The sequence below is a fragment of the Mirounga angustirostris genome, unplaced genomic scaffold (genome assembly GCF_029215605.1).
Source record: "Mirounga angustirostris isolate CCGP_5_RB_7025 unplaced genomic scaffold, mMirAng1.0.hap1 SCAF_13, whole genome shotgun sequence".
NCBI lineage: Eukaryota > Metazoa > Chordata > Mammalia > Carnivora > Phocidae > Mirounga > Mirounga angustirostris.
In genome coordinates, this window is record NW_026991721.1 from 13,975,406 (window position 1) to 14,206,254 (window position 230,849).

Here is a 230,849-nt window from a genome sequence, read left to right on the forward strand (position 1 = left end):
GATGGGGGCAGGGGGGAAGCTTCCTGAGATGTGGTTTGGATGCTCAGATATTGAAGGGGCAAAAAGGAGAGAATCCACGCAGTCCAGGCACAGCCTCCACATCTGGTAGTCACCCAAACGTGGTGTGGCTCAAGTTGAGCCCTGCTCAGCTCACAGGCCTGCAAAGGAGCAGCTATGTGTTTTCTTTAGAAGAGAGGCAAGCTTTCCTGCTCCGGTGATTAGGGAGAAGTGACCCACCCGGCATTTATATGCAGCAGTGTCTGGCAGTCAGAGTGCCTGTCATTTCTCATTGTGCTTTTTTTTTTTTTAATATTTTATTTATTTATTTGACAGCACAAGCAGGGGGAGTAGCAGGCAGAGGGAGAGGGAGAGAGAGAATCAGGCTCCCCGCGGAGCAGAGAGCCTGATGCGGCGCTCGATCCCAGGACCCGAAAGCAGATGCTTAACCGACTGAGCCACTTAGGTGCCCCTCATTGTGCTATTGGTAGGAGGCTGAGAGGGGTGCCTCTAGCTGGAAACTTTAAAATGACAAACTAAGATGATTGATTCTGTGTGGACATAACAAATCTCCTGCTGCAGGACAAACAACCCAAAGCATCTTGATCACTAAGAGTGAATCGTGAGAATGGAATCAGGGAAAAGTGGAAAAAAGCATTTTAGTCAGGTCAGAGGCCAAGATCAACTTGACATTCAACAGTTGTCGACAAAGGTTAGGGTCGGGGGGCAGTGCCTGGCAGGCTTAGTCGGTAGAGCATGCGACTCTTGACCTCAGGGTCCTGAGTTTGAGCCCCACGTTGGGCATAGAGATTACTTAAGATATACACATATTACTTAAAATATATACATATTTTTTGAAGGGAAAAATAATGCATTTCTTTTTTTTTTTTTAAGATGTTATTTATTTATTTAACAGAGAGAGACACAGCGAGAGAGGGAACACAAGCAGGGGGAGTGGGAGAGGCAGAAGCAGGCTTCCCGCTGAGCAGGGAGCCTGATGCGGGGCTCGATCCCAGGTCCCTGGTATCATGACCCGAGCCAAAGGCAGACGCTTAACGATTGAGCCACCCAGGCGCCCCAAAACAATGTATTTCATACTCTGTTTTCTTTATAAATCAAATGCATAGTCACTGATAGCATTTTTTAAGATTCAAGATGGATTTCAGGTGAGCATATTTTCTTTAGCAGTCTTACTTTTGGGACCATGTGGTCACAACTGAGGTCCTCAGTCCTCAACTGCTCTCAGTGGAGAGCACCTCCACTGTCTTTGGAGAAGTGACAACACCTCTTGAAAGTGGCAGAAACACGTCCAAACAGGTAAGGTGAGGACAGTAAGCATTCCCCTTAAGTTTCTGATGGAACATTAGATACAGGAACTCTGTATGGACATAGAGGCTCCTTGAAAAAAAAAAAATAGAGGTTGGTTTTGGTTTTGGTCATTAAAAAGGTGCAAGGATTTTGGAGAGCTCCTAGTACCTGGCCACTCTGATTCTACCGGTGATCTCCGGTTTAGTTATGTTGTCCCCAGTGTTGATCCCAGCGTTCAGCAAAAATGCCACACAAAAGGCTCTGCTTCACAGAAATAGAACTGCTACTTCTGGTTTTCCAGGCTGTTCTCAGACTAGTTCTGCTTTCATTACCTAGAATAGCAGAGATGTTTCCAGAGCTCAGAGACATGGCACCTTCTGCACAGGATGCCTTTGACACCACAAGCTTACTCTGTCCTTTAAACTACAAAGGCAAACTGTAAGGCATGGCTAGGTTTAGCTGAGCTACATTCCATCAGAGACCTTTCTATTTCTTAGTGGAATATTCCTGGGGAAGATAAGCCCGCCTCTGTTAATGCTTGCTGAGGCCCAGCATCTCTGTCCCCTTTTCCTCACCCTGATGCTGCCTGACCAAATAAAAGGAAGCTCCGAATTAATTTTCCCCTTTAAGTGGGTTCCAACGTAACTTTGTGCAGCTCATGGTCTTCGAGAAACAAGCTTCCTTGTGAAACTGGGTTGAGAAAAGCATTGTTTTAATTAGTACATCTACAGACAAAGCTCTGGTGACAAAGCATAGACCACATGTCCAGAGCAGTGCTTGCTTTAATAAGAGTCAAAAGAAAGGAAGATCCCCAAGAATACAGAATGAAAGAACACTACTAGGAAAGTCGGGCTCCCTGGGATCCTTCTTCCCTAAGATATGCGCTCTTCTCACCGATTCATCCATCAAAAAGAATGCCCCGAGCAGTGACCGACACGTGGGAACACCATTCCTGCCCCTGTACTTCAAACCCAGGTAGGAAACCAAGACTCGCTCTGCGCTACAACAAACCAGTCAGGAAGACATTCTGCTAGCTTCAGAACATGGTGGTGCGTTAAGGAGAGCCACCAACTTAAATTTAAAGCCCCTGGGTCTGAACCCCACCCAGGCTGGTGGGGGAGGAGGTGTGGACCTGTTTCCTGCCCTTAAAGTGAAGCGACTGTCCTGGTAAAATAATCTCCAAGGTCTCTTCATTTTTACAAAATCACATTTATTTGAACACTTCTCACAGCTGTTGATCAGACACTACTGTGCCCGAGACAGCCTCCCTCTTCAGCCCGGGCCAGGGTGGTCTTCTCTCTCAGCCTCTGCTCCTTGGGGAAACAAAGGTTCTTCAGCCCCTTCCATCTTGCCTCCAGCCAGATTTGGTCCAAGCCATCTCTCCTCCCAGTCCCCTGAACTGGCTACTCCTAGACCGTGGGATTCAGTGACCAGCAATTACTTCAATAAACCCCTTCGCAGCCCAGCCCACGTCCCAGTGACTCTTTCTCCCTCTTGGCTTCACTTCCTCCCCCATTCAGCCCAGACTGCAGGGCACATATGTCAACCACTCTCTTGCCAGCACCCCGGAGTCCTCACTCTCTGTCCTTCTGCCACATCCACCTGGTAGTTCCCCAATGTTGGATCAGTCTAGCCATCCCAACCATCTGTCTTCTCTACTCCTACACCCAGGCTGTCAAGATGGCTGCAGGAAAACATGCCCTCAAGTGAACTGGGGCCACTGCTCATGGATCCCCTCCAGCCTCTGAAATTAACTTCCTGCTTCTGAAACTGAAGTTCCCTCAGCCTCCGCCTTGCAGGGCTATTTCACACCCCCTTCATTTCCTCAAGGGCTCTGCCCCTCCTTATTACCATCACCCTGCCAGCTAACAACCTTGCTAGGAGGTGGTGGTGAAGAAGGTGCTGGTGGGGCGCGCTGGTGGGGTGGGGTAGGAACAGAAATTCAACCAAGTTCTGAACTATCTTTGGTAGGTTTGTTTATGTGCTGGTATTAGCAAAATGATTCTGAAACTCTTTTAGATGTATTATATGACTGAGCAAATGAATACAGGAGTTGATGTTAAGAGTCGGGGTTCTCAAGCTGGAAGAAGAAACACACATATTTCATGGAGGGAAACAAGAAAAACTGTGACAATGGATTGGAATTGGAGACATCAGTGTGGACTCATGATTTCTAGAATATGTATAGGTGAGTACATTCATATGTGTATATATACATGTATGCATGTATATTCAGCTCTGTCTGCTAAAAGGGCCTAAAATCACATTCCACTCCATTAGCAATAAGCACATTTTGCCCTGAGATCTTGTTCTCTAATACCATTCCCATCTAAAAGGAATCACGTGTTTTTTTTTTTTTTTTTAAAAGATTATTTATTTGAGAGAGGTGGGGAAGGGCAGAGAGAGGGAGAAAGAGTCTTAAGCAGATTCCGAGTTGAGCACAGAGCCCAACACAGGGCTTGATCCCATGATCCTGAGATCACGACGTGAGCTGAAACCAAGAATCGGTCGCTTAACCAAGTGAACCACCCAGGCGCCTTGGAATCAGGGTTTTTTTAGAGAAATGGCTGATTCCAGGGCTGGGGCATTGTAGATATGAGATGAGGAGCCTGGAACATTGTGTTAATGCCAAAAAGAAAGTACTTTAAAAAAAAAAAAAAAGTAGGAGGCATGTCACAGGATAAAGGAGCCAGCTTTGAAGGGGCTGCCAGGAGCCAAATCTGGGATATTAGGCACCAAAATGATTAAGGCATTAATAAATTATACCCCATTGAAAAAAATCAGAATCAATGAGTTCATGTCCTGAAAGAGGAGAGAAAGGAGGGCTCTTGCTCAAGTGGAATGACACTGAGAGCCAAACAGGGGGCCTGGGGGAGGGAGTTTTGTAGCCATCACAGTGAAATAGACAAGAATCATCGATGAAGGCTAAATTTAGGAGGAAACATGATGAGGAGCAGGATGAGGTTTTCCTTCTTTTTTTTTTTTTTTTGAGATTTTATTTATTTATTTGAGAAAGAGAGAGAGAGCACGAGAGGGGGAGTGGGAGAGGGAGAAGCAGGCTTCCCGCCGAGCAGGGAGCCCGACAGGGGACTCGATCCCAGAACTGAAGGATCATGACCTGAGCCGAGGGCAGTTGCTTAACCAACTGAGCCACCCAGGCGCCCAGGATGAGGTTTGTTTTATTTATTTATTTATTTATTTATTTATTTATTTATTTATTTATTTTCAGGATGAGGTTTTAAAGTGTCCACTCAGGGGGCGCCTAGGTGACTCAATTGGTTAAGTGTCTGACCTCAGGTCGTGGTCTCAGGGTCCTGGGGTCAAGCCCTGCATCATGTCAAGCTCCCCACTCAGCAGGGGGTCTGCTTTTCCCTCTTCCTCTGCCCCTCCCCCTACCCTCATGTTCTCTCGCCCTCTCTCTCTTAGATAGATAGATAGATAAATTAAATCTAAAGTGTCCACTCAAATTGCTTGTTAGTTGAAAGGGAAAAGATACTATGAAATGGAGAAATTGGATGCACTTTGACAGAGTGACCACTGAGGGGCAGAAAGACATCAAGTGCCTTCTGATGTGATGCTTGAGAAGGATGTGTCACTTATGTAGTGTTCTGGTCAGAAATGCATACACTGAATCTGATCAGGAAGAAACATAAGGCAAAGCCAAAATAAGGAACATTCTACCAGAAATTAGGATGTAGACTCTGGCATCGGAATTCCTGGGCTCAAATGCTAAGCTCCACTAGCTCTGTGACCGTAGGAAAGTTACCCTCACAGACTCCATCTCCTCATCTGTAATCAGGATCATTAGCAGAACCCACCTTTCAGGGGAGTTGGGAGGACGGGATGGAAAAATGCGCACAACGCAGAGTGCCCTACATACAGAACGCACTGGGGAATGGTTAGCGCCACCCTGGCTTCCTTCCCTTTGTTCTCAGAGAAAAAAAGTGCCCAGCTAGGGTTTAAGGCTAATTTTCAATTCCATCTCCCCCCGTTATCTTCTCAAACTTTCTGCATTGCTTTATCCCTTCTTCCATTTGTCTCCCTCTTTATCAGCAACTTCCCTGTAGCCTAAAAACATACCAAGCCTCTACCATCTTTCAAGAAAACATAAAACCTTCGACCATTCCTTACCATCTCCACTGCCTCCCACCCAAAGCTCTCCCCTCCCTTCATAAAAACCACCATTGATTAGAGGCCTGCTATGCACCAGAAACTTTACCCTACATGGCAGAGAGCCATGATATGCATTTCACAGATGAGAAAATTTGGGCTGAGAGAGGATTTGAACCTAGATCTGCCTCATACTAGAACTGTCCAGTTAGGTGGCCACGGAGCACTTGAAATGGGACTGGTCCAAACTGAGATGTGCGGTAGATGTAAATACATACCATATTTCAAAGACTTTGTACAAGAAAAAAAACACTGTAAAAGATTTCATTGATATCTTTATATTGATTATGTGTTGAAATAATTTGGGGGTATTTCAGGTGAAATAAAATATATTAATAAAATTAACTTTGGGGGCTCCTGGGTGGCTCAGTCGGTTAAGCGTCTGCCTTCGGTTCAGGTCATGATATTGGGGTCCTGGAATCGAGCCCCAAGTTGGGCTCCCTGCTCAGTGGGGAGTCTGCTTCTCCCTGGCACCATCAGGGATCCGGGCCTTACTGTCTTCCAGCTCTGCCACCTTTGGTGCCAATTTGGTCCAACTTTGTTGGCTGCATAGCAGTAGCAGATCCAGGCAAAGCACCACATTTAACAATGCCCAGCACTAGAGAACATTCTTTTTCTTTTCTTTAATAACCTCTTTTGTTTGGAACAATTTTTGATGTATAGAAAAGTCACAGGGGCACGTGGCTGGCTCAGTCGGTGGAGCAGGTGACTCTAGATCTCGGGGTTGTGAGTTTGAGCCCCATGTTGGGTGTAGAGATTACTTAAAAATAAATCCTTCTTTTTAAAAAAAGATTTGATTTATTTATTTGAGAGAAAGAGTGAGAGAGCATGAGCAGGAGGGAGGGGTAGAGAAAGAAGCAGACTCCCTGCTGGGCAGAGAGCCCGATGAAGCACTCGATCCCGGGACCCTGAGATCATGACCTGAGCCAAAGGCAGCCGCTTAACCAACTGAGCAACCCTGGTGCCCTTAAAATTAAACTCTTAAAAAAAAAAAAAGTCACAAAGATAATAGAGTTCCCATATACCCCTCACTCTTCAGTTTCCCCTAATATCATCATCTCCCATTACTGTGGCCCATTTGTCAAAATCAGGAAAACATCAGTAATTACTATTAACTAAACTCCAGACTTTGTTCAGACTTCACCACTTTTTCCTTTAAAGTCCTTTTTCTTGGGGCGCCTGGGTGGGTCAGTCATTAAGCATCTGCCTTTGGCTGAGGTCATGATCCCAGGGTCCTGGGATTAAGCCCCGCATCGGGCTCCCTGCTCAGCAGGAAGCCTGCTTCTCCCTCTCCCACTCCCCCTGCTTGTGTTCCCTCTCTCGCTGTCTCTCTGTTAAGTAAATAAATAAAATATTGAAAAAAAATAAAATAAAACAGAAGTGATGAATACTTTCTTAACATGATAAAACATAACTATTTTCAATTCAAAAACTAGCATCATGTTCACTGGGAAGCACGAGAAGTATTCTCATTAAAGTCAGAAACACAAGATGTCCACTGTTACCATTATTACTTAATATCGTTCTGGAGTTAATATCCAATTTAATTAAACAAATAAGCTAAAGAAATAAGTATTTATTTCTAGAAAAGGGGGTAATAGTAAAATTAATATTTGCAGATGATATAATTTAATACTTGGAAAACCCATGAGAATCAACTGAAAAACAACTACAAACAAAAAGAATTCAGCGATTCACCTATGTACAACGTTTATATACCAAAAAATTACTTTCATATATATAAGCAGCCAATTAGGAAATACAATGGAGGGGTGCCTGGGTGGCTCAGTCGGTTAAGCGTCTGCCTTCGGCTCAGGTCATGATCCCAGGTCCTGGGATCGAGCCCCACATCGGGCTCCCTGCTCAGCGGGGAGCCTGCTTCTGCCTCTCCCACTCCCCCTGCTTGTGTTTCCTCTCTCGCTGTGTCTCTCTCTGTCCAATAAATAAATTAAAAAAAAAAAAAAAGGAAATACAGTGGACTGAAAGACCCCATTTACAATAGCCATCTAAAACAATGTGACACTTAGGGGGCCTGGGTGGCTTAGTCGGTTGAGCATCTGATTCTTGGTTTCGGCTCAGGTCATGGTTTCCCGGTCAGGTTGTGGGATCAAGCCCCAGGTCTGGCTCCGCGCTCAGCACAGAATATGCTTGAGAGATTCTCTCTCTCTCCCTCCCCCTCTATCCCTCCCCAGTGCTTATGGGCATTCGCTCTTTCTCTCTCAAATAAATAAATAAAATCCAAAAAAATGTGACACTTAACCAGAATGTGAAATCAGAAATGTGAAATGTCCAAAAGAAGAAAAAAGTTAAATGCCAGGAACACAAAAGTGTTGACATATGGAAATATTCTTGTATGTAAGACTAAATGTCATGAATATGTCAATTCTCTTTAACTTCAAATGCTAATTTCATGTGAATTTAAATTTCAAGCAAAAATACTAATTAAAAAATTTGTTAGGGCAAGCTTATTTTGAAGTTCAAGTGAAAAAACTGAAAAAGCTGGAAAATTCTGGAAGCAAAGAATAATGAGAGACTGGCCTTACCAGATATTAAACCATAGCCTCCAATATTTAAAACAGTTTGGTATTAGGTTATAAATAGATAGATAGATCAATGAATCAGAAAGTCCAACAATAAGAAACAAAGAAGTGCAATGAAGAGAGAAGAGTTACAACCATAAGAAGGAAAGGAAGGAGGGAAGGAAGGGAGGGAGGGAGGGAGGGGAGGGGAGGGGAGGGGAGGGAAAGAAAGCCCAGCAATAGAACACAGTGCTTTAAAAATTGTATATAATTAAGGGCCACTTCAAATCAGTAAGGAAGAATTCTTCATTAGAGTTTTTGGTAGCAGGGCGCCTGGGTGGCTCCGTCCTTAAGCGTCTGCCTTCAGCTCAGGTCACGATCCCAGGGTCCTGGGATCGAGCCCTGCATTGGGCTCTCTGCTCGGCGGGAGGCCTGCTTCTCCCTCTCCCACTCCCCCTGCCTGTGTTCCCTCTCTCACTGTGTCTCTCTCTGTCAAATAAATAAAATCTTAAAAAAAAAAAAGAGTTTTCGGTAGGGATGCCTGAGTGGCTCAGTTGGCTGAGTGTCCAACTCTTGATCTCAGCTCAGGTCTTGATCTCAGGATCATGAGTTCAAGCCCTGCACTGGTCTCCACACTGGGCATGGAGCCTACTTAAAATAAATTAAAAAAAAAAATCGAGTTTTGGGAACATGTATATAGATATTTGGGGAGAAAATCAATATATACCAAAGTAAATTGCAGGTGAATCCAAAGTTTAGATAGATAAAGTAAACCCATATAATACTTGGATAAACTATTAAAGAATTTAAAATATATAGAGAAGTCTATAAATATATGAGGGCTCTAAAAAGGATGTTTGAAACAAAATATGCTTAATATTCAAACTGTGCATTCTTATGGTGTGTGTGTATGATTGTGTTCGTGTCATTGTTAAGATTAGGTACGCTGACACCAGGGCATTTCAATCTCAGCACTATAGACATCTGGGTCAAATGATTCTTCGTTGGGGTGCCCGAGGGCTCCGTTGGTTAAGGGTCTGACTCTTGATCTCAGCTCAGGTCTTGATCTCAGGGTTATAAGTTCAAGTCCCATGTTGGGCTCCATGTTGCCCATGCCCAGCATGGAGCCTACTTCAGAAAAATTTTTTTCAGGGGCGCCTGGGTAGCTCAGTCATTGGGCATCTGCCTTCAGCTCAGGTCATGATCCCGGGGTCCTGGGATCAAGCCCCGCATTGGGCTCCCTGCTCCATGGGAGGCCTGTTTCTCCCTCTCCCACTCCCCCTGCTTGTGTTCTCTCCCTCGCTGTGTCTCTCTCTGTCACGTAAAAAAATAAAATTAAAAAAAAATTTTTTTTCAATAATAATTCTTTGTTGTAGTAAAAGGGGCTTTACAGACATATTAAATTACTGATCTTGAGACAAAAAGATTATCCTGGGTTACCCGAGTGAGTCCTAAAACACCAGGGTCCTTATAAAAAGGAGGCAGGAAGATCAGAGTCAGAAGAAGGAGCTGTGATGAAGAAGAGGTTGGATCGATGGAGGAAGGAGCCATGAGCCAAGGAATACAGGCAGCCTCTAGAAGCTGGAAAAGACAAAGAAACAGATTCTCCCCTGGAGCCTCTAGAAGCAATACAGCCTTGGCAACAGCCTGATTTTAGCCCTGTAAGACTTATTTCAGACTTCTGACCTCCAGAACTGGAAGATAATAAATTTGTGTCATTTCAAGCCACCAAGTTTGTGATAATATAACAGCAATAAGAAACTAATACGGCACCAGTACATTACATAATAACTCTCACAGCAGTGTTGTGGGAAGAAATACGATACTGCTTCCCCTGCCCGGGGGTCATTTACCCTTTCTGCCCCTCAACCTGCCCCTGGGGCCCAACAAGGTGTCACCACTTTTTCAGCCTCTCTCACGACTCCATTTGCCTTTCCTTTGATTTCAGCACCTCAATTTCCCTCCCCCTCAACCCTTCCCCCCGGCTGCCCCCACTCATGTGCGCTCGCTCTTTCTCTCTCAAATAAATAAATAAACTCCAAAAAAGGGTGACACTTAACCAGAATGTGGGGGGAGGGAGAGAGAGACTCTCTCAAGCACACTCCGTGCTGAGCACAGAGCCAGACCTGGAGCTTGATCCCATGACCCGGAAACCATGACCTGAGCCGAAAACAAGAACTGGATGTTCAACCAACTGAGCCACCCAGACTTTCCAAGTGTCACATTGTTTTAGATGGCTATTATAAATAGGGCCTTTTACTCCACTGTATTTCCTAATTGGCTGCTTATATATATGAAGGATTTTAATTTGGGGATATATAAACATTGTACATAGCTGAAGACAGACTTAACCAACTAAGCAACCCAGGCGCCCCTAAAGATTTTATTGTTAAGTAATCTCTACTCCCAATGTGGGGCTCAAACTCACAACCCCGAGATCAAGAGTCGCATGCTCCACTTACTGAGCCTGCCAGGCGCCCCTTGACTTATTCCTCTCACCACTTGAATATGGATCACCAAACTACAACTCCCCATATTGAACTCTATCAGGGAACACCACTCATTCAGATCATAGTCTCTGTGAGTTGCACAGTACACAGCTCGGGCAGCTGCGTATAACAACCCTATACCTTTTGCACTTTGCTTATCTATGCTACTGACTTCAGTTCCCTTTCTGCAGATTCTCCCAAAACTTTATGGGTAGCTTCTGCTTTGCACCACTGGAGAATATGGTAGAGCACCCTGCATTCCCCACCCACCCATCCTTGCAAGAAGCTCTTTACCTCTCAGTGCCCACAAGCATCAGTGGGGCAGACAATGGATATTTTCTTGGCACCATTAACGCACAAAATCAAGAAAAAAGAGTACTCTCGGTAGATGGTCTCTATTGGTAATTAATCATTGTCTGGTTAGACACTATTGTTAGTTATCAAATGTATTGATGTCTAAATAATTTCTGGATTTAGTTAGAAGCAACGTGTAAGTTTCTTGTAATTCTAAAAGCTACAATTTAATATATATATGCATATATATATGTTAAAGATTTTATTTATTTATCTGAGAGAGAGAGAGAGTGAGCACGAGCAGAGGGGAGGGGCAGAGGGAGAAGCAGACTCCCCGCTGGGCAGGGAGCCCAATGCGGGGCTCGATCTTAGGACCCTGAGATCATGACCTGAGCGGAAGGCAGACACTTAACTGACTGAGCCACCCAGGCACCCCTACAATTTAATATATTTTTGTGAGCCAAGCTGCGTAGGCATATTATTTCATTCAATCCTCACAACTGTTGGAGTAGACATTACTATACTTATTTGTCTAAGAAGATTCAAAGACGTCCTGTGACTGCCTACCATCACATAGTTAATAACTGGTAGAAATGGAATTTAGACCAGGTCTATTAGCCTTCAAAGACCATGCTCCTTCTGGCTTTATAAACTGCCCCCCAGTACCACCTAGCACCATGCTGAGTACAGGATAATAATAATTAAAACTATTTCAGGGGCGCCTGGGTGGCTCAGTTGGTTGAGTGAACAACTCCTGATTTTGGCTCAAGTCATGATCTCAGGGTCCTGAGATGGAGCTCTGAGTCAGGCTGTGCTCAGTGCAGGGTCTGCTGAAGATTCTCACCTTTCCTTTACCCCTCTCCCCTTGCTCATGCTTTTTTTCTCTCTCTAAAAACAAAAACCAAAAAAACTCCCCAAACTATTTCAATATACAGTTTTTTAAAAATCTTAAACTATACATAATTCCACTTGCCAATCAATAATAACCCTGAGGGGGCGCCTGGGTGACTCAGTCGGCTAAGTGTCCGACTCTTGATTTTGGCTCATCTCATGATCTCCGGTGGTGAGACTGAGCCCTGCCCTCTGACGCCAGAGTCGGCTTGAGATTCTCTCCCTCTCCCCACGGCCCCTCAAAGAAAGAAAGAAAGAATCCTGAGAGGTAGGTAGTAGTGTTATCCTTAGATACAAAAACTGAGTAACAGAAGATAAAATGTTTTCTGAATCATTTAGATACAAAGGAGAGCCAGGAACCAAATGCAAGTCTTCTCTAGGTACTTCATTCTCTGAGCCATGCTCCGCCTCCGTAAGTGTTTGCTACAGAACATGTGAACTAGAGGCTGAAGGGTTAAGGACAATGCCCTTTTCCTTTTGCCTTTAATAGCCTGTAGCCTCCAGGGCACTGAAGTATTTGTTCATTCATGCAATATTTACTGAGCACCTAGTATGTGCCAGGCGCTGAATAGACAACAGTGAACAAAGGCTGTCCCAGTTCATGAACTCACAGAGCTTGTATTCTGGTGGAAGACACAAATAATTTCAGACAATAAGTGCCAGCGGACGATATGGTAGAAAATAAAGGGCAGGTAAATTTAAATAGAGGTCAGAGAAGCCATTTCTGAGAAGGTGACATTAATTGAATGAATGAAGAGCAAGCCCCTAATGAGTTCATTGTTCGATATCAGACTTAACTAGTTTTTATTGGCCATTAGGTTGTTTATGGTTCCGAAAACCCTTGTACCTTATGTTGCAAATGCCCAAAGGGCAAGTGGTAGAGGCAAAGCATAACTAAGAACTCTCTTCAATTCTTTTATATTCCTCTGACCTTGCCTTTTGCTGTCAGGGTCACACCCCCCATTGCCACGCCCATTCTTCTCCAGCGGACGCTCCTGGCCTGCGCAAGCGCAAGAGAAACTGCCATTCCTAGTGGAGGGCGCAGATCCCACTATAGAACGCATGCGCCCCTGGCCCGTAAGCCCCGCCCCTACCCCCGCGCGGGCTCGCGAGCGCCTGCCGTTTCTCGGGGCGGGGCGGTGGGCGGGGACTGGGCGAGGAGGCGCGCGCCGGTGCGTGCGTGCGCGCGGGCCGCGGGCGGGCCAGTGAAGCCGGCGGCCCTGGCACGTGATCCGGGAGCGGCTTGGTCGCTTAGTGGCTCGGTCTGTCTGTCCGTCCGCGGGTGCCATCATGGCGGATGCGGCCAGTCAGGTGCTCCTGGGCTCCGGCCTCACCATCCTGTCCCAGCCGCTCATGTACGTGAAGGTGCTCATCCAGGTATGAGTCGTCGCCATCCCCTTCCCCGCTTGGCGCCTTGTTCAGTCGCCGCTGCCCTCGGCGCTTGGCGATCGGCTCCAGCCTTCCCGGGCCTTCAGTCCCCTGAGATGCTGCTCCTTCCCTGCTGCCCCTTCCTTCCCCTTAGGGACAGCTTCCACTGCCCGTGGCTCATTCCACTGCCCGTAGGCCTTGCCCAGGTCTCGCCCCCCTGCCAAGCGGGGAGGCCCGATCCTTTCCCCGTAGCCAACTGCCGTCCTGCCCTTCCCGTCCTGGTGGCTCCTCTGAACTTTGCTTTTTCTTCCCGGAGGTTGATCCTGGCCAGTTGCCACCACGAGCTTCCCAACCCTCCCCTCCTGCCCCTCTGAAATCAGCATTCACCTCCTCCGCCGCCCCAAACGCAAGACAGAAAATGTGTTAAAGACAAATTTGAAATTCGAAGGGACCAACACTTTATTAGCTCTTTTTTTCTTTAATTTTTATTTGCAGCTGTTACTGCTGCTATTCTGTTCCGAGATTTTAGCACCAGATACCCAGGTAAACACAAGGAGCTCATTCAGAAGTGATAATGAAGTGGTTGCTGATTCAAATTTCGGAAGGATTCACTGAGCTCACTGAGCGCTCACCCAACAGCGGCCCATGTGGCTCATGACCCTGAAAATCGCATCTGTCTGAGCTGGAAATAGTTCAGATGAAAGAGTTCAAGCATTTAATGTTAGTTTCTCATCTACTGTGAAATAATCCTTAAATGGTATTTTATATTCACAGGCAAGTAAGCCAGGTTTTAACTGATGATGATACACTATTTGATAGTATTTTCAGTTGCCTTTCTAGAATTCCCTGTGATGGGCATGTCATTCATTTTTTTTAAACCTTTTTTGAGAGTTGACATAATTATGTTATGCATAGTACCAAGGAAGGAGCAGTTGTTAGAACCTCTGTCCTCTCCTGTCCTGCCTTTCTGTCAAAAATATGCAAGTTGCTAGGGAGAGCCACATTTCTTATTCTTGAGTTGATGCTTCTCCAAAATGTGTGTTGCTTGGTTGACCCATTGGACTCAGATTCCATACGTAAAACGCTACTATAAAAGAAATTTTAACTAAGAACAAAGACTTTGATTGAAATGTGCTGTGACGTCTCAAACACAATTGGCACATTTGTAGCTAGATTGTGTCTTGAGGTGACGTTTCACAGTAAAACTGATATGAGCCCATTACTCAGAACTTCTTGAGGAGGCAAGGGTTTTCTAGTGACATTTAGAGCTCTTGCCTCAAAAATTCAAATATCCTTAACCCTGTTGCCAAGTGTCTTAAGGGTTTTGGTGTAATTTCCAAATACTCAGTTTTAAAAATAGTGGTATGGTAACACTTTGAAGAAGCTCAGTCAGAAGTTATTTAATTGAACAGGTTAAGAATCATGGCAGTAGAGGGTCAAAACCAAGTCCTATGGCATTCATTCTCTCAAGTTTCCTTTTAGTACTAAAAATGCTGAATATATTGTAAAAATAAATGATAATCATTAACTCTAAAGTGGCCTTCATTAGATTGTTAATGACAATCTGCTTGTTTAACATGGATTTAACTTATAATTATTTCCCACATGAATTATCCAGCTCTCTCTGCATTTGCCTTTTGAGTGTTTCATCTTCCTAGCCAAATACAAAGTTGATGGTGGCTTAGGGGCACCTGGGTGGCTCAGTTGGTTAAGCAACTGCCTTCAGCTCAGGTCATCATCCTGGAGTCCCGGGATCGAGTCCCACATTGGGCTCCCTGCTCAGCGGGGGGTCTGCTTCTCCCTCTGACCCTCTTCCCTCTCGTGCTGTTTCTCATTCTCTCTCTCTCAAATAAATAAAATCTTTAAAAAAAAAAAAAAGTTGATGGTGGCTTAGTCTGTTTTGTCCAAATATAAAAAATGCATTTGGGGCGCCAGGCTGTCTCGGGTGTAAGCGTCTTTTGATCTCCCAGTTGTGAGTTCAAGCCCCACATTGGGCATAGAGATTATTTAAAAAAAAAAAAAAAAAAAACCCACAATGTGTTAGAGGGGCACCTGGGTGGCTCAGTCAGTTGGGTATCCCAACTCTTGGTTTGGCTCAGTTTGTGATCTCAGGGTCATGAGATTGAGCCCTGCGTCAGGCTCCATGCTCAGTGCCAAATCTGCTTGAGATTCTCCCTCTGCCCCTGCCTCCCTCCCCCCACCCCAGCACATACACTCTGTCTCTTTCTCTAAGATAAACAGATCATTTTTTTAGGGACACCTGGGTGGCTCAGGCGGTTGAGTATCTGCCTTCAGGCTCAGGTCATGATCCCGGGGTTCTGGGATCAAGTCCCACATTCGGCTCCTTGCTCAGCGGGGAGCCTGCTTCTCCCTCTGCCTGCTGCTCTCCCTGCTTGTGCTCTGTCTCTCTCTCTCTGTCAAATAAATAAATACAATCTTTTTTTCTTTTTTAAAAAAGTGTTAGATTTTCTTTAGAAAATATTTTTGATACTCCTTAGTATAACTGTAACTTTCCTAACACAAAAGTTGCCTTATTTTATTTTCAGTTTTATATTAGTCTATCTCAGCTACATATTTTACTTTGTAGAATTTGAACCAAAAGAAAGCTTGGAGTTTATTGAGACTAGTCTTATCAGTTGATATAATAAGAAACTGACAAGGATGATACTTCATCATTGCCTTGGAAAATATACACTGCATTTTCACTGGGGTTAAAAATTATAACCTTGCAATCAAGACATTTTGGGGAATATTGCTTAGTATTAATATATTCTCTTGTTTTTAAAGGTGGGATATGAGCCTCTTCCTCCAACAATAGGACGAAATATTTTTGGGCGGCAAGTATGTCAGCTTCCTGGTCTCTTTTGTTATGGTAAGTGTTTTTGATTTATTTGGAATTTGGAGGACATTGAGGACGGTGCTAGGTAGGCAGGAGTTTTGGAAAGAAAAGATATAGAAAGCCTGTTGACATGAAATTTCTGTGTAACCATTTCTTACAGCTAGAATTTAAATCTCTGACTTGTGTTCTCAGCTCAGCACATTGCGAGCATCGATGGGAAGCGTGGGTTGTTCACAGGCTTAACTCCAAGACTGTGTTCAGGTGTCCTTGGAACTGTGGTCCATGGTAAAGTTTTACAGGTAAGAAAATCAAGTAATCTTCCCATAGATTTAGATTACCTTTTAAGCACAGTTTGTTCTACTGACCAAGAGCAATTTCAAAGATATATTTATGACCATGTCCTTTCTTCCTCTTGAAAAGATTTACTTCAAATACCCATTCATAATTCTTCCCTGGGATGCAAGGGGAATTTGTATAAAATGAGGTGATAGATTTTGATCTGCAAGCCTTCTTCCTCTGAACCAGTTATTCTGAGCAGAAACACTTGCTCTCCTGTATAGCTCATTTTATTTCTTTGAAGGGGGAAAGAAGCTGATTGAAACACATATTTCTTTCTGGAGTTATTTTCCTCTTATTTCTAACATCACCCCTAGTAAAATATTTTTGTTACAAACTTATTTTTAAAAATATTTTATTTATTTATTTTTAAAGTAAGCTCCACTTCCAGCGTGGGGCTTGAACTCACAACCCTGAGATCACAAGTCACATGCTCTACAGGCTGCGCCAGCCAGGCACCCCAAAAACTTATTTTTTGAAAAAAATTAACAAGATGAACATAAAAGTCAGGATAGTGGTTATTTGTGGGGAGAGAGTAGAGAAAAGGGATCATGCATGGGGCCTAGGGGTAATGGAAATGATTTTCCTTGACCTGGATCATGACTATATGGATATTTGCCTTTTATTTATTTATTCCATTGTACATTTGTATTTTGTGCCCTGCTTCTGCAAATGTGTTACGTTACATAAATTTGGGGGCGGGGGGAACACCTTTTTTTTTTTTTAAGATTTTCTTTCTTTCTTTTTTTTTTTTTTTTTAAGATTTTATTTCTTTATTTGACAGAGACACAGCGAGAGAGGGAACACAAGCAGGGGGAGTGGGAGAGGGAGAAGCAGGCTTCCCGCAGAGCAGGGAGCCCGACCTGGGGCTGGATCCCAGGACCCTGGGATCATGACCTGAGCCGAAGGCAGACGCTTAACCACTGAGCCACCCAGGTGCCCCAAAAAACACCTTTTTTTTAACCTTACCAAAGTGCACATCAGTTGTAGGCTAGTGGTTACTTTTGGGAAGTGGGGGAAGAGATGAGAGGTGGAACTTTGGCTATCTGTTTCTGTGGCATTTTATTTTAAGAAGGCCAGAGATCCGAAGCAAAAGGGCATATGTTAACAAGTTTAACCTTGGTGATGAATATGTAGGTGCATTATTAATTTTTCTTATGTTTGCAGTGTTTCAAAAAATGTTTGTTAAAACATCAAGGTTACGTTTCTTTCTTTCTCACTGATCCTTTTGTTTTGCCAGCTTCTTTTCATCTCAAATGCCAAAGCTAATGATTCTGATAGTACTGGTTTCTCAGTTGTACCAATTACCATTTAGGTCAAACAGAATGGCCCTTTATTGTATTTATAAAAGTGCTATGAATACAAATTCTGTACTATTTAGAATAGTCCATGGGAAGGTATTTAGCATGAGTGTAGTGGAGAATATAAAACTAAGGGATTTCTAGTTCATTATTTTGTCTCCTACTGGCACCAAGGTATGTTATCCTCTGTCCTCTTAACGCTCAAAAAATGTTACAGTGTATGCTAACCAAATCTATATAATATTATCAACCTATATAATACATCGGATGTGTTAAATTCCAAATGGTTACTAACTGCTTATTTAAATAGTACTTGGCACAATCCTTCACTTATTTTTATAGGCTTTAACATTAACCCAGTTATAGGGGCCCCTGGGTGGCTCAGTCGTTAGGTATCTGCCTTCGGCTCAGGTCATGATCCCAGGGTCCTGGGATCGAGCCCCGCATCGGGCTCCCTGCTCCGCGGGAAGCCTGCTTCTCCCTCTCCCAGTCCCCCTGCTTGTGTTCCCTCTCTTGCTGTGTCTCTCTCTGTCAAATAAATAAATAAAATCTTTACTGAAAAAACACACAAAAAAAACATTAACCCAGTTCTTATGTTTTATCATCTGATAAGCATGTCTTGATTTTGTTAAACAGTTTCATGATCTAATTGGCTTAGATTTTTATTTTAAGTTTTTATTTGATTCCAGTTAGTTAACATACCGTGTAATTATTTTCAGGTGTACAATATAGTGATTCAACACTTCCATACATCACCTGGTGGTCATCAGGACAGGTGCCCTTCCTTAATCCCCGTCACCTATTTCACCCATCCCTCCACCCACCTCCTCTCTGGTAACCATCAGTTTGTGCTCTCTAGTTAAGGGTCTGTTTCTTGGTTTGCCTCCCTCTCTCCTTTTTTTCCCTGTGATCGTTTGTTTTGTTTCTTAAATTCCACATGAGTGCTAATTGGCTTAGATTTTAAATTCTCTTCAGCCTTCCTTGATTTTTGAGTTGGAGAGGTTCTTCGGTAGGTTCCTCACGTGGAAGCTGTTTCACCCTTCAGTCATTTTGTTATTCTTTACACTCATTCTTTTTTTCTTGTTTTTTTAAGTAAGCTCTATGCCCAGTGTGGGCCTTGAACTCGCAGGCCCCATGACACTGGGGTCAAGAGTTACATGCTGTACCCACTTTACACTTATTCCTCTTGTTATGCCTGTGGGCCAAATGTGGACATGCAGGTGGCCCATGGGTCAGAGTAATGGAGTCTTAATGGGCCCGTGTTTTTGGTGGATTGATGACTGGTCTTTCTTCCCCAGCCACACCCTCCCCTGGGCTCAGTGAAAGTGTTGCCCTTACTGAAGTGAGCTTTACATATGGAAAGACAGCTGTCACTAGTCATCCGGCTTTGTGTGTAGACTTAGAACAAAACTGAAAGTACTGCTAGAGAACAAGCTTCTTTACATACAGGAAAATTATATTTATAAAGGTGCTATATCTGTATTCATTACAAGGTGATCTTCTGGTTATCATACAGGAAAAGTAAGATAAAGTCGAGTTAAGCAGGTACCCTGAATGTGTGTTTCACATGTAGCATGACAGGCGATTGGTATTACATTTATTATCAAAAGCAGCTTTATGCATCAGGAAGAAAGACCAGTTCAGGGTTGTTGAAATTGTTAGCCTTTTATAAGAAAGAGTTTTGTATATCTGAACAAGAATGAAATTGAATTCTGTTCAGAATAATGTAGAAAGGACAGGTAGAAAATTTTATTAACGGGGTAAAAAAAGCAAAGTCTAGAAATGAGCAAGGATTTTTAAATACGCCTGAAATTGAAACTATTAGAATTACTGTAACTAAAGACCTGGAATTTGACCCAAAAACATCATTTTGCTTAGTCTTGAAATTTGTTCTCTTTCTTCTGATTTTCTTTTAAATCTTTTTACAAAAGAAAGTGTTGTCTATTTTTTTAATCTGGTATGTCTAGCGGCTCTGTTGTCTGATTCTTTTATTTCACCTAGCCCGTCTTCTATTTCTGAAATATCCCACAAATAATATTTCCTCTTCCAATATAGTCTGAACTCTGGCAGTATTTAGTATTTTAGAGGAGAACAAAATCTCTCTTGCTTGTTTTAGAAACAGATACAAACAGAAAAGTGAGACGATTTTAGCTATTCAGACTTGGCACCAATTCTCTCTTCTTTTGTGCAGTGAAGAAAAGAGCCTTGCCCTAATTTGGTATTGGTACTACTTTTTTTTTTTTTTTTAAGTGAGGTAAAATCAGTACATTTTAAGTTTCAGGTGTACATTATAATTTGATATCTGTATTCATTACAAGGTGATTTCCTGGTTATCATCCATCACCGTACATTTGACTCCCTTTCCCCACTTCACCCATCTTCCATCCCCTTCCCTTCTGTTAACCTATTCTTCCTGTCTGTGAGTTTGGTTGGTTGGTTTGTTTAGAGTCCACATGTGAGTGAAATCACAGCTTTTGTCTTTCTCTTTCTCACTTATTTCACTTAACTTGATACCCTCAAGGTCCACCCATGTTGTCACAAATGGCAAGATTTTTTTTTTTAACGGCTGAGCAATATTCCTTTGTGCATATATACCATAATTTCCTTATCCATTCATCCATCGATGGCCATTTAGGTTGTTTCTGTATCTTAGCTATTTTGAATAATGCTGCTATAAATATCAGGGTGCATATATTTTATCAAATCAGTGTTCATATTCTTCAGATGTGGAATAGCTGGATTTTATGGTAGTTCTTTTAATTCTTTTTGTTTGTTTTATTAAGTTATCTCTATGCGTGGGGCGCCTGGGTGGCTCAGTTGGTTAAGTGTCTGCCTTTGGCTCAGGTCATGATCCTGGGGTCCTGGGATCAAGCCCCGTGTCAGACTCCTTGCTCAGTGGGGAGCCTCCTTCTCCCTCTCCCACTCCCTCTGCCTGCTGCTTCCCTTGCTTGTGCTCTCTCTCTCTCTGTCAAATAAATAAATAAAATCTTAAAAAAAAAAAAATCTCTGTGTACAACATGGGGCTTAAACTCACAACCCTGAGATCAAGAGTCCCATGCTCTACCAACTGAGCCAGCCGGGCACTCCTATGAAAGTTCTCTTAACTTTTTTGGGAAACCTCCACACTGTTTTCCATAGTAGCTGTACTAGTTTACATTTCCAACAACAATATTGGTTCATTTTTCTGCACATCCTCTCTAACACTTGTTATTTCTTGTCTTTTTGGTGATAACCAATCTAACTGATGTGAGGTGATACCTTGTTGTGGTTTTGGTTTGCATTTCCCAATGATGAGTGGCGTTGAACATCTTTTCATTTGCCTGGTGGCCATCTGTATATCTTCTGTGGAAAAATGGGTATTCAGATTCTCTGCCCATTTTTTAATCGGGTTGTTTGGCATCGGTCCTGTTTTTTCTTTTTTTTTTTTTAAGATTTTATTTATTTATTTGACAGAGAGAGACACAGCGAGAGAGGGAACACAAGCAGGGGGAGTGGGAGAGGGAGAAGCAGGCTTCCCGCGGAGCAGGGAGCCCGATGCGGGGCTCGATCCCAGGACTCTGGGATCATGACCTGAGCCAAAGGCAGACGCTTAACCACTGAGCCACCCAGGCGCCCGGTTCTGCTTTTTCATGAAAAAGCCATGAGGCTTTTTCCATAGCTTTTGGCTAGGTTATGTTTTTACCAGCTTATTTCTGCTGAATGTGTGTGTGTAGTAAATAATGCCCTTGGATATTTAGTTTTGGTTTGTTTTCCTATTCTTTTTAGATAAGAGTTTCCATGAGCATTTGCTTATTCCTCCAGCTGGCCAATATGTTAAACTTAGCAATAAGATCATCATAGAGACACTTCTTTCCAACTGATTAATTAGAAATAGAAATTACTGGAGATATGCAGCCAAAAAAAAAAAACCAACTTTTCATTTTATGTCCTCTCTCAGTGACACTATGACAGCCCTAATCATCCTTTCTTTTCTTTTTTCTTCTTTGTAGCATTACCAGGAATGCGACAAGGTTGAGGTATGTTGGAGCTGATTTGTATGCGTGGGCCCATTTCCCTTGCAAGTTGTTATTGCTCTTTGGTTGTCTTTCGGAGAAGGGACCAGCAGTCAGTTCCCCTTTCATCTCAGTAAGTGTTGGCATACAGGGTGGCCACCGGTTTGAATAGTTCTATTTAAAACCATCAAGATAGGGGCGCCTGCCTGGCTCAGTCAGTGGAGGGTACAACTCTTGATCTTGGGGTTATAGGTTCGAGACCCATGTTACATGTAGAGATTACTTTAAAAAAATAAAGCCTTTAAAAAAATAACAATAGTATCAAATAAAAAATAAAACCATCAAGATACCTGTCTTCTTTCATTTTGATTTCCAGGATTTAGGCCCCGGAAATGTACAGAAAGAAGTCACACCTTCCTTTGACCAAGTTATCAAGGAGGTAAGAGACTGATTATGTCCTATGCTGTTTCCCTGAATCACAGTGTATGCAATGTGGCAATTTGTGGAATCGGGATCATCAGGCCTGTGTGTTCAATGTTTATTTTGAATGAAATTAGACCTTCAATTTAATTTGGGCTTTTCTACATGTATACCATAAAAAAAGAGAAAAAAGCATTGCTTGCTATTTGGATTAGATGCATTTCAAGGAAACTAATTTTGTCCACTCATTTCATCTTTAAAATTGAACAGGTTTCTACTGAGTCTTCTAACAGAGGTGTAAACCTCTGACACAGGGGTGTTGAAGTAGTGGCCAGGCCCTTCGTGTGTTGGATATTATCTACCTGGAGATGCTTTTACAACATTATTTTGACTTGGGATTGTTCCTCATACCCATTTCCCATTCCCTTCTTCTGCTATTGCAGCTTGTTTCGTGCCTGACCTAATATTTATGACTTTCAAAACTACTCTCTTATTTCTTAGTCTTTACATTGTTTAACCGTCTTCAGTAAATGCTGCCTTCTAAAATATATATTCCTAAAGAAGCAGGTCTAGATGTCAGATGAATCAACTTTGTTTTCTGTAAATTTTCTACTTTATTTTAAAAGCAGAGGTACACGTATTAGTATTTTTTTTTTTTAGTAGTTTTTGTGTTTTCTTAACTTGAGTTAACTCATCCTGTCCCACAGGCTCTTCTCACGACTATCATTGGCTTAGGGGCGAGGGATGTCTTAACTAGATGACTGAAGATAATGTTTAAATGCATAAATGAATAACAGACCTGCTCTATTCACTACCTACCTCCCCAGTGTTGTAATTTAATTTTCTCTGCTACTTCTTTACAGAGTCCTGGGCAAGAAAGGTAAACTAGGATAAATAGCAGCTCTAAGATACTGCACAGTCACAGGGTTGTGGTGGAAAAACTGATCAGAGCTGTTACGTAGGCACAGATTAAACAGAGCCTGACATTTGAATAACATAGATCTCAGAGATCTCTGAAATCGCCCACAGGGAGAACGCAGCTTAAAAATCTAAATACCAGGCCTCATAGTTTTATTCCCCGCTTGGTTACTGTTTGCTAGTGACCCTCTTCGTCTTTGGTTTTGTTTTTTTTCAATCTGTAAAATTGAGAAGATAAGAGAAATCTGCTTTGCATATCAATTTTGAGAAGTAACCATAACAGAACATTGAAATCCGTGAGGGCAAGGTATGCGAGGACTGACAATGTATTATATTGTATCACATTCAGGGCAGGAGTGCCGTGTCACCCACGTTATTTCTCACAGGAATCTGAGTGTCGTTTATTTAGATTTCAGACGTGTGTGTTGATTGTTTCTAGACAACTCGAGAGATGATGGCCCGTTCTGCTGCTACCCTCATCACACATCCCTTCCACGGTAGGTTTATAGTTGGTAACTGAAATCTGATTTGTGACCTTACTTTCATAGCATGATCTCTCCTGACTGCTTAGATAGGTTGATATGGGAGTTCACTAAAGTGCCTGCTTGTTTTGGCATTTATCCAGTTTATCCAGAGAGCAAAGTATCTTTAGATGGAAAAACTTTTTTTCTTTTTCAGGGCTATCAAAATTTATCTCGACATAGTTTTAAAAATCTTTTCTCTATGTTCTGCAGTGATCACTCTGAGATCTATGGTACAATTCATTGGCAGAGAATCCAAGTACTGGTAAGTGTTTTTGTTTTCCAGTACTCAAAGAGATCTGTTGAAGTGCTTTACGTTTTTATGGTGCCTTAGAGTTTACAGAACAAATTGATAGATCATTTGTTCTGCACAAAAATGAACAAAAACTGGTAAAATAGAAGAAAATGGCCCAGGCAGGTTTAGGAACCTACCCAGGATCTCAGAGTAAGTTGCAGGGCCACTAAAGCCAAAACTCAGCCTGACTCCATGTGACTGCACCCTTAGGTCGTGATATCTCCACTCCTGTCTCCAAATGCAGCTGTCTTTGCAGAGGGAGGGTGGCAGAAAAGGGAGTGGGACATAAATTCCCTTGTCAAAAGTGATAATTGAACATTTTCTTTAATAGCTCCAAAATAATCTTTATGTATTTTTGCCTTTCCATCTTCTGTACCTAGTGGACTTTATGACTCCATAGTAACCATCTATCGTGAAGAGGGCATCCTAGGATTTTTTGCGTAAGTAAATTGTTGACTTACGTGTGCAATTATTTGTGGGAGTAGAAAGCTTTAATGAAAATCAGGACACGACTCTTTGTTTAGTCCTTGGAGAAGATGTACTCTCTGGGTTTACTTCATGGGAAGCTCTGTTAAAGCCCCTCTGACTTCGAGAATTCTCTTGTCAAGATCCCAAACTTTTGCTTCTAGACATCTAAAACATTGGATATTAGGGTTTTGTTTTTTGTTTGGGGATTTTTTTGTTTTGTTTTCAGTTCTGTTAAAATTTTGTTAAATTCATTCCAAATTTCTACCTTAATAGTAAGTTCCTAATGATATACAGTTGATAAACTGGGGAAACTTAATTTTTGAAAAATGGGAAAATTATCTTCTTTATCCTGAGAGTAATACATTTTTGCAAGGCTGTATTCATTCCCTTGGGTTTCCTTTGGAAGAACTTAGACTATCACTCTCGTTCTTCTGTTAACAGCAGAAACTAGAAATGGTCCTCTTTCATTTTCAGAGTGTTTCCATTAACTGTTTTTATTTGAGTGTCATAGCCTCAAATAAAAGGGGGCCCCTGGCTCACTCAGTTGGTAGACCATGTAGCTCTTGATCTCAGGGTCTTGAGTTCAAGCCCCACGTTGGGAATGGAGCCTACTTTAAAAAAAAAAGAATAAAAATAAATAAGTAAATCGTCTAGGAGATAGGATAGCTATTATATTCTTATTTTAGAGAATAGAAAAAGTTGGTGCTCTGGGGAGTTCATTTGCTGCCGTCACACAGCTGATAAGTGATGGAAGTGGCATTTGAACCCTGGTCTTCAGTCTGTGGGGTGAGGTTCATCCCACTGCCTCACCTAGGCCACCTAGGCCCTGGTGTTTTTTGATGTCCCTCACCTATCTCTGTTTGGGCCATTCTCATTTTGTAATTTTGTGGTCATTTTCGGCCCTGTCAAATTTGAATATCAAGTAGCTTAGCCAAAACCATATTTAAGTCTCTTCTCCAAAACAGGCACATTTTTGTCCCCCCGCTCATAGTTCTTAATAGTAAGGTGAGCGAGCCATTGGGTGTAGCTTTGAGGGGGTATAGCTGGCCTGCATTTGAAAAATGGGAATGAAAGTCATTAGAGATTAACCTCAAGTACAGTTATGTTAACTGGAATGAACTAGTTAGTGCTAGATTCTGGCATTCAGTGTCTTTTCAGTTCTCTCAAAAGACTTTGAAATCTCTCTTTGAGAAGTGTTTGTATTGAGTGGATTATCTTTTTACTGATCACAATTCTTGGTTCTTATTTTTGTTGTTTCTTCATGTAGGGGTCTTATTCCTCGCCTCCTAGGTGACATCATTTCTTTGTGGCTTTGTAACTCACTGGCCTACCTCGTCAATACCTATGCCCTGGACAGTGGGGTAGGTGTGATCTTGATAAGATGTGCTGGTGCTGACTGTATTGTATTCACTGGGCAGCTTGGTTCGCTTTATTCTTTTATTTTTTATTTTTTTTTAAAGATTTTATTTATTTATTTGACAGGGAGAGACCGTGAGAGAGGGAACACAAGCAGGGGGAGTGGGAGAGGGAGAAGCAGGCTTCCTGCTGAGCAGGGAGCCTGATGCGGGGCTCGATCCCAGGACCCTGGGATCACGACCTGAGCCGAAGGCACCAAACGACTAAGCCACCCAGGCGCCCCAGCTTGGTTAGCTTTAAAGTAAGGTGGTGGGGCACTTGGCTGGCTCAGACAGTAGAGCATGTGACTCTTAATCTCAGGGTCGCAAGTTCAAACCCCAGGTTTGGCATGGAACCTACTTTAAAAAAAAGATAAGGCGGCATTTTGCCAGACTCATCGTTATATGGCTAAACATTGTCAGTCAGGTTTTCAAAGGCTAATGGGATGACCTAGACTATTTACCATAGAAAGATGCACCTAAAAAGTCCATGGGGTATAGCTAAGGAAGCCTAAGAAATCTAGCCCTGTCTCTGTGCTGCGAAGAGATCACCTCTGTACTGATCTGTGATTTTTGAGGACACTGCGAAACAGGACAGTTTTATAGTGTATCAAGGGTATTTCATCTAATCTGAAATGTTAAAGGGACTCCTGGTTTGGGCTTTTTAGAAACCTCAGCCTGGGAGGTTTTGAGAATCAGCCTTTCCTGGAAGCTGCGGGCCTCTCTGTACAGAGGCAGCCCCATAGCATGGTGGGAAATAGAACACACGGAGGGAGGACTAAACCCACACACACAGTGCGCTTCTAGAGTACGGAGACTGGTCTCTGCAGCATCTGGGACACAGCTGGGCGCATACAGAGATAGTGACTTGTCCCTCAGATACACCACAAATGTCGTTTCCAGGGATTGGATTTCTAGGACATGGCAAAAGATTACCAGTCTCACTGCCTTTTTTTTTTTTGCTCCTCAGCCATCGTCGTCTCATGCGAGTTTTCTCTTCATATTGAACAAAGTTGATCGTTTTGTCCCCTGCCTTTTTATGCTCATAATCAGTATTTTATGTTTTCATCTTGAAATTAATTTTCCGGCTGTCAGAGACACTAAAAATTTAGAACAGATTGATATGGTTGGGGACAATTCGCTCTTAACATCATCTTCATTTCCTTACTCGTTCTAATACAGGCTTTCTTCGTGTTTTAGGTTTCCACCATGAGTGAAATGAAGAGTTATTCCCAAGCTGTCACAGGAGTGAGTTTTTTTAAATCCTCTTAACCTAGGGACAGTTGTGTTTTGTTTTGTTTTCTTTTAAATTTCACTTGGGTCATGTGTTATCGCTGCTTTAAGACAACGAGATGTCTCAAAGGAGAGTCTCTTAAGTTCGTTAATGTTTGTCAGAGGTGAGAATAACCCAGAGTCCCTGCGTCACAGGAATGGCACTAACAAGCCCACATGGCTTGGTCTGTTTGGCTTGCCGGGGGTGGGCATTTCTCACCACAGCCTGGCCTCCAAGTCTCAGGCCTGCTTCCCACTGCACCCTGCTGATCCTGCCCTGGAGAGCTTCACCCTCTTGAGTCGAGTGAAGTCTTCCAGTAGTTGACTTCTGAAGTAGCTTCCATCATCTTTGGAAGGACACTCACATTTTCTTACTGTCTCCAGGGGTGTTTCAAAATGCTTCATTGTATTTAATTGTGTTTATTTTTTCTGTTAAATAATGTGCTTCAGTTTACTCGAAAGAGGACTCAGTCACAATAAGAGAAGCCTTCTGGCCTTTTGTTAAATTGTTGGATGTAGTGGGATGTTAGGAGGAAGCGTCTCCTCCTATTAGGCTCAAAAATGTGTGATTTCGTCTTTCCTGGGATGCTGAGAAAGCAAAACCAGTGTTGGAGTATTGGCCGCAGTGGCTCTAGGACTTGAGAGGAAAGAAGAGACTAAAGATGCGGAATGACCTAATAACTTAGCTGTCTCTTACCACTTTACAGTTTTTTGCCAGTATGTTGACCTATCCCTTTGTGCTTGTCTCTAATCTTATGGCTGTCAACAACTGTGGGTAAGTGCCTTGCATTTCTTATCCTGGTAGTTGGCTGCCTGAACACCTGACAGGCAGAGCAGTCCAGGGAGAGATTTGGGGAAGAAGAGTACAGTTGATGCCTGAATTTTTTCTCTGTCTGCACCATGCACAAGCAACGGCATCAGTTTATATTATAAGCAGCCCCCTCATGTCCTCTTTGAGAATAGAGAAGGGCATAAAAATACCTCTCAAGTACTTACAGAAAATGTACACTTGCCTGTAGTTTAGGCGGGATTGTGATCAAATTACTCTATTTCCACATCCTTCCTTTATCTTAAACCTTTATCCTCCTTCTTATGAAAGTTACAAAGGGTATGTCAGGGATTGGATGGTAGCCTGTACCTGTTTTTCCTAGGGGCCGCATGGAGAAAGTAAGTTTTAAAGAAAGAAAAGTAGGAAATTTGGTCCCTAGAAAGGTTCTTTTTTTCTTTTTTTTCATGGGAAGTTTAACAACCTTTCACTGATTCGGTTGGGAGGGTGGGTGGTGGTACGGTGGTAGGCACCACTCATTTCCAGCTTCTGGATGCCCAGAGCCTGCACCACATTGGGCAGAAATTTTGCCTCCTGCTTTAATTCAGGACTGTTCCAATACAGTCCCTGACACAGTGTGCCATGAGACCTATCATGGTTTTCAAACAAGAGGTCAAGCAGAGAGCCGTGTGGAGTTTTGAACATAGTTGTCATATTTCATATCATGTCGCATTCTGTTTGTTTTGTGATTGGTAGGGCGGTGGCCACATTTTAGCCCAGGGCATACTTGAAGGATGAGTTGAATGTATTACTGTTCCTTACAAATGTTTAGGGAGGAAGTGATTATGGGTTATACGTGAGTAAAGCATGTGATCGCCACAGTTTAGATGTATTGTCCTATTTAGGTTCTTTTGAACACCACTTAGTTTTTAGTTTTTATTTATTTATTTATTTATTTATTTAAGATTTATTTGACAGAGAGAGACACAGTGAGAGAGGGAACACAAGCAGGGGCAATGGGAGAGGGAGAAGCAGGTTCCCCACTGAGCAGGGAGCCCGATGTGGGGCTCGATCCCAGGACCCTGGGATCATGACCTGAGCCGAAGGCAGATGCTTAACAACTGAGCCACCCAGGCGCCCCAAGTTTTTAGTTTTTAAAGATTTTATTTTTTTATTTATTTGACAGAGAGAGCACAAGCAGGGGGAGCAGCAGAGGGAGAAGGAGAAGCAGGCTCCCTGATGAGCAGGGAGCCCAGTGCAGGGATCGATCCCAGGACCTTGGGATCATGACCTGAGCAGGAGGCAGACGTCTAACCGACTGAGCCACCCTGGGCGCCCACCCCCCGACTTAGTTTTTAAATCCCCTTTCTCTGCACTTTAATCATATAATTGCTATATTCTGGAATTATATTCATCCTCAAAAACCCGGGTGTTTTTGAAAATTCATAACTGGTTGAAGTTTCTGTTTACTTGTTTCAGAGCCTAAATATGAGGGGCACCTGGCTGGTTCAGTCAGGGAGCGTGCAACTCTTGATCTCAGGGTTATGAGTTCGAGCCCCACATTGGGTATAGAGATTACCTAAAAATAAAAATTCTCGGGGCGCCTGGGTGGCTCAGTCGTTAAGCATCTGCCTTCAGCTCAGGTCATGGTCCCAGGGTCCTGGGATCAAGCCCCACATTGGGCTCCCTGCTCAACGGGAAGCCTGCTTCTCCCTCTCCCACTCCCCCTGCTTGTGTTGCCTCTCTTGCTGTGTCTCTCTCTGTCAAAAAAATAAAAATTAAAAAAAAAAAAAAAGACCTAAATATGAGGGAGGGAAATCCTTTTTGGATGCTTTTTCTTTTCCCTGCTCCAGTATAATTTGTTCCATTAAAACTAAAATTGCCTCTTGGGGAACTTTCTAGGTAGGAGAATATTTTGGCAAAGATTTATCGAACTCTTGAGAGAATGCTTTGGAAATGTTAATTTGAATAGCTCTTTTTTTCTTCCCCCCCCCTATTTTCAGGCTTGCTGGTGGATGCCCTCCTTACTCCCCAGTATATACTTCTTGGATAGATTGCTGGTGCATGCTACAAAAAGAGGTACTTCTGTCTCATTCTCTCTCTCTCTCTTTCTCTCTCCATTCTTCCCTCCCTCCTCACCCCTCCTCTCTCTCATACTTTGTTTTGTTTTTGTTTGTCTTCTTAAATAATGTCTCTGGAATCCCAGGTTAATTTTTGTAGGTTACCCTTTAGTTACCAATTAATGTACCCTTTACACTGTTCTGTATGTCACTCCAGCATAGCAGTAAGATGTGCTGCTTAGAAGTATCAGGAGGGGTAATGAGTTAAGAATCCCTAGGTGTGACCTAGAAGCCATTTGAGCGATCACATTCAAATTATAAATAGGGTCTGGGTAGACAGTTATCCTGGGTTTTAAAACGATGACCTCAATTTCAGATTATTTTTTTCTAACGTTACCTCTCTTTGTAACTTCTCAGGATCTCTTTATATATTCAGGTGTTTTTCTCCAGTATAGTAGAGAGGAAACTGAGAAACAAGAGGTTGTTTATGACATTATTTGTCACAGTGATGTTGATGGAGCTGGTCTCTTACTTCTAGAGTCTTTTTAGAGAATGATTTTATCCAGACTCCCAATTTCTTCTTTGTTACTGCTGTGAAGTGTGTCAACTACAACCAAAAATTCTCAGCCAGTCTAGGCAAAGCTTTATTAGGAACCAAAATAATGGGTGGCTGTGTGCGAAATTTAACACAGGATCACTTTAAGTGGCCATCAGTTTAAAGCTGTTTTTAAGTGGCAAGCACTTTTTCAAGGATTGTAGAAGATAGTGTATGAGGAACCTCTTTGTTGCACTAAACGATAGCACTAGTAATGTGTGTGAGAAAGGCCTCTGTTCACAGAGCTCGGGCTCCCCCCAGCCTGAACTCCAAATGAAAAGGCCTAAGCACTACCGTAGTTGCCTTTGCCCGCATGCAGGCCAGGCAAGCCCCTCTGTGGAGCCAAGCCCCTCTGTGGAGCCAAGCTGCAACACCTGGATCATTTCCATGCAGACCTAACAGTGAACATTCTGGGTTTCATTCTGAGTCTTACACTCTCTGTTAGGCAATCTCCTATTATGGTCCCCATTTAAAAGGAAAGATGGCCCTTCTTTCCCTATTTTCTAACTAACCCCCTGCTGTACGAAGAAAGTAGATAGAAAATGTATTAGGGTATCAGATACCTTACCTAGGGAGCTGTCAGTCCTCTAAGTGCTTAGGACAACAACAAATCTTGATGGGGTATTTACTGGGTATCAGGCATCGTGCTGAGAGCCTCCTGTGTATCAGCTCCTGTAACTGTCAAAATAACCGTATGAGGATAGGTACCATTCTTTATCGTCCCACCTCACATCTGAAGAAATTGGGACTTTGAACCGTTAAATAACGCTAATTATATAATCCAGGGTTACACAGCCTATGTTTGTGAGAGTGGGATCTATGTGCAGTCTATTCAATTAAGCTTACAACATTATTACTCTAATTGTAAGATTTTATAAGTACTTCCTGGAGATCTGACCATTCCATTAAAAAGTAAATAAAAGCTAGCCCTTAGTGAGTGGTGGGACCGTCTCAGCACTCTGTATGTATTGACTCATATGATAACCTAGCTAGCACGTGGCAGAGCCAGAATCCGAACTGGGAGTTCTGTCTAAATAAGAGATCCTTGCCTTATCCACGTGGCAGCATCGTAGTGAATTCCCAGAAAGCTCGGCTGGGGTCAGAGTGCGCACTACTGCTCTGTGGTAAGAGACCCAGTCTTGTCGTGGCCCTTTTTAGTCACATCTCCAGAAAAGTGTGCAGGTGCATCTCTGCTGATTTGGACTGGCTGACCTCATGTTCACACTAGACTTTATTTGTTTTTATTTTATTTTTTTTTCCAGGGAAATATGAGCCGAGGAAATAGCTTGTTTTTCCGGAAGGTCCCCTTTGGGAAGACTTATTGTTGTGACCTGAGAATGTTAATTTGAAGATGTGGGGCAGGGACAGTGACATTTCTATAGTCCCAGATGCACAGAATTATGGGAGAGAATGTTGATTTCTATACAGTGTGGCGCGCTTTTTTAATAATCATTTAATCTTGGGAAAATGGAGGTGTTTGGTGTCTGCCTTTTTTGTTCTTTTTATCAGCACTACATAACTTACCACTGATGTTCCCCCTTTAGTTATTCTGAAGTGGGACATTTTTGCTCCAAACTCATTCTTTTAAACGGGGAAGAAAAAAAAGTTGTATTTTCCCAAAAGGTATAGGCAGGTTGTTATGTGACTTGAGTCTTAATTTTAAGGCTTTGTAAAATGTAGAGTACATTCTCAAGAAGAAAGAAAGAATTCTACAGAACTTAAGAAATGTAATAAGGTAAACTATATGGGAGGTTATGAATTACCTTTTCTTTACTAAAGTAGACCCTAAAACCTCAGCATCCATCAGAATCTGCCTCCCGTTATATGCTTCTAAGGATGTTTGATTAACCCTGTCTCTCGTCCTTGAAAAAGATAATCCATTGCTAATGACCCTGGAAAATCTCTACACAGGGTATGTACTCCTTCAGTCTCTTACTGCAAAGTAATTATTGCCAACAACAAAAAAGCGGGGGGGAATTAGAACAAGCAAGATTTGGAAAGGAAACATATTGGCTTCTTTTTCCCCAAAAAAGAAATTCTTGTCGTATAAAATATGAGAAGCGAATACTGCAGCAGTAGGCCCTTCTCTAAGAGCTAAGTGTTTGCCAGTCCCTAAATTGTATCATTATACAGTTCTACGCGTATATAATATTTCTGTACCGATTATCATCTTACAATCTTCTGTTCAGTTTTTAATTTTGTTTCTTTGTTGTTGTTGCAGAAGGTGAGTAGTTTGCTTTTCTTTCCTAGTGACGGCCCTTGGAAAGTGTACTTAAAACTTCATACCTGGTAATGCACACTTAGGTCCACAGGGCGCTTAGGATATTGACCACCTCGCATGTCATACCCTCAGTTAGTCATGTTAGCATTCATAGGAGGAAAAAACCATTTTAGAAGGAAATCATTGCAACTCAAGCATAAAGCTCCTATTTACTCAGGCCTTTTAAAAGCAGTTCAGATGCTCAAAGATGAGAAAGCATATGGTTTCACTTAAATAATCCACTGGGATTTTGCCAGTGAGTAAGCACTTAATTTGCTACTGCTCAGATTTCTCTGTCAAAAGAGCAGCACCCATCATATCAGAGTGAGCATGCAGGGGTCTCCTCCCTCCCGCAGGGTTTGGGACTACAGCCTGAAGCTCATGAGCATGAAATGTCTTTGATGTCTCTTACTTTGTCTCAAAAAGTAATGTAAATTTTATATTCTATTCAATATTATCTGCATTTGTTTTCATATAAAAATGTTTTGCATTACCCACTTTCTCCGCCCTCCCCCCCAAAAAAAATCTTCAGTAAAGATGATCTAGGAAAATGTGCCATGTTTATTATCCTGTGGCTTCTGTGCTCATACATGCTTGCCTATTCCTACTGGAGAAGCTTATGACCGTAAGAACCAGTCTGCCGCCAGAGGGCGCCAAGGCTTCGGTTTTTGCCTATGCAAGTTGGGCCATGAAGAATTTTAGGAAGGCCTGGAATTTTTCTAAGTGTTGTCCAGTCAGTCAGTCTTACTTCCTCCAAGCTATAGATCCAATAAGGGTAGCTACACCAGTGGTCCTCCGTGAAATTATATAGGCTGTTAACATAATCAGACATCTAAAGTTTATTCAAGGGTTAGTTAAATGCATGTAGGTACTTTTAAGATCCACCTGCAAGAAATAATGAATTGACTCCTGTGTAAATAAGGATCATCTAGTAAGCTGCACCGGTGAAACTGGGCAAATGGTTTGCCTTGGGAGTGCTGAGCTGAGTTGCCAGGACATAGTCCCCCAGGGAGTGTGATGGTCATTGAAGCCTTGATTGAAGAAAAGAATCTGGGGGTTTCCTGCAACTTTTGGAGTGGCTGTAAAAATAGGGCATACAAGCAGCCTTAGGGTGAAAGAAACTTTAAACATAGCCCTGCGTGGGGCTCCTGGGTGGCTCACTCGGTTAAGCATCCGACTCTTGATCTCGGGTCTTGATCTCAGGATCGGGAGTTCGAGGCCCAGGCTGGGCTCCACTCGGCATGGAGCGTGCTTAAAAAACAAAAAACATAGCTCTACATTCCAGCTTCTTACTGAACCTAAACACAACCTCAGCTTTACTATAATTTTCTACTCTAAAAATACCCTCCTTTCCCTTGCTGCATTGAGATTCTTCCTGTACAGTGAGATTCCATCCTAGTAGCCATCTCTCTGAAGTCTCTCAGTCTTCCAGACCAGATGAGGTCCGCCTTCAAACCCCTCCTCCACGGCTTGTAATTACAGTACAGACTAGTCTGACAAAATGGAAACTGCCTCTGTTACTCACTGCTAAGTTCAAGGCTTACACAGCAGTGGCATTATTTCGCTCTGATCTGAAAATCTGTGGGGGGAAAAATAATCATATTTAGCCCCTTAAAGCAGGCCCACCAAAACGTCAGGCTTGCTGGGCTTCAGAGAAAAACTAGCCCGTCACATCGCAGTCCGTGCAGCTGGTCACTTTGAGGTGCTGTGGCAGGTTAAGGGAGCAAGAAGAGAGGGAAAAAAAGCATTAGGAAGGAATGAAAGTAATGACTGTCAAGCCTGTCGTGTTAAGTTTTAATTCTCAGAATCTTTGGTAGAGGAGGTATCCCCACTCCAGAAAGAAAGTGAAAATGTAGGAATAAGGAAAATTCGTAATGCATTCAAAATTACATAGATCATTCCGAGCTGGATTCACACCTGAGTCTTTCGAATCCGAAGTACGTTTTCTGCTTCATGGAGGCTATGAAGTGCTGAGAAAAAAAGTAGCCACTGAACCAGATGATGAGTAATTCAGCCACGTAAGCAAAAAGGCCCTGCATTTTGGTCAAAGCAATGAAACCAAAAATCATGCCGCCCACAGAGTAGAGTAGAATGGTCTGAAATCAGGACAGACCTAGTTCTTGCCTCTGCAGAACGACAAACAGGTGAAACAGCCGAAAGTAGGAATGATCGCCATTGCTTTTCCCCGACCGTTCTGATAGTTGATGCAGATGGGAAGCTGAGTTATTATACAGTGAGGATTCCTAGGAGGACCATCAGTCCATGTGTGTGGACTCCCTACTACACTGAGGTATAACATTTCTTGAAAGTGATTGATGTGTCAGCTCCTCTGATGGATTCTTCTAGAACATCCTTGCATATTGAATGGGTTCAGGCTGCCTCCCTTAGTGCCATAGTGGTTTATATCTTCAGAGGTTTTTGTTTTTTAGATATAGACAAAGACATGTGTTTTATCTCCTTTGCAGAGATTTTTAGGCTTATCTAAGGATGTCACATGTGACTTCTCATTTTCTTTTTTCTCCATTGATCCTTCATCTTATTGTCTCTTCAGACAAGTGATCCAGAATCTTGCATTCTGGTTTTTTCCTAGAGGGAAAGTTGTGAATGAAAGATTCTTTTGTCGCCAACCAAAAACTACCCTCTTTCAGAAAAATATCTTTGATGGTAACAGCGATTAATTTTCTAAGGCAACTGAGAGTGTTTTCCTTCCAGCCACCTCTGTGCATACGAATCCGCTTCCTCATCTGTTTGCTGCCTAAAGCGATGTCTGGAGGAGGCCCCCTAGCAGTGCTTGTGTTCAGTCTCCCCAACAGGCCCTGCTAGTCTGCCATGATTGCATGCCCGGGAGACAGAATCTTGAAAAGCCCATTTTTCCTTAGTCTCATAAGTGGATTCACCTGCAGTCCAGGCCCCAAATGTCCGGTCTGGGACCAATTAAGCAGATTTTGCATAAAAACCACAACTGTTCTGGAACCAACTTACTGCAACCCTGAAAAAGAATGTTTTCAGTTAGCTGCAGATCTGTACCATACACCAAAATGTGGGCGAACAGTGCTTCAGAGAGTGGCAAGGGAGAGAGGGAGGGAAACAGAAATCCGACACGAAGGTGCTATTCGAGATTCACCACCTTCCTGCGGGGGAGAGCAAGTCATGGAACAGGGCCTGCCCCTCCCAAAATCCGAAACAGGACAATGGGTGAGAAAGTCTTTGAGCAGCACCAGCTCCTGCCTTGCTAAGGCAGCCGGAAGAACGGACTCTCCCCTGCTAATGCCGCATGCTCATGGAAAAGCTATTCAGTATTGCAGTTTATTTCCAGAGTAGCATTAGGAGCCAGAGGTTAGATAAGGACAAGAGAGAAAGTACCTACTTGCTTTCCATCCAGCCTGGGGCCCTGCCCTTTTGGCGTCAAAATGTGCTTTGGCTGGAAACGAGTAAGGAGGGTGAAAACGGGGAGAACATAGCTGCACCTCGCTTCAAACAGCTCACCTCCCACTGGAACGCAGTATCATTCGTGCCTTCTCCACCCACCCACCCCCCCGCCACCCCACAGCGGCCCACATTTAGAGTTTGTAAATGCAGCGCTCTGTTATCAAGTGCGCAACGTGCACACAGTCCTGTGCCAGGGGCCTCGGGGGACCGAAGGCGTGTAATCAATCCCGTCCCAGGGCGCTGGCTGGGCGGCGGGGGCGGGGTGCAGCATGGAAAGGCCATACAAGCTAGGAATGTTGGGAGGATTAAATGGAACCATGTGTGGAACAGCAAAGCCTGGTCCGCTGAAAGGGCCCTCCCCGAGTCTCCGCGCTCCCTGTGGTGCCTTGTACAAAGCAGGGCGAGCCAGCAGAAGCTGAAGCAGCACCGCGGGATCCACCGGAGGGCACGCTCGCATCCCGTCGGGGGAACCCAGGGAAGGCGTCATGAAAGAGTGGCATTTGAGTTGGTCTTTTAAGGACAGTGAGGATCCTGGGAGCAGTTTCCAGCTCTGTCACTTTGCAGCCCTGTCACTTAGCAGCTACGTGAACTTGGGCAAGTTGCTTGATTGTTTGAAGCCTCGGGCTCCTATCTCAAAAACGAGAATACTACTTTTCTTATTGGAGTGTTTCATTTAGCGCAGCGCCTGATGGAGTACATCTGGAATTGGGAGCTGTTGTTACTTAAGAATTAAAAGCGGGGCATACTTGACGAGTACAGACAGTATGGGCAAGGTCACGGAATCAGCAGAGGCTAGAGTCAAGGGCAAGGGAAATTGCATCTCCAAACAGTCGTAACCTCTCCTCAGAGCTGTACTCCTGCCATGTGATAAGCTCCCCCAGAACGGGAACTAACACAATAGTGCGCCATAAGCATTTGTGGCCTGGACGGACGTCCTTCAGGATCCTCAGACTGAGTTACGTCTCAGCCCCTCTCCCCAAGGCTGCCTCGATGGAACTTGCATTCTCAAACCTGACTAAGCCCATCCCCGTGGCCCGGTTTCCCAGACTAAAAACCCCGGAGATGACCTTGAGTCCTCTCTACTCCTCCCCTTACTACTGAGAAGTCACGGATTCCCAGAAATGCCTGCTGACTTTGTCATCCCCGCGCCCCCAGCGCCCGGGTGCCTGTCTCTGCTAAGCAGCCGCCTTCTATCTTGTCTTCCCGCAGCCTGCGCGGCCCCGGGGGCCCGAGATAAAGCTGGAGCGCCAGGGCCCGCCCGGCCTGTGGCCGACCCTACCGCTTTTCTCTGCCTACACAGGCTTCCAGCAGGGGATCAAAGGCGCTTGGTGACCCAATTGCTTAAGATTTCTTGCCATTTCATCCTTAAATCCTTACACCCTGCGCCCAAGCCAGTCCCAGTGTCCCGCCTACGACCTCCTCTGCGCTGCACATTTGTACCTACTAGCAGCTGCTCTGTGTTCTCTTCTCTGAAGCTTTGTGCAGGCGGAGCCAAGCTCAGAGACAGAGACAGAGATATTTATAAGTACAAAGTGGGTGTAAACTTCTGCAGTCGCCAACGTTTTAAACAAGCCCAATTCCACCTCCTCTCCGTTCGAACGTTGAAATTCCTGTCCACCACCTCCTCTTCCATCTCTTCTGAAAGCCTGAGTTCCTGTCCTCTCGATAAGCCTGGAAACCTTGGTGGCTACGAGATGTGACCTGGGAAGAAGCGAGGGAAATACAAACAGCATCTATAGGCAGCTGCGCAGAGTAAAAGGTATTGAGATGACATAAACGTACCTACTGTCTAATAGGATGGTTTTTTTTAATGGCCTATCTCATGTCCTGCCCCTACCTATATCCGTTAGTGCACACCCGTAAAACACCCACATCAGCAAAATATTACCCCCATTTTACTGCGAAAAGTGAAGCTCAGAAGGGCTAAGTCACTTACCCCAAACTAGTAAGTGACAAAGCCAGGATTCAGACCTGGGCCTGCAAGTCTGAGGAACTTCTAATAGTATGCTACGCACATGTATTGAGTCTTGCTATTTTTTCTGCATTAAAATAGGGGGACAGACTTAAGTTAAACACAAAACTCCGTGCAGGGGAACCTATGACTTTATAATAGTGAAAGGGTCAGTGTCGCATGTTATGCTTGCATACTGAGAAACCCAACAAACTGGCTTAATGAAGAAAAGGAATTGATTGGCCCAAGTAACAGAAATGGCCAGCAGTTAATCAAGTGGTTGGAACAAGGGTATCGGGATTCCCACTGTTCTCATGCCTTCCGTCCATGGGCCTCTGCCTGGTTTCCCCCTCAGACGGGCTCACTCAGTGTAGCAGCAAGAGGCCAGAGGGCAGCCCTACTCACGTGACTTCTTAGAGCTTGTAATTCCAGAGAACAAACAAGTATCTCCTAAAGAGGCTCCAGTAAAAATCCCCTGGAGGAGCCTGGCGGGGAAACACAGGGCCGTCAGTAAACCATTCAGCGTGTCTGGAGCGCTCCGCTGCTCTCCCAGCCAGGCCTGAGTCACAGGCCCAGGCTGAAGGGCTCAGGATCCGGGCTCCACCCCCCTGGAACCATATACTTTGAGCTGGAGGGGCATGGCTCATCAACGGAAGGTTTTGCAGTCCAGTCAAAAGAAGGAGTTTGAACAGGAGGGGAAAGAAAACAACACGATCCACCAAGAACATACAACCTCTGAAGACCCCTGAACCTGAGATGAGCACAGGGGTTGACGCGGAGCCTTCTATGTGCCGGTATGTCCATAGATTATCTCTGTCACCCCATCAAGCAGATTCTACCCCCATTTTTTTTTTTTAAGTGTGAAAAATTGAAGCTCAAATTGAAACAACTTGTTAGGAAGGGGCAGAGCTGGAATTCAGCCCCGGCTATGTTTGACTCCAAACCCTGCGGGCTTTCCACAGCGCGACACTGCCAAGCTGGGAGGAACCAGTTGCAAGGAGCCTTTGGGTAGGACTGATAGAGGAACGCGGGGGAGCCATGGCCTTGCGGGAATTCACTGCCAACTCTACAGACAAGCCCTGAGGGAGCATGACACCGGGCTGGGAGGCCGTGCACAGCTCCCAGCCGAGCCGCTGAGAAATGCTTCACGTGCATCAGCACGGTGTCCTCGCTCAGTGGGAAGAGTGAGCTACCGGGGAGCCGCCCCCATCCTTACTTCCGACCGAGGCAATGAATTACCTGGTGCTGTTGGTATCACGGGGGCCACAGGAGAAAGTTGGATCGAGAAGGAAGAGCCATGGGGGGGGCGGGGGGGCAGGGCATGGAATGAATGGGTCCTAGAAAAGAAGTTGAAAAAATTGCGGAAAAGTTATGAGCCCGTGTTTAGAGGCCTACATGGGAATGTGGCCAGAAAGGGATAGAAAGCTCTAAAAATGGAAAATGAGGACTGCCCATTTGCAGAAACCCTTGCACAGTGCAAGGCGGTGAGCTGAAGAAAGCAGCGTGGCTCTGTAGAAAGCCAACCGACGCTCGAACGTGAAGAGGCAGGGTATAAGACGTAGAAGGAAGAGAAGGATGTCCTGGATAAATTGAGACTTGGAAAAGGTGCAGACGGTAAAAGCCACCTTTGGTTATGTGCAGAGCATGAGGAATAAAGAGAGGATTCATCATATAGGGTTCCACTTGGGGGTGGAGGTGTCAGATTAGCAGTCGTCAGAAAGCAAAATACTCAGCCCTGATTTGCTTTCTCCCGCAAGGAAGAGCATTTCTAAACTGGGTCGAGTAAAGCAAAACATTATTTAGAGGATATTGAAACTCCAAATAGAAGATAGTAAGGGAAAACCTAAGCACCTAGCCATTTATAATAAGGTGCAAATCCCAAAGCGTCAAAAACCTTTGCAGAGAGGATCCCGGAATGCTTGCCGAGGTAGGTGAGAGAGCTGGGGAGAGAGAGAAAGGGGCCACAGAGCCTGAAGGCTGCAGATGTCCTGACACTGAGAAAAGAGGAAAAGGTAGATTCTGGAAACTCGAGGTGGGTATATTTGAGGTGAATTCCTCCCCCAAATTTATTCTAGCATATAATATTAGACTGTGGGTTTGAGAACCCCTAGAAAAAGAATCAGTATCTTCACTAAGAGCAAGATAAGGGTAGATGATAATACCAACAGTAATTTATTATTTATCTGAATGGCCACGAGGAAAATTCCCTGGACATGGTGTGCCTCGTTTCCAGTTAGAAATCGGAATGTTTCCCAGTTGAGGAGACTACCAGGGAAACCGTGATCTCAGAGATCACCCAGTCAGGTGGATTTATAACCCATTCACCCGTGTGCCCCTCTCCCCCCAGTTGGTGACTCACTGGGTGCACATCTGGGAGAAGTCTTAAAGTTCCATGCTCCCGACTGCGGTCAGCTCAGTAGTTTCCGTGCCTGCCACACTCACCATGTTTGCAGATGGCACTGCTACTGGGAGGGAAGGTGAACATTTGGATGTCAGAATCAAGCTTCTAAAGTATCTTGAAACAGGGCTGAGAGCAACAGGATGACTGAACAAGCAGTGGAAAGACTTGCATTTATTTTATCTATTTATTTTAGCTTAAAACAGTGCACATTCATCGTCTTACAGTTCTGTAGACCAGAAGTCTGGAAACGGGTCTTACAGGGTTAAAATCCAGATGTTGGCAAGGCTGCGTTTCTTCTGGAGGCCCTAGGGGAGGATTCTGCCATGCCAGGCCCAAGCTGTGTTCCTTGGCCTGTGGCTTCTTCATCCATCCTCAAAGCCAGCCGCGTAGCATTTTCCAGTCTTGGAAAGACCTGTGTTTAGACTTGATTTGATTTCCTTAATGAGCTGCACAAGCACAGGATGAAGGAAGTTTGTCTTGACAGTGGTGCCCGTGGAAAAGGCTGGGGGCTTTCCGCCGATGCCCATTGGAATTGAAACCAGTAGCAATGGAGCTGCTACCAGAAAAGATAGTAGTTCTCCCCATCCCTTCTTATTTTAGGTGTAAAGGGGTGAGACCGAAAGTATGTATGTCTCCCTATAACCATTCCTCTCCCCAGGAGGAGTCAGCCTGATGTAGATCCTCCAAGAGGTATTCTGTGCACATAAAAGCAAATGGGTACTTTTTAATGTAAATGGTAGCATACTGTACACCTTGTTTTTTTTTTTACTTAACAGTAAATCTTAGAGATTATTTTATGTCCCTTATATGAAATAATTCCTCATTCTCTTATAAAGGGTATATAGTATTTTATTGTATGTGTGTGTGTATATATATATACAGTTTAATATATATACCTCAGATATATGTATATATATGTGTGTGTATATATATATATATATATATCAGAATTTATTCGATAGGTCCTCTGTTGCTGGACATGTAGATTATTTCCAATATTCTGCTATTACAAACAATGCTACAGTGAATAGCATGTCATTTCAAACATATGGGCATGTATCTGAGAAGCAGCTTTTCAAGAAGTGGAATCACTGAGTCAAAGGGCATGTACGTTTTTAAATTTGGTAGGTATTGTCCAATTACCCAGTTGTTCCAGTTGACTGTCCCACTAGCAATGTATGAATGTGTTTTTCAGCCTTGTCACCAATAGAGTGTGTTATAAACCTTAGTGCTCTTTGACAACTTGAGAGGTAAAAAAATGATGGCATCACATTATGATTTTCTTATTCTAATAGTTATTTGTATTTTCTTTTTTATTAACTGTTTATATCTTGTACTCATTTTTTACTGAGTTGTTTTTTTCTCAGAACTCTTTATATATTAAAGAAATTTGCTCTTTGTGATATGAATTACAAATATGTTTTCCATTTTGTAGTTTGTCTTTTGATTTTTTTTTTTTTTTAAGTACGCTTCACACCAAGTGTGGAGCCCATCGTGGGGCTTGAACTCAACCCTGAAATCAAGACCTGAGCTGAGATCAAGTGTTGGATGAACTGAGCCACCCAGGTGCCCCTCTTTTGATTTTGTTTCTGGCAGTTTTGCTGTGTAAATATGTTTCTCTCTTAAGCTGTAGGAAATGTATCCATCAATTTTTTTTTATGACTTCTGGATTTTATGTCATACTTCAAAGTTCTTCACTCTGAAATTTTTAAAAAATTATCACTTGATTTCTTTCAGTACTTTTTTGATTTAATTTTTACATTTAAATATGCAATCCACTTGTTATTTGTTTTGGTATAAGACATGATGTATGGATCCAACTTACTATTTTTCCAAATGGCTACACATTGTTTCCATACAATTTATTGAATCATGTCTCTTTTCTTCTCTGATTTAAAATCCCACTTTTAGGGGCGCCTGGCTGGGTCAGTAGGTGGAGCTTCTGACTCTTGGGGTTATGGGTTTGAGCCCCATGTTGGGTGTCGAGATTACTAAAATAAATAAATAAATAAACTTAAAATCCCACTTTTGTAGTATTCTAATTCCAGTATGTATTTGGATCTAATACTGGATTTTACATTCCATGCCACTGATCTACTTCTTTTGATACATATGAAAGAAATTATAGTGTATTGATATTTTAGATTACATTTCAAATGAAAGCAATAAGTTTGTTAGAAAAAGTTTGGGAAATAGAAAAAATTCTACACAGAAAATATCATCCCTGAACCTACCAAAAATAACTAAATATTTTGGTGTTTATTCATCCAGTCTTTTCCTATGTAATTGTATTTTTTTACCCAACTGATATGATACTATGTAAGCCTAATTTTCCATCCCCCAAATCTAGTGTGATGTGATCTCAATGCCCTAAGTGAAACCAATGATTATCTTACCCAGAATCCACTCCTTTTTTGCCATCCTCCCAGATACCCATGCAAGGGGTGGACTCTTCCAGCTTCTTCCCAACCCCCTCATTCTAGTCACCAAGCCCTCTTATTTTCCGTTCATAGACTCATAGGCCCTAGTCTGTGAAATCCTCTCAATATACAGTTGAAGAAAACCAAGAGAGGGGAAAATATCCTGTAAAAGTTAGAATGCTTTTAGCTGCAAGAAACAGAGGATTCACCTCAAAATGGTTCAACCAAGAAGGGGATTTATCATCTCCCATAATGAGAGGTCCATAGGAGGGTAAATCCAGAATGTGTTAACTCAATGCCTCAGTGATACCGAGGACCATGATCCTTGACATTTGTCCATTCCGTCATCCCCAGTATATTAGCTTTTGTCCTCATGCTTTTCCCCACATGGTTGCAAGATGGTGGCAGTAGCTCCACGTATCATCTTCTCCCACCATATTACAGATAGCCTGGCAGAGGGCATGACCCTTTCTAATCCCACATTGCCCAAAGCAGGAGCTGAGGGTACTTGGGAAAAGTGGGAGAGCATTTTGGGTTGTCACAATGATTGGGAGACACTATTGGCATCTAGTCGGCAGTGGCCAGGGATAGTAGATGTCCTATGATGTTTAGGACAGTTAAGCGAAACGTGAGCTCTCATTCCTTACAACATTAATGTAGGTAAAAAAACAAAACCTGTTTTTCCATACAAAACAAGCTTCTTTGCACGGTTTTAGTGCACACTGGACAGCACACCCTTGTATCAGCATGTGTTTGTGGTTCTTGCACTTGTGATTCTATAGAAGATTCTATACTTCTAGAAGTATAAACATCCATCTATATTTGGTTATTTATTCTAGTGTGGCAATGTGCAAGTATTTACATATTGAAAAACAGATTATTTTAATAAAATTACTTTCCTTTTTTTTCTTCTTTATATCACACTTGGAGCATTATATTGATTTTTTGAAAATATGTGTCAGTAGACTTCATTCTCTATGAGTTTCATTTCAGTGTAGGAAAGGAGACATTCCAAAATACTTGCAATAAAAGAAATTAGGTCAGACAGGATTGAGACCCACGGGCTAGGAGAATAAAGTCTAGACAGCTTATCCTGGCACTTAAAATCTTTCACGATCAAGGGCGCCTGGGTGGCTCAGTTGGTTAAGCAACTGCCTTCGGCTCAGGTCATGATCCTGGAGTCCCTGGATCGAGTCCCTGGATCGAGTCCCGCATCGGGCTCCCTGCTGAGCAGGGAGTCTGCTTCTCCCTCTGACCCTCTCCTCTCATGCTGTTTCTCTCTCACTTGGTCTCTAATAAATAAATAAATAAATAAAATCTTTAAAAAAAAAAATCTTGGGCGCCTGGGTGGCTCAGTTGGTTAAGCGACTGCCTTCGGCTCAGGTCATGATCCTGGAGTCCCGGGATCAAGTCCCGCATCGGGCTCCCTGCTCGGCAGGGAGTCTGCTTCTCCCTCTGACCCTCCTCCCTCTCATGCTCTCTGTCTCTCTCTCTGTCTCAAATAAATAAATAAATAAAATCTTAAAAAAAAAAAAATCTTTCACGATCAAATTCAAAACCCATTTTCTGGACCTGTTTCCCAGCAGCATCCCTGGATTTTACACTTCCGCCACACCAAGATTATTCATTTTTCAAACACACCAAGCGGTAGTAGTAATAGCACATACTGAGTGCTTACCGTATGCCAGGCTCTGTGCTGAATACTTTACATTGAGTATCAATGCTGTCGACAAGCCAGCAAGGCAGAGATAACTTTTTTTTAGTTTTTATTTTTTAAGATTTTATTTATTTATTTGACAGAGAGAGACAGCGAGAGAGGGAACACAAGCAGGGGGAGTGGGAGAGGGAGAAGCAGGCTTCCCGCAGAGCAGGGAGCCCCATGCGGGGCTCGATCCCAGGACCCTGGGATCATGCCCTGAGCCGAAGGCAGACGCTTAACGACTGAGCCACCCAGGTGCCCCCAGAGATAACTTTTCTTGTCCCCATTTCACAGGTGGGGAAACTGAGGTGGAGCTGGGATTCAAACCCAAGCAGTGTGATGCTAGTCACTGCACTTTACCGGGAGTGTATTACCTCCGAGGCGGATGCCCCTGCTCCCTGTCCTTTCTCCCAGGATGCCTTTCCCATCTCTTGCTACCTGTCAAGGTCTGGGGCAGCCTTCACAACTTCTGTCGGTGTCGCTTTGTTCAGTAACTCATGGGTCAGGGCCAGCTTCACGGGATGCAACTTTTGCAGCTGCACAAGCCCCGCCCTTCAAAGGGCTCAATGCCCGGTTGAATGCTCTATGGTCACCATTTAAATCCTTAATTTTTGAACAAAAGGCCCAGCATTTTCATCTTGTGCCAGACCTTGCAAATCTGGTAGCTGGTCCCGACCAGGGCTGTTGGCCACCACATCTTCACATATGGCCTTTCCATGTGGCCTGGGCTTTCTCACACCAAGAGTTTCAAGAGAGTGAGCGCCAGGCAGAAGCGGTATCTCCCTTTATGACCCAACCCAAGTCCTCCTCTTAAGAGGGAAGTGGCAAGGTCAAGGTATAAAAAGAGCATGGGGGATGGGAGATACTGCCGTAGCTGTCTTTGGAAAATGCCGTTGGCCACAACTGCTAAGAGCAGGTCACCTCCCCATCCCAGGCCTCAACCTCCACGTGTGCAGAAGGGGGCTGGGGGCTCAGTCCCCCTCTGGGAAAAGGCCAAGGCAGAGTTGGGAACCTGATCCTTACAGGCGCCCCAGCTTTCCCAGTCTGGGGTCACTGAGAGGAACTGGAACCCTGGGGGATGGGGCTAGAACCCCCCCACCCAGGAGCTCTAAATGTCTGTTCCCCCCGAAGGCTGAAATCTCTGAGGAAGGCAGAGACTCCACATGCCCTGACATCTGTTTCTCCTGCCCGAATCTCTGCTGGGCTAACAATTCCTCTTCTTTTCATTTCTCCCTGGGGCATGTTGTTGTCTTTCTCATTAACCTCCCCTCAACTCCCAGCAAGGTCCCTAGACTCTGAGCTCTGCTAATTCCCCTGTAATCCACTGGCAAGCCAGGAAGCTAATTAAATTGTGAGCTTGTGGGGGTGCTCTGTCAATCTTTGACAGTCTCTCTCCCGTCAGTCTCCTTCCTTGCTTTTTTTTTTTTTTTTTTAAAGATTTTATTTATTTATTTGAGAGAGAGAATGAGATAAAGCATGAGGGGGGGAGGGTCAGAGGGAGAAGCAGACTCCCCGCTGAGCAGGGAGCCTGATGTGGGACTCGATCCCCGGACTCCAGGATCATGACCTGAGCCGAAGGCAGTTGCTTAACCAACTGAGCCACCCAGGCGCCCCCTTCCTCGCTTTTCCTTTCTGGCTAGCCCTGCATAGTTTAGATTCATCGGCACACTTTGTCTTCTTGCATGGCTCTTCTTCCGTCTCCTGTCTTTCAGCTAGAGTAATCTTTAAAATACAGCTCTGAGTTCTGTCCCCTCTGCTGCAGGATAATCTGAGCTCCTTAGCTGGGCATTAAAGCGCATGCACCTTACCTGCCATAACTTCAATCACAAACCCTTCCCTCCGGAGTTGAGTCATGGAAGGTCTCCTCCCCAAGCCCTGACACCTTTGCTCGTATTATTACCTTTGATGGGATCCCACCCCCTACTCTTCCATCTCACTGTCAAATCCTTGCCGTTATTTAAAAATAGCCTTCTCTGTGGGGTACCTGTCTAATTCAGTTGGTAAAGCATCAAGTCTCTTGATCTCAGGGTTGTGAGTTCAAGCCCCACGTTGAGTGTAGGGTTTACTCAAAAAAAAAAAAAAAATTTAAAGAGCTAAATTAAAAAAAAAAAAAGCCCCCTCTGTGACATCTTCCCTACACCCTCCCCCCCCCCACTCCTGTTGGAATTCCTCCCTCCCTGAGCTCTCATAGCAGTTACCAGCTCAGCTCCTGAGGCTGATCTCTTTCCACCTATTATGCTTCTATTCACATCCAGCCACTTCCACTAAATGATTAGCTCCTTGAGGGCAGAGTCTCTAGGTCTTTTTCATCTCAGCATCTTCCTGAGCACATACCTAAGACTGTGCCTTAAAACCCTTCATTGGTGTTTACTGGCCCAAGATGGCAACTGGGGCTCCAGCCTTCATGCATATATTCCAGGAAGAGGGAAGAGAAAAGGGAGGGCTAAAGAGAGGGCCTCCGAGCTGAGTCGGTTCCTTTCAAGCACTTTCTCTCCCAATAGCTTCTGTTCACATCTCATTGACCATGCCCAGCAGCAGGAGAAACTGGGTACATTGTTTCCCTTCAAACTCAAGAGCACATCCCTTGTTTTACAGATGAAAATATAAGATCCAGAGAGGATCAGAGAATTAGGGAGGCTGCTGAACATGGTTAAGGATCAGGCTTCAGAGCTAAACACACCTGGGTTTGAATCCTGCCTCTCCCTGCATATAACCTCTTCATTCCTCGTTTGTAAAATTGGGTTAATGGTATCTACTTCAGGGGATGTTAAGAAAATTAAATAAGGTAATGGATGTGAAAAAGCACTTACCATGGTTTAGGACACAGTTATTGTCCATTGTCTTAGTTTGGGTTCCCCCAAAAGCACACTTTGAGACAAAGATTTGGGTGCGAGTAGTTTATTTAAAAGTTAACCCCAGGGCGCCTGGGTGACTCAGTCGTTAAGCGTCTGCCTTCGGCTCAGGTCATGATCCCAGGGTCCTGGGATCAAGCCCCACATTGGGCTCCCTGCTCCGCGGGAAGCCTGCTTCTCCCTCTCCCACTCCCCCTGCTTGTGTTCCCTCTCTCGCTGTCTCTCTCTGTCAAATAAATAAATAAAATCTTAAAAAAAAAGGGGGGGGGGTTGTGGCTGACACAGGTTAGCATTCTGTCTTCCTCAGCCCTCTGGCCACATCCCTGCATGACTCAACCCACCCTCACCCTGCTTCATGCCTTCCCATAGGCCCATGACCCAAGCTTTTGAAACTGGTGAAGGAGACAGTCATGATCTAACTGGGGCTAGACAAGTACTTCGCCCTAGGCCCCAAATACCCCCAGTGCCCAGCCTGAAATGCCTCCATTCATTTCCTTCCATTGAGGCACATATTCCTCATCCTTCACCTAACACCCTGAAGAAAATTTAATGAGTCCATCATCATTATCAACGCCTTCATGAGGACTAACCTGCATCAGACTAACTGGGGTCACTTAAGTTTTGAGAGTTCCAAAAGGAAAGCTCCAGAGGGCAGAGGGCTTCCCAGGGCACCAGGCTTCTCTGTGTCCACCCACATCTGGTCTGTGGCAGAGCCGGGACCAGAGTGGAGGCCTTCGGCATCAAGCAGGGGCTGATGGAGGGCACCAGCTCCTGGTAGCCGAGAGTAGGGCCCTTCTAGAGCCATCCGCTCAGTCAACACCTACTGAGTGCCAGGCAGGGGGGAGACACCCCGCTGCCAGGCAGGAGAGACCCCCACAGCTGTTGGGAGACAACAGCAGCCCTGATGAAGGGAGTCCGAGATGGCTGCAGGGGTCAAAACCCAGAGTGGAGGCCATGGGGGGCCCTGATGAGTGCCGAGGCGGGAAGACGCTGTTCCCAGCCCTGATGTCCAGCTGGATCCTGCTACCCTAGCCCCAGCTACGCAGGGTGTCCGTGTCCCTCCCCAACAGGCCCGCCGAGCCCTCCCAGTGCCTCTCTCAACCTTCTTCCTTCGTGTGGGCACCAGGGAAGCAGTCTACTCAGCCAAAACTCAATTCTGCCCCAAGGATGCCCTTCCTTTGCATCCCCTCCCCAGGGGACCAAGGCTGACCCTCCCAGGTCTGGGGGCTTGGTCTCCCTCCTTCCTTCCTAACCAGCTGTGGGCATTTTCTGATTCGGAAGCAAGGAAGAAAAACTAGGTCACTTCAAGCTCTTTCTTTACTGTTGACATTGACCCATTTATCCTTCTCTTCCCTCAGACCCCCTCCCCCATTGCCACTCAGCCTGGACATCTGTCCCAGACGAAATCTCACCTTCCACTGTCCTTGCCGCCCAGGGGCTTGTGCGGGGCGTTCTGCGGCAGCCCCCTCTCCTCAAACCGGGGAGGAGGCCGGTCTGGAGAGTGCCCTGGGCCACCCCCAGTTTGTCCTCTGCCTCCGGCCTCAGTTGCCCCGTCTGCTAACTTGGGTTGATGATGCGTGTTCTGTGGAGCCAGAGGATGAAGCTCCAGGGAGGTCACGGATGAGGAAGAGCCCAGGGCTGGGCGCAGCCTGCGCAGGGGCCTCCTCGGTGCGGTGCCCCTAGGCCCTGCGCGGCTCCACTTCCTCGGCGCGCCCCTCCCTCTCCCTTCTCCTCCCCTCTCCCCCTTCCCGCCGCTCCCCTGCCGCTCCTCGAGCCGGTCAGCTCGCCTCGCTCTTCAGCTGTCCTCGTTCCCTGGCGCCTCGCTGCCCCGCGCCCGCCCCGGGGTCCCAGGGTCCCAGCGCCCCGCCGCCGCCGCCGCCGCCGCCGCCGCCGCCGCCGCCCCCGCCAGGCCGGGCCCCGCCGCAGCGCGGGCGGTCAGTGCGCAGCCCCGGCGCCCGTCCGGAGCCGAGAGCCCGGAGCCCGGAGCCGGATCGCGGGCTCGGAGCGGACCCGACCCGCCCGCCGCCCCCAGCCAGGTGAGGGCAGCTCAGGGCCGGGGAGCCAAGCTTTCTCCCGTGTGCAAGCGGGGGCGGGCGAAGGCGCGGGGGAATCCGGCTCCTTGTTCGCTGAAAGGAGGACCTGAGAGCTTTTTCATGAAAGAGGCTCAAGGGCTTTCACTCGGAAGGGATGGATGAAGGAAGGTTGGCAAAGGGGCGGGGGGTGGGGGAGCTCTAGGGTATCCCCTCCTGAGGGATTTCTTTTTTCAGGAGGAAGGGTTAATTGGCTTCTGTAAAACGGGGACTTGTCTCCTTGGGAACATGAGGGGCTTTCAGGGTGGGAGGAGGTTCTGGCGAGGCTTGAAGGAGGGGGTAACTGGGGAGTGGGGTTTGGCGGGGAGCGGGGCTCTGAGATCGCCTTCACCTGACATCGCGGCACCTCCCCCGTCGGTTCCGGGGCTCTGGGTCTGCCCAGGTCTCCGTGTCCCAGTTTTGTCTCTTTGAAGATGACTATTTTGAGCCCCACCTGGACAGAGCTAGGAACAGCCATTTCCTTTCCCGGAGCTATGAGGCCCACCTGACACCCTCCCACCTCTGACCTGACCAGGGAAGGGGGTTTAAAGAAGGATGGGGACCTAGGGATCTGGGAAATGGCAGTGCTGGGTGAGAAATGGGCAGAGGCTGGGTACTGAACACACGGGAGGACCCTCTGGCCCTCGTGGGGTGCACCAGACTCTGCAGGGAGATTGCTGAAGGTAGGGTGGGCAGGTGCTCCTGGGGCAGGACCTGCTAGGGAGAAGAGCAGGGTCAGAAAGAGTTGAGATGTTCCCATACTCCCAGAAGGCAAAACGCTAGAGTTCTTGCTTGTTTCATTGGTTTTATTTGCTTTTTGCTTTCTTTCTCTTTCACCCTGGATCCCAAGATTCATTCCACTTATCTCCCCTCCTATTTTTGCAAAAAAGGAAAACTGAGGCTAAGGACAGGTTGGCTGGAAATATCTGTGTCTATGAGGAAAAGATGGGGGAGAGGAAGGTGTACTGAATCTGGAGTCAAAAGACCTTGGTTCAAGGTTGCCTCAGTGTGCGTGATTACCTTGGGCCAAAATGCTTCCCCTGTTTGGGCCCTGACTTTCTCATCTATAAAGTGGGAGAGGGCCCACCTGTCTCAAAGGTTTGCTGGGAGACCAGATGTGCCCAAAGAGCTTAATGAAAGGGAATACTCAGGAGGTGCAATCTTCATCACTGTAGATGGGTCCCCTCCTTCCTGCCCTCATCAAGGGTATCGGCTAGCCCTTGGGGTGCCTTTGTAGGAATTACAAAAGGTCCCTCCTCCGGAGGGAGAGAAGGTTTAGCTGGGTTAGGGACTTGGGGTCTTTATTATGAAAATTAGAAAAAGGCACACTTTCCCCGGGTGCAGCAGGTCCACACTGTAGGGCAAGTAGAACGTGAGCTGGATTCCAGTGCCCACCTACCCTAAGGTGAATGTCCTTGTGTAGGGTGCATCTGCCCCTGGCAGCCCTTCTCAGCAAGCCCCCAGTGTCTCTAAGAGACACAGAGCTACACACACTCCCAGGGTCCTTCCCAGAGCCCATATCCAGGCTGTTGCCAGCTCATTTTCTTTCCTACTTTGTCTCCACTTCAGGGCCTTTGGGTATTCAAGCCCCAAAGCCTATGCCCTACTAAGAAGCATGATGGAGTTAGGCATTGCCTTCCCAAGCTCCCAGGGGTAAGAGTTACTGAGTCCCTAACTGCTTATGTCAAGAACTCTATCAGATCACTTTTCTCAAGGCCAAGAAGAGAAGCATCTGCACACCTGGGCAACACTACCGTTCACAAATGGTGTTTGCACCTGCTATCTCAGAGCATCCTTACAGTAAGACGGGGGCAGGTCTCCCCATTTACAGAAAAGAAGCCATGCCCAGAGAAGTTAAGGAATTTGCCTAAGGTTTCACAGCATTTAAGTGGTAGAGCCAGGAAATGAGCCCAGGTCAAGCTGCCAGTCTTTCACTCCACCACTACTGAGGAACAAAGCTGCTGACCTCACAGTCTTGCCAGAGCCTTGCTGCAAATGTTGCTCTCCTTCTCTATTCACAGGAGCCCCTAGTTCTCTCCTTCTGCTCAGTGACCAGCCCTCAAGCCCAGAGGAAAGAGTCACTGTCTCTTACTGTGATTTCACGGGGAGGGAGCTATGTCAAGGCCCAACTGCTCGGGCCTCTTTATTGCAAGAAGGGCTCCTGGGGGGTGCAGAGGTCCAGAGTGGCGGCTGACCCTTGTGGGTCAAAGGCCAGGAAAGGGGTCAATGAGCAGCTATTTCCTTTCCTGTCCATATGGGGGCTGGAACAGTGGCCATCGGTACAGAGAGCTAGTGCCTGAGTGAGGGGCAGGCCAAGGTCCATAGAATAGCCACAGGGCAATTCAGCAAACCAGGCTGAAAGAAACTCAGGCGCCCTGACCACCCTCTGTGGTGCCAAGGTGGGGAGGGGCAAGCCCAGCTGACAGGCTACATAGGCCCCTTCGGCCAAAGCATTTCTGCTTCTATCTGTGGTACAGGTGTGTGAGCTTTCACTTGAGAAGGGGGTTCGTTTCTTACAAAAAAAGGAGACTCGCTGGCCTAATCTTCTGGTTCCCAAAGTGTGGTCCCTGGACCAGCAGCATCTGCATTACCTGAAATTTGTTGGAAATGCAAATTCTCAAGCCTCATCCTAAACCAAATGAATGGACACTCTGGGGGCGGGGGCCCAACAACGTGTGTTCCAGCAAGCCCTCTATATGGCACCGAGGCCCGCTGAAGCTTGAGACCCGCTGACCTAGTCCAAGTGTGTAGGAACCCGAGTCCTAGTTGTGGGGCAGGGGCAGGGCTGTGCAAGTAACGCGTCTCCCAGTCTCGGAACTCGGAACGCGGGGCATCTGGGGGCCGCCCCCGGCACAAGCCCCCTCTCCTTCCCCTTCTGCCTCCCCTCCCAGGCGCCATGCTGCTGCTCCTGCTGGGCCTGCTGGGCCCTGCCGCCTGCCGGGCCCTGGGGCCGGGGCCGGGCTCGACGGAGCTGGGCTCGACGGAGCTGCGCTCGGCCTTCTCGGCCGCACGCACCACCGCCCTGGAGGGCACATCGGAGATGGCGGTGACCTTCGACAAGGTGTACGTGAACATCGGCGGCGACTTCGACGCGGCCACAGGCCAGTTCCGCTGCCGCGTGCCCGGCGCCTACTTCTTCTCCTTCACGGCCGGCAAGGCCCCGCACAAGAGCCTGTCGGTGATGCTGGTGCGCAACCGCGACGAGGTGCAGGCGCTGGCCTTCGACGAGCAGCGGCGGCCCGGCGCGCGGCGCGCCGCCAGCCAGAGCGCCATGCTGCAGCTCGACTACGGCGACACGGTGTGGCTGCGGCTGCACGGCGCCCCGCAGTACGCGCTCGGCGCCCCGGGCGCCACCTTCAGCGGCTACCTGGTGTACGCCGACGCCGACGCGCCTGCGCGCGGCCCGCCCGCGCCCCCCGAGCCGCGCTCGGCCTTCTCGGCGGCGCGCACGCGCAGCCTGGTGGGCTCGGACGCGGGCCCGGGGCCGCGGCACCGGCCGCTCGCCTTCGACACGGAGCTCGTCAACATCGGCGGCGACTTCGACGCGGCGGCCGGCGTGTTCCGCTGCCGCCTGCCGGGCGCCTACTTCTTCTCCTTCACGCTGGGCAAGCTGCCGCGCAAGACGCTGTCCGTGAAGCTGATGAAGAACCGCGACGAGGTGCAGGCCATGATTTACGACGACGGCGCGTCGCGGCGCCGCGAGATGCAGAGCCAGAGCGTGATGCTGGCGCTGCGGCGCGGCGACGCCGTCTGGCTGCTCAGCCACGACCACGACGGCTATGGCGCCTACAGCAACCACGGCAAGTACATCACCTTCTCCGGCTTCCTGGTGTACCCCGACCTCGCCCCCGCCGGCCCGCCGGGCCTCGGGCCCCCGGAGCTCTGAGCCCCGCCCGGGGAGGGGAGCCCAGCGGCGGCCCGCGGCGTGCTTGCCGAGCCGAGCCGAGCCGAGCCGAGCCGAGCCGAACGCCCCGCCGGCGCGAGCATGACGGCCCGCCCAGTGCGGCTGACCCTGCCAATAAAGTGGGCCTGCGCCGGCGCCTGTCTGCCTGGGGTCCTGCGCTGTCTTGTCTGCGACGCTGTGGTCTCGGGCGGGGCGGGAAGGCACGGGCCACTGCAGACCCGGGGTGGGGTCGGAGGGCCGAGGGCCCTGCGAGGGCGAGGAGATGGGCGTTTGATTGAACTGAGCCCGACTCGCCCAACCGCTTGCGGGACTCCCCTTGGCGTTACTTTCTAGTCAGCCCCTCTACCTCCTTCCCACTGACCTACCGTGTCGCTTAGGGTCCAGCTGGTTCTTTCTTGTGACAAGGGACCACACCCTGCTCCCTTTCTGGGAGTAGGGGATTCAGGGAAACAGAACATTCCTTCTTCTAGCAGGGTGTGTGTGGGGTGAGCCACTGATACCTGGTTGCCCCAACTCCTGCCCTCCCACAACGGGGAGGGTGAATCGCCCAGGGCAGGGGTGAAACAACTTACTTTGGCATAAAAGGACACAGGCTGCAGGCCAGAAGAAAACATTTTATGTGACAGCTACACAGGATCAGGACTACACCAGCCAGACTCAGCTTGTCTCTCTCAGTCAGTCCCCTCGCAGCCTCACTTCCCCCTCTGAGGTGTGCATCTGAGACTTGAGATGGACCAAAAAACCTGCTCCCCCCCACCTCTCCCCACCCCGTCCCACCCCCCCGCCAAGGAAAGGTAATGTTCTTCCACCTGCTTTCCTCCATTCCTCCAACAGACTAAACTAAAAATGTCCCGTCTATTCTAGTCCAGATGGGGAACTTGGGGCACAGGGACTCCAGAGCACTGGTTGGGATTTAAAAGGGTATGTAAATTAGGACTGGGTGCTGGGCATTCACAAGGTTCCCATAGATTCCGCAGGACTTGTCACAGACTGCCAGGGTAGGACTTGGAGCGTCGGACTTGGCCTTCCTTGGGGACAGCTTTCTTTTCAGCATCCTTGAACACACTTCTCAACCCTAACCCCAGCACATATCTGCAAGTCCTGCTTTTAGCTCTGTGCCTGTGTCCTGAGACCCAGGCTCTTAGCCTACCAGGGCTCAGGGAAGAAAATGGGGCAGGGGTAAACTGGGTTCAGGGTACAATCCAAGCTTCTACTTCCAGTGGGAAGGACCACGTGCCAGATGGAAGCCACTGCCCAGGATGGGTCTGGCTTGGGCCACGAGTTGGGGGGCAGTGGTTGGTTGGCAGGTGAAAGGGGAGAGTCAGGGAAAAGGGTCAAGGCCCAGGGCCCCAAAGATGGGGGCTGCCCCTGGGGCAGAAGCCCTTGCACAGGTCCCAGAGTATTTCCTGTGCCAGCAGGGTGAAGACCTGGGCCCAGCGACCCCTCTCCTCAGCCTCACTAGCCTCATGGAGCCGGTAGACACAGGACAGGCCTGTGAGGAGCAGATGTTCAAAGTCCCAAGGGCTAAGAGGAGGCCCTTTCCGCAGGTCCTGGAACTGCTGCAGCCGCTGCTTAGCACCCTCCAAGTCACTGGGCACATGTTGCTGCAGGAGGAGCCTGAGTCGGCGGCCTGGGCGTGTGGATGCCAGTTCCTCGTCCTGGATATGCAGCTGCCCCACGACATCCAGCTCCAGACCAGCCCAGAGCAGCTGCAAGGGGAGCCATGTAAGGGGTGGGCTGGGGCCTGGGAGGGCAGGGCAGGGAACAAGAGTGGGCCAGGGAGGGCATAAGCAGGCAGTAGGACCCATGCTGGGTTACCCCCCCACCCCCCACCCAGCAGGCCTAGCTTGAGACATCCCCCTTCCCAACCCTGAGCTTAGGGACCTCTGGACACTCCCTCCCCCATATCCCAGGCTGGAGGAAAGACCTCAAACATCACTTCCGGGGCCTCTGGCTCCTGCAGGCCACCTCCCACGCTGGCGCTGTCCATGGGCTGCCCTGGGCCAGCAGAAAGGAGTCAGGCCCTGCCAAGCTCCATCTTGAATACCCCAGCCTCCCAGAAGTGCCCCTTAGCTATTTGGTAGGAATGCGTAGAGGTTCTTCTATCTACAAAAGAGCAGGAATGCCATCCCATGTCCCCCTTCACACACACACACATTGACATTCACCCTCCCAGGCATAGGTCTTGTGATCCCCAAATCATCATCCCAAACCCAGATACCACCTCAGCAAATGTCCAGGACTCCTCCTTGAACTTCTGCAGTTCCCTTGGCAAAGAACTCGACCATTGGGTCACAAGACACTTCACTTCCGACTTCCCCTCCCTATAATCATCTGGGACAGTGTGACCTAAAACAGTGCCAGTGACTCTCCTCAAGGGTCAAGGACCTCTTTAGGAAGAAATCTGCTCCTTCCTTGCTCCTCAGTAGTGGTCATGCAAAAGGCAGGGAAGCCAGGCAAGGCGGTTGTCTGCTGCAGCTTCCTTCATCTCACACCCTGGTATGCTGCTCAGCCCTTAGAATGATGGTCCCAGGCCCAGGGCAGGTCCAGAGGTCCTGCTTTGCACATCTAGAATAAGGCCACTGTCCACCTCTGTCCAGGGCTGGCAGTGAGGGCACCTGGAACTACCTCCCTTCACTTGGACTTTCTGGTTCCAGGGTCGGAGCCCAGACTATTACCCCTGTTGCATAGGTTAATCTGGTACCAGGCCCACAGTGCCTAGGCCCTGCTAGGTTCAGGTAGAACCAACTTTAGCTGCTATCAGCCAGCAGCATTCCTTGGCTCCCATCCACGCCACCCTAAAGCCCCGGTACCTGGACGGTGCTGGGTTGTAGTCACCCCAGGGAGAAGGTAAATGGTTACTATTAGCCAAGACAGGAACTGCATCGTCCCAGCCATGTCCCACCACGTCCTCTGAGTCTTCCTCTCCCCAGCTGCTCTCTGCTCCTGCGTCCGCCCGCCACACACCACGGCTCCAACTTTCCACTGCAGGCTGCTCAGGCGTTCCCTATTTTGTGTGTCAGCCTTCAATGCTAAACAGGGAGGGGTTGGCTCTGACTTCCCAGTACCTTTCCATCCCATGGAAATGTGGAATCTTTAGTTGCTGGCGGTAGGAGTCTGGCTCCCTGCTTGTCAAGCCCTCAGCCTGTTCCTGTCCAGATGGGCGGGATGCTTGCTTACTAGAAAAATGATGCTTGGTAGCGAACAGCTCTAGCTTGGCCCTCCCAAGAAGTAGGAAAGAGCCCAGGCAGTAACACTACCTTACTATCTGTCCTCAACCCCAAAACATCCTGCAGCTGAGCTCAGGCTCTAACACCCAGTCCAGCCCAGCCCAGCCCAGCCCAGCCCAGCCTCCAGGGAGCCCCTCAGCAGCCAAAAGCATCAGCTGCAAAGCTTGGTTCTGGAACTGCAATGGTTCTCCATCTACATGGCAGGCTGGCTGGGTGGCCCCATGGACCAGCAGAGCTGAGCACTTGCACCTCGGGCACTCAGCCACCAGCCATACAGACCCCAGGCTGGTTAGGGTAGAGTCCTGTCGCCTAGAAGACAGATCTGCAGCTTCTGAGTATCTTTTGCAGCAGCCCTGGGATTTCCTTTGCTTGCTTACAACATTCTCAGCTCTGGCTGGAGTCCAGGAAGATTACCTTAGCCCAAGCGTGATGGGCTGTTAGCGGGGAGCAGGATGCAGGGTTCAAGACTCTAAACTGAGCTGTGGCTCGTGGAACCCTGTGGATGCTTGGATGGGATGGGGGGGGTTTCCCTGGTTCCACCTAGACCCCTTGATCCATCAGCTGCCACCAGACAGTCTGCTGTGACCAGGGGTTTTCTCCTGCAGTTGTTGAGGGCCCTCCAATTTTCAGGAGACGCCATGCCACACCCATCCTAAGCCCTGTGGACAGTGAGAACTTTCCATTTCAGCTCCAGAATCCCTCTCTCAGAGGTACATCCAGGCCTGCAGGTCACCATGTCTGCAACTGTACTAAAAGAGACTCCTAGGTTGGTATTCTCTTTAAGGGACAGGGGGAAAAAACCCCTCTCCCGAGTCAAGCTTCACTTGACCTGTAAGCACACAAGAAGTCATTCGTCTAAGGATTTTATTTACAGGGATGCTCAGTTATAGATAAACCGCTTTCTAGTAATCCACATGCCTTCCTTGGAGCTACTTGGTTTCAGGTTTCTTGTCTCCTGCTTCAAGCTTGAGACTCTCAGGGGGCTGGCGATAGGCAGGGAAAGCCTCCCATGGGCTGTTCAGGTCAAACTTGCGGAACTCCTGGGCCAACTCCACGGGCTCAGCCACCACCCGCTTCACCTCATCGTCATAGCGTAACTGCAGAAGAGAACGGTTTAAGCACTGAGGAAGACCTTGTTCAGAGCTACTAAGCCTCTAAGGAGCCTATGTTCCCAAGGGCACGGGTGACTTCACCAATTGCATTACTTCTCTGTCCTTGAGTGCTATGCCAGCCTCTGTCAGCAAGTCTCCATGCACTTCAGTATTACCGATCAAGTCACATCCCACCCTTAGTCCAAAATGGCCTGCTATCACCGAGCCACACTCCCCTGCTCACCATCCCCACATCACAAGCTCTGAGCAACTTTTCCAGCACCATTGACTTTGCTCACCCATCCACTCTTATAAGGAAATGGTAAGCATCAGCCCAGGATTAGGAAGCAAGTCAGTGGCTGAAAAGAGTGAACCTAAACTAGCAAGCACTTAGATTCAGACCATGTGGCTTTGGCATTATCACTGTCAAGATACAAGGCAATAAATTTGGCATTCCTTTTTTTTTTTTTTTTTTTTAAAGATTTTTACTTATTTATTTGAGAGAAAGAGAGAGAGAGCACATGAGAGGGGGGAGGGTCAGAGGGAGGAGCAGACTCCCTGCAGAGCGGGGAGCCCGATGCAGGACTCGATCCCGGGACTCCAGGATCATGACCCGAGCCGAAGGCAGTCGCTTAACCAACTGAGCCACCCAGGCGCCCCGGCATTCCTTTTCTTGGTGGGAGGATCAGTTGGATAAGGTAAAGACAAACAGGTGGTGGGGTGAAGAGGCAAACCAGGTAAGGGAGACAGTGAAAACAAGGAGAGGGAAGTAGCCCTAACCAGAAGCAGCTGGAGAAGCAAATGAGACCATGCAAAACACTGAGGAAACAGGCATCTTTGGGTACTGAAGAGAAAGGGTGGATTGCCACTAGTTCAGCATTTCTAAAAAGTTACTTTGCTACAAAATCACATGTTTATGTATGCAGTAGACCATCTTCCTGCTCCTGAACAACCTGTAGCACAAGGGTGGTAAAGCAAAGCACTGGAATTCTTCATAAGGCCCTTGTAGTCACACATTACTGATCCTGCCTCTGACCATTCTCAAGGGCTAAACATTTAGTGTCTTCCCTGTCAGGTGCCTTCTCAGAGGTCCAGGGCAGGGCAAATGGTCCTTTGCTTTTAGATCTTGTGGACAGACGAAGTGTGTCCTCAAGGTCGCCTTGGTCATTAAAATGATCATTATGATAATGGCTGGTGTCAACTGAGTATTTACAGGACACCAGGCTGTAACCATACATCATTTAGCTCACCATAAATCTTATTAGTTAAGTACTATTGTTACCATTTTGCAGCTGAGAAAATCGTCATAGAGAAAGTAAGTAACAGGCCCCAGATTACAAAAGTGATGCTAGGATTTGAATCCAGAGCCTATGTTCTCCCCGCCCCGAGCCTATGTTCTTAGACCCACCACAATACACAGACCATATTTCCTGCCATTCCCAGGATATCCAGGTTCCCTGCCAGTCCTTCTCCAAGGCTGCTGCCCCAGTTTCAAGGTTCCTCCTACCTCAACGTAGCCAGACAGGGGAAAGTCTTTCCGGAAAGGATGTCCCTCAAAGCCATAGTCTGTCAGGATCCTTCTTAGGTCAGGGTGGTTAGCAAAGAAAACTCCAAACATGTCCCAGATCTAGAAAAAAAGAGGCCCTCAGGCAACTAGTCCATCATGGCCAACACAGGGGTGAGGATGCACTGCATGCAATAGTTTCAACCAATTTTGCAACTCTGGCCTAGAGGCAGGATCCACCATGTCTAGTAACTTACCTCCCTCTCATACCAGTTAGCTGCCTTGTACACAGAAACAGTGGACTCAACAGGTGTCAGCTCATCTGTATAAGTCTTCACACGGATCCGAGAGTTGAAGCGCAGAGAAAGCAGGTTGTAAACAATCTAGGGAGAGCAGAAGGAACTGGAGGACCGAGATGGCCAGAGTCTGGGGTGGGAGGCCCTGAGTGAGAACATCAATGACGAGGATACAAGGTGGGTTAGGATTCTACCTGTGAACGTGTCTTCTGTCCTGAAGCTCAAAAACCTCAAGATCCTCCTATATTTACAACTACTTCTGAAGGCCTAAGCCATGCTATAGCTTAGCATGTCAGCATGCTTATCTTTGCTCATGGTATTCCCTTTGTCTGGGATGACACTGGATCCCCACCACCCCCGCCAGCCCCAATCCTTACTGGGTTCATTCCTGGTCTCTTGGTCATCCATGAAGGTTCAACACTAACTTTCTCTCTCTCTTCAAGGCCTCCCAACAGAACTGAGTGCCCTTCCTGTGTTCTCATAGCATCTAACATCCCATGCATTATGTTATCACGGTTAGCCCTGTATGTGTCCCTCCCCCTCACTAGAGTTGGCGGGGGTACTCCTTGAGGGCAGGTATTGGGTATTACTTCTCCTTTGATCCCAAGATCTGGCAATTAGATGATTAGTAAAAATCAACAGCTAAACGTATTAAGAACATACCATGTGCTGGCAATCTACCCATACTATCTCATTTCATCCTCACAACCACTCTATGAAGTAGGGACAATTTTATGCTTATTTTGCACATAAGAAATCTAAAGCTTAGAGGCACCTGGGTGGCTTGATAGGTTAAGCATCTGACTTTGGCTTGGGTCATGATCTCAGGGTCCTGGGATCAGGCTCCCCACTCAGCAGGGAGTCTGCTTCTCCCTCTCCCTCTGCCCCTACCCCGTTTGTGCATGTGTGCTCTCTCTCAAACAAATAAATAATCTTAAAAAAAAAAAAAAAAGTCTTAAGCTTAGAAAGATTAAACAAGGGGCGCCTGGGTGGCTCAGTCGTTGGGTGTCTGCCTTTGGCTCAGGTCATGATCCCAGGGTCTTGGGATCGAGCCCTGCATTGGGCTCCCTGCTCAGCGGGAAGCCTGCTTCTCCCTCTCTCACTCCCCCTGCTTGTGTTCCCTCTCTCGCTGTGTCTCTGTCAAATAAATAAATTAAATCTTTAAAAAAAAAAAAAGATTAAACAAAATGTCTGAAGTCACGTAGCCTATTAGTGGCAGAGCTAGGATTCAAACTTGAGGTTTGCTTGATTTAAGGCCCTAGTTTAACTGCTGTGTTGTATTGTTTGTACTGTTGTATTGTTTGACCTGAAGTAAAACTAAGGAGGCCTATGGTTCCCATTGGTAGCTATCACCCTAAGACACACAAGCCTTTTCTTTACCCACCAAATCTTCTCAAATTTCCTTACTGACCTCAAAACGATTCTGCCGAGTAGGGATGTCCACTGCTGTCAAGTCAGCCAAGGATTTGAATTGTGCATTGGTGTGATCCCTAAGGAAAGTCAGCACTGGGATGACTCCATCAGGATGGATACAGATCTCTAACTCATTGAAGCAAGACACCTGCAGATACAGAAAGGGAAAAAAGAAGGTACAAAGAGCTATTGAGAGAGCAGCTAACTTCAACTGGAGTATCCTGGTTTAAGACAGAGAAAAAAGTCCAAGTGGGATAGAAGAGATTGGTTTCTTTCATACCAGGCTGCCTACTCCTACATACCCTGAGAACATGGTTCTTTCTTGACCCATGACCAAACAACGGTTGTGAATATTACCTGAACTTGTTGGACATACTTGGGCAGGATTTCAGCCACGTACTCTCCAAAAGCTGAGAGCTGCTTGTGGGCCACATCATCCCGAGGTCTGACAGTGGCTGGAAGGAGAAGGCATATTTAACAAAGGAATGGAGAAGGCAGCAGCCACGCCTGCATTCAGTCTCTTGGGCTCCAAAGGGGTGTTGCCTCCCAGCAGGGCTCCCTGCAGAACCTTGAAGAAGCTGAGGGTGGAGGGTTCCTCTTCCAGGGAAAACTTAGGAAAAAATGTCACCTACAAAGTCCACAAAGACTCTTCTTATAACTGCAATTGGGGTATTTGCCTCTTCTCAAAGCTATTCCCTGGTTCTTCCTTCACAACGCCTGCATTTCTGCTAGAGTAGCATATTATCTCAACTCTCTTACCAGACCAGGAACTCTTTAAGGGTGGGAACCAGAACGTTTGCTTCTCTGTTATCTCCTTAGAACCTGGCTCACAGCAGGTTCTCAAGCTAAGAACTTCAGGGCTGAAGAGCCCTCAAAGATTATCTAGTTGAAACCTTTTTTTGGGGGGGGGCGGCGCCTAGGTGGTTCAGTTGGTCAAGCGTCTGCCTTTGGCTCAGGTCATGATCCCAGGGTTCTGGGATGGAGCCTGCTTCTCCCTCTCCTCCCTGCTCATACTCTCTCTCTCTCCCTATGTGTCGCTATCTCTCTCTCAAATAAAAAAACTAAAAAAAAAAAAAACCAAAAAACTTTTTTCCCCCCACTGATAAGGAAACTGAAGTCCAAAAGGAGGAAATGCCAGGTCTCCTGACCCTCAATCTGCTTATGTTGATTGTGCTATATCTCCATACACCCATTTACGCATCCCTCAATCACTGAGTCACCACACATCATAGGTTGCACACACCATGGTTAAGTGTTCTCTGCCTTTGGCAGCGGGCAGGACTGCCTGTCACTCACTAGTTCTGTGACTCTGAACAAGTTACTTCTCTGAATTGTTTCCTAATCTATAGTAAGAGGATCACAATGCTATCTACCTCATAATATTGTTCTGAAGACTAAATAAAATCATTCGCTAAATCACTTAGCAAGCTGCCTAGCACACAACAAGCACTCAATGTGAACTACTATCTTAACAGGACTCTAAGACCCAAACGCTGTTTCCTGCTCTCAAAGAGCTGACAGTTTAATCAGAGCGAAAAGGAATCATGGAAACGGACAAGGGGTAATCAGGGCCATAACAGGGAGACATAAGGACACAGGGAGAGCCCGATTCTGCTCGCAGAATGAGGCCCACTGCAGTCAGGTCTCCACAAGCAGAGATTTGCCAGAGGACACAGGGAAGGGCATCCCAGGGCAAGGGCAAACACCTGACGAAAAGAATGAAGGGTCCCCCGCCTGTAGTCCCGAGAAGGGCCCGGCCCGCACATACTCACGGCGCGTGTCAGCCGCGGCGCTTTCCCTCCTCACCCGCAGCAACAGCACCGAGGGTCGCCCGGCCCCTGCACCGGAAGATAAAAAGACAAGCGCAAGGTGAAGTTTGATGGGCTCCCTGCGCTAAGCGCGCCTCCGCTCCCGCCCCGGGCCTCAGCCGGCTGCCCCCGGCTTACCCCTGGCCAGCGCCACGGACCCCACGAGCCCCCGCCACCACCCCCTCGCCGCCGCCGCCGCCATGTTCCGGGATGCAACCAGGCAGGCAAGGCAGGAGCCACAGGACACGGAGCCCCAAGGGCACGGACCGGAAGCGGAAGTGTACGTCCAATTTTTCTTCCGGGCGGACGCGGGGCCGAAAGCAGAGGTTCCGGATTCCGGGCTTCAGAATAAAAGGGTAGGCAGGTGAGAAACTGAGGTAGACAGGTGGGCAAACCGTGAGGTGAACGTGGCCCTAGTTTGGTGTAGCAGAGGCTGGAGAGAAGGCGAGGACCCTAAAGAACCGGACGGGTGAGAGAAGGGGAAGGGAAGGGGCCGGGGTTCTGGGTTCCACATTCCACTCCCCTCCCCCGCCCCCCGAGCTAAGCTTTTGACTGGGGCCGGCGGGCGCCGGGAGGGGGCGTGGAGAGGAGCCGGGGGCGGGGTATTGGGGAGAGGGGGAGAGAGGAGAACGGTTTCCCTAGCGACCGTTTCCTAGGCGACTCAAGGCGCTGGGCCTACTCTTGAACCGGGCAGGGGACGGCCGGGCTTCGTCTCGCGTTCTGGGACGGAGTCCTGGGGAGTCATTAGGGCGAGCAGGGAAGTGCAGGAGAGAAGCAGAAAAGAGAAAATGTGGGGCTAACAGATGTCCCAGGCCAAGCCTCATTTTGGAAGGTCTGAACTCCCTGCGCGGGGGAAGAGGGACCTTGTCCACAAGAACGTGGGGGTCTATTTTGTCGGGTTCTGCTGCCCAGAGCCTCACTAGTTTTGTGCCCAATAGTCATTTGGTTAGTAAGGCTTTTTGCCAGGCTTAAGATCATAGGCTTCATCCAGCGCCTTGCTTTCACGTGTTGGCCTAAATACCAAGCCTTTTGTTACATCATGGAAAGGAATATTCTGTTTTCTTAGGGAAACACCCAGAGTAGGAAATTTTATTGATTTCATTAGGGATGGAGTGCACTGCAGAATGAACTCAGCTTTGGTTGAAGGAGAGCTTCCGAGAGGTCATTAGGACTAAGGTCAATCTCCGCCTACTTTGCTGTCACTTTTATCTTCTCCCTCCCTGAATTGAACAGTTGGATTCAAAGACTGTGGATTCCCCATTACTCAGGGTGGTGTTGCTTTGCAGACAGCTGGCAGAGAGAAAAGTTGGCTACCATGGAATCACCAGAGGAGCCTGGAGCATCCATGGATGAAAACTACTTTGTGAACTACACTTTCAAAGATAGGTCACACTCTGGCCGTGTGGCTCAGGGCATCATGAAACTGTGTCTGGAGGAAGAGCTCTTTGCTGATGTCACCATTTCAGTGGAAGGCCGGGAGTTTCAGCTCCACAGGTTGGTCCTCTCAGCTCAGAGCTGCTTTTTCCGGTCCATGTTCACTTCCAACCTGAAGGAGGCTCACAACCGAGTGATTGTACTGCAGGATGTCAGCGAATCTGTTTTCCAGCTCCTGGTTGATTATATCTACCATGGGACCGTGAAACTTCGAACTGAAGAGCTACAGGAAATTTATGAGGTGTCAGACATGTATCAGCTGACATCTCTCTTTGAGGAATGTTCTCGGTTTTTGGCCCGCACAGTGCAGGTGGGGAACTGCCTTCAGGTGATGTGGCTGGCAGATAGGCACAGTGATCCTGAGCTCTATACTGCTGCCAAACACTGTGCCAAGGCCCACCTGGCCCAGCTGCAGAGCACAGAGGAATTTCTCCACCTGCCCCACCATCTACTCACTGATATCATCTCGGGTAAGTTGAGGGAGGGGGCACATCATACTCAACTACTTGGGTATGATGTTTAGTGGAGCTTCTAGTTCAGGAGAAAGGAATCTTCAGGCTTCCTGGTATTAATTTACATTATTATTCCTGGTAAGAATTTAGATCCCTTTTGAGAGATTGAGGTGAGATTTAGCTGCTGTCATAGGCAGTCCTTTCCAGAGCAAGAACCCTGGAAAATAAAAGCAGTACTTTGTGATATACAGTTAACCCTTGAACAATGTGGGGATGAGGACTGCGACCTCTGCACGGTCAAAATCCATGTATAATTTTGACTCCCCCCAAAACTTCACAAACACCCTGCTGTTGACCGGAAGCATTATCGATAACATAAGCAATCAATTAACATGTATTTTGTATGTTGTATTATGTACTGTGTTCTTACGATAAAACTAGAGAAAAGAAAATGTTATTAGAAAAATCATAAGGAAGAGAAAATACATTTGCAATACTGTACATTTATTGAAAAAAATCCACATATAAGTGTACCCACACATGGGGTCAACTATATACAAGTATTGAATAAAAAAAAAAAAAGGTAGTGAGGAGCTGTTTTGTGTATAAATGTTCTCATCTATCCTGCACTTTGCCTGTACCTGTGGGACTGGTTACCTAAGTAAATTGATGATGAGTCAAGATATTTACATAACATTTTAAGTGATGGGCCGACTTAAGGTAACAATCCTGACCCTGGGGACGCTTGGGTGACTCAGTCCGTAAGCCTTGCTCTCTTGGATTCAGCTCAGGTCCTGGTCTTTGTATTGTGGGATCAAGCCTCGTGTGGGGCTCTGCACTCAGCAAAGGTCTGCTTGAGATTCTCTCTCCCTCTCCCGTTGCCCCCCTCTCCCCGCTCATGCGTGCTCTCTCTCTCTCAAATAAATAAAAATGTTTTAAGATTTTATTTATTTATTTTAGAAAGAGAGTGCCACTGCGTGAGGGTGCAAGTGGGAAGGGGCAGAGGGAGAGGGAGAAAGAATCTGAAGCAGGCTCTGCACTGAGCAGAGAGCCCCATACGGGGCTTGATCCCACGACCATGAGATCATGACCTGAGCCCAGACCAAGAGTCAAATGCTAAACCAACTGAACCACACAGGTGCCCAGTAAATAAATCTTTAAAAAACAAACAAAACAAAAAACAATCCTGACCCTGCAAGTGAGGTATGCAATTTAGGTTAATTTCTTACACACACACACACACACACACACACACACACACGGTGATAGTCCAACAAAGTGATTCACACTGGCTTTAAATTTCCCTTTTGGATTGTTGGATTGCCATTGACTCTGTCTTTCCTCTGACTCCCACAGACGGAGTTCCATGTTCCCAGAACCCAACAGAGGCAATAGAAGCCTGGATCAATTTCAATAAAGAAGAAAGAGAGGCTTTTGCAGAGTCACTGAGAACTAGCTTGAAGGTAAGGCAGATTTCTCTTTAGGGTTGGGACACCATAATATCTATGCATTCCAGCTATTGGTCTGGCCTCATTGTTAGCTGGTTAATGAGTCATCTCTGGTTCAAAGTTAAGAACTGGGGAAGAGGATGTGTGCATGAGCCCAGAAACCACCAGCCTCTGAGCTCCACAAAGTTCCTTGAGAGAACTACTTTTACCATTGCATTAATCCTAAGCACCTTTTTTTCTAAAGCACCAGCTCGGGAGGAGAGCAACAGATTCTCTGCCCCAGCATAAAATGTCTGAAAGAAAGTGACTGGAGGACAGTCAGAATGGCACACAGTAACTCGAGGGAAGTAGGTTAGAGCAGGATACAAGTGTGTGGTCCAGAACCTGAAGGGTAGGCGTCTCAGCTGAGCCTTAGCCTAGAACTGATAGATGTCATCTATGATTTTAATTTTGCCAATAGGAGATCGGGGAGAATGTGCACATTTACCTGATCGGGAAAGAGTCATCTCGTACCCACTCGTTGGCTGTGTCCTTACACTGTGCAGAAGATGACTCCATCAGTGTAAGTGGCCAAAACAGCTTGTGCCACCAGATCACTGCAGCCTGTAAGCACGGTGGAGACTTATACGTGGTGGGAGGGTCCATCCCACGGCGCATGTGGAAGTGCAACAATGCCACTGTGGACTGGGAATGGTGTGCACCTTTGCCCCGGGACCGGCTCCAGCACACCCTGGTGTCTGTGCCCGGGAAAGATGCTATATATTCACTGGGTGGCAAGACACTGCAGGATACCCTCTCCAATGCAGTGATCTATTATCGGGTAGGTGACAACGTCTGGACAGAGACAACCCAGCTAGAGGTGGCTGTGTCAGGGGCCGCTGGTGCCAACCTTAACGGGATCATCTACTTACTCGGGGGGGAGGAGAATGACCTGGACTTCTTTACCAAACCTTCCCGACTCATCCAGTGCTTTGACACAGAGACAGACAAATGCCATGTGAAGCCCTATGTTCTGCCCTTCGCAGGTCGCATGCACGCAGCTGTGCATAAGGATCTGGTGTTCATCGTGGCTGAAGGGGACTCCCTGGTGTGCTACAATCCCCTGCTAGACAGCTTTACCCGGCTTTGCCTTCCTGAGGCCTGGAGCTCTGCCCCATCCCTCTGGAAGATCGCCAGCTGTAACGGGAGCATCTATGTTTTTCGGGACCGATATAAAAAGGGGGATGCCAACACCTACAAGCTTGACCCTGCCACTTCGGCTGTAACTGTCACCAGAGGCATTAAGGTGCTACTTACTAATTTGCAGTTTGTGTTGGCCTAAGGCTGTGGGGGGAAGAGCAGCTGACTTTTGCCCTCCCATTTTCCGGCACCTATCCATCCGAATTCAAAGTCCCTGGGGCCCTGATCAGAGTACTATGTTATTTTTTGGGCACATGTTAGAAAGGGCAGCACCTCAGTCCTTCCTGAACCCATAGGGGTGTTCCATTTGGGGCTTTTTGGACCGATGCTGCTCAGCTGGCTGCTCCAACAGGAGCCAGCCGGCCCTCTGCTGTCCTCTGGTAATCCGGTGCCTCACTGCGGACGGCTGCGAGTAAGCCAGTTCTCAGACCGCAGGCACAGCCGCCTCTCATTCCCTGATCAATGTTAAGTAGAGGCACCTCTGACCCAGGACAGAAGGAAAGATGCCCCCATCTTCCTTTTTTTTTATAACCTGCAGAGTGGCTGGTTGGTAATTTTCCCACAAAGAATTAGGTATTAGAGTTTTTCTTCAGGCTTTGGTTGGGAGAATGGTCTAAGCTGAAGGTGTCCTTCACCAGCAAGCACCAACTCTAGAATTCAGGACACTGCATCTCATGTTTTCTCACCTGTCAGGAAATGAACACTTTGGGGTTTTTTTGTTTGTTGGTTTGGGTTTTTTGCGTTTTTTTTTTTTTTTCTTCTTCTTCTTTTTCCCCTCCGTATACATGCTATTTATTTATTTTTAATTTTTCTTTAGACTGTATTTTTTGTTTCAGGGGTACAGCTCTGTGATTCATCAGTCTTACACAACACCCAGTGCTCACCACAACACATACCCTCCCCAATGTCCATCACCCAGCCACCCCAACCCCCCACCCCCTCCCCTCCAGCAAGCCTCAGTTTGTTTCCTAAGATTAAGAGTCTCTTATGGTTTGTCTCCCTCTGTTTTCGTCTTGTTTCATTTTGTCCTCTTTTCCTCTATGATCCTCTGCCTTGTTTCTTAAATTCCACATATCAGTGAGATCCTATGATAATTGTCTTTCTCTGATTGACTTATTTCGCTTAGCATAATACCCTCTAGTTCTACCCACGTTATTGCAAATGGCAAGATTTCATTTTTTGATGGCTGTGTAATATTCCATTGTATATATATACCACATCTTTATCCATTCATCAGTCAATGGACATCTGGGCTCTTTCCATAGTTTGGCTATTGTGGACATTGGTGCTATAAACATTGGGGTGCAGGTACCCCTTCGGATTACTACATTTGTATCTTTGGGTTAGATACCCAGTGAACACTTCTTTGGGTTTTTTTTTGGGGGGGGGTTAAGATTTTATTTATTTGAGAGAGAGAGAACGAGTGGGGGAAGGGGCAGAGGGAGAAGCAGACTCCCCGAGGAGCAGGGAGTCTGATGCGGGACTTGATCCCAGGACTCTGGGATCATGACCTGAGCCGAAGGCGGGTGCTTGACTGACTGAGCCACCCAGGCGCCCAACAGTTTGGTTTTATTTCTGGCTTACTCCAAAGAGTAACCCAGAAAGAAGTAGAAAGTATTATTTCTGATTAATAGCAGAAACTTTTTTCAAATTTAAATATGTAAGGTCTTTACTCTTTTAAAAGCACTAAGGTAAGCCAAGAGCTAGGAAGTGTTCATACAAATAAAAGTTTTGGAAGGGATATGTGTGTCTGTTTTGAATTCTGAAGGAGTGATTCCCTAAGGTAAATGGATTGCATACTTGCCACAATACTGACTAGATCCTGTACTTCCTTTTCTACATACAGGATCACTGCTCCAAAAGGGGAGGAGAGCCCCATGGGGCCCGTGAATTGGGGTCTGACAGTGGCAAAGAGTCTGAGCTGAGTATTTCTCCTCTTTCCCAGTGTTGAATGTTTTTGAGTCGTGCTAAATATCATCAGGCACAGCGTCAGCACACAATAGATCTCTTTGACCCTCTTCAAGAAAACGAGGACCCGCATCCCATGTCCCCGTAGCCAGTGAATCGAAGCCACGCTAAATCTCTCTAGGCATACGACAGCGTTACTTCAGGAAAGTGAAACAAGACAAAGGAGCAAAATTATCCATTACTCAGCACATTTCTGCTACGTCAAGTCTGGGCGTAATCCCCCTTGGTCCTGTTAAAGCTATTTGATTCTATAGCAAGCAGGGTTGTCTTGAGTTCTTTCTAATCTGTGTATTTCACGTCTGTGATGTGTGACCAGTCTTATCCTTTGCTGCCCCTGCAGTAATCTCCTTGTGGAACTCTTTGAGAACTTCCAACTGGCCAGATCTGATGTGGATGTGTGACCGGATCTTGGTGATGGCTCTTATAGCCTCCTCTGGACTCCAGTTGTACACCTGAAGTACAGGATTGGGAAATCAGAGAAAGAAAGGAGGTGTTAAGGTGTCCTTGACCTAATAACAGGTGCTAATGGACTCTCAGAATTTCATTATTTTAAAAACTTCATTTGGGGGGGGCATTAAAAAACATGCCCCATATATTATAAATGGGGGGGTACTATAACCCCCTCAGTCAACCAGTCCCACAATACTTTGCAATAGGCTGAGCGGACAAGTCAATCTTTCTACCTAATTCTTGCTATGCCAAACCCTGGAAAAAGAAAGTTGAACATGCAAAGCTGAGACCCTAATTCAAGCCTGCGAAGGCCTATTAGATGTCCTCTGGGAGCTGCGGGCAGTTGGTTATGTTTCCTGGAGAGAGTATATGGTAGATGTTTTTATTCAACTTGTCATCATGGCTAGGAAAACAGCACTTTTTAGATTTAAGTAAGAGGGTTATCTTTGTATCCTAAGGATACCTATTGGTTTAGAACTGTACAAAACCAAGAAACTACAGATTTCAAGCCCAGCTGGGTCAATTCTCACAAAGTCCAAAATATCCTCCTGAGAACCCATTTCCAGTAAATAGAGTCCTAATGATCAGAGCTTTAATACTGTTAAATCACATACCAGTCCACAGTAACTCAAAGCCAGGCCTGTTATCTCTACATTTCCTTTTTCCTTAAACTATCCACATAACTTAGTAAATGTTCTACAGGGGCCAGACAGGTAACAAAAAATGAGTCAAGTTGGGAGTTGTGTAACAGGGAGTAATGGACTAGAGAGTATTTGCTTATACATAGTCTTAAAAGCCTCACACCTGCCAATCATAAAGTGATAGACAAAATTCCATTGGATCCTCTGTTTCTAGAAGCTAATGTCTGGAACTTTATTCTGAAATACTTCAAGAAATCTTCAGTCCTACAGAGCTGTTAAGTGACCAGCACTACTGTCTACAGTACTAGATTTCCTGACGTGCTATTTATAAAAAGTGCTTTTATTTTAGTCTTTTACTGGTGTTAACATCCTTTGCAACTTCATTTTTTGAGTGCCTGTTGTAGGTAGGTCAGTGCTTGACATACTTTCTCATTCAAGCTTTATGACACATTTAGTTTGAGGATCAGAGAGGGGAAGCCACTTTTGCCTAAGGTCACACAGCTGTTAGGTGGCAAAGCCAGAGGTCAGCCTATCTGCAAACTTCAGGTGCTTTCCACCTCCCAACAGCCAGAAATTGGGGACATGGCTCCTTCCAGCAAGGCCTTCCAGGAGACCACGCTACTGAAGTTCTAGAAATATGCTATGAATAGACCAGTCCAGAAAGACCTTTCCTACCTGAATCAGATATGCTGCCACCATAGTGGCACTTCTGGAGCGCCCAGCCTTACAATGCACGTAGACAGACTGGCCCAGCGCCTGGTACTTGAGAGCAAACTGGACTCCTTTCTGGAGGTTAGCCAAGGTTGGGACTCCAGTCATGTCTACTGTGCTGAGGCGCAGCTGCTCGACTCCTACGTTCCTCCATTCCTGGAACCAGGTCCGCCAGCATACAAAAGAGAAGGAAAAAAGCCTCACGTGAGTAGTTTGAATACAGGCTCCCAAGAGACAGCAAAATAACAAGGAAGCTTAAGGTTTACTACAATGTGGCTATACTTAAACAAGAAACTTCTTACAGAGATGTCTTTAAAATGGCTGACCTGCATGATGGGTCTTTCATCAAACAACAGCTGTGCTACTGACTTAGAATTATGTTCAAGATTTAAAATGTTCCTCAAGTACCCTTTGGGTGTTTCAATCTTTTTTTTTTTTTTTTTAAGATTTTATTTATTTATTTGACAGACAGAAAGAGAAAGAGCACGAGTAGGGAGAGCGGCAGGCAGAGGGCGAGGGAGAAGCAGACTCCCCACCAAGCAGGGAGCCTGATGTGGGGCTCGATCCCAAGACCCTGGGATCACGACCTGAGCCAAAGGCAGACACTTAACGACTGAGCCACCCAGGCGCCCCTCTGCCACTTTTTTTTTTTTTGAGAGAGTACATGGCAGAAAATAGAGTTACCATTTTAAAATTAAAACAACACACCTACCTTTGTTAGTACATTATCACTTCAGAAAAAGAAAAGAATAAGTGATAGAAGAAATAAGGCCTCTGTCATATCAAGCTTTTTTTTTTTCTTTTCCCCTTTTTTTTGCCTGTAAGACTCCAGATAAGATGGTACCTGTCTGGCTCAGTTGGTAGAGCATGCGACTTATGATCCGGTTGTAAATTTAAGTCCCACCTTGGGTATAGATTACCTAAAAAGTAAAATCTTAAAAAAAAAAAAAAAAAGACTCCAAATAGGCTCCAGCTAATGAGTGGAGCTGTTTAGCTGGAACCAAAGACTTTATGACTGAGTGAAGGTCAGTATTTCATACTGCTCATGAAATTAACAAAAAACCGCAGTTTTGCCGCATGGGCCTTTGCATCAATTATGCCAGAAATACCTCGGGAGTTTGCTAAATATTCAGATTCCTGGATCCCACCCTAAAGTTCCTAAGTCAGAATTTCTGGGGGGGTTGTACCTAGGAATCTGCTATTTTAACAAGAATGCCAGACAGTATTTATGCTTATTAAAATGTGAGAACCACTGCCGAGGAGATTTCTTTTCTCTAGGCTAGTTGGATAATATAGGTGCATCGTACAAGCGTCAGTGCCTCAGACCCAAGGACTTTTTGTGACTTACTCCACAGGACTGACCACACTAAAGAACATTTAACATTGTGGCTAATAATTCCTGAGGCCTTGTAGCAAAGTACTCTGGGAAATCCAAGGAACTGTTATCCATTTCCTAAAAATGTATGTCATCACTAATGAATATATTTTAAATGTTAGTCCATTTCTAAGGTTACAAAAAAACCTACCGGTTGAAATAATAGCCTCTTCATCAGGTTGTATCAGTAAACAAGAAAGATGATTGTGTAGTGCTAATAGATGTCAACACGATAAAGATAGGGCAACATCGTTATTTATTTATTTGACATGGGGAGGGGAGGGAGAGAGAGAACCTTAAGCAGGCTCCACATCCAAAAGGGAGCCAGAGGTGGGGTTGATCTCAAGACCTAAGATCATGACCTGAGCCAAATTAAGAGTCCCATGCTTAAGCCACCCAGGCATCCCAGGGCAACATCTTTATATAAAGATAGCGCAATGTCTAATAACCGTGTGGAGAGTTCCACAAGCAAGTATTGAAACTTAATGAAAATTGTTTTAGGTCTGAACTCTGTTATGACAATACTTTGGAGTTCCGCTTTATCGCTAACATATGAATAAAAACTCCCTCAAATCAATGCCAAATGAAGCCTATGCAATTTTTCAAGGGGTCGTTTTATGATAAATTAAACATACTTGGGGACTCGGAGGGTGGCTTTTCTTCTTAGAGAGTATAGGGTCTTCATCTTGAATGCCTAAGGCAGTGCTTGATAGTGCTAAGTTTTGAATGAATGAAATCAGCAAGCCATAGAAAAATTGCCTTTCGATTTGCTTACTGACTTGATTTACGGGAATTAAGAACACATTTGTGCACAAAGGAGCAGTCAGACTTTGTCAACTATACTTTCAAATGCCTTTCACATCGGTTTCTCTTTCACAATTAGTTTCTACCTCCAGCCACAGCCATTTAAGCTTAGAGGGCGGACCCTCCTCCTGAAGAGGCGGAAAAGCCTGGGGCACGTGTCTCTGGGGCATAGTCACCTGCAGCTCCCTCTCCCCCGACCTCCCCCCCCCCGCTGTCGTAGGACCAGGGTGGCGGATGGGGCTGGCGGGTGCCCCTGCCCTTGTCCCTGCCCCGCTCCCAGCCCCTCACCTTTGAGGAGTTACACAGGAACCGCGTCTCATACTCCTCGTTCATGGTGATCACCCCGCGCACGTTCTCGTCCTGCACCAGCTGCCGAGGCAAAGAGGGGGCTCAGACAGGGCCGCCGAGGCGCGGGCGGCTCTCGCCGGCGCCCAGTCCCGCCGCGGCCGGGCCTCCCGGCCCGGCTCCCCCGCCGCGGCTCACCCGGCGCGTCATACTCCGCAGCGGCAGCGCACCCAGCACCACCGTGGGGTCGATGCGGTGGTACCAGTCGCGGTGCGCCCGGCCCGGCACTTTTCCGCGGAACACGGTGTACAGCAGCGTCGGGTAGAAGAGCACGCGGGCCAGGCCGGCCTCCAGCAACGCGCTGGCCGCCATCCCGCCCCACCCGGCCTGGCGCAGCCGCGACCTGCCCACGCCTAGACTCGAGGTCGGCGGCCGCGAGGAGAGCCCCGAGGGCGGCGAGCCGCCCGCCGCCTCCCACGAAGGCGACGCGGTCGGCGCGGGCCCCTCGGGCGCCGAGACTTCGGGCCCGGCCTCCGGGCGCCCCGCGGAAGAGCCCGGGGCCCCGGGGCCCGGCTCCATGGCTCCGGAGGAGGGGCCGCGGGCCTGGGGGAGGGACCAGGGATTCCCCGGGCGGCAGGTGGGACCCGGCCGTGGGAGGGCGTGTCCTGGGCCCGAGGCCTGCGAGTGTACCGGGTGTCAGACAGGGACCCCAGTCCGTGGCCGGCGGCCTCTCTCTCGGAGGGGGTTGGGACCCCAGGTGAGGGGGGCTCTGACCCCGCGTGTGGAAACGGGCCCTGGCCACTCTTCCCAGTCCCCGGCCAGAGGGAGGGGGCTGCGACCCCAGGTGAGGGGGGGACGCCACCAAAGGAAAGACCAGTCCAGGAAGAGACTCTGTGATAGGGGCAGCCCTGAAGGGGAGAGTTGAAGGAGGGGCTTTAAGCTTTTAGGCCGTGGGGGTTGGGGGGGCTATCTTGGCAGAGAGAGCTAGAAGGGCACCTGGGTTGATATGGCCCTTCCTCCACCCTGCCCATCCGCTCCCTCCTCCTGCCCAAACCCCAGCATATGTGTGTGTGTAAAGAAACAATATATAAATATAATATCTAATTATGAAAATATATTAAAGTCTTATAATAAGCTTAAATGTAAAAACCACACCCTACGGAGAGGTAAGAGCAAAGGTTGTGATGCTGCTTATTTACATTTAAGTGGAACATGCATCTGGTGCTATTTATTTATTTGCACCTGGTGCTTTTTTAAAAAAGGTTTCTTTTCTCCTTATAGAAGTAATACATACTTGGGGTGCCTGGCTGGCTCAGTGGGTGGAGCGTGCAACTCTCTTTTTTTTTTTAAGATTTTATTTATTTATTTGACAGAGACACAGCGAGAGAGGGAACACAAGCAGGGGGAGTGGGAGAGGGAGAAGCAGGCTTCCCGCCCAGCAGGGAGCCCGATGCGGGGCTCGATCCCAGGACCCCGTGATCATGACCTGAGCGGAAGGCAGACGCTTAACAACTGAGCCACCCAGGTGCCCCGAGCATGCAACTCTTGATCTTGGGGTTGTGAGTTCAAGCTCCACATTGGGGTTAGAGTTTACTTAAGAAAAACGAAGTCATACATACTCATAACAATTGGAAAATACAGTGATTTTTAATTACCCATAATTTCACCACCTCAGATACATTTTTTCCTCCAATTCCCTATGTGTACCACTAGAAAACTTTTGTAACAACTTTGAGATCTAACTCACATACCATACAGCTCACCCATTTAAAGTGTACAGTTCAATGGTTTTTATTATATTCAGAGTTGTGCAGTCATCACAATTTTATTTTAGAGAAAGAGTGCAAGTGGGTGGAGGGGCAGAAGGAGAGCAAATCTCCAGCAGACTCTGCCCTGAGCTCACATCTGGATGTGGGGCTCAATCTCATGACCCCGAGATCACCACCTGAGCCGAAATACTGTACCAAGAGTGGGATGCTTAACCAACTGAGCCACCCAGGCTCCCCACCACAAAGGATTTTAGAACATGTCATTCCCCCGCCCCCAAATCCCATATCCCCTTATCCCCTAGCCCTAGGCAACCACTAATTTACTTTGTCTCATATATTTGCCTGTTCTGGACATTTCAAGTGAATGGACTCCTACAATATGTGTCTTTTGTGTCTGGCTTCCCTCACTTAGCATAATGTTTTCACGGTTCATCCATTTTGTAGCAGCTGTCACTACTGTATTCATTTAAGTAGGCTCCACACCCAGCGTGGAGCCTAATGCAGGGCTTGAACTCACGACTTTGAGATCAAGACCTGAGGTAAGATCAAGAGTCAGACACTTAACCGACTGAGCCACCCAGGCACCCCAGTACTGTATTTTTTTTAATTGCCAAATAATATTCCATTGTATGGATATATCACATTTTGTTTCCTCATTTATCAGTCGACAGACATTTGACTATATTTTTTGGCTATTTTGAATAATGCTGCTGTGAACATTCATATACAAGTTTTGGTGTGGACATACATTTTCATTTCTCTTGGATGTCTATCTAAGAGTGGAATTGTTGGGTCATATGATAACACTTTGTGGTCTATATATACCATTTTAAAAAAACATTGTAGGGGCACCTGGCTGGCTCAGTCGGTAGAGCATTGCAACTCTTGATCTCAGATTTGTGAGTTCAAGCCCTATGTTGGCTTTAGAGATTACTTAAAAATAAAATTAAAAAATTAAATCATTGTAATCATGTTGACAAAATTTTATATCCATTTTTTTTCACAAAATGTGCTATGAGGACTTTCCATATTATTACATTGTTTTTACCATTTGGAATGAACCTAATTACTAAACCATAATATGATCATTCTCCTATTGGACATTCAGGATATTTCCAAATATTATTTTATAAGTCCAACATGAATTTTTTTTCTATATTTCTATGTTTTCCATATTTAGAATTACTTTATTAGGATAGGTTCCTTTTTTTATTTTTTTTTTAAGATTTTATTTATTTATTTGAGAGAGAGCATGAGAGGGAGGAGGGTCAGAGGGAGAAGCAGACTCCCCGCTGAGCAGGGAGCCCCATGCGGGACTCGATCCTAGGACTCCAGGATCATGACCTGAGCCGAAGGCAGTCGCTTAACCAACTGAGCCACCCAGGCGCCCAGGTTCCTTTTTTTAAAAAGAGATTTTAGGGACGCCTGGGTGGCTCAGTCGGTTGAGCGTCTGCCTTCAGCTCAGGTCATGATCCCAACGTCCTGGGATCAAGTCCCGCATCAGGCTCCCTGCTCAGCGAGGAGCCTGCTTCTCCCTTTCCGTCTGCCTGCAGCTCCCTTTGCTTGTGCTCTCTCTCTCTCTGTCAAATAAATAAATAAAATCTTTAAAAAAATAAAAAAGGGGCGCCTGGGTGGCTCAGTCGTTAAGCGTCTGCCTTCGGCTCAGGTCGTGATCCTAGGGTCCTGGGATCGAGCCCCGCATCGGGCTCCCTGCTCAGCGGGGAGTCTGCTTCTCCCTCTCCAGCTCCCCCTGCTTGTGCTCTCTCTCCCACTGTATATCGCTCTGTCAAATAAATAAATAAAATCTTTATAAATTTTAAAAAATAAAAAAAGATTTGGGCGCCTGGGTGGCTCAGATGGTTAAGTGTCTGCCTTCAGCTCAGGTCATGATCCCAGAGTCCTGGGATCAAGCCCCACATCAGGCTCCTGGCTCAGCAGGGAGCCTGCTTCTCCCTCTCCCTCTGCCTCTCCCCCTGCTCATGCTCTCTCTCTGTATCTCTGTGTCTCAAATGCATAAATAAAATCTTTAAAAAAAAGATTTTATTTGACAGAGCACACGTGAGCACAAGCAAGGGGAGCTGTAGGCAGAGGGAGAGGGGGAAACAGGTTCCCCACTCAGCAGGGAGCCCAGTGCAATGAGGGGCTTGATCCCAGGACCCTGGGATTATGAGCTGAGCCAAAGGCAGATGCTTAACCAACTGAGCCACCCAGGCACCCCTATTAGGATAGGTTCCTAAAGTGGAATTCAAAAGTGGATCCTAAAGTGGAAAGTCAAAGAATCATTTACAATTTTTGCTTTATAGAAAGTACATAACCTGAAAAATTCCATCCTTGCCCCCAAACCCACTCTTCAGAAATACAAATTTTTATAAACATATTTTTCTAACATTTTCTGATGAACATTTTCATGATAAATTAACTGAATAACTGAATAAATTGAATAGGAAAAACCCATATAACCACCATCTAAATTCTACAAATAATACTTGGTTTTATCACATACTCACCTGTTAATCCATTCTATTTTTTTAAGTTACTTACTTACTTATTTATTTATTTATTTATTTATTTATTTATTTATTTATTTATTTATTTTAGAGAGAGGGGCAGAGAGAGAGAGAATCTTAAGCAGGCTCCACGCCCAGCACATGAGCCCGACACAGGGCTCAGTCTCACAACCCTGAGATCATAACCTGAGCCGAAATCAAGAGTCAGATGCTTAGTGGACTGAACCACCCAGGAGCCCCTAAGATTTTATTTTTGTAAGTAATCTTTATACCCTACGTGGAACTTGAACTCACAACCCTGAGATCAAGAGTTGTATGCTCCACCGACTGAGCCAGCCAAGTGCCCCTAATCCATTCTATTTTTGATAAAGTATATTTTATAAAAATTGACTTATCCTATATTTACTGTTGTGTAACCTGCTGTTTTACTCAACAATGTTTATAAGTATTATGCCATGTCTATGTAGACACGTGTATATTTACTTTATGCTTTTTAAAGAATTAGTATTCCAGTATGTGGATTTCTTTTTTTTTTTTTAAGTAAACTCTACCCTCAACGTGGGGCTCAAACTCACAACCCAAGATCAAGAGTTGCATGCTCTACAGACTGAGCCAGCCAGGAGCCCCTAGTATATGGATTCCAATTCAATTGAAAAATATTTGAGTAGACAATATTTCAGCACTTGGCATATGTTAGTGAACAGTATTCCTGTATGAACTGTGTTTCAGGGCAACCAAATATCCCCAGTTGGTGAGGGAAATTTCTTCTTTACAGCAGACTTCCTGTTAATGAATGCAGAAGGAATAATAAAATTAGAAATTCAGTATTTCGTGTCCCAGCTAATAAATGTGGAAGGAATGATAGAAACTCAGCATTTTGCATCCCTAGTCAAATAATTGATCCAGTCAATGGTCATCAATGGACAAAAGCATTAGATGCAACCCTGATAGGAAACTTTACCTGGAGGGATCCGGCTGTAGCCACCTGAACCGCTCACTGATTAATCCCTACATTGTTAAAAGCAGGACAACCTGCCATTGTATGTCTCCAGCACTCATAGCCTCAACCTCAAAAAAGTCCAACCTGCGGGCGCCTGGGTGGCTCAGTCGGTTAAGCGACTGCCTTCGGCTCAGGTCATGATCCTGGAGTCCCGGGATGGAGCCCCGCATTGGGCTCCCTGCTCAGTGGGGAGTCTGCTTCTCCCTCTGACCCTCCTCCCTCTCGTGCTCTCTGTCTCTCATTCTCTCTCGCAAATAAATAAACAAAATCTAAAAAAAAAAAAAAGTCCAACCTGAACTTAAACAAGCCTCAAGAGCTTTCTTTCTTCTTTTTTAATGACAGCTCTTTATTTTTATTTCCATTTCACTACTTAAGAGACTGAATATATTTTATTTTTACACACATGTATATGTAAAACATGTTTTCCTAATTGATTAATTTTTTATGTGCATTTACATACTATTTTATATTTTGTAGTTTAATCATACATATGCACACACACTTTGGTCTTATATTGTTTATGCAGTGAAACCAAAATCTTTTCCTCATGCTTTGTTGTTGTTTTTTTTTTTAATTTTAATTCCAGTGTGGTAACTGTTATAAGGAGCTTTTTTTTTTTTTTAAGATTTTTAAAATTTATTTATCTGACAGAGAGAGAGAGAGGGAGAGAAGCAGCAGAGGGAGAGGGAGAAGCAGGCTCCCCACTGAGCAAGGAGCCCGCCAGGACCCTGGGATCGCGACCTGAGCCGAAGGCAGATGCTTAACCTACTGAGCCACCCAGGCGCCCCGGAGCTAACTTTCATTTACAGCAGATATAGATGATAGAAGGATAAGTTAAATGTCATCACATGCAACAACAGACAAATTCAGAGCGTAGATATTCTACAGGAACAGTTGATTCAGTTTCTGCAAGGCAAAAGCATGGGGAAGAAAAAAAGAATGGAAGAGCAGCTGTTTCAGATCAGGAGTCCTAGAGACATGGTAACCAGAAGTTGTGTGTGAACAGCGTGGATCCTGATTGAAATGAATCAGATATTAAAGTCATGTTTTTGGGGTGCCTGGCTGGCTCAGTCAGAACAGCATGAGACTCTTGATCTTGGGGTCATGAGTTTGAGCCCCACGTTCGGCGTATAGATTACTTAAATAAAAATAAAACTTAAGGGGCGCCTGGGTGGCTCAGTCGTTAAGCTTCTGCCTTCATTCGGCTCAGGTCATGATGCCAGGGCCCTGGCATCGAGCCCTGCATCAGGCTCCCTGCTCAGTGGGAAGACTGCTTCTCCCTCTCCCACTCCCCCTGCTTGTATTCCCTCTCTTGCTGTGTCTCTCTCTGTCAAATAAATATTAAAAAAAATAAAACTTAAAAAAAAGTCATGTTTTTGAAATAATTGGAGACATTTGATTATGGACAGAGATAATACCAAAGAATTATTGCTAATTTTGTTAATGTGGTCATGGCATTGTTGCTGTGTAAGGAAATGCCTATAAATTTACTTATTACATGCTTACTGAAGTATGTAGACCTACATGACATATAAGGGATTTGCATCAAGATACTGTACCAAGAAAAAAAGCAATTACACAAATATGGCAAAATATTAATCATTGTTTAATCTGAGTGATGTTCTATGGGGATTCATTATGCCCTTTTGCCTACTTTTTAAAATATTTCATAATAAAAATTAAAAACAATATAGTTTTTACCATGTAAATGTATGCTTTATAAAATGGTAAACACAGCAACTAAGTCTTTTATGACTTTTTCATTAAAGGTTCAACCACATTGTTGTGTGTAGATACTGTTCATTAATTTTTACTACTCTAATAATAATCCCTTATATGATTATACCATAATTTATTTATATTTTTTTTAAGTTTTTTTTATTTGAGGGAGAGAGAGTGCGAGCAAGCGCAAGCAAGAGGGAGGGGCGGGGGAGAGGGAGAAGCTGAGCAGGAAGCCTGATGATGAGGTGCTCAATTCCAGGAGTCAGGGATCATGACCTGGGCTGAAGGCAGCTACTTAACTGACTCAGCCACCCAGGAGCCCTATACCCATTTATTTACCCATTCTCCTGTGATGGAAATTTAGGTTGGTTTCTGTTTTTACTGATTAAGTGGTTTCAGCTTTTTTTTTTTTTTTAAATAAGGAGTTTAGTAGTTTTTTGTTTTTTGTTTAAAACAAGGAGCTGGGGTGCCTGAGTGGCTTAGTCGGTTGAGCATCTGCCTTTCGGCTCTAGTCATGATCTCAGGTCCTGGGATTGAGACCTGCATCGGGCTCACTGCTCAGTGGGGAGTCTGCTTCTCCCTCTCCCTCTGCCTCCTTCCCCCTGCTCATTCTCTGCCTCTGTCTCTCTCTCTCTCAAATAAATAAAATATATTTTTTAAAGATTTTATTTATTTATTTATTAGAGAGAGAGAAACAGCATGAGAAGGGAGAGGGTCAGAAGGAGAAGCAGGCTCCCCACTGAGCCGGGAGCCTGATGCAGGACTCGATCCCAGGACTCCAGGATCATGACCTGAGCCGAAGGCAGTCGCTTAACCAACTGAGCCACCCAGGTGCCCTAAATAAATAAATAAAATCTTAAAAAAATAAAAAATAAAAATAATAAACAAGTTTAGTGTTTTTTGTATTTTTTTTGTTTTTTGATTTCAGCTTTTATGCAAACATTTTATTTCATTTCCTCTACCCTGGTTTTACTTTATAGTTTCTGATTATATAATAGTAACATATGTTTATTATAAAAAATGCAAGCACTTCAAAATTATATATAAAAAGTGAGAGTTTCCTGTAATCTTACCTCTGGAGATAATTAATATTTCAGTTAGATGTATATTCCCCTAGGGATTTTGTTTTTTTTTTTTAAAGACTCACTGTCCACCAAAATTCTTTATCCACTTCTCTTACAATATCTGAGCTGTCATATGCTCAGTGTTCCTTGCAGTGAGAGGTGATACAGGACTCAGTCACCTCCAATGGAGTGTGAGAGGAAGTGATGTGTGCCAGCATCAGGACCAGCAGGCCTAGTCCATAACTCGCCCACGAGTCTCCTTCACACTCCTTTTCTCCTCTTGGCAGGTGGAGTGGTGATGAAGATGGCTGGAACCATCTCAGCAGGAATGAGTTATATGTAGTAGAGTCCCTGTTAATCTGGGTCACTAGGAGTGCCTGGGTCGGTTAAGTATCTGCATTCAGCTCAGGTCGTGATCTGGAGATCCTGGCATGGAGCCCTGGGTTGGGCTCCCTGCTCAGCGGGGAGTCTGCTTCTCCCTCTCCCTCTGCCCCTTCTCCCACTTGTGCTCGCTCTCTTGCTTGCTCACTCTCTCTCTCTCAAATAAATAAATAATAAAAATCTTTAAAAAAATATCTGGGGCACCTGGGTGGGTCAGTCAGTTAGACATCTGCCCTCAGCTCAGGCCATGATCCCAGGGTCCTGGGATCGAGCCCTGCATTCTTGCTCCCTGCTCAGTGTGTTGTCTGCTCCTCCCTCTCCCTCTGCTCCCCTCACCCTCGCTCACGTTCTCTCTCTCTCTCAAATAAATAAAATATATTTTTAAAAAATTTGGGGGCGCCTGGGTGGCTCAGATGGTTAAGCGTCTGCCTTCGGCTCAGGTCATGATCTCAGGGTCCTGGGATCGAGTCCCGCATCGGGTTCCCTGCTCGGTGCAGAGCCTGCTTCTCCCTCTCCCTCTGCCACTGCCTCTGCTTGTGCTCTTCTGTCTATCTCTCTGTCAAATAAATAAATAAAATCTTAAAAAAAAAATTGGGGCCACTAAATAATGACTTCGAGTAGAAGCTATCTCTCTTCATCCTCCCACTAACTGGGAACATCTTCCCCAGTCTGTTGAGGGAGAGAGAAATAAGCTTCTTGGGATGCCTGGGTGGCTCAGTCGGTTGGGCATCTGCCATTGGCTCAGGTCATGATCGCAGATTCCTGGGATGGAGTCCCGCATTGGGCTCCTTGCTCAGCAGGGTGCCAGCTTCTCCCTTTGCCTGCTCTGTCTGCCACTCACCCTGCTTGTGCTCTTTCTCTCTCTCTGACAAATAAATAAAATCTTAAAAAAAGAAATAAGCTTCTATTTTGTTTCAACTATTTAAACTTTAGCTAATGTAAGTGTACTAGTCAGTTGCAATGTGAAGCCCAAATCTTTTTTTTTTAAATTATATCAAAATGTACATGCTATAAAATGTGCCATCTTGGGGCACCTGGGTAGCTCAGTCGGTTAAGGGTCTGACTTAGGCTCAGGTCATGATCCTTCTCCCTCTGCCTGCAGGTCTACCTGCTTGTGCTCTCTCTCTGACAAATAAATAAAATCTTTTTTAAAAATATGCCATCTTAACCATTTTTAAGTATACCATTCATTGACATGAAGCACACTGACATTGTTGCCCAACTATTACCATGGTCCGTCTCCAGAACGTTTTTCATCTTCCCAAACTGAAACTTTGTACCTACAAAACAACTCCCCGTAGGGTGCCTGGCTGGCTCAGTCCCTAGAGTGCATCTGATTCTTGATCTTACAGTTGTGAGTTCAAGCTCCACATTGGGTGTAAAGATTACATAAAAAGTAAATTAATTAAGGGGTGCCTGGGTGGCTCAGCCGTTTATGTTTACCTTCAGCTCAGGTCATGATCTCCAGGTCCTGGGATGGAGCCCCACGTCAGGCTCCCTGCCCAGCGGGGAGTCTGCTTCTCCCTCTCCCTCTGCCCCTCCTCACCCCCCACTCATGCTCTCTCTCTCAAATAAATCTTTAAAAAAAAAAAAAAAAAAAACAGCTCCCCATACCACCCTCCCTGCAGCCTCTGGCAACCACCACTCTACTTTTTTCTCCTCTCTCTCTCTTTTTTTTTTTTTACATTTTTAAAATCTCTTTTTCTTTCTTTATTGAATTATAATTAACATACAGTGTTGTATTAGTTTCAGGTGTACAATATAATGGTTAACTCTTTTTTATGATTAAAAAATTATAATATTCAGTGCTCATCGTAGTGTACTATTTTTTTTTAAGGTTTTATTTTTAAGTAAATATGCCCAATGTGGGGCTCAAACTCAAAACCCTGAGATCAAGAATCGAATGCTCTCCTGACTGAGCCAGCGGGGCACCCCTCCTCATCATTGTGCTCTTAATCCCCTTTATCTGTCTCACTTCTCTCCACCCACCTTCCCTCTGGCAACTTCCAGTTTGTTCTCTATATTTAAGAGCTTGGTTTTTTGTCTGTTTCTTCCTTTGTTTGTTCATTTATTTTGTTTCTTAAATTCCACATCTGAGTGACATTGTATGGTATTTGTATTTCTCTGACTGACTTATTTCACTTAGCATAATACCCTCTAGGTCCATCCATGCTGTGGCAGATGGTAAGATCTCATTCTTCTTTATTACTGAGTGATATTCCAATATATGTATATATACCACATCTTCTTTATTTTTTTTTTAAAGGTTTTTATTTATTTTTTGACAGAGAGAGAGACAGTAAGAGAGGGAACACAAGCAGGGGGAGTGGGAGAGGGAGAAGCAGGCTTCCCGCAAGCAGGGAGCCCAATGCAGGGCTCGATCCCAAGACCCTGGGATCATGACCTGAGCCGAAGGCAGACACTTAACCATCTGAGCCACCCAGGCGCCCCACCACATCTTCTTTGTCCGTTCATCTATGGACGGACACTCAGGTTGCTTCCATGTCTTGGCTATTGTAAATAATGTGGCAATAAACATAGGGGTGCGTGTATCTTTTCAAATTAGTATTTCCTTATTCTTTGGGTAAATACCCAGTCGTGGAATTACTGGATCATATGGTAACTCTATTTTTAATTTTTTGAGGAACCTCCATGCTGTTTTCCAAAGAGATGGCACCAGTTTGCATTCTCACCAACAGTGCATGAGGGTTCCTTTTTCTTGGCAACACTTGCTATCTCGTATGTTTTTGATTTTAGCCATTTTGACAAGGGTGAGGTGCTATCTCATTGTGGTCTTGATTTGCATTTCCCTGATGGTGGGTGGTGATGAGCATCTTTTCATGTGTCTATCAGCTCCCACCATTCTACTTTGTTATTGTAATCTTAACTACACTAGATACCTCATATAAGTGAAATCATGTAGCATTTGTCCTTTTGTGACTGCCTTCTTTCTTTCTTTCTTTGGGAGAGAGAGCACATAAGTGGGAGGAGGGACAGTGGGAGAGGGAGAAGCAAGCCCCCAGCTGACCAGGGAGCCTGATGTGGGACTCGATCCCAGGACCCTGGGATCATGACCTGAGCTGAAGGCAGACGCTTAACCGACTAAGCCACCCAGGTGCTCCATGACTGGCTTATTTCACTTAGGATAATGTCCTAAGAGTTCATCCATGTTGTACCGGGTATCAGAATTTGCTTCCTTTTTAAGGCTGAATAATATTCCACTGTGTGTATGTGTGTGTACATATATACATACATGTGTGTGTGTGTGTGTGTATAATATGTTGCTTATCCATTAATTCACTAATGGACACTTGGGTTGGGTGATACCCGACTCTTTTTTTTTTTAAGTTTATTTAAGTAATCTCTATACCCAACAAGGGGCTTGAACTCACGACCCTGAGATCAAGAGTTGCCTGCTCCTCTGACTGAGCCAGCCAAGCACCCCTTGATGCTCAACTCTTAACTAGCTTGGGCAACATGGATGATCTACTGACTCGTATAACAAACCTCAGAAAGGGCAAGTAAGCAAATAGCAACAATCCAGGGACTCAAATGCCATCGGGACTTTTTGTCTCTCACTATTCCTTCTCAGGCCCACATTCCCCCATATTTACCTCCCACAAGAAACTACCTCCCTTCTCTTAGTTGTTAACAACACGGAAGATTTGAATATATATATGTATTTCTTTAAAACAAAAATGGGAATTTTGTAACTTGCTTTTTAGTACTAAATCATGTATTTTTAACATATTTCCATTTCAGCTTACATATATTTTTTCTTTTTTTTTAAGGATTTTATTTTTATGCAATCTCTCCACCCAATGTGGGGTTTGAACTCACAACCCCGAGATCAAGAGTCACATGCTCCACCGACTGAACCAGCCAGGTGCCCCATATAGGTTTCTTTCTTTCTTTTTTTTTTTTAAGATTTTATTTATTTATTCATGAGAGACAGAGAGAGAGAGAGAGAGAGAGAGAGAGAGGCAGCGGGAGAAGCAGGCTCCCAAGGAGCAGGGAGCCTGATGTGGGACTCGATCCCAGGACCCTGGGATCATGACCTGAGCCGAAGGCAGACGCTTAACCATCTGAGCCACCCAGGCGGCCCCCATATAGGTTTCTAATAGCTTTTGATAGACCAATGTGTAATATTGTACTATCACTTTTTCATTTCTCAAAGTTATAACCTACATAGTTACAAAATATTTACTTTAAAAACAGCATTTTACAAATATATATATATATATGTATATATACAGGAGTGATTTAAATGAAAAGCTCCAAGGTACATAGTTTCAGGTAGGTATTATTGCTGTCTGTACCTTCACTCCACTTATTAAACTGCTTCAAGTTCATAAATTTACAGCGAGGTACAGAGCCCAACCAGATGGGACAGAATGTGTCCCAAGTTAGAAGGAGAGTGCCTGGCTCCTCAGTGACATCTCTCGTAGAGGGCCAGTGCCCCATTGTACAATTAAAGTTTTCTTCCCGCATATCTGAATGGCACCTTCTGGATCCTCTGGCTGTGGCTGGTTTTGTCTCCTGATTCTTACAAGCATGCTGCTTTGTTGCCGAGGACATTGATCCGAGCTTCCTGGCCTCTCTCCTTTGGGGCCCTTCCAGGCCCCCCCATTACATATGCATGAGATTCAGGAAAGCTGACCCATCGGAAGGTTGGGAACGCTTGCTTACAGGTGGAACCTCCGTACCAGCATACACTATCCTGAATCCTACTGCAGAAACTGTTTTCCTTCTGAGGATGGTGAATCCTAGATCATGGCCAGCAAGCAGATGTTCTAAGTGGCTTCCTCTGAGACTTTCTCCCCAAGAGGGAGCCATCTGGCCACTTGCTTTTTATCACATTTCTAATAGCTGCTCCATTTCCTCAAGGGCTGTTGTAAAATCATTTACTTGACTGTTACATAAAATCTGCTGTTCTATGAACCGGGCCCTCTCTTCTTTCATCTTCAACTTTACTTTCAGGGCCTAGAACTCCTCCATCTGTTTTTTGGCTGTTTCTTTAAAAAGCTTCAGCTCATCTTGCAAAGTTTCTAACAACAATATAGAGCCTGTGGGATCCGTGTGGATTCTTGCTGTGATGCCAGGGTCTCGGTGCCTAAAACTGGGTTGGTGCCCTTGCCCAACTGTTGGCCGGCAACATCTCCAGCAGCCCCACTTATTGGGTCGGGTCCTTCAGTTCTTCCTGAGTTTCAATCAACTTCTGGGACAACTGCTTCCAGACAGCCTCGAGGAGGTGGTTCTTATCCCTGAGCTCCCCCTCTGATTCTGCTTACTCCATGGTTCACGGCTCTTTCTGACCTTCCTCCTGATGGCAATGGCTGCAGCTTCCACCTGCCCATTCTTTTCTTCAGTTTGATGATTTTTTTTTTTAAGATTTTATTTATTTGTGAGAAAGAGAGAGAGAGAGAGAGAGAGAGTGCGAGCAGGGGCAGGGAAAGGGGCAGAGAGACAAGCAGACTCCCTGCTGAGCCAGACCGGGGGCTCTATCCCAGGACCCCAAGGTCATGACCAGAGCTGAAGTCAGACGCCCCTCAGTTTGATGATTTTTTTTTTAATGTTTTATTTATTTATTCATGAGAGTCAGAGAGAGAGAGAGGCAGAGGCAGAGGGAGAAGCAGGCTCCCCGCCTAGCAGGGAGCCTGATGCGGGACTCGATCCTAGGATCCTGGGATCATGACCTGAGCCGAAGGCAGACGCTTAACCATCTGAGCCACCCAGGCGCCCTTGATGATTTTTTTTTTAAAGATTTTATTTATTTATTTGAGAGAGAGAGAGAGAGAATGAGAGAGAGAGCATGAGGGGGGGAGGGTCAGAGGGAGAAGCAGACTCCCCGCCGAGCAGGGAGCCCGATGCGGGACTTGATCCCGGGACTCCAGGATCATGACCTGAGCTGAAGGCAGTCCTTAACCAACTGAGCCACCCAGGTGCCCCCAGTTTGATGATTTTTATACCATCATTCCTTGAATGTCCTGAATGAAGAAGTCTGGAAACATTGACTTCTTTGGACTTAACAGATAATAGGCTCCAAGAAGTGGTTCATATGGGGGGGGGGGCGGGCAGCACCGCTGAATATGGAGAGAGGCTGCAGTGTATACACTATGTTAACCGTGCAGATCATCGTAGAGGCCACACTGGCTGTCCCCAGGTGCCTGCTACTCCTGCCCACGGCTCTGGTTGCTCTGGTTTCAAAAGACACTCCACAGCAACTATTGGTACCGTTTCCATAACCATTTCCCTACTGATGGATGGGGAACCCAACTGGGTAGCTCCTTTTTTTTTTTTTTAACCAATAATAAATATAGTTGGTTTCATGAGGGCGGAGACCTTGTCTATTTTATTCATGCCTATAACCCTATTTGTCTAGCCCAGTGTCTGACATAGTTGGCATTCAATAAATACTAGTTGGCTGAATCAAAGAATGTGGCAGAAAATGCCCTGGATATGCTTCACCCACTTATGTTTCTGAAGGAAACATTTCTAGAAATGCAATGGCTATATTAGAGGATATGTGCATCTTTTTAAGAGGGTTGCTGGAGATTTTTTTGAGTATAACTGACATACCCTAACTACACATATTTAATACTTTAAATACACTTTAGGGTTGCCTGGCTGGCTCATTGGGTGGAGTGTGTGACTCTTGATCTCAGGGTTGTGAGTTCCACACCCATGCTGGGTGTAGATATTACTTAAAATATGAAATCTTTTTAAAAAGTTAATTAATTTGGGTGCCTGGGTGGCTCAGTTGGTTAAGCGACTGCCTTCGGCTCAGGTCATGATCCTGGAGTCCCGGGATCGAGTCCCGCATCGGGCTCCCTGCTCGGCAGGGAGCCTGCTTCTCCCTCTGACCCTCCCCCCTCTCATGTGCTCTCTCTCTCTCATTCTCTCTGTCTCAAATAAATAAATAAAATCTTTTTTAAAAAAAAGTTAATTAATTTATTTTTATTTATTATTTTTTTAAAATTTTATTTATCTGTTTGAGAGTGAGAGCCCGTGAGTATGGGCAGGGGGAGGGGCAGGGGGAGAGGGAGAAGCAGGCTCCCCCCTGAGCAGGGAGCCCCAAAGCAGGACTCGATCCCAGGACCCCAGGATCATGGCCTAACCTGAAGGCAGACACTTAACCGACTGAGCCACCCAGGCGCCCCAAATCTTTTTTTTTTTTAAATAAAGTATATACTTTAATACATTTTGATATATGTACATACTTGTGAAACCATTACTATAATGAAGATAATGGAGCATATTACCCCCGAATAAGTGTTCTCGTATTCCTTTGTAACCTCTTCTTCCCATACCTCTTTACTCCCTCACCCTGTTCCTCAGCAACCACTGATCTGCTATAGATTAAGTAGCATTTTCTAGAATGTTAGATAAATAGACGTGAATGTTTTTAATTTTAATGACTATTGTTATATTTCCCTCCAATATGGCTGTGTGCGCATGCGCTAAGAGTGCCTGTTGCTCACAACTCCATCGACTTTTTAAATTTAATTATTTAATTTATCTCCCATTTGACAGTCCAAAAAATCCACATTGTTTTAATTTTAATATCTTAAATTATTTGTTAAGACTGACTATTTCTTGTTTATTAGCCATTTGTATTCTTTCTGTGAATCATATATTCATTTCCTTGTCCATTTGTCTAATGGGTTGTTTGTTGTTATTCTTCCTGGCCATAGAAAACACACAAATTCCAAGGGCATGGTGTGATAAATTTCACATATTTATACATCCATGAGACCACCACTCAGACTAAGATATAACACATTCCAATATTCCAGAAAGTTCCCTCATACTCCCCTCAGTCAATTCCCTCTTCCTGGCAAAGATTACCTCTATTCTGACATTTCTTATTATTTTTGCCTCTTTTCAAACTTCAATTAAATAGACTTGTACAATATATGCTCTTTCTGATTTGTTTTGCTTAATAGTATGTCTCTGAGATTCATCCATGTTGTTACGTGCAGTAGCAGTTTCTTCCTTGTCATTGCTATATAAATAGTCCATTATAAATATATCTACAATTTATTTGTCTATCATTTCCAGTTTGGGTTATTATTTTTTGGGAGGTTATCAATAAAAGTGCTACAAACAATTCTTTTGGTAAAAAAATAAAAGTACTCATTTCTGCTGGAAATGGAATTACTGCATCATAGGATATAAGTCCATTTAGTTGTTTGGGTTTAGTAGATACATTCAAACAGTCTTCCAAAGTGGTTGTACTAGTTTTTATTCCTACTAACAATATATGAGAGTTCAAAAAAAGAAAACTTCAGGGCACCTGACTTGCTCAGTTGGTGGAGCATGTGACTCTTAATCTCAAGATCATGAGTTCAAGCCTTGGGTGTGGAGCCTACCTGAAAGAAAGAAAAAGAAAAGAAAAGAAAGAGAAAGAAAGAATGAATGAAGCTTCACTGCAAATCTCAGTAGGAAAAGATGGTCTTTCCAAATGGTGATGGATCAACTGGATATCCACACGAAAGACAAAAGAAAAGAAACTTGAACCTTATCTCACACCATACACAAAAACAGCAGGTGGATCTTAGATCTAAGTGTGAAAGATTAAAACAATAAAGGAGAAAATTTTCATGACCTGGGTAAACAAAGATCTCTCAAACAGAGCACAGAAATCAACAACCATAAAATAAGGACCAAAAAACAGGGTCTTGAAAAAAACAAAACAAAAAATAGGGCCTTATTAAAATTAAAAATATTTGTTCATCAAAAGAAACCATTAAGATGGTAAAGCAAGCCACACTGGGAGAAGACATAAGCACTACCCATATCCAACAGGAACTTGTATTCAAATATATAAAGAACTGGGGCACCTGGGTGTCTCAGTTAAGTGATCTCAGCTCAGGTCTTGATTTCATGGGTCTTGATCTCAGGGTTGTGAGTTTGCCCTACATTGGGCTCCACACCAGGCATGAGCCTACTTAAAAAAAAAAAGGTATATATATCTGTATCTATATATCTATATCTATATCTATATCTATATCTATAATCTATATATATCTCCTACTAAACCAAAAGAGTCTAGAGAGAGAGAGAGAGAGGGAGAAAGAAAGTCTTGAGTAGATGATTCACAAAAGAGCATATCCAAATAGTCAATAAACATATATGTAAAGTCTCTCAAAATCATTAAGGAAGTAAAAATTTTAACCACAATAAAGGGTGCCTGGCTGGCTTAGTTAGTAGAGTGTGTGACTCTTGATCTTGGAGTTGTAGGTTCAAGCCCCATGTTGGGTGTAGAGGTTACTTAAATAAAATAAAATAAAAAAAACCCACAGTAAAATAACACTATATCCTACCAGAATGACTAAAATTAAAAGGACAATGCCAAGTGGTGGTGAGGATTCAGAGCACTGTTAATTTTTTTAAGATTTATTTATTTATTTTTAATTTTTTTAGAGAGGGAGGGGGAAAGAGGGAGAGGAAGAGAGGATTTTTTTTTTTAAAGATATTATTTATTTATTTATTTATTTGACAGAGAGTGAGAGAGCACAAGTAGGCAGAGCCGCAGACAGGGAGAAGCAGGCTCCCCGTTGAGCAGGAAGCCCAACTCAATGTGGGGGGACCCTGGGATCATGACCTGAGCCGAAGGCAGACGTTTAACTAACTGAGCCACCCAGGCACCCCGAGAGAGAATCTAAAGCAGGCTCAGTGCCCAACTCAGAGCCCAAAGCAGGGCTTGATCTCACAACCCTGAGATCATGACCCGAGCCCAAATCATGAGTTACTTACTTAACTGAGTCACCCAGGTGCCCCTTAAGATTTTATTTTTTAAAATAGAGTGGCTCAGATGGTTAAGCACCTGCCTTTGGCTCAGGTCATGATCCCAGAGTCCTGGGATCGAGCCCTGCATCGGACTCCCTGTTTGGCGGGGAGCCTGCTTCTCCCTCTCCCTCTACTGTCCCCCCTGCTTGTGCTCTCTCGCTCTCTCTGTCAAATAAATAAATAAAATCTTAAAAAAAATATATATATACATATTTTAAATCAATCTCTACCCCCACTGGGAGTCTTGAACTGACAAACCCAAGATCAAGAGTCACATGCTCTACTGATTGAGCCAGCCAGGTGCCCCCTCTTTAAAGAGTTTTTTTTACTTATTTGACAGAGAGAGAGCAGAGTGGGAGAGAGAACACAAGGTGGGGTGCAGGGGAAGAGGGAGAAGCAGATTCCCCACTGAACAGGGAGCCCGATGTGGGGCTTGATCCCAGGATCCTGGGATCATGACCTGAGCTGAAGGCAGACGCTTAACTGACTGAGCCAACCAAGTGCCCAGAGCACTGTTAATATTTTAATAAACATTCTTTCTGGGTTTTGTCACTCTCCACAAACACACTCTGTAACAAAGGTGGAATCATATTGTAACTATATTTTGCTACCTGCTTTATTCACTAAGCATGTGTCATGAACATTTTCTCCACAATTGTATTTTCCTCTATCATTGTTTGAACTTATATATAATATTCTAGGCTATGGATATACCATATTTTATCAGTCTCCTTATGCTATTTCAACAATGTTTTGATCCATACACACCACTGGTACATCTCTGCACTTATCCATGATTATTTCCTTAAGAAAAATTCCTAGAGGAGCACCTGGGTGGCTCAGTCGGTTAATTGTTTGCCTTCGGCTCAGGTCATGATCCTGGGGTCCTGGGATCAAGCCCTACATTAGGCTGCTTGCTCAGCGGGGAGTCTACTTCTCCCTCTGCCACTCTCCCTGCTTGTGCTCTCTCTCTCTCAAATAAATAAAATCTTAAAAAAAGAAAGAAAAATTCCTAGAAAGGTATGTAAAATTTCAAATTTAGACAGACTATCTGAACTTTACTTTCACCAGCACTTGGAGAAGGCCTGTTTTTTTGCACCTTTGATAACATTAGCTATTTTTAAAAACTAATCTTTAATATTATTGTTGTTGTTATTGTTATTATTTATGTATTCATTATTTTTTAAATGTAAGCTACATGCCCAACATGGGGCTTGAACTCATGATCCCAAGATAAAGAATCGCATGCTCTACTGACTGAGTCAGCCAGGCACCCCTTTAAAAAAATTATTTATTTATTTATTTTTACTTATTTACATACTTATTTATTTGTTTTTTGTTTTGTTGTTTATTTATTTTTAAACAAATCTTAATCAATTTGGAAGGCAACAAATGAAATAGGGGCACCTGGCTGGCTCAGTTGGTAGCATCTGTGACTCTTGATCTCTGGGTTGTAAGTTTGAGCCCCATGATGGGTGTAGAGATCACTTAAAATCTTTAAGGGGCACCTGAGTGGCTCAGTTGGTTAAGCGTCTGCCTTTGGCTCAGGTCATGATCCTGGGGTCCTGGGATCAAGTCCCACATTGGCTCCCCCTGCTCTGTAGGGAGCCTGCCACTCCCCCTGCTTGTGCTCTCTCTGTCAAATAAATAACTAAAATCTTTTTTTTTTTTAAGATTTTATTTATTTGTTTATTTGAGAGAGAGAGAGAGAGAGAGAAACAGCATGAGAGGGGATAGGGTCAGAGGGAGAAGCAGGCTCCCCAACGAGCCAGGAGCCCGATGCGGGACTCGATCCCAGGACCCTGGGATCATGACCTGAGCCGAAGGCAGTCGCTTAACCAACTGAGCCACCCAGGCGCCCAATAACTAAAATCTTAAAAAAAATAAAATCTTTAAGTGAAATAGGGAGCTTTTCATACTTGTTTGCATCTCAGGCTTTTTGTATTTGGACTATTTAGTATTTTGTCTTGCCCTGAAGCCCTTTGAAGTTATAGGAGCCTATTTGTGCTTTTCATGTAATTGTCATGCCTGCTGGTCTCCACCTACCCACCACTTTGGGCTGGTGGGCTGTGGCCCTCCTTGGTAACTAGATGCGAGAGTCACACTAGTACCCTGCAACAAGGGTTACTTCCTCTCTGCCAATGGGAGCTGCAAGTCAAGAGACAGATAAAAAAGGGAAAAGTTTTTGGTTGCCCTTCAAGAAATACCTACTGAGTCAGATACTATGAAAAAAAAACCAACAAAAACCTGGAGAGACAATAAGAAAATGGGCGTGATCCCTACCTTCATCTAACTCATGGGTAGGTTCCAGGAAGCTTCTGAAGGCTAAGCAATTCATTCTCTTTTTTCATACCCAGCACCTAGATATGCTCATTCACGAATTCAACAGTATGTATTGACGGGGGAGGGGAAGTGGATGAAGATGGTCAAAAGGTATAAACTTTCAGTTATAAATCAGTACTAAGGATCTAATATGCAACATGATGACTATAGTTAACACTGTGCTATGGTATATGGGAAAGTTATTAAAAGAGTAGATCCTAAGTTCTCATCACGAGGAAGAAAACTTTTTTTTTGTATCTATATGAGATGATGGATGTTAACTAAACTTATGGTGGTAACCATTTCACAATATATGTAAGTCAAATTTAAAAACCAATATTTATTGAGCATCTATTATGGTTAGGCATTATTCTAGGCCCTGAGGATATAAAACAGACAAAGTCCCTATTCCTGTAGAAATTACCATCTGATTGGGGTGGGGTTTACAAATAAAATGAGTAAAATATGAAGTACAAAATATACTCTGTTAGATGGTAATTAGTGCTTTGGATAAAAATAAGGCAGGAAAGGGGGATTAGAAGCATGGGTGTATGTGTGTGTAATTTTAATTATTTCTGTCTTTCTGTGTGTGTGTAATTTTATTTTATTTATTTTATTTATTTTAAAAGATCTTATTTATTTGAGAGAGAGAGAGAGAGCATAAGCAGAGGAGGGGCAGAGGAAGAAGCAGACTCTCTGCTGAGCAGGGAGCCTGACATGGGGCTGGATCCCAGGACCTGAAGGCAGATGCTTAACTGACTGAGCCACCCAGGCACCCCTGTGTATGTGTAATTTTATTTTTTTTTAAAGATTTTATTTATTTATTTGACAGCGAGAGAGACAGCAAGAGAGTGAGCACAAGCAGGGGAAGTGGGGGAGGGAGAAGCAGGCTTCCCGCAGAGCAGGGAGCCTGATGCGGGGCTCGATCCCAGACCTTGGGATCATGACCTGAGCCAAAGGCAGACGCCTAACGACTGAGCCACCCAGGCGCCCCGATGTATGTGTAATTTTAAATGAGGTGGTCAGAGAAGGCCCAACAAGAAGGTGACATTTATGTCAAGACTTGAAGGAGGTAAGGAAGTGAGCCAGGTGCATATCTGGATGATTCTGTGGCCCACAAAGACAGTCTGTTTACAAAGTTTGTACAATCTATGGCAGCTGGGAGACAAATATAAAATTAATTGTCGTAATGTATATGACAACATTCTATAATTTGTAATGATCTATAAACATAAGATGTTTTCAGTAAATTACACATATAATTAACAAGAACAAGATCATATATCAGCATTATAAATGTATATAAAATCATAAACTATATGGTACAATTAGGGAATATGATAATGCATAATTTAGGGGCTAATTGTTCCTGTCTGTATGGTACCAGAAAAACTGTAGGTTTTTTTTCCCCCCAAAGAGGAAAGAGGTGTTTCCAACACATGGGGAAACCCTTGGAGCTTCTGCTTGGGAGTGCCTTTATTATTTATTTATTTATTTATAAGATTTTTATTTATTTATTTCAGAGGGAGCGCAAGCATGAGCAGGGGAAGGGCAGAAGGAGAAGCAGACACCCTGCTGAGCAGAGAGCCTGACACCAGGCTGGATCCCAGGACCCTGGGATCATGACCTCAGCCCAAGGCCAACGTTTAACCAGCTGAGCCAACGAGGCGCCCCTATTTTTTATTTTTTGTGGTGAGGTAGGGTATAAGCTGTATTTGTGGATATAGGAATTATTTGCTCTGGGAAGCCAGGTGATGTTACAGAGAAATCATTTGCAAACCTATGAGCTAATTGCCTGTTGCTGGGGCCAAAAGGTCCCAGAACGAAGTTTTCTTTTTTTAATGTGTATTTCACTGTCACATAAGATGTAGGACCTGCATTAGCCTTTTTAAACAAACAAACAAACAAACAAACAACAAACAGTTGTGGTTTGAATTCCACCTAGATCTTGGGATTCCTGAGTCACTCTGAAGGAGGTCTTTCAGGACCTAACCTGCGTTGCTAAAAAACATTTTGGGGGGGCGCCTGGGTGGCTCAGTCGTTAAGCGTCTGCCTTCCGCTCAGGTCATGATCCCAGAGTCCTGGGATCGAGTTCCGCATCGGGCTCCCAGCTCTGTGGGGAGCCTCCTTCTCCCTCTCCTCCCCACTTGTGCTCTCTATCTCTGTCTTTCTCTCTCAAATAAATAAAATCTAAAAAAAACATCTTTTTTAAATAATAAAAAATAATTTTTTTTTCTGGGAAAAGTAGGTTAGGCCTGGGCAATCAGTTTTTTTTTTTTTTTTATAAAGATTTTATTTATTTATTTGACAGAGAGAGAGAGAGACAGCTAGAGAGGGAACACAAGCAGGGGGAGTGGGAGAGGGAGAAGCAGGCTCCTGAAGAGCAGGGAGCCCGATGCGAGGCTCCATCCCAGGGTCCTGGGATCGTGACCTGAGCCAAAGGCCGACGCTTAACGACTGAGCCACCCAGGCACCCTATGGGCAATCACTCTCTTAATGAGAACCCTTTGAGCTTCCTGGCGCTGCAGGGATTTCTGCAAGGTTGTGCGTTCACACAGCGGATCATCCTGCTAGAAAGCACTCCCTAACTCAGAAAGCTTGCAATATACACTCACGTTCCACATCTCAGCAAAGAATGAAGAAGGCCTGGATTCCGTTGCTTGTCTGTTGGGGCAGAAGGAGGGTGTGTCATGTGCCCAAACCTGGCCAAGCACCATTCCATTCACTCATTCATTCATTCATCAAATATTTTATTATGCGCATGATTCAGTGCCAAGCAGAGGTCCTCGCCCACCAAGTCATCCAGAACTGTGGGTACGGTGCTCAGGGCCGAGAACTTCAGATTCTCAGGCCGGGTCTGCCCACCCTTTCCATCAGTAGAGCTCCGAGACAAAGAGATGCGCTCCTGTAGTTCCCCGGGCTGAGGGTTCCGCCCGCAGCCCCGGGGGCTTCGGCGCGCCTGCTTCTCCACTCCCCAGCCCGAGGGGGCGCTGCAGCGCCGCGCGCTCCGCTCGCCCCTGCGCCGCGTTCTGCTCCTCTCGGCGCTGCGGGCCGCACCGCGGTGGTACGTTCCCGCTCACCGCCCTCCCCCTCCTCCTCCTCGGCCCTCCCCGCCGGTGGTAGGTGCCGGAAGTGCCGCCATTTTGGGGTGTTCTGCTCTGGCGGCAGCGGCAGCGGCGGCGGGACGCGGAGGCTCCCCCGGGACTCGGCCTCAGCAGCGAGGCGGCGGCAGCGGCTGCGGAGGCGCAGGCAGCAGCTGAGGCAGCGGCGGGCTCAGGTGCAGCCGCTGGTGAGTGCGGCGGCCACGGGTTAACGGGCCGCGGGTGGGAGGGAAAGGAGGCAGGAGGGAGGCGCCGCGGGGCGGGTCCGGTCCTGGCGGCTGCGGGTCACAGGGCCCTTCGGGCGCGGCCGCTCCTGGCTCCCCCGCGCCCCGGGGGCAGGTCGGCGATCTCCTCCCGCGTGTCGGGGCCCTCCGCCTCCCGGGTCCCGCCGCCCTAGTCCGGCGCGTGCCCCCGCGCCCAGGGAGACCCGCCCTCCTCGTGGCCTTCCCCCTTCTCCCCGCGCCCTTTGCCTTCACCCTCTGGGCCCCGAGGGCTTCGTTCCCCGCCCGGGGGTAGCTCCTTTCTCTTTTTTCCGGCCGCCGTGCCAGACCCGGGCTGTCTGCCCGGGACACCCCTTCCTTCCTCCTGACGTCCCACGTGTTCTTGGTGCCGACCCCTGGAGGGGGGCCCAGGACCCCTGCCTTAGTGGGGGGTAGCGCTTCTCTTCCCGAGCCTCGAGAGCCCCCCGTTCCCCGCCCCAGATCCGCTAGGGCCTTGGCTCGCCCTCCCCCCACATCAGGTGCTCACCCAGTCGTGGCCTAGTAGCAGGGCTGGAATCTCGCACCCGAGAGCACGGAGCGCACATTGAAGAGCTTTTTTCTGTAGGGACCTGGCTTTGGATTTAAAGCCGGTGTGGTGTCTTGCTTGCGGTCTTTGGGGCAGGATGTTTTAATTCTTAGGACTATAGCACAGGCTCCAAGGAGCTTCTCGTCGGTTCAGGCTCATCCTCCTAGTTGACGGGAAGGTGGTGAGATTTTGGTCGGAGTCTGTTTCAGCAAAATGGAATCTTCTTCTCTCCAGCAGAGTTAATGCTGTACTTTTATTACCCTCGAGTAGGAAGGCTGTGTAACAGTTTTAAATAGCGGCAGTGCTTTATAATGTGTGCAGTGTAAGAGGTTACAGGTACTCAGCGAATCCTTTACAGGAACTTCATCTTTTAAAGGTCTTTTCGCTGTCTCTGATTCTTTGTAGATTGGAGAGGCTTAATTGCATTCTTTCACCTTTTCCTCAAGTGTGGCGTCTCTTAGAGGACTATGCAAGTTCAGTTTCTCCTTAACATTCTTGGGGAGAAAGAAGGCGTCTCCACATAGAAGCACACAGGGTTCCTTTCTGTTTTAACATTAATGAGTCCACTCGGAAGATCATGAAGTTGCCATAGCATGCATAAACTATTGCCAGAGCCCCCCCCCCCGCATGCCAGTTTTTATACTCTTAGTCTAGCTTTACCTACAGTGTGTGGTTTCTGATTATGAATTAGCCAAGACTGAAGCATTGCTGTTAGTAAAGCAAAGCTGGAGCTTTCAGCTGTTTCTTTAACCAGGAAGTTTGTGGTTCCCCCAGTGGTTTTTTTTCCTCTTGTCCGTCCACCACCTGTTTCCCTTAAGAATGGCTCTTAGCCCAGAGCATAGGTCTCAACTTTTCTCCAATCCTTCATTCTTGTGCATAGGGTTTTCTTATGCTAGGTGGTATCTAGGCTTAAAATCCATTAGCATGTGGGGCTGTTAGACATAAAATATCTTTTCCAACTCTTGCTTTTCAGATGAGGAAACTGGAGCCCCCAGAGGTTAAGTGACTTACTTGCCCAGTTACATAGCAAGTATTCTTAAAAGAGTCCCATCATAGATTTAAAAAACAAAACAAACAGTATTGGCAATAATGCAAGTTGCCTTTTAAGATGTGATGGAATGGGGAGGGCCCTGGGATTGAAGTTAAAAGGCCTGATGATTCTTGCTTTGTCCGTTGCTAGGTATACAACCTTGACCAAGTCACTTAACTGTTCTGAGCCTCAGTTTATTCTCATCTGCAAAATGGAGGACATAGTGTCTGTCTCCTAGGGTGCTAATTCAGCTTCAGTGCAGTATGTGTGAAAGTGCCTGTGGTGTAAGAGGTAGACAGTGAGATTTTGAGCCAGAGTGTTTATTTTTCTAAAGATTTCCACTTAATTTTCTTATTACAGAAGCTACAGATTCATTATAAAAAATACAGAAAAGAAATGAAGAAACTCACTCTTAGTCCCATCACACATAAGTGATTGTTAGTCCTTGGTCTTTATCTTGTCCTTTTTTTATACTAGACAAATGTTTATTATTTTACCAAAATAATAAGTTTATCCTACTCACAGTTTTGTGATGTGTTTTTAAGATTTAATAGTATGTGGTAGGCATGGTTTAACAAACACAGTTAATTTATTATTTTTTTAAATATATTTTAAATGGTGCTGTGGATTTAATAGCTCCAGCACATGTGAGGTGGGCCAGTGGATGTCCAGCAAGGCACAGAAAAGTTGCTCTTTTATTTATTTTTAAGATTTTACTTATTTATTTATTTTAGAGTGAGAACACCTTCATGTGTGGGCAGGGGGCAGGAACAGAGGGAGAGGGACAAGCAGACTCCACTCTGAGCGTGGAGCCGGATGCCGGGCTCAATCTCATCACCCCAAGAGCCGGATGCTTAACTGACTGAGCCACCCAAGTGCCCCAGAAAAGTTGCTCTTTTAAACATATGCTGGGATCGAAGAAGAGAGGGAAAGGAAGGGCAGAGACTTAACATTTATCATATGTCTACCATGTAAAAAAAAAAAATATGTATATATATATATACACATACATATATATATATTTTTTTTTTTGATAAAGATTTGGGCTCTCCTGCTAAATGTTGGTGGAGAGTTCTGAATTCTGTCATCCTTCCCATGACTGCCACTGCAGTTTAAGTTTCCTGTGAGACTGGACCTAAGGAAGGAGAGGTGGTTAGAAGGTGATGGTATGCCTTGGAAAGGGGGAGAAGAGCTGTCACTTGGCGGCCCTGGTGAAGAAGTTGGAGGAAGTAGGAACATAGTAGGAGCATAGTTACCTCTGCTCAGGGCTCAGGGTACTTTGAACAAATTGCTCGTTTTTTTTTTCCCCCCAAATTTCTCTAAGCCATGGAATTAAGGATTTAGGTAAGCTATTTCCTCAGCTTTTTTTTTTTTTTTAGCAGCTTTATTGAGATACAATTCACATACCATACAATTCAGTGGGCTTTCTATTACCTTATTAATTTTAAAAAATTGTGGTAAAGGCAGCTCTTTCTGCCCACAGGTCCTGTCCCTGTGCTTTAATAAAACCACCTTTTTTGCATCCCCCCAAAAATAAATAAATAAAAAATTGTAGTAAATTATTTATAACAAAAGTTGGCCATTTAAATCAGTTTTTGTATTTGTATTTTTAAAAAAGATTTTATTTATTTAACAGAAGGCAAGAGAGCACAAGCAGGGTGAGCGGCAGAGGGAGAGGGAGAAGCTGGCACCCTGCTGAGCAGGGAGCCCGATGTGGGGCTCCATCCCAGGACTCTGGGATCATGACCTGAGCTGAAGGCAGACCCTTCATCTACTGAGCCACCCAGGCACTCCGATATATTTGCATTTTTTAATGTAAAAAACAACATAAAGCTTACTATTTTAACTATTTTTGTGTAGTTCTGTGGCATTAAGTGCGTTCCCATTGATGGGAAACATATCTTCAGAACTTTTTCGTTTTGGAAATCTGAAACTTTATACCCATTAAACAACTCCCCTCTTCTTCCTACCGCCAGCCCCTGGTAACCACCAGTCTGTTTCCTGTTTTATGAATTTGACTGCTTTTGGATACCTCATATATAATACTATATAAGTTATATAGTATTGGCTTCTTGTAACTGGCTTATTTCACTTACCATAATATCTTTAAGGTTCATCCATGTTGTAGTATGTGACAGGATTTCCTTACTTTTAAAGACCAGATAGTACTGGGGTACCTGGCTGGCTCATTCAGTGGAACATGCGACTCCTGATCTTGAGTTGGAGCCCCATGTTAGGTGTAGAGATTACTTAAAAAAAAAAAAAAAAAAGTCTGGTTAATACTCCATTTTATGTATATACCACATTTTGTTTATCCATTCATCTTTTGATAGACATGAGTAGTTTCTACCTTTTGACCATTGTGATTAGTGCTGCAATGAGTGTGCAAATATCTCTTAGAGACCCTTCTTTCAATTCTTATAATAGCCAGAATTGGGACTGCTGGATCACATAGTAGTTCTATTTTCAATTTCTAGGAACCTTCATACTGTTTTCCATAGTGTTTGCACTATTTTACAATCCCACCAACAGTGCACAAGGGTTCCAGTATCCACATCTTTGCTAACATTTGTTATTTTATGTGTGTATGTGTTTAAATAGTAGCCATCCTAATAGGGTATGAGGGGATTTTTTTTTTAAATTGAAGTGTAGTTTCATGTTCAATATTATTTTAGTTTCATGTAAGCAGTATGGTGATTGGATATTTATATACATATAACTTCATTGTAGTTTTGATTTGCATTTCTCTTATTAATGATGTTAATTGAACTTCTTTTCATACGGTTGTTGGCTATTTGTATATCATCTTTGCAGAAATATCTATTGAAGTCTTTGAAATCAGGTTATATGATTTCTTTGTTGAGCTGTGGTTGTTTTATGTATTGTGAATATTGATCTTTTATCAGATATATGATGTGCAAAAACACTTTTGCCCATGTCTTTTCAGTGTTCATTTTGTCTTTTGTCTGATTTTGCTTTTGTTGCCTATGCTTTTGGTGTCTTATCCAAGAAGTCACTTCCAAGTCTAATGCCTTGAAGTTTTTCCCCTATGTTTTCTTCTAGGAGTTTTATGGTTTTAAGTTTAAGTCATTTTAACTTTTTTTTTTTTTTAAGATATTTATTTGACAGAGAGACACAGCGAGAGAGGGAACACAAGCAGGGGGAGTGGGAGAGGAAGAAGCAGGCTTCCTGCTGAGCAGGGAGCCCGATGCGGGGCTCGATCCCAGGACCCTGAGACCATGACCTGAGCCGAAGGCAGACGCTTAACAACTGAGCCACCCAGGCGCACCAACTTTTTTTTTTTTTAAAGCTTTTATTTATTTATTTGCGAGAGAGAGAGAGCATGAGAGGGAAGAGGGTCAGAGGGAGAAGCAGACCCCCTGCTGAGCAGGGAGCCCGATGCGGGACTGGATCCCGAGACTCCAGGACCATGACCTGAGCCGAAGGCAGTCGCTTAACCAACTGAGCCACCCAGGCGCTCCTACTTTTTTTTTTTTCAGAGTAAAATTTAGTGGCATTGAGTACATTCACAATGTTATTCAGTCCTCCTCACCACTGTTTCTAAAATATTTTCATTTGAAATAAAAATTCTGTAACTAGAATTTTTAGCGATAACTAATTTATCAGAATTATTTATCTCATTTATCTAATAAACCAGAATTTAAGCGAAAACTCACCATTCCACCCTCCTCCTAGCCCCTGGTAACCTCTACACTACTTTCTGTCTCTATGAATTTGCCTATTTTAGGTATTTCACGTAACTGGAATCAGAATATTTGTCCTTTTGTGTCTGGATTATTTCACTTAGCATGATGTTTTCAAGGTTCATCCGTGTTGTAGCATGTATCAGGATGTCATTCCTTTTTGTGGCTGATTTTCTCTGCTTTTTTGAGGTCAGGGATGTCTTTTTCATCCTTTTTTTTTTTTTAAGGTTTATTTATTTGAGAGAGTGCACGCGAGAGCAAGAGCAGGGGGAGGGGCAAAGAGAAACGGGGAGAGAGAATCTCAAGCAGTCTCCTCTCTGAGCACAGAGCCTGATGCAGGGCTCAGTCTCATGATCCTGAGATCATGAACTGAGCCGAAACCAAGAGTTGGACACTCAACTGACTGAGCCATCCAGGAGCCATAGGGATGTCTCTTTCATCTTGATACCTCACCCTCTCTTGGAGCTCTTTCATAAAGGCTGTTGAACTGATTCGAATTCATGTTCTTAATGTGGGTTCCCAGTCACGGGGGATGTCCACTGACATATGCAAAACTCTTGAAAATTCAAACATATTAGTGTGTGTAAAAGTCTATTTTGGTAACCCAAGCCATAGTTATTGGCATCATTTCTAATTCTGGTCTAGTTATAATTTCCAGTTTTTCAGTGTACATCATTTTCAGAATATTTTGTTGTGTACAGAAAAAGTGTCACATGAAGGGAACAAGAGTAAAGAATAGGCAAATTTCTGCCTTTGCTTTTTAACTATGTAGTGGTTTTGTTAGGGGGTGGATTGATATCTAGGTACTTGTGTAGAGATAGGTTTTTCATAAACAGAATTTAATGGCCTAGTTAGAATAAATAACTAATGCTCTTAGGGTAAGAGCATTTTTGAAGGTAATCATAAGGCCTCCTGGTTTGTTTCAGTATGAACAAAACTCTTCATTCTCATGCATGAAAGGCTTTTTTTTTTTTTTTTTTAAGATTTTATTTATTTGTTTGACAGAAACACAGTGAGAGAGGGAACACAAGCAGGGGGAGTGGGAGAGGGAGAAGCAGGCTTCCCGTGGAGCAGGGAGCCTGATGCGGAGCTTGATCTTGATCCCAGGACCCTGGGATCATGACCTGAGCCGAAGGCAGACGCTTGACGGACACCCAGGCACCCCATGAAAGGCCTTTTTTTTTAAGATGAGCTTCTGCCTGCCTTTTTTTTTGGAGGTTCATAACTGATTTTTATCTGCTTATCTACGTTTCTTCTCTTTACTTTTTGGACTTAGCCTCCCACTCCATTTTCCTCCTCTCCAGTTATCAAGGGAATTTTAATATTAGTCCTTGGGGTATGGGATGAACTGGAAGTTTTATTCATTCAGCCATTGTCCCAAAGCTATTACAGCCCTCACAATACTTAACACGTGGGACTTTATTTAGGGTCAGGGAGGACATGCATGTTTTCTTCAAACAACATGAAACCATTCTTTTGTTCAAAACTATTTTTTGATTTTTGGTTATTTTAATAGTAGTTAGAATGTATTATGCAAGTTTAAGTATTTCAGAAATATAGTTTGAACCAGAGATTAAAATCCAGTGTAGTTTTTTTGAATGGGATCTCTTTTTTTTTTTTTAAGATTTTATTTATTTATTTATTTGAGAGAGAGAGAGAGAGCGCGTGTGCACTGCGGAAGGAGCAGAGGGAGAGGGACAAGCAGACTGTGCTGAGCGGAGCTAGATGCAGGGGGCTTGGGGCTCAAGCTCAGGACCCCAAGATCATGACCTGAGCCGGAATCAAGAGTCAGCTTAACTGACCAAGCCACCCAGGCGCCCCTTTGAATGGGACTTCTCACAGGGGCCAAGGTTGATTGCTGTTAGTATAATCCTGTATTTACCTGCACATTTCTTCCTAGAGGTGCTATGGATGCTGAAATGGTCAAGTAAAATAGAAACAAGAAATTTGTTAAAACCTGGAAAATTAGTCTCCCTATAATTGAGATTTGATCTCTGATTTTCTAGTCCTTAAAATGGAAACTTGTGGCTTGAAAGAATGATGTGATTTGAAAGGGATTTATAGCCTTGGAGGAATAGGTGTGACTGCTGCAGTCAAAAATTGGTACCTTCACTGTGTCACCTTCAGCATTTCTGGGCCTGTTTTTTCATCTTTAAAATGGAGATACCAACTTGGAATGGTAATATGAGAATTAATTGAGATAACTAATGCTTAGCATTGAGCAGTGCCTGGTAAAGTGTTGATGATGTTATTTTTTTTCATCTGTAAAAATGGGCATATATTTATCTCATGAATCAGTAACACAGTTCAACCAAATAAAACAGCACAGTTAAAATGCCTAGTAGGGCCATACATAAACAGGCAGTAAGTTAGTGTTCATTTTGTTTCCTCTTTTGGGTGTATTTTGTTTCACATTTTCCTTTGTGCTGGCTTAAGGGATAAGATTGTTTCCTAAAGTCCAATTTGTGCATCTGAAATGTTTTGCTACACAGGGCATCCTTTGCCATAGAACCTTTTAGTTCATTGTTCCCCTCTGGAATATTTGGGTAATGTGGTTTCCTAGATTCATCTTCACTGTATTTCTCACATGAGAGTCTGTTGATAGGAGTCTCCTATGTTCATAGAAAATTGAAAAATACAGGTGAGTATATTACTGGATTTGTAATAGGATCACCTGGGTCTCTTTCTAATTAGGTAACTAGTTTTAGGCATGGAGGGAGAGAGCCGGCTCTAATATTTAGAGTAGTAATGTAGATGAAAGAGTTAATCATGATCAGTTTAGTTGTTTGCTTTGTAAACTATGTTGTAGGAAGAATCCTTATTTGAGCTTTGTAATTTGCTAGTTTACGTGATGAATTTTTTGTAATTGTAACTCTGTCCTTGTCATGAAATTGGCTGTTAAAATGTCTTTATTTTTTTTAAGATTTTATTTGACAGAGCACGAGCGAGAGAGAGAAGTGAGAGAGCACAAGCTGGGGTAGGGGCAGAGAGAGAAGCAGACTCCCCACTGAGTAGGGAGCCCAATGCAGGGCTCCATCCCAGAACCCTTGGATCACAACCTGAGCTGAAGGCAGACACTTAACTGACTGAGCCACCCAGGTGCCCCTAAATTGTCTTTAAAGTAGAGGTTTTCTTACAGAATTAATCAGCAGAACTGTTCTGTAGTATTTTTAAATCTCTGCTATGTTATGGAGGCCATGTGGGTATATCTGTTTATTTTAAACTTATTTGAATTCCAGAACTGTAAAATTTTTCAAGAGTTTTATATCCATCATAAAATTCATATTGACTTAACATATTCTTTCTGCTAAGGAAATCTTTAATTCTCCTAAAAATTTTGTCTCCTAGGCCAGAGGCATAAATATCAAAATTTTCTTGAGGCATTGAGGCATGGGTGTTTTTTTTTCCCTTCAGACTGACCATTGTTTTACCCCCCCCCCCTTTTTTTAAGATTTTATTTATTTGATAGAGACACAGCGAGAGAGGGAACACAAGCAGAGGGAGTGGGAGAGGGAGAAGCAGGCTTCCCGCCGAGCAGGGAGCCCGATGCGGGGCTCGATCCCAGGACCCTGGGATCATGACCTGAGCCGAAGGCAGACGCTTAACGACTTAGCCACCCAGACGCCCCCTTTTTTTCCCCCTTTTTTCAAGTAAGCTCTACACCTGATTTGGGGCTTGAACGCAACGACACTGAGATCAAGTGCTCTGGGGCACCTGGGTGGCTCAGTCCTTAAGCGTCTGCCTTCAGCTCAGGTCATGATCCCAGGGTCCCGCATCGTTCTCCCTGCTCAGCCGGAAGCTGCTTCTCCCTCTCACCCTGCTTGTGTTCCCTCTCTCGCTGTCTCTCTCTGTCAAAAAAAAAAACAAAAGAATCCCATGCTCTACTGACTGAGCCAGCCAGATGCCCCAGTTGTTTTAAAATTTTTATACAGAGAACATGAATTTTATAAATATGAAAAGTAACATTAAAATTAGACTTTTTTTTTCCTCAAGGGATGAGAAAGCCTAGTTAGGGGAGACTGTGAATACTGCGTAAGTTATTTCAGTATCTAAAATGATTGAAAGCATTTTAGCTCTTAGAACTTTGTGAAGTTCTGGGGCGCCTGGGTGGCTCAGTCGTTAAGCGTCTGCCTTCGGCTCAGGTCATAATCCCAGGGTCCTGGGATCGAGTCCCACATCTGGCTCCCTGCTCTACAGGGAGTCTGCTTCTCCCTCTGCCTGCCGCTCCCTCTGCTTATGTTCCCTCTCTCGCTGTGTCTCTCTCTGTCGAATAAATAAATAAAATCTTAAAAAAAAAAACAAAACTTTGTGAAGTTCTGATGTGACCCTCTTACCAGCTGACCTCCCCACTTTACAGGAAATGGACTCACTTTCACAACAGCTTTTGGATTGTAACATTTTGATTTTTCTTTTCCTCCACTTAGAAAATAATGGTAGCAAATATAAAGAAAAATGGTGAGTTCTAGTTTAGAGACTGCAGTGAGATCTGATGGATCTCACTTAATTTTAATATGTCACTTGGGGATGTGTTCGTAGGTGCAGAGTGGCTTTAGAAGGAACTGTTCACTAACTTTTCTGACCTCCATGGACTGCCAACTCTTCTAACAGCTGTGTTCAGCTTTGACAAAATGGAGTTGAATATCACTTTTGCCCTATGTTGAAACTGCTGAAACTTTATTTTCAAGTTGGGAAGAAATGTCTTTAGTTTGGGGATTATACAAAATGAAGTTTTTTGTTTCCAAAGCTGTTTAATTTTATAGTGTCATACTTTCAATTTTGGAAGGTCAGTAGTTTCCATTTACATGACATTGCTACTCTTCAGCAAAAGAATCACTAAATTAGAAACTGTCACCACTTTCTCATTGTTCTTTTACCTTTTTGTTTCCTGTGAGATTGAAGAGACTGGGAATTTGTGATATTTTGGCGATAATGTGGGGTAACTAAGAATCTACAGTGTGTAGACTGTCTTTTTTAACCCATTATTTGGACATCTGTTAAGTTTTTGCTAGTTTCTGTTTTGTACCGATAATTTACTGTAGGCTTTTCCCAGTTTCTTTGTGCTTGTAGCTTTTGTGTATGGAAAACACTCTTTTTTGCTCCAGTTCCCTCCCCCCACACTACCATCACAGCTTGGCTACTGTTTCTTTCTTTCCTGCATGACTTCTGTCTGTGTGATGCTGCCAACTTACCATGCTAGATGGGGTGGGATATTACTAGTGAGAAACACCTGTGCCTCCTCTTGGCTGCCTGCCTGATTCTGAATGCTGTTACCTGAGCAAGAACCTTAGGGGTCTGGAGAGTGAAAGGAAGTCAGGGTAGTGGTGACAAGCAATCTGAAAATCCGTAACTGACACCATCAGCTAGCTGGTTATTACTGCATATTGAAGCAGTACTGTTTTGTGATCATATTGCCATTTTAAGCCTTGTAGCAGGTTTTCAACAAGGATGTTTCACTGGAGGTGGTTCTGTTCCTTAGGTCTGCATTTCTTAGACGGCTAGAGCAAGAGGAGCAGGCTTTGCATTTTTCATTTGTCAGCCTTTCCCTGCTCATGGTTCGATTTCTGTTTGTCATTTAGTGCACAGTTTCTCATGAAGCTTTTTCTGTCCATCCATCCAAATACTGTATTGTAGGATATTATTATTTTTTAAGATTTTTTTTATTTATTTGCGAGAGAGAGAATGAGAGACACAGAGCATGAGAGGGAGGAGGGTCAGAGGGAGAAGCAGACTCCCTGCCGAGCAGGGAGCCCGATGCAGGACTCGATCCCAGGACTCCAGGATCATGACCTGAGCCGAAGGCAGTCGCTTAACCAACTGAGCCACCCAGGCGCCCTGTAGGATATTATTTAGTATTTTACTAGACACATTTTTTCATTTCAGCAAGCTTTTAAGCTTTTTTGAGCATGGAGATTGCTTTATTGCTTAGTGTATTATATAACTTAAAAAACATTTTTTTAAGACTTTATTCATTTGTCAGAGACAGAGAGCGAACACAAGCAGGGGGAGCGGCAGACAGAGGGAGAAGCACGCTCCCTGCTGAGCAGGGAGCCCGATGTGGGACTCGATCCCAGGATCCTGGGATCATGACCTGAGCCGAAGGCAGACGCTAAACCGACTGAGCCACCCTGGCATCCCCCCAAAAATTTTTTTTAAAGTAAGCTCTAGGCCTAATGTGGGGCTTGAACGCATGACGCCAAGATCAAGAGTCACATGCTCTCCTGACTGAGCCAGCCAGTCACCTCGTGTATTATATAACATTGAGGAGTCAGGCACACAGTCCCTACGCTAATTACACTCTGTAACCTAGCCCTTCTTGTAAAAGCTTATTGGACCAGAGGTAGACACCTAACTCAAGCTGGGCAAATCAGTTTCTCCTAGGAATTTGAGATTGTGACTGAGATTTAAGTCTTTTTTTTTTTTTTTAAGATTTTATTTATTTATTTATTTGAGAGCAAGAACATAAGCAGGGAGGAGGGGCAGAGGGAGAGGGAGCAGACCCCCTGCTGAACAGAGAGCCTGATGTGGGGTTCCATCCCAGGACCCTGGGATCATGACCTGAGCTGAAGGCAGACGCTTAACTGACTGAGCCACCAGGCGTCCCACGATTTAAGTCTTTAGGGAACAAACATGTAACCTGTTCCAAGAAAACTTGAAACATATCAGTTCACATGCACAGTCAAGTCCAGGCTTGTCATATATCAGGAAGCAGTGAAGACCAGTCTTGTCATATATCAGGAAGCAGTGAAGACCAGTCTGCAAGGAGGGATAATTAAGTAGATTCATCCTGAAAGAAGTATAGATGAGAAATGCATCTCTGGAGAGAGAGGCAGCCATCCACATGCAGACTAGAAACCTAGGTGCTTAAAGCCTTTCCTACTTTCTGCCTTTGGATTCTTTGAGATACTCCAGTATCCTTTCAATTAATTCCATTTCTTTGCTTAGGCTAGCTTGAAGGTTTCTCTTAATTACAACCAAAAGCTTTGAAGAGAGTACAGAGCTCTAACATTTTTTAAATTCATTTGAATTTTAGCATAGTCAGGCCTAGGATCATGGCTTTTGGAAGATTGCCCTTTGCCCCCAGCAGGCGCCCCTCACCCCCACACTCCCTTAGGCTGCTTGAGGTCTTGGCTCCTCTGTCTGTAGTGTAGACGTTCACCTATGCTGTAGCTTTTGGTGTATAGAGCACTCTTCTGGTGCTTTTCCAAATCAAGATGGAGGTTTTGTTCTTACACATTTTTAATGATTATTTGTTTAGTCTATCTATTTAGTTTATTTGCTTAGATTATTCATTCTTTTCAGCATATGCAACTGATAATAAAATAATACTGCTATTTCAGATAGGTAACTTAAGGTGAGCCATCATTTTAAAAGAATTTTTTGTGAGGCATATGGATTAAGTTCTTCTTTTCTAGTTGAGTAACACATTTGTTTTAGTTCCTGATTGTTTCCTCTTAAGGAAAGTTGATGGACTTGAGTGGAATACAATAATGTGAGTTGAATGGCAGTTGAGACTTTAAACAAAGGGTAATGGTGAATGGCTGTGTGCCCAGTTGATGGAGTCTGTCTCGTCTCGGCTCAGTTAGTAACTTCATGAATGATCTGTAATAGGAGCATCACAGTGGTGTTTTTCTCTTTGAGAAATGTTAATGAGGGAGAGAGAGAAGCTCTGAGAGAGATAGTTTAAGTCTTCTAATTTTTTTCTTCCTATGATCATTTGGTATTTAAGTTGAAAGACTTTATTCCAGAAAAATGTAAAATTTCCCTGTAATATTAAGGAGCAGGAATTAAGAGACTAGAGCCAGCTTTGAAATGTGGGTTTGCATACAACCAGGAAGGAATGGATTTGCAGGGTAGAAAAAACTGGAAGACATTATTTCACAATGGAGGCCAACCTAATTGTGACTGTGTACCTAACCAGTTACACCTTCATGGAGTGCACATATGATACTGAGCTGAATGCTCTGCATAGAGGAAGGTTTTTTTTTTTTTAAGATTTTATTTATTTGCGAGAGAGAGAATGAGAGACAGCATGAGAGGGAGGAGGGTCAGAGGGAGAAGCAGACTCCCTGCTGAGCAGGGAGCCTGATGCGGGACTCGATCCCCCGGACTCCGGGATCATGACCTGAGCCGAAGGCAGTTGCTTAACCAACTGAGCCACCCAGGCGCCCCGAGGCATAGAGGAAGTTTTATTGTCCATAGTGCTCAGTGGTATTGGGCCCTTGTGCAAAGTAGAGACTCGATAAATATTTTTTAAATATTCCATGTCTGGTCAAATGGCACTTTTATGTTTTGAGACCGTTCAGTACTGAGGAATAGGAAGAAAATCTTTTAAAGTTGAAATTCTAAGAATTTCAGTTGTTTGCATCATTGTCTTTTGAAGATAATCAGTACAAGGAGTTTTCTGAAAAATAAAAAAGTAAGCTTTCCATTGAAAGACATTTAGTTGGCTAAGATTTGTACTATAAAAGCCTTTGTGTACCTCTGTAATCTTGAAACCTCATATTGTATACTGCCTGGACAAAATCAGAAGGCTTCTAGACAACCCTGATTCTGGCTCTGTTTTCTCTAGCTCCAGAGAATAAGAAAAGGAGAATCTGATACTGCTGGCAGTCTATGCTCTCTTGCTTTTCTGGGCCAAGACATGTGTTTAAAAATAAAATCAAGGAAATTGTAAACCAGTAGTAAAAACGAATAAAGCACCCAGGGGTTTGCTTCCTCTCATGTCCTGTGGCCTGAGTCTCTCTTTTTTCAAGCCGTTAGGCTGGTATTAAACTAAGGTGGCAAAACTGTGCTCTGGCTTTGTCCTTCTTTGCGTCCCCTTTTAAATTTATAGGAAAGAATTATGGAAAGACACCGTGTTTATTATGTATTTGTTTTTATCATATACTATTTCTGTTTAATACCCTCTGGGATACATTTACAAGTGCAATTAAAAAAAAAAAGCCTGCAAACTTCTTTATTGAAATCAAGTGCTATTTTTATTTATTAATGTTCATTTGTCTGGCGTAACTTTGCTCTGGCCTAAGAAAGACCTAGAGAAAGACCTCATTCTGTTCCAGGAAGCGTACAACTTAGAAAAATGTTTTTTGAATTCTGACTGCTCCAACTTCTGTGAACAAACCAGATCCACAGATCAGGTTTGTAAACGATCTGTTTTCTTAAGGTATCTTCTAACAGGATGGGTCTCAGGGGAAGCTGAGTGGCAGCACACATTTAGCTGGGAGTAGCAGTTCATCTCCCTGACGTACATCCCCTTTGTCCACACAAAGCAATTTTGGTGGCAGGCTTAGAATTTAAATGTACACTTCTCTGTTCTGGTCCAGTTTGTCTTATTTAATCCATTTTATTTTTTATGTTTCGTATGTCTGATATATTTCTAATATAATCATGTAGAAACCTGCTTTGGAGAACTCTGAAGTCTTGATAGGAAAAATTCTGAATTTATTGTATGCAAAATGGTGATCTGGAAAGAAATAGCATACATAGGTCACTGAAACTATTGAGTTTGTATTTATTTGTTTTTATGAATGGGGGAAGGTTAAGACTTGAATATATTTTATTCTTTTGTAAGAGAGTCACTGAAACAGTTTCTGATATTTCTTCAGCATTGTATACTACATGGTAATATTTCTTGAAGATAGCTTGCTGAAGAAAAAATTGAATCAGGCTTTCTGAATTGCCAGATCCAGAACATCAAAAAATGCTTTGGACCAAAAAAAAAAAAAAGAGAGAGAGAGAGAGAGGCCTGCTGGATCCACCCCCAGGAATCCTAATGGGTCCCCATGGTAACAGCCTCCTTGCTTACAACTTGTCACTGTGTAACTGTCACTGGAGTTCAGAGAAAAGCCAGTATATCAAGAACTGTGTGGCATTAACTACTCCTTGATAAAATGCTGTTGCACATTTGAAACGAGACAGAAATAGAAAGTTAAAGGTTTTAATTTCTGTGTTCCATTAATTAGATGCTTTAAAAAGCTGCCTAATTATGGTAAGGTGCAGCAGTGGGAAGGTGGTGGGTGGCCGAGGCAGGGCGTAGGAGGAAGCCAGAGTCTCAGAAGGTTAGAATCTTCAGGGTTTTTTCTTCTCTAATCCTTTCATTTTGCAAATGAGGGAAGTGAAATGCCTTACTTAGGTTCACAGAGAAGCAGAAACAGGATTCCAGCCCAGGCCTTCTAATTTCCAGCATAATGTTCTGCTGTCTCTACTCACACCTTGCATTTACCATGCCTCTTTGTTTCATAAATGAAGTCTCAATTTCTGAGGTTAGAAAAGGACCTTAGAGGTTATGCAGAAAAACTTTCTGCCCTGCAAAGGAGTCCTGTTTGCACCATCATGGGCAGGCAGCCTCTGTTTCTTCCCTCAGGTGGGGGTTATCTGTTTAGTTTAGCAAGAACCTCCTTGCCTGAGTTCAAAGAGAAGATAGTTTTACATGGGAAATTTTAAAGCTATATGCCTTATTTTTCTTCTCTAATAAAATAGCAATTGAAAATCAGACCTGAATGTTTTTTATTAGCCTGTTTATCTCCATTTAAGTCATGCTTGTCAGTCATGACAAGACAGATAGTTCTTTAAAAGAATTATGTCCTGCCTAAACCCTAGAACTTTGAAAAGGTAATGCCATATTTGGAACAAGCTAGTCTTCTAATGGGTGGGAGGGAAGAGATTGATAAATGTTATATTCAGCTTAAAGTATTTTATAATGTGCTTAATAAGATGAAATTGATTGTAAGCTAGAGTATCAAAAGAGGCCTCAGTATACTTGAAAAGCAAAATCAAAGCCAAATAGGCAAGTGGTTTTGTATTCTTGTGGTGCATTTATGAATGCTTTTGTATAGAGTAGGTTCATTTACATAAAAGTGAGTTTTGGGTTCAAAACCAACATTATTTAGGCAATTATTAATCACCTATGCCAAAACACTTTTTGGTCTACTTTTTGGATGTCCTGTTGCTCAGTGTGCCAGTCATCAAATGCCCTTGTCAGAGAGGGCTTCAGCTTTTATTTCACTTTTCCTCTTTCAGAGTTGCTTGAAAGGTAGTAATAGGTAAACATTTAAGATTATAAACTTCAGGGGCGCCTAGCTGCCTCAGGCGGTGGAGCATGGGACTCTTGATCTGGGGTCATGAGTGCAAGCACCACCTTGGGCGGAGAGCCTACTTAAAAAAAAAAATTATTAGCCTGAGGTTTTTTTTTTTTTTTTAATACCTTTTAAGATAAAAGCACACATGCATATTTTCTAAGATATACAGAAATGTTTTCAGTTTCTCATAACACAGATATTTTTTCCTCGAAGAATTTACCATACCTAAAAATGGAGAATTTGGCTCCAAGATTAACTTTTCTTTTTGTCTTACCAGAAAATTAAAGTGAAAATGCTGTTGGCAGTCTTTTGCTGTCTTGACTTCAACACAGTAGAGAATGCTATAATGAAAATGTGGCTGAGTTTTTAATATTCTGGGATTTCATGACCACCAGCACTTGTTGTGCAGCCAAGGTAATTAAGGTAATCAAATATTTTAGTCATTAGTAGGTTTGGCCTGGCTCTTAAAGAAATCTCTAATCCTAGCTGTATTTCCCGTGCCCTTTTCCTTTTTAGTCTACAACACTTATTATTTAGTTGTTCTGGCTCTTAATTTGACCAGTGAGTTTTTGCATAAAAGTTCATTTGTGAAGTTTTTCTTGATTAGAAAGTATGCCAAATTATAGTGTAATGAAAGAAATTGTTAGACTTCACATTGATGGGGGAGGGAGGAGAGACAGAGACGGGTGGGATGGGAGAAGAGAGATACGGTTGCATTCTTACCATTTGATAGACAAGGAAGTATGAAGTGTTAGGAACCGCTTTGAGGAGAGTAACTTATTTGGGGCACCCAGCTATTAAGTGGTAGGACACTGTGGGACTACCAGTCCACACTATAGATGCTGTACTCTTTTCCTATACTTTTCCGGCTTGTTGAGGCCCAGTCTCCTAACAGTAATGGAATAATTTATTTTTGTAGCCACTCCTTTTCCTGTGGTAATATAATTTTTAACCATTAAATCGGTGATGTAAATTCAGTATCTCATTCTAGAAGTTCTTAGGTTGAGAGAGTTAGGAAAGTAGGCACATCTATTAACTGCCCTGGTGTGAGATATTTTTTGTGTACCTTAGCTAAACTGTTTACCTGTTTTCTTATCAAAAAGTGGGAGTGATTTACCCTTAACAGAAGTGGCGTGGAAATGTGATTTTAAGGTAGTAGCATTCATAGCATCCTCAAGTCTTTTTAAAAAAAATGCATGGATCATAATAAAGTTCCTATTGGAGGTATCCCTCTCACGGGTCATTTAATAGATCAGAAAACTGGATGTTAACAGCTTTATTTGGTTCCCTGACGAGACATGATGTGACATTAAAGATTGTCATCTCCTCCCACCCCCCCCTTTTTTTAAAAGATTTTATTTATTTATTTGACAGAGAGACACAGCGAGAGAGGGAACACAAACAGGGGGAGTGGGAGAGGGAGAAGCAGGCTTCCCGCGGAGCAGGGAGCCCGATGCGGGGTTCAATCCCAGGACCCTGGGATCATGACCTGAGCCGAAGGCAGACGCTTAACGACTGAGCCACCCAGGTGCCCCCTACCCCCCTTTTTAAAAACTAGTCACTCTCTCCCAACTCTCACGCCCCGTAGCCATCCTTTTGGCTCTGATAATTACTTAGTTCTTTTTTTTTTTTTTTTAAGATTTAGAGAGAGAGTGCAAGGGAGAGGGAGAAAGAATCTCAAGCAGACTCCCCACTGAGCATGGAGCTCTCTGTGGGGGCTCGATCTCATGACCCTGAGATCATAATCTGAGCCAGAATCAAGTTGGGTGCTCAACTGACTGAGCCACCCAGGTGCCCCAGAAAATGACTTCTTAATTCTAAGCAGCCATAGTCCATGAGCTCCTAGAAAAGAGAGAGAAAGAGAACCCCAGTCTCTCCAGGGGGCCTTTCAGTCTGTGCCATATTTACCAAGCAATCTGTCTGGTCTGTGACCACGTCCTCTTTTGTCTGGGCCCACATGAAAGAATGTCCCAAATGCTATCTTGATATATGTCCTCACTAGCGATCTTGTTCTTTAAGCCTCCTTTTACAGGTTGATTCACAGTAGGGGAGTCATGTTCAGAAACTTTCTGATAGCCTGAATTTTCTTGTCTTTCATCTCTTTGCTTCTATTTATGTTCTTTTTACCTCTTCCTTGAGCTTGCACCTTCTGCATAGTTGACTCTATTATATCATCTTTGGGGCTGCAGAATAAAGTTGGAAGATTTTAAAGTTAAAGTTCCCAGAATAATGTAGTCGCCCACATTGCACATATGTCACATTTTGAGTTTACTAGTTAAGCCTCTAAATATGTGCTTTATATACAGTATGTGCAGTGTGATGACTTAGGTTGCCATGAGAACCTAAAAATTTTAGGCTTAAATTGTTCAGCAGCAGACACACATTTTTCCCTTATTGTCTTAGAGGGAGGCTAATTTCTTCTTTTGTCTAATACACTTTTTACAAATTGAGATATTAGGCAGTGGCCATTCTCATATATTCCTTCCTGCTAACCGGATGGGTAGCTTCTTTGTCTATTATCAGTCTCCTTCACTGCAATCTTCCATGCTCTAGTTTTTTTCCTCTGTACTTGTCTCCTATTACTTTCTTTGCTACAGGATAGAATTAGAGGTAGGAAACTGGAAGCTTTACCTTTTAAAAAAGTGTACCTAGTATGAGAGGAGCTATATAGTGGGATATCCCTAACACACCTGAGGAATTCTGGTCTCATGTAAGCCTCCTGAGATGAGCTGTTGGGATAACATTGGCTTGAAAACTTTTTTTTTTTTTTTTTTTAAGTATTGTAATGTTAGTCTGTCATCTAAAAGTAATTCAGGTTCAGTTTGAATTGGAATACGTTATTTTGAGTAATTTTTGGCCAGGGTAACTTGTTTATTTATTTTTTTTTTATAAGATTTTATTTATTTATTTGACAGACCGAGCACAAGCAGGGGGAGCAGCAGAGGGAGAGGGAGAAACAGACTCCCTGACGAGCAGAGAGCCTGATGCGGGACTCGATCCCAGGACCCTGGGATCATGACCTGAGCCAAAGGCAGATGCTTAACGACTGAGCCACCCAGGCACCCCTAACTTGTTTATTCTTGACTGGGTTTAGTCATGAGGACTCCCTTCTTTTTGGACCAGGCAGTACAAGGGGAGATAAAAGGATGTTAGAGGTGGAACAGACTTTTTATTGTTTAGTCTTAAATCTATTTTGGATCATGGACCCCCTTTTGAAAATCTGGTAAAAAGTTATGGACCTATTTCCCTATAAATAGAAGTAAATAAGTATGTATAGTTGACCCTTGAACAGTGCAGAGATTAGGAATGTGCTGATCCGGCACAGTAGAAAACCCACTTACAACTTTGGATGCTCTAGAAACTTTACTAATAGCCTACTGTTGACTAGAAAGCCTTACTGATAACATAAATGGTTAACATATATTTTGTATGTTATATGTATTATATACTGAATTCTTACAAGAAACTATAGAAAAGAAAATGTTGCTAAGAAAATCATAAGGAAGGGCGCCTGGGTGGCTCAGTTGGTTAAGTGACTGCCTTCGGCTCAGGTCATGATCCTGGAGTCTCTGGATCGAGTCCCGCATCGGGCTCCCTGCTCAGCAGGGAGTCTGCTTCTCCCTCTGACCCTCCCCCCTCATGCTCTCTCTCTATCTCATTCTCTCTCAGATAAATAAATAAAATCTTAAAAAAAAAAATCATAAGAGAAGATACATTTATAGTACTATACTGTATCAAAAAAATCAAGTAAGTGGATCTATGCAGTTCAAACCCATGTTGTTCAAGGGTCAACTGTGCATAAATACATTCTACGTATATATGTAAAATTTTGCACATAATGGAGTTTATGGAATATCCATGAACGATCCAGGAATTCTGAATCCTTAGATATGGACTGCTGTTGTGGTCCGGTACCATTTTTCACTTGAGGAAATGGGAAATAAGTGACTAGCCCAAGACCACACTATAGGTGTTTATAGTTATTTTGAATTTGAGGTTATACTGTAATTACCTTGGTATATACAGTTGTGGTCTTTTGCATCGTGTTCTTTATTTTTACCTAGTTGTCTTCACATAAGTAACCTCGGTAAAGTATGTAATAGATAATTAAAGCTGTGCTCTTACCCAAAAAGTAGAATGTTAATTCGCAATAAGTTACTTTTTGGGAAATCAAAACAGGCTGCCCAGAAAAACTAAATATATATAAACCACTATATACGATTAAGAGATTTTTTAATAAAATGTTGAACGCTTGCATGTCTGTGTTTTGTTGGACATGAAAAGTGCTCTACTGCAGGGATCCTGATGTGTTCTTTTCTTTTTCAGTATATCAGACGGTGTGGACAGGGCTCTGCCTTGCGCTAAGAGATCTAGGTAGTAGGATTGAGAGGTCAAGTTTGCTATCATTTAGCATTCTTTGCTCATCATTACAACATTACAAGGGGCAAAGAAAAATATTAAAATTCCCAAATGGTTAGTTTGCTGATAAAATACATTAGAGCAAGTAATTATGGTGGATATGTTTTATCTTGAGAATTTGAAGAATTTTCTTAAGTTTTCTTAAGGTTACTTACGTGAAGACAACTAGGTAAAAATAAAGAACATGATGCAAAAGACCACAACTGTATATACCAAGGTGATTACAGTATAACCTCAAAATCAAAATGACTATAAACACCTATAGTGTGGTCTTGGACTAGTCACTTCTTATTTCCCATTTCCTCAAGAGAAAGGGGGGGCTCCCTCGTGTATTTGTATATTTATGCCCCATAAGCTTGGGCTCATGCACACATATATATCAGACAGTTCAGTGATGGGAAGGAACTAGGCAGGGCTCTCTTCTCTGGAGCTTCCCATTGTGGCTGAATGACTGGCAGTATTTTGTAATCAAAGATCTCAGAGTATATCAGCATCAACATTTTATTTTTCTTTTTTAGAGAGTTGGGGGGGTCGGGGCAGTGGGGGAGAGAGAATATCATCTTAAGCGGGCTCCATGCTCAGTGTGTAGCCCGACACAGGGCTCAGTCTCACGACCCTGAGCCAAAATCAAGAGTTGGACGTTTAACTGAGCCACCTAGGCACCCCTTTTTTTCCTTCCTTCTTTTAAAGGTGGTATAAAATTTCCTCAAAAGGGTACTCAGAGATTTCTGAGATAGAAGAATATGTTCCTGAAAGTATGATATGAGAGACGTTAGCGTGGATGCTGAATTATGGTCTGAATTCATTTTTCTTTTTTTAGAATATATTTTCTCCGAAGTCGGCAAAAACTCTACATTTTTTTTAACTTTACATTTTTAAATTACAGACTCAAAGAATTCCAGAGATGGAGGGACCTTAGAAATCATCTAGTTCAAATATTATAGCCTCATGTTTAAGATAATGGTGGGTGCCCTTAGTGAGAGTACTGGGAGGTGGGACCTGTGGAAAAAGATCTATGTCTGTCTGTCCTGTCTTTTTCTTAATTTGTGTAGCGTTTATAGCTGGTACCCCACACTTTAGCACTAGTCAGATGCTATCAGCTTTTATTATCTCATGTATTAATCTTACCTCAGAACTAGATATTAAGTGTTGGGAGTCAGTGATTACAGTTGATGTTTGTACTGCAGCCCCTGTAATACTGAATATAGACAGTGCCTGGTAAGTACTCGGTTGATTCATTATGAGCTAAAGTATGGAATCATTTGAGCCAATCATCCATGCATTTTTTTTTAATCTTGGGAGAGCTCCCTCTGGCCAGAAATTGAGCTTCTCATACACTTCACATTGAGATGAATCTGAATGAATTGTTCTAAGCAAAGTAATTCTTGGAAAATAAATATTTGGCTTCTGATTATATGAACCAGCATCTTGGGAAATTAAAATTACATCAGAGGGGCGCCTGGGTGGCTCAGTCAGTTGAGTGTTCAGCTTATGATTTTGGTTCAGGTCATGATCTTGGGGTCAGGAGATCGAGCCCCACATTGGGTTCCACGCCCAGCAGGGGAGTCTGCTTGAGATTCTCTCCCTCTGCCCCTCCCCCCTCTAAAATAAATAAATCTTTTTTAAAAAGTACATCAGAATTTATTTTAACTTGTACCATCTGCTGCCCCCTCCCAAGAGACCCCAAAACATAGTCTTAGAATTGGGATGAGATCTTGATTCTGAAAACAGCAAAGGGCCAGTGAAGGTTAGGGTTGTTCACACAAATGGGGAATAACCTTTTTTTTTTTTTTTTCCATGTTCAATTTCATACTTTAAATGATATTTTAAGCCTCACGGCTACTGCTGATCTGGTAAGAATCTGACCTAGTAAAGTTTTCACACTGTCTTTTCTGTTCCCATGGCTGGGGGATTCTTGGTGTAAGTGACTGAGATTATTGGGAAGTTCCTTGACTGAAATAGAATCTCTCAAACCCTTCTTCAAGTACCAGCCTGTGTGTTTCTGGTTTTTGTCTGGACCATGTGAACAGAATGCATGTGTGTGAGATAATTGGGCTTTTCCTAACGGCCCCCTTTCAGCAACCATGTATGGGTAAAGCTGTTCAGGTCCCTGCTCCTCCCTCTCTGAGCACAGAGCAGAATGTGTTCTGCTGAAGCTGCTGTTCCACTTTTCAGCTTTCTATATTTGTACAGGAGCAGTGGCCCACTAGCGAGGCGGTGTGGCCGCCCTGTGCACCCATGCTGGCGCAGGCCTGAGCAGGGCTCGCAGTTTGTGTTCTTACGTGCGTCCCTCTGTCTGTCTGTGTACATTTCTGTGGAGGATTGAGGTTTTCAAGTGAAGGAGGTGATCGTTTGTCTTTTCTGTTTTGTCAGTTATAAATTGTGGAGAATGTTTCAGAATCTTGGGGATGGGGCAGGGAGACAAGATTTGTATTATTTAACAAAATATGTTTTAGGGAGGAAAGCCAAACTGGTAAATAGAGGGTCAGAAATGGTCTTTGGGTTCTCCTCGAAACTTCTCTTTCTAAAGACATTGTGGTTTTTTTTTCTTTTATTTTTTTACTGGTCACAGAGGTCAGTTCTTAGGGGTAGAAGTGAATTCCTTGTTTGGCACACAAATTTCCTGATACAAAATTTGAGTAAAAGACTGAGACACCTCCACCTTTTTTTTTTTTAAATCTATTTATTTATTCATGAGAGAGAGAGAGAGAGAGGCAGAGGCAGAGGGAGAAGCAGGCTCCCCGCCTAGCAGGGAGCCCGATGTGGGACTCGATCCCAGGACCCCGGGATCATGACCTGAGCCAAAGGCAGACGCTTAACCATCTGAGCCACCCAGGCGCCCGACACCTCCACCTTCTTAAGAAATGATTTTGTACACATCTTTTTGGAAGAGGGTGTAGTAAGGGCTGAGTCTCTTAACTCGGCCCTTTTCTGGGAAAGGAACTGTGGGAAGTGCCCTGTTGTTTTGGGCTTTGCAGCAAGTGTCCTGTGCTGTGTTGCGTGGATTCAGAGTGCTTTGTAAAGTTTGGCCTTACAGAGGGCTTGTAATGTTTTTTGGTGTCATGTCTATTTAAGGAATAGTAGGGGATGTGACATGTAGACAGATTTCAGGCTGTTTTCAAAGACTATTGGGTTTGTTACTCTATTTTTAAAGGATCATTTTCTTGGTTATGAGATATTCTAATTAGGCAGAAACGAATTCCTCACTTTCGATCAACTTCAGTCTAAATTCAAGTTTGTTTCTTTGTTTTACACTTTCTTTTTACCCCCCCCCCCCCCCCCCCCGCCATGAGTCATAAGCATGCAGAGTTGGGAATAGAACTTGTCAGCTGAGTAAGGATGAGACAGTTCTCTGCACATATTTGTTGCTGTGGCCGATGAAGAGAGAAAAGGGCTTTAAATGCTGGAGGAACACAGTTCCCTGAGGCAGCTTTTTCCTGTGGCTGTGTGGTATGGTTGGAGAGTTTGTGTGACTATTTGCTGATAGATTCTGGCTTTGAATCACTTAGGAATCTGTTTAGTGACTTGTCCATTGTTGGCTTTGGGTGTATGTGTTTGTTTAGAGTTTGAGACCCGGTGCTGAGTCTCTGGTGGGGCCTGCATACTTAATGACTTTCTAAAATTCTGTTGAGTATGATTTTAAATTGGCTTCACCCTCCCCTTCTTGGCGACTTTTAGTGCCCATCTCATTTTACCATCCTACTAATGTTTTCCTGTTTATACTATAAATCACTATACACCCTCTGTAGGGGCTGTCATTGGAGATTAAAATCAGTGGCAGCTCTTTGATTTTACAGCTCAGCCTCAGTAAAGGACACTGGCTAGCACGTCTCAATTCCTGCTTTCCCTTTGTTTTTGATATTTAAAAAATACATATATATATATATGTAATTTCCCTGGTCTCATTAGTTTATATTTTTTTCATTGTATGCATTTTGAAAGCTTCCACAAATTTTTTTTTTTTTTTTTTTTTGGTATGATGGGGGTAATAAATGTTTACAAATAAGTAAATGCTCTTAGAACAAGTGGTTCAGTATTTCCTAATGAAGGTTATACTTCACTGGTTGCTGACAGGCCTAGTTGGAGGTTGAAGATGGGTCAGCCAGTCATTGCTTTCTTATCTATTCCTCCCAACCCTTTTTTTTTTTTTTTTAAAGTAGGCTCCACACCCAGCATGGAGCCCAACGTGGGGCTTGAGCTCATGAACTTGAGATCAAGACCTGAGCTGTGAGCAAGAGTCAGACGTTTAACTGATTGAGCCACCCAGGCACTCCAATACACCCCACTTTTAATAAAAAATATTTCTGTAGAATCTTAGGTATTCCATTATGTAAAGATAAAACTCATCCTTTTTCACCATAGGCACAAACTTTAGTGTCTGTTAATGATAGCAAACATTTATTGAGCACTTTGTGTGTGCCAGGCACTATTCTAAATGCTTTATGTATACAAATCCTTTAATTCTAACAAACACCCTATAAGGTAGATACTGTTATATAGCCATTTTCCAGGTGAGGAAACAGGTATAACAGAGTTAAGCAATTTGTCCCTAGTTACCTGGCTAGTAAGCAGCAAAATTGGGATTAGAAAGTGGTGGTGTGACTCCAGTGTCTGAGTGTAGGATATAAGGTTTATAGTAAATACTTGTCTATTAATTTTATTAACATATATGGAATATTTGGGATTATTGAATTATAAATTAGTCTGACCCATCTTAATTTTAGAATTTCCTTAATGAAAATGATTATGACTTTGGCTTTATGGCTCGCTGTCGACTAACTCATTTATTGATGATAAAAAGCTGCAAGACAAATAGCAAGTTCATGGAGTATCCCCAGAATTACTGCTTTATCTCTGCTAGTGCCTGCCTGTTTACTGAAGATATTGGAAGCAGAATTAACTTTAGCTTCTTTAACTCTTGTTACCTGCGCTATTCATCATCAGATGTCTTGACAGGAGGAGTATGAGAAGGGGGGAGTTGGCAGGTTTTGCCTCATCCATTAACTGTGATCTGTGTGAGTTTAACAGGGTAACGGGGAGATCTGTTCAAAAGGAATGATGATGGGAGAATTATTGGTAGGCTGAATAATTTCAGTGGAGGGTAGCAAAAATGTTACTCTTTCCTAGACAGTGTGATTGAATAGCACGAAAATTTGAGTTAGGGAAATAGGAATCAGCTCTCCTGAGATGTTTTAGTCTCTCTCAAATTGATGGCAGATTTTCCCTTGGCATATATGCTTTCCCTTGGATGTATGCTGTCCTATGCTTTTTGTTCTTGTCCTTTTCTTGTTCTTGTATGTCATGTCTTCTGAACAAGACTTAAAAAACTCATTAACGACAGGGATTGGGCCTTTTTTGTGACCTCTCTAATTCTGAGTATATAGAAGATGTTTTCTTTTTTTTTTTTTTTAAGACTTCATTTGAGAGAGAGAGCAAGGGTACACAAGCAGGGCGAGCGGCAGGCAGAGGGAGAAGCAGGCTCCCCACTGAGCAGGGAGGCCGATGTGGGGCTTGATGCCAGGACCCCGAGATCATGACCTGAGCTGAAGGCACTTGCTTAACTGACTGAGTCACCCAGGCACCCTAGAGGATGTTTTCTATATGCATTTTTGATTGATAGAGCTCCCATTTTATAAAGAGCTTGTTTTTGTAAAAATGAAGTCAAAGTACTGACAAGTTTAATTTTGTGGAACAGTGGGATTTTTTTTTAAGTAGTGATTTTTCTTTTTTTAAGATTTTATTTATTTGACAGAGACAGAGAGAGGGAACACAAGCAGGGGGAGTGGGAGAGGGAGGAGCAGACTCCCCACGGAGCAAGGAGTCCTATGCGGGGCTTGATCCCAGGACTCCAGGATCATGATCTGAGCTGAAGGCAGATGCTTAACGACTCAGCCACCCAGGCACCCCTTAAGTAGTGATTTGAAGGAGGTGAAGGAGATAATACAAATGGATATTTAAATGTGAGGAACACTTTTAGGAGCACAGTTCAAGAGTGATGAAAGGATGATAATTGAAGTCACTTTTTTAAAAAGTGACAGTATTAAGGAGATATTTAGAATTTGCCCCAAGGCTGTGTATCCTTTGGGGTGAGTCCAGCATAGCCAAACATACTCCCTGATTGGCTGAAGCAAAGGTGTAAGTTTTGTACTTTCTGGCATATAACCTAACCATCTCAGAAAGCATCTCCACAGAAAAGTTGTTTTGTAGGATTATGATACTAAGAACAGAAAGATTAAATAAAGTTTCCTGCTATTCAACAAAACAGGATAAACTTTCTGAGACAAGACCATATGGAAGCATCCTGCTTGAGTGACCCTGTGTTTGGGGTGAGGTTGGGGCAGATGGTACAGGCAGGGTTCTTGGCTGCTTGGTCAAGGGTTTTGGAGATGATAGAAGTTAGATGCTAGGTGCTGTGGAGGGGCTGTTGTATGTCGTGTGTACTGGGCATGTCTGCCTAAGAGGTGGAGTGAACTCAGTGAAATGATATTCATGTGTTGGGTAGTGTGGGGGTAAGATAAGGGGAGAGGCTGACTTGGAATGATACCTGCAATTCGATCTTAACCTCCCTCAGAGATTAGGGAGAGAGAGACAAGATATGGTGTGAGAAACAAGATTCCAGATCCCTGGCCTCTTCTGTTCTCTAGAGCCTTCAAGTAAGATATTGCAGGACTGTAGGATTTTTCTATTTAAGCTTGAAGCTGTTTTGATTCCTTTTTGAGATACTAGGCCAAAAGCTGTATTTATAGAACTTGTTTTGACATATTATCTCACCCTGTCCCTTGCCTTCCTTACTGGAAGCCAGCTAATGTTGCACTCTGCCTGGCAGGAAAGGTTGATTGAAGAAAATGTACACACAGATATACAGCTGAGTGATTGAAAATAGCTCCAAACTTTGTAAATAGGCCAGCCATAAGGTTTGCAGTCCAAGCTGTGGGAACATCAGTTGAGTTGCTGGGATAATTTCAGATGGTGTAAGGTCCTTACCCAAACAACTCACATGTGGTGTGGATACTGCTTCACCTGGACAAGGACTGTTTCCACACACAAATTTCAGGCAAAGCAGGAAAAAATGCAAAACAAAGTGCTTGTTTTGGAATAAAGCATGAGTTGGGATTTTTCTTTACTTTGTCCCTCATAGTTTCAAGTTTTCTTAAACAGTTTTGTTTTTTTTGTAGAATAGGTAACATCCATATTTGAACAATTCAGCCAGTATTCCACTTCTGCAACATTGTTAACAGTTTCTTCTTTATCCTTCCTGACCTGTTTTGTTCCTATACAAGCCATGTGTAATTCCTTTCTTATTGTATAAATATAATCTTGACCAGTCCTTAGTGTAGTGTATTGGAATTGCCTTAGTCTCTTTAATAGCTGCAGCATTCCATCACAGTGCTATACTGTAGTTTATTTAACCAGCCCCTAACTGATGGACATGTATGTTTCCAGTTTTTGCTATTATAAACAATGTTCTCATTAATGCCCCTTTGCATACTTTGTGTACATCAGATACAATTGTATTTGAAGGCTATATTTCTAAAATTGGAATAGTTGGATTCAAAGAGCATGTGCTGTTTTCAGTATTGATAAGATACTTGAGATCCTTTTTATATTTTGCGATGATATTATCCACTGAAGAATGTTATTAGTGGATAGAAAGATCTTTTTTTTTTTAAAGATTTTATTTATTTATTTGAGAGAGAGAATGAGAGAGAGCATGAGAGGAGGGAGGGTCAGAGGGAGAAGCAGACTCCCTGCTGAGCAGGGAGCCCGCCGTGGGACTCGATCCTGGGACTCCAGGATCATGACCTGAGCTGAAGGCAGTCGCCTAACCAACAGAGCCACCCAGGCGCCCCAGTGGATAGAAAGATCTTAATGGAATGACAAACTACCACCCCAGTTACTTGAATGAACATGTATGACCTGAAATGGAAAATTTAAGAAACCTTCTTGAGATGAGTTTAGTTATCAAATCCAGCAATCATTATTGTTGGAGAAGAGGCAGATTGCTCCGTAGGGAAGTCCAGTATGTCTCTTACTCTCAGAATGTTAGTTTCACCTGTTTATGATCTCTACTAATTAGAAAAACATTTGTGGTCTGTGGCTCATCCAGCCCTCTCTTTTTTTTTTTTTAAGATTTTATTTATTTATTTGAGAGAGTGAGAATGAGAGAGAGAGCATATGAGAGGGAGGAGGGTCAGAGGGAGAAGCAGACTCCCTGCTGAGCAGGAACCCTGATGCGGGACTCGATCCCGGGACTCCAGGATCATGACCTGAGCTGGAGGCAGTCACTTAACCAACTGAGCCACCCAGGCGCCCCTCATCCAGCCCTCTCTTAGAACAACTCAGATGGGGCGCCTGGGTGGCTCAGTTGGTTGAGCGACTGCCTTCGGCTCAGGTCATGATCCTGGGGTCCTGGGATCAAGTCCCACATCGGGCTCCCGGCTCGGCGGGAGGCCTGCTTCTCCCTCTCCCACTCCCCCTGCTTGTGTTCCTGCTCTCACTGTCTCTGTCTCTGTCAAATAAATAAATAAAATCTTAAAAAAAAAAAAACAACTCAGATGGATATCATGAGATCATTTAGTCATCAGAATTAGTTGCAAGTAGTTGTGATATCTGAAGTTTAATAATCACCTCAGAAAATAAAAGCAAAGTAATATTCTGAACCCCCCCCCCCAAAAGGGCGTTTTACAAACTGACTTATTTTACCAAATAGAGTGCTGTGACTCCAGAAAGTACAAGCCTCACTGGCTGGTGGTGGAACTTGGGTCACTTAATCCGTTCTCTTCACTTTATTTCTCGTCTGAAAAATGGGAGTGAAAATCCTGAATCTCTGAGTGCTCGGAAAAATAATTATAAAGTCATTTCCAGAAGGTTATGCATTATAGAAATGAGTCCTTAGAGACATCAAGATTGTAAGGTAATTTTAAAAGTAACTCTGACAGTGTTTTAGAAAAAAATTAGTCACATTCTGCCTACATGGAACTAACATATGGTGCAGCCCTGATGAGCTGCACAAGTGGGCTGAAATCAAAATGCATTTGGAGAGAGGAGCAGTAGTGACTCACTAGATGAGACAGATTTGGCCTTATGGCAGGGCAGGGAAACTAAGGCGGAACTGGTGGTCTTAGAACATGCCAAATTTGAGCAAGTGATACATGAATATTATGGGAAAGTAGAAGGACTGAACCGTTGTATTTGGATTAGGTGCTTTGTCTAGGGTCTCAGTCCTTGTAGTTAGGCTCCGTCTGTGTCTGTAGAGTCCCTACTTCTCCACACAAGGGGGAATTTTTGCTGCCTCTGACTTCTGTGTGCATGGTTCCCTGTGTCTTTGAAGGTAGAGGCCACTAGGCAAATATTTAACATTGATATGCCTGGAACATCGGTTCAAACTAGAAAGATACGTAGAGGAGTTAGCAGTTCTGCCTGAAGAAAGCTGCCTGCTAGCTGGGCTACTGTATATAGATTGCTCCTGCTACATGCAGCAGTTTGTTGCCCAGGACTGACAGTGCGGCCAAAGAAACAGGAGGAGCTGAAGGCAGAGTGAGAGTCCTGTACCCCACTCCACCCCCCAGCAGAGAGCTGTGTGGGGAAGAGAAGGGGAATACTTACTTTGAGGGTGTAGACATTTTGGAATGATGTAGGAACAGAGATTTTTTTAAAAATTTATTTATTTTATTTATTTTTTTTGTAGTGGGCTCCACCACCCAGTGCAGAGCCCAGTGTAGGGCTTTAACTCACAATTCTGAGACCAAGACCTGAGCTGACACCAAGAGTCAGACACTTAACTGACGGAGCCACCCAGATACCCCAGGAACAGAGATTTTTTTTTTTTTAAAGATTTTATTTATTTGACAGAGAGAGACGAAGAGAGAGGGAACACAAGCAGGGGGAGTGGGAGAGGGAGAAGCAGGCTTCCCGCTGAGCAGGGAGCCTGATGCGGGGCTCGATCCCAGGGCCCTGGGATCATGACCTGAGCCGAAGGCAGACGCTTAACGACTGAGCCACCCAGGCGCCCAGGAACAGAGATTTTTAAAAATGTATTTTGTAGGGGTGCCTGGGTGGCTCAGATGGTTAAGCGTCTGCCTTTGGCTCAGGTCATGATCCTAGGGTCCTGGGATCAGCCCCTGTGTTGGGCTCCATGCTCAGTGCAGAGCCTGCTTCTCCCTCTCCCTCTGCCATTCCCTCCTCTTGTGCTCTCTAGCTCTATTTCTCTTTCAAATAAGTAAAATCTTCAAAAATAAAAAATTAAAAATGTATTTTGCCTTCCCTCTGTGCCTCACCTGATCACCTCCAAAATGGGATGCCTCTTATTTAGAAAGATACGGAAAGATAGCTAAACAGGAGATAAGATGGTAGATCAGGATTTTTTTTTTTAAGGTTTATTTTTTAATTTATTTTTTTAAGATTTTATTTATTTATTTGACAGAGAGCTAGAAAGCACAAGTAGACAGAGTGGCAGGCAGAGGGAGAGGGAGAAGAAGGCTCCCCGCTGAGCAGGGAGCTGGACGCGGGGCTCTATCCCAGGACCCTGGGATCATGACCTGAGCCGAAGACAGCCACTTAACCGACTGAACCACCCAGGTGCCCCTATTTTATTTTTTTTAAGATTTATATTAGGGAGTGAGCGAGTGAGCACATGAGTGGGGGGAGGGGCAGAGGGAGAGAAGCAGACTCCCTGCTGAGAGCGTGGAGCCCAGCACGGGGCTTGATCCTAGGAGATCTTGATCCAAGGAGATCACGACCTGAGCCTCAAGACGTAAGCCTGAAACCAAGGGTCAAGACGCTTAACTGACTGAGCCACGCAGCTGCCCCTCTATTTTGGGGAGGGGCAGAGGGAGAGAGAATCCCAAGCAGACTCTGTACCCAGTGTGACGACCCTGAGACCACAAACCTGAGCCGAAACCAAGAGTAGGACACTTAACCAACTGTGCCATCTAGGCACCCAGAGATGTCAGATCGGGGAAAGGAAGAACCAATAGCCCAACTCACCCATCCCCATTCAGCTTTAGTATACTTTTTTTTTTTTTTTGAGCAGTTTCAGGGGATTTAATGATTATGTTGGCTTTGTGAAATAGGTTTTATATTTACTGGTTGTGACATAAACGTAAGGATGCTGTTGGCAAAGTTAGTCTTCAGGCCAGTTGTGACTCTTAATGCTTAAATATGGGCTGTTCACAAGAAAATGTTTATAATTGTTAAGTGAGAAAAGTATGTTATGCAGTAGTATATACAGTATGATCTGTAATTTGATAATAATTGTGTGTATTTGAGTATGTATGCATAGAAAAAAGCCTGGTAGGGAATGAACCAAAATGTGGTTTTATGTAAAAATGAATAAATAGATAAAAAATTTTAATTGAAGTGGAAAAGTTAAGGGGGAATAAATATTAAATAAATATTACTTCTGTAAAAAAGGACTGCTCACAATGTTTTTACCCAAATGCCACAATTTAAAGGGGGATAAAAGGACTTTTTACTAAAAAGTGCAAATATTTATGTGTAGTTATCTCTTTAAGAATATGTTAGTGTACGGGCGCCTGGGTGGCTCAGTCATTAAGCGACTACCTTCGGCTCAGGTCATGATCCCAGGGTCCTGGGATAAAGCCCCGCATTGGGCTCCCTGCTCAGTGGGAAGCCTGCTTCTCCCTCCCCCACTCCCCCTATTTGTGTTCCCTCTCTCGTTGTGTCTCTGTCAAATAAATAAATAAAATCTTTTTTTTTTTTTTAAGATTTTATTTATTTATTTGAGAGAGAGAGAGAATGAGAGAGAGCACATGAGAGGGGGGAGGGTCAGAGGGAGAAGCAGACTCCCTGCCGAGCAGGGAGACCGATGCGGAACTCGATCCAGGGACTCCAGGATCATGACCTGAGCCGAAGGCAGTCGCTTAACCAACTGAGCCATCCAGGCGCCCTAAATAAATAAAATCTTAAAAAAAAAAAAAAAAAAAAAAAAAAGAATATGTTAGTGTAAAATTTACAAATTAGAGCAGATAAGCTAGGGAACTCATTTCAACAGTTGAAGGTCTGATACTTGTAACCTTTTTTTTTTTTTTTAAGATTTTATTTATTTAGGGGCGCCTAGGTGGCTCAGATGGTTAAGCATCTGCCTTCGGCTCAGGTCATAATCCTGGGGTCCTGGGATCGAGCCCCGCGTCGGGCTCCCAGCTCAGCGGGGAGTCTGCTTCTCCCTCTCCCTCTGCCTCCCCCCTGCTCGTGCTCTCTCTCTCTCTGTGTATCTCTCTGTTTCAAATGAATAAATAAAATCTTAAAAAAAAAAAAATCTGTTTATTTGTGAGAGAGAGAGAGCACGAGCAGGGGCAGCAGCAGGCAGAGGGAGGAGAAGCAGGCCCCCCCGCAGAGCAAGGAAGCCAATGCGGGACTCAATCCCGGGACCCTGGGATCATGACCTGAGCCGAAGGCAGACGCTTAACCAACTGAGCCACCCAGGCGCCCCTAATATGTGTCATCTTTATTCCGGGTATCCTGAGGGTATATAAATAGAAAAGAGAAGGAAGGACTCATTACTTGTTCTCAAAATGGTAGCATTTGAAATCTATTTCATTAACAAAAATTTAGAAGTGAGATTTACACAATAGTTTCTCCCAGGTGTATCTCATGTGGCAGGGACTGAACTATGTTTGAAATCAGAGAAAATAGAATTAAGCTTTTAGATGATTTGGTGATAGTCTGGATTAATCTAGTACCATCTTACAGTTTTATAGATCAGGAAACTGAGGCCCAGAAAAAAGTGACTCGAGGGCATGCAAATGGCATCAGATCTGGTCTTTGTCTAACAAACTCTTTTGTTACCTCGAAGCAAGGAGAGTCAGAAGGGAACATTCTAACAGTAATTATGAGCTCCTGAGAGAATCTGGTGAATGCTGTGGATTCTCTCTTCAGGAAACCTCATGTGTCCATCTTCACGCAGTTTAGCAAAAAAATATCACAGCGTTCATAGACCTACTCTTTCTTCCCCAAAGCCCATGTATGGACTTTGAAGAGATGTGAGGGTCCCAGATTAAGAATCTTTTTTTTTTTTTTTTAAGTAATCTGTACATCCAACATGGGGCTCCACCTTATAACCCTGAGATCAAGAGTCGCATGATCTACCAACTGAACCAGCTAGTTGTGCTCCCCAGCTTAAGAATCTTGATGAAAAAGGAAAGTTTTTAAAATTGTTATGTTGCACAATAATACTGAACTGTATGCCCCAAAATGAGTTGAGATGATAACTTTTATATAGGTGTTTTTGACCACAGTTTTTTTTTAAAGATTTTATTTATTTATTTGTCTGAGAGAAAGAGCGCGTGCATGCACACAAACGAGGGAGTGGCAGGCAGAGGGAGAGGCAGACTCCCCGCTGAGCAGGGAGCCCTAATGTGGGACTCCCATCCCAGGACCCTGGGATCATGACCTAAGCCAAAGGCACACGCTTAACTGAGTGAGCCACCCAGGCGCCCCTGACCACAATTTTTTAAAGCCGGAAAAAAGTTATTACCACTAGAGTGCATACTGGCCGTTGGAGAAGGAGTTGAGATTGAGATGTTTATAAATTTCTCTGCTAGGGTCAGGAAAAGGAGCACACATTGATAACTCCGTCAGTAGAGTCAGAAGCCCCACACCTAAGCCTGAATCATGGAAATGGTAGCCACAAAACAAGTGTCACAAGGAGGAAAAAAAGATTTTTATAGACCCCATAGAGAAAGTGTTAAGTTTTATCCCTGCTAACTTAGGTCAGAACTCAGCCTGATGTAGTGCAGGACCTGGACTGTTCAACATGGAGCAAAATTACAGTGGAAGGAGATGCTCTGGGAATGGGTGACAAGCAGGGGATTTACTGTGTGCTTCAGTGTATCTCTTTAATCCACCTAACCACCTCAGGGTTACAGACAGGGAAACAATTACAGTTTAGTTTCTCTACAGTCATTCAGACTCTCTGAGTGCTCTCACACAATTTATTTCTTTTAATGGTAGACTCTACCTACAGTTAGTTGTCATGTATGTTCCCAGGACCCTGGATGAGAACCTGGTGGCAGTTGTTTCCCTGCTACAGATTCCTAAGGAAGGTGGGGAGATTTGGGGAGATTGGAGTACTAAGCAAACTCTGTTGGATCTTAGCACGAGGCCCTGGTGGAGTTTTGCATCGTAATGAGCTGGGCTAGCCAGGAAAGCTTCCCTTTTGATCTTTTTATCTGGTTACTCGGCTTTCTAGGATATGTGGGTGAGAACATGCAGTTTCCCAATGCACTAAGCTCAAACTTTTTATTGAATTCGCCATATAATAGGAAAAAGAAAGAATCAAGAGTATTGCAAAGCAGTCTAAAAGGTAACATTTTTTAAAAGAGCACAATTTTCCTAAGTAATTTCTATTGTTTCTTCCCCCTTCCATTTAGAAATTTGTACAGTGGCTTGGTGTTGTATTCTGGGCATCCATTTGGTTCCTTTGGAGGTATGTAGTTAAGTCCTCTAATACTACAGGTGAGGAAGCTGACACTTTGAGATATTGATGAACTTGCCCAGGTCACACATCTACTCATTAATGGCAGGAGGTTTTCACTACTCTTAACCATATTTCTCTTGTGATGGTTAAAACTTTGGGTATTTACCTACTTAGATTTGCCTTAGAAAAATGGTCAGAGTCAACTTTATGGTCCTCCATATTTAAAGTCTTTTCTGTGGTTTGTGTGCATGATCTTCTTTAATCTGAGTCAGCTTTTCACCCAAGAGTCGAACTGCCTGACTATATATTCCAACTTCTTCATTGTCTGGATTCATGTGATCTTGAGAGTTACTTCATTTGTGTCTTTTCTCAATTGTAAATGGAGTTAGGTTAGGTATGAGGATTAAATATAAAGCACCCAAAACACCATATGGCATAGAGTAAGTGTTCAGAAAATGTTAGCCCTTAAAATTATTGCTACTTTGTAAATGTTTGGACATTTTTCCCTACTTCCAGGTGATAGGGTTTACAGTTTTCTTTTTTAAAGTAAGCTCTACCCCAATAATGGAGCTTCAGCTCATGACCCAGAGATCAAGAGTTGCATGTTCTACCAACTGAGCCAGTCAGGCACTCCAAGGTTTATAAATTTTAAATACTATATTCTGTCAACTCAAGGAGGCACACATTTATTACCATTGATGGCATTGGAAATTCCTTGATTTCTGGTAACCTATTAGATTCTAAATATAGAGAAATCTGTTCAAAAAACTTATTCATCTCAAAGCTGGATATAAAATTGGTGAATTATCTATTGTTTTGAATTATCATTCCAATTTTAGTATATGTGCTGCGGAAGCGAGCACTGTTTTGAATTTTCCAGGTCTATTTTCATATCTCCCAGGAGACCTGGGGTTACCCTGAGTGCAGGAAACGCAAAAGGTGGGGCCTGCCTTGCCCTTTTCTGTCTTCAACCTGAACATCAGCTTTACTTTTATGTTTAGGGGAGAAACACTTCTGTCTTTAAAAACATTTTGAAAGTCTCTGGGTGCCTGGGTGGCTCAGTCATTAAGCATCTGCCTTTGGCTCAGGTCATGATCCCAGAGTCCTGGGATTGAGCCCCGCATCGGGCTCCTTGCTCCGCGGGAAGCCTGCTTCTCCCTCTCCCACTCCCCCTGCTTGTGTCCCCTCTCTTGCTGTATGTCTCTCTGTCAAATAAAATCTCTAAAAAAATTTTTTTTGAAAGTCTCTGATCTGGATAGTTGTTGAGTTCTTCATTAGCGCCCTGCCTTATATGAAAAAAGTTTTTCAAAATATTGGGGGCATTTACTAACAATCGTTAGTAAGAGTTGGTGAGTCGGACTAACGAGGCCAAGGTCATGAGTTCAGGCCTTAATGTAGGTCATTGAGCATTACTGTGCCTGCGACCAGCCCCTGTATCTAGAGTTTGTGATTCAGTGCATACTTCGTAAGAGTTGCTGATGGTGAGTGAGTCAGTGGTCATCTTTCTGGGAAGGATAGTGTTTTGTCATTTACTCAACATACAGGCTCTGGAGGCCAACAGAAAACTCTGAGAAATAAAAAAAGGTTCATTACCTTGCCTATTCTAAGGAAAGTGTATAGGAGATGTGAGTCCTTTTGTATCAGAGAGGTAATGCTTTTCATTTGCTCTTGCATCTTTTTTTTTTTTTAAGTAATCTCTACACCCAGCATGGAGGCTCAAACTCACAACCCGGAGATCAAGAGTTGCATGCTCTACTGACTGAGCCTGCCAGGTGCCTCAGCTGTTGCATCTTTGAAACATGTCAAGATCACAAAGTCCAAGATATATTCCAAAACCAAATATAAATTCTTTCCTGATTATCTTTCCTTGGGGAAGTTGTGGGATAGGTAGTTTGCCTTTTAGAGTCCCCTGTACCACTGACTTGATAAGTACAATTTTCAAACTCGATAGGAGGTCCTATTTTGAACATGTTAATAGTCTCACAAATAGATTAATACTGCCTGTTTTTGTCTGCGTTAGCTTGCCCTTCATCCTTCTCTCCTGTATTGCCTTGTGCAGCCCCCCAGCCCCACTTTTGGTGCACCATTTCCCCCTTAACTCTCTCTTTTTTGAGAGAGAGTGTGCCAGTGCACAAGCAGGGGGAGCGGCAGGCAGAGGGAGAAGCAGGCTCCCCGCCGAGCAAGGAGCCCAAGGTGGGACTCCATCCCAGGACCCTGGGATCATGACCTGAGCCGAAGGCAGACGCTTAACCGACTGAAACACCCAGGCGTCCCTCCCCTTTAAATCTTTTCACCTCTCTTTGGAACTGCCTTTATACCTCCCCTTACGGTGACTAGAAAGGTAGAGGTAATGTTAATGGAGACAGACTTCTGTGGAGCTCCAAGGAAGTACAGGACAAATGTGGTCCAGGTTTCCTCAGAGAGTGCATGCATTTTGTTTGGTTCCCCACAGAAATGAAAGATGTGAAAAGCAAACCTAAAGCTTTTAGTTTCCATTCAGTTTTCCTCTCTCCCCAAAGCATCTGTTTTCTTACAGACTAGGCAACAGTAGGAAAAGCAAAAGTGGGAAGGCAAAGCTTTTAAAGAAAATACCTTCTTGTGTATTAAGCTTCCCACTGTCCTTCAAGTGACGAGGGTCTTTGTGGAAGACAGTGCTAATCCTTTTTTGTGTGTGTCTGAATTTTCCTTTAAAAAGTCTTTGGTGACTTAGGAGTAGGGTGATTAATATCCTACTTATGTGTTTGGTTTTTTTTTTTAAAGAATTCATTTTTCTCTTTCTCTTGGCTAGGCAATTAGGGTCTTCCTTAGCCCCTTTAGGGCTGCTGTGTTCTCTGGGACCTAGATATGTGTCCTTAACTCTTTTGTACATTGGCCCTTCTTAATAATCCCATGCCTCTCTTTTGCTCTCTGCTCCTGGAGATTCCCCAGCTAGCATGCAGTCTGAGTCTGGTTTCAGAGCTTCACACAACAGCAGTGTTTCTCAACTGTTCCACGCACGTTTCATATGACATTTTGGGAAACATGACTCTCCGGTCTTTTCTTTGTCCTTTACATCTTCCAGAATAAAATGAACAAGTAGAAATTTAACTTGCTCTCTACCCTCCAAGGTGTAGCCACTATTCCAGAGCCCTCTCAACACACTGTCTCAGTAAAAGTTTGTACCTCCTAGATGATGGTCACATTTCTCAAGAGAGACCAACCATGGGCTCTGGGGTTAGAATCCCTTATACAGATTATTTTAACATCTAATTCCTTAGAGTAGTCCCCAGCTTAAATGGTGATGATACAGGTTTAAGTGAGGTATTGTGAACTTAGTAAATGCAAGTTTCTTTCCTCTTAATAACTTTTGGTGATGTAGGCAGCTGCAAGTAAATCCTTTTAGAAATTTTTTTGTTTTGCCTTAAAATGATTGGAAGCATCACTAGTTCATTAGCAAAATTGGAAACCAGTTAGATCCATAGGAAAAGTCAAGTACGTAAGCACCTGTTTTGTGTCAAGCAAGAAACATCTTTGTCTTCAGGAAGGGTAGGTAGAGTGCAGTGTCTCATAGTTCTGGTTCTGGCTTTGTCTTTCAGAATTCTTATTTTCCAAAGTAGACTTCATCCTTGATGACTTCCAGCAGTTCTTTGTCTTTAGGCCAGGGCCAAACAGAAGTCCCATCTGGCAGGGGGTGTAGAAGAAAGTTTGAAGGAATTTGGGCAGCTTTATAGAATCAGTCTTTACTTGCAAGATTGTTCGATAATGTTTAAAAATAAAACAAATTGGTTTTGTGGTTCCTCTGTTTGCTTTTAGCTTCAATTAACTTCCCCATCTTCTGGATTTTTTTTTGGTTTCAGTGGTTCACCACCGCCCTAGGGCCACTGAGATGCATTTACACAGGCAGGAACTTGGTTGTCTTTGAAGAGTTTTATGCCTGGCACCTACCTATTGAGGAAGGTTGCTTTGGGGAAATAGCGTGGTCTTTCCACATTAATAACATGATCCTTGATTGCTAAAAGAATTATAAGGCTTTTAGCTCTATTGTAGTTTCTCATCCAAAAGCAGATGCTAAAAAGGACTTTTTTGGTGACCTAGATGTACTGAAATTCAGCCTCATAAGTTGTAATCATTGTTTTGCTATTTGTTGTGACATTTGGGGACAAGCCTGTATTAAGTTTTTAGTATTTTTATTTCCCCATCTTTTACAATGATGGTGTTTTTAAGTTAACTTTGAGATATTAAATGCAATTAATATTTTAAGGTATTGTGTACTTTAAAAATGGGAGAGGGAGGAGGTTTTTGGTTTTTTTTATTTTTTAATTCTCGGCCATGGTGACAAAAGGGGGCTTTTCTTAGAAAAGAAGCTACATATCTGGAATTATGAGAAGTATAGGCATGGCCCACTTATTTTTCTTTCCTTGGTTTTTTAGAGTGAAGACATAGTCCAGAAAGGGAGGTGTAAAGCCACAGGTATGGGCTAACTGCTGGATGAGTGTGCTCTGTGGTCATCTCTTTAACCTTCTTGCATGAGGCCTGTTGTGCAGATTGGAAAACATTGCATTCAGAAAGGTGATGGCTTTTCCCCTACATTGTGGGATGTAATTTCCTGTTCCTAGGAAGCTAGAAATATTTCCTTGCTCTTTCTCAGCTCTTTCTCCTTAGCTATTTCCCAAGGCAGGCTTATCTCCCACTTGAATTAGCTGCTGCCTGGTTCGAGAGAGAGAGAGAGAGAGAGAGAGAGAGAGAGAGTGCACGCTTGTGCGCGCGCGTGCATAGCAAGTACTGTAAACACAGCAGCTACCCAGCTAACTTTCTTTCCCCATTCTACTTCGTGCCTGAAAGACCCTGAGTAAACTAGAACAAGGATGAGGACAGAACTTAGTGGATTCCACACAAACATTACCCTCCTGGAACCAGAATTTGTTCAACATACTGATTTTTTAATTGGCACTGGAGCTTAAAGTTTAAACTTATATAGTATATTGTAACCAACTAAGAATTACCCTTAAGTTCCAAAACCAATTTGGGATCTGAAAATACGACCTGATTTGAAGGGTGGTCACCATTTGATAGGACAGTTTATTAGGTCAGAGTTAGTTTCAGAAAGTCCAAGGGAGGCTCTGAGTTTATACTTTTGCTGACAGCACTAAACACAGAAGAGTGTCTGTCAGTCAGTCCTTGTCTTTGACAGTGATTGGGGGAGGAGGTAGTAGTGATTAAGGACATAGGGGGAGGAAGTGGAAAACTGTTTAGATTTCAAGAAAGTGATAGGTAGGTTTCCTACCTTCAGCCTTGTCATATTCTCTCAGTGTACCATAAATGATAATTTTATAGTCGAACCAGTTTGAATGCAACAGTGACTAAACTTGGTGCTTTTTGTCTCACATCAATTGTAGATTTGAAATAGAAAATTAAAAAAAGATCTTTAAAAAAGATTTATTTATTTGAGAGAGAGAATATGAGCAGTCGGTGGGGGGATGCGAAGAATAGGGGGAGAGGGAGAAAGAATCTCAAGTAGACTCTATGCTGAATGCAGAGCCCTATGTGGCTGATCCCAGGACTTGGAGATAATGACCTGAGCAGAAAGCAAGAATCAGACGCTTAATCTTCACTGAGCCACCCAGATGCCCCATAAGTACTCAATTTTTGAAGTGAAATTCAAGCCCATAAAGGTTTTTGTTTCTGGTTTTTTTTTTAAAGATTTTATTTATTTATTTGACAGAGAGAGACACAGCGAGGGAGGGAACACAAGCAGGGGGAGTGGGAGAGGGAGAAGCAGGCTTCCCCACGGAGCAGGGAGCCCGATGCGGGGCTCGATCCCAGGACCCTGGGATCATGACCTGAGCCAAAGGCCGACGCTTAACGACTGAGCCACCCAGGCGCCCCGCCCATAAAGGTTTTAAGCTAAAATTTTAAGTTAGTCTGGTTGGTTCTTTTCTTTCTTTCTTTTTTTTAAAAGCTTGTATTTATTTATTTGACAGAGAGATACACAGCCAGAGAGAGGGAACACAAGCAGGGGGAGTGGGAGAGGGAGAAGCAGGCTTCCCACTGAGCAGGAAGCCCGATGCGGGGCTCGATCCCAGGACCCTGGGACCATGACCTGAGCCGAAGGCAGACGCTCAACGACTGAGCCACCCAGGGGCCCCTGTTTTCAAGTAGTATCAGTTGCTTCTTTTCTACATCCCTTCTGTCACCTAACTGCTAGAAGCTTTGGGGGGAAAATATCTAATCCATTTAACTGTCTGAGGTGTCATGGCTTTTCCCTAGATTATTACACTTTTCCTTATATAGACTGTTGGTGGTTTTTAATGACATAGGTTCTCTTTTATAATTTGGCAGTAGGCTCTGATTTCTCTATGCTCATATAACCAGACGTCACATTTTGCCCTTTAAAACACATTTAGATTATTGGGGTAGAAGTATAAAATCCTTTCACTTGTCATTGAACTCCCTGGTTCTATCAGTCAAGATAGACAGCCTGACGTTTGCATGTGCCACCTGGGCCTTTTTGCTCAACTACGCTTTTCTTTGCTCTTTCACTCTTTTGACAAAACAACTGCTGTGATTTCTAGCATTTCTCTCTCCTAATCCAGTTTTTAAACTGTTTATTCCATTCTGATGTTCTGAATGCCATGTGTGCTGTTCTTTAGAGGGTTTCCCTTACCTACCAGTCAGTTTTAATGATTTTGGTTCTTAATGTTACAGCAGGCTGATTGCCCCTACCCTCACATCATTGGGCTTTTGAATTGTCGCCCTTAGAAAAGAAGTAGAGAATATTCAAGGCAAAGAAAACTAACACAGACCATCAGGGAAAGAAGAGGAAACCATGAATGTAAATTCATAGTGAGAGGACAGACGGTAAAAAGGGAGTGAGGGAAAATTAAAATCTCTTGCAGTGGACCCTTGGTTATAAGCTTTCCTGCCATGTCTTTACTTCTAATGCATCCTTTGTGGGACAAGCCTGGAATGTGTTTCTGATTAAGAAATTTAAAAAACAACTTATGGGCAGTTTTCTGTGAGTAACTGCTAATTCTACTTTTTAATTTTCCCTTAACATCTGCATTTTTGTATTTGAATAATTGTTTTTATCATCACTTGACTTTTTAATCTTTCTCTAAAATTGTGACTTGTGATTAATTTCCGTGCTTTCTTTTCCCACAAGCATGTTGAATTTAATTATACTGAGATGACTCTTGTGACCTGCCTAAAGAGAAGCACCCTCCTTCATGTAATAACATTTCCATCTTTTAAGTTTTTAAAGCAGTCTTGTCTTATAAATCATAAAATGGATTTTAAAACACTACTCTAAAACCAATGCTTTTCGACCTTTGGCTTGGTAAAAATTACTATAAGGAGTGCACATCCTTCCATACGCTGAGCAGTGCCTGGCTGCTCAGTAAAGTCTTCCACATTAAATACTCTCGTTATACATGTGATTCTGATTAAAATGGGGATAGAACTGGATATATTTTTAGTGAATAGTGAAAGCATAACAATAACCAGTGAGATTCCTTATTGTTGATTCCTTTTTAAAGGAACCCTTGAACTAAAAAAAAAAAAAAAACCAACAACCCTAATTTAGTTGTTGACCAGCCTCACAAAGTTAGTCCTTGGTCCTGATAGCTTTCTATAGGAAGAGGCATGTGATCAGCTCCAGGGTACATAGGAGAAGCTAGGTCAGAACTAACCAGTCACTTAACCAGTCCCAGCTAGGGTTACTGTCTTCCGCCCGCCTGGCAGTCAGCACTTGGTGAACTGTGTGCTGTGTGTGCGCCCATTGCAGTCTCCTCTCACTGCAGCCTGGTTTAGCGTCCCCCTTTAGAAGGTGGAAGAGAGCTCCTGCAACGTCTGTCTCCAAAGGAGCCAGGGCCTCTGACAAAATAGAAAAGCGGTTAGCTGCTGTTGTAGTTCTAACTTCCGGATGGTTATGCCTGTTTATTAGAAGACACAGTTTCTACCTTCCGTGGTCAGATGCAGACGGGGGTCAGGCACTGTTAGCCAGGCTACAACACTTAGGCCTATGCAATGACATGTTGCCTTTCGTTATTTTTGTTTTTAAGTAACGCTATACGTTTAGGAGTTCATTTGTTTACCTCTTTACAGGCTGAACATAACTTCCTTTTTTCAAAATTCCCTGTGTTGTGAACTGAGCTTGAGTGAAGTGAAATCTTTGAGGTAAGGCGATCCTAATGATAAAAATGGAAAGAAGGCCTGCGCAATTTGGGAGCCTTCAGAGATATAGTTTTAGAGTCACTGCCTAAATATTGAAATGCCACCATTTGTTGTTTGGAGGATGGGAAGCTAAATTGAGAACGGGAGCACCACATCTGCCTTGACTGCTAAGTATATCCATTTCTACTGCTCACCCATAATAGAATTTTTATGTGTGTGTTCATTAATCTTGGTTTTAGCATCAGTTTAAAGGACGACGGAGAACGAAGAGACTTAGTTTACATTCCTCTGTCCTTCCCTTACGTGTTTGAGTGTTTGCTCCTAGTGGGCCCCGCTTCTTTCTCATTATCATCACTCTGGTGGTTTTTGTTTCTCTAGAAAGGTCGAACAACAGAAGAGACTTTGTTTCCTAGTATTCTGTCAAAAGGCAGAATATTACTATTCCATTTTTATTTTTGCTTTTTAAATTTTCTGGTAAAATAAGATTCAGAGTAAAGTTTTGCCTCTCCCACCTAATGAAGGTCACTGAATCAGGAATTTTTAAAAAGTCCTTCACTCTGATGAGGAACCATTAGGGAGCACATTTGCTCTCAGCACGCCATCAAGAAGTTGGGGTTGGTCCAGTGCAGGTTGTAGTTAGTATGTGAGGCCTTAAGTTTTTGGCGACCAGTTCTTCAGCCAGCTGGCCTCTGGCCTGCTTCTGACGGTCTGAACCATTCCTTATGCGACTATGCTGAGGTTAGTTTGGACCCAGCACTGTGCTCATTGCTGTCTTTGGCACATGGCAACTAAATTTAAACCAAGGCCAACAACCCAGTTTTCCTTTCCAAAAACATTTTCAGACCACATGAGGTGAGCTTTCTTTTTTTTTCCTTAGAGGTTTTCATTTTTGGTTTTGGGGGTTTTTTGTTGTTTTTGTTGTTGTTTTTTTTGTTTGTTTGTTTTTTGCTTCAGGTAGTTTTAGGCTTTGGGGCCCCTCAAAACCTGATTCGCAGAAAGGAGTTTGGAGGATGTGAAACAAGTTTGTGTTTCTTCTGCTCTGTTAGCCACTGCTATCTTCATGGATCTGACACTCTATTTATCTGACAGTGCACTTAGTACTGCTTCGCCAGGGAAAATCACACAAACCCAGCCTGGCGCATCAGCACTTTCATTGTGTGCCGGGCTGAGCCTCCCTTCACATGCTCACATCCCCCTTTTAATCTAGTACTCCCCTTCCCCTCCCCAGTCCTGCCTGTTTCTGTGGCACTTACTGCTGGTTTCCCTGAGCTCCTCTTTCCACTTTGTGTTTTTTGTGGGGCCCAGGAAGCTAAAGCTGTGTGTATTTGTGGATCAGACAAGTGCAGCAAGTTAATATCATTGGCTTCTGAAGGGGAGAGTGAGGTGATGGCTGCGTTTAAGTTGGATTTCCTTCCAGAAATGATGGTGGATCATTGCTCTTTGAATTCCAGTCCTGTGTAAGTATTTTTGTTGTCTAATTTTTATCATAAGCAGAGGAACTGGGCTATTTGTTATTTGATGAAACTGGTCCCTTTCCCTAAAAGAGGGAAAAAAAAATTGGGTGAGGAAGCCAAAGTCCACACTATTATTATTTTCTATTGTAGTCTGATTCTGTCTCATCACTGCTGATTTCCTTGGGGCTCTAACTAAGTTCTCTACAGAAGGGTGTATTTGATATATGAGCAGCAACATCAACTCAAGTGTGTTGGCTCTAATCCTTCAAGCTGTAGTGTTTTCCCATATGATAGATTCCAAGGTATTTTTTTTTTAACCTTAGCTTTACTGCTTTGCATTGGGTATGCAATTTCAAATAATCTTTTGGGAAGTTATATCAAATTCGTAGATCACAGAGGAGACTGGTTACTAGAGTGTATTTAGTAACGTATACAGAATGCTGTATTGGCATCTAAACTGTAACCCTGGGCTCTGATTTTTTCCTAGTCTAATTGAAAATGCAACACAATACATGATTTCAGGGATGTCAGATTGACCCCCCCCCCCCAAAAAAGCAAAACTGGATCAATCTTGGTTGGCAGTTTGCCCACATTTTCAACATGGGAATGAGAAATCTAACCAGTGTGCAGGACTGTTCAGGAAGTGACGCTGCCATTGTACACAGCTAAATTGCTAACCTGGCCCTGAGCTGTAGCTTCAGGGAACCTGAATTCTGCACTTGGTAGAGAAGAACACATTTCTGACTCCTGATTTCACTTACTTTAACCAGGCTTCAAAGTATCTTGAAACCTCAAGTAGATGAGCCTTAGGTTATTCAAAGCCAAGAATATTAAATGGTAGAATAGTCCCTAGATAACACGTGGTGGTAGTGTAAAGCCTTGAGATCAGGGCCTCCATTGGAAATCAGTTTACCCTTGGGATTATGTGGAACAGGTGTGGATAATAGCATATTCTAAACAGTTCTCTGTGGAATGGTTTGGGGGATCTCAAAGTTAGCTGGCTTGCTCCTTTGAAATGGATGCTATGCCTTCTCTGTAGTATCCAAAAATAATGGTAATTTAGGTGTGTCTTTTTATGCAAGTTCTTTACTGCTAAAATTTTATTTTAGCTGAAGATAACAGGTGAAATCACAATGAATGCCACCATAAAGACTTAATACATAATAGAAGTACTCCCATGTACTAGATATGTCTCCTTAGAAAGAGGACTTTGTGGCTCAAATTGTCTTTCATTGTAACAGTTTCTCTCCATGCTTTGCCACTGCCTTTATTCGGCCCTTAGATACAGCATTTTTCCTCAGCCTGATTTCTCATCTTTCACGAGGTTAGACTAGTTCAGTATCCCATGAAATCTGGATCACAGATCACTGCAGGAAAGTTACCTGGAATATAAAAATGCTGATCCCTGGACCCATGCCCAGATAGTCTTATGCTTAGAATAGGACCCCAGAATCTGTATTTTAGCAGTGTCCCATGTGGTTTTCATGCACACTAAAGTTGGAGAGCTAATGGACTGAATGCAGCTCATTCTGTTAGAGGTGATGGGACACCATCACATCATTTCTTCCCTAGTGCGTTTGCATTTGTTTAGTCCTCCATCCTACAAAAGCTTCAGGAAGTTAATTGGTCACAGGCTATTGCCCCTTTTACAGATGAGAAACCCAGTTGAGAGAGGCTATAGCTGACTTGCCTGAGGACAATTGGTATCAGCCTTGGACCTAAAATCAAGTTTAATGATATCCTCTTTTTATTTTTGCCCCCTAGACCAGCCTGCCTCAGGTACCCTCTCATTATTGCAAGTCCTCGGGCCCACTCCCATGGGTACTATATGCCAAAACACCACAGAGTTAATAAGGAAGTTCTTGATGGTGTGTTTGCCACTTTTTTGTTGGATTCTCAGCTCTTGTTTTAACTCATTAGTAGGAGACTTGACATGCCTGGGAATATAATTGAGCAATGTATCTTTTTCAAAATTTCTTTACAACAAAGAAGAGAAGAAAGAATGGCTGGTGGAGGTGTGGAAGGGTCGGGGGACCTGAACTGTAGTTCCTATTCTTATTTTTTTTTTTTTTAAGATTTTTATCTATTTATTGAGAGAGAATGATAGAGCATGAGAGGGGGGAGGGTCAGAGGGAGAAGCAGACTCCCTGCTGAGCAGGGAGCCTGATGCGGGACTCATCCTGGGACTCCAGGATCATGACCTGAGCGGAAGGCAGTAGCTTAACCAACTGAGCCACCCAGGCGCCCATTCCTATTCTTATTTTTAACAGTGTCCTTGATTCTGCTCTGACCACTCTTCCCTTCCCTGGTTCCTCTTACTTTGCTTATATCCTAGGAGCTGAGTGTTGTTCAGGAGTTGTAGCTCAGGCCCTTTTCTCTTGGCTTTCCCTTGGCTTAAGGGGGTACCAGTGTACTTCTCTGATTCTCAGATCTCTGTATTTAATCACCCAATGTCCCCTGAACTTCCCATGCAAAAACACTTTCCCAGATTGTCTCTACTAGAACCCAAGAGTGATCAGTAACTTCTTCCCTTTTCCTCATCTTTTTCATCAAGGGATCTCCCAAGTTCTATGAGTCCTGCCCCCAAATTTTTCAGCATTGCCTGAGACTGGGCCCTAATCTTAGGAGCTAGTTTGTATGGAAATCTCTGTATTTTCCCATTTTATTTCATCCTCTGTATTATTGCCAGGTGTCTTTTATTTTTTATTTTATTTTTTTTCTTAAGATTTTTATTTATTTGACAGAGAGCACAAGCAGGGGGAGCAGCAGCCGGTAGAGGAAGAGGGAGAAGCAGGCTCCCCAATGAGCAGGGAGCCCGATGTGGGGCTCTATCCCAGGACCCTGGGATCATGACCCGAGCCTAAAGCAGATGTTTAACCAACTGAGCCACCCAGGCACCCCTGCCAGGTGTCTTTTAAAAGATAAATCTGATCACTTCCTTGTTTAAAAATCTTGGAATAAAGTCCACGCCTGTCAGTATCACATGAAAAGCTCTTCACTGGGTCTCTCCAACCTGTTTATTCTCATTGATTTTCTAATGTTTTCTCTTTTTTTTCTAATCTTTTAAAATGTTTGTGTACTCTCCCCTAACTTTCTCAGGTCCTTTTCTCCCTTTCTATTGCTGTCTGTCTCGCTCTCCTCTGATCTCTTTTTTCTGAGTTCTTACCATGCCCTCATCATTCTATGCTATACAGCAGTGTTTCCAGCTCCTCTGTCCATTCACCTTAAACCCCTTCCCTCCTCCCCCAAATAAAAAAAACTATCCTAGTCACTTTCTTTCACAGAACTTGTATATATCTGTGAAAATATTTGCAGGGCATTATAGTTGTGTCCTTCCAATTGTTCAGTGCCATTGCCTTCAGGGCAGTTTTGCTCAGTCCCCTTCTATAGCCCCTAGAGTGTGTGGTATCTCGCACATAGTAGGAACTTGGGAAATACAGCTGAATGGATGATAAGCCCTGTGAGGTTTTTTTTTTTTTTTATATAAAGGTAGTTACTAATTAAAGTCTCCAGATGTTATCTCCCTTCCTCAGAAAAGGCTGAAAACCTTCACAAGCAGATTGTTAGCCTGGTCAGTTGCTGAAAGGTGATTTAAAAACCTTTATTACTAGCCTTTTCTAGTACCTAACATCCCAGCTAACAGGAAGATTTCCCTTTATCCAAATGGAAGTTCTTCCTTCCAGCATACATGCATTTTGTCTGGTTTGCACTAGAGAACAGCTGGTAAGTAATTCAGGCCAGTGTTTCTGGGTCCTTTCTATTCTCATGTTCTTCTGTGCCAGTTTCCACAGCACAGAGAGGGACCTGATAGGGGTGGGTGGGTGGCTGGAGATCAGGAAGCAGCAAATATTTATGCCCCTTGGGGAGTTGGAAGGTTTGGTAAGTATCTGAAATTTTTCTGTTTACGTAATGAACAAATGAAGGTCAACAGGTAGTGAGAAGGGGTGAGAGAAAAAAATGAGTAATGAAAGGTTTTGGAAATGATTTTTAAAAATTTATTGAAGAATAATTGACATATTAGTTTCAGGTGTGCAGCACAGTTTTTGACATTTGTATTGTTGTGAAATGGTCATGATAATAAGTCTAATTACTATCCGTCACCTTGCAGAGTTAATAGTTTGTGAGTTTTTGTTTTTTTTTTTAATTCATTTGACAGAGAGAGATAGCACAAGCAGGGGGAGCGGCAGAGGGAGAGGGAGAAGCAGGCTCCCCACTGAGCAGGGAGCCCGACGCGGGGCTCCATCCCAGGAACCTGAGATCATGACCTGAGCCGAAGGCAGACACTTAACCAACTGAGCCACCCAGGCGCCCTGAAGAGTTAATAGTTTTATTTACCAAATTCCCATGCTGTAACCCCATGATTTACTTATTTTGTAACTAGAAATTTGTACTTAATCCCCTCTACCCATTTCGTTCCCTCCAAGGAAATGATTTTTAAACAGATATAAAGGTAGTATTTGCCAGCCTGTTTGGCTGCAAGGAACAGATACTCACTCGAGCTAGGGGATACATTAAAGGGTTTTCTTGTAAGGACACACATGGACCAGACTGTAATGTAATCAGGAACTCCACAGCCGGAAGACCTGGAAACTCCCATCTTTCTGGCCCTGGACACATGTTCTGCTCTCTCTGCATGTGCTGCTACTTCTGCTTTTCACCCACCTCGTAACTGTGGGTGCAGCACGGCTTTGCTTTGCCACGGCCCTTCCAGCCAGTTTTCTCCTCTTGCTCTGTATCTGTCTCTCTCTCAAATTAAGATATAATTCACGGGGCGCCTGGGTGGCTCAGTCGTTAAGCGTTTGCCTTCAGCTCAGGTCATGATCCTGGAGTCCTGGAATCGAGCCCCACATCGGGCTCCCTGCTCTGCGGGCAGTCTGCTTCTCCATCTCTCACTCCCCCTGCTTGTGTTCCTTCTCTCACTGTGTCTCTATCAAATAAATAAAGTCTTTAAAAAAATAAATAATAATTCACACAACATAAAATTTACCCTTTTATTTATTTATTTTTGAAGATTTTATTTATTTGACAGAGAGAGACACAGGGAACGACTGAGCCACCCAGGCACCCCAAAATTTACCCTTTTAAAAGTGCACAGTTCAGTGACTTTTACTATATCCACAAAGTTTGCAGCTTGTCCCCACTGTCTAATTCCAGAACACTTTCATCACCCCAAGAAGAGATCCTGTCCCATTAGCAGGCATCCTCCCCACCCCCAGTTCCCATTCCTAGGCACCTGCTAACCTGCTTTCTGTTTTTATAGATTGTTCTGTCCTGGAAATTTTACATAAATGAAATCACACAATGTGTAGCCTTTGGCGATTGGCTTCTTTCACTTGGCATCATGTTTTCAACCTTCGTCTATGTCATAGGATGACCTCTGTTATCTCTTGCCACTGCCCTTTTGTCAACTTATGCTATCTCTAGTTGCAACTCTCCCACTTCTGACTTCACCACTGCCTATTTCTGTTAACCAGTTCCAGATTCTTTTTTTTTTTTTTTTAAGATTGTATTTTATTTATTTGAGAGAGAGAGCACAAGAGGGGTTAGGGTCAGAGGGAGAAGCAGACTCCCCACCAAGCAGGGAGCCTGATGCGGGACTCGATCCCGGGACCCTGGGATCATGACCTGAGCCGAAGGCAGATGCTTAACCAGCTGAGCCACCCATGCGCCCCAGTTCCAGATTCTTTAGAGCAGTGTTCTGTGCTGTAGAACTTTCTGTGATGATAAAAATGTTCTCTACCTCTGCTGTCCTGTGCAGTAGCCACATGTGGCCAGTGGCTATTGACTTGCTCAGTGTAGCGGTAAGGAACTTGATTGGCCAGGCCTATCTTTCTGTTTTAGGCATAGGTCTTAGATTTCTGGCTAGCCAGTAGATCAGTTTGTTGGGTTAATATCCACCCCCTGGTCTAGTTGGCTGGGGTCAAGGGATGGGAGAGAGGGACAGAACATCAACTCTGTCCCCCTGAGCTGGGACTTAGGCCGGGAAGTGTTTTTGTTTTTTTTTTTAATTTTTATTATTATTGTTATGTTAATCACCATACATTACATCATCAGTTTTTTAAAAAATTTTTTTATTCTTATGTTAATCCCCATACATTACATCATTAGTTTTAGATGTAGTGTTCCATGATTGATTGTTTGTGCATAACACCCAGTGCTCCATGCAGAACATGCCCTCTTTAATACCCATCACCAGGCTAACCCATCCTCCCACCCCCCTCCCCTCTAGAACCCTCAGTTTGTTTTTCAGAGTCCAGCGTCTCTCATGGTTCGTCTCCCCCTCCCGATTTCCCCCCCTTCATTCTTCCCCTCTTGCTATCTTCTTCTTCTTTTTTTTTCCTTAACATATATTGCATTATTTGTTTCAGAGGTACAGATCTGTGATTCAACAGTCTCACACAATTCACAGCGCTCACCATAGCACATACCCTCTCCAGTGTCTATCACCCAGTCACCCCATCCCTCCCACCCCACCCCCCACTCCAGCAACCCTCAGTTTGTTTCCTGAGATTAAGAATTCCTCATATCAGTGAGGTCATATGATACATGTCTTTCTCTGATTGACTTATTTCGCTCAGCATAACACCCTCCAGTTCCATCCACGTCGTTGCAAATGGCAAGATCTCATTCCTTTTGATGGCTGCATAATATTCCATTGTATATATATACACCACATCTTCTTTATCCATTCATCTGTCGATGGACATCTTGGCTCTTTCCACAGTTTGTAGGCCAGGAGGTTTTGAAAGAGAGAGAGGAGAAAGAGAAAAGAGGGTTTAAGAATTCTGAACAAATACGTCCTTTGAAAATAAGTTTTCTCTCTCCTGTTTCTCTTCCAGATTGGTTCTCTGTTTTATTTTCCTGGGGCATGTTCTATCAAGAATCAGGGTAGACAAGGCAGCATCTGGTCTTGGTTTTTCATAATTTCTTATTCTTAATGATTTGCCAGTTGCTGCCAGAAACATTAAAAGAGGTGGGTTGGTGCTGTGCCTGTCCCCTAAAACACTTGCTGCCGCCTCATCTCTCTCCTTCCCTCACTGCTATGGGCCCTGCTTTTCCTCTCTTCCAACCTACTCTCAGGTCAATACTTTCACAGAGGATAAGAATTTCCATAGACTTGGGTGCCTGGGTGGCTCAGTCGTTAAGCGTCTCCCTTCAGCTGAGGTCATGATCCCAGGGTCCTGGGATCGAGCCCCACCTGGGGCTCCCTGCTCAGCGGGGAGTCTGCTTCTCCCTCTGCCTGCCAATCTGCCTACTTGTGCTCTTTCTGTCTCTCTGTCAAATAAATAAAATATTAAAAAAAATTTTTTTTCCCATAGACTTGCCTCTTAGGAATGACAGGGACAGTATAGGTCCTTCTCCGGGGGGCTGCTGAATTCATTGGTTCTTGAGTGGGCATAATAAATAGCGATAATTTGGGGTGCCTGGGTAGCTGTCATTGGGCGTCTGCCTTCGGCTCAGGGTCCTGGGATCGAGCCCCACATCGGGCTCCCTGCTCCGCGGGAAGCCTGCTTCTCCCTCTCCCACTCCCCCTGCTTGTGTTCCCTCTCTCGCTGTCTCTTTCTCTGTCAAATAAAATCTTTAAAAAAATAAAATAAATAGCGATAATTTATGATCACGGACTCTGAAGAGCTCTCCATCAATGGGGAGGTAAGGCACACATTTGAGAGTGTTTTTAGTGATATATGGAGTAAATGCCATACGTGGATGATGTGGGGTCCTTGCCATATCACACTGAGAGTCTTGTCCCCAGGTGACTTGTGCAGTGGTGACTTTTAACTAAGGACAACATGCATACTGGAACTATGTGTGGAAGGTTGAGGATAGAAGAACATTGTTCTCTGACACAGTAACAGTTGATATCCACATTTTTCTTATTCAACAACCACATTCCACATAGTATCAGGCCTGTATAACTAAGTGCCCACTGTTTGTTAGAGGAAGGAATAAGTCAGTGCAGAAACTCCAGTTACCTGATGTCCACGGCATCTTCAACCTGGCCTGATAATTTGCTATACTCTAGAAGTGCTTCTCAGATTGGTGAAGGACAGTGTTCTATGCCTGCTGCCACCCGACTTATAAACCACAATAAAAACATTTTAGTAGGAAAACAAAATAAGGCATAAGCTTGCATTTCATATCTTTTATTATCACTAGATGGAATTTATATATAAAGTTACTTAGCTCAATTGCTGTAAAAGTTTCTAAAGGGTTAAGTTTGAAGATTTCCCCTGCTCCTTAGGCACTTTTTTTTTTTTTTTTTTTAAGATTTTATTTATTTGCCAGAGAGCATGAGAGGGAGGAGGGTCAGAGGGAGAAGCAGACTCCCTGCTGAGCAGGGAGCCTGATGTGGGACTCGATCCCGGGACTCCAGGATCATGACCTGAGCCGAAGGCAGTCGCTTAATCAACTGAGCCACCCAGGCGCCCCGGCACTTTATTTTTTTTATTTTTTTATTTTTAAAGATTTATTTATTTATTTATTTGATAGAGACAGAGATAGCGAGAGCAGGAACACAAGCAGTGGGAGTGGGAGAGGGAGAAGCAGGCTTCCCGCTGAGCAGGGAGTCCGATGTAGGACTCGATCCCAGGACCCTGGGATCATGACCTGAGCCGAAGGCAGACGCTTAACAACTGAGCCACCCAGGCACCCTCCTTAGGCACTTTAAATAGCACTGGTCTAGGGGATTCTTCCAGCTAATGAATTGCTGTATACGGGGGGAAACGGTGGTTCATGGAGTGGGTAGACATGAAGAAATGGAGAAGGATTTGGAGAGTAAAGAGAAAGGGCATTTGTCTAGAATGCCACGTCTCCACTGTACTTTTGGATAAACCATAATTCATATATATTGACTGTGCTTATGCTTTTGCACTAAACTGTGATGTAGAAAATTTAGAAATGAGGGCGCCTGGGTGGCTCAGTTGGTTAGGCGACTGCCTTCGGCTCAGGTCATGATCCTGGGGTCCCTGGATCGAGTCCCGCGTCGGGCTCCCTGCTCGGCAGGGAGTCTGCTTCTCCCTCTGACCCTCCCCCCTCTCATGTGCTCTCTCTCTCAAATAAATAAATAAAATCTTAAAAAAAAAAAAAAAAAAAAAAGAAAATTTAGAAATGGCACACAAATATAGAAGGAAGGGACAGACTGAGAGCTGTTGCCTCCAGTGTAATTACGAATTGATAAACCCCCACCTTTTTTCAAAAATAGTGTCAGCGTCCTTATCATCAAAACATATTCTGAGCACCATTTGGGTTCTCTCTTAACCCTCTCTAGAATAGAAATATGATTAAAGACCAGCAGCATTTTAATAAAATAATTAAACTTGGAGGCAAGTTGTAGGGAGCGACCACCATTGTTTCATTAGTCATGAGGCTTGTTTTTGTTTTTTTTTTATTTATCACAGTAGCATGATTTCTGTTAGAACATTGCGATTAAGCTTCTAAAAGTAACTGCAAGTATATTTTTACAACAACTTACCACACTTGGTTTTGAATTAGTAAAGGAAAGCCAATAAAACAATTCATTTCAAAACACTTGGGCAAAAAAAGATATCGATCCTGTGAGAATCAAATAATCACAGGCGATACTAGCTTATCTTCAATTCGTGAGCCCTCTTTGTGCACAGCATTCCTTTTTATCAGGATTAGTTGCTTAAATTAAAGGGGGGTTATTGAGAACAAGAAATTGCTCCCATCCCAGATCTGAGTACTTCTCTGAACCAGGTGCTGTACCAGGTGTGGCTGTAAGAATGAATAGCCAGTAAAACAGGTTCTGCCTTCAAGGAACTGTCAGTCTAGTTGGGAGAGGTAGATACAGCCAGATGATGCTAAAAGGTGGTAAATACTATAATGAAGGTGGGAACTTAGTACTGTTTGAGTCCTGACGAGACTGACTAACCTGAAAGAGTATGGGAAACCTTTACAGACATCGTGACAAGAGTTGGTCTGTATATGCCACTTGTCTTACACTTTTGATATTTAGTGCTAGATTCAGGCAAGGTGACGTGTAATAGTCCCTGTGGGTGTTCAGTTACAAGAAATTTAGGAATTAATGGGGTGCCTGGGTGGCTCAGTCGGTTAAGAATCTGACTCTTGATTTCCGCTCAGGTCATGATCTCAGGGTAATGGGATAGAGCCCTGAGTCGGGCTCCACGCTCAATGGAGAGTCTGCTCGAATTTCTCCCCTGCTTCCTCTGTGCTTGTGTGCGTGTGCTCGCACGCATGCACACACTGTCAATCAGATCTTTTTAAAGAAGAAATACAGGAATTAAAATACAGAGGTTGAACTACCTGCATAGATCCAGCATTTTCATGGGTCTTCAGATACTGTTCAGAAGATAACAGTGGTGGAGTCTGCTTCTCCCTTTGACCCTCCCCCCTCTCAAGTGCTCTCTCTCATTCTCTCTCTCTCAAATAAAATCTTAAAAAAAAAAAAAAACCAGAAGATAACAATGGTGGAAAAACTATTGTTTTGCTAGAAAACTAGCATTTTATTTAGTGTTTATATTAGGACATGGCAAATTTGAATATGATGAAGTGATTTCTGGATTAAGCAGACACTAACAGAAAAGTTAACAATGCTAGCCATTTGGAATTTAAGTTGTTAATGGTTGAGTTTAAGGCTAAGAGTAAGATCTTGGGCAGTGGTAGGAGAAGGACTTTAATTCATTCTGATTGGAAACATTTGTAGTCCAGGAAGGAATCTCCCTAGGTTCTTGGTAGTGGGAGGGATAAGAATGAAGATGCTAAGTAGGAGCATTAAGAGTTTGATGTGATAGGATTGTGACAGTTTGAAAGGCACGTGCCTTCCTCTTCCCACCCTCCACCCAGCCCCCACCAGAGTGGGGCTCAGACTCAACTCTGCGATCAAGAGTCACGTGGTCTGCAGACGGAGCCAGCCAGGAGCCCCGGGCCAGCACTGTTCACTCTTCTTGTTCGGGCCTTGGAAACCACGTGCTTCTGTTCCAGAGTGTGCTGAAAGAAAGCTTTTACCCGTCCTTGTATCCTTTGGGAGTCCTGCATCTTACTCCATAATCAATAGGCCTCTGTGATTTTTATGGACATTTTTAAAAGTTTTGTTAGCTGTGCTCCAAAACTACGAAAACTGGCACTGGAAACTTTACCTCTTAAGTTTGTCTGAGAATCCTCATGCTGACAAGGAATGAGTGATGCTTGGTTCCTCGGTTAAAACCCAGGATGTCCTAATCAGAGTGTGACTTCAGCTTGGGACCTAATGGGAGGCATGGCCGCGGGTGAAGGGGGGGACCAGGGAACTCTGGTATACTGAACGGCAGCAGTAAAAAGAAGTAGAATTCTTTCCCCCTGCTCTTTCAGGAAGTAGTTGAGACGTTTAAGGAAAAGAGGCATCCCCCTGGAGAGCACCATGAATACGTAATAGAAGCTGTACTTTGTTTCCTGCAGCTCAAAGAAAATGAACGGCACGCTGGACCACCCAGACCAACCGGATCTTGATGCCATCAAGATGTTTGTGGGCCAGGTTCCGAGGACCTGGTCTGAGAAGGATTTGAGGGAACTCTTTGAACAGTATGGTGCTGTCTATGAAATCAATGTCCTAAGGGATAGGAGCCAAAACCCCCCTCAGAGCAAAGGTAAGGGCTTTGGGTTTTATAGGTAATTTCTGTCGTGTGCTTGCTCGCTCTCATTGCCAGGATGCTCCTCTGGTCACATTCTAAAGGGAGGAACTATGTCCTTTTATAGTAGTTATAGTTCCCAGCCCAAACACATTTAATGGCATAAGAATAAAAAGTTAAGGGGACATCATGAGGATAATTTGTAAATTGGATCGTAGGTGGTCCTTTGCGAGAGCTCTAAATTCAAGAGACAGACTCATGAGTGTGTGTATGTGTGTGTGTCTCTTGATCTTGGGAATGGAATGACAAAGTTGAAATAAACCAACCACACAAGGTTTTCATTGGTGTTTTGGCTGGACTAAGCTGAAAGAAAAAGATTGTCCACACCATACCTGTGGATTTCTGTTAGTGTTACAGAGGCCTTGCAGGATGGCTTAGCAACCAGGAGGGACCTGTTTGTTGTAGCCTGCAAGATGAATGGAAGAAAGGCCAAGCTACTTGCAGAAATACCTACCAAAGTAGAAGCTTTATGGAAACAATGGTAGAAAAGCCATTAGCTTTTGCCCTCTACATGCACATGTAATACTCTTTTCCAAATAATCTATTTCAGAATCATTTTCTGTGGAAGCTGTTCTACGGTGCAGATGTAAGCAAGCAGGATTATTATATTTGAAGCCAGCTTAGTAACAGAGGATCTAGAAGCAGAGAAATCATTTTCTTTTTCTGGCATAGTTAACCAAAAATATAAAGTATTATAGTTTCTGAAAATGACTGGCTATATAACATGCAGTGATTTAGAATCTTAATTGGACTGATTTTGAAAGGAATCAGTATTGTATCTCACGGGACTAGGAGCCCATATTTACAAGACACACTTCTCCCCTCCTATCCCTAATAAAGATACAAAGCACAAAATCTGCAGATCTCCGTAGTCAGGGCCATGTGCTGTTAGAAGCTTAATTATATTTGATGAAAACCAAGGGTCCAAAAAAAGATACTAAGAGTTTCTTGCTCTTTCGTCATTTTATAATTTAATAAATGGTAATTATGTTTGAGGCATATGGTAGAAATTGGCTACAATGTAAGGAGTGATTTATTCTGAGAAAGAATGAGTTCCTGGTAGACTACAAGCTGCAAGAGTGCAGGGCCCCTGTCTCTTTTGTTTGTTCCTGAATGTCTTACCCCACATAACCTGGTGCTCCAACTAGGGTGGGTTGAATGGCATGGTACAGTGACATTTGTAAGGGAAGTTATCTTTCCCGGAGAAGTTAGAGGAGCAGCTAAAGAATTTTAGTAGAACTCAGAGACTATTAACAATAAAGAAAATGCATAGAAAGTAATGTAGGGTTTTTTCTGCTTCTCCGGGGGGTTGCTAATTTTATTTATTTTTTTAAGATTTTATTTATTTATTTGACAGAGAGATAGCGAGAGCAGGAACATAAGCAGGGGGAGTGGGAGAGGGAGAAGCAGGCCTCCCGCTGAGCAGGAAGCCTGATGCGGGACTCGATCCCAGGACCCTGGGATCATGACCTGAGCCGAAGGCAGACGCTTAACGACTGAGCCACCCAGGCGCCCTGGGTTGCTAATTTTAATAAGCTTAGCCTTCTCTTTGAAGTTCCAGTATGTCCATGGAGGAGGGAGTACTCTAGGAATTATCTGCTTTCAAAGGACTGGTTTGATTTGGTGAAATTTTATTTATTGCAGGGTGCTGTTTTGTTACATTTTACACCCGCAAAGCTGCATTAGAAGCGCAGAATGCTCTTCACAACATGAAGGTCCTCCCAGGGGTAAGAAAGCTCCTACTAGTAAGTGGAACTGTGGTGGTTTTGACATATGGAACATACTTATGCATGTCAGGCACACGCTGGAAAACATTTTGGGGAAAAGGTGACTGCCCGAGGGATTGATATGAAGGAAGACATAAAGGGAACATTTCAAAGAAGATAGGCTGAAAGTGGTTTAGTTCTCTCTTAGCCAAGAGAATTTTGACTTCTTGATTCAGATTCTTTCTATTTTGATATTTTGGGAAGAAATGATCACGAGACAGATGTGAGGTCAGAGAAAACTCAAGGCTCTAGTTTCGGCATTTCCTTTAGAGTCCTTGTTTATATTTCTGAATGCCTTCAATGTGTACAGTGATAATACGTATGTGTTTTCTTTTTTAGATGCATCATCCTATACAGATGAAACCTGCCGACAGTGAGAAGAACAATGGTAAGCAAGTGTGTAAAGCCCTCCCCTTATAAGGTTTCTCCTAGTTTACTATTCGTTCTGATGGCATCTGGATTGTATTTGCTTTAAGCAATTGTTTTTAAGATTTTATTTATTTATTTGACAGAGAGAGGGAACACAAGCAGGGGGAGTGGGGGAGGGAGAAGCAGGCCTCCCGCCGAGCAGGGAGCCCGATGTGGGGCTCGATCCCAGGACCCTGGGATCATGACCTGAGTCGAAGGCAGACGCTTAAAGACTGAGCCACCCAGGCACCCCTGTTTCTGTTTTTTTTTTAATTGACATCTAAGTGACAAAATATTAAATTTATCTCAGGTGTGCAACATAATGATTCAGTACTTGTATATATTAGAAATGATCACCCGTGATAAGTCTAGTTAGTATCTGTCATCATACAAATATGTTCTAAAAATGATTTTCTTTCGGTGAGAATTTTTAAGATCTACTTTCTAAGCACCTTTTAAATATGCAGTATAGTACTATTAACTGGTAATTTGTACCTTTTGATCCTTTTCGCCCTTTTTGCCCACTCCCTTATGCCCGACCTCTGGCAACCATCAGTCCTTTTGTGTGTATCTGTGAACTTCGGGGGTGGGGGGGGGGTTTGTTCGTTTGGTTTTTAAGGTTTTACATGTAAGTGAAATCAGGCAGTATGTTTCTCTGAATTCTTTCACTCAGCATAATGCCTGCAGGGTCCTTCTGTGTTGTTACAATGGCAAGATTCCATTCTTCTTTATGGCTGAATAATATCCAAGGTGTGTGTATGTGTGTACCCCACATTTTCTTTATCCGTTACCTCTTGATGGACACTTAGGTGGTTTCTGTCTCTTGGCTATTGAAAATAATGCTGCAGTGAACATGGGTGTGCAGCTTTTTTTCTTTTTTTAAGATTTTATTTTTACGTAATCTCTACACCCAGTGTGGGACTTGAACTCACAACCCCAAGATTGAGAGTCACACATTCCACTGATTCAGCCAGCCAGGCGCCCTGAGTGTGCAGCTTTTGGAGTTAGTGTTTTCATTTTCTTCAGATAAATACCCAGAAGTGGAATTGCTGGATCATATGGTTAGCTCTCTCTTAATTTTTTGAAGACCCTCCGTAGTAATTTTTACAGTGGCTGCAACCAATTTATATTCCCACCAACAGTACACAAGGGCTCTCTTCTTCACATTCTCACCAACTCTTGTTATTTCTTGTCGTTTTGATTATAGCCATTCTGACAGGTGTGAGGTGATACCTTAATGTGATTTTGATTTGCATTTCCCTGATAAGTAGTGATGTTGAGCATCTTTTCATATACCTGGTGGCCATCTGTATGTCTTTGGAAAAATATCTGTTCACATCCTCTGCCTGTCTTTTAACCAGGTGTTTTGTTTCATTTGCTATTGAGTTGTATGAGTCTGTATTTTATTTTATTTATTTATTTATTTTAATCTTTATGTTCCTTTATTGGAGCAAGATTCCTGACCGGTATACGGTGACGTATTACTAAACAAGACCTGTGCAGAAATTACATACTATCCATCTAGACAGGTTTTCATTACGCTTTGCCTATTGATGGAATAGTTCCATTTATAAAGTTTTATACATCAAAAAGCTTTGAATTTTGACCAGGCTGTCCATTAATTCATCTCTGAAAAAGTTAAGTGGCATTTAATTTTAGCTACTATAATTTACAGCATTAAAAACCTTATGCATTAGGCAGCTTCCCAAAATGGTATCCTATGCACAATGGCAGAGCAGGGCCCAGCATCTCACCCGGATTCACACAGACAGGCCTCGCTGGAGAGCTATATGCTAAATAGCTAGTACTTTGAGGCAAAAGTACTCCTGAGTTTCTTACCACCAACACAGACTTCTTACTTTGAGAGTCTGTCTTCTCGGCCATATTTCATAGTACCAACGAAGACATGCCAGTAACTGCCTTGTGTGTAACTTGGCATTAGAGCACCAGGTCTGTCTGATGGTGGTGGCAGGCACTATTATTATATCCAGGTAAATAAAGGCCCATTTTTTAAAATGCCAATTTGAGACACAAATCAAGGGCACAACATAATCAGAACTGAGTTTTGAGCAATCTGGTATCCCGATTGATGTGAAGATTTTAGAAACTGACAGCAAATTGTACCCACGATGGCTCCTGGCTTTGGAGACATTACTACATTGATTCAGATCCCTTTCTCAGTCACACAGCCCTGAGGTCACCCTGCAAAGTGCATATCAAAAAATACGGAGTCAGGGTGACAAAGTTTGACAATACGTTCTACAAATCAAACTTGGAAACTCATATGAAATACACCTGGGTTTTTTTTTTTTTTTTTTTTTTTTAAGATTTTATTTATTTGACAGAGCACAAGCAGGGGGGGCAGCAGGCAGAGGGAGAGGGAGAAGCAGTCTCCCTGCTGAACCGAGAGCCCGATGCGGGGCTCGATCCCAGGACCCTGGGATCACGACCTGAGCCGAAGGCAGACGCTCAACGACTGAGCCACCGCGCCCCAAATATACCTGTTCTGAGCGAAAAGCATCAAATCCTTTGTGTACACATTTAGTTTTATTGTAACAAAGCAACTTGTACACTTTTAACGTTTAAAACTGAGCATCATCTCTCCTTTCCAGTGAAACAAAAAGAAAATTTAAAAATAAACAGGAACAAAATTACAATAGAGAATGTCAATTCCAAATAAGATCCTACAGGTTCTGCTGATTCTCTCATCGAGTGGCAGGGCTCAAGTCATCAGTAGGAGAGAGTTTTATTTTAAAAGTGTCATCTTGGGGCGCCTGGGTGGCTCAGTTGGTTAAGCGACTGCCTTCGGCTCAGGTCATGATCCTGGAGTCCCGGGATCGAGTCCCGCATCAGGCTCCCTGCTCGGCAGGGAGTCTGCTTCTCCCTCTGCCCCTCCCCCCTCTCATGTGCTCTCTCTCTCTCTCTGTCAAATAATAAATAAAATCTTTATAAAAATAAAATAAAATAAAAGTGTCATCTTACACTGCAAGGATGTCTATTAAACATCACAAACATGCCAAAGGAGAAGCCATCTTGTCAAAATGCCCACTTAACCCACCCAAACATCTCAAACCCATCCTTTGCTGTCCTTCTATAATCCCATTTTTTAAAGTTTTTTTTTTCTTTTTTTTAAACGAGAAAGTAGGTACATGTTGGTAAATGCTAACTGTCCATATTCACATAGGAACACAGTGTAATCTCTGAGCCCAATATACAGAGAAAGGAGGAAAAAAGCTAGAATTCTTTGCACTACTACACAGGGGCTTAGCACCCTCCAGCTTCCAGCAGAGCTAAGGGAGCAGAAGGTTTTTCTTTTTTCCCACAGACCATGGTGTTGTTGATTCCATAAAGTTTTTGTTGAGACAGGAAGGGATAAAAATGAATTTGGAACAGAAAGGGGCAGAGATTCTTTTCCCACTGTATTCTGCTCAAGGTATTTCCCCCCAAAATAAGTTGAAAACCATGGTATAAAGGAAGAGAAGAGAGACTTCAAAAAACAGGGCAAATGAGCACAAGAGGAGAAAAGAAAAAAAAAAAATTTGCTCCCAGGGACTGAAGAAAATTAAAAAAGGAAGGTTGGAATCCATCAGTGTTCCATTAGTCATCTTCTCCTTCATCCTCCTCTCCTTCTTCCCCCTCATCATCATCTTCAACTTCACCTTCATCCTCATCTCCTTCATCGATATTTTCCAGTCCTCCTCCTCCTTCATCATCATCATCATCATCATCTCCTTCCCCTTCTTCATCATTCATATCGGGAACCAAGTAGTACTGTAGTGGATTTGGCCAAATATCATCTTTGATGACCTCTCCTAACTCATCTGCACCTGTATCAGAATGGTCACTAAACCAGGTGAAGAAGCTCTCTGGTTCCTCATGCTTTCTCTTCCTCCTGGCTTTATTCTGTGTTTGACTTGAACGTTTCATCAAATATGGGTCTTTATTTTAGGTATTAACCTCTTATCAGATAAATGATTTACAAATATTCTCCCATTCAGTAGGTTGCCTTTGCATTTTGTTGGTGGTTTTCTTTGTAGAAGCTTTTTAGTTTGATGTAGCCCCACTTGCTTATTTTTGCTTTTGTTGTCTTTGTTTTTGGAGTCAGATCCAAAAAATCATCTCTAAGATCCATATTAAGGAGCTTTACTACTTCGATTTTTAGGAGTTCTGTGGTTTCAGGTCTTTTAGGTTTTATGGTTTCAAGTCTAAGCCATTTTGAGTATGAAGTAAGATAGTAGTCCAGTGCACTAAATAATCTATCATCTAGATTTTTTTTTTTTTCAGGGCACCTGGGTGGCTCAGCTGGTTAAGCATCTGCCTTCAGCTCAGGTCATGATCTCAGGGTTCTGAAATTGAGCCCTGCATCGGGCTCCTTCCTCACTGGGGAGTCTGCTTCTCCCTCTCACTGTCCCTCTGTGCTTGCTCATGCTCTCTCTCTCACTCTCCCTCTCTCAAATAAATAAAATCTTAAAAAATATTAAGATTTTATTTATTTGAGAGAGAGAGGAAGAATGAAACAGAATGAGTGGGGGGAGGGGCAGAGGGAGAGGGAGAAGCAAACTGTCTGCTGAGCAGAGAGCCCAATGTGGAGCTTAATCCCAGGACCTTGGGATCATGACCTGAGCTGAAGGCAGATACTTAACCGACTGAGCCACCCCAGGCGCCGCTAAATAAAATCTTTTAAAAAATAAATAAATAGTTTTTTTCCTTTAACTATGGTAAATGAGATAGAGTTGATAGGTAAACAGTATAAGAACATTTTAGAGTAAACTAGGATGTCTTTGATCAGTATAATTTCTTATGGACAGAAATGGGGGTGGGAGGATGGACAAGTTAAGGAGAACATAGTCCTCAAGAGAATAATCAGAAAAGGAAAGTGACAGTCACACTCACTGAAAGGTGTGTTGTGTTTCTCTTGTCGTATCAGTTAAGTGTGAAGACTCATCCTTTGGTACAGTAGTACTGCTAGTAACAACAAACATCACTAAGTGCTAGGCAAGTGCTTTGCATGTAATACCTACAGCTACCTTTAAAATAAACACGTTTATCCCTATTAATCAGAGGTGACAGTCATGGAATGGTTAAGTTACTTTCACAAGATCACAAAACTACAATTACGTCATCTAAATGCTTCCAATTTTAATTTTAAGGTACAATTGATATAAGAGGAGGTAGGTGCTAATGATGAAAAAATGCTTATCTTGAATCCAGGTAATATGGTATAGAGGCATAGAGCCAGGATTCAAACATAGTCTGACTCCAGAGGTCTGTGCTACACGATCTCTTGTAGTAATAATGTTCAAGCCTTTTGTGTTTTACTCTCTTAGCAGTGGAAGACAGGAAGCTGTTTATTGGTATGATTTCCAAGAAGTGCACTGAAAATGACATCCGAGTCATGTTCTCTTCATTTGGACAGATTGAAGAATGCCGGATATTACGGGGACCTGATGGCCTGAGCCGAGGTGGGTACATTTTTAGCTTTTAAAGATATTTAAATTTGGAGTCTCTTTTGGTTGGACCAGTGGAAACCAGTGTTCCCTAGCCAACATGGCCTTGTCATGATGGAGAGGTTGGGCTTGGTGTTGTAAATCTAGGTCCCATCATGGCTCCTCCTACCAGTTGATTCCTTTAGAATTGTCCCAACCCCCTAAGGAGTCTACATTCTACACTTCAGTTTCATGTGTTAAAATTTTCTTTTTGTGCTTGGAGAGGTCCTTAATGCCAAAATGGAACACTTTCTTCTCAAGAGGAACTAGAGGATTGTGATTCCTCCTTTATCCCCTTATCATGTACTTTCTTTCCTCTTGTGCTTCCCTGGTTTTTCATGAAAGCACCTAGCACTGTTATGATGTATCTGTCTCCTCCACTAGATCTTAAACCCCCTGAAGGCAGGAACCATAACTGTATTGCTAGCACAGTACTTGGCACATAGTAGGTGCTCAGTAAATGTCTATCAGATAATTAATAAGCAAATGAATGAATGAGTTATTGACACTTCTCTTACCAGGTTGTGCATTTGTGACTTTTACAACAAGAGCCATGGCACAGACGGCTATCAAGGCAATGCACCAAGCACAGACCATGGAGGTAGGGAGCAGATGAATGAAAGGGAAGGTTCCTTAGCCTGAGAGTACTAGGACAGCTGGCCATCAGAGCTCTGCAGCATGTACAGCGTCCGATTGCCCTAAAGGTTAAGTAGGCTAAACATCTTAAAGTTAAAAAATGATGCTCTCTTGAAGTTAACATATTAGAAGTAGCCCTTTTAAATTTGTCTTTTGCCACTTGTGTCTATCAGGAAGAGAGTCATTTGGCAGTGAATGAAATTAGAATGCATCTTGTGTGTCACTACAAAGGATTTTTTCTTTCACCCAGAAGGAGGAATTTGACCCTTTGGCTTTGGTGTTTTCATAGGGTTGCTCATCTCCCATGGTGGTAAAATTTGCTGATACGCAGAAGGACAAAGAACAGAAGAGAATGGCCCAGCAGCTCCAGCAGCAGATGCAGCAAATCAGCGCAGCATCTGTGTGGGGAAACCTTGCTGGTCTAAATACTCTTGGACCCCAGTATTTAGCAGTGAGTCTTTGTGGTTTGCTTTCTGCAGACTGTGCAAGCTCCCAGCTGTTTCTTCTTGTGTTGTCCCTAGCTAATAGACATAATGGCATTTACTACTTTAACGTGTCCAGTTTTTTTTGTAAAACTTCAGGCAGTGCAATATTCTTTAAGTTACGTTAGTGTATCTGTCTCACCATCTTTCTTTCTCTTTTCTCTCTCATCACACATCTTGGGTTATATCTTGAGACTTCCGCTACTTTATTAAAGTGAAATCCTGATTTCCTGATACAAAGATTTAGAAAGATCTCATATGTCCCTGTCCCTTTAGTTTTCTTAAAAGAAGATCTTGAGGGAATCTTAACTACCAAATACCTTTCTCCATTTCTTTCTCCCAGATGCAGAAGGCATCTTTAAAATCCTAATTGAGTCTTCCCTGAAGAGTATGATAAATGTTTCTTCCCGCTGACTGTGAGAGGTCAAGATATTGATATGGACATTATTAAATGAGTATTACAGGTGTATATTTGAGTTTACTACATTGTAAATAGATCCTTTAATTTGATCTCTCTTTTGTTGAGTTTGAGTCATGTAGTCCAAAGGCTCCAGTTTGTTATTTAGATTTACTAGATCTACAATATATATTATAGGGGATCACCACTGCTTTAACCCTTGAAAGAATAGCAGACAGTACAAGACACTTAAAACTGTCTCATCTGTGAAGCTATCACCGAAGGAAAATCAGTGCTGAAACCATTAGATTTGTATGGATAGTCCCAGAAATATACACATAAGAATAATTATAGTCTTTCACTTCTCATCCTTTAAAACATTGTTCTACAGAAACAGAAGAAAGGCAATGATTTCTGTCCTTCAGTACTGAGTTTTGGCTAATTTGACACCAAATATGGCCTTCATATTTCTAAAACGTTAGAAGAAATCCCAGTTTTCCAGCTAGTATTTCTCTGAAGTCAAAAAATGTAGATGGGGGGTGCCTGGGTGGCTCAGTTGGTTAAGTGTCTGCCTTCGGCTCAGGTCATGATCCTGGAGTCCCAGGATCGAGTCCCGCATAGGGCTCCCTGCTCAGCGGGGAGTCTGCTTCTCCCTCTGACCCTCTTCCTTCTCATGCTCTCTCTCTCTTTTTCTCTCTCTCAGATAAATAAAATCTTTAAAAAAATAAAGATCATCACATATCATTTTTAAAAAATGTAGATGGTTGATATATCTCAACAGGTTAAAATGTTTCTTAGGGCTAGAACATTGCTTATAAGTTCAGAAAATTCAGGAAGATTTTATTTTGGTCTTTTGCCAAAATGATAATATGTTGAAAATGATCTCCATGGTAATGCATTTGCTTTTCTTAGAGAGTTTTGAAGCTCTTTTTAGGGAAGACTCCCCTTTTTATTGCCATTGCCATATCCAGCAGTGCATGATGGTATTTGTTGAGAGCTGAAGTCTCTTTGTTTTAGTTAGACATGATCCCTGCCCTCAGAGCTGTTCTCCTTTAGGGAGGGAATGAAGGTGCCAAGTACAGTATACACAGTCCACCACTTGGAATTGAGCACATTGCCCGAGGTATTCAGACAAAAATAAAGCTGTGGGTGTATAAATGGTATATTATCATTAATTGTGAGGTTCTTTCTGGAATAGGTGGACTTGAACCTGATCTCTTTTGGACTAGAGCAGTGGTTCTTAATCTTTGTGGGGTGTGGACCCCGCTGAGAGGCTGATAAAAATTATGTGCATGCACATTTTTTCATTCTGTATCGGAGGTTTGTGGACCTCCTGAAACCTATATGGACTAAAGAGGTTCATGATGACAGGGAAACCAGGCCAGGTGTTTATGGGAATGAGCAACAGGTTGAATAAAGGATCCAGAAACAGGAATATCGGTTGTCCATAAGGAAAAGTGATTGGCTTTGAATGGAGCAAAGGTTTTCAGCAGGTTTGTTAGGCACAGGTTACTATATGCTAAGATAGTGAATAAGGTCACAAAGATCCATAAGCTCATGGACAGGCCCTCTTGTTTTATTTGTTAGGGAACAACCATTGAAAGGGAATATACACTGAACTGATCTATCAATCAGTCAGTCATTTGGTCATCTGCAACAGTGGAGACCAATTTGTGGGGGAGGAGATAAATGGGGCTGGATGGATGTGCGAAGAGTGTGGAAAGACTGATTAGTCATGGGTCTGTTGTGACCAGCAAAGAAGGACTCCAAGAAAGAAAGACCCTGAAATGGTTAGATTTGATATTTAAAGTAGTTGTGTGATGTAGAAATTGAATATTTAGGTGGAAACAATCTACAAAATAAGATGTGTGGCCCGAACTAAGGAGAACTTGGGAGAGAGGAACTAGAAGTGGCGGTCATCCATGTGTGGACACTCACTGCAGTGATTACATAGCTGCTTGAGTTGAGCTTAGTTCTCTGCTCTCCTCCTGTCCTCTGCTGTGCTGCCCTCTGTTGCCCAGGGACTTGAGCCTGGCTTAGTACTCAGTGAACGTAACTGTCTCCTGGGGCAGGGCTTTAGCCGTGTCGTATTGTCCTGTGCTGTCATAAGCCTCATGTTTCTGTTGTGTTGGCTTGGGTTCTTGTCTTCAGCTCTCTTCTCTCTGGGGGCCTCTGCACTCTCGCTTTGCTGTGCTGTAGAGTTATCCCAGATGCAGAACCAGCCCTCACTCTCACTCTTGTTCTGTTTTTTGGTGTAATGTCTAGCTTTATTTGCAGCTCCTTCAGCAGACTGCCTCCTCTGGGAACCTCAGCACCCTGAGCGGCCTCCACCCGATGGGAGGTAAGTGTTTCACTGCTGTGGAGGAGCGGCAGCAACCAGGCCACGAGGCCCAGCCAACAGCAGTCTGAGAGTTTTGGACCGTTTGTACAGAAAACAGATGTTTTCCCACCCGTTTCATAAACCCAACGTGAGATGAACATCCCAGGACTCAACTGCCTTGTCTCTGGAAGGTGGCTCTTTTAGTTGCTATACAAGATTGCTCTGGGGTTGTCTGATGCTCTCCACCCCTTTAAGTCTCTGTTGAGGAGGAAGATGAAGAAGAGCTGTTAGCACGAGTAGACCATCTGAAGCCATTTTGATAAGGAGAAAATTGCAGGAACTCTTTATTTCCCCAATAAAGTGATTTTTCCAGTGACTCTTTGAAGCCTAAGACAGCATCCATGCAAATGGCTTACCAGAAACTGCTAGAACCTAGGCAGTTAGTTTACCTCTGTCTTATGCATGTTATTTCTTAGGTGAATTACCTTTTGTTGCTGTTAACGTGCACGGAAAACTTAATTGACAAATACTTAAGTTACGACAAAAGATGGGGCTCCACAGACAGACTTGAAGGTGGGGCTGTCAGACAAGTTAGTGGAGGGGGGGAGCAAAGCATTTCCAGTGCCCCCTGCCGCTACCTCTTCTGCAGTGGATTAAGGCTCAGCAGGTGCATTTGAGAAAGGGGTAGTCTTAAGTGAACTGCATTTTGCTATTTGAGAAATTTTGATAGGGGTTCACTTTGTCTCAAGGACTTGGAGTTTGCTATGTTTTTGGAAATTTGCTAGATTGTAAATCTGTGTTGTAGTTCAGTTTTTATTCTCACTAACTCTACCCCCAATCACCACCTCCCATCTGCTTTTCTATCATCTAATAAATGGTTTGCAGCATACTGTCAGTGCAGTTCAGATTTCTTGCTCCTTTTAACTGTTGCTTGGAGGTTTTCTCCCCTCGGTGTTTTTCTCTCCTCCTACTAATGAGTAATCTGCTCTTCAAATGGTGGTTTTTCTTTAGTCTTTCTCCTGTTGCTTTTCTCACGTGCATCCTCCTCTGTCATTATCCCCCTTGGTCACCTGGATCCTGCTGCATTTTCTGCCTGTCCACCTCCATTGGAAAGAGCAAATCCCTTATAAAGTATGAGTGAGGGGCTCGGATGCAGTTCCATTCTGTGCCACAAGTTTTATCATTTGTTGTTCTCTTGGACACCTGGCTTTGTGGTGGACCACAGACCTTACCCTGTCTTGGTTTCCTAATTGCCAGTCCCTTTTCTGAATATTCACTTGGGGTGGCATGCTATTGGATTGGATATCTTCTCTTGAGGCAATGAGGTCAAGTTTCTTAATGAGTTGAGTGGTACTGAATCTTTTTTAGAGCCTTGTAGTGTTGCTTGTAAAGCTTATCTAGAATAGTTCCTCTTTGGGACCAGCCTTCACCAGTGTGTGCTGTCATTGATGGAACGGATATGAGGAACCTTTACGTGCTGGCTGATCTCTTGCTTTGGATGTTGCAGGGTTAAATGCAATGCAGTTACAGAATTTGGCTGCTCTAGCCGCTGCAGCTAGTGCAGCTCAGAACACACCAAGTGGTACCAATGCTCTCACTACATCCAGCAGTCCCCTCAGCGTACTCACCAGTTCAGGTAAGTGTGTTACTGGAACCAACATGCCCTTGTGTGCCTGGGCAGAATCCCCAGAGAGGGGTCTGTCATTCTGGGGAGTAGTTAACATCTATTTCCAAAGGGGTCAGACTGTGAACAATTAATCTTCAAATGTCATCTTCTGACTTCAGAGAAATCTCATAATTTTTAGTTTGTTGTAACTGTTATTTGGCTTTATGTCCTGCAGCGACAGTTATCGGAATCTGAAAACCTCTTTACTGAGAGAATACTTGAGTAGTATCAGTCTTGTGCTTTGGTTCCTGTTGACACGCGAAGCAGGTGTTGGCTTGACTTTAACACCCGGGTTTCTGATCACAGGGTCCTCACCGAGCTCCAGCAGCAGCAGCTCTGTCAACCCCATCGCCTCCCTGGGAGCCCTGCAGACATTAGCTGGAGCAACGGCAGGCCTCAATGTCAGCTCTTTGGCAGGTGAGGGACAGCCCCTGGATGTCATTAGGCCATTCGTTGTGCAGGTAGCACATTTTAAACAACTGTGGTAGGTCACCATTAGGATGAACAGGGTGGCCTGGTAAAGTTAGAAATAATCATGGGATTTCAAGTCAGACCTGAGTTAAATCCCACCTCTGCCCCTTAACTAGCTGTAACGTAATACCACCTAAGGTCATTTTCTCATCTGTGAAGTGGGAAAAGAACACTTTGAGGGTTGTTAAGTAAATGAGAACGTAGGTAAAGTGCCGAGCACATGGCTTAGTACAGTGTCAGGCATGTAGAATGTGTTTAAATAATTATTAGCTGCTATTTCGACGATAGGGTTTACCCACATCTTGTCCTAGACCACACACACCCCTTTTAGCACCCAAACCTGAGATGCTTATTTTACCACATTCCAACTCTGTATGAGAAAGTGACAGAAAAGTCAAAGAGAAAATGGAGCAGGTCATGTGTAAGTGTTATCGCTTCCTGCACAGGTTGGAAAAAGGTAATGGGGAGAGCCACACGTGGGTGTGGCGTTTTTAATGTTCCCATGAGCGATAAGGCCTGGTGAGTGTCCTGAGATCTGACCAGTCAGATGGGTGGTCCTTCTCAGGGAGAAGCTGAGAGAGAGCAAAAAGGGAGAACTTTGGAGTTGTTGTTGGTGCCACTCGAGTCTTTCCGATATGTTAATCCTGCTCTTCCCCACCACCAAGGGATGGCTGCTTTAAATGGTGGCCTAGGGAGCAGTGGCCTTTCCAACGGCACCGGGAGCACCATGGAGGCCCTCACACAGGCCTACTCGGGAATCCAGCAATATGCTGCTGCGGCACTCCCCACTCTGTACAACCAGAACCTGTTGACACAGCAGAGTATTGGTGCTGCTGGAAGTCAGAAGGAAGGTGAGTAGAGAAGGGAGGCTACAGTTAAGGACTGGGAGGACGGGGGGATTACTCTACCTGCAGCACAGGTGAAGGCAGGGCAAAGGCCAAGAGGACCAGTCAGGCGGTCAGACCCATGCTTTTCTTTGGCACTGTCAAAGGTAGACTGATAAGCTCTGTAAACTGTACTCTGCTTTTGGAATGTTCTCTGGATGTGGCTCAGATCAGAACCTCTGTTTGCCCTCCTGTAATCAGGCTGCAGGTTTTATTTTTTTACTTTTTTATTTTATTTTTAAAAAGATTTTACTTATTTGACAGAGACAGCGAGAGAGGGAACACAAGCAGGGGGAGTGGGAGAGGGAGAAGCAGGCACCCCGCCAATCCCAAGACCCGGGATCATGACCTGAGCTGAAGGCAGGCGCTCCCAGGCTGCAGGTTTTAGATGAAGAAGCATAGTGACCTTACTGTTTGACAGCATTTCGCTGTCTTTTGTTGTTGTTGTTGTTGTTAAGAAGTCGTCTTGGGTGCCTGGGTGGCTCAGTTGGTTAAGCGACTGCCTTTGGCTCAGGTCATGATCCTGGAGTCCCGGGATCGAGTCCCACATCGGGCTCCCTGTTCAGCGGGGAGTCTGCTTCTCCCTCTGACCCTCCTCCCTCTCATGCTCTCTGTCTCTCATTCTCTCTCTCGCAAATAAATAAAATCTCAAAAAAAAAAAGTCTGTGGATTACAAACTTGTCAGAGGATATTTTCTGTCTGGGTGTCCCTTTTAAGCTCTGTTATTTGGCGTTTTCCTCATTTTTTTGCTCTCCATTTTTCCTAATGACACACTGAAGATGATGGGACAGAAAGAGTTATGGCCCATGTGTTGGTGAATTGGGAAGTGTGTACTTTGACATAAATAAGGAGAGACTTTCTAGGCAGAAAGAGGCCTGACAGTGGTTTGCATGAATACAGAGTCCTGCTGACACCTCAGTGCTCGTAGTTTACTGGATTTCTGTGGCCAGAAGCTGGCAAGGTTTAAGCACTAATGTGGGGGAAAGACACGTATCCTCTCTTGCCACGGCAGCAAGGACTCCTGGTATTGTGCATCCTCACCTGCTCTCAATCAGAATGCTTCTGTGCGCTAGGATGTGGTAGTAGGGGAACTGAAAGAACTGTGGAGACAGACAGTAAAGCAGGAAAGGCATGAGGTGTTCCACATGATGCTCTGAAGACTGATGAATGGGAAAGAGGGATGGAGGGATGGAGAATGCCAGAGGCATAGCATTTTGTGTAGAATGGTCAGAGGTCTCTAATTTCACATCTAAGCAGAGTCCAGAGGAAGTAAGGAAGCAAGCCATGCCTAAATCTAGAGCAAGAAGAGTAATGGGGGAGAGGAGCACCAACTGCAAAGGCCCTGAGGCAGTACTGTTCTGTAATGTGTTTGGCAACAGCAGGGAGGCCGGGTGGTTGGAGAATGGCTGGACTGCAGTTGTAATAAGGCTTCTTTGGTTAGAAAGTCATTGAGCATAAGTGGTTGGAAAAGGAAAGCATATTCTATTTTTGAGCTCAGTGTTAATCATAGGCACTTTTTATTTTATTTTTTATTATTTATTTATTTAACAGAGAGACACAGTGAGAGAGGGAACACAAGCAGGGGGAGTGGGATGGGGAAGCAGGCTTCCCGCTGAGCAGGGAGCCCGATGTGGGGCTCTGGGATCATGACCTGAGCCGAAGGCAGATGCTCAACGACTGAGCCACCCAGGCGCCCTCATAGGCACTTTTTAAAATATAATTTCTTTTTATTGAGGTGCACTTTACATGCGGTAAAATTCACCCTTTTGGGAATATATAGCTCTGTGAGCTTTAATGAACGCATACAGTCATGTAACCACATTCACAGATGGAGAATGTTTCCATCACCCCCAGAAATTCCCTCATGTCCCTTTGTAGTCATTCCTTGTCCCCACCTCCTGCCTCGCAACTGCCAGTCTCTTGCTGTCCCAGTAGTTTCTAGCACAGTTTTGAAACCTGTTTTGTTTGTAATCTCTTTCTACCTCTTTTTCTGTGTTTCCCTACAAGCCTTTAGTCTCCGGTTTTATTGCGCCACACACAAGTCTGCCTACTTTATTGTCCTAGCACTCACTCCTCCCACAAGGTCGAATTCTGATACCCCTCAATGGGAAGGAGTCTGTTTCAGTGATTGCTCTTCAGTTTCCTGTTTTGCATTTGGAGAATCTTTAGTTCTCCAAACGAATCTGTTTGTTGGGATACAGACAGGTTTTGTTTTTTGTTTTTTTAAGATTTATTTATTTGAGAGTGAGGGGGAGAGAGAGGAAGAGCAGGAGGAAGGGCAAAGGGAGGGAATCCTTAAGCAGACTCCCCGCAGAGCGCAATGCGGGGCTCGATCCCAGGACCCTGAGATCATGACCTGAGCCAAAATCGAGAGTTGGCTGCTTAACTGACTAAGCCACCCAGGTGCTCCAGGATCCAGACAGTGTTAACGCAGGTAGAAATGAGAAACAGTGGTACCAGGGCTGGGGCGGGTGGAGAGGGGGTGAGCTTGACACTGATGCCTTTTCAATCAATGGGTATTTTGAAGGTCCAGAGGGAGCCAACCTGTTCATCTACCACCTGCCCCAGGAGTTTGGAGATCAGGACCTGCTGCAGATGTTTATGCCCTTTGGGAATGTCGTGTCTGCCAAGGTTTTCATAGACAAGCAGACAAACCTGAGCAAGTGTTTTGGTATGTTGGCTTCTCTTCTGGTGTTGGGAGGGTTAAGTATTGTTACCACTGAGAATGAGAAGGGGCTGATGATAGCAGGAAGAACTGGGTTTGAGTTTGGGTTACTGTTTAACTCAGCCTTGGGCAGACATCATGACCTCTTGTTGAGCCTCAATTTTTTCATTTCTGTAGCAGGGATGGTGGGTTTCTACCCACACTGTTGTTCCACAGGTTAAAAAATAATAATAATGTATGGAAATAGCTTGGTCAAAAAACTTAAAAGTGCCACGTAGATGTCAAGTGGTACAGTTGGGAACCTAATCTATCTCATGTGATGTAATTCCCGGATTGCTTGTCCCTGCTGAGATATTTGGGACATCAGACTGTGCTCACTCATAAGGTATCTCCTGTGTAAGGAGGACCCAGAATCTCCTTGCCTCATCATGCCCCTCCCCCTGGGTTCTGCTTGGACACACAGGTTTTGTAAGTTACGACAATCCTGTTTCGGCTCAAGCTGCCATCCAGTCCATGAACGGCTTTCAGATTGGCATGAAGCGGCTTAAAGTGCAGCTCAAACGTTCGAAGAATGACAGCAAGCCCTACTGAGCGTGCTCCCCTCTGAGACTGGAGTGAGAGGGTCTTCTGGTAAGTGGGGGAGGAGCACCCTTAATGATTCGAAGCCCTAAGGCTGTGTGTTGACAGCCCTGGACCCTGACCCCCGCCACTCTGCAGGCACAGCTTTGCCCTGAAGACTCGGCTACTGCCTTCTGTGGGAGTTTCGCTTCGTACAGAGGACGAGTTTGTGCTTTGGTTTCCAGTGTTTTACTTTGGAGTTTAGGTGCCATATCCTAAGTTTTTTTCTTTATTTAAAGTTTGCTGTGTTTGTAACCAGTGTGTGTTGAGAAGGACCAACATCAAACCGCCCTGGGGGAGGAGGGGGAATGGAGAAACATTAAAAAAAGAAGATCAGAGCTTTCCTCAAACTACCCCAAGAGAGAGGACTGAGTGAAACCAAAAACTGACCCCAGAATCTACCTTAGTGCAAGAGTGGGTGAAATAACTGGCGCCCAAGAGCCTTGGGGGGCGGAGGCAGGGCTGCCTTTGGAGGTGAGGAGAGTTGACCCACACCCACTGGCCCCGGGAGCTGGAGGCTGGAGCACCTCCCTCGCTGCCTGCTGAGTTCTTGCCACCTATTTTGCAAGATTTCTGCTCCGCTTTCCCAAGAAGGGGATGACAGTTCTCTGGGAATAAAGCACCTGTTAAATTAGCCTGACATATGCAAAAAGCAGGGAGACGTCCCCCATTACCAGCTTTTCCAGCCATCCATTGGTGTTGGATTGGCTCTGCCTGGCTGGTGGCTGGCTGTTAGGAAGCAGCAGCCAGTCAGGTCGTTTTTAGTTTATTTCAAGACCACATGGCCCATTTCTAACAGGTCCCTTTAAACAAGGCCTCTAGGGAAGACACTGTCTGGTTTCCTTCCGTGTAGTTGACCACAGCAGAGAGTGTCACTTCCATCCCGAGGCACAGTTTTTTCTTGAGGGTAAATCCAAGAGGGGCTTATAGTATCCAGCTGAAGGGGGCACCTCTCCCGAGCAGAGTGATCGAAAGCCATCGAGTTAGGGGAGGAGGAGCCTGCTTCTTGGTGTACCTGAATCAGAAGGTCTCTTTAAGCCAGAGTGCTGCATTTGTCAGTGGCCAGCACTAACTACTTAAAAAGATGAGAAATCTGCGCTTGCCTCCTTGGTTGAGGGGTCCCAGATGTAGTATTCCCCTCAAGGCAGGCCCCTCTTCTAGCCACTCCAGCCCCTTCTGCTCTTGGGGACAGAGGAGACAACAGGACGTTTACAGCCTCCATATGGATTTAGTGTTCATTTACCTCAGTATTACCATGTTCATTTTTGTCCTCGTGCTTACAGTTAGCTCCCTGCTGCCTCCCACAGGTCTTACTCCAGCCCTTGCCTGTGACCCACACAGCCTCTGGGCCCTGCCTCAGCTCCAAGAAATGCTGTGGGGGTGGAGAGCCAGAAAGGACGTGCTGTTGGGAATGTGCATCTGGGCAGAGGTAGCCCTGTTGGGATCTGACTCTTAGCCAAGGCCAGGGACTGGGTCCCTGGGATCTTCAGCCTCACAAACATCAGTCCTGACCCCTAGCAGCAGAGATGAGATTCAAGGGGTTGGTTTGGTATTAAGTCAGACTGGGGGGGCTCTTTCCTTGTCACGCTGTCCGTTTGGGTCACAGACAGGGATTGACCATCTTGCTGTTGTACAGGTAGTTTGGTGGTGTTGGATTATCCCATTGAAGCAGGGACAGCTGTTCCCTTCTCATAGTGATATCTTGGGTCTGTTGTCCTCTAAGAGACGTGAAACATACTTCTTAAGCTGAACCACGTAAACTTGAATTCCGCGCACTGGGAGAAATGTGTCCTGTGTTTCAAGGATAAAACTGTTCCAAAGGCTTCCAGGGTCATGATGGGATTTTTTAAATAAATGCAAAAAATAAAAATAAAAAAGAAAAAAGAAAAAAAGAAAAAAATGCTAGGTTGGGGAGGCGCTGTTCTGAATCCCAACCGGCTGGAACCAAGAATGTCGTTTCTATTTTTATAGAAGTTTTATACAGCTCCGGGGTGGAGAATATTTATTACCTAAATTATATCTCTGGAAAAGGCCAGGATTTTGTAGAATCCAGAATGTGATTGTTGTACACACAGGGTGCTGTGTATGATTGAAACTACTGACTCTCTGTGGCCCGTTTGCAGCCCAGCTAATAATCTGCCAGAGGGGAAGGAGTTAATGCTGTGAATTGGCAGAGGAGAGAGCTGTGCTCCCCAGGGTGCTGCCGGTGCTGCCATAGCTGACCTTCTGTTCCGTCTTCCTCCTTGGCCATCGCGGGGTTTTCCAAAGCCCAGAACTCCACTCCCTTCCTACGCTCTCTCCCCTCCCCCTCCTCCCCCCATTTCACTATTACTTGTCCTGGGCTCTGGGACCTTATGAAACGCCTTTTCGAATAACATGAAAGGCAAAGGTGCAATCAGCCTGCCTTTGCTAGCAGACCCAGAGGTTCCATACCTGCTTGTGGGGTTCTCTTTTCTAAAAGGGGTTGTGTACCACAGCAGGGCCCTGGGCTGCCGTGGCGGCCAGCTGGTGAGACCAGGCACTTCTCTCTGTTGTCCTCCCCCTGCCCGGTGAGTGCACACAGTAGTGCTGCCCTTGAGCACAGTTCTCTCCCCAGGCCAAAGATGGTTTGTGAAGAAGCTGCTCCCCTACAAGTCTCATGGTGTGGAAGGGTTCAGCTCGGAGAGTGGAGACTAGCAGTCAAGTCTTAAGCAATCCTTTTCTGTTGTGTGGGGGTTTCACCTAACATAAATGTGTTTTCTGCCTATAGTTTTGTTTCTTACTGGGTTTCATCATGAAATTGATTTGCCTTGAGTGCAGCCAGACATTGTCTCCTGGGTCCCACATGAGTGGCCAGGGCCTGCGTGGAAGCTAAGAGCTTGGATTTCTGGAAACACAAGGCCATCCCCAATGAACTGGCCCTCTCCTGGCCCTCTCCCCTAGAGAGTTCCCCCCACCCCAGCCATTGTCTTCTACTTTCTCCCGGGTTTGAGGAGGAGAGAGGCTGGAGCTCTGTTCCACCAGAGACCTATCTTCTCCCACCACGGACTTGTTTGGGCGCCTCAGGGGAAATCCAAGCCTTAGGTTCCCTTCTGTCTCTGGCACTTGGATGTTTTCTTGGTGTCCTCCATGTCCTTTTTGACTTTTCCCTGTGTCCATTGTTAGCATGTGCAAAAGTTCCCTGTCATTACCCAGCCCCCGCCCCGCCCGCCTCCTCATTTCAGGGCTGTACACAGTGAGTGTTCCTCTTCTCTCTCTCTCTCTGTTTGGATGTATTGCTCTGTGTAACTCAGTGGGTCTCCCTCTTTCTGGTTTGTTTTTTTTTCTAGATTCCTGCCGTTTGTTCATCGTTGTGCCTAAAGCATGTCGATGTGGCGTCAAGTACATCGTCCAAATCCCTGTCTCTTCAGCTTCTCTGATGCTTGAACTCTCACCTTTGACCTTGTGTTGACCTTTGATGCTGACGTGTATTTTTATTATGTTTGTTTCTTTCTTTGTTATTTCTTTTTTCTTTTCCTTTTTTTTTCTTTTGTGCTGCCAAATTGGTTTTGCTAGAACGACTGCTGAAGGGGAAATATTTAAACTTGCATTTGAATATAAAAAAAAATCTATTTTTCTAGAACTTCATAAGATAACCACTTGATTTTGTGATTCCAATTCTTTGTAACTGTCTTCAGAGCAGCCCTACTAGCACATACCGCGTGGTGTTTGTATTTCTGTGAACACACAGCCAGTCCGTTTCTAGGCTTTGTTTCTCTGTGTGCTTAGTTTTAAAGACAACTTTGAAGTAAACAATGAAATAAAAGATGTCACTAAAACCTTTGAGGCTCCTGAGCACATTTTGCTGATAGTTTGTGGGGCTTGAGGAGACTGCATGTGTTCTTTTGTTTTTCTGAGTTCTCAACTGCAGAAAACACCTGAACCCCCTTTCCTTTTTGACCACAGGCTGCAGTTTTGGGCCCCAGCCAGCCCTTTTTCTTTTTCTTTTGTGGTTCTTCCCTGGAGTGACTCTGCAGGGAGCCTTCAAATCCCCCTGGCCCCTTCCCCTCAGCCCTGCTGTGCCCACCTCCATGCTTGTTCCTACAGTCTCCACAGCAAAATGTGATGCTTTGATTTTTTGTTTTTGTATTGTTTTGTGTTTTTGTTTTGAATTTTTTCCTTTCCTACTAAGATTATGCCCAGAAAAAACAAGTTTTGCATGTTTCCTGCTGTTTCTTCACACCTTCGTATATATCACCTTCACCTCTCTGTTTTCTATAGTTTGTGCAAAAACTGACCGATTTAAAAGGGTTTCAAAGAAGCTGTTTTAAATTGTTGCGGGGTTGATTATTTTTTTCAAGATTGTATTGTTTTATTTTGAAGTGGCAACTTTCTCCTCTTTTGCCCTTAGAGCGTTTGCCTGTGCACTTAGACTGTCACCTCATGTGGCCTCCAGGCCTCAGGGGGGCCGGGGGGAGGGGGCCCCCAGGAGGCTGGCTGCTCTGCTCAGACATGGGTGGGAAGGGGGCCTGGAGAGGCACAAGGAGCAGAGGTAGAACCCAGAAAGTGGCTGCGGGGGTGGGGGTAGGGAGCGGGCAAGAGGCTTTTAGCCCATCAGGGGTAGTGAGCGCCCCTCAGCCCCGAAGAAGGAGGGTGCTCTTAACCGCTCGGAGGAGGCCATCCGTGCACTGAGCAGCAATATATCTGCCCGCGCTTCTCCCTAGGTGACAAGCACAATACTACAGTCTTCACACTGTTTACAGCCCTGGCCACCAACTACCCCACACTGGCTCTTCACCACAGCTCTGCTCTTGCTTAGCTAGTGGGGTCGGGGGGAGGGCAGGGATCTCTTTCTTTCTTTTTTAATTGAGTGAAGAGCCAAATAGCTACTGTCCCTGGGTGCCAGGCAAGCCAGTTCCTTGGTTCCCTGAAGGGAGCTTGCTCTCCTCTCTTGTGGCACCATCCAGCCTCAGGGTCTTAGGGACTTTTGAGTAAGAATGTGAATGGTGGAGGGAGAGGCCAGAGGAGACAAGAGGTCACAGGATGGATCTGTGGAGGTAAGAGGTTGCAGAGGGAGGAGTTTGTGATGGATTCCACCCAGACCTAAGCTGCTGGTGGGTGGGAGAGCTGGGAAGTAGGATTATCCAGGGAAGGGTGAAGAGGGGGTAGCCGAGGGTACTGGGGGGGGAGGGGGGTGGGGAAGGTAGAAGCACTGTTAGCATCATCCACGCAGGGGTTGATGAAGGAAGGGATCCTGGCAGAATTTCTGCCCTGGGACCCGCAGGTTGCCTAGTATTATGCTGGAGGCCACTCTTACTAGGAAGAGAGGGCAGCCAGATGGAGGCCCAGTGCATGGTAGGTTGCTTAATTTCCTGGAAGGGGTGATTGGGTGGAAAGAGGCCAGGAACCCCAGCCTGAGCGAGACTGCCGTGCACCCCACAGTCTGACTGCACAGAGCCGCCTCTGTTGGCAGAAGGCCCTGAGGCTCCCCTTCCTGTGTATTCAGAATCCGTGTTTGCCAATCTATTTTGCTTTCAATTCCAAGAGGAGCTCTGGGAAAACCTGTGGATAAAACCAAATGCCAAACGTTGGACGTTGTTTCCTTTTCCTTTTCTCTCTCTGATTGTTTTAATTGTTCTGTGGTGGTTTTAATGGATTTGAGACCCTGGAGCGGCAGCTGCCTTTCTGATTTCCAGCTGCTTTTTGTGAATAATTTAAAAAGAAAAAAAAAAAGAAACTTTACATTTTGGAGACAAACCTGTGTGAGTTTTTTATTGGTACAAACGTTGTATTTAACACTAGGGGTTTTGTACAGTTTTTTGCCTTTTCTACTAGAAAACAATGTAAAGTGATTTCACAATGTGAAGAGAAAAAAAATTGCCACTATGACCAAACGCACAGTCTGTTCTGCAGCAACAACGGGATTCAATCAACTCAAAGTCGTGATTCAGCCGTAGAAATGCTTTTCCTTTACCTTGTTTGAGCTTTTCCTTTCTTTCCTGTTTTGATTTGCAAAAGAAAATGTCTTTTTTGTGTGAACTTGTGTTGTACTATGTAGAAAATTATGGATTTTACTTTAATGGTTTAAAAAAAAAAAAGGCAAGAAGAGCCTTTGTTGCTTTTCTGACTTGATCACAGAGTTTGTGTAGTGGATTAAAAAAGAAAAAATTGTTACAAGTTTGGAGCAAGGGAGTATGTGTTTAAAAGGATCTCCTTCCTTTTTTGTGTGTTTTTCCTTTTGTCCCAATGAGGAACCTAAATCTGTTTTAATTGCACAGACACACGGACAAAAAGTCATTTTGTATCTGCCAAGTGTGGTACCTTCCTTTGTTTATTTGCTATTAAACTGTTTGAGAAGAACTGATGTTGTCTACAGAGTTTTTATTGACGGTCGGGGTGGTCAGTAGGGTCCCTGGGGCTGGTGCGGGTTGGTGGCATCCCCGAGGAAGGGGTGGGGGTCCTGGTAAGGTTTCAGCTTGGTGTGCCAGTTTCATGAAACTGAACTCACCTTAAGGCTCCTGCAAGACCATAATTTCTCCCAGAAAACTACCTTCTCCATCATCCTCCATTCTTCTAACAACGTCCCTGCTGACACAGGAGCACCTTCAAACTTTTTTGGCAACCTTCATTTTTGTAATGCTTCCATTTCTAGCATTGTGGCTGCCACACTGCAGAATTGCCAACTTGTGAGTGCACATCCCCTCTTGGGGCCTTTCATGCTCCACCCACTTTCCCCCTCATCCTGAGCTCAGAACGAGGTCACAGAGGGCACTTCAAAGATTGCGTTTACTACTCAAATAATTCTACATCAGTCTCCAAGTGAAGCCCAACATCTGAGCCGCCTCTGGCGTCCGAGAGCTGCAGGCTCAACACTGGGCTGGGAGTGTTAGAGGCTTGCGACCAGCACGTGGGCTGTGGGGTGGGGTGGGCCAGGCCTCAACCTCCTCAGAGTCCCTCTCTGTGGGGTATGTCTGGAGGAGCATTTCTCAGTGGCCGTTGCACTGAGTACTAGCCCAGGAAATGTTCTATGAAGTAAGAGTTCTGAACGCAAATGCATTTGGGAATAGTGCTTTCTCATTTGCTTTCATTAAAAATGTTTGTTTGTTTGTTTGTTTTTTTAAAGGTTTGTTTATTTATTTGACAGAGACACAGCGAGAGAGGGAACACAAGCAGGGGGAGTGGGAGAGGGAGAAGCAGGCTTCCCGCGGAGCAGGGAGCCCGATGTGGGGCTCGATCCCAGGACCCTGGGATCATGACCTGAGCTGAAGGCAGACGCTCAACGACTGAGCCACCCAGGCACCCCCATTAAAAATAAGTTGAAAAGAGGGCGCCTGGGTGGCTCAGTTGGTTACGTGTCTGCCTTTGGTTAGGTCAGGATCCCAGGATTCCGGGATCGAGCCGCGCATTGGGCTCCCTGCTCAGCAGGAGTCTCTTTCTCCCTCTCCCTACCCTCACTCATGCTCTCTCTGGCTAGCACTCTCTCTCAAGATCTTAAAAAATATTTTTTAAGTGGAAACTTGGTATTACTCTGTAGTAATTATCCTAGCTAATGTTCATTGTTTACCACAATCCAAGTGCTGTGGGAAACACTTGATACCTGTTACATGTTTTAATCTTTATAACATCCCTGGGAGGGAGCTACTGTTCCCATCCCCATTTTGTAGATGAGTGAACTGCTGAGGTTAAGGGAAATTGGGTTGGGGCGCCTGGGTGGTGCAGTCGGTTAAGTGTCTGACTCTTGGTTTCAGCTCAGGTTGTGATCTCAGGGTTGTGAAGTTGGGCTCTGCGCTGAGTGTGGAGTCTGCCAGAGATTCTCCTTCCTCTGCCCCTTCCGCTGGTGTGCTCGCTCGCTGTCTCTCTCTCAAATAGTAAAAAAAAAAAAAGGGGGGGGGATTGTGTTGCCTACTAGAAAGTGGTGTGCACTGAGAATCAAACCAGGTCTGCCCACCTCCCAGGCCCTTTCTCTTAACCATGACTGAGAAGAAAACGCCAGAAAAGCAAACAGATGTGCTTTAGTTAACCTGTGCCTTCTCATCACACGATTGCACAGCGTCCTCTAGGCTCTAGTGAAGGGAACCTGGGGGGCCTACAACTCGTGCGGCTCCCTCAGGTGGTGAAGCATTGCAGCCTGGTCCTCCTTCGAGCAGCTGTCTTGTGTAGAAGGGATTTACTGATAACTCACTGCACCCAGGTAGGTGGTCAGCACGATCCATGAGGTGTCACTTCCTGTGAGGAATGGGGTGTTTCCTGCGTCATTCCAGCCACTCAGGTCTTTCCTGGATCTGGTACCACCTAAACTATTCTTTACCTTTTTTTTTTTTTTCCTTTGTGGCAAAATACATAGAACACAAGATGTTCTTAAACCCCCCATAAGTGGATCATTCGGTGGTATTCAGCACATTTACAGTCTTGTACAATCACCACCACCTGATGTTTTAAATCAACTTGAAATGCATCTATTTCAACTTCACCTTATTCTGACCATTAATATTTATGAAATCACAAGTTTGGTATTTTGTTTTTAAATTGTACATTAATTATATGTGTTTAAATGCACATTAAACTACATAACCAATATATATATGAAATGCCCATAAGGCGCCTTCTCAAAGAGGTCGTTTTACATGCTGGGAAATGGGGCCAAGATGGAGAGTCAGGGGCTTTGAGGAGTCCCTTCCCGACTTGTTTCCTCTGTAAGGACAAGGTGGTTGAACCTGAAGTTCTCTCCCATCCAGCACAGATTCTTCTGTCACTCAAGAAAAAGATGGCAGGTCTTGCCTTTAAGTCTTTGCCTTGGGACTCTTGTTCTCCTGAGACAGAACTTGGTATAAAAATAGAATGTGAAGTACAACTTACATCTTTCAATGTGACATCGTACTTAGGCTGTTGTTTCTCTTCAAAATTTACCACAAAGAATGTGCCCAAAGTACTGTTTTTTAACCTTTTAAAAATGTAGGCCTGTGCACCTTTATAATCATACAGCTTTGTCTGAAACGGTTTGTATTCCATTTTGAAACCCACATGCAGTCATCTTTTATTTTTGAATCGATTCCTCAGCACCTAGTTGTTGCCACAGCCCTGGTTCCCGGCTCACCGCAGAGACAGCCCCTGCGTCGGCTTTCCCGGCCAGCCCGCGGCTGCCCTGACGCTCCCAGGTCTTCCACACGCTGCGTCCCCTGAGCCTCTTGGTCCCGGAGGAAGAAAGGCATGGGGAAGGAAACGAGATCAGGTTTGTGACTTCACCGCTGGGAATGTCACACTACTGACAGCGTTGCCCTTCCAGGAGGGATCGTAGATGGCTTTTTCTTGCACCTTCTGCCTTTCTCAAGCATCTTCCTTCTCTCTCAGGAGTCCTTTCCAACCCCCACCATCTGGTGTTTAATTTCTTGTGCATACATTGACTTTCTCTTTTCCTGGTAAAGGCTTCAGCTCTAGGGACGGCTCTTGCTTTTTTAAATCAAAGTCAGAGTCTTGGGAGGGGAAATGGAACAAAGCCAGGGCTTTAGGCCTGCCTGCATCCGCACCAACACCCCCCTCCGCCGCTGAGGGGGTCCCGCTGTCCTGAGGCCTTCTGAGGTTTTGGTGTTTTTAACCGCTACCATTCACCCACTTCAAGGGGACAAGTCCTTGCATTTTAGCGTTGTGCAACCATCACCACAACCTAATTTTAGAACATTTTCATCACCCTGAAAAGAAACCCCGTACTCATTAGCAGCCACTCCCCTTCTCACCTCCCTCTCATTCCCAGCCCCTGGCAACTGCGAATCTCTCTGCTCTATAGATTTGCTTATTCTGGAAGTGTCCTATAAATGCAGTCATAGAATATGTGCCTTTTGTGTCTGGCTTTCACTTAGCCTACCTCCCAAGCCATGTTCTTTCCTCCCCCTCCTTGAAAGCAACTCACAGCCCTAGGCTTATGCCACCCGCGGCTGCCATTCCTGGTCCTTCTGAGCGGCCTCCTCGCAGTCCAGCCACGTTCCTGCAGCCCCTGTCCCTTCCCCCTCTCCAGTTGCTCCTGTTTACCTGCTGCACCATCTGCCTCACCCTGCATCTGGCTGTCTTCAGGACCTGTCTGCACTGTCCTGTTTGACCAGCCACTAGCCACTGTAGCTGTTTAACTAAGAACTTTCATTCCTCACTTTGGCCACGAAGCTCCATGTAACCAGGGGCTACTGTACTGGCCAGTGCGGGGCCTAGACCATTTCCATCATGGCAGTCAGTTACAGTGGTCAGGACCGTTCTAGATCTTACTCTACATTTAAGAAGACAAAATAGGGGGGCGCCTGGGTGGCTCAGTCGGTTAAGCGACTGCCTTCGGCTCGGGTCATGATCCTGGAGTCCCGGGATCGAGTCCCGCATCGGGCTCCCTGCTCGGCAGGGAGTCTGCTTCTCCCTCTGACCCTCCTCCCTCTCATGTGCTCTCTCTCATTCTCTCTCTCTCAAATAAATAAATAAAATCTTTAAAAAAAAAAAAAAAAAAAGACAAAATAGGGGCGCCTGCATGGCTCAGTAGGTTAAGCGTCCGACTCTTGATCTCGACTCAGGTCTCGATCTCAGGGTTGTGAGTTCAAGCCCCACATTGGAGCTGTTCTTCTTGTCCACCCAGCACCTGGCAGCATAGGAAGGTAGAGACTGCAGCACAGGGAAGCTACAGTCCTTGTCACATAGCCGTAAGTAGGAGAGTTGGGCTTTTAACCCAGGCCAACCTGATTCTGAAGTCCTGCCGAACTATATTCCTTTGGGAGGGTCTAAGGTGGGCCCTGGTTTAAATTCCACCTCTAGACTGGAGCTGCATGAAGGCAGGGACTATGCATGTCTTGTTCCTCGCTGGAGCCCTAGGGGCTGGCAGGTAATCAGTATTCAGGAAACATTTAATGAGTAAATGAACAGATACCAAAAAATGATAGTTGCTTTTGTTCAAGAGCTTCCTGATGTGCTTCCCCGCACCCCACTACATTAGAGTTTGATTTAGAAATTTCCATCCACTCCAGAAGAAAGGAAATAATTCATACCTTGTTTATAGATTGCTAGCCACCAGCCAATACCCGAGTTCTCCATAGGCCCTCAGTGGCCATGTAACAAATGACAGCCAAGTCCCTTAGAGCCACTTTACAGGAATTCTAATACAACTTCTGAGGCAGCCATGGGGGGTGGGGGGGGCGTCCCACAAGGAAGTTGGTACCAGATCCTGCTTGGCCCTATGCTGCTGGAGAGCCCCTCTGGCAGTCTGGGAACTCCCCAGAGAGGGGCACCTGCTTGCGGTCCTCCGGCCTTGAGAGTGCCACCAACCCAGGCATCCTGAAAGTGTGCCCGAGTCTCTCTCTCTCTCTCTCTCAAATAAAGCTTTAAAAATTTCATTTTAGGGTTTGAGGGGTTTTTTAATGCAAAACATTAATATAGTTATATAGAAGAGACTTTAGAGTATGGTGGGAAAAGCTTTGTACCGGAGTCTCTTAATCTGGTTATACCACCAGTCCGTGTGACCTTGGGCGAGTGACTTGAATCTGTCAGCCTCAGATTCCTCATCTGCCAAATGGAAGTGAAAACACCCACCCACCAGAGCTGGGAAGATGAGAGATTGGCTCAGGGCCGTCCCTGGCAGACACTTGTTCAACTTGCTAACAACCCTAAGTATATAAAAGTTAAAAGTGAGCGTTTCTCCATCCCACAGCCCATTGATAACTGTTAAACAGATGGGGTAAGTATGCTTCCAGAATTTTTCTCTCTATATACAAAAAAATATGTACATACATAATTTCTGTTAATAAAAATGAGATCATGCCATAATGTACAGAATGTTCTTCATGCATTATTTCAGTTACTATGTCATGGGCACCCTTCCATCTGGGTATGTACACCAGGATCTACAACTTTCATTTTTAGAGGCTATATGGCATGTCATGGTTTCTTAACCACTTTCCTACTGGACATAGATTACTTCTAGGTTTTCCACTCTTAGAGACAGTAAAAGCCAATTCCGGGAAGGTTCAGGAGGCCCATTATAGGGGCGTTAGTTCATTGACTTGTTTTCTTTCTTTCTTTCTTTTCTTTCTTTCTTAGATATTATTTACTTGAGAGAGAGAGCGAGCAAGAGAGTACAGGAGCATGGGCAGAGGGAGAGGGAGAAGGAGACTCTCCCACCGAGCAGTGAGCCCAACGTGGGGCTCGATCCCAGGACCTTGAGATCATGACCTGAGCCGAAGGCAGACACTTAACCGATTGAGCCCCCCAGGTGCCCCCAACGACTTGTTTTCAAAGCAAGTTCTTGTTTTATCTTTTCATTTGGTTTTCATAGAAACCTTACCAGAGAGCTGATAACCCCATTTACAACCAGGAAAATGAATTCGTCGAGAGGGACAAACTGCCCAAGGATCCCACAAATTGTGGCAGAGGGGGCCTGGGACAGTCCCCTCGGCTTATGTTTGTTGTGCTTCTGGAATAGGTGATGCAAGTGAGTGGAAGGAGGCCCATATAAGATGACAAGCGACACTTGGCTTCAGTGTCAAGGCGAGAATAGTGGGAGCAAGATGGGGTCTGGACTGCACAGAATCCCAGGGCCCGGTTTGCCTGAGCCTCTGGTCTCCAGGAGAAGCAGGAAATGCAGAGTTTTGCCTGTAATCTCCCAGGTGACAGATGGGGCCCAGCCAACACACAGCTCTTCAGCGCTCACATGCCACAGGGAGACACAGTGACCCCTGCTTCGGGCCCCAACTTAGATTTTCTACTTTTGACTGGAAAGCAGGAGTCTAACCTGCGAGGCCTGTAGCTGGTACCTGACACAGACGGAACTTGGTAGAAGGCTCTGTGCCCCTGCATCGTACCCCCTGGGAGGTTAAGTGGCCCAGAAAAGACCATTTGATTTTGTGGCTTGTCCTTCCAGCTTCCAGGGGCCATGTGTCTGCCCCCACTGCCAGGCCCCGGTGAGCAGGCTTGACTCTTGAGCCTCTCCTTAGCCTTCTTTGTATACAGTTCTCCCGGTCACCCTGACCAGAGCCTTGGCTAAGGTTCCCAGGGAGCTTGTTGTGTGTCAGGTAAAGATCACTGTGATTTCTGAAAATGGCTCCCATTCCCCTTTACTTCTCTCCTTCTCCCTCCTCCCTTTTGGGAACAGTATTGTGGTTAAGAGTGGGACCCCTAAGTCACATTGCTCAGATCCAGTCCCTGCTCTGTCTCTAGCTGTGTGGTCTTGGGCCGGTCATGTTACAGCTCAGTGCCTCAGTTTCCTTATCTGTAAACTGGAGGAAATTAATTAGCTTGGAAAATGTCAGCTGTCATCTGTTGGTCTCTCACTTTTCCAGGGGCTGTGCAGGTACTCAGGGTACAAAGACAAACCATAGCCCTTGCCCTAATGGAACATGACCTTGACATAATAAGTGTGTGCAGTCGTCAGCAAAGAGCTGACTCTGGGGCAGAGGAAACCTTTCTCCCGTCAAGTCTCAAGTTTTGAGATCATTTGAGTTGCCAGGTACCCAAAAGGCTTCCAGACTCCTTTGGGGCACAGATGCAGGCTGCCCGTGTCCTTTCCTTCCTGCCAAACTCAGGTCTGGACTAGTGAGTGGGAGAGAATCTGCGAGCCCTTCAGCACTTCCCGAGTGGGCCCAGCTTCCTTCCCCTCTGGACGTTTACTTTCACGAAGAACCCACTTTCCCAGATGAGAGGAAGAGCCCAGCCAACTCCCCTGTACCTCTCGCTCTCGCCCCCTTTTCCCAGCTCCCTGGGGTGGGGGTTCAAGAGCACTTCCCCCTGGGGAGTCCTGGTGGCCTTGCCCAGTCCCAGGGGTCTACTTCTAAATCCCCTCCACCTCTGCTGACCCTTGACCCCTGAGCTGGCGATGTGCCCCCTGCTCCAGATTGCCCCTCTCTGGACCTGCTTTGCTCACAATAAACAGGAAGCCATCCCTGCCCGGGGCTGGGGCAGGAGGTCCTCGCAGATCGGCTGGGAAGCCTGCAACAGTGCGCTTTAAATTTCAAAATTAGACTTTCGTTCCTCCCCCTTTTCCCATTCATTCGTTCAGCACGTGTATTGAGTAACCCCTGTGTGCCCGGCCTTGCTCTGGAGACAGTCAGTGGTGGCTGAGACGGTCACTGCCCACACATTTGAGTAGGGGAAACCGATGTCAAGCAAACAACCTATTGATGACTATAAAATTGTAGAGAAAAGTCTTGTATCAGAATGGAATGTAATTCTCCATGAGAGTAGCTGACTCACCCTAACTAGAATGTCACTGGGCAGAATGTTGGGGTAGGGAGGAGGAAAAGAATCAAGACATACAAAGGCCCTGGGGCAAACAGCTTGGCAATTCCTCAGAAGCTGAACACAACAAAAATGAAAGTAGGAAGATTTGTACACGAATGTTCATAGCACTGTTACTCTCTACAGCCAAAAAAGTGAAACAAACCCCAAATGTCCACCAGCTAATGAATGGCTAAATAAAATAGATCCCTACAATGAATACTATTCAGCCATAAAAAGGAATGACGTACTGATTTACAGTATGGATGAACCTTGAAAACGATGCCAAGTGAAAGAAGCCAGTCACCAAAGGCCACGTATTTACTGAATGATTGCATTTATGTGAAATGTCCAGTATAGACAATTCCATGGAAAGTAGATGGGGGCTGCGGGGTGTATGAGTTTGCTCGGGCTGCCATCACAAAGTACCAGCAGGGCGCCTGGCTCGCTCAGTGGAGTGTGTGGCTCTTGATCTCGGGGTTGTGAGTTTGAGCCCCACGTTGGGTTAGAGATTGTATAAATAAATAAACCTAAAAAACAAAACAAAGTACCACACACTGAGTGGCTTAAACAATAGAAATTTGTTTTCTCACAGTTCCAGAGGCCGGAAGTCAGAGATCAAGGGGTCGAGAGGGTGGATTCCTTCCAAGGCCTCTCTCCTGGGCTTGTAGAAGGCTTGTCCTTTTCCTATGGCTTCACTTGGTCTTACGTTGTGTGTCTGTGTCCTGATCGCATGACACTAGTCATACTGGATTAGCACCCACCCTAATGACCTCACTTGACCTCTTTAGAGACGGTGTCTCCGAGTACATCCCATCTGGGGGTTAAGAAGTCAACATATGAGCCTGGGTTCCTCAGTCGGTTAAGCATCTGCTGTCGGCTCAGGTCGTGATTCCAGGGTCCTGAGATCAAGCCCCACGTCAGCGGGGAGCCTGCTCCTCCCCCGCCCTCTGCCTGCCACTCCCCCTGCTTGTGCTCTCTCTGTCAGATAAATAAAATCTTAAAATACATATATGTGTGTATATATATGTACATACACACAAACACACATATATACACATACACACACTCAGAGGAGTCTCTGAGGATTTAAAAACAAAAACAAAAAGGAATTCAACATATGAGCTTGGGTGGCTCAGTCAGTTAAGCATCTGCCTTCGGCTCAGGTCATGATCTTGGAGTCTTGGGATGGAGCCCTGCGTCGGGCTCCCTGGTTATTGGGGAGTCTGCTTCTCCCTCTGCCCCTTCCTCCATGCATTGTCTCTCTCTCTCTCTGTCTCAAATAAATAAAAAGAATCTTTAAAAAGAGAATTCAACGTATGATTCAAGGAGGACACCAATTCAACTGTAACGGGAGGAATGCAGTGACTGCTCATCAGTATGGGGCTTCTTTTTGACATGGTGAAAATGTCCTGGAATTAGTGGTGATCAATGTACAAATTTGTGAATGTACTAAAAACTCTGTCCACTCTGAAAAGATGAACTTTGCCCTGGGGCAAGAAGGAGCCTGGTGTACAGAGAGGAAGGAGAAAAACGGGGGGAGACGAGCTGGTGGAGTTGGGGCCCCATTCCCTAGGGCCTCTCAACACTAGGAGCCCCCATATTTCAGAAGTCTGCTCCCTGCATAAGACTTCGCCCTTCTCCACAGTGTCTGGCATTAAAGCGCATTTTTTGGGACCCTTTCAAACTGGGATAGGGATTGGAATTAGGACACTTCTTAACCCTCCAGGGGTCAACTCCTGTCCCTGGTGGGCAGTGGGCCGTGGAGCAGTCGGACCCAGCTCGGGATGACCTCTTGCTGTTCTACGTCCTCTTCGGCTAGTAAGTCCTTAGTTCTAACAATCCACTGCGGTAGGTAGCAGTACGCTCTTGCCCAAAGTCACACGGCCCACACAGCTAACAGCAGAGTCAGCCCGGCTCCAGGGTCCGTGCTGTTCCCTACTACCCGATGCTGCCTCAAACAGCCCTCTGAGTCAGGGTTTATTAGCCTATTGTTATCCTCATCTGACAGATGAGGAAGCTGAGGCACAGAGAGGTGAATGACTTGGCTTGGGTCATACTGTGAGCTAGGACGAGATGTCGGGAATGGTGTGGGCATGCGCATGGGTAAGAGCCCTGGGTGCCCGGTGCCCAGCGAATCCCAGACACAGAGCCTGGGGGAGGGTAGGTCTAGGGGGAGGGTTGTGATGGGGAGAGGCAGGGCTCAGGACTGGCCACCTGCTTCACTTCCTCCCTGCTTCCTCCAGGCCCTCAGCCCATCCCTGGGGGCGGCTCCTTGGCCAGGCTGCCGGGAGGGCCCACACTGCCAAGGGAGGTCGGGGCCAGAGGTGCTGAAGAGCCACCAAAGGGGGTGCCCGGGGAGCAGGGTGCCTGCATCCTTGGGAAGCCGCCTCCCAGCTTGGGGGTGGGGGCGGCAGAGGCCCGCGTGACAGTGTGGCTGACATTCCTCAGTGGCCACGTGGCCCCAACTGGCAGGGACAGCTGCGGCCGGTGGCCGGACCAGCTTTGTTCCCAGGGTGGCGCCCGCTCTCCATCCAGGCCCTGCTCGGCTCCTGCCTGGCACTGCTCTCCTTCCTGGGGCTCCGTGGGCAGCTGACCCTGGGGTCCCCACCATGAATGCCTAGAAGCCCAGAGCCACCGGGGTCTCTCCGTCCTCAAGCGGCGCAGGGCTCTGGAAGGATGGGGCAGGACCAGACGAAGCAGCAGATCGAGAAGGGGCTCCAGCTGTACCAGTCTAACCAGACGGAGAAGGCGCTGCACGTGTGGATGAAGGTGCTGGAGAAGAGCGCGGACCTCGTGGGGCGCTTTCGCGTGCTGGGCTGTCTGGTCACTGCGCACTCGGAGATGGGCCGCTACAAGGAGATGCTAAAGGTGGGCCCGGGCTGGCCACCCCCGGGCTTCGGACCCTCCCGCCTCCTCAGACACCCCCATGTCCCACAGGCTAGCAGCCCAGCCCCGCTGGGGCTCTGAGTCCGGTCGAAGGCCCGTGTGGCCTTGAACTTTGCTCTGAGACCGAGACAGAGCTTCTCAGCTTCAGGGTTCGAGAATCTCCAGGCCGGGTCTCGGAAGCTAGGTTCCAGCCTTCCTGTTTGGGGTGCTGAGTCGGAGCCTGAGGGGGCGTGAGCTCCAGCTTTGGGGCTGGGTGGGTGGGTGGTGCGGGTAGGCTGGGGTCGAAAGGTGAAGGCTATGGGTCCGAGCGTGGCTCCAGGTCTGACGCTTCTAGCCTATGGCTGGGGAGCAGAGAACTCATCTGAGGCCTTGGCTGGAAGCTCTGGGTCCGAGGCCTCGGCTGCGAGGCAGGGAGGAGGCCCGGGTCCGAGGCTCAGAGTCCAGGCTGACCGCACTGCCCTGACCCTCCGGGCAGTTCGCTGTGGTGCAGATCGACACCGCTCGGGAGCTGGAGGATGCCGACTTCCTTCTGGAGAGCTACCTGAACCTGGCACGCAGCAACGAGAAGCTCTGTGAGTTCCACAAGACCATCTCCTACTGCAAGACCTGCCTCGGCCTGCCCGGCACCAGGGCAGGCGCCCAGCTCGGAGGCCAGGTCAGCCTGAGCATGGGCAATGCCTTCCTGGGCCTCAGCCTCTTCCAGAAGGCCCTGGAGAGCTTCGAGAAGGCCCTGCGCTATGCCCACAACAATGACGACGCCATGCTCGAGTGCCGCGTCTGCTGCAGCCTGGGCAGCTTCTATGCCCAGGTCAAGGTGGGCCGGGGCCCCGGGGGCGGGTGGGGGAGGGCTCGGGTCCCCTGACACCCTCTCGCGAGCCGCACTCCTCATTCAGGACCTTGCTCAGTCCTCTCACGTAGGAGAGTCTGAGAGGGAAGACTCCCCCAGGAAGGTAGAGACTTACCAGGAAGGGCAGGGCCAGAATTCAAACCCTGGTCTGTCTGCCTTCCTGGGGAAATGGGAGGCTCCTTCTGAGGCCTGGCCATGAACCCGTACTGCCCTGTGTTTGCTATGTGGTCTTGGCACCTCTCGTCTCCGAACCTTGGTAGGTGCATCTATAAAATGAGGGAGGGCAGGGCCCACCTTCCAGCACGGTTGTAAGGACTCCTTCATCAAGTATTTATTGACTCTTTACTCTATGCCCTGCTCCGTGGGCTTGGGAGGCAGGGAAAACAACAGCAAAGCCCGTGGCCTTGTGAAGCTTGCATTCTAGTAAGAGTCAAATAAACACAATCAGTAAGTCAATCACATAGCGTGCTAGAAAGTGCTTAGGAGAAAGGAAAGCGGGAAAAGGGGGTGGGAAGTGCCGAGGATGGGGTGTTGCAATTTCAAATCAGGTGATTGGAAGGCCTCATAGAGGTGTTATCAGTCTGATGATTGGAAGCACAGGAGAGGGTAAGCCATGCAGAAATCTGGCAAGAGCTTGAAAAAGAGACAACAGCTAAAGCAAACCCCTGCCCTGGGTGAGGAGGGGGGCATAGCTGACCTGTTCCAGGGACGGTGGAGGCCAGCATGGCCGCAGCAGGTGTGTGAAAGGGGGTAGGAGGTGGTGAGAACCAAGAGGTACGGGGGCAGGGGAGAAGGCAGATCAGTTTGAACTGATGGAGCCGGTGACCGAGGGCTGGTCGAGTGTTTGTTCTCCTGGGACCCCCTAGGCATCCAGACTGCGCTTGGCCCACGGGGGATGTTGATGCCCGGCACACAGTAGATGCTTAATAAAATCTTGGGGTAAATGGGTGTATAAATGCTGATGAATCAGAGGTGGGATGCGAGGAAATGAGAGTCATCCAGGACGACACCGAGGATTTTGTTTTCAGCAACCACACATAGGAAGAACCCACTCAGTGAGACTCGCTAGATGGGAGAGGGATAGGATGTTTTAAAACCTTTTTTATTCTGAAGACAATTAACCGTACAGGAAAATCGAAAGAATAATATACTGAACCTCCATATCCCCACCACCTAGATTGAACAATTATTAATATTATGCCATATTTGATTTACATATTTTAACTGAAGTGTTGTGACATGAAATTATAGACATCATGATATTTTACCCCGAAGTAGTTCAGTATGCATCTCTGAAAGAAAAAAAAAAAAGACATTTTCTTATATAAGGACACTTTCTTACATAATCACAATTATCTCTTGAATTTCTCTGCTTATCTTGAAAACACGCCTCTACCCTCGGCTTCTATAAATTGGAACACAGACATGAGGCACATGAGCAGTGGGCATTATGTCTCCTAAAGTCTCTTTCAGTAGATTTCTCCCGTCCCCTTTATTTTCCAGGATTTCAACCCCATCCCTCGGTTTCAGGGTTAGTGTTTTTTCCTTCCCTGACCAGCAGGTGAACTTGGGGGGCGGTGGCGCTCCGGCCCCCTGTGAAAATTCAGTTCCGCGGCCACAGTTTCCATAATGGATTTAGCATCCAGTGATGCTTGTTGCCCGAATCAGTTCTCTTATTTCGACTGTAAGGAAATGGCGATTTCCAAGTTCTACCTTTCCTTCTACAGTTGTTGGCTGGAATTTTCTCTAAGGAAGAACGCTCCCCCGTCAAATGGGGCTAGTTGGCGCCTCTGAAATGCAGTTCCTACAGAAAAAACGGGGTACTTTTTCCTTTCCTTTAGTTCCCACTTTGATGATGAGGAGTTGAAGTCATAGTGGCCTCCAATGATCATACTTAACCTGGTTTGCTTTCTTCTTTTGGAGTACCGTTATGAAATCCTGGATTTTTTTTTTTTAAGTATTCGGTCTTCTTCAGTTAATTGCAATATTGTGCTTTGTGATGCTCAAATTATCTTAACTTTAGTTAATGGAATTCCTTCAATAAGTCTCCTGTGTCCCTTTGGAGAGACTTCATTTAAACACGGAAAGTGTTCTTGTTTTCTGCAATGATTAAACTGTCCCAGGCTCCATTTGTATATTCCCTGCCCCGGACCTGCAATCAGCCATTTCTCTGGGTTCTTTCTGGTGGGAAATTTTATTAAAGACCAAATGTGGGTTCTCAAGGTGCTCATTGCTACTGAGAGTTGTGATGACTTCTAAATCTTTTTAGTTGCCAAGACAACTGAAGTTTATGCTAATATTTGCAATTCAAATCTAATGTTTCAGGATTTTCCTTATTTTAATCTTGATTCTCTTTTCTCTTAGGCTGAAAATGTTGGCTTTTAGCAACATAATTACACATTTATTTTATTCTACAAAATACTTTCCAAAGACAATACCAATATTACTTAAAAAAAAAAAAGACAACGGAAGGAAGTTTAAGATTTCTTTGCCTTTCGTTTTGTCTTTTATCAAATATCCCGCTATGGATGAACTGCCCAAGGACATACATTTCCAAGGTCATTTGAAATAATTATATTTTTCTATGTGGTTATATTACTATAATGCAATATAATACATTATAATGTAATAATGTAGCATTATATTTTAATAGTATATTATTACGTTATACTAATTCTATAATTAAACTTATAATTAATTAATTATATTAATATGATGATATGCAGTTAGGGTCATTTATTTCCATTTTCTATTTTTAGGGTTTTAAAAAAATAAAAAAATTTTGGGGGCGCCTGGGTGGCTCAGTCGTTAAGCGCCTGCCTTCAGCTCAGGTCATGATCCCAAGGTCCTGGGATCGAGCCCCTCGTCGGGCTCCCTGCTCAGCAGGAAGCCTGCTTCTCGCTCTCCCTCTCCCCCTGCTTGTGTTCCCTCTCTCGCTGTGTCTCTCTCTGTCAAATAAATAAATAAAAATGGGTACTCAAGGGGCGCCTGGGTAACTCAGTCGTTAAGCGTCTGCCTTCGGCTCAGGTCATGATCCCAGGGTCCTGGGACCGAGCCCCATGTCGGGCTCCCTGCTCGGCGGGGAGCCTGCCTCTCCCTCTCCCTCTGCCTGTCTCTCTGCCTACTTGTGCTCTCTCTCTCTCCGTCAGATAAATAAGTAAAATCTTAAATAAAAAAAAAAAAAGTGCGTCACAAGGGGCACTGGGCTGGCTCAGTTGGTGGAGGGTGCAACTCTTGATCTCAGGGTCGTGAGATCCTGCCCCATGTTGGGCATAAAGATTACTTACATAAATAAAACCTTAAAAAAAAGTATGCAACAAAATTTGTGAGGAACAGGTTTTTATTGGGGTTATCGAGAGTTCTCTTTTGGTCTCATATTAACTTGGAGATGCTTGTTAGATAGGAAGTGAAAGATCAAATAGATTTTCTATGAGAAAGAACAGAGCAATGGGGTTATAGTTGAAGGGGACATGAGATCAAAAGAAGGTTGTTTGAAATTGATTTTTTTTTTTTTTTTAACGAGGCAAGAAATGCCAGAATGTATTTGTACGCCGATGGGAATGATTGAGTGGAAAGAGATGGGGGCGGGGGGCACCTGGGTGGCTCAGTCTGTTCAGCGGCTGCCTTCAGCCCAGGCCATGATCCCAGGGTCCTGGGATCTAGCTTCCTGCTCAGTGGAGAGTCTGCTTGTCCCTCTCCACCTGCTTGTGCGCTCTCTCTCTGTGTCAAACAAATATATAAAAGCTTTTTTAGAAAGTTCTTTAAAAAAAGAAGAAAGAGCCAGGGGATTTGTTCCCGAGTCCCGTGGAGGGACTCCCATCTGTAGGAGCAGGGAGTCCTCCTCCAGAGTGGCAGGAAGAAGGCAGAGTGGTCCATATCGAGGATTTGGTGGAGAAGGCAGTAGTCCTCTCTGACTCTCTTCTGTTTTCCCTGTGGAGTATGAAGCAAGGTCATTAGCTGATAACAGACAGGTAGAAAGAGCTTTTGGAGGTTGAGGAGAAAGAAAGGATGAAGGATGATTTCATTGCCTCAGTGAGTCTGTTCCAATGTTCTTTGGAGCAGATTGTGCTGGCAACCAGTCCCTGAGCCTTTGGTGAGCGCCTGCTGCTGGGTGCCGGGGGGCCTGGTACCCCCCTTTTGTGTGTCTCTGAAGATAAGGGGCCCAACTGGGACGAAGTGAGAACAGAAGCCAACTGTATTTTCTTGCCTTCTCGTTCATCCCTTCATTCAACAAATATTCACTATGCATCTACTAAGTGCCAAGAACCGTGCTAGGCTCTTGGGATGCATCCGCGAACCCGATGAAAATTCCTAGGTTCATGGAGCCCACACCTTTTCAGCGTCTCTTCCTTCTGCCTGGATCACTCTTTCCTGGGACACCTGAATGAATGAGCGAACACCGGCGGGGCCCTGGAGCCCTTGACTTAGGGGCAGCTCCGGCCATTCTGTGGGCCCCTTCTTGTCCCACCTCCTCCCTGTGTCCCCCGCAGGACTACGAGAAAGCCCTGTTCTTCCCCTGCAAGGCCGCAGAGCTCGTTAGCGACTATGGCAAAGGCTGGAGCCTCAAGTACCGGGCCATGAGCCAGTACCACATGGCTGTGGCCTATCGCCTGCTGGGCCACCTGGGCAGCGCCATGGAGTGTTGTGAGGTGGGCCAGGGGGGAAGGTGGGCAGGCGGAGGGTGGTGGCGTGGGCTCGGGTGTCCTCCTCCCACATCAACCCACTTAGGGCCCCAAGATTTGCCTTGGGCCCCCTTCTCCATGTGCCCCGAAGGATGCGTTTGTTCTGCCCACTGCCCTGCCCCAAACCTCACTCCCTTCCCGTCCATTCTCAGGGGGAGGGGGCTTCCCTCTGCCCTCCCCCCATACACACTCTCTGTGGGGCACTTTCAGTAGGAAGAAAGCCGGTCTCTGGAGTGCCACTGACCTGGTTTCAAATCCTGGCGTCGCTACTTACTAGCCAGGTGCCCTTGGTCAAGTCACTTCTGTCCACTGGATGGGTGTGGTGAGGCCTCAGTGGTTCCGTGTGTGGGGCCTCGGCACCGTGCTAGGTCTGTTGGGCTCCGAGGACGTTGGCGATCCCTGGGCTGCCCTGTCAGAGGGGCCCACTGAGTAATGACACCCCAGTGGTGGTGGGGGGGGCAGATGTGCAGGCCTGAGCTGCCCGCCTGCCTTCACAGGAATCTATGAAGATTGCTCTGCAGCATGGGGACCGGCCACTGCAGGCCCTCTGCCTGCTCTGCTTCGCTGACATCCACCGGAGCCGCGGGGACCTGGAGGTAAGGCCCCTGGGGTGCGGAGGGAGGGCTTGCAGGCCTGGTCCAGTCTGATTGCACCCTCCCCCCGGCTGTGCAGACAGCCTTCCCCAGGTACGACTCTGCCATGAGCATCATGACGGAGATTGGAAACCGCCTGGGGCAGGTGCAGGTGCTGCTGGGAGTGGCCAAATGCTGGATAGCCAGGAAGGCGCTGGACAAGGTGAGATGGGGCTGTTCCCGACAGCCCCCGGTTCTCCCCGGTGCTCCCATTTGGAACCAGTAGGTCACCCAACACTCTGTGGGGCTGGTCCTGGGCAGGACTCTTTCAGACATTTTGTCTAACATCAGTCTCACCCGAATCCCATGAGCTGAGTACATTCCAAGCCATTTTCCAGACTCAGAGAAGGCCCACGACGTGCCCAGACCCACAACTAGTAAAGGGCCAGAGGTGGGTTGGAACTCAGGATGCTTTACCGGCTTTCACGATTTCCCAACACCCAATGAGATAGGAATATTCTTCCCATTCTGTATCTGAGTAAACTGAGGCAACAGGTAACTTGACCACACAGCTCTGTGACTGGGCTCCAGCCTCCTTTTGCTACCTTCACACGCAGGGCAGCTGCCCAGCCATGATGTCCTCCCCAGGCCCGCCCCTCCCAGCCCCTTCCTTTCCTGTGAGCCAAGGCCTCTGTCAGCTCTGCCTGCAGCCCTGGCCTGTGCTTGCCTTCCAGGCTCTGGATGCCATCGAGAAAGCCCAGGACCTGGCCGAGGAAGTGGGGAACAAGGTCAGACCTGATTCTGTCTTCTGGGTCTGGAGTCAAGAGCCCAAGGTGGGATCTCGGGTGTGTGGAGAGGGCTTCCCTGAGCCTGCACATGCCCTGAGCCCTTCTGGATCTCCAGGAGCTGCCCCCCACTCATTCCCACACCCTGGCTATTTCTCTTCCACCCACAGAGCACTTTGGAGGGCAGGGCAAGAATTCTGTAGCTCAGAGGACATCAGAATTCCTCAGAGCTTCTTGATGGTCATTAAATCTCCCAACAGTGGGTCCACTCACTAAGAGCTGGGCACACACAGGTTCTTCTAGGTATTGGTCCCACTCCTCACTGTCTCCCTGCAAGGTGGGCACTGCAAGCCCCATTTTACAGGTAAGGAAAGCGAGGCTCAGAGAGGTGCTCCAGGACCCACACTTTGTACCTGGTCTGTCTTAACTCCAAAGCCCGTGGTCCTCCCATAGCGTCTGTGGCCTCTCAAATTTAATAGTTATATCCAAACCTTTAAATGTTGACAATAGGCTCAGTGTTTCTTGAAGCCTTCTAGAAGATACGAATTTCTCTGGAATCCAGTGCACAGCCCAACTAAAATGCCAAATAGATTATAGCCACTCAGTTTTACCCAAGTATCTCAGGTTGGTCAGAAATGCTGATGAGCTGTTGTGTGTATTTAATTAACAAAAACAGGAGAGCAAATTAATCATTATGGTGTCAATGCAGCAGATCTGGTCAATAAAATCCTTCAAAAACATGGGGTTCCCAGCTAGTTCTAGGGGTGAGCACCAACTACCTCACTACCCCCCCCCCCCATTCTGCGTGGGGGAGAAGCCAAGGCCCAGAGAGGGTGGGACGGTTTTCCTAGGCCCATCAGCGATGCAAGAACGCCGCCAGGACCAGACCATGTGTGTCTTGACTGCTCGGTGGGCCCTCTGGGACAGCTTCTCGGGCTGGGCAAGGAGGGAGGCTCACCAGTGCTGACGTGGTCTTGTCCCCCACGCCTGCTCCCCGGTCCCTGCTGGCCCCAGCTGAGCCAGCTCAAGCTGCACTGCCTGAGCGAGAGCATCTACCGCAGCAAGGGGCTGCAGCGCGAGCTGCGCGCCCACGTCGTGCGCTTCCACGAGTGTGTGGAGGAGACCGAGCTCTACTGCGGCCTGTGTGGCGAGTCCATAGGCGAGAGGAACAGCCGGCTGCAGGCCCTGCCATGCTCCCACATCTTCCACCTCAGGTGAGGGCTCCTGGCCGGTGGGCAGGGGGCACCCACGGTCTCTTCGGGGTACGCTAGGGCCCCAGCTGCCCTAACCACAGTAGTAACACTGAATGTAGTGCGCTCTGCGTTCTGAGTGTTCTAGAAGCTTCCCCTGTGATAACTCATGGAATCCTCCCAGGAGCCCTATGAGGTGGCCATCATTACTCCCCCCAAAGAGAATTCAGAGAGGCCTCTCAAAGGCCATGAGATTCAGACACCCAGGGCTAGACCTGCGTCCATGCCAACCTCCTCACTCCTGACCTCCTGGAAAGCCCAGGACAGAGTGCTAAGGGCAAGCAGGGCCGCCGGGAGGAGGCTGGGAGCCCTCCCCTCCCCTTTGACACTGTCCCAGCTCCTGCAGAGGGGAGGGGAGGAGAGAGAGCCCAGGCCCAGGATGGAAGCCTGGGTTCAGTGAACGGACAGAGTCCTTTGCCTCCCAAGGTGCCTGCAGAGAAACGGGACACGTAGCTGCCCCAACTGCCGCCGCTCATCCATGAAGCCCGGCTTTGTGTGAGTCCCACCAGCAGTCTTGGGCTTCTGCCTCACTTCCCCCTGCTCCTTGTCCATCATCATGCTGGGGGCCCCTGATTCGCCATGCCTTGGACCCTGTTTACTCCTGGAGCAGCCGCCAGGGCCTCCTCCAACCTGTTGGGGCCCAGGACCTGCCCCCCTGTTGTTCGTCCAGGCTCCACTGCCCTCCCTGCCTCTTTGTACTTTGCTCTTTGTAGAAAAATAAACTGTTGGTACCTGAGCCCAGCGATTCTGACTCTTTTTGCCGGTGTGCTGGGGCCAGCACGGACAGGACAGCTTCTTCCCCAACTGGTCTTCTTGACTCCTGTCAGGCAGTCTGACAAGTGTGAATTTGGGGTCAGCAGCTCCTGTGCTCACACGCAGTCACTGAACAACCTTGGACAAGTCACTTAACCTTTAGCAAATGCTGTTATTTAAAGAAATTTCTGCTTTCAACTGCTTCCAAGAAAACCACTCGACAGTTTCCCACCAAGTTGAGGGGTTCTTTGTGAAGGCTTGGCTGAAAATATATGCCATGTGGCTCACATGAAGTTCATTTTAGGGGTGCCCTGGGTCTCGCCTTAGAGTCATAAGCAGAGATCCTCCAGAGCAAGGGACACAGATACAACAAAAACGGGTCTCATATGATCCAGAGAACTGCCCTACTCCTTGAGATGACAAGAAACGATTACAGATGTGAGTCATAATGTTTTTAATTGTAGAGGCTGTTGTCCATTCAGCTCTGCCCACGTGGGCAGGTCTGTGGCGCCTGCTCAGAAGTTAGCAGCAGCAATTTCTCTTTAAAACTGGTTAATGATTCTCTCTGGTAACCTTGGGCATGCCTTTTTTTGGCTCTCTGCACACGGCTGGCGTATGTTGCCTATGGTTTGGGAAGCAGAGCCATCTCGCGAATCCCCTAATTCCTAGCTGCGCCAGATTCTGAGGTCGAATCATTCCTTCCAAAGCACCCTTTCAATTACTGGCTAGATTAAGACTACATTTCCCAAGGGCCCTCGAGGTTCCCATCGCTTCTCCCTCCCCTTCCGGTTTTACATCCGGGCTCCGCCCATTGCGCGCACCGACCAATAGCGCTTCCACCTGTCGCTCCCGGCTTAAACTGGACGAGGGTGGTAACGTTTCAGGAGCGGCGGGGGGAGCGGGTCCTGTGTCCCGGGCTTGGTCTTTTGAATCGGAGAAGCAGATTCGTTATGGCGGTAGCGGCCGGAACTAATTCGGTCAAGAGTCAGGAATTGGAGAGAGAGGTCCGCCACTAGGCAGGAGCAGGCCTTCAGAAAGATAGTATTAATCCTGGCTGAAGTTTCTGTCCAGTCTGATTTTCGGTCTTCTCCTTCGGGATATGAATCTGCTGCCGAAAGTCGAGAGTCCAGTGACTCGGCAGGAGAAGATGGCGACCGTGTGGGATGAGGCTGAGGTGTGCGCCGGGAGAGTTGGGGGTCTTGGAGCCGGGGCCAACGGGAAGACGCCTTTGGCGGGAGGGTAGGAAGTGGTTGGGGGGGTCAGGGTCTGGCCTGGTCCCGGGGTCGGGGCCGCTTGGAATGTGGGCAAGGGTCTCGACTCCTTCATTTTGGTTTTATGGGCGGGGAAGCTGAGGCTGTGGGTGGGCTGAGGATGCGGAATCCTTGACCTGAGTAAAAAAAAAAAATTGGGGGGCGCCTGGGTGGCTCAGATGGTTAAGCGTCTGCCTTCGGCTCAGGTCATGATCTCAGGGTCCTGGGATCGAGTCCCGCATCGGGAGCCTGCTTCTCCCTCTGCCTCTCTCTCTCTGTCTCTCATGAATAAATAAATAAAATCTTTAAAAAAAAAAATTTTTTTTTTTTTTTTTTTTTTTTTTTAACAGCAAGATGGAATCGGGGAGGAGGTGCTCAAGATGTCCACAGAAGAGATTATCCAGCGCACACGGCTGCTGGACAGTGAGATCAAGGTGGGCTCACAGCCCCGGTGGCGGGCAGCGAAGCCCCCCCAGGGCAGGCCCTGGAGATCCCAGCAGCGTCTTTCACGTTGTTCTCGGCCTTTCCAGGAAGACGTAGGGCCCACGGATTAGAAAAAGTGAAAAGAAAACTAAGCCTTAAAAGGGACACGAAGAGGGACAGGGTGGTGGGAGGGCAGGCCTGAGAGAAGGATTCATCAGACTGCCTTTTGCAGCCAGGTCTTTAAATATTCCTCTTGAGAATCTTTCTTTCAGAAAGTCCTCATTTTACAGGTGAGTAAACAGGTTTTTACTGTGGTGAAGTACCCAGCCCTTAATTAAGAAGCAGAAGCTAAAACCTGTATTTGCCTGATTCAGAGCCCTGCTCTTTTCCCTCTGCTACAACTACCTTCAGGAGGTTTCCTGTTTTGCCCTCTGCTGGATGTGGACACAGGTTCACCCTTCAGAGAGCTTTAGAGCTGAGTGGATGGATGTTGGAAGGTCCCCTGGGCAGCCCGGGCCTCACCAATTACAGGGCCCTAGGATACGCTGAGCCCAGGCTGAACATTGGCTTCCACTTGCCCTCATCCCAGATCATGAAGAGTGAAGTGTTGCGAGTTACCCATGAACTCCAAGCCATGAAGGACAAGATCAAAGAGAACAGTGAGAAAATCAAAGTGAACAAGACCCTGCCGTACCTTGTGTCCAACGTTATCGAGGTGTGTGTGTATGTGGAGGGGAAGAGAAAAGGGTCAGCCGGGCTTGGAGGCAGCCTGCGATGGGGCCATTGGAAAAAGAGTGGGTGAAAAGTTTTGAGGCCCAAGTTGCACGTTAGAACTACACCTCCTGGGGCCCCCTCCCTAGTGGGCATTTCCAGGGTGGTATATATACACACCTAGACACCCTGAAAAGGCCTCAGAAGCCACACATGTTTCCTCTTTACTTGGGGGGTAGAGAGCTCTTGGGGGACAGGAAAGCAACACCTAAAGGGATCTTATCAGTCCCCTGGCTTATCAGCCACACCTTTGCTGAGACTGGGGCTAGTCTGAGGAAGGGGGTGGATTGTTTTCACCTGGGAAGTGCTAGTCTCTGAGGAGTTCGGGGGGCTGAGCAGGGCCTCTTGACCTGAGCTTTTTCCCTTCCCAGCTTCTAGATGTTGATCCCAATGACCAAGAAGAGGATGGTGCCAATATTGACCTGGATTCCCAGAGGAAGGGTAAATGTGCAGTGATCAAAACCTCTACACGACAGGTGAGGCTAGCTCAAGGATAGAACTAAGGAGGGTGAGGCGTGGAGGTGGGACAGGACTAGGGAGCTTTATTACTGAAGGCAGTAACTGAGATTCAACCTAGAATTTTTCCTACAGACATACTTCTTGCCTGTGATTGGGTTGGTGGATGCTGAAAAGCTAAAGCCAGGAGATTTGGTGGTGAGTGGTGTCCCTGAACCTGGGCTGGGCTTTTCCAGTGAGGTTTCTCCCACTGACTAGCTGAGCCTCTGCCGCAGGCCCCGGTCACTGTTGGCCCTGAACCTTGGCAGAGCAGCCCGGGGAGTCTGAGCTCATCAGCTTGCTCGTTGGTTCTTGTCTTCCGTAGTCCTGTATTTTCCTTTCACTTTACAGACACCTGCCACCCAGCCAGTTAGTTAGGTCTTGAGCTGGGACAAATCTGAAGGCTTCGTGCTCTGTCCCCAGGGTGTGAACAAAGATTCCTATCTGATCCTGGAGACCCTGCCCACAGAGTATGACTCTCGGGTGAAGGCCATGGAGGTGGATGAGAGGCCCACAGAACAATATAGTGACATCGGGGGCCTGGACAAGCAGATTCAGGAGGTGAGGGAGGCACGGGCTGCTAATAGCAGCATTGCCCACCTTTTGTGTTTTTTTGCTTCATTGACCAGAGCACTTACTGCCAACATGCCTCTTATCATAGCATTCCAGGGAGGTAAGGAGGGTGCTGTGTAACAGTTTAGGAGACTGAGGTCCAGAGATTAAATGACTTGTCTTGAGGGTAACAGAAGGTTAGGACCAGAGCCAGGACTGGAACTCAGGCTCCTGGTTCTTACCCTGGTGCCTTTCTACCATGTCCTGCTGTTCCTGGAGCGGCCGTAGCCAGCCTTGGTGGGAGTGAGCATTCTGTGTCCTTCTGATGCAGGGGAAGGAGAGGCCATGTCCCTGAATTGGCGTTAGGAGGTTTGGGGATGGGGTTGAAGTCATTAAGTGTCAGGCGGTAGGATCCCTCCAGGCTTCACTCTCCTCACCCAGGACTTCTTCCTGGCAGCTGGTGGAGGCCATTGTCCTGCCAATGAACCACAAGGAGAAGTTTGAGAACTTGGGGATCCAGCCTCCAAAAGGAGTGTTGATGTATGGCCCCCCAGGTACAGGGAAGACCCTGCTGGCCCGGGCCTGTGCCGCACAGACCAAGGTGAGTGCTTTGGAAGGGAATGAGGAAGAAATGGATAGAAGCTAAAGCTCTGCCAAGCAGGCTCAGAGGGACCTCTCTTGGTGCCTTTGGCCTGACTCTTGTCACCGTGCCCCTTCGACAGGCTACCTTCCTGAAGCTGGCTGGCCCCCAGCTGGTGCAGATGTTCATTGGGGATGGTGCCAAGCTGGTCCGGGATGCCTTTGCTCTGGCCAAGGAGAAAGCTCCATCCATTATCTTCATTGATGAGCTGGATGCCATTGGCACTAAGCGGTAAGGGGTTGCTGAGTGGGGGTGCGTGGGTGGCTCAGTCGTTTAGCGTCTGCCTTCGGCTCAGGTCATGATCCCAGGGTCCTGGGATCGAGTCCCACATCGGGCTCACTGCTCGGCGGGAAGCCTGCTTCTCCCTCTGCCACTCTCCCCGCTTGTGTTCCCTCTCTCGCTGTCTCTCTGTGTCAAATAAATAAAATCCTAAAAAAAGAGGGGGGTGGTGCTGAGTGCCACGAAGGAGATTGTTTTAAATTCCAACTATTTCCCACCCTGTCCCCTCCTTCCCCTGGAACAGTGGCAACTCTACTCTTGTGGTTCTACGTCCTGAATTCTGTTCGAACTAGCTTCCTTGCTGCTTTTTTCCCCTGACCATTCTCCTCATGGCTACCTGCATGTTCCTTTCATACCTGCTTGCTTCCCTCACATACACCCACACTCCCTCACACAGACATCCTACTTGAAACCCTTTGTGGGCCCCCATTGCTCCTTGGGATAAATGCTGGACTTAACCATGGCCTGCCTGGTCTGCTGTGTGGCTTTCCCTGTTCCCCTCCACTTCATCCTGGACCTGGCCCCGCCCCCACCTCTTCCCAGCATCCATTTAGTTAATTTTTTTAAGATTTTTATTTATTTATTAAGGCCATTTATTTGAGAGAGCAATTGAGCACATGCACTTGAGGTGGGGGAGGGGCAGAGGGGGAAGGAGAGGAAGAGGGAAAGAATCCCAAGCAGACTCCACCCCTGAGTGCAGAGCAGGAGGCGGGACTTGACCTCACGACCCTGAGATTATGACCTGAGCTGAAACCAAGAGTAGAACGCTTAACCGACTGTGCTACCCAGATGCCCCAACATCCCTTTGGTTTATAGGTCCGCTCTATGATCGAAGTCCATCTGGCCCTGGTGGGAGAGAGTTTGCACCTGTTCCTTTTCTAGAATATACTTTTCCTGTTTTTTAGTGGTTGGTTGCCTAGCCTGTGTGTTCTCACCGTGAGAGATACTTCCTCAGGGATGCCTGTTTGGGCTCCCCTTTACACTCCCAAGTCTGGATCCCATATTTCTAAGCTTTAGCTCAGTTTGCAGTGGCACATTCATTGGGGGATAGCCCAGGCAGTGGTTGGTTTTGCTCACTGTTTTATCCTCAGCCTGGCTGATACCAGGAGCCTCTCCAGTCTCTGACACCTGTTCTGTGTCAGTCCTGGGCTGGGGGCCGCAAGTTGAGCGTGACCTTTCCCTGCCCTGGATAGTTGGGTTAGATTTCTGGTGGCTGGAGGAGGGGAAGGCTCTGCCCAAGTTGTGGCCTCATCAGTGTGTCGGGCCTCTTGTGTGCCCCAGCTTTGACAGTGAGAAGGCCGGAGACCGGGAGGTGCAGAGGACAATGTTGGAGCTTCTGAACCAACTGGATGGGTTCCAGCCCAACACCCAAGTAAAGGTGAGTATTGTCATCACAGATGAAGAAAATGGAGCTTAGAGGGCAGGGCACCTTCTCGGTCACCCAGCTAGTGCAGCTAGAATTAGAATTGAGATTGTCTTTAACACCGTTGTTTGATGTGGACCCTGGGCTGCCTCTCTGCCTCTCTGCTTGGCATGGCCTTGACTGTTGTCTGTCTGGGAGCCCCATCTTCCTCAGTTCACGTTGCTGCTTCTCCCCTTGCTCAGGTGATTGCAGCCACCAACAGGGTGGACATCCTGGACCCCGCACTGCTCCGCTCAGGCCGTCTGGACCGGAAGATTGAATTCCCCATGCCCAACGAGGAGGCCCGGGCCAGAATCATGCAGATCCACTCCCGCAAGATGAACGTCAGGTGAGCAAGGACATGAGCAAGGCGCTGAGATCTGAAGGGGCAGCAGCAGAGCCGTCTCTGTTGTCTTTCTCGTACTGAGTGTCCCCAGGTCTCCGCCCACTCCTCCTCCCCTCCCTGTTCACACAGAACTCTTCCACATGCCAGCCTCCGTTTCTCCCCACAAGCCTGAGATAGAATCTTGCTTGGGTCTAGGCCCTGATTCTGGGTGCTCTGCTCCTTAGAATCACCCTGCCTCTTCCTCCCCCGTGGTCTGAAGGTGCACAGGCTGGAGGCCCTCAGTTTCCTTGACTCCCCCAGCATGGCTCTGGGGAATCCAGCCAGGGGCCAAGTGGACTTGGATTCAGATCTGTGTGATCTCCAGCAGGTGGTATTACCCATTGAAGCCTGAGTTTCCTTGTCTGGTGCTTGGGGGTAATGGCACTGACCTCATGGGGTTGTGGCGCGTCTGGGGAAGGGCTCGGCACAAGAGACCAAGGCAGCACTGTGCTGATGCAGGACTTCCTCAGGGAGACAGCTATCCTCTTGCTCCCCTGCCCCAGGCTGAATCAGTCCCTGGAATCACAGGTGCAGATTTCTAGAAGGCTAGAGCTCAAAAGACACAGAAATAACCTGTTCTCTGCTTTGACTTACCTGCCCTCTGTTCTGTAACTCATACTGAGAAGAGAACAGGCACAGCGGGGAAGGGAGGGATTTGCCGACGTCACAGGACGAGTGGACCTCGCTGCCTGATGGGGAGTATGGGAGGATATCCTTTCCTGCCCCTCCCCATAACCATAAGTAACTGAGTCCTGTGGTGTCTGTCCCCCTCTCCCCCCGGCCCCCCAGTCCCGATGTGAACTACGAGGAGCTGGCCCGCTGTACGGATGACTTCAACGGGGCCCAGTGCAAGGCCGTGTGTGTGGAGGCGGTGAGTGGTGGCGTGGGGGAGTGGGTTACTTCATGCCTTCTTGCCCCCCTTCCCTAAACAGGATGGGGCATTTGGCTGGTGGAGACTGCTGGGCGGGGGAGAGGCTTAGAAGGCCGAGGCCTCTAGGAGCCGGGCCAGGGGTGCGGGAAGGCACCCTAGAGCCTGTCTGTCCTGGGTGCAGGGCATGATTGCACTGCGCAGGGGTGCCACGGAACTCACGCACGAGGACTACATGGAGGGCATCCTGGAAGTGCAGGCCAAGAAGAAAGCCAACCTGCAGTACTACGCCTAGGAGGTTGCCCGCCACACCTGCTCCCTGGTCTGGTGCTGGTTAAAATCCATAATAAAAGATGGTTGCAGGTCCCTGCCACCTGTCTGTTGCACCTTTCCCGGGGCTTGGCTGGAAGGAAGAGTGGGGCCTCTGCAGGAGGCTCCCTCCCCACGTGCTGCTGCCTGGAACCCCTGAAACCACTGTGGGCCTCAAAGCAGTCGTCAGGCGAGGCCCTCCGGGAAGGATGGGTGCGTGCTACGGCTGCTGCCTGGGGTCTTCCGCCCCCCCACCCCCCACCGTGCCCCTCCCACCCCCTTTCCTGCTCCCTGCCCCACCCCTCCACTTTAGAGTCAGGGCCCTGCAGCTCCAGAACCAAGGCCCTGAATAGAAGCCAGCCTTTCCCCTTTGGCATTTTGGTCCCTCATCCTTGCTTCCCTGTAAAGCCAGACTCTGTGTCTCTGCTCCTTGAAATTCTTCCCGTTTCCTGGCCCCTGAGCCTCCTGTTTCTCCACGTGTCCCCATTAGCTCTCTTGGCTCATTTCCTCCTGCTGAGAAATGAACCTTGAGCAAGAGCACTGAGAGCCCTTCTAGGCCTAACCTTTGGTCACAGTGTGTTCTCCCCCACCCCCCAGTTCCGCCGTCAGCCCCGCTCCCCATCAGGTCCCACGTCCTATCCCGTTTCCTCGAAGATCTCGTTGGTCCTCTGTCCGTCCAACCTTCCAGCTCCCCTGCATTGTAGCTGGCCTCGTGTGGTTCACTGAGGGCCTGTTGTGGGCCCTGTGCCCAGCGGATCTTGTGCATAACTGGATCTAGTTCTTCCAGTAGCCCCCAGTGGGGTAGTCCCATTTCCTAGATGCGTGTGAGCAGCTGGGCCAGGATTGCTCTTAGGTGGCATAGCTGGGATTTAAACCCAGGACAGTAAAGCACGTCTGCTTTCCCCTGTGCTCTTAGCAGCAGCTTTCGGGGGCCCCGGAATGCCTTCCAGAGTAAGAGCATCTCCGGAATCCTGTCAGCTCTTACCTGCCCCCTAGCAAAAGCCCCTCCACACTCCTTTTCCGCCCTCTCCCTGATTGGACGGGCCCACAGTGAGCTACCGACAGAGCCAGCTCATCTGGAGGGCTCGGCTCCTGGCTAGCTTCCCGACGCTGGACTCCCGTCGCCTCCAGGCCGCCTTCTAGAGTGTGCCAGTGCTCGCAGGGGTGATCCCCTTGGCAATCCCACTGACTTCCACCCCTTGCCCAAGGCGCTCCCAGTAAAGCCTCCGAGGGCTTGTGGTTACTGTCCCCTATTTGGGGACAGACTCGGCCAGGGACAGACTCTGCTCGCCATTGCTTCTGCATTCTCTGGTCCCTCTCCTGACCAGTCAGGGCATTCACCTCCTGACCGTGGCACAGCAGTGAACCCGCGCTCCCCCAACTTCCTCATTCGTGAACGGGGGCCTCACTGCCTCCCCTGGGCAGGCTGAGTCTTGTGATTGCACGTGTACCTGTCACCTGGAAGGGCTCAACGTGGGTGGGAGCCCCAGTGCCGCTAAGGAGGGGGTGGGGGCGGGACAGTCCCGGATTCCTTCCTTCCCCCGGCCCTGGACTGTCACAGCCGGCTGGGGCGGCTCCCTTTCTGCGGACAAGCCACCAGGTCAGAGCCAGGCACTCCCCGCTGAGGATGCCGCTGCCTGGGGCTTCAGCCCGGAGCGGCCTCCAGGACGGACAGACGGGGCAGTTCTCAGCCAGGGGCTCCTGAAAGCCGACCCACAGGGCTCGGGGAGCACAGTGGGACTCCGCTCTCCCCTTCCTGCCTTCCTGGGCGTGCGCTGTGAGGAAGCAGCACCCCCCGGCGCCTGAGGCCGCCTTTACACTCAGAGGAAGTGAGAATCTGTGAAGGACCTCATGATCTTTCTAATCTTACTGAAGCAAAGCTGGAGATGACTGTGGATGGAGCTCCCTTCCTCCGTTTACTCAGGGGACAGGCTGGGGAGAAGCCCCTGGCTCTTAGGTCCATAAAACGAGGACAGCCACCCTGGGGTTGCTGTCGGCTACAGTGGCGCGGTGCCAGGCTTGCGGCTTTGGGCTCCAGAGCCAACAGGCCGGGCAGAGCGTGAACGGCTGTGCCCTGTCCTGAGAAACGCTGCGAGGGTAACCGTTCAGAGAGGGGCACGAAGCAGAAGAGCTGGAGCGGGGCTGGGGATGCCAAGGTGGGCAGGGTGGCCCGCTGACCTGGGGCAGGGGGGGCACAAAGCCACCAGCCTGGCTGGAGCAAGGGGCGTCCAGGAAAGCCCGGCTTGACCATGGACTGGTGTACAGGAGAGAGGCAGCCAGTTTGTATATAATATTTATTCATATCTTATCTATAGTTATTTACAGAAAAAAACGGAACCACAGCCCAACTGCTGTAAACCCATTCAGACCCTCTTGACGGCCGCTTCTCAGAACGTCTGTGGTCGAGCAGCAGGGCTGAGCCTGGCTGTGGAGCGGGCCAGCTCAGTGCCTGGGTGTCAGCCAAGGGAAATAGCCGGGGATTAGGGCTTCAGCGTTCTCCCAGAGCACATTCCTGCATGCCGACAAGGCGGAGCCCTCACCACCCCCCAACCTACCCTCGGCCACGGCCACGGTGGGACAGGAAAAAGGGCCTGGGCAGGGAGGGGCGGCCACAGCCCACTGTTCCTGCCTCCAGGGTATCTCCGCCTGGACCCGCGTGAGCGTCCCTGAGCTGGACCAGCAGGCCTCTCTGGCCCAGGGCCGCTCCCCGCCCTGCAGGCTGCTGCTTGGCAGCGGGAGGTGGCAAAAGCTGCAGGCGCTGCCAGGGAGCATTTCCTGGGGGCACAGGAGCTGGCCCAGGGCTGGCAGCCACGAGGAGAAGGTCTTGGGAAGCACCCCCGGCTCCATCCCGGGCTGGGTGGGACTGTCAGTGCTGAGTGCGGCGGCGAGGGGCAACGCGAGCACCTGCCTCTCCTTTCTTTGGCCTTAGAACTGACAAAGGAAAGGCCAGGACAACGGACACAGCAGAGAAAGCTCCCCAGCCTCAGCGCTCAGGCTGCCCGGGGCTCGGTGCCTGAGCAGAAGGCCAGGAACCCCAAGGCCCCAGAGGGAGACAGCTTTGGGCTCCCCGAAGCCCTGGGCTCCTGGGGCTCTTCTCACTCCCCCTGTGGGCTTGGTGGGAGAGGCCTCCGCTTGGGAGCAGGGCTGCTATTCCTCAGTGCTCGCCGCGGGAAGTGCCGGATGGCGGGGGTAAGGAGACAAGACCACAGCGTGGCTGGGTGCGGGCATCGGGCCCTGGGCCCAGCGCACGATCACAGTGTCGGTCTCACGCGTACCTCTGTGCACACACACACACACACACACACACACACCCGTCCTCTAATCTGGTCAGAGGGGTGCTCTCAGGCACTCGCCCTGTGCCTCACACACGGTCACAGACTGAATCCAAGTCTCTTATTGCTGGGGGCGGTGGGGGGGGGCCGTCAGGGGCGGTCACCCCGCGAAGAGCGAGAAGAGCACCATCACCACGATGCCTGTGCAGAGCAGCAGGACTTGCTGCAGGGAGCGCCTGTGGGGAGAGGGGCCGGGCTCAGGGAGGCGCTGAGGGCGGGCCAGAGCCCAGAAGCCCACCCCCCGGGCGCGATGGTGACGGGCACTCACCACGGGTCATCTTCCTCCAGGAGGTCGGGCAGCACGTTCACCAGGGCGATGTAGAGGAAGCCGCCAGAGGTGAAGGGCAGGATCCAGGCCACAGTCTCCTCTGCAGTGGGAGCAGAAGTCCCGACCAGCTGGGGGCCCAGGCGAGCCATGTGCAGCACCCGCTCCCACAGGGGACACTTGGGGCAGATCCTGGCCGGGACAGGGGCCGGGGCAGCTGTGCCCTCTGGCTGGGGCCCCTCCGCGGACCACCACCACCCACCACGCCCGTACCTACTCCCTTGGGGGACTGCGTACAGATGGCGAAGCAGGCGCCCAGCAGGCCCCCCAGCGCCGTCGAGAGCTGCAGCTTGGCTGCGCTCCATCGGTCAAAGCCGGCCCGGAGCAGGATGGCAAAGTCGCCCACCTGAGGAGAGGTCCAGATGATCACTCTGGTCCCTGGGGGACGGCTACGGACCGGCACACCGAGGCCCCTGCACCGGCCCTGCTGCTGGGCCCCCCAGGCCGCACCGCCGAGGCTGGGACCCCATTCACCACCACCCCCACCCCCACCCGGAGGCTGGAGCACAGCTGAGATGGCGGCCGCAGCCTGGTGGGCCGAGCAGCTCCAGGCCTCCAAAGTCTCGTCCCCAAGCCTGCTGCTTCTGGGCTTCCCACCCCAAATCCCTCTCCGAAGTCCCACACCCACACTGCTGCCATGGAAACCCTCTGGCACACACCTCGTGGGGGATCTCATGCAGAAGGATGGCCATGGTGGTCAGGAGCCCAATCTGCAGGGAAGGGAGTCTGTGGGGTTCTGGGCCAAGGGCCAGGCACCCACTTGTCCACTCAGTTTACAAATATTTACTCTGCTGGGTGCTCTGGCTGGACGCCATGTGGCTACTAGAAATACAGCAGACAAGGAACCTGTCTTCACAGAGCTAACAGTCTGGAGAGGGAGGCGAGGACTGAATGAACACACAAAGAACCACAAGATTACACAATGACAGGTGCTGTGGGGGAAGAGATGGACCAGGTGGCATGGGCATGAATGACGGGGGCCTCATTTAGATGAGGGGCCAGCAGAGGCCTCTTTGGGGAAGTGCATGTCAGCTGAGGCCTGAAGGATAAGGAGCCAGGATTTAAAAGAGTGGGAGGAAGAACATTCCAGGCAGATAGAGTAGTGTGTGGTGGAGGCCAGGAGAGGGGAAAGAGCTAGGCCAGCTCAAGAGTAGGCAGACCACTAATGTCAGAGAGGGCCGAGGGAAGAAGTGGGTGAGAAGCATCTAGAAGCGGGCAGGGCCCAAGCCTAGCAGCCTGGCAGAGGTATGCAATCCCAACAAGGAGTGTTCACAGTAAGAACAGACCAGTGGCTCGGACAAAAGGCGGCCACGTGCAGGAGCCCTCAGGGCTCAGATGAGGGTGTTGGTGATGGAGAGAATGGGAAGTGCACAGACTGGAGACCTGTTTTGGAGGCAGAGCCAAATGGTCAACACAGGCACCATCACTCCCTCCAGAAAGGCCTGGGGCCCACCTGGCCCAACCCCCCACTCACCTTCTTGCTCACAAGGAAGCTGGCAGCTACAGCCAGCCCGTGTGTGAAGTTGTCTATGGTGTTGGCCAGCAGGTTGAGATAGCCACTGACCTGAGTGAGGGGAGAGGAAGCCAGGCTGAGCCAGGCGGGCAGGGTTTGGCTGGGCCTGCCAGTTGGGGGGTCGGGGGGGCGGACAGCTGCAGGAGGAGGGGGCCCTGAGTGGGCCACTCACTTTGATGGTCCGGACCACAGCACTCACGCCGGGCTCTGCAGCCGGCTGGGCCAGATAGTGGCCTCCACTGAGCGCGGCAGCGGCAGCGGGGTCTTTGCTGGGGGCCTAGGGCCAGGAGAATGAGGGAGAGGGGACATTAGATGTTCCCCCACTCGGCCAGGGTAGACATGGGAGGGGAATGAGAGATGGAGACACGGAGGCAGGAACAGCCCTTTGGTCTAGCTAGACTTCTCTGCTGCTCAGTCAGCTGTGTGCCCGCAGGCTCCACTGACCACCTTCCATGCCGCTGTCACTCCCAGTCTAAGAGAACAAGCCACAGCAGGGGCCCACGTCGTCACTCCCCGGATCTTTCCAGCTGGCCCAGCCTCCCAGAGCCCCGAGAGAATGGCCAAGAGACCCTCTTTTCGGGGCTCAACTCAGAACCTGCACCACCAGGCCCTGGCACCACATCACAGAGGCTGACCTGTCCAGGCCCCGGGGCTTGGGGCTCACCTGGCTGGTCCCCTCCTTCTCCTTGCTGTCCTGCAACATCTTCTCCAACGCCAGAAAAGTGAGGAAGCCAGCAATGACCCACAGTCCCAGCTGCTGTTGCTGCTGCAGGCTCTGCCCCTCACCACCTGCAGGGGGCAGCACTGACAGGCCAGGCCAAGCCAGGGCCACAGAAGCGGGGACCATTTGGAATGGGACCTCGTCAGGGGCAGTGACAGGCGAAGCGGGACAGGACTGGCTGGTGGGGAAGCTGGGCCTCAGGGACTGCCCCAGGGGCCAGGGTGCTGAAGCAGGACGAGTTCCCTGCCAGATGCCCAGATCCCCTCTCCCAGTCATTCTGGCAGAGCAGGCAAGGCCTAGGCAAACCTTGGGCGTGGGCACCAGCTCCCTCTGCCCTCCAGCCCCCCGACTGTGGCCTCACTCACCAGGGCTGGCACTGCATGTGTAGGCCCATGCCTCGGGCAGCAGGTGGAGAAACACATTGCCCAAAAGTCCCCCCAGGGCAAAGCTGAGCAGCTGCTTCAGGCGGCGGGCCCCAGCTACAGGACAGAGATGCGGAGATGCGGGGCTTGGGGGCTGGCCTATCAGAGCCCCCGGCCAGACCGCTGCCCCACCCAGCTTGCTGGGCGCTGCGTTTTTCCAACCAGACTGCAAGCTTCCAGAAGGCTGGACTTGGCCTGCTGCCCTTCCTGGATCGTCCCCCCAACCCTCCCCCCCCCAGGCCAAGCCCTGCCTGGGTGCTCAGCAGGAAATCCATCACGACCCACTGGACGACCGTGGAACCACTACGGCTTCATGGTTAAGAGACAGGGCGTGGGAGCCCGACGGGTCCCAGCTCCCCAACCCACCAGCTGGTGACCCTGGGCAGGTTACTTCTGGGACTCAGTTTCCCCATCTGTAAACCGGGGATGATTGTTATCTGATAGGAACCTTGTGGGAATTAAATGACAATACACATAGCAAGCGCTCTTTAAGTGGGAATTTCTCTCTTCTCAGTCACTGTTACTCTCAGAAAAGTGGCAGAGATTTGAGGACTTTTGCAGACTTGCAGCATCGAGAGTTGGAAGTGCCCGAAGACTGTCTCCAAATGCTTGGTTTGATAGAGAAACAGGCCCAGAGGGCAGAGGCCGCTTGGCGGCGGGGGTGGGGTGGGGGGGTTGTCAGGTGGGATCCCAGGGGAAGCTGCCGCTTCCAGGCTCTGTGACCTCAGCCTGGTCAAAGAACTCCTCTGTGCCTTTGTTTCCCCATTTGTGAAATGGAGCTAAAAATCCCAGTCCCCCTGAGGCTGACCTCGCAGGGGCCCTCTAAGAGGGGCGAGATGCTGCACAGGCCAAGGCAGCAGGGCCCCACGAGGGCTCTCTTCGCAGCTGTGGCACCAGCCCTCAGCCCGGCGTGGACCACAGATGTGCTCATAACCATCTGCTGGACGAAGAGTTCCCGGGCCCCGCAGGCGGCAGAAAGGCCTGGAGCACGCATTCCGAACAGATTCCTGGAGCCCGGGGCCAGGCCTGCGACGGCGCACTCCGGGGACGGGCAGCAGGCACCTGCACTTTCAGCAGCTACCCACCCAGTCTTCTGTAGTTTTCATTACAAGTTATGACGTGTCATCCGTGCGTCGACAGTGCACAGCTGCGTGTGCGGCGCCAAAGGGGAGCCTCCGCCCCGGCTGACCCAGGGGCCCTGCGTGGGGGGGCTTTTCTGCACCCCCGCCCCCAGCACCAGGCCCCCTTCTGAGTGCTCCACCCGTTTGAGCTGCTCTCTTCTTCACAGCAGCACTTACGAGGCAGATACGAGTACCATCCCCAGTATTTAGGCTCGGAGCCTAAAGTTAAGTAACTTGCCCCAGGCCACCAGCTGGTGAGTGGCAGAGCCAGGCGTGGAACCCAAGCGGCCTGGCACCCACGTTTCCAACCACAATATAGTTTCTCAGTCAATGTTTGCTGGCTTTTATTCTTTCAGAATAAACAAATGCACACGTGAACGAACAAATGAGCCTGGCGCACCCTGGTCTCACAGGGTGAGAAGTTATGTGTTCCGTCCCTGCCCTCCACCCCAGACAGACGTGGGACCCCACTCTCCCAGGGCCCCGGGCGCCAGAGGAGGGTCACCTACCTTCTGAGCGCAGCATGGTCCCCATCTCCAGGGGGATCACGAGCAGTGGGAAGACTCCGCTGAGCCCCACCATGAGTGAGCCCAGGAGGGAGCAGATCCAGGTGTCCAGCCTCTCTCCGCTCAGCAGGGCCCCCCAGGATTCGCTTTCCTTGTTGTCCAGGCGACAGGCAGCTGCGGGCCCCCGGCTCCGGAGGGCCGGCTGGGAACCCCCAGCCCCTCCCAGGAGCTCTAGGACAAGCGCGGTGAAGAAGAGGAGCCTTTGGCCCGCCATGCCACAGCCAGGACAGGGACATCCAGGCATGCCACGTGCTGAAAAACACAAAGCCTCTTACGTGAGCTGCCACCCTTGGCCGCACACCTGCTTAGCAAACGTGGCATCCTAACCCTCCCCCCAGACAAGCGGCCATGGCATCCGCTCTCCCACCGGCCTTGCCCTGGGCCTCTGAGGACCCCAGTGATGGGTGCACAGAGCAAAGGGGCTCTGCTATTCCACACCCCACTCCCGAGGACCACACATTTTTTCCTCCCGAGCCTGCTCCAGACTGTGTGTCAGCGTGTCTGCCTGGAGCTAAACTTTCCCTAATGACGGGGTGAGGCGCTGGCTGGGTTCCCTTCAGCCACCGGCAGGCCCAGCCCAGTCGGGTGTCTCCAGCTGCCAGGAGAGGCTCTGCGGCCAGGACGTGCTCCAGCGAGGACACCCCGGGGACTGAGGTGGCCACTGTCTGGCCTGATGGGCAACACCTGATGGTGCAGGTGCGGAAAGCAGGCAGCGGAGCTAGGGCAGAACCATCAGAGCTTCTTCCTCGGCAGTGAGCCCCCCGTCCCCAGGGCACGGAGACAGACAGGAGGTGGAACGGCAGAGAAGGATCCTTCAGTCGGGAGCTGCCTCACGGATGTGCAGAGCACAGGCTTTGGAGACCGGCCCCGAATTCTGTGCTCTGCACCTACAGCGTTTGGAATGCGGGCAAGTCCCCGAAGCCCCTCTCTGGGCCTCGGTTTCCTCGTCTGTGGGATGAGAGAAGAACTGCCTCCCTCACTGGCTGTGACAATGAGAGGAGCTCACTAAGGCCGGTGGCCGTGCCTGGCAATGGAGGAGGCACGGGAAAGCCCTCCTTATACTGCAGGCAGCCTGGGACACCCCCGGAAGGAAGGTTCCCAGACGCTGGATCACAGGACGTGGATGTGAGTCAACCAACAGAGAAGTTCAATCTGGAAACTCGGGCGTGAGGTTTAAATGGGGTCTGCCCTGCCTCATCTGGCCGTGACCTTGAGCCAGCGATGTCCCTGCCTCAGTTTCCTCACCCCCTGATGGAGGTGGGAGGGTGGAAAAGATGCCCGCGTCCAGGAGCTCCGGGCCTTTACGGGAGACCCTGACGAACCCCGCCGGGGCTCCCTGGGGACCAAAGGCAGGACTGGGCCAGGCCAGACTTGGGAGGCCAAGGCGGGAGACGCAGAGGTGCGGGGACCGCGGTCTGGGGCGAGGGGAGCGGGGTACGGAGAGTGAGAGAGGAGAGGGAAAGGAGAAAGCAAGACAAAGTCAGGAGTGAGAGAGCCAGAGAGGGTGGGAGACGGACGCGGAGGAGGGAAGCGAGGGAGCGATGGGCAGCGACGTGCGGGGCGACAGGGGAGAAGAGGAGCCCAAGGAAGTCGAACTGCCCGGCTCTGGGCCAGAAGGGGGGCCAGAAGCCCGGGCCTAGCCCGGGGCCGGCAGGGCCCCCGAGGGTCGGGCGGTCACTCACCGTGCAGCGGCGGCGGCGGCGGCGGCGCTGCGGGCTGCCCCGGCCATCCAGCAGCGGCGCCGCGCCCCGCCCCGGGTCTGCCCCGCCCGGCTCGGCCTCCCGGCCCCCCAGCCCAGAGCCGCCCCCGGCGCGCGGCCACGTCACACGGGACCTGTCCGGAACCCGACGCGCGGCGCGCCGCGGGGCCGGGGGGGGGAGCGGCGGTTGCGGCGCGCTTCCGCCTCGCGGCCGTGGGGGACCCGGGAGGCCGGCGCACTTCCGCCCGGGCGGACGGCGCGGTGGCGGGGGGGGCGGCGGGGCGGGCCGGGCGGAAGTGGGAGCCCCAGGGGCAAGGCGCTCAGCCCCGCTGGGGAGGGCGGGGGCGGCGGCCCCGCAGGGACCGCGAGCCGCTGGGTGGCTGGGCTTGCGGGTCTGGCCGCCGCTTCCTCTCTCGGGCCGCAGTTCCGCCCGAGGCCGCACGGGGGCGCGCTCGGTTGCCAGCAGGCGCCGCCGGGAGCCCGGCCGGGGTCGGGTGGGTTCCTGGCTCGGGCGCTCCAGCTCTGAGTCAAAGCGGCCTGGCTCCTCCATGAACAAGGGAAAGGGGAAGTGCCTGCCGCAGGGAGGGGCCTGGCCCCGGGAACCTCAGAAGAGGGAATTTTATTCTTACTCATCGAATTATTTTTATGCTTTGGTTTTTCACTGGGAACCTCAGGCCTTTGTCTCCAGGGCTTGTAACCCTTTGGGGTCCAATGCATGGTGTCTTGATACTGCTGCTCGGAACCCCAAACCTGGGGGAGCTGTCGCTTGTGCTTCCCCTCCAGGAGGAAGCTAGGCCTGACCCCAGCCTGGGGCAGCAAGCAATAGCATTATTTACTGGACACTACTACGTGCCCTTCCCTCCATTTGCACTGTCTCGCTGAGTCCTTTGATTCCACTGAGGTGTGTACTGTTAGCCCAGGGCCACACATGACACAGATGACAGAGCCAGGTTTGCATCTGGGTGTCCCTGAACCCAGAGCATGTGATAGCACCTGTCACTTCTAGGGGGTGGGAGTCTTTCTCTCTGGGAATCAGGCAAGACTGTGTAATATTCAGGATGGGGCATGTGGGGGCTCGGGCAGAGATCGCCTCGGGATGGGGGTCTCCAAGCCTCTGACCCTCCTGTGTCTCCCGTGGTAGCTCCCTTCAACTGTCCTGTGTGGCTCTTGCCTGCTGGGGTCTCTGAGGGCACACTGGGCTCTCACACACTGCACCTGGTGCCCTGTTTCCACTTCACACAACCATTTACCAGACAAGAATGTCTGCCCTTCTTAGACCCCCCCAGCTCCTTCCAGATGGGATCGACTTTCCTCTGAAAGCCTCTTGTCTGCCTCAGCACACCGGGCCCATAGGTCGGCCAGAACGCTCTCCTGGGCCTGTCCCTGAATTCTGAAGTGGAAGCCCTGGGTTGGTTTCTTTGCAAAGGGAGGAAGACAGTCGTGGATGCTGCTCTGGGATCTCAAAGATGCCACCCCCCCCCCCCCCAACCCTGTATGCAAATCTCTCCATCCTATGCAAAGCACTTCACAATATACAAATGATTTCACAATAACACAGTCAGCATTCCTGCCTCTGGGGGCTGAGGGCTGCGGGCCACCTGCAGGAGGGTAGGCAAGACCCAGCCTGAAATGTCACTTGCTGCCTTCTCACTGTCCTTTCCTCTCATCTGGCCTGGAATTTCCACCGTCAGATTCCCTAATGGAGTCAAGAAACAAAGCACGTTGGGGGGCTCTAGAAGAGGACTGCGAGCAGGGAGGACCAGGTGGAAGGACATGGTGGGTGGTCTGATGTGTGGCTGTTAACAACAGTGAATTAGATCTGCCAGGGGATTCCAGGTAGAGATGAATGAGAAAAGAAAGATGCAGAAATGATTTATTGAATATGATCTATTTTTTAAAAATTTTTTTATTAACATATAATGTATTATTTGTTTCAGAGATAATCTATTATTTTTTAAAAAGATTTTATTTATTTATTTGACAGAGAGAGCACAAGTAGGCAAAGGGGCAGACAGAGAGCAGGAGAAGCAGGCTCCCTGCAGAGCAGAGAGCCTGATGCAGGGCTCGATCTCAGGACCCTGAAATCATGACCCAAGCTAAAGGCAGACGCCCAGCCGACTGAGCCACCCAGGGGCCCCGATCTACTATTTTAAAATAATGACAAAAGGGGGGCCCCTGGGTTGCTCAGTCGGTTGAGTGTCTGACTGGGTTTCAGCTCAGGTCATGATCTCAGGGTTGTGAGACTGAGCCCCACATTGGGCTCCATGCTCAGCGAAGAGTCAGCTTCAGATTTTTTCTCCCTCCTTCTCCCTCTCCCTCTGCTCCTCCCCCTGCTTATGTGAACATACGAGTACACACACACTCTCAAATAAACAAATAAATAAATAAACTCTTTAAACAAAATGCTTGACTTCCTATGCCTCAGTTTCCTCATCTGTAAAATGGATTACTGTATCAGATTGTTGTGAGGAGTAAATGAATGAATATACGCAGAGCACTTAGAACTATGCCTGGCACATGAGAAGTTCTACTTCAGGGTTAGATATTATCATCATTGACATGTGTGAATACATGGGTATAAAGAAAATGTTACAGGGGCACCTGGATCGCTCAGTTGGCTGTGTGTCAGACTCTTGATTTCGGCTCAGGTCATGATCTCAGGGTCATGAGATCGAGTCCTGCATGGGGCTCTGTGCTGGGTGTGGAGCCTGCTTAGGATGCTCTCTTTCCCTCTCCCTCTGTCCCTCCCCCTCCTCTAAAAAAAAAGGGAAAGAAAATGTTACAGCAATGAAGAGATACATTAGAGATACAAGACGGGGACCAACCTCACCCCTCTCCTTGCTAAGCACAGATGAGCATTTTCCAACACATTTACCAATTGGTTGGGAGGCCACAGGGACATTCTGGGTCGAGGCACTGGACAGAAGAACTTTAGCAGGGCAGATGAGCCTGGAGAGTGCTTGGATCTGAGTAGCTCTGAAGCGTCTGACTTGGGGGACTGCAGACCCATTTCTCTGACTTCACTGCGTCTGACTTTCACACATTCTTCCCGGCTCTGGTATCTTTAGTGGGGGCTTTTTCAGCAACCAGGTCTCAGCGCTCTATTTCCTGAAGGTAGGACTGCCCCTGGGCCCGGGCCTGCTGACAAGGCGGTGGCTACAAGACCACCGTGGCCTGGAATTGTCAATGTTATGACGACCTTCCCCCTCCTCTGGCTGTGCAGTGCTGGATGCTCTAGGCTGGGGGTTGATGCACAGTTTCTCTGCTTCCAGAGTGTGGACTTCTCCTTCTCAGGGCTTTCCGTGGGGTCCATGGGCCGGCAGCAACCTCTGTAGAAAGGCATCTGAAGTTCAGGGCCGCGATCACCTTGTCCAAGGTCACAGCTGAAATGAGGCTGTTCTTACAATGGACTCGGGCTCCACATCTCCACACCAAACCTGCCCCTGGGGAACCCCTGACCTTAACCCTCTCTCAAGTCATTCTTCCTAGAGTAGCCTCAGCTTCCTACTGAGTTTCTGGAGTGTTTTCTCCCCCAGATCCTGAACCCTGGCCAGATGATCCCCCAGCAACTCCATAGCACCACCCCTTTCCCCTAGCCACCCTTCCTGGGCAGCCCATGGGCAACCAAGCCTCACTACTTTCTGTCTGGCCTCTCTGCCTTTATTACTATTTTTTTTTTAACTTTTCTCTCTTTCTTTTTTTAAAGATTTTATTTATTTATTTGAGAGAGAGAGTGAGAAACAGAATGAGAAGGGAGAGGGTCAGAGGGAGAAGCAGGCTCCCCGCTGAGCCGGGAGCCCGATGTGGGACTCGATGTGGGACTCGATCCCAGGACTCCAGGATCATGACCTGAGCTGAAGGCAGTCGCTTAACCAACTGAGCCAAAGGCAGAGAGTGCCCCTGGCCTCTCTGCCTTTATAACCCTCTTTATAAGCCCCTTCCCATCCCCTGGCAGGCCTGGCATGTTCTTCCCCTTCTGCCATCTATTGACTGAAATCCAGCACGTTTAAAAGGCTGCCCCTCCCTCCTGAAGCTTTCTGGATCTGTCCAGGCTGAAGGCCCTCAGTGTTGTGTGCCTTTGGGGTTCTTAGCCCCATCTCCTGCATGCACAGGCATCCCCCCCTTTGCCCCCCACCCCCGTCTTGTGGGCTTCTGGAAGGGAAGACAAGCTTTTGCCTATACCCTGAATAAAAATCTGTCCAAATGAATTTAATGTCTTTCCCCTTCAGGAGTGCAAATGCAGATACTCCTGTATTATGCACAGTCATCTGGGCCTTTGCAGGGCCCTCTTTTACTTTATGTGTTTATTGAGGTATTTTCTTCCTTGTCACCCCTTCTGCATTCCATCTCCCTGCCTCCTTCTTGGGGGAACCTGAATTTTGCCATGATCAGGGTTTTTTTTTTTTTTTTTTTAAAGATTTAATTTATTTATTTGACAGAGAGAGACACAGCGAGAGAGGGAACACAAGCAGGGGGAGTGGGAGAGGGAGAATCAGGCCTCCCGCGGAGCAGCGAGCCCGATGCGGGGCTTGATCCCAGGACCCTGGGATCACGACCTGAGCTGAAGGCAGACGCTTAACGACTGAGCCATCCAGGCGCCCAGGTTTTTTCTTTTTTAATGAGGAGTTTTCTCATATACCTGTATGCCTGGACAATATTGTTTGATTTGGCTTATTGATTGATTGATTTTTAAAGATTTTATTTTTAAATAATCTCTACATCCAATGTGGAGTTTGAACTCATAACCCCAAGATCAAGAGTCGCATGCTCCACTCACCCAGGCACTGCTTGGCTCTTTTTAAGACTAAGGAAAATAAAAGTTGTTATAAGGTTCTCTCTTAAATTATTCAGTGAGTTTTACAATTGTTTTCATATAGGACCTGCATAATTGTTAATAAGTTTACTTTAAAGTATCTTACATTTTTGCAGATATTTTGAATAGGATAATTCCCATTACATTCTGGATGATTTATTGATAGCCTATAGGAAGGCAAATTATTTTTATGTGTTCCTTTGATGCCTGGTACATCAACTACATTTTTTTTTTTTACCGGTTCTCATAATTTCTCAGACTTACTCTTATGTCTTCTGTCATCTCCTAATAACAAAAGTATTAAAAGGAAGGAACCAACATTGCTATTTGTAGAGATATGTTTTGGCTTGGTTTTGAACTTCACAGGAAGGGCAAGTATTTGTTTTCTGGGACTGGCTTTTTCACTCAACAGTATGGCACTAAGATTCATTCATGTTATTATGTGAAATTGGTTCATTTGCTTGCTTAACTGCTGAACCACGTGCCGCTGTGGATGAATCCACTGTATTTTATTTACCCACTCTCTTGTTGGTGGACTTTTGGGCTATTTCAAGACTTCTGCTAAGAACTGAGCAGTTTTGAACGTTCTTGCCCGGGTCTCTTGGATCACCTGCCAAGGGCTCTCTTGATTTTACGCCTGGGGGTGGGGGTGTGGAGATAGGCTGGGCCCCCACTTTATAAGATAAGGCCAGATTGTTTTCTCTAGTGGTTACAGAGCTGCTGACTAGCAATGCCCTGGAGATTGAGCAGCTCTACCTCTTGTCCAACACGTGGTGCTGTCCGGCTTGTTCATTTCGGCCCTCCCAGTGGTGTCAAAGAGCATCCCACCCTGGTCCGTCTTTGTGGTTCCTTCCACACCAGTGAGCTTGAGCATCTCTCAGATATTCACTGAACACGTGTGCTCCCTCTTCTTAAAAATGCCCGCTCATGTCTTTTATCAATTTTTCTGCCGGAGTCCTTGTTTCTTTTTTTGTACCCCCCCCACCCCGCCCCCCATGGACTTGCAAGAGTTCTTTATGTATTTTTTGATGCTTAACCTTTGCCGGCTGCACGTGGCGGGCGTCTCCTCCCGATTTTGTGGCTGGCTTTTCACTTTCTCCAAGGTGTCTCCACTTCTCTCTTCCCTCCCACATCTGTGCCAGGGACGCCCATGGGCGCTGCTAGTGCGCGCGCGCGCGTGCGTGTGTTTTGGGGGCGGGGGGCTCGTGTCCCTCAGAACCCCGCGTAGACCCACCCCGCCGCTCCTCCTGCTCCCGGGGCTTTCGGGGACCCCGCTCCTCTCCCCTCGCAGCCTCCCTCCCGGCTTCGGCAGGGGCGGCCCGGGGCGGCGGGCTGGGGGCGGGAGGCCGCCCCGCGCCGGTGCCCCCGCTCCCCCCCCCCGGAGTTATTGATCACTTCCGGCTCCTCACCTGGGGGCCGGGCCCCTCTCCGCTCGGCCGGGCAGCGGCCCGCGGCAGCTCGGCGCTCCCTGGGGGCGGGCGCCCGGGGAGGGGCCCTCCGGCCGGCGCTCCGGAGGCGGGGGCGGGGGCCCGGCCTGCGGCGGGGGGCTGGGCTGGGGGGGCGGAAGCTGCGCGAGCAGATAAGCGCCGAGGTCGGTCCTGCGGTGAGACAGTGCGGGACGCCGCCTCCTCCCCCTGCCTCCGCCGCGCCATCTCCGCACCCTCTGTTCCCCACTCCCCCCACGCCGGGCTCGGCATCCTGGGTGGAGATCCCGGGGAAGCGGGGGAGGGAAGGAGGGGCTCGGGCCTGCGCCTTCAGTTCCCAGCCTCCGTGATCTCAGCTGGAAAGTGGGGGTAGGAGGCTCCACTTACTCCCCCGGGCTGTTGGAGACGGAACAAGTGCAGGCTGGTAAAAGCCCTCGGAGGATTTGAGCCTTTTGTAAAGGATGGGTACCCCGAGCCCTTCTCATTGGTCCTGCTGTACCCGCCTGACGCCAGGCTTCATCCTCCTTGCACAGATGGGAAAGCGCGGGTCTCACCTGAGGTCACACAATGCAAGTGCAGAGGAGGATGGAAAGCTTTCCACTGTCCCCATCCTGGGGACAGCTAGGTTTCGTAGAGCCCGATGCTTATACAATTTGAGTCTTTAAGAAAAAGACTACAAGGGGCGCCTGGGTGGCTCAGTCGTTAAGCGTCTGCCTTCGGCTCAGGTCATGATCCCAGGGTCCTGGGATCGAGACCCGCATCGGGCTCCCTGCTCCGCGGGAGGCCTGCTTCTCCCTCTCCCACTCCCCCTGCTTGTGTTCCCTCTCTCGCTGTGTCTCTCTCTGTCAAATAAATAAAATCTGAAAAAAAGAAAAAAGAAAAAGAAAAGACTACAAAATCACAATATAAATTTGCTGAAGCCTCTCCCAGGGCCTTGGAAGGTGCCTAAACAAGAGAGAAGCCCAAGTCTGGCTTCTCCGTTTGGTTGCCTTACCGGCAGGCCCCCTAGAAGGACTTACACCCCTCCACGGGAGAGAGTCAGACACCCATCGTGGTTACAGGGTACGGTGGCTCAAACAAGCGCCTGGAGGAGTCCCTGCTGCAGCTGGTCCCAACCCCTTGCGTGCCCAGGAGGCCATCCGCAAGCCCAACCCAAGGGCAGTCAGGCATCTGGGGACTGCACCACAGCGGGGCAGGGCCATCCAGTCATGGTTGAACTTGTCACTCAGGGCCCCGGACCCTGTGGGTTGGCGGTGGCAGAGAACAACAGTTCCTAGGAGAGAAGGAGGGGGACCTCTCTGAGGCAGTGCAAATGCGTCTGACGTGTAGTTACTCAGGATTGGGGTTCAAGCCCCCGCCGGGCTGTGTGACCTGGGGAAGACTCGTTCACCTCAGATTCCTCATCTGTAAATGGGAGTTATAATAATAGTACCAACCCGTCAGAGCTGTTGCGAGGCTACATGAGACCATGCATGAAGAGGGGCTGAGCCCTTGGCTTCTAGAAACAAACTTCCCTTCTGTGAAATCTCCAGGCCAGGAGAAGCATTTTTCTCTCTGTTCTAGGGTTCAGTCCCTTACCCAGGGGATGGACTCTGTTGTAGAGCTGAGATTTAAACCCATGAATACCTGGCACCAATGCCTTGCTTCTAACTGTCAGGGAACACTGCTCCCCTAGGGCTTTCTCCCCAGGCAGTTAAGTGCCCCTGCTTAGGTGTGCATGCGCAGGGCCGGAGCCAGGAGGAGCACGGATAGCGTTTGATTCAGGAGACTGTTCACCTTTCTCTCGCTTTTATACTCTCTGCTCTCAAGGGCTCCCGAGGCCGGAATTTTTCCAACTCTAACATCCTACAACGTGGACCAGGAGAAGCAAGAGACTCTGGTGATGGAGACAGGGCAGGGGGAGCTGGGAAGAGGCCATGACCACGGGGCCTGGGCAGCAGTGACACCCCAAAAGGCTCGAAGTCTTTTTCCAAACAGAGGTGCTGCTTTGCCTCATGGTCTGCACAGGATCCCCAGCGGGTTAGCGGACAGAACTCAGCTCTCATCTCTGAGCTGCTCCTTTCTGGCCCGCTGACCTTCCTCCCCTCTGAGCCTCGGGGTTTTCCATATTTGAAATGGGGGTAAGGAGAGCCGCAGCTGTGAGGATTATGAGATGTTAGTGAGTAAAGCGCCTGGCGAAAGCCACCGGTGGTTCAGATGGGTGTGGCTGTCTGAGGACAGAAGTGGGGTGTTGCGTGAGGGCAGGAGGGGTGTGAACAGCAGTGGGGAGTCCTGCCAAGGCGGGAGTTTGGACCTCCAAGGTCTCTCTCGCAGAGGGCGTGCCTTGGGGGTAGGGCTGGGAACCCCAGCTCTAACACTCTCCCAGATCAGGACAGGTCAGAGCGGGGCCAGGGGCCCTGGGGGTGCAGAGAAGAGCAGGGAGCAGAGGTTCTCACCCCACCTCAGGCAGGTGAAAGGGAAAGGAGGGAGGAAGTGGGTGCTTCTGGGAGGAGATGGGAGTGGCGGCCGCCGTGTGACACAGACCCCACCAGCACCCTGAGGCCCCATCCCATGAGCTCCTTGGTCTTTCTGTGCGGATTTTCAAGGCAGGCATTTTCCGAGTAGGGAAACTGAGGGTGGCAGGTGAGGTCCCTTGGCCAGGGCCACGCACTGCATGCTGTCGATGTGTCTGGCCCTGCAGCCTGGGCTCCCAGCAGTCGCGGTGCTTTCTTGCCTCATCTGCCTTGCAAGGTTGGGAGTGAAGCAGCGTGATCTCAGAGGCTCAGAGAGATCCCAGGCCCTGCCCCGCTCTCTGGTTAGCCGGGCGCTCCAGGCTGGCAGCTGTCCAGGCGGCATCCTCTGGAGACCCAGGGCTGAGGCTGAGGAGAATTTGCTCCCAGGGAGAGCAGAGACCCCTGGAGTATGGGAGTGAGCTCACCGTCTCGGGAGGGCTTCAAGTGGAGGCATCCTGAGTGTCTACAAGGCACCCGAGTGGCTGAGGAGGCTCTGCTGGGTATCTGGGGGCCTGGCTCATAGTGTCCCCCAAACTAGCTAAAATGCTTCTGAAATTCCTTGTTTTGTCTTAAAAATTCATACAGATTTGCATCCTTCTTTTTAATATGTGAGCTCTCTTCCTGCCTTTAAAAAAAGTATCTTGGGGGTGGGAGGGAAAAAAAATAAAGGTTCCCCTCTCAGTCTCTATGGTGAGTGGACACTTCAGGAAGACGTGCCGGGTACAAACAGTGGCCCCCAGGCCCTGGGCCCCTGGGTCTGGTTGGAGCGAGCACAGGAGCTGAGTTGAGGTCAAGGCCCCGCCTACTCTCACAGTCTAGGGCTCTCCCCACCTCTGCTCTGTACTCCAGCCTCTTGCCTTGGCCCGCCTGGCTGCTCTCACGGACATCTGTCCAGCCGAGTCCAACTGTCCACTGGGGATTTCCAGAACGCCTCACCTTCCCTTCATCTCTGTGATCCCTTTGTCCTGTCCAGAGGGGCAGCACCCATCTTCAGCCCTCTCTGCTGGGCAGCCTGAGCATTCACTCTCCAAACCCGCACGCACCCCAGGGATTTCTGTGTCCATGAGGAGGAAACTGAGGCCCCAACCCTAGAGGTGCCTGGATCCAGGATGCACAGCAAGAAGTGTTGGCTGCCCAGGAGGTCTCTGGGCAGGTGGGGTCCCTAGGCCCGAGGAGGGAGTACCAGATCTGGGCCCTGGCCATGGAGGCAGGAGGGAGGAGGGAAGGCCGTGGGGAGACGGGGGCTGCTGCCTGGCAGGTCCCTGTGCACAGGGTAGGGAAGTTTCTTATTTCTCCTGCTCTGACTTCCCCCTTTGATTTATTATAGCCATGAAATGCTCTGCTCTCTTCTCTTTTCCTTGCTGTCCCCGGGGCTGGCGGAGCACGGACCTCCCCAGGCACGGGGCCTCAGCACTGCTGCACTCCCATCTCCTTCCAAGGGTTGAGTCCGGGTGGCCAGAAATGGGAGGTGAGTCGGGGCAGGCAGGGTGGGATGAGGAAGGGCTCAGGTCTCCTAAGGGCTAGCCTGGGCAGGACCCCAGGGCCAGCGAGGCCTTGGTTGGGAAGGGCTGGGGCTGGGCACAGGGTGTGGCAGGTGTGGACTTGACAGCAGACGGCTCCCTGGGGTCATGGGGGTGGCAGGATCTAGGCCAGCTGCCTCAGTGAGGCTTGGGGATCAGGCCCTGTCAGGGTCTGAAGGCCAGGCACGGAGTCCTCCAGCGCCTACCACCAGGCCAGAGGAATGGCTTCCCTATGACCCCTGACCCCATACTCTGATTTAATGATGGCCAAAGCAGGCCTAGCCTAGGCCAGCCTGGGATGGGGCTGAGAATCCAGAGGAAGGCCTGAGGCGTGAACCCTAGGAGACCCCAGGCTCCTCGAGGCCACAGCTGGACATTCACCCTGGGGCCTGGCCCAGGCAAGTGAGGGCTGGAGTCTTTCTGTCCGGTTCTTCGGGAGGCCTGGCGGCCAGAGCGTTTCTCCCCGCCACCGTGTGGTGCCTGTGGTAATGGGGCTGTTGGCGTTTTGCAATGGGCCGGGGGTGGGGAGGCTGCGCACACACGCTTCCTGTGGTGACTGGGCGCTTCCTGTTTTCTCAGGCGCCGGACTTGCTACTGCCGATGTGGAAACAGGGGCAGCTGCGGCCCGGGGCGGCTCTGGGCTGGGTGCCCCGACCCTGCCCGGAGGGGCCTAAGGAGGCCTGACATCCCAGGCCCCAGACCTGGGTGGTGGAAGGCCCGAGGTGCCCCCCTTCCACCGCACCAGCTCCCCCTCCCTCCCAAGCCCAACAGCGTTCACCAAGTGGAAGGGGCCAGGCAGGGCCGTCACGCAAGGCCAAGCTGGGGCCGGGGAGGTCAGAGGTCCGGGGGTCAGGGCTCTAGGCCAGGAGTCAGGGTGCGTAGCTCTGGTCTCAGCACTGTCCTTTGCTTTGAGTGCCTTTGGCCATCCCTGCCCCACGCCGGATGTTGGCTTCCTCTTTTGTGTAGTGATTATGGCACTCAGGGTCTAAAATCTTTCACCCATTTCTGCTCCAATTCTGGCATCATCCTTGAATTTTATATTTCAAGAGCCTCTGCTTTGGGGACAGGCGGGCGCTGAGGCTGGGACCCTCAGAGCAGGGCTTGGCATTGGCCCTGACAGAGAGGGGACTTGGAGAGACTAGGGGGGAGGAAAGGGCATGCCAGGCACGGGGCCAGACTGGAACAAGGCTTGGAGGTGGGAAGGCCGGGACCTAGTTTGGGAGACAGGGTGTTGATGGGACAGAGAGTAAGTAGTAGGTGACAGGGTTGACCCGGGATGATTCAAAAGTGGGAGAAAGATTTTAGGAACCTCTTTATATCCTGCAAACCTTGGGAAGGGGCCTGACACCCCCCTCACATTCTTACTCAGAAGAAAGATAAGTGGTCTTTTGGAGGGTGGGGGCAGGGCCAGGCTTCCTGCCCAAGAAGGAGATGGGTACCCATGTGGGGTGACGTGGGAGGCTCAGGAGGGACCCACATCTTTCCTCCTCTGTCAGCTGCCACCCTGAAGGCCAGGCCTCAGGAGCTGGCACTGCCCTCTTCCCGAATGCGTCTTGTTTTGTTTTTAAGCACGGCTATTGCAAGAAGCGGAGGGGAGATGACTTTGCTTCTTGTTGAGTTTGCTGACAGCGCCTGACCTCTGGAGGAAAAGTTGCTTTGCACGGAGGCCAAGGCGTGAGCCTCCTGGGAACTGACCAGTCCACTGACTGAGTTCAGACACCCTCTTGGTCTAGGAGGTTCTGGGACACCCATCTTGCCCGTAGAACCCCTGGACCTCAAGGCCTGCACAACACAGAAAGCGCAAGGACTGGTCCCAGCCAGAAAGGCCTTGGGGATCCCAAGACCCTGAGGCCCAGACTTGGGGGCCATCAGGCCAGGCTGGCCCCCACTATCCTGTCCCCTGCCTCGGTGCCCTGGGCCAGCCCAAGTGCTGAGTTGGCGGCTCAGCAGCTGCTTCTGCCCGCGGAGGCCCAGTTATAAATAAGCCCAGTGTGGCCAAGTCATCAAGTTCTGTCCCAGCTGCATTACCTCAGTGACCACAGGTCGGGGCTGCCCAGTGCTGGGCCCACCAACCCTGCCCACCCAGGCGAAAAGCCAGGCCAGCCTCCCTGCCTCCTGGGGTCCTCAAATCCAGGGTTTGAGCATCTGCAGCTACTCAGACCTGGGCCTCCCTGGACACAGGCCACAGAAGGGGCAGGGCCCATCCCGCCTGCCCGGAGCTGGCAGCTATTTACAAACCGAAACCGGGAGAAGTGAAGTGGCTGTGGCGACGTGGCTCCAGGCCCCCAGCCCCCACTCCCACTGCATCCCCAGCAGCCCCACCCCCCTCCCCCCATGGCTTCCTCTTTCCTTCTCCACGCAGCTCCCTGGCCTCCCGATGCCCGGCCAGCTCTGTCTGGACAACCTGCAGACACGTCACGGCGACCCCAGCCCCACAGTCAGTGGCCAGCAGGCCCCCTTCTCCCCTTCACCCCCCAGGACCCCGTCGTCGGTCTGGCCTCCTCGGCGCAGCCGCTCCCACCCGGACCCAGCCCACTCGGGCCTGCCCGAGGCACATTCCCACACTTCTCAGTTCCCCTTCGCGCTTGGAAAAGCTCCAGCACCAATGGCCGCCGCCGTGGTGCCCGTCCCTCCTGAGGATGGCTTCTCTGACGCCCTTACCCCCCACGGGAGCCAAGGAGTCTGGGCGCTTCGGGGACGCTCTGGCACCTGGGGAGCTCAGAGGGCAGATTTCTGGACGGAGGGCCCAGCCTCTACTCTCCCTGAGCCGGGCTTCCACTCACTGCCTGGGCTGGTGTGGGGCATAGGCCGTCACACGGTGCCAAGCGAACGGGGACAGGCGGACACCGGGCCTGAGGCCACAGCACAGCCTGCTTAGGAGCCGGCAGGCCGGAGGGCCCTGCAGCAGGAGCCTGCTCCCGGGACAGATGACGGGCAACACAGCACTCATTGCTAGTAACAGGCTCCCTCACACCAGTGCAGAGGCTCGCAGTTTACCTCAGTCCGTTCTTTCTGTGCCCGGGAACAAGCCTGTTCCACTGCCTCCAGCATTAAGTGGAAAGCGAGGCTCAGAGGGGAAGGCACGCGTGCGAGGCGACACAGCTAGAGCGTGTCTGGACTGAGATTCAAGACTCATCCTCTTGTCTCCCTGACTGCCTCTCGCTCCATCTCATAGCCCAGTCTCCCCGGTGGCAGGACAGACGTCTCCCAGCGCTGTGACAGGGCAGGAGCAGGGCCAGGCTGATGCTTGAGAGAGAAGCAGGCTTCGGATGGCACGGTTGTCAGATGGCCACCCACGGCCGGGCTTCTGAGGGAAGAACGCCTGCCCCGTTTCTTCTCTCCCACGAAGCCCCAGCTGAGGCCAAAGCGCTGGCCTGAGCCCCACTCAGCCAGAGCCAGCTGGCTGACTGCGTTTCTCCCAACCTTTCTGGGCCCCAGGGTCCCCTTCTGTGGAGCCGTCATCTCGCAAACGGCAAGCGCCTACTCGGTGCCGGCTCTGTGCCGAGGGCAAGCTGCCTCTAGAACCAGGACGTGGCCCCTGGCCACAGGCCTGTGGAGAAGGCGGATGAGTTACAGGATTCTGAGAGCTCCCAGAGGGAAACTGAGGCCTCGGGACATGAAAAAGAAGAGATGTTGCTTCCTAGGGTGGGGAAGGGTATCACTCGGGATGGGCCCTGAAGGACAGGAAAGAGTTCCCCAGAAAAAGCGTGGGGGACAGACTCTCGTGCTGAGTCACACCCCTATGCTTTGGTGCCAGCAGTTCCCATGGCCTGAGTGCCCTTCCTTCCTCTGGGCCTGGCGAACTCCTACCCATCCCTCAGGGCCCATGGGCACACCCTAGAATGGCCAGGCCTGGCCCTGGCCTCCCTTTTCCCACCCAGGGCCTAAGCAGAGCCTGAGGCCAGGCGTCTTTGGTCACAACACCCTCGCCAGCCCCACCCGGGCAGGCGTCTGCTCCCGGGCTCCAGCCCCCGCCGTCCCCTGCTCCGAAAAGCACCATTTCCCTTTTCTGGGTGACCACACGCCATGCACAGGGAATTTCCATCGCAGCCTGCGGAGCCTCTGATTCACTCAGGCCCCTCATGCAGTTAACTCCTTCCAGGCCCCATGCCTTCTGCTCCGCACCCTGGGCTGTCCACACCCCCACCCGAGAGCCCTGGGCAACCTCAAACCGGCCTTGGGTCTCACAGCTCGGAAGTCAAAGTTGCCCCCGACCACTGCTCCCCCCAGGGCCTTCCCGTCATATGCACAGAGACCCCTTCCCAAGGACTCATGGCATACACACTGGGCAGCTTTGGGCTGAGAGCGCAGGCTTTGGGGTAAGACAAGCCTGGGTCTAATCCGGAGTCTGGCGTGCTCTGCCTTGTGACCTGGGAGAGTATCCGCTCTGAGCCCCATTTCTCATCTGTGAGATGAAGATCATCCCTGTCCTATAGCCTTGCTGTAAAGATCCAATGTGCTGGGCCCGTGATGGCGGCTGTATAATCATTACCTTCCCTTTTTCTTTCCAAAAGGCCCTCTCACCCTATCACAGGGTCCCTGTTCCAGACCTGGGCCGCTTTTCTGTCCGGCTTTCTCTTCCCGAGAGCTGGTTGCTCACACAGGGAGGGTGAGAGCAAAGTGCCAGTGGGGCTATCTCGGGGCTCGGCCCCACCAGCTTCCCGGCTCCCTGCATTTCTGTTTTCCCAAGGAGGCTGTGGAGAGGAGCTCTGCTGGGATCGTGAGCCCTCAGGGACAGGGCTGAGACTTCCTCCCTCTGGAAGGACGCCGGGCATGCACATTGCCCATGAACATCATACTTGCTGTCTCACTGAATTCTCACACCCCTGTGAGGTGCAGCCAACTATTGCCCCCATTTAACAGATGGGGGTCCCGAGGCCCCGAGAAGTGACTTGCCCTCAGCCACACAGAGAATGAAGGGCAGGGACAGGATTCATATCAAGGTCTCCAGAGCCATACTCCTAACCTCCACAAGGCTCAGTAAATGTGTGTGGAGGCCAGTGAGGGAAATGGGCACTAAATGAACCCTTCTGTATATCCAGTAAGGACTTACACAGATGAGCTCTTTCAGTCCTTTGAACAGTTCTGGGAGGTGGGTCTTGTTGATCCCTCTACAGAATTGAGTTGTCTGAGCTTCCCTAAGGGGAAGGAACTTGCCCAGAGGCCACACAGCCAATCGTGGGGAAGGATCCAGGGGTACCTAGATAGAAGAGGACGGTGGAAGGGGCTCCCTGGAGGAGGGGGCCTATGCCTGGAGGGGAAGCCATCCTGTCCTCAGTGAGTGAGCGGGCAGGGGTGGGAGGTGTTGCCCGTGGTGAGCAGAAGGAAGTCGCTGTGGGTGGTGGTGGGTTTGAGGTGCCGGAGGCTGAGTGATGTGGCCAGGAGGTGAGCTCCCAGTCTACAGCCCTGGTCAGCAGGAGACAGGGGTGAGGAGGGGTGGCCGAGATTCAGGCCTCGGAGGAGGTCGGGCTACTCTGGAGACCTGTGCCTCTTGGCCGCTGGGGCTGGGGGGCTGGTACAGAGTAAGAGGAGAGACTGGGGTGGGGGGGCTGGGAAGAGACGGAGGTAAACGGGAAGGGTGTGTCTGGGGGACACCCTGGAGGAGGAGAGCCCATGAGAGACTGAGGCCTGCGTGGAAGGGGTGGGCCTGTGAGCAAGGTCTGGGACATTGAGAAAGAGGTTCTGGGAATGTTGAGTAGCGTCTTCTGGCTGGAGGAGGGGGTGGGGCTGGTCCACATGGGTGGGGGAGGGTGGAAGGGCGGGTGGACCCTGGGTGTTGGGGGCTCTGGCAAAGGCCTCAGAGCTTTGTACTGCAGCCTGTGGGCAAGCAAGAACTAAGGAAGCCTTTTAGGTAGGGAAATACCCAGGGGAGAAACTTGAGGTGGGGACATTGGCCCCAGGGCCACTGCAGTCACCTCCCACCCACTCACCAGCTGTGTGTCTTTGGGTGCACCCCCCAGCCACCTGAACCTCGTTTCCCTCCTCCGTACAATAGCCCCGGTAATAAATGCCTGCCCCATAGGATTAAGTGAGGGTGGACTGAGTTAATGCGGGTAGACAGTAGGGGCTCAACAAATCCTGGTCCTTGCCCTCTGTCGCGGCCATGAGCAC

The 230,849-nt window shown here is 46.8% G+C and overlaps 10 protein-coding genes and 1 pseudogene across 50 annotated transcripts; 6 read left to right on the forward strand and 5 right to left on the reverse strand.

Moving 5' to 3' along the window:
- Positions 1-12,812: 12,812 nt before the first annotated feature.
- MTCH2 (mitochondrial carrier 2) lies at positions 12,813-31,685 on the forward strand. Of its 6 annotated transcripts, none has more exons than XM_064576441.1 (13): positions 12,813-13,045; positions 15,824-15,908; positions 16,068-16,174; positions 21,502-21,528; positions 21,881-21,943; positions 23,282-23,339; positions 23,577-23,628; positions 24,039-24,098; positions 25,394-25,487; positions 26,721-26,768; positions 27,500-27,567; positions 29,531-29,637; positions 31,476-31,685. In XM_064576441.1, the coding sequence occupies exons 1-13, from the start codon at positions 12,959-12,961 to the stop codon at positions 31,496-31,498; spliced, it is 879 nt and encodes a 292-aa protein (XP_064432511.1). In that variant the 5' UTR covers positions 12,813-12,958; the 3' UTR covers positions 31,499-31,685. The 6 variants fall into 6 exon arrangements, with proteins under 6 accessions (XP_064432511.1, XP_045749625.1, XP_064432512.1 ...); XM_045893668.3 differs by having other exon boundaries at positions 12,815-13,045; positions 29,562-29,637; XM_045893669.3 differs by lacking the exon at positions 27,500-27,567 and having other exon boundaries at positions 12,814-13,045; positions 29,562-29,637.
- Positions 31,686-45,957: 14,272 nt separating this feature from the next.
- On the forward strand, positions 45,958-53,354 carry C1QTNF4 (C1q and TNF related 4). The gene is made up of 2 exons (XM_045893670.3): positions 45,958-49,261; positions 52,186-53,354. The coding sequence occupies exon 2, from the start codon at positions 52,191-52,193 to the stop codon at positions 53,178-53,180; it is 990 nt and encodes a 329-aa protein (XP_045749626.1). The 5' UTR covers positions 45,958-49,261; positions 52,186-52,190; the 3' UTR covers positions 53,181-53,354.
- A 445-nt stretch (positions 53,355-53,799) lies between these two features.
- Positions 53,800-57,127, reverse strand: FAM180B (family with sequence similarity 180 member B). Its single transcript, XM_045893675.3, is given in 4 exon segments — positions 53,800-54,565; positions 54,568-54,907; positions 55,126-55,196; positions 56,012-57,127. Coding segments are annotated over 4 exon segments (900 nt in total). The 5' UTR covers positions 56,280-57,127; the 3' UTR covers positions 53,800-54,344.
- A 148-nt stretch (positions 57,128-57,275) lies between these two features.
- Positions 57,276-62,803, reverse strand: NDUFS3 (NADH:ubiquinone oxidoreductase core subunit S3). Its single transcript, XM_045893677.2, has 7 exons — positions 62,679-62,803; positions 62,505-62,570; positions 61,090-61,187; positions 60,731-60,880; positions 59,281-59,406; positions 59,027-59,146; positions 57,276-57,525 (listed from the first exon to the last, which is right to left on the reverse strand). Exons 1-7 carry the CDS (start codon positions 62,740-62,742, stop codon positions 57,358-57,360), a joined length of 792 nt encoding a protein of 263 aa, XP_045749633.1. The 5' UTR covers positions 62,743-62,803; the 3' UTR covers positions 57,276-57,357.
- KBTBD4 (kelch repeat and BTB domain containing 4) lies at positions 62,792-71,777 on the forward strand. Of its 5 annotated transcripts, none has more exons than XM_064576444.1 (4): positions 62,792-62,904; positions 63,827-64,444; positions 65,783-65,889; positions 66,335-71,777. In XM_064576444.1, the coding sequence occupies exons 2-4, from the start codon at positions 63,856-63,858 to the stop codon at positions 67,193-67,195; spliced, it is 1,557 nt and encodes a 518-aa protein (XP_064432514.1). In that variant the 5' UTR covers positions 62,792-62,904; positions 63,827-63,855; the 3' UTR covers positions 67,196-71,777. The 5 variants fall into 5 exon arrangements, with proteins under 5 accessions (XP_064432514.1, XP_045749628.1, XP_045749627.1 ...); XM_045893672.3 differs by having other exon boundaries at positions 62,852-63,009; XM_045893671.3 differs by having other exon boundaries at positions 62,856-63,009; positions 63,646-64,444.
- On the reverse strand, positions 69,180-73,886 carry PTPMT1 (protein tyrosine phosphatase mitochondrial 1). Its single transcript, XM_045893676.3, has 4 exons — positions 73,486-73,886; positions 73,291-73,371; positions 70,788-70,979; positions 69,180-69,473 (listed from the first exon to the last, which is right to left on the reverse strand). The coding sequence occupies exons 1-4, from the start codon at positions 73,864-73,866 to the stop codon at positions 69,315-69,317; spliced, it is 813 nt and encodes a 270-aa protein (XP_045749632.1). The 5' UTR covers positions 73,867-73,886; the 3' UTR covers positions 69,180-69,314.
- Positions 73,887-86,584: 12,698 nt separating this feature from the next.
- On the reverse strand, positions 86,585-87,775 carry LOC123856429 (small kinetochore-associated protein-like; annotated as a pseudogene).
- A 9,189-nt stretch (positions 87,776-96,964) lies between these two features.
- Positions 96,965-180,607, forward strand: CELF1 (CUGBP Elav-like family member 1). 18 transcript variants are annotated; one of them, XM_064576452.1, is made up of 17 exons: positions 96,965-97,133; positions 136,809-136,848; positions 140,482-140,553; positions 141,856-142,007; positions 153,420-153,607; positions 155,294-155,394; positions 155,755-155,803; positions 161,151-161,285; positions 161,831-161,910; positions 162,235-162,396; positions 165,090-165,165; positions 166,652-166,780; positions 167,117-167,227; positions 167,947-168,132; positions 170,693-170,836; positions 171,294-171,460; positions 174,757-177,766. In XM_064576452.1, the coding sequence occupies exons 4-16, from the start codon at positions 141,937-141,939 to the stop codon at positions 171,419-171,421; spliced, it is 1,560 nt and encodes a 519-aa protein (XP_064432522.1). In that variant the 5' UTR covers positions 96,965-97,133; positions 136,809-136,848; positions 140,482-140,553; positions 141,856-141,936; the 3' UTR covers positions 171,422-171,460; positions 174,757-177,766. The 18 variants fall into 18 exon arrangements, with proteins under 18 accessions (XP_064432522.1, XP_064432524.1, XP_064432525.1 ...); XM_064576456.1 differs by having other exon boundaries at positions 96,967-97,133; positions 155,294-155,376; XM_064576453.1 differs by lacking the exon at positions 96,965-97,133 and adding an exon at positions 113,842-113,957.
- Positions 180,608-187,934: 7,327 nt separating this feature from the next.
- RAPSN (receptor associated protein of the synapse) lies at positions 187,935-197,399 on the forward strand. The gene is made up of 8 exons (XM_045893693.3): positions 187,935-188,509; positions 189,003-189,341; positions 193,865-194,023; positions 194,554-194,652; positions 194,729-194,851; positions 195,363-195,416; positions 196,428-196,627; positions 197,090-197,399. The coding sequence occupies exons 1-8, from the start codon at positions 188,255-188,257 to the stop codon at positions 197,160-197,162; spliced, it is 1,302 nt and encodes a 433-aa protein (XP_045749649.1). The 5' UTR covers positions 187,935-188,254; the 3' UTR covers positions 197,163-197,399.
- Positions 197,400-198,315: 916 nt separating this feature from the next.
- Positions 198,316-204,854, forward strand: PSMC3 (proteasome 26S subunit, ATPase 3). 2 transcript variants are annotated; one of them, XM_045893695.3, is made up of 12 exons: positions 198,316-198,590; positions 199,017-199,100; positions 199,679-199,804; positions 200,232-200,336; positions 200,452-200,514; positions 200,779-200,916; positions 201,365-201,508; positions 201,630-201,778; positions 203,108-203,204; positions 203,432-203,577; positions 204,403-204,484; positions 204,666-204,854. In XM_045893695.3, the coding sequence occupies exons 1-12, from the start codon at positions 198,516-198,518 to the stop codon at positions 204,774-204,776; spliced, it is 1,320 nt and encodes a 439-aa protein (XP_045749651.1). In that variant the 5' UTR covers positions 198,316-198,515; the 3' UTR covers positions 204,777-204,854. The 2 variants fall into 2 exon arrangements, with proteins under 2 accessions (XP_045749651.1, XP_064432533.1); XM_064576463.1 differs by lacking the exon at positions 198,316-198,590 and adding an exon at positions 198,633-198,655.
- Positions 204,855-207,070: 2,216 nt separating this feature from the next.
- On the reverse strand, positions 207,071-214,631 carry SLC39A13 (solute carrier family 39 member 13). Of its 14 annotated transcripts, none has more exons than XM_064576467.1 (10): positions 214,473-214,631; positions 212,734-213,042; positions 211,047-211,160; positions 210,625-210,764; positions 210,133-210,237; positions 209,922-210,011; positions 209,107-209,157; positions 208,661-208,793; positions 208,391-208,518; positions 207,071-208,298 (listed from the first exon to the last, which is right to left on the reverse strand). In XM_064576467.1, exons 2-9 carry the CDS (start codon positions 213,032-213,034, stop codon positions 208,397-208,399), a joined length of 1,056 nt encoding a protein of 351 aa, XP_064432537.1. In that variant the 5' UTR covers positions 213,035-213,042; positions 214,473-214,631; the 3' UTR covers positions 207,071-208,298; positions 208,391-208,396. The 14 variants fall into 14 exon arrangements, 13 of the variants coding, with proteins under 13 accessions (XP_064432537.1, XP_045749657.1, XP_045749653.1 ...); XM_045893701.3 differs by having other exon boundaries at positions 208,391-208,490; positions 208,665-208,793; positions 210,625-210,749; positions 214,473-214,630; XM_045893697.3 differs by having other exon boundaries at positions 208,391-208,490; positions 210,625-210,749; positions 214,473-214,630.
- Positions 214,632-230,849: the final 16,218 nt, after the last annotated feature.

What these genes read in the sequence shown, in the direction of transcription:
- RAPSN (XM_045893693.3), top strand. Translation starts at nt 188,255, where the DNA reads ATGCCTAGAAGCCCAGAGCCACCGGGGTCTCTCCGTCCTCAAGCGGCG. An exon ending in GGAGCCGCGGGGACCTGGAG is followed by an intron (nt 194,653 to 194,728) that starts GTAAGGCCCCTG and finishes CCGGCTGTGCAG; the next exon opens with ACAGCCTTCCCCAGGTACGA. An exon ending in CCGAGGAAGTGGGGAACAAG is followed by an intron (nt 195,417 to 196,427) that starts GTCAGACCTGAT and finishes TGCTGGCCCCAG; the next exon opens with CTGAGCCAGCTCAAGCTGCA.
- MTCH2 (XM_045893668.3), top strand. Translation starts at nt 12,959, where the DNA reads ATGGCGGATGCGGCCAGTCAGGTGCTCCTGGGCTCCGGCCTCACCATC. An exon ending in CATCACACATCCCTTCCACG is followed by an intron (nt 23,340 to 23,576) that starts GTAGGTTTATAG and finishes TATGTTCTGCAG; the next exon opens with TGATCACTCTGAGATCTATG. An exon ending in GGCATCCTAGGATTTTTTGC is followed by an intron (nt 24,099 to 25,393) that starts GTAAGTAAATTG and finishes TTCTTCATGTAG; the next exon opens with GGGTCTTATTCCTCGCCTCC.
- CELF1 (XM_064576452.1), top strand. Translation starts at nt 141,937, where the DNA reads ATGGCTGCGTTTAAGTTGGATTTCCTTCCAGAAATGATGGTGGATCAT. An exon ending in GGGTAAGAAAGCTCCTACTA is followed by an intron (nt 155,395 to 155,754) that starts GTAAGTGGAACT and finishes TTTCTTTTTTAG; the next exon opens with ATGCATCATCCTATACAGAT. An exon ending in ACCTGATGGCCTGAGCCGAG is followed by an intron (nt 161,286 to 161,830) that starts GTGGGTACATTT and finishes TTCTCTTACCAG; the next exon opens with GTTGTGCATTTGTGACTTTT.
- C1QTNF4 (XM_045893670.3), top strand. Translation starts at nt 52,191, where the DNA reads ATGCTGCTGCTCCTGCTGGGCCTGCTGGGCCCTGCCGCCTGCCGGGCC.
- SLC39A13 (XM_064576464.1), bottom strand. Translation starts at nt 213,034, where the DNA reads ATGCCTGGATGTCCCTGTCCTGGCTGTGGCATGGCGGGCCAAAGGCTC. An exon ending in GACCATGCTGCGCTCAGAAG is followed by an intron (nt 211,161 to 212,733) that starts GTAGGTGACCCT and finishes TCTGTCCTGTAG; the next exon opens with CTGGGGCCCGCCGCCTGAAG. An exon ending in TGCATGAGATCCCCCACGAG is followed by an intron (nt 208,794 to 209,106) that starts GTGTGTGCCAGA and finishes ACCTCTCCTCAG; the next exon opens with GTGGGCGACTTTGCCATCCT.
- PSMC3 (XM_045893695.3), top strand. Translation starts at nt 198,516, where the DNA reads ATGAATCTGCTGCCGAAAGTCGAGAGTCCAGTGACTCGGCAGGAGAAG. An exon ending in TGCTGGACAGTGAGATCAAG is followed by an intron (nt 199,101 to 199,678) that starts GTGGGCTCACAG and finishes CCCTCATCCCAG; the next exon opens with ATCATGAAGAGTGAAGTGTT. An exon ending in GATGCCATTGGCACTAAGCG is followed by an intron (nt 201,779 to 203,107) that starts GTAAGGGGTTGC and finishes TGTGTGCCCCAG; the next exon opens with CTTTGACAGTGAGAAGGCCG.
- PTPMT1 (XM_045893676.3), bottom strand. Translation starts at nt 73,866, where the DNA reads ATGGAGCCGGGCCCCGGGGCCCCGGGCTCTTCCGCGGGGCGCCCGGAG. An exon ending in TGCGGAGTATGACGCGCCGG is followed by an intron (nt 73,372 to 73,485) that starts GTGAGCCGCGGC and finishes TTGCCTCGGCAG; the next exon opens with CTGGTGCAGGACGAGAACGT. An exon ending in TCCTGTGTAACTCCTCAAAG is followed by an intron (nt 70,980 to 73,290) that starts GTGAGGGGCTGG and finishes ACCTGGTTCCAG; the next exon opens with GAATGGAGGAACGTAGGAGT.
- NDUFS3 (XM_045893677.2), bottom strand. Translation starts at nt 62,742, where the DNA reads ATGGCGGCGGCGGCGGCGAGGGGGTGGTGGCGGGGGCTCGTGGGGTCC. An exon ending in GTCCGTGGCGCTGGCCAGGG is followed by an intron (nt 62,571 to 62,678) that starts GTAAGCCGGGGG and finishes CTTCCGGTGCAG; the next exon opens with GGGCCGGGCGACCCTCGGTG. An exon ending in CGCCGCGGCTGACACGCGCC is followed by an intron (nt 61,188 to 62,504) that starts GTGAGTATGTGC and finishes TTCTCCTTCCAG; the next exon opens with CCACTGTCAGACCTCGGGAT.
- KBTBD4 (XM_064576444.1), top strand. Translation starts at nt 63,856, where the DNA reads ATGGAATCACCAGAGGAGCCTGGAGCATCCATGGATGAAAACTACTTT. An exon ending in ACTCACTGATATCATCTCGG is followed by an intron (nt 64,445 to 65,782) that starts GTAAGTTGAGGG and finishes TGACTCCCACAG; the next exon opens with ACGGAGTTCCATGTTCCCAG. An exon ending in CACTGAGAACTAGCTTGAAG is followed by an intron (nt 65,890 to 66,334) that starts GTAAGGCAGATT and finishes TTTTGCCAATAG; the next exon opens with GAGATCGGGGAGAATGTGCA.